The following is a 281,547-nucleotide window of genomic DNA, read 5'->3' on the forward strand; positions in this document are numbered from 1 at the left end:
ACGGAGAATCGTCCCCCGAGTTTTGTGACCTTGCCCTGAGTGACAGTGGTTCTGTAGGCCTAAACTGACACATCTGTGGTCGCTTAGATTGTCACTTCTTTGGGGGAGGGACTGTCTTATTGTTCTGTGTCTGTGTTGCACCTAGCACACTGGGGTTCTGGCCATGGGTGTTGTTCCCCAGCACTAATGCGGTACACATAATAAATAATCTGTGACCAATGGAACATGGATTTTTTTGGCCCAGATAAATTATACCGATTAATTGATTAGCATTCATCATTTAACCTTCATGCTCTGGTGAGATGTTATTGTTTCCATTTAACAAATGGGTAAAGTAAGGCACAGAGAGAGAAAGTGACTTGTCCACATTAGGGGCAGAATTGGTAAGAGAATCCAGGGATCCGTCACCCAGGCCCCCTTGCTCTCACCATTGGCCTTTTCCCCCCTTCCCCCCTGACAGTTGCAATGATTCATAGACAGTCTGGGCTCAGATAACTGGCCACCATGGTGTCTGTCTGAGTGCTTGTCTAAAATGCTCTTGGCTAGGTTTTTCCGTCTTCTGGGGCTACGGTGTTAGAGCAGATGCATAACTTGGACTGCTCCCGTCACTGCCAGGTTCCTTTGGGCAAAAAGCTTGTTCTCAAAGGCACAGAAGTGTCAGAAATACCTCTCAGGCACTGGAAGTCACCAAGTCATTCTTGTGCCAGCCAGCACACCCAGCTATGAGGGAGTCCACAGCTAGGGCCTGTCTGAGTAGGACATAGATCCCATTGTATTTTCCACACAGCGCTGGGTAGAGAGAGAAATTTAGGTAAAAATGAATAGAAACCTTGGGGTGGATTCTGTCCAGCTCCTTGGACTCTATGAGTTACAACTACAAGGTGTTTGCTGTGACCTTGGAGATGAAAAGTGGAGGTGTCCTGAACAGATTAGTTAGTTGTGACTGCCCAGGCCAGAGTGCAAGAACAGCTTTGCCTTCTGATCTGAGGAAGGACTTTGTACTGCAGCCTCGGTGCAGGTTACAAAGAAGGTGTTACTGAGTAATGAGCCTGAGACAGACAGAGAGGAGAGACAGCTGACCCAGGGAGGATGGCCTCTCTGGTGTCCACACGAGGGAGGGAGGAATCCAGAGGCACAGAGAGTTCAGCACACAAATGGGATTCATTTTAGGGTGGGCTGTTCTAAAAGCCCATAATTAAAGGGGGAGCATTTAGACAGATGGAAGAGAAGGGCTACAAGGCCAGATCTGGCCCATGCTATGGCCCCATTTTGCCACTCTGGAGAAATCCATAGCTGCCCAGCTAATGTGGGGACGGGGTAGTGAAGGGAGTAGCCAGAGCACTGCTGCTCTCTGGTGACCCTATGTGATCTAACAGCCCATTGGGGGCCATTACCAGTTGGCATAAGTTAGAGCTGCCCTGGGTCTGCTCTAACTTGTACTGGGGGTGAACTGGCTCCAGCATCAGAGAAAGGGTGTAAAGGTGACATACAGTCACTTTTTCGCTCTCATCCTGGCCAAGCACAGCTCAGCTGGACCTGAGGCTCAAGGGCACACACTCCCCACCCTCGACACTGGTTTAGCCTTCTATTATTGCATTAATCTGGAAAATTTAGAGGGGAAAAAAATCTGTTCCATTGCAGTAGGCTCCCTCTGTTAGGAGTCTCAGCAGTGAGGCCAGGGGCAGGGCTGAATAAGCCCTCACAGGATAAATACACCGATTGAATATGATTGGGCAGTGGGGGAGCCTGCATTATCTCTGAGTCTGCTCTACATGTTCTCCCGATAGAGGCCTGGGGCCAAATTTTTAAAGGTACCTAAGTGCCTGAAGATGCCCATAAGCAGCTACTGGGAATTTACAAAAGCATCTGAGCAGGGTGGGCAAACTAATGGGAGTTAGGCACCAAGGTGCATTTTAAAATCCCAACAGATGCCCACTTGCATCCAGAGCTGTCCAAACAGTATGAAATTCAGCTGCACATGCACAGAAAGATGTTAAAATTCTGCCCCACTGTTCCCATTCCTGTCACTGCCATTTTATTTTTGTCTCTTCGCTAGCAAAGCTTTACCTGACTTAAAGATGATCCTTACCAGTGGGAGGAAATAACAGGAGCATTCAAGCTTCTGCAAGAACCAGGCCTGTCTCTTATTTCTGACATAACATCTCAGATCAGCCAGGATGTCAGAGAGCAACGTTCTCTGTTTAAAAATTGACCATAAGGCTCAAAGTACAAGCCAAAAATGAAACCTCTTTGTGTCTGAGTGTTTGATGTAAATTCTGACTCAGCAAATATCTCCTCTCAATCTTAACCTCTGAGGCCATGAGATAAATGATTGGCAGGCAAGATCAGCATTCATTTGGGGGCACTGGCTCTATGATATGAAAGGAAATAGTGGTTGGGGGGATAGCCTAGGACTTGAGTCCCAGGTTCAGTATTTATTCTACCTTACTCTGTTTAACCTTGGGCAGGTCACTCAGTCTGTCTGTGCCTCGGTGCCTCATCTGTAAAATAGGGAAAATACTGTGTATGTTTTGTCAAGATAAATGCATTAAAGATTGTGAGGGTCTCAGACACTGTGGTAATGGGGTCCTAGTAGTACCTAAAATAGGTAATATAATGGGGGAAAGGAGAGTTATTGGCAAAGAGGGATCAAAACCCAGCAAAAAGCATCTGAACTCCATCTGTCTTATGGTTTTCTATTGCCCCCCAATCACTGTAGCTTCTTAAAAGCTGCAAGGGTCTATTGGATCTGCATTGCAAGGACTTTAGTAAACTTCAGAGGATTCTGCTCTTCACCTGTCCCAAGGTCAAAGATGCTTGGCTTAGTTATGTGTCTGGAGGTTTAACAGAAAACTTCCTGTTGTTGTGGGAAACCTCTGTCACAAAGGAGGATCGTGCAATGTATTTTGATGTCCTCTCATAGCTCAGGCCATGGTCGAGCCCCCAGGAACAAGAATGCTTTAGCTTTTTCCCCTCACACACCTTGTCCTGGGATTTGTCAGCTGCTTTGTCCTAGAGGAAGTACTTTGATCTTGGATGGAGATTTAGTCATTGATGTAGTTGGGTCCTGACCCACTGACAGGTTTGGAAATCAGACCCATAATCAACTAAAACGGATTGGGAGCCAGGAGGGGGATTGGTGCACAGGGGTGATGTGCTATCAGTGGCCGATCTCACTGAGGGTCAGGCTGCTGTATTCTGCACAAACTGGAGCCTCTGCATTGCTTCCACTTTCAGCCTCAGGTTACAGAAATCCAGTCTTGGGTAATTAATGGGGATCACTGGAGGACCAGATCTTCCTCTGAAAGGAAGGGCAAATGTCTCCTAGCAAGATGCTGCTGGAAGAAGGCATTCCTTAACATTGTCACTACTTGGTCAACCAGGGTTAGTGATGAGTCCACCAGGACTTCAAGACTTTGCACCACTGTAATAAATAGGCGGCAGATGCCTTTAGTGGAAGGGGAGGCCAGTGTCCAGGCTCTTGCCAGGAAACATTTTCCCCTCCCAACCAGCATCACTTTGGTCTTGCTTGGGTTGAGTTTGAGCCAGCTGCGTTTTATCCAGACACTGATCTCCGCTAGGCACTCCGACATCCTTGCGATGGTCTTGGCTGCATCTGCAGCAAATGAATTACACAGCTGGGTATCATGAGTGCATTGCTGGCAGTGGAACCCCCGGCATCACACCACCTCTCCAGCTGCCTCTTGTAAATACTGAAAATGACTAAGCAGAATAATCCTCATAGGACTCTGCAGGGAAGGGCTTTTGAGGAAGAGCTACAGTTGACCATAGGTATACAATAAGACTGATGTAAGGGCTGCACTTACTGCATGGACATTATGGTCACTCTCTAGAAATCATCAGAAAAAGGGTGTTTTCATCTCTCAAATTGCCTCTCGAGCACATCTAATGAAATAGATTTCCTTGCAGGCTAATTGTTATTCTCTTGTCTTTCTCTTCATAATTATTTGGACAACAGTGCAAAGATATTTTAAAACTGGTTTAGCTGCCATGTGAGGAAGGGAAAGATGTGAAAAATACAATCACTTTTTGGAAGGCTAACGCATCATTAGCAGTTAGAGCTGGCAGCAGAAAGTTTAAAAAAAAAAAAGAGAAAGAAAGAAAGAAAAAAGCTCTAATTGGGGATTAACTTTTCCCCTGCAAAGTTCAGTTATTTTTAAATTGATCACATGTACTTCTCATGACAAACAAGTTTATTCTACTTTTACACCCCAGATCTGTGCAAGGTGGGGCTTGTCCTTTGCGCACAGCAAAAACTTTGTGGGTACAGTCCCTCACAGCTGTATCTCAGCTGTGAATTTCACATGTAAAGATTGTTTCCTTTGGGGCTAGGGGCTTGTGGGAGGGGCCACGTTGGCCAACAAATCCATCATTGTGGAGCCATGGTGCAATTCTGTGGGTACAGTAATGGTTATGTCAAGATTGCCACTCATACCACAGTAGCTAAGGTGGAACAAGACAAATTATCCTGTTGCAGGGGTTAGTAACTAGGTCACAGATCTTTTGGTGTAAGGGGAGGGAAGATGACAGGGGCACCATTTTACCTAAGACCTTACTGAAGGGTGAAGGTAAAGACACCATAGCCCGTGGATAACATTAAAAATGCCATAGAATAGCAGGCAAGCCAAGGAATAGGCCAAAACTAGGAGCAATCATAAAATACAGTTTAAATACTTCAATCACAGTTTAGATCTAAGTAAAGGTGTGAAGAAGTTTAAGAGGAGAGACTGAAAGAAAGAAAAGAAAGAAAAAGAGAAAATTAAAGTTAAAGTTTGGGGATCCCGGCCTTGCTCTGGGGGGAATCCAGGATACATAGTATCCATGTTTCCAGTCTAGAAGCCTTTTCGTTTATTTGTTAAGCAGCAATAAGACACTCAGCTTTGTACAAGACACAAAATACACACAGTTCTTGCCCTAAGAACTGACCATGTGCATAAGGCAGACACAGTAAACAAACATGCACTGGGAAGCTCACAGGAGACAGGCTAGTTTCCAGAGGGTGAGGTTTAAAATTCTTCTAGCCATTTCTAGAAGTTGGCAAAAGCCATCAGTATTTAGGCAGACCATTGTGAGCCTCTAAGAAAGCAGCTCTGTAAAATGCAACCTATCAGGCAGCCTATACAGTTAGAAAATGTATCTGCATAATAATTTAAACATGGATAACTTGTTTGTCACATAGCATTGTAACACAGAAAATTAGTTTCTGCTTTCTTGCTAGGTTTGTAGCTTGCCTCTTTGTTTTAACACAATAATATTGCAAGTTGCTGGCGGGCAGGATGCATTGCCAGCCATTCCAATGTATCATGTCAAAGATCTGCCGACTAATAGCTCTGACAGAATGCATAACAGTTCCTTCAGAGGCTTTAGGATGCATCATTAGGAGATGAATGGAATCTTGAGAGCAGAGGATGATTCAAGCAATCTTCATGGCTCACATACACAACTGCAGCTATTTTGGCAGCCTGCTTTGACATTCTCCTTCCCCTAAATGCTTTGTGTCTGTCTGGGAGTGTTTGTCTATCGGTCAATAAGTGGATGCATAAGAGTTGTAAATTTGTCTGGGATTATACACTATTTCCAGTAGATATTTATAGTGCTCTCATCACCTCAGTATCTGACCACCAGCTTTGGGTCCAGCCAGTTATAATACTGAGAAAAATATACAATTTAAGTAAACTCGGCTTTGTACTGTCAGGTGTGGGGTTTTTGCACCTAAGAGGCAATACTTTTCTTCTCACAGTATCTTACATTACTTATTTTATAATTAGACTAATAAAACTGCATCAAACAGTTAAAAACCCAATATCTTTTTATTTTCCAATTGAGACTTATGAGCAACAACCAGTAGCTGGCCACAAGGCATTTCCTAGGAATGAATGACCAACAGAGGGTTAATGGCCCCGGTCACACTTAGGCCATCCCTTCCCCAGTAATGCTCAGGAAGTGTCATGAATGATGACAAAGCTAATAAGGGGAAACAATTAGACTCTGCTTTGCTTCCAGGATACATCAAGTTTCAGGACTTCAATGCAAAGCACCAGTGTGGTGCCAGGCTGCCTGCAATAAAAGGGGAAAGAACAGTCATGAGAACTGGAAGGAATCACTCCCTCCTAATTCCCTTGCACTGACTTTATGTTGTTATATATCATTTTAATCTCTTCTGAAGATCCCGTACACCCCTGTAAGGTGAGCTGTGAAGCTTTAAATCTTTTTACTTACCATTTTTCAGATAGTGAAACTGAGGTACAGACTTGCCCATGATCACACAAGAATTTAGGAGGTGCTCTGATATCCCCCTGAGTGGCAGCAGATTAGACAGATGGATGTCTTAAATCCCAGTGTCTTGCTTTAACCACTAGACTACACTCCTGTCCAAGACTTCCAAGTAGAACCCTAACTCCCAGTCCTCTAAATGTAAGCGTGTAGTCCCCAGCTCTAACCCATAGACTCCACGCTCACTTCCGTTTTAATGCTATAATTGCGGGTTTTAGAAATAAAAAACTAACCAAACCCACCAGGGCCAGAATGAGAGTTACAGGGGATGCTGGAAATGCCCCTAGAGTCCAGTGTGATGGGGCTCAGGATCAGGGGCCAATTTTAATGTAATGCAAAGGGGAAAGTTCCATTAAAACGAGTGATTATTTTGTTTAAAGACGACCCCTCATGAAAAGGAACCGTCTCAGACCATGCAGACATCCCCTTCCCCTCCGCCAAACACACGGCAGGGCAAGCAGCGGGGGAGGAGGCCGAGAGGGGAGAATTACATCCTACCCAGAGCGGGGCACGGCGTCTGCAGCCTGCTTGTGTCATGCTCGCCCCTCCGCTGCCCCCTCTCACCAGACTCAGCCACAACGGGGCCTTTCTCTCCCCCTCCTCGGAGCCTCCGCAGAGTTGGGGGGTGGCTGGGTCTGGAGCAGGGCGCCCCTCCCCAGCCAGCAGGAAGGGATTAACTCCTCCCCATCTTAAACTGCCCCCTACGTCCAGCCCTCCCCGGGGCCCGTGCACCCCCCGTTAGGTGCAGCTCAGCTCCCTGAGCCTCACCCCGCCCCCATCCTCCGGGTCAGCCCCTCTCCCTCCTCTAGGCAGCGCCCCAGCCCCACCTATTCGCCTCGGCCCAGGCCGCTGCCCCCGCCCGCCCGCGCCTACCTGCCGCGCCGCCGCCGCCGCCGCCCTCCCCTGGCAGCGGGCCGCGATGGGCCGCTCAGCCCGGGCCCGGCCCCGGCCCCGCTCAGGTGCGCGCTACGAGCCGGGAGCGCGGGGTGGGGAGCGAGCGAGCGAGCGTGCGTCCGCGGAGCCCCGGGCGGGGAGCAGCCGGGCGGGGAGGCGGAGTGAGGGGCCGGCGGGGGCAGAGCCTCTCCCCACACCCCCAGCGCGCTCGGCAGGCCCCGCCCGCCCCACACACGCCCGGCCCCGGCCCGCCGCCGCCGCCGCCTGTCCGGGAGAAACTTTCCCCGGCTGTTGCTTCCTCGGCGCTTTGTGCAGCCGGGCGCGGAGCGGGGGGTGGGGAGCCCTGGGCTGGGGCGCACGGGAAAGGGGGGGACGGAAGAATTTGGAGGCGCTAAGGCGCAGGGGGTCGCGGCGCAGGTGAGGGGGGGCCCCCTGGAGCCCTGGGCGAGGGGAGCCGGGCTGTCACCCACCCGGAGGCGGCGAGGGGAGCTGGGGCGCACGGCAGAGGGGGGTTCCCGCGTGGGGCGCAGGAGACGGGGCGAGGAGGCGCCTCACCCCAGCCCACCCCGGATGGGGCGCTCGGCGGCTCCCCCGGGCGGAGCGTAGCCCCGGCGAGCTCTCCCCGCAGCGAAGTGGGGCTTTCTCCGACCCGACCCGACCCACCCTTCCCCGGGCCGGGGGCCGTTCGCCGGGATGGCCGGGAGGCGCTCGCGGGCTGCACCTGCGGCGGCGGCTGAAGACACCTGGATCCCGGCCGCCGGGCAGGAGCAGGGGGACGCGCCGCCCGCCGAGGGCCCCAGCAGGAAGAAGAAGCCCAAGTCCGGCTCCTCCAGCCTGCGTCGGGCTTTCAGCTGGCTGCGGGGCAGGAGGAAGAAGAAGAAGGGCAGCGGCTCCGCCGGCCCCCATGGGGCGCCCCCCGCGGAGGGGGAGGCGCCCCCGAAGGGAAAGAAGCAAGACGAACGAAGCAAGAAGGGCAAAGGTAGGGCGGGGCTGCCCCCCGAGGCGGGGGCGGGGGGCTCTTTGCTGGCCGGATCTCTCCCTCTCCTTTCCTGCCCCTGACTTTTCCCTCTGCCTCCGGCGCTGCTGTGGGGCTAGCCAGCTTCACCCAGCCTTGCGGGGACTAGCTGCCCGTTGCCCCCTCGCTGTTGTTGTGGCTATTGCAGCAGGCCGGTTCCAGTTCCCTGTAATCGGGAATGCCAGGCGCCCCCTGTAATCTCATTCCTCGCCTAAGGGATGTTACCGGTTCACTGGGCATGTTCTCTCCCCGCTGACTCAGAAGGTCACAGAGACGGGGAGAAACCTGGAGCAACTCCAGATTCCTCCTCCTCTTCTTCCTCAGCAGGGTGTTGGCAGGAGCTGTGCAGCCCCTTGCTGGCAGCATACAGCCTACTGCCAACGCCTCCAGCCTGGCGCTGTGGTGGGGTTGAGCCACTGGAGGTGCTGGCCCTGGTTACCTGGATATAATTCCTCCCCGTGACTTCAGGGTGACGCTAGGGGCTGCTGGGGACAGGCCTTCAAAGCCTGGCTGTAAGATCCTAACCGGAAATGGCAGAGACCTGTTAGATCAACAATGCCATCCCTCTGCAGGGCAGGATACAATCCTGCTAACAAACCCATGCTATGCTCATTCCTGCCACTGCTCCTGTGTGGGCTGTTACGGGGAGCCATGCAAATAGGGACTCAGCCCTTCATCCCAGGGTTATTATATACCCTCTTCCAGCCTTCAGGGCTAGGTGATGCTGCGTTGCTGGAGGCGCTGTTCTGTTTAACATCGCCTTTCTTCATTTGCAAATGGCCCAGCATCCAAATAATAAGCACAGTGCTGCTGGAGGTGTTGTTCCTTATAACCTGGAGGTGTTCTGCCAGTGCTAGGATGTGGTGTCAGGGGCCCTGTGGACGCCAGTGTCTCTGCTCACCTGTTAGTTCATCAAAATGAAGTCTCTTCTGCCTGGCCCTTTGGAAAAGGGGATATAGGTTCTTGTGGTATCCATCCAGAGGAATGCCCCGCACCATGATGCGTTGTCCAGTGTTATCGTCCTTGCTCCCTCGCTGGGCGTTAATTAATTTAATTTACAGGTATCCGTAATGTGGGAAGTTGCTGTTTTTATCAACACTCAGTTGCTCTTTTATTGGTTGGTTATTTATTGCTCTCAAGTTGTGCTAGGAGGGGGAACAGTCATGGAAACGCAAGTTGCTCTCACAAAGAGATCTTTGAAAGATGGCTGAGTTTTCACCTAACAGTCTCATAAGCTGCTACCAGCACATCTTGTCAGACATGTCTGGCTGCAGCTTTCCCCTAGCGTCAGGTGCTCCGATACCACGGTGATGGGCAAAGCATAAGAACCTGAATAAAATAATCTGCTCAGTGTGATATGCCCCACTAATACTGGCATCAGTTCCATACCTAGTCCTCAGAACAGGGCCTGTACAACCAGTCATTGCCAGAGCTGGGATTAGAACATGCGGCATGCTGGCTCTCATTCTACTAGACGGGCACCTCTCTTATGGTAGCATCCTGCCAATTCTAGGACACTGGCAATGTGGTGTCAATGCCAGCTAGGATTCCAGCGTTATGCTTCTTTCCAGCATTGCTGGACAGCCCTTTGACAAGTGTAAATTGGATATCTGCTCCATGCCCACTCAAACTACTTTAAATGCCCCACTTCCCCAAAATTAAACTAGCTGCATGCCTTATGCTGCTCTGCTGTGAGTATGAAGCACCTCCCTCTTGTGTGGGAGGCTGCAGGCTGGGTATGCGTGCGCCATGGAGCATGTACAACCGTGCTTAGAGTTCCTTGCCTCTTTTCCATAGTGTAGCCATTTCTTAGTGTGATAGGGAGAGAGGTGTGGAGTGGTAGAAGCAACATGCATGTGAAATGATTGCAGTTTGCGTGCCTGATTAAATCACTCCGTCTGTTTCAATAACATGATCCCTTCCAAAATGCAGAACATGAAGGGACCACACCCTGTTTAACCCTTCCTATCCCACTTGCTTAGCCATTTGTGTTCTAAGGATGTGGCCATGAAGGCAGCATGGACCAAGGACTAAGCACGGGGCTGCAAGCTTGAAAGCCTGGCTTGGTTACTGACTTGTTATGTGACCTTGGGCAAGTCACGGTCTGTGTTTCAATGTCCTTGTCCTCCATAAAATGAGGGTGGAAACACTTCATTAGGTCACTTGGGCAGGGGCGGGGGCTGTGAGGATTCTTCAGTTAATGTTTGGGCAGCGCTTTGAAAATAGAAAGAGTGACAGCTATCGAAGTGCTCAGTTATTGATTAGTTTCTTATGTGCATTATGGGTGTAGTGCTGTGGACTGAAGTCGGGTAACGCTCAGCTGCCGCTGCCTGAAATACTGACCTGAATGGAGGCTAGGTCTGCCTTTTGCTGATGATGGGGACTGATCTGTCAGTAATATGTTTTGCCTGAGTCTGTGAATTTTCCAGTTATCAAGCAGGAGGCGATAGGCTGGTACTGGTGGAGGAACAGTCTGGAGTTTAGGCAGGTCTGGGTCAGCCCAGGGGGCTCTGATTGCCCAGGTTGCTGGAGGTGCCTGCTGATCTTTTTATACTTCTCTGGTTTCGGGAGGTGCTTCAGGCCCTTCCAAAGACCGGCCTGGAATCCTGTGAAGTACCATGTTCTTCAGCAGAGATGCAGCCAGCAGCGTGAATCTCGCACTTTCTTGCACATTATGAAGCCTTAGATTTGGTTATGGAAGGGATGGCTGGGATGCATCCAGAAACATTCCCTCTTGTGTCCATGCTGGGACAAGAGCCCTCTCCCCTGGGGAGGAGATGTAGACATATGCTAGAAAACTCCAGCCAGTAAGGCTGTGCAAGAGGAGTGAGCAATTCATTCCAGTGAAGTCAAGGGAGGCATGGATCGGGGCTGAGTCAGGATCCAATTCCCCTGAGCTTTGGCCTGCGTCTAGTCACAATTTGGGTGTAAACAAGGGCTGGGTTGCTGAGTCCTGAGATAACGGGAACATAAAAACGTAGGAATTCCCATACTGGAGAACTCAGTGGTCCATCTAGTCAAATATCCTGTCTCTGTCTGACCAGTACCAACTGAGCTGCATCAGAGAAAGGTGAAATTAACCCTGCAGTCGGCAGTTCTAGGGTCACCTATGCTCGGGGAAACTTTCTTCCCCCCTCCCTCCCCCCCCCAGTCAGAGGTAGCCTGCCAGGAGAATATTCGATCCCTTCCAAAAGTTTTAAAAACCCTCTCTTTTGTAACCCTGGTTGTTCTAATTATCCATAAATGTGTCCAAACTTCAAAAAAAGAAAAGAATCCTGCCAACTCTTGGCTGCAATGAGACCTCGTTGCAGGGCGTTCACAAGCTAACGGTGCATTGCATGAAGAGGTATTTTCTTCTGCGGGTTTGAAACTTGCAACTTTTCAGTTCCATTGAATATCCCTGTGCGTGCTTTGACTCCCTGGCTTTTGAGGTACCTTCTTCCTCTGTTCTCCTCTGACTGCTGCTGTTTTATTGCATTAGCAGCTGAGGCCTAGTGCTGTCAGAGCCCCTCCCTGTCTCTGCAAAGTACTGTTATCCCTACTGTTACTTTTAAATAGCAACATCTTCCGTCCAGCTGCTTGGCCAAGTTCCTCTCTCCTGTTTATTAAAAGAAATAAATCCTGTGGCTGTAATCTCTGTTGGCACCTGGAGTATGGAAGGGTACAGTGAGTCTAGTTAACCTGTTTGGGTTACCACAATATTAGAAGGAAACTGGATAGTTAGAGGGACTCTGTCACCATGCTTCGCTCTGAAAATAATTTACCTCCTGCTGTTCCCAATAACACCTTGGAACACTGGAAATGAGATGACTCAATGATGTTGCTCTTTTTACTCAATTTGTCAATCCTATCTAATCTATCTGCCTCAGTTACTTATAATGGCCCCTGTTACTGTGGTGTCTGAGCATTTCACAGTCTTCGATGTATTTATCCTCCCAACACCCCTGTGTGGTAGGGTGGTGCTGTTATCCCCAGTTCTGAGATGAGGTGCTGAAGCATGGAGAAATTAAGTGACCTGCCCAAGGTCATGCAAGATATCTGTGACAGAGCAAGGAATTGCTCCTGAGTGCCAGGCTAGTGTCCTAACCATTGAACCCTTGTGCATTTGTGTATAGTCAGATTCACCATTTCCTGTGGGTAGTCAGTTTCTCCAGGGGTTTGGTGGGGGGGGGGGGGTGTTTCACTTGGGGACAAGAAAGAAGAAAAGCATTAAAAAAAATTGTGATTGCAAATCCACCCCAATAGTTAAGTTGTCCCTTAGTACTGTTGTGAAAATGCATGTGCACCGGCACCACATTCCGGAAGGATGATTTGAATAGAATGTCATTGAGGAATGATGTCCTAGTGATTTTGGCCCATCTTTTGGGTTGTTGGTATAGGTTTCACAATATTATTTCTGAAGAGTTTTAAGAACACAGGAGTTGATGTTACAATAACTTTAAATTACTAATTTTTTGTACTAATTTGATCCAACAGACTCCTAAATTGTTGGGGTCACTGTTGTTAACAAATAAAATATTAAGTACCTTCAAGGAGAGAGAGCTTGTTGGAAATTACATACGATTTGATTATTGTTTGCCATGGTGAGCCAATGTAACCTAATTGTGTATCTGTATTGGAGGATCCCCGGAGCAAGGTTGTGATAGAGCAGAAGTGATGTTGTTATCTCTGTGCTGTAGATTTCCGGGTGCTAGACTACAGTATACCAGAGAAGATGTAGTTGTGGGTTAGTGCTGGAGATTCCTAGGAACTATGCTTTAACAGCACAATTACGAGTCAGGGCTAGAAGTCCCTGGATGCTACTGTGTGATAACAGCTGAGATAGCGAAGTTGTATCTGAGTGCTACAGGTTCCTAGAACCATTGCTATAATATAATAGAGCTACCCCAGTTCTCTGCAGAAACAGCTGTTGTATCCCAATGCTGGAGGTTGAGAGTTCTGCTGTAATATGCGAGGCCAAGTGGACATTCCTGAATCTCTCATCCAGGGAACTGTTTCTGTGTATTTGGTAATGAACTTGTTAATCAGCAGAAAGCCAAGAGTGACATCTCAGAAAATCTGAACAACAGGAATCTACTGGCTGGTCTGAGCTGGAAACTGTAAGCTTCTCTGCCAAACAAAGAGAGGTGTGTCTGCCAGCCACAGCCATTCCACCTGGAGACAACTGGATGCAAATAATGTTCCATAAGATCCGATAAAACTATTTTGCTGGAGTCAGATTTCTCTTCATAAGGAAGGTTTTATTTCATAAAACAATATGGTCATTGATTTGACTCCAGCACTGAAAGGAACAGAAACCTCTGAAAGGTGAAGAGCCGAGTAAAATGTCTACCTGCCAAACTGGAGTTCAGGCCCTTGTGCTTCTGCTGTGGCAGGCCATGAGCACTTGAACACCTCAGCCGGGACAGGGAGCCGAACTCCTTCCACTGCTGTGGAGGCTGGTGCTGCCATCAGCCGTAGCAAGAGACTCACACAAACTTAGGAGCCTGGACTCGGACTTTACAGAACATGCGTAGGAACCCTTCTGGTTATTTTTTTTCAGTTACGGGTTTGGGATCTTCAACCTTTTCTGTGTTACCTTTTTTCCTTCTGAATTCCATTGAATTGAATTCCTGTCTCATCCTAGTAGCCGAATCCTGCTCCGTGTCTGCTCATTGGAGTATCAGGGGTAGAAGATCCTAAGGCTGGCTTATCTGGGTCCCATCCCTGTAGGACTTTGGCTCATTGGTATAATGGGGCGAAAGCTAGGTGCCAGTGGCTGTGGAGATGATAGCCTTTCTCAGTCTAGCAAGGAGAAGAGCCCTATAGATCAGGGGGACCAGCACTAGAACCTCAAATTGTGTGCTTTGATGCACAGTTTTGAATCGGAAAGATGCCAGGTTGGCAGCTCTGGGAACTGAAGAGGTTTGTTTAGCCACAGAACGGGTCTGGCCTAGGCCTTGGCAGGCGAGCTTCCCCATTCATTGCCCAGTCACTGGGCTTCAGTTTTGACCAGAAGGAAACAGCTCCGGGGTCAAGAGGGCATCTCAATCTCCCATGGGCCATTCAGTCCTTGGGCCATCCCCCAGTGTGCCCAGTCGGTGTCAGGTCTGTGACGTGGGCGCTTGTAGGAACTGGACAGAGACCCTCCATTCATTTCATGTGGGCCACCGAACTGCCATCCACGGGGAGCGACTGGCTGCTCGGGACCCAAGCTGTGTTTGAAGTGATCACCGCCATCTGTCACCACCAACCCCCTGAGCTACCTGGCCCCCTTGATGAATAACTAGGGGATTTCTTCGACCGCACATGCTAGAGGCAGAAAGGCCCCTTGCACTGCACCCCCGTCCTCGCTGGCCTTGCTGCCACCTGGTTGTGTAGCAATGGGAGTGTGCCTTCTTGCTGGGAATGACGTGCTGGGAACATCTCCGGTGCTTGCAGGCTGCTGGCCTGTGTTCTGAGAAGACTCTTGAGTGCAGTGTGGTAAAATCTGAGTCCAGAAGGCAGAGACGTGTGTGGCCAGCTGCAGCTGTAGCAAGTGTGCAGACGTGACCGTGCTGGGGGCTTTGCGATGGAAGGATCCTGTGACAGGGTCTGTTCCAGTGCAAACAGCAAGCTGTTGGGTAATGAGCTGCTCTCATGGGATAGGTGGTGGGGCTCCTGGGTAATCTGTGTTGTAACTAGGAGTGACAGGCATGCCCTTGATGTAGAAGGGGCCATAGAGGCAGCAAGGTCTGAAACTAGTGATGTCAGCAGCACCCTGCGCTGAGCAGATTGTTTCTGTGTGGTATATAAACCTGGCCAGGCCACCGTCCTTCCTTAATCCCAGCAAACACGGACTCAGTCCAGCTCTGAGGCCTTTGCATCCCTGCAGCCCTTCTGTGCCTCAGAGCTTTATCCGAATGTCCTGGGCCTCATAGATGTGCCTATAGCCCAGATACTGTGATCAGAGGCAGTGAAGTCTGGATGCTGTGCAGAGTGGCTGAGTCGAGCGGTTAGGGTCACAGTGTTGCCAGCTCTCATGATTATGTCATGAGTCTTATGATAATTATTGTTTTCCTCAAAGCCCCAGCTCCTGGAGATGGGAGATGTGGGAGATGTGATGATTTCAGCCTTCATTCTTAAATAAAAAGTAAGTTTCTAGCCCTCGTGGCTGTGGAGAAAGCTTCAGAATGTGACCCCAGTACACCCCTAATGGCTCAAAAAGCAGAAGGCAAATAAAAAGAACACGAAATCTATTCTTTTTACTTAATCTCATGATGTTAAAGCCAGGCTCATGATTTTTGGTGAGCCTGACTCATGATTTTTGAACATTTGGGGTTGGCATTTCTGTCTTGGGGGCAGGGAGTGAAGGTTCAAGCTGTATCGAGACAGGCTGGTCCTTTTCGTGGCAGGAGAGGAGCAAATGCTTCATGTGGAAAATCTGTTGCATGCAACGTCCTTTTTGCACACTGCTGCCGAGTTCCCCGTTGTGTCATGCAGAGAGGAGGGGGGAGTCTGGAGTGGAGAGGTTCCTTCCTTTTGCCACAGTGAAGCCGCTGCGTTAGGACACCTCCTCTCCTGGGGGAGACCCTGCGAGGCTGCAGGGGAAAGGAACAGCCCTTTCCGTCCTTTCATTATGGAAACGCAGGAATGTGGGGCAGCCGGCATGTGATTCCCGCCAGAGACACCCCCCCCCCCAGCTGGTGTGATCTTGCAATTTGGATGAAAACACATCTCCAAGACACAAGGCAAAGACTCTCAGATTTGTCTCTCTTGGACTTGACCCCAGTCCTCAGGTGGTGGAAAGTCTGTGTCGTAAACTAGGGTGTATCGGGCAATGTGAAATAGGATCTCACAGGCTGAGCCGTTGCCCATCCATCCTCTCACACACCCAGCATTCGCCAAGGCAGAGCTGCCACCACACAGACTGACACATTGGGTACAGCTGCTGTTAGTTATTTGTATTACAGCAGCACCTAGAGGTCCCAGCTAAGGTCAGGGGCTAGGTGCTGTACATGGTAAAAGACAGTCCTTGCCCCACAGAACTTTCAGTCTCAATCAGCAAGACAGGCTGTGTGTAGAAGAAAGGAGGAGTAATTATCCCCATTGAACTGTGGGGAGCTGAGGCACAGAGAAGGTGACTTCCCCAGGGTTGCACAGAGAGCCTGTGGCAGAGTTGGGAATTGAACCTACAGCTCCTGATTCCCTGTTTTGCCCCTTAGCCACAAAACCATCCTTCCTCCTTAGCAGAGTGTCCGATGAATCACTTAAACATTGTCCTTTGGGAATGCGTCCCGTGACGCCCATGGCTCTGACCAGCTGAACCCTCCCTGCCCTCACATCATCTAATTTTCGAATTCAAAGAAGAGGAGAAAGCTTCAGTTCAGCCAGACCACCCATCTGACATGCTGCTTTTCTGGGTTAATGTCCTGTCTGTCTCAGGACTTCTCTGCACAGAAGTCGCACTGAGTTAACGTGAATCGGTCCTTTTAAATAGGGCAGCTTAGTGTGTGGACACACTTATATCACTGTCAGCCTGGTTCCTGTTGGTTTAATTTGCGCCAGTGGGTGAGTACGAGCCGGGCTGACAGCGATGTAAGTGTCCATGCACAAAGTTATGTCGGTTTAACTTAATCTGTGTCAAATCCGCTTCAAGTTGCATTGTTATAGCTTCGTGTGAAGAGCGGGCCGTGGAAGGTAAATGGCTGTACCTGTGCTCTCCTAGCTGGGAGTCTGTTTACAAGACTTGGTGTGCCTGTCTTGGGTCCGTATGTGGTCCCCATCACCATAGTTCAGGATACGATTTGGTGACTAGATTCCGTGACTTTAACAGATCTCGGTGCCTTTTTTAGCTTCAGCCCCTCCCATGACAGTGCTCTGATTCTGTACATTTTTATCCTGGCTGCTTTGTGAATTTTGCCTAATTTTACCGTGACAAAACCGTATCCATAACCCTAGAATCTGAGCGCCGCACAACCTTTAATGTATTTATCATCTCAACATCCCCCCCCTGCATGCCTATTGTACAGATGGGGAACTGAGGCGCAGAAAGATTACTTGCTTTTGAGGCTCTCTCTTCTGTCAGCCTCTCCTCGCTCTGCTGCTGCTTCTGCTATAGCAGTGAGGGTGGGCTGGACGGGCGTGTCATCGCTGGCGCTGGCTGGTGGGGGTGAGAGAAGTTCATGCGGAAAGGTCACAGATATTGTGTGAGCTTGGGGTGAGCAGGGGTAGGATAGGATCCCCAAGACCCACCACACTGCAGGCCCAAAGGATCCTAAAGCCAATCCTGGCCATCACCTACTTTGTATCCCACTTCCTGGCCGAGCCATGGACTCTATAGCCAACCTGATGGGGTGGCGGGCAGAGAGACAGAGAGGGAGGGTGAGATCTCAGCTATTCTGCTGGAGGCCCCTCCTCTGTGTCAGCTGTGATTGGCTCCGGGAGCTCAGTGAGAGCTCAGCCTGTGGAAAGCTGAGGGCTTGACCGTGGCTGGAGGGATGGGAACCGGAGCTGAGCGCCGTCGCTCTGGAGCTGGAAGCAGGCCAAGGTGAAGCCTGTTTGGTGCAGTCATGTAGCGCCCGCGCTTCCTCCACCCAGGAGAGGGGGAGGGAAGGTGCTGCCTAAACTCGCTGGCACCATGGGCAACATGCACCACAAGAACCCCCCGCACGCCAAGGCCAGGCCCTTCTGGCACTTTGGCCACACGGGGAAGCTGAAGAAAGGTAGGAGCCTGAGGCAGGAGCTCCGGCACCGGGCGGAGGGGAGCGGGCGGGACTCTGTGGATGGCAGTTCCAGCAGAGCCGGTATGGCTGGCACACAAGACTACAGTATTCTGCAGTCACGAGCCGCAGCCTGTTGCTAGCAGGATGGGAGTCCGAGCTCTGGGGCTGGCGTGTTAGCACATAGTAGGGGCAGTGCCCAGACAGCTTGTGCCCGTGCCCTTGTTCCCAAGGTTGGGCTGCTGTGGGTAAGGAGGTGGCGTCTGTATCGGTGCTGTGCGATGCGGGGGTTTCAGGCAGCTATCTAAGGACTTTTTTTCAGAGGCTGGAAGGAGTCTGGGGCGGGAGTCGGAGATTCCCGGAGTTTTGCAGTCTGCTGCAAGTGCACATTGCTGGCTCTGCCCCGGTTAGTTGGGGCTGGGACTCGGTGTGCGAGAGCTGAGAAGATCCTAATCTGCTTTGGGGCGGGTGAAATGCTCATTGTGCTCTCTGTCAGCGACCGCGGCTTTTCAGCATTGTCAGTGCCGTTAACATCCATCGAGTTCGTTACCGATTTGTTTTTCTCTTCTCAGCTAGTTGATGGCCCCCGTGGTTAGGGCAGGCGGCAGGGAGCCAAAACTCCTGGGTTGTAGTCCCACCTTTGCCACTACCTCGCTGAGTGGCCTTGAGCAAGTTGCTTTCCTCGCTCTGTGCCTCAGTTTCCCCTTCTTCTAAAACACTGCACCAGGTTTAATGACTGTCTGCAAAGTGTCTTGAGACCCTTGTATGAAAGTGACTTGCTGTTTACATGCACTGTATTCTTACATGGACCTTTCTTTCTCCCTGGTTAAGCACAATATTGACTCCCATTTTTGCTCTTCCGATATCTCTGTCCAACCCACACCATGAGGAGTGGGGAGGGTAAGGAGTGGATTTGCCTTTGACCCATGCTTTCCGCCTTGTTCCTTGCTGGGAAGACACCTCCACTGCAGGAGACCGCAATATAAAGGCAGAAAGTAAAACTCTGAACAATACCCTGTTCTTAGCTGGTTGCAGGGGGTACAAATTCCAGGCTTTCTCTGCTCCGGTTCCGTGGATTCAGAGTGTGAAAAGTTTAAGAACTCAGGAGAGCGAGAGCAGGGGTGAGGTGGTGAATGGGCCATCTCCCTTCTTGCTGGATTCGGGTATCAGGGGAGATATGAGGCTTGATTCCTTGCTAGCTGGATACACGTTTCCGAGATACTGGGCCTGCTGGGGTACCCCTCCCCCACCAAGATCCCCCATCAGTTCAACGGCTGAACTGGAGCAAGCTGGAAATCTATGAAATTCAAACAAGGAGAGTTCTGTGGCACTTTAAAGACTAACAAATTTAATATTTGTAGACATAAGCTTTCGAGAGATTTCAGCTCTCTGCATGTGAAGAAGAGAGCTGAAATCTCTCGAAAGCTTCTGTCTACAAATATTAAATTTGTTAGTCTTTAAAGTGCCACAGAACTCTCGTTGTTTTTGCTGTATACAGACTAACACAGCTACCCCTCTGGAACTATTCTATATGAAATTAAAGTTCTTGTAATGGTTTTGTCCTGGCTCAGACACTGAAATGGGCCTCATCCTTTAGCTTTTGCTGTATTTGCAATTGTTCCCTCAGCCCTGTGTGTGTGTGTGTGTGTGTGTGTGTGTGTGTGTGTGTGTGTGTGTGTGTAGGGGGGAGGTTGGAAGGGGTATCAGTCGGCGCTTGAATAGGGATCTAGGCTGAAAATGAGAAGAAGGTTTCTAACCATCAGAGAAGGGAGGTTCTGGAACAGCCTCCCAGTGGGAATAGTGGTGGGCCCTAGTTTTAAGGAGGAGCACGACAAGGTCATGAACGGGATGTTATGATAGTTACTTGAGGGGGCAGGCAGGGGACTAGATTTGATGGTGTGGGAGGTCCATGCTACTCCTATGTTCTTGGGCTTGGCAAAAGCTCCTGGAAGTGGGGCACTCTAGTCTAATGGATCAGAGGGGACTTAGTCAGGAAACCTGGCTTCTTGTGCTGCTTCTGACGCTGCCTCGCTGTAGGAGACCTCACTCCTCTTTGCGCTGGAGTTTCCCCCTCTTTGTACGGTGCTGTGAGATCTCTGCATAGAGAAGTGCCGCGCAAGTGCAAAGTCTGGGGGTTGGGCTTTATTTATCCCCCTTCCGGTGATCACCGAAACTGGAAGGATCCCCACTGGGGGGACCATCCGGCCCAAACAGACCTGTGTGTGGCGACTGACGAACCGAGCTGCCTCCCACTTGCTACTTTTTAAGTTTCATACCCAAATTTGATCGAAGCAAATGGGTAATAATCGAAATGCCTGTGATGTACCAGTGCAGCCTCCGCTTCCTGGAGGCCAGTGAGTGACACCTGGCTTGGAAGGGCTCTCTAGGAGCTGCCCCGAATCCCAAATTGTGTGCTTTGTGAGAGCAAAGCTCTCCCCCATTTCAGCGTGTGCACCTCGCTGCATGTTCCCTCGCCCTTGAGTATCAGGACATATTTCCTGGCAGGGAGCTCTAGGAGGCTGTGGGAACCCCACTTCTTCTAGTTTTAAACTAGACTTGTGAAAACATCAGAGCACTGACTCTTGGGACCAGACCTGTATTGGCTGAGCAGGGGGAAGGGAGCATAGATGGACTCTAATAGGTCTTTTCCAGCTGTCAGTTCTCTGCCTCTCTCAGCGGGCATCAGCTGCGCCCTCTCTTTTGCCAATATTTTTGTAGGGGGAGAGTTTGGACTCCCCCATGTAAATAAACACTCCCCAAGATGCCTCCAGAAGGGGAGTGTGTCTCCTATTGGTTCTGTGGGTGAATTTTTCAGCCAGTGCCTGGGTGTGTTACTGACACCCTGCTCACGCTGGAACACTTCGGGTTCAGACAGAGAGAGTTTGGAGGGGTGGGGGAAGTGCCCTTACTGGAGACGTGGGTCCTGCTGGAATCCCACTGTCTGACACCACTTGCTCCTTCTGCTTCATTCTGACTTTACTGTCAGCAGGTTACACAGGTGTGGCTGGAATGGGTGAGCCAGACTGTCCGCAAGGTAAACATGAACCCAGCCTGAGTTCAAAATCTTCTGCGCAGGCTTAGGGTGGGACAAAACTAAGCAAAACTACCCACCAGCCCTGGCTTAAAGGTGACCTGCAAAGGGTTAAAAAGGAATGGGTGCCCTTCCCGGCTGCTTTATGGGGGGGAAGGAAGACTTGTGGGGTGTTTGGCTTCTACCTTAGAAATATCAGCTTTAACTGAGGCACCTCTGGGAGATCTCAGGGTTGCTCTGGAGCCTTAACTCCTTAACTGAAGGGGGAGGGTGTTGAATCAGTAACAAAGGCTGCCTTTATCCAAAGGGTTAATTATTTGTTGAAGTTAAATGGGTATTAACCAAAGCAAACAACCCCTGAAGAGTCTGTTTGGAAATCCCTTCCCCCTCCACTGTCTCTGTCCTACAGAAAGAAGCAAAGAAAGGGCACAAGCCCCAACATTGTTTCCCCTTTGGAGCTCACCTGGAAGGAGAGCAGAGAGGGGCCAGGAGCCACTTGGGGGAACAAAAGCAGGTGGATGAGCGGACTCAGTAACCCTCACACTCACAGGGGAGGCAGGTTGGTGTCTTGCAGATGGGAAAACTGAGGCACAGAGCAGTCAGGTGAATGCCTTTTCCTCCAGACTGTGGGTTCTCAACTAGCCCCCCTTCCTTATGGCTGCTTGGGGCCCCCCAGAACTATTTCCAGGGTTACACTGTTGAAGAGGTTGAGCAGCTCTGCTCTAAACTACACTGACTAACAGAAGGGCACCGTGCTCTTCTACGTCAGCCTGTTTTCAGCCTGGTTGGGCTGTATTTCCATTGTACTGTATTTCTCTTCTGAGAGCCTGCAAGTCGAATCTGGCAGTAGCATAGGAAGTGGAGGATTACCCATTGGTAAGGGGACATATCTGGCAGAGTGATTTCTGTTCTGAGTGGCTAGAAGTAGGGGTAAAGTCATAGACTGTAAAACCAGAAGGGATCATTGTGATCATCTAATCTGACCTCCTATATAACACAGGCCATAGGACTTCCCTGAATTCATTCCTGTTGGAAATAGAGCATCTAGTCTTGATTTAAAAATTGCCAGTGATGGAGAATCCCCCGTGACCCCTGGGAAGTTGTTAATGGTTAATTACCCTAGCTGAGAAAAATTTTAATTTAACAATTGAAGTTCTGTCCTGTCTTTCTCCTGTGCTTTAGCAAAGCCCTCCCGTGAGTTGCTTTTCCTGCTTCACCTTCTCCTCTGGCCCTGCAAGGTGGAAGGGCTTGTTTACCTGAGCAGGTTTTTTTGATCTGTGCTTTCTGCTGTAACTTTACAGATGTAACTATCCCAAAAGAGGGGCACCCATACCACTCTGGTTATGCTGGCTTACGCGCCTTCCCCTGTGAATCGTTGCATCCACACAGCTCTGTGCTTTTTGGAAATAATCACACAGAGCCCATGGTGCATGCATGGCTCTATGCATTCTGGGGTTTTTTTCTCTCGCAGTGCATTGTGGGATATTGCCAGACCCCATCGGAATTCTGGGATTTGGGGTCAAGCTAACAAATTCCCAGCTCTAAGTCTGAGACCCATTCACCAATCAGTCACTTGCACCCCATCTGAATCTAGCCTGGATCTGCCATGTCTCAGTTTTCACATGCCCTTGTAACTCCTCAGTGCAGGTAGCAGGAGGGACGCTGGGAGGCTGGGACAGGCTGTGGGATAATCCCACAAAGTTTAGCAATGAGGAAGGATTGTGGCAAACTCTTTCTGTGCCAGGGCTGCCCTCCACTTCCTTGTAATGCTCCTTGGCTGGTGTTGGGAGTGAGGGTAAGGCCATGAGCAAGTCCCTGGGGGTGTCTGAGTTGGGGGGGGGCGGTGCCTGCGGTTTAGACAACAGCATGGAGGCGCCTGAGACTGTTGGCTGGGGCTCATTCAAAATGGTGCATGCAGAATGAAACTGAGTGGTCAGCTGGTGGGGAGGGGGTTATAGGTACCAGGAATGGGGGGTGGGTTCCAGGTTACACATTAGTATGGGAGGAACTGGAAAGCAAATCTGTGAGGACTAAAGCAGGTCCAAGTGAGTGGAGGCAAGAGCCCGGTCAGTCGGTGTGAGACTGGGGAAGGGCAGGGAGAGGGGAGATGACCTGGCAGGCTGGGGCCGGGCGTGGGGAAGGTGGTCAGGCTTTCCTGGGAGAGGATTTTTCTGTCCCTTTTGGCTCTCCCCTGCCTGGTTCAGGGCCTTCATTATTTCTTGGTGACTGCATGGGGCAGAGGGCCGTGATGTGCACCCGACGCCTCTCCATCTGAGCTGCAGTTGCTGGAGAGGCACTAGACAGGAAGAGTCTTGGGGGAGCAATGAGGAGGGAGCCCAACCCACATGGGAACATCCACCACCAACCTCTGCCCCCCATTCTCCTGGGATGTGAAGACTGACCAATTTCCAAGCAGATCCGTTCCCTGATCAGATTCAAGTTCTTCCTCGCTGGATCGCCAGCCCTGCAATGTGAGGCTGGTGAATGACATGTCACCTGCTACCTTCCTAGCTGAGAATATCAGACGTGCTCCCACTGGGGGCTCGATGTGATGCTTCTGGGGGAGCCAGCTCCCTTCCTGGTGCCTAGATGCTATGGTGATGAGCACACCATGAATGCCAGGGCTAGCTCCTGCTGAACTGGGGGGGACAGTGCACAGGAGCAGGCTTTCCCTGACCTAGTGCAGCAGGAACATGAGCCTTTCTGCTGGCATCCCCGTGGGTCACCCGAAAGGAAGACCTAGACGTTACAGTGATGGGGACATTACAAATGTTGGGGGGGGAGGGGAGGAAGGAGAGTGAATAGGGGTGGGGAGGGAGGGAGGAAGAAGAGGGGGAGGAAAGAGGGGGAAAGGGCATCGGGCAGGAGGTGCTGAGAAAACGTGGGACGAGTTCTGTTTGTTCTCTGCCCCAGCTCCATGGAGACAAACAGAGGCCGTGAAGCGAAAGCCTTTGCATTGTGTCGTTTCAGCACGTTGCAGTGTGAGGCTGGGATCAATAGGCTGGGGGCAGGGTGTGTTCGGGAGCGGCATGAGGAAGGCCCCGGGGCAGCAGGCCAGGCTGCTGAGGTACCCTCTCTCCTTCTGCAGAGTGTGGCCGGCCTCTGGGGCCAGGGATTCAGCCCTGTTGGGGTGGGGGCGGGGAACATGCCAGCGTGTGGGTTTACATGAATGTGGATTCCCCTCTCCCCAGGATAGGGGGTTAATCACATTCTCTATTTCAGGGAATACTCTCCACCCCCAACCCCCTCCTCATTCATGGTCTGTCAAGTGGGGTTGGGGGGATGGATCTGCGGCTGGCTAATTACCACTGATAATTGGACCAGTAGCCAAATAAGTTGGAGAGACTCTTCCCCTGCACATTAAACATCTCCATCCCGCCAACCCTGTGTCTCTGCCGTTCCCCCTGCCCTCCGCCCCGGGCGTCGCTCTCTGGCTCAGCCTTTTCGTCTTTCTTCGGGCAGGGAGGGTGTTTGGGGCTGGAGGTGAGGTTCCCATCTCCCCCATTCTCCTTCCGCGCACCATAGCTCCTGCTCTGCAGGAGGCCTGGAGGTGGCTCCCTCCCCTGTTAGTGCTGCAGATACTTCAGCTGGGCAGAAGGGGGTGCTGGCAAATGCGGTGTTCACTCCCCCATGCTCGCAGCCCCTGTGAGTCTGTGGACGGAGGGTCCAGTTCAGTCCCCAACATGTAGCTGCTGCGCCAACCGGCGCGGTGCCCACTCCCCGCTTGCACTTTGGGGACGTGTCTCCTCCTTTCCATGGGTTTTCTTCTGTCTTCACCTTTCCTCTCCTCCTGATTTCTCTCTCCTCCTTTCCCTGCCTCCCTTCTCTCCCCTGGATGGTTACCAGCGCTGCCTGCTCCTGGACACAGCACTTGTGGTGCAAGCCAGCGTGGGAAGGAAGCTGTTGGGAGAACCCGGTCAGTTTCACACTGCTGCGCCAAGGCTCGGTGCAGGGGCAGTTCAGGCCCAAGTGTGATCCTCTCTGCAGACCGGGGCAGAAGCGGCAGTGGCTGCTCAGACGTCTGCTGCTGCATTGAACGCTTCCCCGGCAGGGCGTCTGTTTCCTCTGATCCCCGCCAGGAGGGGCCACAGCAGGGGAATTCCTACAAGGCAGGGAAAGAGGGGGCAGAAGATGGGGTCACCCCAGGGTGAGGCTGAATCAGGAGTCCAGGGTTCTCCTTCTTCCTCCCAGGAACTGGGGGCAAGGCATCTTTTTGGGTTGATTCCTGGAGCTGTACCTGCCCTGCCGGTCACCTGTAACCTGATCCTTCTCTCCCCTGCCTAACACCATGTTTGTCGTTGGACACTTTGTTCTTATAACCCAGCCCCACCCTGGGCTGGCCTTAATACCCAAAAAATTACAAACCTTTACGTCTCCATGGAAACAACCCCCCTCCTTCCATACTGGATCAAACTCGGCCCACCCTGCACTGGGGTGAATCCCACTCCTTGCCCCACAAGGTTTGTGGCACCTTATCCCCCCCACTCCCTCTGTAAGGGCCTTCTCAGCCCTTGAACTCCATGGAGACCAGAGCTCTTTATCTCAGCCTTATCGGGACGGGCACGCCAGGCGCTCGCTGAGTCATGGCAGCGGAACGTGGCTCCTGGCCAAACTGCACCTAGTGGAAACAAGATGGCCAGCAGAGCCAGCCTGCAGTTGGGACACCGCTGGCACCGGCGCCGGGTTCCACGTTCACACTGCTTCCTTCTTGGTGTGGTCCACAGCTGAGCCTTCCCCAGCTGTGCAGCAGACACTGGAGGGAATAGCCCCATGCAAAGGTGACTGGTGGCTGCCCCGCAGCCTGGCCCGGTGTCTGTTGGGGTCTCCAGTTGTCTGAGAGAACTGGGTCTTCTACCATCATCGGGGAGTAGCAGCTGTGGCCAGGCAGTGCTGGGAGCGTGCCCCTCGGCGACCTGGCTCGATTGTTTCCCGGGTCTGTGACCCTTTGTGACCCTTCCCTCGCAATGTCCTGAACCCTGCAGGGTGGAGACAGCTGAGCATGTCAGACAGGTAGCTAGTAACTCTGATTTGTAAAGGCAAGTGAACAGACTGACCAGACCAGGGGAGAGGCCATCGGAAGCTACCATCATGTGGGGCTTTAACGGCCCCCTTGGTTGGCAGTCTGTGTAGAGAGCCCAGAGCTGGGTGGGCCACGGAGGCAGAACCGTCGCTCCCTCCTTCCTCTCCTGGGTAGGCAATGCGGCTGCATTCAGTCGGTGGGGCTGCCGGACCAAGCCCTCTCACCAGCACAGGAGTCATTTCCTTTGAAATGGCTCCGTTCAGTGGCCGGGCCCGTGTTCCCGGGGGCAACTCTGCTTTTGAAAATTCACCAGGCTGCCGGGTTTGGAGAAATGAGGTGGATTCCTGCCACCACCACCCCACTAGCCCGCGCCAGCAGCTTCTCCATGGTCTGTGGGGCAGAATCCTGGGACTCACTGCGGGGAGGCTGCCGGGGTTGCTGCGCTGGTTTGCCAGGACACCTGCTGACGCTGGCTAAAACCACTTCTCCTCCCCCAGGCTAACTCATGCTCCTGGGGTAGATCTGCAGAGGTGGCCAGGATGAATGGGCTCCTCTCACAGGAGAGCCACCTCCAGCGTTTAGCTCTGATAGGCTGGGTCCCCACCCAGGTGACATCTCCGCCTTCCCCGAGAGGAGGGGAAGGGGACTCTCCATTTAATAGTTTCACAAGGCTTCTCCCATGTCCTTGAGGTCACAGGTGGGCGAGGGAAGTCTGTGGTGGAAGCAGCCCGTCAGTGCTGTGCCTGGCAGCTCCCCGTTGCTAGCTCCCCTCGCTTCCACTGCCTGCTTTGCTCCCACTTCCTGTCCAACACCAGCTGGTTCCATAAGGAGAAATGGGTTGAGAGAGGCCTGTTCCCTGCTCTTAGGTCTTTGCACTTCTCTGTCCCACCTCCCTTTTGCACGCAAGGAAAGCAGCAAGCTGCTGTAATGGTGAAGGCTCTTGCTGTCCACTGGGAGAAGGATAGAGCCTGGGTGAAGCGTCACAGGAGGGCTGTAATGCTGGCATCATAGGTCTTGTTTCTCTTGGGTAAGAGAGAGCAGGAGTCAGCGCCCCAAATAATAACCCCCCACCCAAACTCTGAAATATCCAGCTCAGTGTGAGAACGTGTGGGATAGGGTTGATGTACCTATAGCAGGGCCTTTATGTGTGGCAGGACGTGTGGTGGGCAGCAGGATGTATGTGCAAGGATGTGAGTGGTAGAGCCTTGATTGCATGTTGGCTCAATGCACAGGGAGTACGTGTGGTTGCTGCTGACCACATGGTAAAGTATGTGCACATGGAAGGAGGTGTTACGTCATGGGCTCATGTCTGTAAGCTGCCTCCCTCCTCCCTGTGTGAACCAGGATTCGGGAATCAGATCGCTGAGCTGTCACATTAATAGCTGATATTTATAGAGCCGCGTTAATTCCTCCAGATGCAATGTGTGACTTGTTTCACCTGGGGCTGAAATGCAGCCAGCTGTGGGGTGGAGTACAGCAGTACTTTGACAGTGCTCTGCAACTCTTCAGAAGTTTAGGACAGGAAGTGAAGAAGAACAATGCATCCAACTGAAAACGAACCAGGGATGTAAATAGGCAGCAGGCGTTAGCCTGGGTGTGTTGGCCACATGCTCGTGCACCAGCACCTGCAGAAAAAAGGATTATCAAATCTCCAGTACCTCTAGGGGGTCAATGACCACGGCAGCGCCTCCAGCAACACAATGTCCGCTGGCACCTTGCTGGTGTCGTGGTTCAGTCCTCACTCAGCATGTTCAGTCACTAGCAGCACTTGGTGCAACGCTGGCTTTTCCTTGGTGGCCTCAGCCCCATCTGTGCTCTGACTTGAGCCGGCCTGGTACAGCTCTTGCCGAGATCACAGTCTGAAGTGGTCCGCTTGCTGCTTGCCACCACCTCCTTACTCTCCGTATTGTCTGCCCCGCTGTGCTCTCCAGGGTCTCCGGGCTCCTCCTCTGACTCCAGAGCAAATCTGTATTTATCTTAAAACCTGTTAGGTGGCTTTTCTCAGGAGGGCAGGCAGAGGCCCCGGGCAGAGGGGTGGGGACTGTTAGGAGGCTGAAGTTATTGACGGATTGGAACAGCCATATTAAGGGGAGCCGGGGCCAGTCAGGAGCAGAGATACAGATCAGCTGTTCTAAGCCCAGTGCTGGAGTGATGGGGAAGGTGTGCCCCTAAATCTGAAAGGCCGAGTTGTTGCGTTACTGTGGGTGCTCTATCCTCCCTCGGGGTCCTAATCCTGACTCCCACTGGAGCTTTGCCTCAGTACGGGCTGTTGGGTCAGGCCCTGGAGTTACACTGCTGCGCCTCAACCTTTCCTGCTTTTAACGTGCATTGATGCCAGGCCTTATGTGGAGACTATGGACTTGGTAGAGTCCACTGCTGCTTATTGCCACTGTGGTCATGGATTTGTTTTATTCAGCATGTAATTAACCTGTGGAATTTAGATGGGCAGTGTAGGAATACTCAGAGGGAGGACAGTGTTGACTAGTGGCCAGAGCATGCAACTGGGCTTCAGGAAACCTAGGTTCTGATGTTTGTGTGACCTTGAGCAAGTCACATGGAATCTCTGGGTCTCAAATTGTCTCCATCGGTGAATTGGGGATAATAATGTGACTACTTACTTCTCCGGTGTGTTGTGAGGATTTATCCTTAAATATTAGCAAAGTGCTTTTAGATCCTTATGTGGGGGTTGGTAGAGAATTGCTAAATATTGTGATAAGAATGACATCTGCAGTTAGAAAAGATGAAATTCCTCGTGGCCACCAATCCTCATGCTTCAAGGCACGCATTGATCACCAACTGGGGTCAGGAAGGAATTTTCTTTGATGAGCCAGTATTGTGCAAAAAGGTGTGTTCCCTTCTTTTAAAGTGGTTGGTACAAGCCACTGCTGAAGGGAGGTTGCTAGACTGGATGGACCATCAATCTTTTCCAATGTAGTAATTCCTATAGTGGACTGCATCAAGACTTATTCCTTTATGGATCTTTGCCTGGTTATAATCTACTGGGCCAAGGCTGTAGCTTTCCATGTGTGCAGGGGGAATTGGTTGGAGAAAACAAAATACCCAGGTTGTTTTTTCACTTTGGGTCTTATCAAGAGCTGGTGTATGTGTTGCAGTAGCTTTATATTTCCTGCTGCATGTGGAATCCTAACTGGAGTTAGAAATGGAAACATAGCTTATTTATTTATTGTCAGAAGAAAATTTCTTGGGCCGAGGTGTAGGCTCTGAACCTCTCAGCCTAGCGAGGTGTTTAAGACGGATTGCAACCTCTGGAAAATAATGGGTTTGGAAAGAGACTGCCAATAGTCTCTGTAACTGAAAGGGGTGTCACTGCCAATGCCATCAGAAATATTGTTGCACTTTTCCTCTGGCCTTGAAAGAGCACGTTGCTGCTGTGTTCCAGGAGGATGCACATCCGGATACAAAACTCACAGAACAACAAGGGCTTGGATTCCAGACAAGTTTCTTTAGCAAATAGAAGAGAATGTTTAAAAAGAGGGGAGAAATGTGGTTGTCATCCATCCCCTAAGTCCTGCTATTGGGCTATGCCTTGTGCTCCTAACCTAGGAACCCGGGCCCCCTTACTTGGGTTTACTCCTTTTGAAGCCTAAGTAGGAACTGAGTAAAAACTGGCTAAGCACATCAGGACTGGGCCACGGGTCATTGTAAAATAGCATCCTTCACTGCCCATAGCAGTCAATGGGATCTGAGATTGCTCTGCATATTGGGTCTGGGCGTCTCCGGTGGACACCCAAAACCAGCAGTTGCTTCTGAACATTTAGGCCTACGTGATTTATCACACAATGGTCAGCAGGAAATAGAACCCAGGAGTCCTGGCTCCCAGGCCTGTCCTGTGCTGCAGCCATTAGAAAGCACTGCCAGATAAGGAGACGAAGAGCTTTCCAAGTCAGTGATGTCCTTCCAAAAGTTGCCTTGGAGCGAGCGGTGTGTGCTGGGGAGATGGGAGGGTGTGTTTGGGTGTGGAGGTGAGCAGGGACAGGTAGAGAAGCGAAGGTGTGACGGGTGAGGAAGTGGAGGCACGCTAGGGGGCAGCTGGCCTGTGCTCGCCCCCAGTATGAATCGGGGGGTGAATGAGTCACCTCTCGAGGAGATGATGTGTCTAGGGGAGAGGCGAGCAGACGCGGGCTCAGAACGTGTGTTGCCTGAAAGAACCAGCGTCATTCCCAATGTAGAAGGAGCTTGTTAGGGCAGCTAACTCTGCCCAAGCCACCTGACTGGTTATTGAACTGGCTCTAAGGAGAGGCGCAAAGCTGGGATCTTAATCCTCGTGCAGCATGGGCCCTTCCTAGCCCATGCAAGAAGCCGAGTGAGGGCAATGCTCACAGAGCAAGCTCTCGTCAGTCTTCATGGAGGGAGAAGAGGAGTTCACAGACGATTGCTTCAGCTGCTTTGGACAAGGACAGACGCCCCAGTGGCACGGTTCCAAGTCCCAGCTGGGCTGTCTCCACCCTTCCCCTGGTAGAAATAGGTTGAGTCCCCAAACCATTTACTGTGAGCTGGGCTCTGAGACATTTAAAAATCCAGCTCAGATCAGAGGGGCTGGAACAGGTTTTATAGTGGCCGTGTTGAGAACCATTGAACCAAACTATAAGCCCTGGATATAATGGACACCACTTCAAGCCAAGGGGTGCGGCTGCACCCCCAGGACCCCTAGTTCCAGCACCGATGGCTCAGATCCCATGGTTTTTTCCAGAAACATTCATGGCCAAAACCGGTCCTCTCCACCACAGCTGTACAGCATGCTTTTCACTTGCCCTCCCCAGAAGTGGCTGCATTATGGTGTGCTATGTAGGCTGTAAAGGGCTTTGGGATCCTCATTGCAATGTAAAATACATGTCTATGGGGATGCACTTGCAAACCTTTGCTAATTAACCCTCCAGGGCTTGTGACCAGATGGTGATGGTCACCCCATTTTGAGAGAGAGAGAACGGGGTTGTGATGTGAGCACCAGGTTTGCCCTCTGCCAGGGAACGGGCACTGGAGCAGGTGGCACAGCACAAGTCCTAAACTGCCCTAAACAGGAGCAAGCTTGCCTTGACTCTCTTGTAACCTGTGAGAAATCCTTAAGAGGCTACAGTGAGCCTGGAGAGAGATGATGAGTGCAACCCTCTGAGCCGTGGGCAGCCCACCTGAAAATGCCACGGTCAGGGCAGGCTGCAGCAGGAGAGCAGAGTCTCCCAAACTGGCGGCTAACACTGCAGCTAGATTCACCAACCAGTCACAAACCGTGCTCCTGAATCCCCCCTCTCCCCCTCCCCACACAACACTGGTTATCAAAGAGTCACAAGAAGAAGCACACAGCCCCCTTTATTGCATTTCAGTCTCTGGCTCCCAACGAGCAACTAGGTCCAGTAAAGAGAGATGTTATTTAAAACTCTATTCCCTTCTCCAAAATGTTCTCCTGATTCCCAAAGGACCAGCCACATTACCAGATCAATGTTGGTTTAGATCTTACCCAAAATACCACGCTGCCAGCCAATCCTTTAGTAACTAAAACTAAAGGTTTATTATAAAAGGAAAGAAACAAACAAGACGAGATGTTAAATGATCAAAGCAATCAGATACATACAAATGACATGCATATAAAGTCCAAATATATCAGGTTCTTAGCCGTGTTGGTGTTTGCAGGCTTGTACAGTTGCTCTGGAGTACATCCGGTACCTGGATGGGTCTCAGTCCTTTGCTTCACAGCTTCAGATGTAGAAGAGTTGATCCAGAGGTAGGAAGCGGGAATGAAGACTAGATGGAGATGATGCAGCCGCCTTTTATACTTCCTGCCATGTGGCTTGTCTCCAACACAAATTCACAGCACATGTGCAGGGAAACGCACTTGCAATCCCCTTGACCACAGCCATGTTCCTACATGTCCTGATGACTTATGGTGTAGCCTCTGGGTTCTTTCCCTGGGCTTATTGTATAGTTGAGAGTCCTTGATTAGCCCTCAATCAGGCTGATCTGTTAGGGGTGTCGCCCAGTAGCGCAGCACAGGTTTTTGGATACAGATGTATCACACATATCCATAATTTACAATGCAAAGATGATACATAAACAACATTATCGTACTTAGCAAATTATAACCTTGCCAGTGGTAGGGGACATGGTGCATCTCGTACAAATTATTGCAATTTTGCAATGTTGATATCAATGATGTTATAAATGGTCACTCGTGTACCAGACAGCATCACAATAATTCCCCATTTTACAGAAGGGGAAACTGAGGCACAGAGGGTGACTTTTTCAAGACCACATGGTGAGTTGGTATGTGAGCTGGAAATAGATGAAATTGCACAGAGTGAAAAGCTGAAAGCCCTGCTCTAAGACACCCTTTATTGGAGCTCTCCTTTTCCACCTCCAGCATAGCCCCTAAGCCCGGGGACGCCAGTGAGACGGCACATTTCTCTTGGGGATTTCTATTTCTTTAGCTTTATTCAGATTTACAGCTGGGCTTTCTCCAGGATCCAAAGGGGATCATTCAGCTGCAGCAAGGAGGCTTCCAGAGGTAGACAGACACACACACCCACCCCCCGGCTGGTTGTACATGTGAACACATCTGCAAGCTGCTGGTCCGTCTCCTGATGAATGCTGCAGAAACAAGCCCATGAAGGATTGTGTGTGAGCAATGGCCCATCCGGATTCGTGGGGAGGCTCTGCCTGGCATGTTAGCTAACGCTGAAGGTTGCATGCAGCATCCTGTGCCCTGGTCTGGGGGTGATGGCGCCGAGATTGGAGGGAGAGACCTGGGCATGCGTGACAAGGCCCCAGGCTCCGAGGACTGAGCATTGCAGAGAAAGGCAAGCTGGCTTTTCCTCTCCTTTACTCTTTCTGATCCTTGCTGCTCCCCATCTGCCCCCCTTTGATTAGCCTCCCCCACAGCCCCTGCGTCTCATGTTTCTCCTGTGAGTCAGTGGTGGTGGAAGGGCGCCGACGGAGTTGGGTGTTTCCCTGCCTGCTGCGGCAGGGATCGTTTGCAGAGGGAGCAGGCAAGTTGGGGCATTGCTGTGGAGATGATTGAGATGGATGTTTGCAGGCTCCTCCAAAAGCTGAGTCCACTGAACGCTTCGGTGCTGGAGCACAGAGAGCCCTGGCATGAAACGCAGAGTGCGGGGCTCCTCCCTCTAGAGAAACGCCGAGGGAGCCCTTGTGTTTGGCTAGTCCTGAGCTACTAGCACTGTCCCAAGACGTGCAACCTTCAGGCAGGTGACTGCCACGCCCACCACAAAGCTGTGGGACTGGGTGGAGCCTCACCCCCCCAGTGCCTGCTCCCGCCTCGCAGTACCCTTTGCTCTTCCAGACCTGGCACCCCACAGCTCTGCAGAGGCGCCTCAATCCTAACCTGCACCTACTTCAGTCTTGGATCCCTCCTGCAACTGCAGCGCTGTAACGCTCCTCAGTTCTGATCTGCATCTTCTCCAGTTCCAGACCTGCTCCCCTCAATGCCCTACCAGGGCGCCTCAGGCCTGACCTGCAGCCCCTTTCTGGTCTGGCTCTGGGTCTCTAGAGCAGAGCCTACCAAGCCCCAACTTTCTCTCCCGAGCCCAGGCGCCTGGAATCGAAAGGCTGGGGCCATAACTCACTGATGCTCCATCCCTGGGGGTGAGCAGCGGAGAGGTCTCATGATCCCGCAGTCTGGGGTGCAATCCCCACACCCTGCCTCTGTTGGTCTGGAGCTGCAGTGGCACCCTTTTGCTTTGCTCCATGCCTGGTAGGTGGCTTCTCTGTACTGTGTGGTACAGGCATGTAGGGAGCTGGAATGGAGCAGGTTCTGCCCCAGGCTGAGGCTGAGGTCAGTGTGAGGCTGATGCTGGCAGCTCTCTGCTTTTGCAGGCTCTGTGTCCGCAGCAATGAATCCCCATTGATTTGCACTGAATAGCAGCTCGGTTGCAGATCCGGCTCCCTCTCATCGTGGCAACATGGCACTGACTGGTGTCAGGCCCTCCCGTCAGTGGGGCCAGCCGGACGCCTCTCAAACCAACCTGCATTCTCCGCTCTGCTCTGCATGTTCTTAGCCTTACATTGTAGCCTAGGCCTTTGCCTCCATCTGCTGAGCCTGGGCCACAAGAGAGTAATGGCTGAGAAAGTCTTATATGTTCTACAGGGAAATTCGTGTCCAGGGTTAGTCAGTGCAGGGCTCCTGCAAGGCATTTGGGTGCCTGTGAGTGGCACATGGTAGTGTCCTGCTGCTGTCGTTGTGGCAGTGCATTCTGTGTAGCTATGAAAATCACCCCCCCTTCCCCCCTGCCATTGCAACTTGACCCAGGATTCTTCTTTACTTCAGGCTCTAAACTGTATTGGTGTGTTACTGTAAGCTGTTAACTGACTGCCATGATCTACCCCAGAAGCAGCTGCATTTCAGTGGTGGGTAGAATTATTCCTGTTTGTGGTTTATAACCACCTTGGTATGGTCAGTAAAGCTCTTTCTGTCTGAGAAGAGCTAGAGGAATGGAAGACTGTTCTCCTTCTCCTGTCAGTGGTCCAAGCCGATCATTTCTGTGTGATTTTCTTCCCAGCTGTTGCGGGGATTTATGCAAAATTTTCCTCCTTTAATATTTTATTAAATAACCTCTTTTAAAAAGCAATACTTAAGATTTCCCCAGTTTTTCTGATTCCTGGGCAAAGCCTCAATTAACGCAGAGTTAGGGTTGAATATGTATTAACCTGAGTGTTACGTTTGCCAAACACAAAGAGCAACCACAGACTTTCAGCCTGAATATCTTGTATTTTAGATGAAGCTAAAATCACACACAAGAAAGAACAAAAGCAAAGCCTCCGGGATATAGAGTCCAATGTGTGTGTGCTCCTTTGTGACAGTCTGCACTGAAAAGAACAAAACCGCGGCCTGCCTCACTAAACAGTAGAGGTCTTAGAGATGTAAAGGTGCAGTGGACAGCCCTTTTGTGCAGCTGGGGAGGGTGGGCTCTGTGGCCTGCGGATGGGGGAATGGTGATGTTTGGGGCCTGTATGTGCATCTGAGATCCAGGATGTTGGAATCGCTTGAATTTTTAAGGTTGGGCCGGCACTTCCTTTGGTTCAGAAGTGAGACCCAAAGTCCCAGGCTAGGAGGGAATATTGGGGTTTGTGGCTGGATCTGTCAGAGTTGTTGCAAAGTTGCAAACTTATTGGTGCTCCCCTCACACCCTCCCCACAGTGGTTTTCCCCAGAGGAGTGTTTCTATCCCTTTCCTTTGGGGTGGGGCCAGATCCAAAAGTCCTTCTCAATCCAAGCTCTCACAGTTCCTAGATGTTTGCCTGAGTTAATGGCCCCTGGAGCCGCTCCACAGAGGCTGTTCCTGAGATCCCTTCCAGCATGGGGAGGCCAAGGTTTCCTCACTCAGAAGGATTTCTCTTTCTTCTCCTTCGCCGGCTCCAGTCTGGGAGCTCATGTGAACCAGACCCGTGGCTCTGAACTGGAGGTTACTTTGTCTGTCCAGCTGGTGTGTACTGGCTGGGATGAGCAGATCCAGGGCAGTTCACCAAGGACGTGGGGAGAGCGAGATGCCAGTTATATCTGGACATGTTGCTACCAGCACAGGCTGCAGCTGGATTAAATTCCTCAGTCATGAAAATCAGCAGCTTCCACTAAAGACTCAGACTTCTGTCTGTCTGTCTGTCTTACTCTTCAGCTGAGTTTCTTCTCCTTCTTCTTGCTGACCCATTTCCTAGGCGAGCTCGTGCGGGTATTTCTGAGTGAAGCTGGGATTCTGCCCTGTGTGTAAATACAGTGTGCTGGCAGGGCCACGCCTAGAGCCCTTATTTTCCTGGGACTGGAGTACTGGGTGTTGTAGAAAAAGCAGCCATGGCCATGTTAGACTCTAGCAGCCACACAGGGCACTGAGAGAGAACCAGAAACCCATGCTTTGAGCCTCTCTGTCTCGTCCAATAAGGATGTAAATCCAAGGTCCTGCCCGTTTGCAGTTATTAGCGATCCTATGGCTCTGCTTATGCGGGAAGGTGTGTCTGCTCCAGCGTCCTGGCTACGTTACAGTTTGGCTAATTATATCCTGCTTCTGCAATTTCAAGTGGACCCAGTGCACTCCGTCACTTCCTGTCCTAAGCTGCTGCTGTTCACTAGTGTTGCTGCACCTGCAGCTGCCATGCTCCACTCCAGAGCTGGCTGCATTCTGGGGATGGGGTTCCTACAATGTGGATCATCCCACCAGTCAGTGAGTAACGTTTGCAAAGCACTATGGATCCATGTGCATGAACGGGGCTGCCTAAGCGTAAGCTCAGTGTCCATGGTCTGTGTGTGTGCATAGAGGAGTATTCTTCTAGGAGCTACAGACCCGATTCAGCAAAGCACTTCCAGGCAGTCCTCTGAAGTGAGCGCTTGTGCTGAGCATGTGCTTGGACTGGGACCTATTTGGGAGAGCGAGAGACTATCCAATGGCTTTTGCTTTGAGGTGGTAAACACCAGGATAGGTTGGTGATTAACGTGGCTCCTTCCTCCTGTGGCAAGAGAGAATCGGTTGGACCCCAAAGTGGATTGCATTCTCTGTGCTGCTGATACAGACGGCCTCGCTGCTCAAAGCTCTTCCACTGCGTTGCCACCAGCTGATGAGCTTGGTTCTCCTGTTCAGTCGGTCCAGGGGGAGCTGAACCCTTCCCCGTGGCTCAATGGGACGGGAGGGCCTTTCTCAAGCAGGGATGCCCTTCTGCTTCCCTGCAGCGTGGGATGGTACCGGTGGGCAGCATCTCCTTTGGCAGCAGTGCCGCCGGCTGCTTGCCTGCGTCAGGGCTCATGATGTGCTGCGACAGCAGCATGAAGAGAGGAGCAGGCAGCTTTTAACACAGCACATGGCTCCTTGCTTTGTGCATTATCAGCCCTTTTAATTACAGTGCATTCTACTTGGACTGTGAAAACAGCCAGGCTTCATCGACCTGCAGCTAGCACTGCCCTTTTGTGCAAGTGTTTATTTAGCAGGGTCAGATCCCGCACGCACTGACGTTAGAGGGAGTTTGTAGTGGGGCTGGGGGCATGGCGAGCTTAGAGAGGAGGAAACGTCTTGGCGAGCGCAGTGCAATGACTGCCCCGGCCGTGCAATATGCCAGCACCAGCGTGGGTGCTGCTTAAAGGGAAGTTGTTCTGTGCAAGATGCCACTTGGCTATGGGTGACTCTGACTGTATGTTTGCTGGTGGCATGCACAATGTGCAAGGCGCTGTCCATATGTGAGGGAAGCACAGTCCCTGCCCCGCAGAGCTTCCAAGCTAAGGAAGAACTGCGGTGGGGGGGCTGCCTGTCCACACTGTCCATCTACACATAGATTCCGGTGTAACTCCATTCAGTCTGTAGCTGTGTCTCACCAGGGTAATTAAATGGCACAGGCCAGAAAGCATGTTTGGACTCAGAAACTGGTGGTGGGGGGGGGGAATTAAGTCCTTGTCAGGGGCTGGGGCGGAGGGGGACAGGGAGATGGGAGAGATTGGAGGGTCTTCTCCCTGGAGGGGGAAGCGAGGCAAGAGCTTGGAGAATCTCCTCCTGCAGAAAAAATATTTGGAAACTGTCTGGCATTTGGTGCAAAGCATCGTCATAAGCCAGAGATCAGAGACCTCCTCGCTGGGGTGGTTGAGGAAGATCCAAAGGGGCATAAGGGGAGCCCCAGAAATGGCAGGGAAATCTATCCCACCCCACTTCACACACTGCCAAGGAGGAGCCGAGCCCCCCAGTGCGGTGAGCTGAGGGCATCCTGCTGTTACGAAGTTCTGGAGGAGATGCCAATGTTCTCGTTGGCCGTCCACAATCACATTACAACTGGGGTGGAGATCAAAAGAATTCCTCATGCTTTCCAAGGGATTAGCACTTTCTTGAGCTCTGTAATCATCTTGCTCCCTTCCCCTGGCACAGTCTGCCTGTCACCTGCAGTGGGGAAAGGTCTCTGCAGCAGGAGGTGCTGTCCCCAGGAGAGAAAGGCATTTGTGCATGTTTGAAAATAACCGAGCTTTACTAGGTGCAGGAGTGGCGCCGGGTGGGGGCAGTGGGAGGGGAGGGCTGAGAAGGACTGGAATGTGTGTTGGCATGGACGTTTCGGTTAAAACTTCGACTCGCAGGGAGTTCCATTTGCTGGGGAAGCGCAGTTAATAACAGTAATATGCAGCTCTTGTAGCACTGTTCATCTGCGGATTGCGAAGCACTTCGCAAAGGAGGTCAGTGTCATTATCCCCACTTCACTGATGGAGAAACTGAGGGACAGAGAGGGGAAGTGACTTGCTCATGGTCACCCAGCAGGTCAGTGCCAGAGCCAGGAATAGAAGCCAGGTTTCTTGGTCCCAGCTCTATCCAATAGGGTATGTTGTCTGTCCCAGTAGGCCTCTGGGATGCCTTAGATTCAGATTCGCTTTGAAGGACAGGAGTGGAGTCTTTGAGTAATAGTAGTGTGATGCCCTGGCTTATTTGTGAATAGCAGTGTCTTCTACTGGATGTAATCAGAACTGCTCAACTGTGTATCATAGGCCCTATACTGCAAACAGTTGATGGAGATTCTTTAGTTCAGTGTAGGGGCCTGGTTTCCATTGGCATGAGTTCCAAGTGGCCATCGTGTGTAGCATATTGACAACAGGAAAGTTCCTAGGGGGCATGAATTTGCTGATACTTGGCACTAAGACAGAGCTTTACATTTTTAAAGGGCTATGGGAACATCAGTCAACCCCAGTGCCCCAGGAGCTCATTGATTATTGTCCATTTTGCACATGGGAAACCAAGGTTAAGTGACTTGCCTAAGGTCATGCTACAAGTCAGCAGCAGAGCCAGGTTTAGAACTCGGGTTTAGACCCTGATTCCCTGCCCCATTCTCAAGCCACTAGTTAACGCTGCCTCTCTCGGTACTCCTGCTATGTGGGCTAAACCCAAGGCAATGGGAATCCTCACCACTGGGTAACAGGCGTCTCTTCCTAGCTTGGCCCAGTGCCTTCTGGATGAAGTTTCAGCTCCGTCCCCTGCTCTTGACAGCTTTGGGGCACCTCCTTCGCTTCCTGCGGTGTGATTCCACTGGCGCATGAGCTGTACGTTGGACGTGTGGGCTTATCTCACAGTCTAGGCTCTGGCTGGAATACAGTGCTTGGTTGAGGCAGAGTGAAGCAGCCATGCTGTTAATGGAGCTGTCTCAAGGACACGTGTTACTGGCAGGGATCCAGCTTGTGTGATGCTGGCGACCTCTGTCCTTCCTCCGAACGCTGAACAGGGTGGAGCCGTTGGGGAAGCAGGCGTGATGCGTGGGCAAACAGCCCCGTATGCTCCCAGTCTGGGACGTGGGCCTGATCCATGTGGCAGGGCAGAGGAATCCCACGGGAGCATCTGTCCGTAATGTCTGCAGGGAAGGCCCTCTGAGCCCCACGTCTAAGGGCAGCGGGCAGGCCTCACCCTAGGGTGCAGACATCCTACGTACCAGGATTTACAAGACAAGCCTCAGAACTGGGGCTGAGGATGACTGACCAGTGGGATTGGAGCTGAAGCGTGTGCAGGATGGGGCTGTGGGGTACCCCAGGGGGAGAGAAGGGGCACAGAGAGCCCTCTGCTTCTTTCCTGTCCTGGGCTCCCCTCCAACTCCCTAATCCCCCATCCCTGGGGCTTGGGCACTAAGACAGCGCTCTCTGATCCCAGCTGCCTGGTGCCCTCCCCGCACCCCGCCAGGCATTGTGCAAGGCCCTGGATGAGGGACACTGCAAGGGAGAATTAGCAGACGCCCCTTCTGTCTCTCGGCGCTGCAGCTGCAGCCAGCCTCTTGCACTTTTCCTTGGGTGGTGCAACAGGCCAAGTCTTCCCCGCATGCCAGATGGTGCTGGCCGGCCCTGCCCGGGGATCCTCTCTCCAGAGCCCTGATGAATATTCAGCAGCGAGAGATAGAGGATCAGCTTCCCAGAGGAGCAGCAGGGGGGAGGGCTGTGCCAGCCAGCCATGAATGAACTCGGTTACACCCTTGAGGGGCGGGGTGGGGGAAAGAGCTGTCCTGGGAGGGTGGCTTTAGAGGAAGGGGACCCTAGTGCTGGTGAGGGGCAGAGATGAATGCTGGCAAGGGGGGGCATGAACCATCGTAGGGGACACGGGGGGGGGAGGTGTGTGGAGGAAAGGAGTGTGTTCTGGACTGGTTGCCAAGACTCCCTGGGTTCTGTTCTTGGCTTTGCCAGACTCTGTGTCATCCCCTGGGCAAGTCACAGCCCCTTGCCGTGCCTCAGTTTCCCCCTCTGAAAAAGGATAATCGTGATCTGCTTCGCAGGGGGCGAGGCTCAGGCCAGGTTGACACAGGAAACGTTTGCCGACGTAGCCGTGTCAGCTGGGTGGTGGCTGTTTTGTGTGTGGCTTTTCTAAACTGGCAAAGGCCCCAGTGTAGGCGCAGTCAGGCTGGCACAAAAGTGCCTTTGCGGATACAGATTCTGTTGCTCAGGGACCCAGTGTAAGCGACACCAGCAGAACCACTCTGTTGCCGGTATCAGCCATATCTTCTCGTGGAGGGTTCGCTGGTCTAGCATGTAACCATGCCAGCAAAGCTTCCTAGTGCAGTCCTGGCCTTAGCCAGTGTTCGTAGAGTGCTCCGAGGCCCTGGTGTGTGTGTGAGTGACCCTTAGTGCTCACCTGGCCCTTTGCAAGCCTTCATTAGTGCTGCAGGGAGACAGGTCAGCGTCCGTGTCCTCCTTGTACAGATGGGGAAACTGAGGCACAGAGTGGGGTTGTGATTTATCCAGGATCATAGGGAGTCAGTGGCAGAGCCAGGAAGAGCTCTCACTACACAGGCTCTGCCCATTTAGAGGGGTTTCTGTAGTACTCACAGGGTCTGTGACCCACAGGGCCTTGGCAGGGGGTGTTATCAGACCGTGGGGCTGCTAGCTGGTTAATCCCCAGCTCCCTCCCTCCCGAGAGCCTTCCAGACTCTCTCGCTCCCACGAGTGGCTGGGCAGGGATGGCTCCCAGGCCAGTGTGTTGCCAGGGCCGCTCCCTCCCTGGAGTGCTGCTGCTCACTCGGTGGCGGGGGGGGGGGCCGGGCCCCGGGCGAATGGCTCCATACGCAGGAGTGGGGGCGGAGGGGCATCCTGTGCTCCCCTCTCCCCAGGCAGAGAAGTCGGCCCAGGATCCGGAGGGAAGTGGCTCTGCTGGGGCGCACCTGCTGACTCAGCACAGGGAGAGGGAGCTGCCCGGGCCCCTAGGGCCACTCTCATCCCTCCTGAATTAGTCGGTTCGATCTGCTTTGGGGACGCTTTTCCATATCGGTCCCCTCTCCCAAAGGTATCCGAGAGCTGGGGGCACGAAACCGCCTCGTCCTCTGAACGACACTCCACCCCCCTGCCCGGCCCCTTGTGTGTGTGTGTCTGTCTCTGTCCATCCACGCTCAGCTGTCTGCCTCGTCCCGCTGGTCTGTCCCAAAGGCCGGCCCTTAGGCCAGGAAAGGCCCCTGATACACGAGATGCCAGAGAGGAAGTTCCAGCTACAAATCTGCCAGCTCTTGGCAGCTGGCAACTCGCGTTTGGAAGAGAGCAACAGGTCTGCTCCCTCCAGCACCCGGCCCAGTGCAAGGACTCGCTGGGATTTCCATGGGCACAGGCTGGCAGCTCCCCTGGGTTTCCCAGACCCCTCCAAGTGAGAGCTGGGGTCAAGCCCCATGGCCCCTCTTTGGCCTGGGGCTTGTGTAGGATTGTTCCTGCTGGGGTGTCTCGCTCCAGGCAGCTGATCCAGATTTAGTTTCCTGGAAACTGGGCGCCGGGTTTGAACTCTTCCCGCTCTGGATGCAGCATCTGTGCTCGGCTGGGGGACAGACACTGGGCTGGAGGGAAGGGCGCGGAGGGGTGGTGCAGGGGAGGGGCTGCTTTTCTTTTTCTGTGGATGAACAGTGCAGTCGGAACAGCTGGGGGCCGGTATTCATTCCCCTGCTGGCCTCCAAGTAGATGCAGAGACCCGAAGAGGAGAGATCCCTCCCCCACCTGTGCCCGGGCTCCCTTCTCTGTCCTTGAGTTCACACTTCCCCAGCCCTGCTCTCTCCGTATGGAGGCTGCTGCACCAGCAGCGTCTTTGTGCGGCTGGTTCCGTGCATCTTCCTGCCGGATCCCGAGGCGCGGATGAGTATGAAGGAGAGAGGGGACAGAAGGCGCCTGGGATGCTGAATGCTGGAGAGCAGCTGGATAAAGGCAACAGCCTCAGCTGGGACCCCTCGTGTGGAAGGAGTTTTTAGTTGCGTAGCCTGTCTCTGGAGAGTCCCTTGGGGCCAGAGCCCTCCGGCTACTGGGATGGTGGTTTTCCTCGGCAGAAACCTCCCTTCCCTGCTGGCTCTGTTTAAGAAGAAAGGTGAGTACAGCCTCGGCGGGATGAGCCCTTGTCCTTAAGCAAACCTGGCCACTGGAGATCTCCATGTCCTTAGCTGCCATGAAGCCTCCCGATTGCTTTGTGGGGCCGAGCTGGCTCCCCAGCATGGTGCGGGAAGGATTCCATTCTAGCTGGCTGCCTCTCTGGGTTGGGCAGGGAAAGGTCACCCCAGCAGCAGCTGCTCTTGTTAGGAAGTTAATAGATAAACCAGTGAACTGCTTCCTGCCTGAAGATGACTCTCAGAGTGTTCCCAGGCTGGGGGAGAGATTGTACTGAAATCACAGCAATAAAGGGCTTGGTTGGGGGGGTGCGCAGTCCCGTGGGGGTGGACTGGGGTCCTGGAAGAAGGCATTGGCCCTGGCTGTGTGTGTGTGTGAGAGCTGCTGGGTTCCATAAACTGGGTCGCGTGTGCTTTGTAGTCTCTGTCTCAACTTAGCCAGGATGCTTTGGCCCTGCTGTTTCTGCCCACGTCCAAGCCTGCGGCTGGCTGGCTGGCTGCAGCTGCTGCCTGGCTGGGAGAGAATCTCTTTTTCTGTGCGGCTTAGCGGGCTGGAATCCTTTCTATTGTCCTGTGCCCTTTCCCCATTGTGCAGAGCTGGAGCTGCTGCAGCAGCCAGTGTTTCATCTGCCTGCCTTTAATCGGAGTGCATACACTGGGGGTGTGCGGCAGTGGCAGAGAGGCTGTGGGCTGCTGAGGGGGGCGTTGTTCTCTAGCTATTTGGGTTAGCGAGGCTCTGTGTGTGTGGCCTGAAGACGGGAAGGCTGGCGAAGAAGACACTGAAGCGTGGGAAGGGCGGTGGTCAGCACCTCTGGCTGGTGATTTCACCACCTCTCTCAGCTACTCATTCTTCCCCTTCCTTTCTTCAGCGCAAAGTTGTTTTTCTCTCCGCTGCTGCAGGGCGGCTAGAATGAGAAGAGCCTCACTGGGCAGGAAACAGGCTGCAGGGGAAGAGCCCAGCGAGCTGACCCTGCACCCGCCCGTCTCCCAGGGCAGGCAGTGGGAAGTGTGACCCCCGCAGAACTCAGCCAGGGCAGGTTACTTAGATCCTGGAGCCCAGGGCAGCTAGAGAGAGCCAGTTGCTGACGCCCCAGTCCGCTGAGCAGCTGTGTGCGTGGAGACTGTTCTTTGATGGGAATCCAGAGGGCTCCCAAAGGGAAGAGGATGATTTCACTGGGCATGGGGTAGGAAGCGTGGTCTTATAGTTAAAGGAGGGGCTGGAAGTTAGGAAAGCTGGGTTCTATTCCCGGCTCTGCTGCTAACTGGCTAGGTGATCTTGCATCAGTCACATCCTCCCCCCGTGCCTCAGTTTCCCCGTTTAAAAACCTGGGTAAATACTTCTCTGCCTCACGGGGGAGTGTGGGGATCAATTAACTCCTGTGTGTGAGGGGCTTTGAGGTGCCCAGCTGGAGCTCTGTGAGGGGTGTAAATGCTCAGGTGGGAGGAGAATCTTCTGCTTTATTTACTTGTTTCACTTCACACTCCCACCCCCTCCCCTACCACTTACCTCCTTTGCTGGTCACAAACCTGCATCCAATGTACAAAGAAGCTGGTAGATGGTTGGGCTCGGGCTCTGCATCCCTTGGTTTGTCCTCCTCTGGCAAGCAGGGATGAAACCTCCACAGCGCAGGCAGCACTTGGAAAACCTGCCTCCACCAGATCGATTCATCACTAAGCTGAGAAAAAGCAAGCGGGGGGTGTTCAAGGGCAGCATCTAGAGAGCTTCGTGCAAGAGTTACTAGTGGGGTGAAGTCCGGAGACAGCCTGGGCCAGGAGACAGCCTGGATTCTGTTTCCAGCTCTGCCAGTGATGGGCTGTGACACCTCGTTCAGCGATTAATTGAGTTTATGGCCAGAAGGGACTGAGAGATCATGTAATCTGTCCTCCTGCGTGGCACGGGCCAAAAAACTCACCCCACCCCATTCCCCCGCATTAGGCCCTGTAACTTGTGTTTGTCTAGAGCATCTCTTCCAAAAATGGAGTGTTGATCTGATGACAATGTCTTGGGGCAGGTCCCGTCAAGTCTCTGCGTCTTGGGATAATAACCCTTTCCGCCCTCCAGCAGGGTCCGAGGGCGAATTGGGATTCAAAGGTATAAGTGCCACGGGCCTGGCGAGAACTCTGAGCTCGGGAGAGGTGCACAGCTGAGGGAAAGTGTGAGATTGTGGACAGGAATGGGAAGGTGGGAAGGAGAGATCCAGTTCTGAAGGCGCCTGGCTGGGGTGGGGTCTGATCGCCAAGCACAGGGCTTCGTAGGTCCCAGTCGTGGTCGCCCTCAATCCCTTTCCTCCTTCATCTCGGCTGGCTGTGAGAAGTCAGTGCTTCCTCCATCCAGCGGGTCTGTGGGTAGGAGAAATGAATGCAAATTTCTGGGGTGGGTAAATAAGGCCTTGTTGATGTACGCCAGTTGTACTGCCCTAGCCGTAGCGAGATAGTGACAGCAATTCCAGCCCTCTGGTGTGGGTTCTGCTGGTATAAAGGTGCTTTTACCAGGTGTAGCTCATTCCCCTGCCTGTACGGAAATAGCGATCCTGGTATATACACTTTTATACTGGTCAAACTGCCTGCACGTTAGGTGTGCACTGGTGTAACTACTGAGAGAAAATCACACCCCTGCCTGACAGTTAGACTGGTACAAAATCTGTGTAGACCAGGCAAAATGAGCAATGTCCAGGGACTGGAGCAGGGGGTTGGGACTCAGAGCCCCCTAGGCTCTTTTCCTAGCTCTTCCACTGACTTACTGTGTGATTCTGGGCAAGTGAGTTGTGACTCAGTTTCCCTATCTGTGTAATGGGGATAATTATTCGGGAATAAATCCCACCATAGCCACTTAGTGACAACTTTGAATCTTGTGCTAAACCCCACAGCTGCTCAGCACTTCCCAGAGGCTGTGGGGATAGAAAATAGGTCCTTCCGTGTCATTTCAAATCCACAGGCCTTTGCCACTTGAGTGTAAGGAGATTCTTCTTTAGTTATTATCCACACAGAGGCTATGACACACAGGTGCGCAATTCTGCAGTTCTCCACCCAGCAGCAGACAATGAGGCCCCCCAAACACTAGTTTATTACAATATAAAGCAACCATGGGGGGAGGAGAGGCAGTTGGGATGCTTAATTAGTGTCTGTAATGTGCTTTGATGGCCTCAGATGCAAGGGGCTGTATAATAAGGGCCACAGCGGGTTATTATTAGTCATTTATTAGGTGTCTCCAGCACCTTGGCTCCAAGTTCTGATATAAATAGCATGTAAATACTATTTTTAGGGATTTATTTAAGGGCCTGGCTGTTTCTCAAGATGTTCTGATCACCAGGCCAGCAGTAAATCAGCCAGCAATTACCCTCTGGTTCTGAGATTATGACAGACAGCCCCCTGGTCCCAGCCTGCAAGGCAGTGGTCACCTTCTGCTGGCATTGGCTCAGGATTGGCTGCAACCCGCCCAAGATGAAGTTGGAGGATTTGGGGCTCTGTGGATGGCTCACCCCTATGTTGGTGTAGCCTGTCCCTTTAAGTGCCCCGAGCTGCTGGCTCATTTGGTTTGTGTGCAAGGTGCACAGATATTTCTGGTATCAGTCATGTGATGCACCCTGGGGAGCTTTTGCTTATTCAGTGCATTCATTTTAAAGGCACAGGATCCACTTCCAGAAGAGCAGAGTCAGACCTGCAGCCTCCCACGGTCCAGGCTAGGGGCTGGTAGGGAAGGTATTAGATCACCTCTGCCAGCGCAGGGCGGTCAGAGGAGCTGGCTGGAGGGTTCTGCTGCAATGGATACAGGAAATGCAGAAGCCCTGCACATGCCCAGCTGGCTTGTTGATTCCTGCTAGCATCTCGTTGTAAGAAACGCCAGGCCACGGGGATACAGGCTCCAGCAGAGGAGGAGGGGGTCCGAGAGCAGAGACTGTGGTCAGGTCTACACGGGTATAACTACATCGCTGGGGCAGGGGTATGAAAAATTCACCCCCCTGGGCGATGCCGTTATACCAGCCTAACCCCCAGTGTAGACGGCCTGATGTCCAGTGGGCAAGGCACCGAGCAGGCACTTGAGAGACCTGGGGTCAGTTCTTGGCTGTGCGACACGCCACTGTGTCACGCACTGGATCCCCCTGGGCCTCAGATCCTGGCACCTTCCTGCCTACAGCAAGGCTGTGAGTGGCTAGAGAGGCACAGAGCAGAGCCCTGGACATGGAGCAGGTGTTGTTGGGATCCCACTGTCGTGGCCGGGTGGTACGCGTGAGCAGGACCAGGTGTGAGCGAGAGAGCCAAGGCCCCCAATGAGTCCAAGGGACTCTCACGCCTCCTCCCCCATTTGCACCCCTGCTTCTGTTCAGGCTTCCCCCCCTACTTTCTGTAATGCACTCCCCCATCCCTCCACAACACCTGCCATCTGTGCAAGCTGCTGAGGGAAGCCGCACAAGAAAGGGGAATTTCCCACGGCCTTTAGCGGGGCTGGGAGCCAGACACCCAGAGCGGCTCGTCACCGTTCCTGAGCCTCACGCAGCTCGAAGGATAACCTGTCAGTTCCCCTCCTTCCCCCAGCTGGGCCTGGTGGCCCCGCTCCCTGCATGGCACCAGGATTCCTGCAGGCCGGGCGGCTGCTTCGCTTCCACCTCGCTGACAGCGTCAGTCAACGGGGAGCGAGGCTAGGAACAAATATTGGTATGTTTGTCCCTCGATGAAGCCTGGTGGTGCTGGCCGGGACGCTGCGAGTGTGAGCGCTGCCCAGCACTGACGGGGAGCCTAGGTCTCGAGCAGCCTCTTGCTGTCTCCTTCCTGGCCCGCTGGAGGGTGCCGGAGCCCCCGCTGCAGGTGCCTGGATGGGTGCAGTGCCAGGCTGACTCTCTTTGCCTTCCCAGGCTCTGCCAAGGCTGAGAACAACAAGAGGCTGAGTGGCCAGTACAAGGTGGGGGAGGAGCGGCCGGACAATGTCTTCTGCCCCAGCAGCCGCCCGGCGCACCTGGAGGAGCTGCACAACCAGGCCCAGGCGGGGCTCAAATCTCTGCAGCACCAAGGTACGCGCAGCCCCATGGGGCTGCTTGTCCGCTCCGGGGACTCTGCACTGCTACTGCTTGCCCGGAGCAGGTGTCCGGGGGGAGAGGTGTGTGCTCCCCGGGGATATAAGCGGGGTACGGCACGCCTTGGTGCCAGGCAGGCGGCAGAGGAGGCAGCGCTGGTGCCGCGGACACACTGAGGGGGAGGAGACGCCAGGGCGGGCGGGTGACACACATCGGACACTCCCCCCGTCTCACTCTCACGCAGGCCCAGTGTGGAAGGTCCACGTAGGGACTCGTGACCCATGCTTCCGCCCACACCCCCTCTGCCCCTGGCCGGCAGGAGGGGAGGCACAAGCGCCTCTGGCAGGCAGGGGCCTGTGTCTGTGTCTGACCAGAGTCCAGTCACTGTGGGGTGGTTGCTGGGGGGGGGCGGGGAGGGGGTATTGATCTCCAGGACACACAGGGCCAGTGTCACCACGGGCTCAGAAATCACTTCACCAGAGGACACCTGCCAGCTGGTGGACGGACAGTGGCTGAAGCTCCCGCTGTCCCCCAGCCCTGCTCTGAGCTGCTCCGTTCCTGCGCCCCAGTGCCGTGGCCCCTGCCCCCAGCTGTTCCGCCAGCCCAGAGGTTGATAGGAATCCTCATCTCTTACGTCTTCCTTAGGGATTTTTTTTTCCATCTTCCCTCTTCCAGAAAAACAAAAACAGACCAGAAGTGGCTGGGACCACGGAGACAGCAACAGCATCCAGGTGGGTGACTCCTCTGCCGCCCCCCTGCAGCCCCTGCCCGTGGCTCTCTGGGCCCGGGTGCTGGTTGGTGTGCGGCGCGTTCTGCTGGCACACGTGGCAGTCATGCCCCTGCAGCGAGGAAGATACAGCGACTATTTCTGGATGCTCCCTTGGCCCCATCATGGTGAAGGCCTGGGCAACCCAGAGATGTTCTCCCTCGGGTGCCTTCCCACTTGTGCTGGATCTAAAAGAGCCGGGAAGTGGGGGAGAATCCTAGCAAGCAGCTTACTGGGGACGATAGCCTGGGAAGAGAAACCCTGGGACTCCAGGTGGGAGATGAGCTGAGAGATGCAATCACATGCTGTGAAAGGAAGCAGCAGCAGGACATGTGAGTTGAGTCAAGGCCATGTGTTTCTTAGGCCTGGAGATGGTTATGCAATTCAGTGATTGGCACATGATCTACTCGAACAGATTAGGGAGAACAGAGCCCTCACCGGGCCCCGGCGCTGCTGATCGTGCTGGGGAAAGGCAGGCCTGCAAACAAGCACCTCATGGAGCTAGCGTCCTGGCAGAAACATGCTGTTCTCTTCACTGCAGCTATTCCCTTGGGATTCTCTTGGCAGTAATGAGTGGGGGGGGGGAGGGCCTGCCCAGCTGTGTCCGCCAGCTGCACTCTGCCCTGCATCCACAGATCTTCCCCAGTCACTAACAGCAAAGAAATGCCCACCCCTTTGGCCAGAGCTTGGTTTTGGCCAGTCGTGGGGCCTCTGCCCCACTTCTCTGCCCATGCCCTTCTCTCCCCTGGAGCCTTGCTGAGTGTATTTGCTCAGACGGCTGGCTCTGTGTAGCCTTTGTTAGCCCAGAAAGCTGAGAAATGAGACTGTAACTTAGTAGGGCAGGCAGAGCCCCTGGAGAAGGCAAACCCAACCTGAGACGGGACCTCTGTCCTACGCAGTACCTCACGTGGAGCCCTGTGGGTAGGTTCTGAACTCCTCCGTAGCAAACGCTGGAGGGAATTTGGAGATGAGCAACCACCCCGATTCCTAGGCTGGAGCGGTTGATCGAAATCTGAGAGACTGAGTAGGGGATACGCAAAGGGTCTGTCTTCAACAGCGTCATGCTTCCTATGCCCTGTCATCTCCGCTTTGCAACATGGGGAAACTGAGGCACAGAGCAGCTAAGTGACTTTCCCAAGGTCCCCCAACAAGTCATTGGGATTGGAGCCCAGATCTCGGGACTCCCAGCCCAGTGCCTGAACCACACGACTGTTCATCTTCGCTGCAGACACCCCACCTGGAGGCCATTGATTTGGTTGGTGGCGTCGCAACGGCCATGCTATTAAGAAAGAAAAATGTAGGTTGGATGTCAGGATGGGTCCTGCGCCAGTCAGGTCTGATGGGCTGTGAAACGGTCTCCAAAGTGAAGTGGGGGGAGCCCTGGCTTGGACAAAACTCTAGTAAAGGAGCAGGGCAGCACTGGGCCGCGAGCCATGAACCAGCTAGCAGCCACTAGCCCGTAACGCCTGGGAGGGTGTAAGTGTGGGGGGGAGGATGGATGGATGGAGGGTGTGGTGGTTTTCAGAGAGCGGCCACAGAAATAAACTGCAGGCTGGTGCTGGCAAATGCAGCTGGGATTTGGTGCTGCTGTTTCACCTGGGAAGGGTGCTCTGGGGTCCCGGCTGCAGCAAATCCTGCCGTAGGTACCGTGTGCAACCCCACCAGCGTGGGACTATTTGCATCCCTCCCGTCTGCCCTTCTTAGTCATCTACCGGCCGCTCCCTCGTTCTCGGCGGTACTCCCCTCCCTCGGGGAGAAGGAGATGAAATCCTGGAAGCTCAGGGCCCGTGTACACCCATGCAGCCACGCCCAGGGCTGCGTGGCGCTCTGGTTCTGGTTCACACCAGGGTTACACCGGTTTGGCTGTGCTCGCTGGGGAGCCAGGGTAAACTAAACTGCAGCCAGTGCATCCCCAGTGAGAGGACGGCAGCTGGCCATGCTGCTAAGGGCAGGCGGCATAGGCAGCGCCATCTGGTGCCCAGTCAGGTCACTGCTGGGCATTCATTCCCTCTGGCTGGGGTCTCCTCTGCCAAGGGGACTCAGGGGCTGGCTGAACGCAGCCCGGGGCACTGGACTTTCCCACCCACCCTCTCGGGCCCCATTTCCTACTTGGGCGGGTGCTGCCCGGAAGCAGATGGGGTTGACTCATAACTCTTGGCCTCAGAGAAGTTTTTTTTTTTTTGTCTCCAAAGCGCTGAGCTGCTGCGTCGTTGTCTTGCTCAGGAGGGGGCCCGTGGGGGGGGATTCTGAAGCTGGGGAGCGGCTTGCAGAAGGAGGGAGGCGGCTGTTCCTATAAGGTTCATGACTTACTGGAGCCCATTCTCCTCCCCACACAGTCTTCCCACGCCTCCACGGAGGACGATGAGATCTCCTTCCGCAGCAGGAGCCAGTCGTGCACGACCGAGAACACCTCGGAGGACGCCCTCTCCATCCGCTCAGAGATGATCCAGAGGAAAGGTACGTGCGGGGAGTCTGGGGGAGGGTGAGCCGTCTCCACCGCATGCTCTGGCGGGAGCTGGGGTTGGGCTGGCCTGAGCACGGTTGTGCGATTCCAGGAGGGACATCAGGCCTGTCCCTTGGGCCAGAGGCTGCAGCTGGGACGTGGACTGTTCCAGTGGTAGGGCAGGACCGGTGGCAGGGACAGACAGCACGCGTCCAACCTGTGCCCTGGGGAGCTGCTACTCACACAGCTGTCAGAGCTCCCCTTGTCACCCTGAGCCTGGCTTCTCCTCACTGGGGCTGGATTGTGCTCTGGGGCAGGGGCTGGGAGACCTCCTGGGAGCGTGACGCTGAAAAGGCTTGGCAGGGTTTCCCCTGACTCGGTTTCCACGCAGACATTCCTTTACTTGCCCCAGTGGCCACTTAGGGTTGGTTATATCCAAACTATCAGTAAAAGCATATAGAGCCGGACATATATCCCCAGCTACAACACAGCTGTAAGCACTGGCCAACATACTTACAACCGGTTCAGCCCTGGGAGACGCCTTCCCATCACGGCGGGGCTCCGGTGGCTAAGGGAAGTGCTGACAAAACTCCGCTAGAAAACCTCGTGTTTTATACTGTCACAAACAAGTGATGTCGTGGCTGGTTATTGCTAAAGCAGCTGGAGCAGTGGAGAGCTGCACTTGGCTGGCTCCAAGGTTTTCTGCTTATCTCACCTTGCCCTGTTTTCCCTGGACTAAGCATTTCCAACCAATTATTCACTGCACCTGGTGCCCAATTACTCATGTTTTCTTTATTTCTGTTGCATAAAGGAGATAACTGGCATTTTCAGGGTCGCTACAAGTTTACCCCAAACAATCTCCCTTTCTCAGGGTCTGTCTCGTTGGCCCCAGGCCTGAGGCCTCTCACTCCTGGTAAAATCCAAACTCAATTTAAAACCATCATTTACTCAGGAACATAAGCCCACATCAGACCTATGGAGGCGCGTACCCTGGGCGGCTGGTCCCTGTTTGCCAGCCTGCGACTTCATCTCATCCTAGCTGCATTTCAGGTTCCACCTTCCGGCCTCACGACTCGTTCCCCAAGTCCTCGGAGAAGGCGGGGAAGAGGAGGAAGGAGCGGAGGACGACAGTGCTTGGCATCCCCCAGCACGTCCAGAAGGAACTGGGTAAGAGGGGGCTGGGCTGTGCTGGAGGGAGAGCTCGGGGCAGGTGGCCGCCCTGTGTGCATGAGTGAGCCGCAGTTCTCTCTGCTGAGACTTCGGCTCCAGCTCAGGCCAGGAGCTGGCTTTGCTCCTGGAGGTCCCAGTGCCACCCCCGTAGCAGTGAGTGTCCGAGGGGCAGCAGGGAGGGGTCAGGCTGTAAGGTAGAAGGGACCAGCTGTAGCCCAGGCCCTCACACCAGCTCATGCCCTGCCCCAGAGCCAGAACCAGACCACGGCATTGTCAGAACTCCTGGCTGTCACAGGCACAGAGGCCCCGGCCACGGCCAGGCGTTGATTACGCCCCAAGGAGAGGGGAGCCCTGCCAGCCCCGCTAACCCCTGCATGCAGACAGCGAGGGCGGCCCGCCTGCTGGGATCGGGTTATAATTGTATTGAGTTTTGCTCCCTACCCACCCTCAGGTCTGAGAAACGGACACGAGCTGAAGAGAGGTCCTGGCAGTGTCTCCACCAGAGACGGCCCCGGGCAGGGGGGGAGCCCCCCCAACAGGGCATCCCAGCCCTTGGTGAACGGCGGCGAAGCAGACAGCGGCATGATCTGTATCCCCACCATCAATGGAAACCTGCAGCCCCTGCCGGCCCCCGAGGGCGGCGCCCGCGTGTCTCTGCAGGTCCTGGAGGAGGCAGAGTCGGACGCAGCCATCCAGAGACACATTAACCGGGTTTACTACGATGACACTCTGCTGGGGAGAAGGACGGCAGCCAAGCTGTCTCCCTTGGTGAGGCCGAAGTCGCTGGCCGTGCCGGGCATGACCACCAACGCCAGCCCTCCCCCTGAGCTGCTGGGTCCCGTCATGTCCATCTCGCCGCAGGGCACCTACATGTCCAAGATCATTCCCAACGCCGTCCTGCCCCCGATGGTGGACGTCATCGCCTTGAGCAGGAGCAGCGTGCGGACGCTGAGCCGCTGCAGCCTGGTTTCCTCCAGTCCTGCCTCGGTCCGCTCGCTCGCCCGCTTCTCGGAGCCCAGCGCCCGCAGCCGGGACCTGTCCTCCTCCAGTGACAACTGGAGCCACTCCCAGTCCACAGAGACCATCGTCTCCAACAGCTCCACCATCTCCTCCCACGGCGGCTCCGACAGCAGGAAGGGGGAGGCCGGGCTGCGTAGCGAGGTGGATACGGCGGGCCGCTCCGACACGGATCAGCTCAGCGTCTACAGTGCCGTGAGCTGCACCAACTCCTGTTCCCAGGCCACGGCCAGGCCTGCCCAGAGATCCCCCGGCCTCCTGGCCGTGAGGCTGGGGGGCAGCAGCGGCAGGGCCTCACCCGCTTATAGCGCCGGCAGCGGGGCGGATGGCTCGGACACCGTGAGCCTGAGGAGCGACCGCTCTTCGACACGCAGCGTGTCCCTCAGGAAGATGAAGAAGCCGCCGGCGCCCCCCAGGAGGACCCACTCCCTGCACCGACGGGCCCAGCAGCAGCAGGTGGTGGCTGAGGGGGGGAAGAAAGTGCTGGGCCTGCCCCCCAAGCCGGATCCCAGACACCAGCGTGAGGGCAGCGAGCCGTGGACGCCGCGCCTGGAGAGCCGGAGCCCCCTGGGCGAGGACGAGGTCTTCTCGCCCTGCTCGCTGAGCGAGACCAGCAGCGTCCGCTCCGACAGCCTGGCCTACTCGGCCGACACCAGCTCCCCCGACGTGTCCCAGTGCAGCCCGGTGCCGGGGGAGAAGCTCCGCAGGGAGGCGGAGGGGGTGGCCGCCCTCCTCAGGGCGCAGCAGGCCACCCCCAAGCGGAGCTCCCCCGAGGGGTTCGACCGCACCATGTCGCCCTCCAGTGGCTACTCGAGTCAGAGTGGCACCCCCACCCTCCCCGCCAAAGGGCTCGGCCCTCACGCCTCGTCTCCCGGCAAGAGGCGGCCCCAGCCAAAGAAGCCGGAGAGGGTCTGCTCCCTGCAGTCTCCTGCGCTGTCCATCTCCTCCTCCCTGACATCCTTATCTTCCTCCACCTCGGACCCAGCCCCTGCAGAGACCGCGGCGCCCCCAGCTGGCCCTGCCCTTTCCTTGCAGAGTAGAATGGACAGGTTTATTATTCCTCCTCACCCCAAGGTGCCAGCCCCTATCTCCCCTCCGCCCACCAAACCCCGGCAGGCAACGCCCTCTGCCAGCCCCGTCGTTGCCTCCCCTACCCCCGCGGGGCCACCTGCCCCAAGCACAGCCAGCCAGGAGCCCGCGGCGCTTTCCAAGCCTGGCAGCAGGTCACCCCCTCCATCTCCTCCGCCTCCCTACCACCCTCCTCCACCACCCGTGAAGAAGGCTGAGACAAGCCCAGAGGCTCCCCCTTCAGAGACTGCCCGGAAGACGCCTCTGGACCCCTCCTGGCCCCCACCTCCTCCCCCAGCGCCGGACGAACAGGATCTGTCCATGGCGGACTTCCCTCCTCCCGATGAGGCCTGCTTCTCCGCCCTGCCTCTGCCGGAGCTGCAGCCCGTCACCGGCGCCGCCGCGTCTTCCTCTGCCGCAGCCCAGCCGGAGCCCACAGGCTCAGAGCAGCCGGCCAGCCCCAAAGCAGCGCCTAGGGGGGATGACCAAGGGGCAGCCTCGCTGTCCTCCTCCGCCAAGATCTCCTCAAGAATTCAGCCGCAACCAGGCCCGTTGGCTGGGTCAGCACTGCCGGCTCCTGCCGCGGAATCGCCTCTCACCCCAACGCCTACGCCCCCGTCAGCCAGGGCAGCACCCGGCTTGCAACCTAGCCAACCTGCGGCAGCTGCCCTGCCTCCCACACCCGTGGCCCCAGCTCCACCGCCGGCTCTCCTGCCTCAAGCAAGCCTTAAGAAGACAACGAACGGCCCCCGGCTGGATCCCAAGAAGGAGCCTGCCTCTCGCAGCAAGAGCAACCCCGTGCCAAAGGAGGACGCTAACCTCCCCATTGTCACTCCCTCCCTGCTGCAGATGGTGCGCCTGCGCTCGGTCAATGTTGATGTCCACACGCCAGCCGGCCCAGGCAAGCAGACGCCTGGCCAGAACGGGCAGGGCCCCGCTAGCGACGGGAAGCAGGCCCAGCCGGTCCCCCAGAAACCCATCCGCAAATCCCTGTCCCTGCGGCAGCACCCTTCTTCCAAAGACGCCGTGCCTTCGAACCAGTTGCAAAACGCTGTCCGGCTGAAGGCCTCCACCTTGTCTTCGAGGGACGCCCCACCCTCCCGGCTGGCGGATAGGACCAACGGCAGCAAGCTGATGCTCCCAGGCCATGGAGCTGCTGGCTCGGAGCTCACGGCGGGGGATGCCAAGGACGGCCAGGTCTCCCCCATCCACAAGTCACCTGCCTCCACCGCCAGCTTCATCTTCGCCAAGAGCTCGAAGAAGCTGGTCATAGACACACCCTCTTCCCCGGAGGCCCAGGCCAACCTGAAGAGGAACTTGGTGGCTGAGCTGATGAATTTCTCCGGGCAGCGCTCCACAGTCCCCACCATGCCCCAGCAGGGCCAGGCAGACGCTGGCAAGCTGCAAGCACAGAGGAAGTCCGGCAAGATCCCACCGCCCATAGCCAGGAAGCCTTCGCTCGGCGTGGGGCAGACTCAGTCGCCGGTGAGCCCGAAGCCGCAGGGGGCAGAAGTGCTGAACTGTTCCCTACCAGACAGTAAAGCGAAGGCTCCCTTGGCAGAAGAGAACAGGACTAAGAGCGAACTCTCTGTGAACGCGGCCCCCGCCCCCGAGAGCAGCGGAAGCGGGCACCTGGCAGGCCCAGCGACGCCGTTGCAGAATCCCCCTGCACAAGGTATGGAGGGTTTGTGGGGGTGTTACTGATACAAAATGCAGTGTCAGGTGCCAGGTGGTTTCTCAGCTCTGCCACGCACCCCAGTCCTGACCTGTAGCCCCCTCCCATTGCTCTGCCAGTGCACCCCGACCTGAACCCCCCCGCTGCCACGCACCCCAGTCCCGACCTGCATTTCCTACCCCCTACTGCAGCTCTGCCAATGGATCTCAACTTTGAGCTGCAGCCCCTCCTCCCCCCACAGCTGTGCCAATGCACCCCCAGCCGGCCCTGCAGCCCCCCCATGCGGCCCTGCAGGTCTCCATCACAACTCTTGGGCTGCCCCGCGCTCACCTGGTGTCTGCCCGTGGGAACAGGGCTAGGAAACAGACAGGAGGAGGAGATTGGAACCCTACAGAGAACAGCTCGGTGCTAGGCAGCGAGAACTGAGACTCCCTCTGCCCTGTCTCCTCCTGCCTGAGTCAAAGGGAGACAGGGAGCAGCCTGCGATAGCTGTTAGGCCGCTTGGCACTCTTGGATGTTCAGACAGAGGGTGGGGATCAGTCAGTCCAGCAACAGCCTGGCTCAAAGCTGCTCGGGCCCAGGCTGCTGTGCTGGGGGGCAGCGCCACCTCGGGGGGCATTTAACGGGCTGGGAGGTTTGCACAAGCCCGGCTGGAGCAGCTCCGGCTCTTCAGCTTCGGAAAGCAGCAGTGAGGGAGAGGGGGATGGCCACCCTCTGGGCTGACAACAGCATTGAACCAGAGAGAACAGCCCACGCTAAAGACCCCAGCCTCTCACGGGGCGCTGTAGCAGACACAGAGGGGAGGCTGTAATGCACCCTGACCTGTGGTTACCGCAGCAGCTGCCATTAGATCGAGGGGCTCAGTACAAGAATCTAGGGCCCAAGCAGCTCAGCCGAGAGGCTAGGGTGGTCATTAAAGCATCCGTCTCTGAGCACCGCCCGGCCCTCTAACGGGAATCGCTCTCCTTTGCCTGCAGACAAACGGGAAGAGACAGCCTGAAGGACGAAGCTGCTGTGCTTGTGCCCCGCCGTACAGGAACACAAATCTCTCTCAGGGACCCGAGCAGGTGAAAGGATGAGCATGGAACTGGCGCGCGCCCGACTTCACAAAAGGAAGCAAACTGCCTTAGCCTCTGCTGGCCTTGCTCTTTATGCAAAACCTGGTGTTGGTTTCACTCTCTTCAATAATGCAGCTTTATTTTGCTTTTTAAAAAAAACCTACATCCAGCCCCCGAGGCCGGCGCCTCGCCCCTCACCTCTTGGATTTGCTGGTTTGGTTTGTGCGTGAGGGAAGGCTGCAGAGAATCCGCCACAAGGAGCGCGTGGGGGTTATTTTTTATAAGATCATGCCACGCGGCCTGGAGCACAGCCTCCTGGCCAGGAGCGAGCCGTGTGGCCCAGGAGAAGACGGCCCGGCTGGGGGGGGTTGTTTTTCACCATTGCGGAGGATCAGCTTGGTTCTTGTGCACCTGAGATGGCACGAAATCAAAGCGCTTTTTAAATCGATGCTGAAGGTGTGTCCCGACTGCTCTGGACCCGCTGGCTGATGGTGGACGTGTGGCTGGCTCGCCGAGGAGCTCCTCTGCTGCGTTTGCTTCTCTCCTTGTGTTTCGGGACATGGACTCGGAGTAGTGCTAGGTACGCGCCCGACTGGAAAGGTACAGCACCCGCTCTGAGCGTGTGGAGGCTGGCAGCAGCTTGGCCTAGGTGCGGCAGGGGCCTCTGTCTTGCAGGGCAGCTTCCGTGAGAATGTGCAGGGCAGTCGCGTCTGTGCTGTACCAGCCCTGGGGCAAATGGGGCCCAGGCTGGCTAAAGCCCTCAGAGCTGCTCCAGCAGACAACCAAGGTAGCCGAGGCCCAGCTCCCTCCTGCAGCAGGTGGCTGCGGTCTCACAGTCCCATCTCTCTCCAGAGCTGTTACAGGCTAGGGCGTGGGGGCTCCCCACCCACTACTGCTCAGGCAGGGGAGACCTTATCCCCTGGGGCCAGTGGGGCATAAGTACCCAAGGAACTGCCCCCTGCCAGACGAGGGCCTGGCCCAGCAGAGCTGGGCAAGGAAGCTACAAAAGGCTGTGGTTGGAGATTGGGGTGTGCTGGAGTGACCCTGCCTGCCCTGCTGTGCAGCAAGGGCTCCTGGGGAACTTCTTTTCGGGGAGCAGGGCGGAGGAATCCTCTGCCACGCCTGAGGGCGCCAAGCAAACAAGGCTCCCCTGCTTCACGTCCCCTGTTGCTGAGGCCCACGGCTCCAGCTGTGCTGGCCTAGCAGCAACTGTAGATTTCTAGCCGCCAAGCAAGCGGTTCAGCCGGCAGGCAGCCTGCACTGCCCCAGCCCCTGGGCCCCGCGAAGCTGGGGTTAGCTGGTAGTGTCACCTCAGGTGAGCATTCAGCCTGTTTCTTTGGGCAATTTGAAAGCACAAGCCCCACGCCGCTGCCGTGTGTCTGGTGCACGAGGTGCGCAGTGCATGGGGGGAAGAAGCCGTCACTGCAGCATGCACTTACCTTGAGCTGCAGCCTGGCCCCTCTGGGACAGGAGCAAGGGCCTCCCTGATTGCCGGCTTGCTGCATCCAAGGGAGGAGAATCGGGACTCTGAGGCCAGGCATATCCTCCAGCCCGAGAGATTCCCCTCCCCAGCCTTCCCTGTCACTTCAGCGCTGTGCCCTCACCCAGCCAGGCCCTGAAAGTACAGCCAGCCAGCATGGGGGAGGGAGGAGAGAGCAGCTTCGCAGATCCCCGGTTGCAGGGAGTGACACTGGATGCAGCATTAAATGAGACCAAAAGCCTGAGTTCATTTCCTGTTGGCTGGAGCCAGGCACCTCGATTTGTTTTTCCACGTGGGGCCGTGCTTCCATTTCCTTGATTGTAAAAACCAGCTGCCTTGAGACGCTGCAGTGTAACCGGTACGAGCTCTGTATGTCTTTGGTTAAAGAGGATGATTGAAACGGGCTGTCTCCTTTGCTTCTTGGCTAACAGCTGGGGGTTTCCCTCCCCTGGGGGGGCTGGAGTGACAAGTGCGGCTCCCGTTTACACCAGCTGCTCCTCCACTAAACACCTGGCACAGACACATCACCCAGACACACACACACAAGCCGGTTAGTTTTCCACCCGAATGCGGGAGAAGTGCCAGAGCTTTGCTGCAGGCCGCTCCTGCTGTTACAGGGAAGGTCCCCACCACCGCCTGCATTTCCTCTCCCGCTCAAAGGGGTTAACCCCCTCGCCGCTGCCACCTGCTCACGTAGTGCCCATCCTGGAGCTGTCTCGGCCGTTCGCGTGGCTGCCCTCGCTGCCCTGGGCTGGACGAGGGACGGGACGAGCCCAGCATAGGCGTGCCCTTGCTCTCACTGTGCCGCTATCCCCACACGAAAGCAGCAGTAGCCTCTACTGCTGCCAACGGCTCTAGCTTCTCCCCAGGCAAACCCTGCCCCAGGCAGGGGCTTGGTAACAGGCTCTGGGGCAGAGCCTTCAACAGCCGGGCTAGGCCAGAGAGCTGGTTCCAGCTGAGGGGAGCCTGGGCAGCATCAGTCTAAGGCCGGAGGACAGGACTCCATTAAGATCCAGGGCTGCTGGTGGCTCCCGTAAACCAGCCCCCTCCCCTCAGCCTGACACTTGCAGGGGTTGTAACAATGACAGGCGATGTCAGATCCGGCAACATCTGCCTGTCAGTGCACTTGGCAGTGGGCTAGGCCTCAGCACAGGGAAAGAACGGGCTGGAACTCCCCTCCCACGCCCAGGGCAGGCCCCGGCCTAGGCTGCTCCTTTCGGGGGAGAGGACTCAGAGCTCCAGGGCTGGCAGGCAGAAGGGGGCACGCAGAGTAGCTAATCCTGCCCCCACTGTCTAAGCTCTGGCTGTGGCCCTGCTGCTGCGAGCCAGTCCCATCCCCCACTGCACACGCCTCAGTCAGTTTGACAGTTTATTAGGGTTCACAACAATGATGATTTCAGATCCCGCACCAAGGGGGAGTTCCCCCCCTGCCACGCCATGGGCTGAGCTCACCCGGCTCATCTGCAAGCCCAGCCAGGCTTGTTAGAGCAGCCGCAACTCTCTGGAGAGCCTGGCGTGCCCTCCGCAGGCCCATCCCCCAAGTCTTTGCTGTTTAAGCCACGCACGCAGCGTGTGGGTGGCCGAGGCAGAGGCAGGGGTATGGTCATGGTCACTGGACGGGATGCCCTGCAGTCACTCCTCCCGTTATGCACTTCAACAACAATTCTTCCCATGAAATATGTGCATTTAAAATGGCCAGAGCTTTCCCCCAGCAGCAGCTGCCAGTCAGGATTCGAGCCAGGTCCACTGCAGAGTTCAAAGCCACTGGGATCCTCCCCCAGAGAACCAGCGAAATCACCGGTACAGATGACAGCCTGTGCCTTTAAAACCACAGCATCGCCCCTGCTTCAGACACCTCAGGAGAGCTGCAGGGAGGAGAACTCGGGAAATCGACAACAGGTTCCAGCCCTAGCTGCTCTGGATGTGCAGGAGCTACCCGGCCCCCCTGTGCTTGGCCTTCTCCAGAGATCGGCTGGCTGGAACAGGCCCCTGGCAGCTCCAAGGGAGACAGGCTGCTTCTGGAGGCGGGTTCTCCACCAAGCCTACCCCCCCCTTCAGCTGCAAGATGTGTACCACCTACCCCTCCCTTCCCCCTGCAAACTCAGACTCAGAGCCCCACGTGCTTTGGGCTGAAGCTCTCCCACGAAAAGGCATGCTGCAGTGGGGAGCGCGCCCCCTGTGGCAATCGTGGTGGAGGTTGGGGGAAGAGAACCCAAAATGGAGCAGTGGATGACAGCAGGTGAGGAGAGGACACGGGGGACGGCCTGGCCCTGGTTAACTGATGTTCCCGCCCTTCAGTGTTTTACATGAGACATTCCCCAGCTTGGTCATGAAATTCTTCTGCTTCCACTGGGCGACACAGTCCTCAGAGATCCGGAAGTCAGCCTGGGGAGAGGCAGGTGGGGTGGTGTCAGATGGGCTAGCTAATGCCTGTTCTCCCGTTGCACCTGCAGCCCAGGGCGTTGAGGCCGGGAATCCTTGTTTGGGGCCCCCCACCCCTCAAATCCCTGGTGACAAGGAGGGAGCGCCAGCTAAAGGTCTAACAGGGTATGACGCCTTGTGACTCACATTAAGGGCAAAGGGACCCCTTAAACCTCACTATAGGTGCCACTGGTGACGCTGCCGGGGGAGGAAGGAGGGCCTGCAGATCCTGCTGTAACACGGTTCTGTCGGTTTTCACCAGATGCCTACATGCTTTCCAAGCAATGAGAGTAGCCCCCTAACCTCCCTACACGATACCCCACTCCATGTTTCATGGGGAAACCGAGACACACAGAAGGGACGTGATTTGCCCAAAACCATGCAGTAAGTGGCAGAGCAGAAAACAATTCGGGAGCTGTGTATCCTCTACCCCTTCTCTGACCACTAGACACTGCCCTTATGTCCCCTCTGTAGGCCCCCCACTGGGGACAGCCTGCCAGCTGCGAGGTAACAGGACCCACTGAGATGGGCTGGGTCTCAACAGGTCTACGCCAATAGCTGCCTTCTTGGTCTACCCCAGGAGTACAATCACCCCCGCCCCACTGCCAGTTAATTGACAGCTGAACCATGACTCCAGCTGGCAGTTGCCTGGCCAGCCAGGATTAGACAGGTTTGTGCCAGCTCTGTTCACCTGCTCCCCGGGCAGGGGCAGAGCACAGGACCAGGAGACTCCGGTTCTAGGCTCCGCTCTGCCCTAACTGTGTGTGACCTCACGTGAGTCACTTTCCTGCAGTCTCATTCTCCCCACCTGGCAAGAGGGGTGACATCCCCATCTCCCGTAGGGGCTGTAAAGCGCTTTGAGAGCCTCCCATGAAGCAGTGAAAGGGCTGGTGTAGGCTGCCCAGGAGATCAGAGGGCTCAGCTGTCAGAGCAGACCAGGCCTCTGACTGCAGAGACTGGGCCCCAGCCGCAGCCAGCACCGGGCACGGGGGACCGGACGCTTCCCCCTCTTACCTGCAACTTCTCAAAGACTCTCCTCTTGGGTTTGAGCTCGTCGTCAGGCTGCCCACTCTTGTACCCTTCCACGTAGACACGCTCCCCCGGGCAGGAGCCTGCTGGCGGGTCCAGGGGCTCCACCTGACGGGGCTCCCCCACGCTGCAGAGCAACACAGGAGGGGGGAGTGACCAGCTGGGACTTTGAAGAAGGAGCCTGGCCTAATCCTCCCCACCCAGGGAACAGGACAAAGAGCCAGGGGTCAACGGGAAGCCCGGATGTAGTGGGTGGTGATGGGGGAGGGAGGGGTCAACGGGGCAAAGCTGCCACACCCCACCCTACTTGGGCCTCTCTCCTCCTGCTCCATATGGAAAACAAGCCACAATGCAGCCTTATCAATCACCCCCGCTCTCCCCTCCCCCCGCACGCCCTCACCTGGAAGCACAGAGCAGCATGGCCTGGGACTCCACTCCCCGCATCTTCTGGGGCTTCAGGTTGCACAGCAGCACCACCAGCCTGTCCTGCAGCTGCTCCTTCGGCACAAACTGCACCAGGCCGCTGACCACCGTCCGTGGCTCAGGCTCGCCCACATCAATCTTCTCCAGGTACAGGCTGTCGGCGTCAGGGTGCTGCCAAAGCAAATGCCAGCGCAGTTACAGCAGAGAAGCAGGGGACGGGCACCCTGCGAGAAGCGGGGACTGAGCGCGCGCACAGGCAGGATGGTGCCTGCGTGGTTTGCGAATGCACTCCGGCTGAGCGTCATCAAATGAGATTACGAGGAGAATGTAATAACTGCCTGGCTCATCCAGTCCAGGATCCAACAGGACCGGTGCTAGCTGCTTAGGGGACAGGTCTCATCTCTACAACACTACCCCACTAATGAAGAGTTTTGGGGAGCCGGGAATTTCTCCCTGACCTCAGAAGATCACCTGAGGGGACTGAAGCCTCATGATCACCAGCCCTGGTAATTTGATTTGGTGAGTCCTGTGCCGCGTGACTGCAGCGAATGTCTTCATTTGTTAAAGCATCTGATCTTTTTGTTTAAACTAAGTTATTCACCTGAAAGGCTTGCAGAAGAGAGTCCCACAGGTTAGCCTCGCTGTGTTAATAGCGCAGAGCCGTGTACGGGAAAGCACACCTCCCACACCATCTCTGCTCCAACACTCATCCCATTCAGACACAGCAGGACAACATTTCTAGAGCCCCAGCCCCCCCTCACTCAGCCGAGTTTAACGGAAGGTAAGGCCCATTTGCCAACACCTGGTGAGCTCATTTAGCTTTGATAATTAAACAGCTCCATGGAGAAAAAACTGCCATCTAATGTGTTACCAAACCCCTGCCCCCAGATCAGTCACAGGAGGACCCTCTTCTGGTACCAGGCAGCCCAGAGACAGCATTTTGGGGCTCCTGGCGGATAGACCCAGTTACTGATATCATTGCTTCCCACACCCGGTCCTCCCGTATGGGGACTTTCCAGGCACAAGGCTCTCAGAAACCCACCGCGAGGTGCTGCTCCTGCAGAACCAACCTGTAGCTGAGAATGCAGAGAGACCAGCCTGGATGGATTTCTGCCAAGCCTGGACGGATTTACTTTCTGTGCAAAGCACTGTGTGCCCCTCCCTTTCTCTGCCACCTCGGCTCTCCCCGTCACAGGATCCTTTCTAAAGCATCGGTACCTTTTCTACGCTGATCACTTTGCCAACACGGATGTCCAGCTGGGACGGGACCACGTCCTCAGGGTTTGAATTCTTGGTGGAGTTTTTCACTGAAGCCTCTGCAGGTGCAAAAGACAGAGTGAAACCAGCCTGCTTGGAGAGGAGTCATGTGCCGAGCCATGAGTGAAGGTGCGTTTGCGGAAGGGGTGCAGGCACTGAGAACCTGAACTCTGGCCAGCCAAGGGTCACCGTCTCTGGTTTGCCAGGAGCACCCAATTCATATACAAATCAAGCAGGCTGCAGCCACCCTCATCTCTCACACAGCCTATGGGGACCACAGGTCCCAGCATGCAGTGCTCCAACTTGACTGCAGATTGGCCAGAGATGAAGCATTGCATGCTGGGAGCTGTAGTCTCTGGGGTAGGCCCATAGGCCATTCTTTCATCACCCCTCATTGCTGGAGGCAATCCAAGTCAGATGTGAGAGCCGCTGGCCAAGGAGAGGCAGGAAGAGGAGCTGCATTAGGCAGCTAGGCCGTGGCCAGTATCACCCAGACTCAGAGCTGCCCCTGGTCACTGCTGCCTTGCAATTCAAGTTCCAGAATTTCTTCCATTTGCTCTTGGCCCCACTTGAAGGACACCTCTCCCTGGGCCAGCCCTTCGTGACAAGGTCCCCCCACCCTTGGAAGCTCATGGCATGTGCTTACTGGCTTTGAATGGATCAGGATAGGCTGCACTGGTCAATTTCTTCAGTTCTGGGGTGTTGAACTTCTCTCTAATGGGGTCGAGCAGCTTGTTCAGGGCCACTTCCACAGAGTTCTTCAGGTCCCCCGGGTGCACGACCTGCCACATGAACAAAGAAAAGGAGGAGATTTTCTCTGGGGCATGGGGAGAAGTGGACTGGAAGGGAGGAGCAGTTTCCTGTGACTCTGCCCTGCCCATTTAGACAAACACGGAATTGAAAGCTATAAGGAGGGGCAGCCACAGTGGCTTACACTGCCAGAGTTAATGGGATCACATGCTAATCAGGGCAGGGCTGGGTCACTTGCTGGATGTGAGACCCGCCCCTCTAGGAATAGCTGCAGGCTGTGGGATGGGTGACTGCAATGTTCTCCTGTGAGTCAGTGCAATACCCAATACACCTTTGTGGTGCTATGGGACACTGTGCTACCAGAGATGTAAAACTGAAGTCCTGCCCATTTCGAGATCTCATGGTATTTTTCCCTCCCCGATAGCAAAGAGCTGGGACATTACCCCCCTCATTCTGGTCAGATTCCAGCTTTGGTAATGACGTTCTGTCTCCCTAAAACTTTTCCCCGAGTCTTAAACTGGAAACAATATTTTTCTCCACTTCTTATCCTACACTACTGGGCATTGTTGCTCTGCGCTGTTGAACAGCCAATGTTTTCCCACCCAGAGATGGTTGCATTTCCCTAGGAGTGGTTTGTATATTGCTAAATTTGTAGGATGATTAGAGATGAAAGGCACTGCCTAAGAAATAGAAGATTAACAGCTAACCAGAGGTCCCCAAACTGTGGGATGCGCCCCGCCCCATCGGGGGCACAGTGGGGCCTAAGCCAGCCCCCATAGGAGGTGGGAAGGCAGCGCTAGCCAGCCCCAGCTCCGCTCCCACCCCTGGCTCGGGGCCCAGTTCTGGCCCAGCCATGGCCCGCTCCTCGAGGGGTGGGGGGAACAGAGGTAAGTGGGGGGCGCAACGTAAAAAGTTTGGTGACCACTGAACTGGACCTACAGGCAGGCAGGCAACTCAGGCTACAGGGAAGTTACCCAAACTAGCAGGAATAATGTTTCCCAAGGGTACCGCACCAGCCACTGACCGTCTGGGTGCTGCTGGCCTCCCTGACTCGCACCATCACGGCACTCGCACTGCCACACTCACTGGGCTAAAAACTGCCCTTACTGATGCCCAGTGCAACCCGACAGACTTGCATGTGATGTAAGAGGTCAACATTTGCCCCACTACTCCAGGCCTGTGGCAGAGGAAACAGCACCCCTGCCCCCACGTTACCTCAGTGGCAAAGTCCTTTTCCAGCTCTTCGTAAGCCGTGTAGGTTTTGTTTCCCCCCATTTTGTGTCTCTCAATATCACAAACTCTGTGAGACAAAGAGGGTTTGGAAGGTCAGATTCACCCAGATGAAGGCAAACCCCCCCCCAGCACCTCCCCCACTCTAATAACCCCCACTCCCTCCCCGCCCCACCACCAATGAGGGGTATTGCAGCAGAGACCAGAAAAGCTCATGTCATTGCTATGAGCGGATGGTGTCTGCTTTCTGGCTCTGGGAGTGAGGAGGGCAGCACGCCAGGCTCTGGAGCACGTGGCGGGGTGTTGGCTTACGATGCAGAGCACAGGCAATTTACGCGATGACACGTGTCGGTGGGAAACGTCACGTCAGGCACAAACCAAGCGGGAGCACGGCTTGCTAGTTCGCGAGCGATGCAGTTACAAAGACAGCGATGCAGTTTGAGCCGGACTGACAATCGCGCATTTGTGGGTTATATAAACTAACGTGCTAAAAGTTGGTCGGGCCACGGTCCGGGTGGCCCACTCTGTTCCCCAGCCTACAACACAGAGAAACACGCTCACTTTCATGCCTCTTGCCTACATTTAAGCAACGTCGCCCAGCAAGGGCTGTTGATGAAAGAGAGCGCCCCCAACCTCTCCAGGGCAGAGACAGTCACCTGACTTGAGTGGGAAGAGGACGTGCTTGATGAAGGACAGAACTCCGTTGTTCTCCACGTTCCCCGGCTCACAAAAAGCCTTCTTCAGCTTCTTCTTCACATCCTCCTTCCGATCCAGCAGATCGATCTTTGATTCCTAGGGCGTGGGAGGAGATGAGGAGACCTGAGAGCTGAAACCGGAAGCACGCCGTGATCCTGCACTATTTTAGCACTACCATGGAAGTGGAGGAGTTTTACTTTAGCCCAGTTGTAGAGTTCAGCCCTCTGCAGCCGAGCTACCTGCATTGGCGCTCCAAGGGCAGCTCTCTCTGCTCTGGGGCACTCAACATCTTTCCCTACCTCCGCCCCAGGTGAGGTGAGGTGCCACCTCTCTCAAACCACCGCCAGGAGTAAGGAGAGAGGAGGGCACCTTTCTCAGGCGGTGGAGATCCAGGACTTAGCCTGTCACCCCTTGCAGGATTGCCGTGCAGACCGATGGCAAAGAGCGTCACAGTTCATGAACCAACCTCTTCTGAAGAGCTCATCTTGCTGCCTGTCAGCCCTGGCACCATTGGGTTCATCAAATGGAGGCGCTTGGCATAGCCTAAGGAGGGCAGGTACTAGGGAAGGAAAACAGGGTGTTAACAGTCTAAGCTTCCTCATCTGAAGAGCAGCGTTCCCCACTGGCCCCAGTGCATTCTCCCCCGCTAGTGTCTGGGCTCAAGACATCCTCCAATGCAGAAAGTCAGGCTCAAAAACACATTGCTGAATCCCAATCCTCTCTGCTTGGAGGAGGCACCATTCTCCAGTCAGACCAGCCCCTCTCCCAGCACACACCAGCTGGCGAACTGCAGGGGGGCAGCGAGTGACGGCTGCAGTCGGGTGCTCAGAGAGGAAGGAAAAGCAGTGTCACTGTAAGCCCCAGCAGCATGCACTGATCAAGCCTCCTGGCAGCAAAATCCCTGCCAACAGGGGTAGCAGATACTCTGGGTAGCAGCAGGAACCTGAAAAGAGGTGTGGGGGACCCCACAGATACTCTGCACAAGACAACACTGACCCTCCACCTGCAGGCAAAGTGCGAACAGAGACCTGGAACCAGCCGTCTGGGGGACCCTCTTGCATTTCTGGAAGTTCAAAACAGTCCCCAGTACTAACCTTTTCTGCAAAGGTGAAAATCTTCCTCTGATCCACTCCTCCAAACTGGGCATCAACCTTCAAGTACTCCTCATCCAGGGCCTGTGGGGAGAGCACACCTCTGAGCATGACGCTGCAGCACGAAGTCTCACTCACCCCAGCTGACATCAGACTTTTGGCATTCACACCCTATAGATCCACCCAGCTCTCTGGAGTGGGAATCCCTCCCACACCCTGGCTACGTAGAGATATTGTGAAACTGGTACAAACCACAGTTTAAAAAAAACAAAACCCAAACAACCCCAACACGCCGACCAATCAAACCTCCATCACATTGATGCACTGCACCAACACCAGGTGAAGTCCTGGAAATTTGGGTTGGGCATCAGATCCTCATGCTGATTAGTGTGAAAGTAAATTGGCCCTAATCAGCAGTAGGGGGAAGGGAGCTGTAATTAACCTGGCACATACATTACAGCCTTCCAGGGGAATGTCCCATCAGGTGGCTGCTATTCTCCCCTAGGTACCTGCAGTCCCGGGTAGAGCAGACCGCTCAGCAAAGGGTGCTCCACTTGCTTCACCACCTCTGCTCCAGCCTTCTTGGCATCGTGCTGGGTAACCAGAGAGGAGAGCCTGTAGACGTCCAGAGTGTATTCCCTGGGGGGAGAGAACAGGCCGATACTGCTGCTGGAGCCAGACCAATGGAAACTTCAAACCTTCCTCTTCCATAGCCACAGCACACAAAGGGAGGTGCTGGCTGCAGCTGAGAGATATCAGGTGTGTGGGCCTCCTTCCCCCTTGCTTTCATGAATGACTGTCTCCGGACAGACAGATCCCCCAGCTGGCTCAATAGCCCGCTTAAGAACAAAACATAAGAACAGCCATATAGGGTCAGACTAATGGTCCATCTAGCCCCGTATCCTGTCTTCCGACCGCAGCCAATGCCAGGTGCTTCAGAGGGAATGAACAGAACAGATCAAACCATCATCAAATAATCCATCCTGTCGGCCATTCCCAGCCTCTGGCAAACAGCAATCCCTGCCTATCCTGGCTACTAGCTATTGAGGGACCTATCCTCCAGGAACTTATCTAGTTCTTTTTTGTAGCCCCTTATAGTCTTGGCCTTCACAACATCCCCTGGCAAGGAGTTCCACAGATGGACTGTGTGAAGAAATACTTCCTTTTGTTCATTTTAAACCTGCTGCCTATTAATCTCATCTGGTGACCCCTAGTTTGTGTGTTATGAGAAGAGTAAACAACACCACTTCCTTATTTTATATGTCTAGTTGGGGCTTTGTTTTCCAATGCGCATTGCTTTGCATCTATCAATATTGAGTTTCACCTGCCATTTTGTTGCCCAGTCACCCAGTTGTGTGAGATCCCTTTGTAACTCTTCGCACTAGTCTCCCCCACCCCAGGATTTTGACAAAATTCCTTCGTGGAGCTTGTCAGCAACTGAGATAGTCAAGGGTCACTCCTTCCATGCCACTTGTCCCCTCTCCTCATAGTATCTGTGATATCCCACCCCCAGGCAATCCCTGAAATCCTTAATTTGTCTCAGATGTCAGGAAGACTCCCTGTGAGAGAAGCAGGCTCCCTCCCCCCAAGCTCACTTGCTGAGTTGGTAGTCGGTGCCCCGGATGAATTTTAGCTTGTCCAGAGGCACCCCGATGCTCTCCAGCATGGCCTTGATCACGTTTTCATAGTAGCGGGTGCGCAGCTCCAGCAGGTCCCATGGTGCCTTCATGTTGTCTAGATAGGCATGGAGGTCAGCGAACAATATTGTCACCTGGCACAGAAGGGGAGAGGGCGTTGGGCACATCACGCTGGCTGTCACACAGATAAGAGGCTTTACAGGTTTGTTTATGCCACCCAGCCAGGAGCTGAAGGCATCCTTTACCCTTGACCTCTTTGGGTCTGAAGCACCCCCTGCCTCCCAATGGCCTCCCCAAAGTCTGAACCTCTAGGCTAGAGCAGGTACCTCGCATCCAGCCTTCAGGAAGTCGGCAATCTTGGACATGGGTACAAAGTAGGCTACGTGAGGCTTGCCTGTTGTGGCTGTCCCCCAGTACACCTTCAGATCTCGCTCCTGCAGGATGGCCATCAGCTTATCCTCCCCGAGAACCTCCTGTGAGGAAACCAGAGACTGCATGTTACACAGCACAACAGACTCACTGTACCTGACCCAGCAGAAACCATGACAGCTACGTGAGGAGGAACGTGACACGCTGGGCTCATAGATCTCTAGGAGAGGAAGGACGGTCGTATGGTTAGAAGTCTGGATCATGGGGCTGGGTTTAATACCTGGCTCTCTTGGTCGTTGGGTGAGTTGCTTTGTCTCTCTGTGCCTCAATGTCCTATCTACAGAATAGGGATACTGATATTTATCTACCTGACTGAGATGCTGAGCTGATAAATCCATTCGTGATTGTGAGGCACTTGATGGGCATTATGGAAGAGCCAAGAGATAACAAATAAAAGCCTCTGTAAGCCAGCTCAGTATTCGCCCTATTCTGCAGCTGGGGAAATGGAGGCACAAAGAAGTTAAGGGGCTTCGCAGAGCCAGGAGCCAAGCCCAGAAGTGCAGTTACAACAGAGACCACACAATCGCCTAGGGAGAGGCGAGGGACGCACAATGGGCACCCCAATCCTCCGGTCAACTTATTGGGGCAGAGACTGGTTTTGTGTTCTGGGTCTGTACAGCCCCTGGTGCAGAGGGGTCCCAGGCTATGACGGGGGCTCCTGGGCGCTATACAATACAAATAATAATAATTAGCCTAGGAGAGTGAAGCACGTATCCTTTTGTATTCTCATCTCAGTGACTGCCCAAAGAAGGCCTCTACCCCAGAGGTACCTGCAGGTTCCGGGTGATCAGGTGGCTTTTCTCCTTCGGGGTCAGCTTGTCCTCCATTGTGTCAGTCTCTGATCAGGCAAGTTTTTACAAACTGTGATTAAAAAGAAGACAAGTTACAAGAGGAAAGAGGAGAAGGGAAATCCTCCTGATAACCATAGGGGGAGGACTCCTGGTGTGGTTTCCAGCACAGCCAGGGTAAAGACCCCACTGCCCCTGCACACTGGGAGTGGGCTGTATCAGGCTAAGAGGCCCACTCAGTCAGCGCACACACCCTGCTGGCCTTGTGTAGGGGGGAGGGAAGCGGAGTGGGGTTCACGCCCTTGCTGGTCTCTTGGCACAGCTCACTAGAGGGCACAGGCAAAGCACCTGCCCTGGAGCGGTTCGTACTTTCTGTGTTCATTAAATATCTAGAACCATCCTAGGATCCTGGAAGGGAGGCAGCTCTCCCCATTCGCCTCTCACAGACTGGGGGCAGGGATACTACTCGAGATTCCCCTCTTTATGCATCCCACGATTGTATTAGCTCTTTTGGCCACAGCTTCATACCGGGAGCTCGTGTTCAGCTGATTACCCACCATGACCCTCAAATCTCTCAGAGTCACTGCTTTCCAGGATAGAGTTTCCCATCCTCAAATGTAGCCTGCATTCTTTATTCCTAGATATATGCATTTACATGTGGCCCTATTAAAACACATGTCGTTTGCTTGTGCCCAGTTTACCAAGCAATCCAAATCGCTCTGAATCGGTTACCTGTCCTCTTCATTATTTACCACTCCCCCAATTTGTGTGTGTCGTCTGCAAACTTTATCAGGGATGATTTTATATTTTCTTCCAGGTCTCATTGATAAAATGTTGAATAGCATAGGGCCCAGAACCAATCCCTGAGTGATTCTACTGGAAACACACCCACTTGATGATGATTCCCTGTTTATAATTACATTTTGAAATCTATCAGCCAGTTTTTACTCCATTGAATGTGTGCCATACTAATTTTATATCCTTCTAGTTTTTTTAATTCAAAATATCATGGGATGCCAAGTCAAACACCTTACAGAAGTCTAACTATATTATGTCAGCCCTATTACCTTTATCAACCAAACCTGTAATCTCATTAAAAAAAGATAGCAAGTTACTTTGACAGGATCTATTTTCCATGAACACACGGTGATTTACATTAACTGCATTAACCTCCTTTAATTCTTTATTGAGTGAGTCCTGTGTCAGCCACTCCATTGCCTTGCCCAGGATCAAGGTCAGGCTGACAAGCCTATAATTACCCAGGTCACCCCATTTATCCTTTTTAAGAACTGGCACAACATTAGCTTTCTTCCAGTCTTCTGGAACTTCCACCATATGGTGGGACTATAATCATCTGTTTTTCCCTCTAATACAGAACAGGAATATTTATTGAACACTTTTGCTTTTTTTGCATTATACCTGATAATTTTATCATTTCCGTTGTCAGGATTCTTTTTTGTTCCCAATATATTTGAAAAACTCCATATTGCCCTTAACTCTGCTCGCCATAGATTTCTCTGTGTCCCTTTACTTCCCTAATCAATTTTGTACAATTCCTAACTTCTGATTTATATTCTTTACTATCAACTTCCTCCTCCTCTTTTGATTTTTTCCAGCTGCCTTTACTTCCCCTCTAAACCAGGGGTTTCTTTGTTTTTGTTTTTAACCACTATAGCCTTCTTAGATGGTAGCTTTCTGGATATCTAGGAAGGTGTTAAACGATTCCCAAAATCATCATTCACATTTTTCAGATAAAATTCTTCCTTACAATTGATTTGGCTCATAATTGTTTTCAGCTTTGTGATATTGGCCTTATTAAAGTATCAAGTCTATCTATTACTGGTCTGGACTTCATTCTACTTGCACATTATCAATGTCATCAAGTTGTGATCACTGGTCCCTAAGCTACCCTCGCTTTTTAGCTCCCTGACCAGAACTAAATCTGTTCAGAACTTGATCTGGCAAGGCAAGACCTGACACAGAATTCCTCTGTGCTGGCTGCCACACTTCTTTAATGATGCAATTGTCACATCGCATTTAGAAAACCCCAGGATGCTTTAATACTGGGCAGCATGAGACCTCCCCACATGTCACTCCCACACTGACATGATCGCACAGCTCCCCCTCCCAATCCACTCTAGATATGGACAGACGGACGCTGTCCTCCTGTCCCGGTGTGTGAGTCCCTGGTCTGCAGCAGACACCAGCGAACATCCCGGCTTGTGCTCGACCTGTTTAGACACGGATCCGTGCGCCTTCGAGATCACGGTCGGTGACCCAGAAACAGCAGCTGCCACTTTTTGACAGCGGGCCGCTCCCGGCCCATCCTTCCGAAACAGGACACGCCACATCCCCGCAGCCTGACTCGCCCCGCGGGGGTCAGTCCACGCTCGCACCGGAGTCACTCCCGCTCCCCCGGCTCCGGGCAGGGCAGGGGGGGGGGGTGTGCGGGAGACTCGAGAAATCCCTTCGGCTGCTAGGCGGATTTGTGCCCCCCCCGTCCATGGTACCCCCCCCGCGTCTGTTCGCAGCTCGCCGCCCCCGGACCGCTCCGGCCGGCCTCTGTCCAGGCAGGGGGGTTGGTGTCCCCCCCCCCCCGTCAGCTCAGGGGGAACCGCTCCAGGCTATGCAGCCCCCGCTCTCCCCACAGGCGGGGGCCCCACGCCTCGCACCCAGCCGGCGGGGCGGGACCGGGGACGGTAGCCGGTGCCTGGCAGTGGGGCCCGCCTGGGGCAGGCCGTGGGGGGAGGGGGAAGGGGGAGGGTGACGCGGATTCCCCCCCCCCCCCGCTCTTACCGTGCGGCCCGACCCGCTGCTCCCCGGCGAGGTGTCGCCGCCGCTGCCCTTCACGCCGCTGCCGCCGGCTCCGGGTTGCATCAGCCGCGCGCGACGCTGGTGTCACCGCGCCTCCCCCGGCCCGGCCCGACCACCGCCTCCTTCCGCTGCAAGGACAGGGCGGAGGAGCAGAGCGCAGAGCGCGTCGATGAGGGGCGGGGCCGGGCGCGAGGCTTCGGGAAAGGGAAGGAGGGGGCGTGTCCTCGCGGCGGCTGAGGGCGGGGCCCTGGAACTGGGCGGTGCGTCCCTCCAATGAGCGCGCGGCGGTCGCTCCTCCCATCGGTCTCTGGGGTCGGGGGTGAGATGGCGGCGGGTGAGTGAGTCTCCCCTGAGGGGATGGGGTGGGGGAGGGGAGGAGTCAGCGAACGAGCGATCGATCGATCTATCTCTGAGGGGGAGCCCCACCCCCAGTTGTCCCCCTGAGGTGGACTGTGGCCGGCAGTGGGGGGTCCTGACCCCGACCCCCCCATGTGGGCTGTGACCGGTGTGGGGGGCCCTGACCCCCAACCCCCCCCCCGGTGGGCCCTGACCCCCAACCGTCCCCCCCCCATGTGTGCTGTGACTCGGGGTGGGGGGCCCTGACCCCAACTCCCCCCAGGTGGGCCCTGACCCCCAACCATCTCCCCCTCCTGAGGTTGGCTGTGACCAGGGGGTGGGGCCTGACCCTAACTGGCCTCCCCCCCCGGGCTGTGACCTGAGGGAGCCTTACCTATGTCCCCCCCAGAGGTAAACTCTGACTGGGGGGGGGTGTAGCCAAGGATAATAGACGTCACCTCTAGATCTTAACTATATGTAAAATATGCAAATGAGTGTTGGGACCCCGGGTCTGCAGGTTGAGGCCTGTAAGATTTCAGCTTAGCCGCAGGCCGGAGGAGGGTTGGCAGAAGTAGGCGACCCGGGAATAACCCTGTGCCAGGGAAGGTACAAGATTGCTGTAAAGAATGTGCCAATGGGTGACGGTAGGGGAAATATGCTACCAGGTAGGTCCAGATCCGAAGACACCCAAGTGTAACTTCATGAGAAATTCGGCAGTAACTGCAGCTTACCAGGGAGACTTCTTTACAGAGGTGCATAATGAGACTAGGGGGAACTAAGGGATAGCCAGTGAGAAATGGGGCACCCCTAAATGAGTGGGGTGTGGAAGTATGCATGGGGGGAGGGAAGAGGTTGGGAGCCTTATGCATATGTCTAAGCCTTAGCGGGTGTAACTGTGACTCAGAACAAAAGGTGTTAGCCAGCCAGTTGGGTGTGTAGATATGGGGAGAGGCTAGGATGGTAACCACTGGTGGTGGTGGTGGTGATGAGGAAGATAATCACTGACTCTCCACAGCTAAACACTTCATTGACCATTGTGACCTAAGAGATTGGTTGGTTGATTAGCCACCAATCCATCAATAAGGCTACGAGGGACACTGCCCCCTGCCCACTCCTGAAGGGCTCTGACTCAGGGTGGCAATGCCCCCAACTTCCCCCATCTCCCAGAGGTGGACTCTGACGGGGGGAGGAGGGCACTGATCTTAACTGCCCCCTGCCAGGCACTGACCCTCCCTCCCCCTTCCCGATTGCCCCAAATAGAATGTCATCTATAGGCACTAAATGCCCACTATTTTAGAGATCTCTGCTCCCCAGGCAGGGTCTGATTTGAAGGAAGACTTCTTTCCTCCTACCTTGTAAGTGGGGAGTTGCTCTCCATGGCAGAGATTGCTTATGGGAGTGGGAAACACTGCCCACCTAAGTGGGTAAGTGATGGCTCCACTGATGCCCTCCTCCACTGGGGTGTTTTCCACCATGTGTGGTTTGGCCTCTGGCACTAACTGCCACCCACCCTGGGTGAAGGTGGGGAAACCAGTCCAGTCCAGTTCCTTCTCCTTAGTGAGGAAGGGGAGTAGAGAGGTGAACATTCTTCTGAATTCCCTGCTTAATGAGAGAGCCCCCAAAATGGAGTCGCAGAGGAATTTTCCCATTCCCTGATGTTCGTGTAGGAGACGCAAATTTCCCTTTAAAGGGAGGGAAGAGGGAGCTGGGGTCGGAGATGTACAAGCCAACAATTTCCGAGTTATCCCAACATTGGAAGTGAGTGGAAACTGTTTATATATTTTGTGTGTGTGAATTTCTGCGTAAGAAATGGCTTGGGTAATGTAAGACAGACGTGTTACCTTGAGTGGACTCTAAAAACAGAAAATAAACCTGGATGTCATATTTCAACCTTGAGGGTGCCTTTAGAAATGAGGGAAAAGCTGGTAGAAGGAGAGGTGGAAAATCAGGTATTTAATTGGAAGAAGGCAGAGGAGAGGCTCAAGGCAAATGAGTGATGATGATGTAGGGGCTATTCAGATGAAAGGAAAACTAAAGAGGGAGAAGGTGTAGTTTAGAAAATGTGTTAAATTAAAAAAATATGTAGAAATTAGGCTAAGTATGGCAGAGTACAGAAAATTGAGCTTGTTAGTGGGAGTAAAAGTTAGAGATAAGTTGGAGACAGAAAGATGGGAAAATGGATGGTAGCAAGGACACGACCCAGGGTTATGTTGCGGTTATAACTGGTTTTAGCAGAGTTTTAATGAGTGTTTTTGAGAATTTGGAATGTTTTATTAAAATGCTATCTATACTGATAGGATGGAAAGTAAATTGGTACAAATGTTAATTTATTGACCCTTTACATTACACATTATTTAAAGAGGTGGCAGAATGTGAATGCGGTAATAGGTTTAATGTTAATTGATATTTTAATGGGTAACCGAAGGAGTAGGCTTGCTAACTTGGGGAAGCTCTGATTAACACCAAAAGAGTACTGTTAGGTTACCTGATTATAAAGCTATGCTTCATTTTGTTGTCCGTGGACTCAATCGCCTCATACACCATTCTATCTTTGAATGTGAGTATAATTGTAGTACCCGTGTAAATGGTAATTGTATGACTGTTTGCTTAACTAATATTTTTTCTCTTAAATAAGTTCTGTTGTTCAAAGTGTCATCCAGGGTCCACCACTAAATTAAATTGTCTGTAAGTAACCTAGAGCCTTGAACCTGAAAACTGTTTGGTTTATTATATCCTTACCGTTAACAATTTAATATTAATTGGGAACATTTAAAAATCAAGGTTACAAAGGCTAATAGGTATTTAGAGAGGGAAATAAGCTAGTAAAAATGTATGACTAGAACTGAAGTCCAGGCAAGGGGTCTGAGGGCCATTGAGCTGCATGTAGCTTTGAAGTAAAGGAGTAGGATTTCACTTTATACAGCTACAGTATTACAATGAGATATCCCAGTCCACATCAGTATTTGATATTTTTACATCTCATCTTTGCTCTCCAAGTTTACCAGCAGCTAACATCCTGCAAATGTCTCTTCCAATCTGTTTCTTGCATTGCTAGGACCTAGAGAGATTGAGTCTTGAAACATTTTTTTTAAACTTTGTCCAATAGAAGGTGCCCCCTACAACTTAAAGCATGGTTCTATTCTGAAAATGGCCTCTTCTAACTCAGTAGACTCATGCCTTGTGGGTATTCAGTCAGGTCTTCTTTATTAACTAATAAGTTTATTATTTACTTCAGTTAGTCCTGCAGAGCCAATGCAGCTCGGGGACAAGGAGCTGGATTCTGCTCTGGTTCACGCATCAACAATAGCATTGTTACTTAAATTCTGATGATGTGCGAGTCAGAAAGCACAGTACCCAGGTTGGCTTTTGGTTGGAAAGGTGAGTCAGTAGGGATGGTAGTTCAAGAAATGATCTTTATCTTATAAACTGAGCATGTAAACTTGTTTGAACATGTTTTTTTTTAACACAGTTCTAGTAAAATCTTTGATAGCTTCTCTATGTTCTACTATTTCAAGGATTTATTGATGTAATTGAGTACCCCACCACAGAGCAATATTCTGCAGGGCCCAAACCAATTTTTAGCTTCCTTTTATTTGACTTGTTTCTTCTGTTAAAATATTTGTATCTGAATTGCAAAACTATGCAAGTACTGACTGGTGGGTACCTGCACCAGATCAGTCTTTTGCCTTTCCCTTTTTCCTCTGTATATGTGGCTGCTGCTTTCTTTCCTGCGTTTGGAATGTCATTCTGGAAAAGCCTCAGACTGCTATGTAACAGGAAGCATTCGAAGCAGCAGGGCTGCCTGATTTTCTCTTCTGTATAGGGTAGCTCCCTAACAAACCCCTTCTCATTAGACCCAGTAAGCAGGCAAACCAATAGAAAGTGGGACGAATATGGATAAAAGATGTTTCTTTAACCCAGTTGGTCAAAGGGGGCAGAAAGTACCTCCCTGAGACTCACTGATTGAAGAGAATCAGATAAATACTGGGTTCCCTGACTAAGATTTTCTTACAGAATAAGAGTTTAAGAAAATATGAAATCAGGAGATGCTTAGCAAAACTACTACAGGTTTCGTTTGTGGGGTGTTGGCTAATGAGGCCTATATGTAATGTGTTTCTATCGTCTCCTCTTTTATAATAAGTATATGTATTTGGTCTAGTAGATATCATATGGGGCTAGCCATCTGCATGGCAGACATAGGAAGATGGCGGAGTTTTTGGGGTTCTCAATCTATTTACCATTGTGGGACACATATGCACTCTCTGTGTTACATGAGCCACATCCACACAAGATCAAGATATATATATATATATATATAACCTGTATAGCCCTGAGGACGTCATGTGGGCTGCAGCTATGTGCCAATTGAGCCGCAAGCAGTCTGCGGGTTGAGAATCATTGAGTCACTTTGTTATTGTGTAGCCATAGACCTGGCTCATCTTTATTATATTCAGTTGTAATGCAAAGAACATTAGCTTAAACAAGTTAGCGTAAGTATGGTCAGGTATAGTAGGCCTGCAACACTTGGCATAGATAAATGACTTCATGGTTACCCTTAGATTTTGGGGAACTAGGAATAGCTTGTTCAATGGCAGGAGTTGAAACCTAATGAATGGCAAATGTCAACCACAGGAACATGGAAATGATAACCACCAACCTACTTGAGCAAAAAGTGACAGCTATGATAATGAGCTAAATGTCATTAATATGTATTAATATGCTAATTTATAGGATAGGTGCACCCCAATATTATGAGGGTAAGGAAGTTAGATTTGGGCATGGAAGGTTGAGTAGTAGTATGAATATTCCTGATAGTGTTCAGGCCCTATAATGGGGCAAGCGACCATGCAGTATTAGTGCACTTTTGCATCATTTGACCCCTCAGTGTTATTGTTCTGTACCATCAGTCTGGGCATTGAGGAATCTGGATCATTGGACTCATTGGCATGCCATAGACAGAGCTGGTTCTTTGTCTTTTACCAGGCCCTCAAGGAAGGGTGTAAGTATGCAAATCTAAGAGCATATACTAAGAATGACACCACAGATACTCCCAATACTGTATTATTCTGATCTGTTTATGTGGCTCGGCGCTTTCCTGGCTTCGTTACTGATCCCAGTAAAAATCTCTAAGGCTTTGCTTTGCCCTCAGCATAAGTGTCCTTGCCTTTCCCCTTGAGGTTCCCGACAAGACATTGAACTCAGTGGTTTTAGTTCTGGGTAGCCTGATTCTGGGACCAGAATCCTAGTACCTTCTGCTCAACTGGCAATCAATATATATATATTTATTACCTTCATTATTTAACCTTTTTGTGTGTCTGTTTTCTTATCTAAAAATGGCATATGGATATGTTATCTCACTGGAGAGGTAGGAAAGGTTTGTGTGGGGAAAAGCCTCTGACCCCAGAAGGCTTTGCCCCCGCTTAGCATAACGTTAGGGTGTTTAGGGGTTAATTAAAAGTTAAGTAGATGGGTCAGATAGGATGTGTTGTGGTCGAGTGTAACGGAAGCAGATGTCTGCAGCGGGCACCCTGCGGCACGCGAAAGGCTTTATGCAAGTAGGGAACTGCGAGTATTAAAAATGTGGAAACTGGAACGCGAATGTACCAATTCAGGATCCGGTAAAACTAATTCAGGATCCGGTAAAACTAATTCAGGATTCGGTAAAAACTAAATAAAAGCTAGAGTCTCAAACAACTCCGGCATCTCTGCGACCAGATGTGACCCAGAGCGGTACCTCTCTCGCAAGATCCCTGAGCCGATGATGACCCAGTCAATTCGCGACTGATGCTTTGCCGAGATCGATCTCAAATGCTGAGGAAGTGGTAGACCACCAAAGAGATAAAGGGTGAGTCCGAACAGGCCTTTACGACCCCCGGTAGGGTGGAGGTCAGCAGGAGGGACCCGCAGAAAGATAGACATAGGTCAGGTCGTTCATTGAGAAAAGCTTGCCTTACGATCGGGAAGGCCAAACCCTTGGCAACCGAAGCATAGGAAGCTGTTCAGGTATAGGTCAGAAATTAGACTCCAACCTATATATTGGAAATTTGGTTAAAACCAAAGTTACGGTCTAGGGAAGATAGTGCTTAATCTTAGCTTTTTGCTAGCATCTTATTTCTGTTGTTGTGTTCTTAATAAATAACAAATGATTTGGTTCACCATCGGTTTTGCCATCGGATTTATTGGGTTTTTTTAGGAGTAATTGAACTCCTTTATATTTGTTGTAAACCGAAAAAACAGGAAGAACAAGAGGTCTTGTTTAACAACTTTGGAGAACCATCGGGGGAGATTTAAGGGGAAAAGAATCTCTGGGAAACATTTCCTTAAAACAGGGAGACACTGGTATCAAATTGACTTTAGGGATGGACGATCCATAAGGGGAGTACGGGAGGGACTAACTGGATTCAGTAATTGGAAATACATTGACCTACCACTCTGGTTAGCACTACAATGAGGGGACGTTGAGTGGCGGGACCACTTCCCATCTTGGGTCCCTCAGCTCCTAGTTAGACACCTAATTGAAAAGCAACCGTTACCCCACCACTTCGTCCGAGACTTTAAAAACCGAACAAGACGGGCTGATATCCGGTGTGGTATCTCAGGACACCTATGCTGCCTGGCCTGTAGCTTAACATCAGCGGGTCTACAGGGTCGCTAACAAAAGGCCCCTCCCCAAACACCGGGGGAGCTGACAGGCAGTCAATTGTCGCGGTTTCGACCGCCCTAATTTGCACGACAGTTTGAGCCATCATTTAATACTCAAACTATTCTATGATCCTTGGATGAAAGGCGCTATGAAAACATACGTTTCTTTATACAGTCTTTTTTGGAGGGTAGGGAGTTATACTGATTCATGTCAACAGCTTCAAAGAAAACATCATGCAGTGGTCACTATTTTCATGATTTGGACTCTATTAGCATTGGCTAATAAAGCTGTTGAAGTTAGATCTCTGGCTTGTGAGCCCTCTCTTTGTGGGGGATTGGCCATTAGCATGTGTGGCTTACTGGCTGTAATTCTCTAACTGACGTGTGAATAGCTTGAGCAAACCCACTCTGTTCTAACCTTTAATAACATTTATTTAATTCATAGTAGTCCAGAATGAAGGCCATGGAGACCAGGTATCTTTAGACATTGGGCTACTTGTTTCAAGAGTGGATGCTGATAGGCTCTTCCCTTGCTGCTGCATCAGGAAGGACTAGATTTAAGAGAAAGAATAGAGGCACTTTTTTCCCCCTTAAGTGCATCAGTCACAGGATAAGTGTAGGATTTTCATTTGGCCCAGAACAGCTAACACTTACCTTGCCAGCCAGGAAAGGTGTACATCTCTTTTTCCACAGAGGGACCAAGGGGACTGGGAAGGAATTAAGATTAGCTGAGACAGGAACAGATGAGAGACATTCTAGTTCACTTATGTTGTTTTCTCTTTTCAGGCAAGTGGGATCCATCCTGTGACTTACTAACTTCCCAGAAGGGTGAAGCACATTCTAGGCTGATTGGAGGCTCAGTAAACACAGGTACCTGTTCTGCCACTTGCTTTTAGTGGCCAAGCAGAAGCAGTGCAGTCACTTAAATACAGAGACCAACGGCATCATGGAGGAAGTTGGTGTATTTCATAATCTTAAAGGGACTCTTGTTAGTGATACAATCCCCAGGGCTAAAAGGCCCTTAGACTTCCTAGAGGAGGGTCAGCCCCTGCAATCAGCTGCTAAGAAACTGTGCAACTTGAGTCATTATTGTAGCACTCCGTGTCCATCAAAGAAACTACCACTGTGCTCCCCAGATTCTGCCAGCTTCCTAGGATCCTCTGGCTGTCTGGATGAGACTGAGCTGAAGAACATTGTCATCGGAGAGAGTCTTCTAGAAGACAGTGTGGTAGCTCTTTCTGTGGATACAACCAGATGTTTTGATGATAGTGAGCTAGATGACTCTTTGCTGGAACCCTCAGATGATGAACAAGGGAACTCTCCCTTCAATTACACTGAGGAAGAGTGTAAGCAAATGTTAGCAGATGATTGCTTAGATGACCAGAACTCCACTGGAGAGAATGCTTTAGTGAATCAAGATGTAGGTGGGCAAAGTGAAAAGGAAGTGAGCAGCAACTGTACTTGGGTGTCAGTCACCCTTGAAGAAACACTGACATCATTCAGGACCATAGATGAGTTAGTAAGTAATGGGTCTCTAGCTCAGACGGACTCTTCAGTTAGTCCTGGATATTCTCGAATTCTTGAGACTGAAACAGCTAATTCTGAAGGTGAAGGATGCTTGAATGTGGACTGCTTGAAATCAAATCAAGTCATTGGCACACTGTTTGACTGTGATCTTCAGGAGCTTCTAAATCATTCCCCAGCTGATGCCGATTCAGTAGATCAGCCAAAAGGAGATCATGGCTTGGGGCAAACTGGAGAAAATACTTCACAAGTAATAAGAGATGACTATCTACACAATGCAAGCAAACTAAGTATGGGGTCTGATGAAATCAGATCAAATAGCTTGGTTGTTGAAGAGTTCCCTCAGTGCCTGGCTTCTAGAGAGCAGCACAGTGGGGGCGTGGACAGTGTGGAAAAGCTGCCACCAGAAATAAAAAAATCATCTCCTTTCGGTGATGCACACAGTAAAACTTCCACATACTCTCCTGGCCCTGCCTGTGGTAAAAGTAAGGATAAAGTGGAGGATCCAGCACATGGACTGCTACTGCATCCAAAATCTTCTAATGTGATCTTAAGTAAGGACCCTTCCAAAGCAACAGACAGTGGATTATCAGGGATCTTTGGCTCCCAAAGGGAAGAGTTGAGCCTGGAGTCCACATCTGTTGAAGAATCATCAGACAATCTTAAAGTAAACATACAATTCTGTGTCTCTTTACTCTTATAAAGCAGCCTTGCTTAAGTATTTTTAATGGAAAATGTTTTTTTAATTTAAAAAATGTTTAAAAGTGAAATGTTTTTGTCTTTAAGCAAAGCAATAAGCTTATGAAGCAGAACAAATGGGCAGTAGGTGGATGGGGCAGATGTTTTTTATTTAAACATTATAGTTCAGTGGTCAGTAGCAATATCAGGGTGCATACGTGGGTTTGCACAATGAGTAAAGCTTTTCTATGGGCAAATCATGCATCTTAATGGACACTGGAGTGTCTTTTGTCAGGGGCTAATCCCCTTTCTCCTCCTCTCTCCAGTTAAACTCTCTAGTCTTAGACCAGAACTGTGGAGAAGAGACTGCCTGTGGGAAGAAGCTAGGCAAAGTCATTCCTGTGCCACAGGTGGAAGAGAGGTAACATGTTATGCATACTTTAGATCAGCAGTGGAGAACTTGCTGGTGGTTTGGAGAACTGGTGGTCACATGGTGCTAAACCGCACTAAAAGATAGGGATTTATTTCATGTACTGTTAGGTCACATTTTTCATGTAAACAACCGTTGTAGTTGTCACAAGGGCTACTTGTGGATGGGAGGGAAGTGATCGAAGCTGACCTGAGTCTAAGGAGCAGTGTCTGAGACACTATTAGGATGTAGTCCATGTTATGAATGGTGTGAGAACTCCAGGTGTGGTCACTGTTCTGCTTTACCCCTTTGGTTTCCAGCAGATGGCAGCAACGATACAGCTGACCAAAGTTAGGGAAGAATGTTAATTGTCAAAGTAGGTAGTATGCAGTGCTAGTCTCAGGATATTAGAGAGACAAGGTGGGTGAGGTGATCTATTTCCTTACCCCCATGTCTCTTTAAAGCAGGCAGTGGCACTTTTCCTGAGAAATGGGGAAAGATGCTAATATGATCTTCTCTTACTTGTCAGTGCACTGTTGTGTCTGGAGCTCTAGATTTGCTGCTCCCGTCCCTCCACCTGCTTCAGCTCTGAATCTCATTCTAATCAGACTTTGTGCTGATTCCTGCCATTGCCACTCCTCAGCTTTCCTTGGGTCACTGTTAATGGGCACAAGCATTCCCTCCTCCCAGGAGTTGAGAGCAGACATGTCAGCTCTTCTAGTCCTAGGAGTGATGTGCCAGATCTCCTTCTTACAATATGCTGGGTCCAAAAGAATAGTGCTTTAAGGAACTTTTGGCTGTATTAGCCACACAGGGAATCATGGTGCTGTTTGTTATATGGACTTTCACCTGACAGGTACTTCAGAAAAATGAACTTTTTTTTTCTTTTCTTTTTTTAAGACCAAAACAAAGGATATGCATTTCCGAAGCAGAGCTTGAGCAAAAGAAGCATATTTATGTCCAATGTGTTCGTGCCCATGTAAAGAATTCCATGGATCCTACACCAGGTAACCTACAGTCAGAGATTGGGATGGGGTGTTGGGAAGAGGGGAGGGCACAGGCCAAAATAAGAGGCAAGTTTTGTTAGTTTGCATTCAGCAAAGTTGATTCAGATGTTCTTCTTTTTAGGCAGCAATAAGAATAATGTCTCCTGCTCCACTTATGGAGCCCATGGGTGCAATATGTAACCCCTCTGCTGTGGGACTAACCCAGAAGCAGTTTCTCTACCTGTAATAGCTAGATGGACAAGGAGTTTGATGCACATGCTCAAGTTGTGTGGTAAATGCAGGCACACTGTCAAATTTTGGCACTTATGGCTGTGAGGGCATAGCCCTTCTAAATTGGCCATAAAATGCAAAAGGGGAGAGGTAGACATGGGCTCTTGTATCTGTTGGTGCTTAGTGACGGGAGGCCATTCTTTCCAGCCTGCAGCATAGAACCTAAAATTGTGAAACCTTTAACTTAAGTGCCAAGTAGTAAGACTTGTAATTCCTGCTAATATCTTCCAGGCTTCTTGAACTGTGGCCCTTTCAGATCAGTGATACAAAAGCTATTGCTGATAGTGGTTAAAGAAAAATCTCTATGTAAAGAGCAAACATGAATATTAGATGAAGAGCTACACCCTGAAGGAATTGTGGGGAGGAACTGGGAGACTCCAATCATTAAAGATGGCCCTAGCGGCTTACAAAGATGGCCTCAAATTGTGTTCATTTGTGAGGCTTTTCATGGGTGTGGTAACTATCATTTCCTGAGAGTTTCAAGAAACTGACAGTTATGCCACTCCTCACATGGAGCCACCATTTCTCTGGACAGTGCAAACAGCTGCATAGCCACAGGGCTGCTTGCCGATGTATGAATATAGCATAAGTAATGCAGAGGTGACTATGTGGGGAAAGCTAATTATGACCCGTCTTCTCTTCCTTTCAAATTAAAAATGCAAGGCGTATGTTCTGAGTCATAACAAATTAAGCAGGAGCCCCTGATGAATGAGGCTGGTGGGTGAAATGGAAGATCCATTTCACTGAGCAAGAACGTTGTGTGTGATGCACATAATCTGTTTTCTTCTTAATGGATACATCTATGGTTCCAAATAGCTTTAGGCTTGGAATATTGCGTGACAGATAGGGTTTTTCCAGTTGAGTCACATAAGTATCTTCTCAGTAGGTTGGGTTTGATTCTGAATGTTGCCTTTCTCCATGGATTTATAAACCCAGTGCAAATCTGTGATCAAACCCTGTCAAGGAGCCACAGAACACTTCTTGTAGCTGTGAGTAATTCAGGAATCTAGGTCAGAAAGCCCACCATGTCTGTGCCCTTCCATTGCCTCTTGCTGGGAAGGGGTAACCAAGCAGGTGACTGAAAGTAATACCTTGTTACTGCCACAGCTTTGGTTAGGCTGTCTATCACTTGTACTTTGTGAACAATGAAATTAAACACTACCAATCTTCTGCATAATTTCCCCCACGTTTCTCTGTTCTAGCATATCTCTTGTCCCTCATTTGTATGTTGCCTGTTTCAATTGTAAGTTAGTTTGGGGCAGGGGACCTTGCCTTTTTACCTGTCTGTATAGCACCTAGCTCAGTATTCGACAAATACCAATTTTCTGTGCTCACGTTGGTAGCTTACAGGTAAACCACTTACAGGTAATAGCTGCACTAACTGCCAACCATTCAATCTCTATGTATGCCGGATAGTTTGGAAGGAGGCCATTTTCTGAGCTAACTTTTCCTGTCCATCAAAGTGAACTGACCTAGTGCGGAATAAACCTGGGGCTTCGGGTGTCTGCATATCCTCCAGGAAGTAGGAAAGAGAGTATTTCTGAAGAAATACATTTGTTTGCAGTTTTCCACATGAATCTAAATGCTGCAGAGCCTGTTCCCTAGTGGATGTAAAATTGTGATGTGATTTGAACATCTGTTTTCAAAGGACTGGCTGAAACTGTCCATAATTGACCACAAGAGAAATCTGCCAGCTGACCACTAGCTTAGTATTCAAACTTCATTATTGCCCTTCATTCAACCATAAATAGAATCAAATCCTCCTTGATGAGATCCTCATAGTGGATTCTGTTTGGTCCTGGAATTAATTGCCACTAGTGACAAAACTCCCTATTTTCATAAGCAGAATTGAATATTGTTATGACTCTTGGCACTGAATGTTCACCGAGTATTGTCGCTTCATCTTGTAGCCCATGGGGCTAGCTTGCCTTTACTATAGTTATTGCCTTCCCTTCATTATATTTAGCTGCTTTTATTATATTCAACAGTAATGCAAGGACCCTACAGGCCTATATCCTGTAAGACATTCGCTTCAGCAAGTTAGCATAAGGCTTGAGGCCTATGAAACTTTGAATGGATAAACTTTGAACAGATAAACATCCCAGTGGAAAACCCCAAGTATTGGGGAGCTGAAGTGTATATAGGAAATTTCTGAGCACAGAAACAACCAACCACAAGATTGTCCAAGAGTCCAACCATAAGAGTGTCATGGCAACAAATTGATGTACATAACAGGTACATGAGCTACATCCACAGATACCTAACCATAAGAGGGCTATGGTAACAAATTGATATATATGATGATAAGTTAAAATTAATATACTAATCTATAGATGAAGGACACGCCAACGTTAGTAAGATGAGAATATACGAATAAGGAAAAGGTAAAATACCCCTACTAAATATGCATCAAAAATAGTGGCGTCAGCCTATCATAAAAGTTGCATCCTGGCCTAGGGACGGTAGGAGAATGTAGTCCTTGGGAGGTGCCAGAATAATGGCCACTGTTAATGAGGGGGAAGATAACAGTAATAAGAAAAATAATGGCTAATGTTTCAGGTTGTCTGCAAGGAATGGTGTGAGTAAATGGATGTTCAGAGGTACGTTCTGCAGTCTCTCGATCTACCTGACTGAATTGGGGTGTTTGTAATTGTGCTAAATGTATTAATAAACTATTGGTAACCATACAAAAGTTCCTATAGTGTGTGTGTTGCAGCTGTGCACATCGGGGTTCCCAACTCTCTAATAATTTACATAATACTGGGCCTGCTCTTTATGCCCAAACGTCTGTAGTTCTGTAAATGTGCCTTCACAAGATATTAACACCATCATTGTGCATATCGAATAGTGCTTGCACCACTTGCTGCTCAGACAACTTTCATGGCATCACATGGACTGGGATCACTCTCTTCAAAGTTGTGAGCTGTTTGGTACCTGGAAAACAACACTAGCTCTTCCAATCTGGTACCTAAGAGCTTCTTTCCTTAACTGCTCCTCTCATAGCAGAACTGTACCAGGAGTTCTGTCCAAGAGCAGATTGTCAGAGCATGTCAGGTGTACAGGGGTCCCTCCACTGGGAGGTGACCTATTTTATCACGTCTCTGGAAATGTATAGTTTGCATAGTAATGCTTTCCAACTTGATTATGCCATTGGCAATTGGGCAAAGACCTGATGAAGCTGGATCCTCTGCTGACCTGCCTGGGGCAGAGAGAGATGAGGCATCTTGTGAAGTGAGAGAGGGATCTCTTAGGACCTGATTTTATTTAATTCCTTTAATTTATGAAGATTAACTTTTTATTAAATAACATGTTACACTCTTTTGGGAAATGTTGCAGGCAAGGCAGATTAAGTAATACAAGGGACCTAAGGGCAGAGGTTAAGCGGGTTCTGCTGATTTCACTGATGCTTTTGGATATAAAGTCATTTTCGAGGGAGAGGCTCTAAGGTGTGGGCTGAGCTTTCCTGAAGGAGGAATCCCAGTCACAACCAAGTCTGGGAAGAAGGCTTGAACTGGTTCTTTCAAACAAACAACAAAACTCCACCCAAACCCATAATAAATTCAAATCCTGGGAAGGGGATGAGTTTGGACTTCAGATTGTATGGACTCTGTTTGTCCAGCAGGTTGGGAAAGGTGCCTACTCACAATGAGATTTAGATTGTGTTTGGTGCAGGGGGAGGTTCTGGGAGTCAGTTGCTCCATGGTAACATCAACTTCCTTCCTGCTCCCCCCCCCCCAGCACCAAGGCTAGTATTTCTCTTGCGGGACGCCACGTGCAGCAGCTAAGGTGGATGGTTTTTGGGGTTTTGTTTTTGTTTTGTTTTTTAAAGAGAAGTTTAAGACTAGTGATCAGACTTTCAAAAGAGTTCACATCCAGAAGCTTCCATTGAGAACCATTGTGGATTCTTGGTGTCTAAATGAGAGCTCAGCTCTCATGAAAATCCGAATGTAAATGTATAGTTTCTTCCCCTTTTACTATTTTGGGAGGATGGGGACGGGAATATATGTATAGGGAAAGGAAAATAACTCTGTGGTTATGGAACAGATCTGGGAGTTTAAATCCAAGTTCTATTCTTGACTCTTATGCAGACTGACCAGATAAATCACTTCATCTCTGTGCCTCTCTCCCCCTTTCTCTGTCTGTAGAGAGTGATCTGATTCTTATTATTTTCTCTGGAGCACTTTGAGATCCTTGGATTAAATAGTGCTAGAAGTGCAAAGCATTATCCAACTGGCCAAATATTGGAAGGGTTAAAAAATTCCAAGGAGACCAGAGGCTGCTAAAGAGGTGCAAGGGATCATTTCTACTGTAGGCATTGGTTCACCACTATTGGTTCACCAAGAACCACTGATAGTCTGGAGAGTTGGCAAGTTACATGGTGTTGATTCTCCTTTTCAGCTGCTAAACGAAGCCACAAATCTTAAATGGTTGCTTAATGTTACTCTTCCAGAGAAAAAATTGCTATGATTGCCAGTGGAAAAGGAGCCGGTTATGTTTTTATGAATGGGTGGGAGAAATGTTCATAGGACCATCTTAAAATGTGGGTCACAGTATGACACTTTTGAGATGCTCTGCTGTAGGGAAAAACCCTGCACTGGCCCTGAGGGAGTGAGGGATGAACAGAAGAACCTCATGGAAAAGTTTGATCACCAATTTCTGTCTTATAAATAAAACTACGGTCCTGATTCTGACCTTCTGGCTTTACATCATGCTGGGGCAAAGCAGAAGGAAAGCCAACTGAACAGACTATTGCAGCAGCATTCCCTCAATCTGTGGCTGGTGTAGAGAAGATTTAACAGCTCAACACCAGTCTCACTGCCCCAACATACTAGAGCTTTCAGTGGGTAAGGAGATCTGGCCAGAGTGCCTCTGCGCTCTGTCCCCAGCAGCCATCCCAGCAGCTGAGAACAGCAATCAGATCTAAGTTACAGCATCCCCACTGGCACAAGGTTTGGGTGGGGGTGGTGACCCAAAGATGGCATACAGCCATCTTCTTTCCCTATCCTAGCTTGACTGAAACTCAGTCAGGGTGCCTGGTATAGAAAGACAAAGAACTTGTGGGAAGTTGCTTAAGATAGATAAATTGGAAGAAATCTCAAATCTTCCAGTGATTTCTAATCTAATCTAAATGGATTGAAATGGTGAGTTGCTCTCTGGACTGAATAGCTCTGAAACATGTGCATGGTGGGTACCTGCATTTTGTTAGCCCTCTTGGTGCTTTGTGCTTCTCCCTAAACAGTACAGGCTGAACACACACCATGGACTTTCAAAGAGTCATCTCTAGGAGTTGTGTTGTTGAAAATGTATGGCCTGATGTCAGATTCAGGATTGGTCACTTCAGACTGAAGCTGATGATCTAATGGGTGAAGGAGACGTGGGGCCAGTCTATACAGATGCACTCAGTGGGTTGTCACTTCCTGTGGAATGGCAAAGTGTCTTATGTAGAACCACTCCTAATGTTAGCCACATGACAACAGTAGCAAGATGGAAAAATACTTGCATTTATGTTGGTTTTCTGTTGGTAGCAACATCGTAACAATGGACTTCTGCTTTAATGAGCATCACAAGTAGCATGCGGTATGTAGTCTCAGCCTGCACTACCAGATACTGAAGCAAGGAGTGGGCAAGAATACAAACATTGCAGATATGGTCTGAGCTACTAACCGTTCCATATTTTGTGACCTGGACACACGCAGTTTTGTGTCTTGCCAAACCATCCATTGCATTCTCTTGCCATGGACTCATGATGTGAGGCCTTTGGAGAACTACTGTATTACTGAAAGGGCTTGTTCTGTCCAGTAGATAACACTGGCTATATGGTTGATTAATGTTACGTCCTTTTCAGATGTAAGTGATTGTGGACAAAGATGTCTCTTGCTATGCTCTGTTTATAGATATGTGCAAATGGATCCTTGCAATGGGCCATCGCTATAGTGAGGAGCTGAGTCGGCTACTTGGAAAGCATCATAGCAAGTAATATCCTACTTGTTAGTAGCAGGTGTCTTCTTCTTCTCTGCTTCCAGGGACATGTAAACGTGTCCCAAAAATGGACATATGTAGACCTCTGTGTCTCTGGCAAACTCTCTGTCCCATGGTATAAGATCTGTCTTGAGGACCGGGAACAACATTAGGAGCTGGGGCCAGAGTTCCCGTGCTACTGCTGTCTTTTATCCAGCCTCATGTAGCATGTTTGATCTCCCATTAACCACTCACTTTGCTGAATTGCAGATGCATTAAATGAGTTGTATGCTCTGATGAATAAAGTTGCCAGCAGAGAGTACAAAACCCAGGACCGCAGATGGCAGCATCCATCAGACCTTACAATGAGGTATGGTATCAAATGTTTGTAGGAAGGGGAGGGAGCAGAAGAAAGCCCTCTTGTAATGGGAAATGAAACAGGGAAATGAAATTTACAATGTAACTTGTTCAGGAGCTTTTATCCATTGGAGGTTTTTTGTTTTGTTTTTGTTTTAAATTCACTTTAAGAATATGAAGAGCTGAGGCCTGAACACTGACCTTGGTTTGAAATTGTTATAAATTGAGAAGGAAAGTCTCCTGGATTCTAAATATCTATTCATAAAAACAAAATGGTGCAATGCTCACCGAAGTACCTGACTGACACTGTTGGAAATAGAGCTTCAGGCCAAATCAAAGTGACAGCATAAGTGTCTGGTAACAATGTTTCTCTGTTATCTTGCCAGTGTAACCCTTATTTGAATTTTATTTCCCTCTCAATCTCCATGATCCATTTATGACTTACACTCATCAGAGAGGCTACCAATGCAGGAGTGAGTTGTGATGGTGACCTGTAATATGGACACCAGTCTTTCAGGATTGACACTGCCAGGTCACTTTGCTGTTTTAGGCCTGTTGGTCATAACTTGTGCTGAGCCACTGATGTAGAACTGAAAAGCTGTTGGTGTGAATTTCAAGAGCCAGCCAGATGCTCCTTCTCCTAAATAACTATATGGATAGTCAATTTTTGTGTAAGCATGACCCCATTTAATGTCTCATGCTCCCCCCGATGGTTCTGCAGTTAATAAATATTATTTCCTAGCCATGTTGATATATCTCTGCCTAAATCAAATGAAAATTCAGCATAGTTGGCTCCTCTTCAATGTGTAGAAGGGGGAAAGCAGCATCTGACAGCTAATAAGGAAAAGCTTTGTTTTCCAGGATGTTGCAAACAAGTTCACAAAAATGGAATTGGGTTATGGGATTTTGTTTTACTTTATCATTGTAGGAAGTATATTTGAGTGTTTTTGTTTGAGCAAAGCCAGCAGAGTTTTCAGAATGTACTGGATCCAGGAAATGGCAGTGTTTGCATGGCAACAGCTCCTTCTATGGGAATTTACTTCTCACTTAACTGTCATGCACTGAGCCTTTAGACTTCTCTGGCAAGCCATGGAGAAACAGATCTCTGCAAGGAGAGTAAGAGACAGCACTAGATAATGCTCTTAGAAGGATTGTTCTTGTACTCTAACACTGTTACTTGCCATGGTGGCGTGGCTAGGTAATTTTCTTTTTAAAATTCTAGCAATAGAAAAGTGTCATCTGACTACAAGTGCCATGGGACAAGTGAAGGCATTTGCAAATTAACCACTGTTCCTGCTGCTCTTGTATGCATGCTTGTACACATCATATTTGTCTTAATTATTCTGTTACCTTTATTCCCCTTCTGTTCTTGCAGAAAATACCCAAGGTTCACCAAGAAACCCACCCAAAAGTGCAGCCTTAAGCAGTGGGTGAGCAGGAACTTGGCCCACCACCGTCGCTTCCAGAACATTCCTGACCACTTCCAGCGTAGCTCTGGCACAGCACCCTCCAGTGTCTGAGCTACTTGCTACTGAGGGACTGTGTTCTGTTTTTTCTGCATGTAAAGTTAGTTTTGAATGATGCTGTCACTTTAGCTGTTTGTCTCTTGATTGTTTGTTTGATCTATGGATTGTTCTGTTTTTTAATAAGGCCAGTTTGAGGATTTGATGTGTTTTTGTTTTGGAGCCCTTCTGAACTTCCTTTAAATACAAGTTAAATATGTGATCTGTTCTGTACAGGTAACTCTTTGTAGCATTTCTTATCAATATTTTCCTTTGAAACAAAAGCCTCTTTCCAGAAAGCAGTTGACAAGCAAAGGTGTACTCACTCTTCACAAGGAAAATTTCTTGTTGGGCGTGACTAACCCTTCAGCTATGGGAATTGGGTAATGCAATTTAGAATGGAAATCTTTTCTTCAGAGCCAGGGTTCAGAACGAAGCTTTACATTTTTTTTTATAGCAGTTGCTAGGCTCCTTTTGGACACCACTAATGTTGGAATCACCTGTGTGGTCGATGTCCTTTTTATGAAGATTGACAAAGACCGTGTTCTGGGGTGACACATCAAGTTGGCATAAATTAAGAAGCAATTGGAGAACAGCCTGTTTTCCCCATTCCTCAAATTTACTTGCCTCCCTTGTTTTGTCATCTTCATTTGTAGCTTTTTTTGTAAAATGTTCCATGTAGATTTGCACTTTGTTGGTAGTGTTTATAAATATTTTGCACTTTCTAAATTGTCTTTTGTTTTTGATGTTACCCAGTATGCTGGGTGTGTGTGAGAGCAGACCATTTCCTGTCCTCTGCCCTTTCTTACAATCTAGTTTCCTCCCCATATTTTAGGAATAACAGCAACTGTAACTAAAGGAGGGAGTTTTCTCTGTCTGATGCTCTGAAATGAAGACAGTAGAGAGGGAATGAACAGCAAGGAGAGAACTTGTAGCTTCTTCCATCTGTTCGATAGCAGCCTTGATGCAAAGGTTTCCTTAGTCACTTACTTATTTTCTGGTGTGTTCATTTCCTTGTTGGTCTTGTATAGCTTAACATGTAAGAACCAGAGTACCTACAACCGAAAAACCTCCAGCAATCCCTGCACTGTCTGTCTATCCTTTTTTACATAGGCATAGTAGCTGCCCATTATGTTTTGGGAGGTTTGGAAAGGAGAAAAGCCAACTTGTCACTCTATTGGCTCTTCTGCTGCACAAGGCCTTTCTTGAACCCCAGTAACAGTTAAATGGATGTATTCTGGTCTCATGTCCTCTTACCATAAACAAATTCTTCATGGAGGCTTTTAAAAAAAAAAAAAAGTTAGCCTGAATCACTGCAATGAAGAATGCTGATACTTTCATGACCACCCTATCTAGCAAGGGCCCAGAACAAAGGGCCACTGAACTGATGTCTTCCTTCCTATAGGGTGAAGTGGAGTGAATGATTAACAGTCTCCTTTGTTACTTGGCATATCAGCTGTCTCAAAGTCGCAGCTGTCAGATCGATTTCTCTGGATCGACTGAGCGGTCAGTGAAGACCCACTCAGTCAATCCAGAAACCAACGTATTAAGACCACCTTCTCAAGTGGCATAGCGCTGCGTCGATGGGAACACAGTTCCCGTCGGCGCAGTGCAGTGAAGACGGCGCGCAGAAGAGAAGCAGAGAAGTTGATGGGAGTTATGCAAGTTTTTTGCATAGCTTGCATAACTCCAGACGACTGCCGCCGAATCTCGGAGGTAAGTGTAGACAAGCCCTCAGTGTAAATAGCAAATTTGCTTATTGCCTTGCATTGTGTAATGCTAATTTAGTCATAAGGCAGAATACCACATTGAAAAATCAACAAGTGAAAAATGAAGATCATTTATTGAACTGAATACATTTATTATTTCCATATAGTTATTTATAGAAATGTAAAGTGACACATCTCATACAAACTACTTCAGGGACTTTAAAAAACCTCACCAACAAATGTGGAGCAGCTGGCAGAGCATCTCTCTATGCCTCAGGAATAGGACTTCATATTGCCTTATTTGTTGTCTTAGTATGGTATGCTAGGTGAAAGGAGGGGCCCTTGCTTACCTCAGCATCACTTACCACCACCATTTCTCCACAAAAGATCTGTCCTGTAGTAGCTGTGGATTGAGTAATGGGACTTATTCCATAATTTGTCAGTTTGTGTGGCAGTAAGTACATCAGAGGAATCCCATTGTTACTAGTCACATCCCACATTTCCCGTTGGCAGTTAACTGAATCTCCTGCAGGAGGGGGAGGAAAGTAGTTCCCTTGCAGCTAAAATCAACTTCCCTGAGAAGGAGCAACCCAACTACTGCAATGTTTAGATTCTCTGTGGACTCCATAGCCTCAAACACACACTTGGGCTGCCTTTAAAACTCCACCTATGCTTGCTCTTCTTCTTACTTAACTCTATAAACAAAAACTCGACTGTTGTGTGGGTACGTGGGAGATCACCTTTTTATAAAAACGCCTAGTGGAAGAGACCACCTCCAATATACAAGAGTACACTTCTGTTCCACATCCCTTAACCAGGCCAGTTTTTGTCCAGTCATGAGTGTCTGCTTCAGACAGGTTTCCTTACTGTTAGTTACAGGGAAGATGCTGAATGAAAACTAGAATTATTGAATACTTTTTAAATGAGAACAGGTTCAGTCTAGTCTGATATCTTGTGTGTGTTACGGTAGTTCTTTTCTACTGCATTAAAGGACCATTAAGCATGTGCTATAGAACTGTTTCACTTAAATGCTCTCTGTAGAGCCTTGACAAAGTAGCCCATCAACAGTGGGTGACAAAATAGTTCTTGAGTACAATACATGAAATAATAGCAACAGGGAGTCAACTTCCTGATTTTCTCTGGCAGCTGACAGGAAAAAATGGCAAGAGTGAAGCATTGAACAAGTCAGAACCATTTGGCAAAACTCACAAGGTCTCTACTTTTATCAGATTTTCTCATGGCAGCTTTGGCTAAGGTAATTTAAAAAAAAAAAAAAAAGCAGCACCATGCCCAGGTTTTCTTTTTCAATGTGACTCTGGGTGTTCATGTACTAGATTTTGCCCTTCTGTAGCACCTTTCAAGTCTGGCTATCTCGGGGCTTAACAGTTTACTCACCTTAATAATCATCGTTTTAGAAGAGCGGTAACAACAGGCGCAGAGAGGTTCAGTAACTTGCTCAGTGTCATACAGTGAATCAGCAGTGGAGCTGAGATTGGAACCTAGGTTTGCCTGACTTCCAGCCCCCTGCTCTAACCTCTAGATATACTGCATTTATCAGTGAAAGAGAACGCTTCGCCTGCCACCCTGGAGTCCCAGGCAGGCTATTAAAAAGGTGTGTCAATTTGCCACTAGTCTGTAAATGCTGAGGTGGAAGTGTGCCCAATTTTTAAAGCCATGTCAACAGCTGAAGCATGCATCTTTTAGAACACCTCTCCAATTAGAAGTGTCCCAAAAACAATATAGCATCTCTTGTGATTTTTAACACTTTAGATCCTACTTGTTGAGAGCCTTGCATAGACTGGGAAAGTAATATCACTTGGCAGCTCTAATTGGACTGGCGAGAGTGTTAGCACCATTCTTATAGTGGCTATTGTCTTGTAAGCCAATGAGTCCCAAGTATTTACTTGGCTGTGCATCTTGAAAGGGAGTTATTTGAATGTGGTCCTAAAAGACCGATCCCTGTTCTGGGGAGTTTGTCTATAAAGCCTACCTGTTCATACTATTTGTATAATAAAGAAGAAGCAGGGGCTCTCTTGGGTTAATCTTTTAGGCTGTTTGGAAAGGAAAGCCAGAGGAAGTAGTATCCATAGTAGTATGAGTTAAATTGCAGAGCCCATTCACCTTGCAAAGGTACGAGAGCTGATAATACTTTTTCCAAAAGCCCGAGAAGTAGCTTTGGGTTGGTTGATGTTGGAGTTCAGGCTGAGACTGGCACAGCTGGGATGCTGCAGCCCTATCTCAACCAGGGATTGATGATCACTAACAATCAACTGTGGCACCTCAGAGCTGGGGCAGGGGGTGGGGGTGGGAAGGACCCAAGCAAGGAGTTCTGTTAGACAGTGGATGTTTAGATGCTGTAGTCTGTTATGCATTAACAAAAAATTCCATGCTAGCCCTCCTGGGTTTTATCTTTCTCTTATAAAGCAGCTATTAAACTATACACAGAAGTCCGGAGACTATTTATATTAGTCTCTTTTTAAAGCAGTCATTCTGTTACCAGTTAGCCATGCTGAAAAAATGAAATGGCTCTGAACAAGCAACACATTGTAAGATCTTTCACTTAAGAGTACGCTTGTGTCTGTACAATACGTACTGTGTCTAGGACTTGCTGGAAAGAGTAGGAGGAAGTGGGGACTTCCTTCTGAATCTGTACTTTGTGATCTTCACGTTTCTCCCAGACACACTGGAGCTGCCACAGGGCAACTTTGTAAAGACTCCAGGTTCACAGACAGCCTTATTGCTAAAGATTTCATTCTTCAACATAACTGTAGTTAATAAATGTTGTAGTGCAGAGGGGCTGCAAGGGCAGAGAGAAAGAGAGTGAGTGTATATTTAATGCTCATGGCAGGACAAATTATATGTTTATTTCAGGAATATAGGTAGGGGCCTTATTGTCTACTGTTTCCACTGTGTTAATGGCAGTAGCCTCAATGAGGATTGGAGTAGTCCATTTTGCTAGGCACTGCGCGCGCGCACACACATGCACAGGAAGATGTGAGTCCTGTGATGAAATATTTTATAACTTCAAATCTAGTAAAAGCATTCACAATTGTTGCATTCTAATAGCAACAGCAAGACAATAATGATCCCAAGAGCTAACTAATTACAGGTTCTAGCTGTTGCTACTATCCTCTCTCCCAGCAGTTGATCAGCTTTTCCCATCCTCATCTTTTTGCTGCAGTTTCATTTTAAAAAGACAGAGATAAAATATGTACCAAAACCGGATATAATACTGGAAGTTGATAAACTCCCTCCCTTAACTGCTCACTCCCCTATAGTTTAAAAGTCAAGGGAATCTGATCTGACTTAAGAGCATATACAGTGATGTCGGTTACACCACCTGAGGAAGGGATATAGTTGGTGTAAATACATTGTTTAGCTGGTTGCGGTAAATGAGTTTCTTCTCAGTTTAAAAAGACCAGTGATGCTGAAAAGTATAAAATGGCATCACGTGGTTCTGTTGTTATTGTGTGTCTCAGTGGCTCCACGTCAGATGCATTCAGCTTGTAAGGAAAAAGATGGCTGTTCTAGCTGCCAGCCCTGGTGACTCTATCTGGGATCTGAAATTCAAGCTGTGCCTTTCTTGGCTTTGTTACTAATTATAAAGGTTCTGCACTTGGAATTTAATTGAGGGTGATGCACGAGCTGGAATTGAATCCAGCTCGCTTTCTCATAGGTGTGTGGGCTAAGAGGACAAAAAAGTAGGAAAACACTTATTTTAGTCTGTATGGTCAGCTTATATGACTGAATTCACAGCAGAGGCAGATCCATGGAGAAAGTAGATAACTTTTTAACATAGTGATTTTGTCAATCAGAATGTTGCTTTAACAAATACTAAAAGATTCACCATATGTAGGTGTTTTGCCTGTCTTTTTAGTGGTCTCTATACAGGCAAATCAATAACAACTTCGGACATTGCGAAAGTAAACTTCACTGCAAATCTGGAGGAAATTACATTTGGCACAACATATGGCGTAAAACCCATTCCCTGTTTGCTAGCAACGGAAATCTGATGATGCATACGAGTGCCCACATTTTATCTCTGAAATGGGTGTGCTGCTGTGATGTACACTTTTGAATGATATGACCTTTAATATCTTGGGCAAATACTAGATTAACAATCTGTTTCTCTCCATTTACATCTCCTTCAGTAAGTCATTACCTGCTGAGATTATACGAACACCTTTATGGAGGTGTTTTTGTCCTCTAATGGCCATTGATCTGTCAATGGTTAAAATACATAAATGTTCTCATTTTTCTCAAAGGAATGAGGGAACAGAATTTGTGCTGTTACTTAGGATACATATGGAAGTGCCTGAGAAAGTGATGGCAGTTACGGTTGTGAATTGGAAGGACTCACTGACTTTGATTGTTTGCTCCATGGTGCCTGCTGTGCTACAGTTTCACTAAACCCTCATATGAGGGAGGAATATATTGACTCAATTGGTGCCTTATAAGCTCAGGATTATTGTGCTTTTAAGAAATAAAGGCAAGTGGTGCTTAACTTTAGACATGAACTGGCCTGGAGGTGGTTTTCTTTCTCTCTCATTCCTTTATTATGCACGTCGACTATGCTTAATTGGCTCCTGGAAATCAGTTGAATTAGTCTCCAGCGACTGCACACCATCAGCAGAGCCATTTGGATGTTTTCTTAGTTTTGTTTTTATGTTCAGTGGAAAATAATTTCTCGTGGGGCTCTTTGGAATCTCTTCACACTAGTGCACTCCCGCTTGCAGCTTTCACTGTATACATACTAAGGAGTGCTTTGCAAACCCCTACCTCACGCAGCCAACCAAAAAGCACTGGCCAAGCAAAATCACACTGGAAAATCTGGGCATCATTTAAAGTGATTGCAGATCATACCCTTTTTTTTTTTTTTTTTTAATGCTTTCTTAGTTTGTTTCTTAATGTAATGTATTTTCCTGATTAAGGGTAAAATTTTCAAAAGTGCCTATGTCCCATTTTCAAAAATGACAAATGCTTAGGAGCCTAAATTTCATTGACTGAGACTCAGGCTTCGACGTATCTAAGTTACTTTTGAAAATGGGACTTCTGTATTGGTCTCTCCCTCCCTTCCTTATGTCGCACCTCTTTAGACAAAGTGTATTCTTATTAAATCCCTTCAGTTTATAGTTCCTGAAAACATCTGAGGAGAATCAGCTGCATTTGATACTCATACCAGAGAGGAATTCCAAGCTATTTGCTTCCTAGCCTACGTTTGTTTTTCTCATTAATAGCATTACCACCTTACCTTTAAAGCCTGCAGTTACGGAGCATAATGATGCACCTCTTTTGCCACCTGCCACATCATGGCTTGAATACTTAGATGCTTGTTCACAGTTATGCCTCACATTTTAATTTCCCCATTTCTAACAAAAATGAGTGCATCGCTGTTGTAATAGAAATAGCTAAAAACCTGTCACTAGGGAACAACAATCACTGTCAAAAATGGGGGATGTTCTCTGCATTCCCAGAAATTTTTTTTGTATAAAAACACTGCCCTGACAAATTACCCAGGCTGAATTTCCTCAGCAGCAGCTCACTTAGAGTTTAAGGTCTACTCGTTTGCTTGTCTATACCAAGATTATGATAGAGCATCTCTTTTATCATTTTGCACATGCCATACCATCTGTTCTAAATCTTCCTTTAGAGGTAGGCTATGGATTCTGAATGACATTTTTCTCATAAAATGCTTCCTAAGCCTGAGACATTCCTGTAGAAAGCGACTGCCTAAGTGGCACTGTATCTATGCTTATGTTTTAGCTTCTTTCTCACCTTAGCTCACAGCCTAAGCAAAGTTAGCCCTTCTGAACCTTTACTGCAACCAAGGACAGGGAAAACACAGCCAAATCCATGATCCTCAGAAATCTAGGTAGAAGGGCTCCATCATCTTTTTCATACATTCTGCCTCAGTGTATAAAATTAAGAGGAAACAGGTATTCACTAAACTCAGGTATTCACAAGGAAAGAAAATGTGCCTTTAATCTTTTATTGTACATTAAAAAGGGATTATTGCTCCAACTGTATCAGAGGCACTGACCTCTCGCTCTTGGTGGTGAAGAGTATCGTTTGGCAAAGGAGCCAATTGAGAAAATGGTGTGGGGCTGGCTGACTGCCTGAAACTGGCACTGGGGAAGCCCTTGTTTATAAAATGTCTCTGCATGCAACCCTCCCACTGCCTTTCTCCTGGACTGACTGCTTGAGAAAGGCTAATGGATGTCAAAGGGGAAGATATCTGTACTCGGTGACTGCCAGCCTGTTTCCTTGCAGTGGCTTTTGAATCACTGCCTTGCCTGAATGCAGATTTGTTTGCAATGGGAAAATTTAAATCCTGCTTAGGCCAGCCCCTCATGGTATTTGATAGAATGATTAGGATCTGCCACCATGTTTGGAATGGCCTGGGTGCGTAATTAAATAAATACATGTAGAAGCCTAATGGGAAAGCGTGGATAGTAAATCTCTTCCATTTGACGACCTCCCACCTACCAGTCTCAAAACACCATCAGTCACAGCAAACTTGTCAACTTATAAACAGAAAGCAGTTATTAAATTAGAGGAGTGTCCTCCTTTCCATCCCCATATTTGTGGAGGAGTGAGGAGGGACTCTTCACTACTACCTGGCAATAGAGAGCCATGATGAATAATTGAGACAAGCAGTAGAAGGAGACCAAATCCACTCACTAGAACCCTGGTAAAAGGAGTAACTAGTTACAGAGTAGTGTCCTCAGCCATGAATTGGGCAGGGATCCCTTGGGAGTGAATGAGATAGCTGACAGCACTGGAAACCTTCCATCCTTGCATAGTAACCATTATAATTATGACTTCCCCCTCCTAACTCCCCCACTAACTGGCCACATTTTATATGGACCATTTGTTACACTATTGGTGGAATCACTTAAGCCCAGTCATAAATATCATGAAAAAAGTGTTCAAGTTCTCCTGGAATCAAAACAACGGTTGGCTTCTTGTCTGTCTTCATCTGTGCCCCGCAGTGTTTTGAATTCCACCCTGATTATCTAAGGTGAATTACAACATTGGAGAATAGGAGAGATGGCAAAAATAGAGACAAATGCAGATCCCAATTGGAGAGTTGCCAGCAAAGTTGTGACCATCCAGATGGAAACTGTAATGTGCCTTTGTTAAAAACAAACCTACAAAAAAACCCACCTGCAAAATGTATTACACAACAAACATGAGTGCTACGGAGTGAGAGAGTACATAGCAGCCAAAATCCTTGTTACTGCCACTGTCTAGGCTGAAGTTTCTTTCTTGTTTCTCTAAAAAGGAGACATGGCAAATGCAGTCTGCACCCATGTTGATGCTGTGAAGATGGGGTGACAATGAAGTGAAATAGGAATAGAAATACGCTGAAATTTTGTGCATCTCCACAGAGAGGAAAATTGCCCCAAGAGAGACTAGGGAGGGTGGAAGATGAGTCTGTTGGGATCTGTTACAGCCTGGGTGAGTTGTGAATCCAGTACAGAATCGCCTGAGGCATCAGTTTCACAGAAGCTTTTCCTTCTCAGACAGTGGTTATGTGGGCTTTTTGCAGGATTTTTTCTTTCACTCCAGATGTCTTTTGCAGAGAAAGGGCAAGGAGGTTTATGCCAGAAATTGACAACCCGCAGGTCTCTTTCCAAACCACTCCAACAATATTTCACTTCCCCGTCATCAGGGCTCAGAAGCAGAGAGGGAGAGCGAGAAATGGAGTCCATCTATCAGATGGCAGGCTGTCATGCTTCGATGATATTCACTGAGGGCTTGTTTTTTGGAAACTAGAAGAAAGGGAGAGGGGGAAAAGAGGGAGAAAGGTACAGGGATTGCTAGGGAAAAGCCATCAGAGATTTGTTCAGTACAGTGGTGAATTTATAAATGGTCCTGTCACCTGCAGCATAATGAAAATGGGTCAGTGGTGGGGCTGGTGTTAACACTGGCTACAATTCCTGGGCAAAGAAACTGATTACTTTACTCGGGACTTTAGAGGCCCATTTCATCATTAGCCTGCACCTTGTGCAACTGTTTATACCAGTGTAAAATGCCATCATTCTGCTTTATTAGCATTCCCCCCCCACTTTGCACAGACGTGAATGACTATGCAGGGGGAGTAGAACAATGACAAACTGGTCCCTTGTAGTCCAGGAGTATGTGAACGTGAGGGTGTGACTTAGTAACAAACACTGGGTCTGAAATACATAATCTGTATGGTACCTCAAATTCAGCTGCTGTCAATGGAGTTTACTGCAGTGTAATAGAGATCAGAATTTTATCCTATTTCTTTGGGCAGCCTGCTGCCCAGTTATAGTGCATAGGCCATCCAGTGAAGACAAAGGACTCTCAACTGCAAAATCCACACGGGATAGCTCAGTCTACTGCTTGTTCAATGTTGCTAGGGCAAATGTTTGATCCCAAGGGATTGCAGGCAAATACAGAAGGATCATGAAACACAGAACTAAGGTTGTCACTCTGTCCTAAATTTTCCCTGCATTGGACAGGGTGAAGGAACCATGACAGAAGTAATACTGACAACGGCAGAGTTAGCAAAATATTGAGCAGCTTTTCCTAAATCGTACCCGTTCATCACCCTCAAGGGCAGTCTGCCAGAGCTGGGCAATAAAGTGTCATCAAAATTCATAGAACCAAGGGAACAGAAAATGTTAGGCAGCTTGGTTGCATCCCTTGCCCTTTCCTTATCTCTCTGGTATCAAATGCAGAGCTGTTGCTCCCCTTCCAAACCATGGGTATCACCATCAATCATCCTGGACATCCAGGACTATAAATGTTAACATGGAGGGAAGTACTTGAATCTGGCATGGAAGTGGTATGTTTGAACGGGGTACTCCAGCACACCTAGGGATCCCTGCTGGTACTTTAAGCCCTGATCCAGCAAGTTACTGGGTGTGGAGGGATTCCTATGCCCATACAGAATCCCTGCTGTGCTAAAATTATCTTCAAATTCCAATTCTTGTTGGCTGTGTTCAAGCCACTTCTGAAATCCACTTTCTGATGACATCCTAGCAAGTGATTTTATTGCCAGAAATGTTCGTGGAAATGACGACTATGGTAGAATAGTTGTGGAGAGTTTTGAATTCTTAACTATCCATATTCATGCCTCACACCTGCTTCTAAAAAGTTACACCCATCCAGTCAGGGAACATTCCATGTGACTTGTGTCCAAGCAAAAGGAACCAACACAGCTCGAACTCCAAATGCTCGCAATGAACTGCTCACAAACGAGCTGCAGGTCAGGAATTAGTCAGTGAATAATTTCAAATAATAAATACAAGAAAGACAATTAGGATCTGCTCACATACAGCATGATCTTTTCATCCAAAGATCTCGAAGTGTTTTACAAATGTGGATTGATATTATCCTAATTTCACTGACGGGGAAACTGAGGCACAGAGGTTATATGATCTGGCCATGGCCACCTATGAATGCCAGAGTTGGGAATGGAACCCAGGAGTCCTGACTTGCAGTGGTGGGAGCCATGGGGCACTCACTTCTGTACATTGGCCCAGTAGAGAGAATATGTAGCTGGGATCCTTAACAGAAGATTGGTTTTCAGGTGAATTCAGCAGAAGCCCAGCTGGAAATCGCTTGGCTGCCTCATCCCCCTCTGTGTGCCGATAGCATCTTACCTTGCTGCGCAGGAGTCCTCCGCTCTGGTGCTCAGGAGTGCTGCTCTCAGATGCACTCTTGGCTTTCTCCTTATTGTTATTTGGTTCATTATCTTTGATGATGTCATACTGCCTGCAAAACAGGGCGATCACTCCTAGCAGGAAAAAGTGTCAGAGGTCACATGAATGAGCCAGGTCTTTGGATCAGAGCCATTTTCTAACACAACTAGTCAGGCTCTAGCTTCTTCCTTCATAGTGCCAAATTCCACTCTAAATCAGTCAGACAAGGTCAGGAGATTTCTTGTAGTCTCACTTCCCTCTCATTAAGCAGGGCAAGTTTTTAAACTTCCAATTTGGATAGCAGTTAACGGGGTCAGCCATGTGAGGAGGTTTAATGTGACCTTTGCTTTGCAAGCACAAGGGCCATCTGGGAATTCCCATTAGTTGGAAATGCACCCTGAAAGCTTGCTTTCTCTGAAGCATAGAAGGGTGCCGTTGAGCTGGAGGATGTAATGAAACACCGATGCCTACCTGCAGATGAAACAAACCAGGGTCTCCTATTCAGCAGGACAACATCTGCAAATGTCTGACAGCTACAGCAGAATGAGCTGCCAACAGAAATGTCCTCCCACACTTTAGGTGTATGGAGAACAAAGTGGGGGCAGCCAGGACAAATGAAGAGAGTGAAAATGTCTTTCCCAGCAGCTTTTGTGTTGTGTTCTGACTGAATAGCCACCTCTCTGCCTGCAGGTTTCAAACACAAAGTGAGAGGTGCTAGGAAGGGCAACCAACAAGCCCATTGCTTCTTACCTACTGGAAAAGGTTCCAACTCTCAGAACAGTAATACTCTGCATATATATAGAATCTATCCACAGTTGATCTCAAAGCACTTAACAGTGATCGGTGCTGTTATGACTGTTGTCACCAGGTAGTGCTGTTACACAGTCTCCCAAGTTCTTTCTTGCATGTGAGCAAATTGTCAGCCTTGGGAAGATATGCTGACAGTTGCCATAAAAGTATCATCATCCTCATTTTCAGATTGTGAAACTTAGGCAAAATGAGGCAAAGCCAGGACTAGAACCCAGGTGTTAATGTCAAGTCATGTGCCCTCTCCACTGGGCCATCAATGAAGCTTAGTGCATAAACTGGACACGTATGTATATTCAGACTAACTGTAGTTTCCATTCACCAATAACTCCACACTTGAGTCTCAGATGGGTCAGACACCGGGCTGGGAAAAGTCGCTATCAGAATGAAATTTTGTAAACAGCTCCTCAGCATCAATGAGATTTTCCTCACTGACCAGCGTTTGGTAAATGGCAGTCATTTTGTCTAGAAGGGGCATTTACAAGCCACTTTCATAGTGTTGGACAATTCGGTGCTCGCACTGTGAACTGAGTTTTGGAAGATGAAACAATCACTTGCCTGGATTAAACCTTTTAGCAATCTCATTTAATTATTTTACCCCCAAATGATTTTTACAGGCGAGAGATTTAGCTCTTAATGTGCAGAAACAATAACTTCTTTAACTATTTTAAAAGAGCAGGGGGAGATGTCGGATTTCCCATTGTGTTAATTCAGGTTCTGATTTGGTTGTTGTCAGCAGTGACTAGATCCCAATCTAATTCTGTGGAAAGCAGGTACCAATGCATGGTAAACTCAAGATTTTTCCAGTGGAAAAAATTACATTGTTGCTGCTAATCCCTTTGGATTCACTTATAGTTGGAAAGAATCCCAGGGGAGCAAGACAGGACACCATTAAACCTCCCCCACCTTAAATTATTAACTAAAATTTGTTGTCAGATCTCAGATTTGTGACCCAATTTCATCTCCACATATCTCTGGGGAGTATCCCATCTCATCTGAGTTTAGCATAAATGGGCCAAATCCTCTGCTGGTGTAAATTTGACAGCACTGCACTAAACTCAGCAATTTACACCAACAGAGATTTAAGCCCACTGTCTCTTGAGGACATGATTTAACTCCTCCCCCCCCCCCCCCAAAAAAAAAAAAAAAAAAAAAAAAAAAAAAAACAAAACCACTATTAATCTGCAGGGCTTTATTCATAAAGAAAATACGCCCACAGAAAATTATAAGAATGTAAGATTGTTAGTCTTACAAAAGCTAGGCAATGAGCCAGATCCTGCTCGAATAGTGCAAAGGGGTTGTAATGTCAGCTGAGGATTCCCCCAGCACGAGGAAATCCAAGGATGGCACAGAACTGACATAGCAGACTCTGTGCCACCCCCTTTTGCAGCTCCTGGCGTAGGGAGCACATTGATGGCATGGCTAGCGGGGAGGGGTTTCAGCTTTCACAATCCCTGACTGCATGGAGCTCAGGCACAGCTGAAGAATGAGCCCATGTCCAGAATCCATATTTCATAGGGAAAGTCGCCAGCTTCCTACAGTGAAGGGACAGAACTTTCCCACATTGCTCTAATATCCTAAGCAAAAGGGAGAGACATCTTACCATCTCCCGAGAGCTCCCCTGCATGTTCTTGCAAGACAGCTGGGGATTGTCCCCTCAACCACACAGCCCTAGCTTTGGTTGGTTTCTCCCCACTAGTAGCAGTTTTTCTGCACACACAGTATATGCAGAATGTTCCTATGATCAGGATAATGGAGTAAATATCAACTGGAAATACCAACTGTACATAATGGGTTATATAATCTACTGTACCGTTCCGTTCCTTGCATGCCAGTTCCCTTGTTTCACCTGATATATCGTCCCCCTGGCCAATGTGACTGTGTGGCTCACGAGTAAAACATCGTGCTGTTTCATGAATGTTTTATGTTGCAGCAGCAGCAGCAGCAGAGGCAGCTGCTGAACGGAGGCTGGGGGAATCTGGGGCTCTATACAGAAAACAAACAAGCACAAACTTTCTTTTCCATTAATTATGGCATGCTATTCTGAACCTGGGCAAGCCATAGAATGCTGAAAGCTCCAGGCTGATGAAGGGGGAAGGGCATATTCTCCTTACACATTTACTAGATTAAAACAGAGGGGTGAAGTCCTCCTCTGGTATAAACCGATGTAGCTCTGTTGAGATCAGAGGGGATATGCCAGTTTACACCAGCAGAAGATCTAATCTCAAACTCGTAATGCGGAATTTTTTGCTTTCCTGAGCCCCTCAGGTAGTTTGTTTGTTTATTTAAATTTTACATTATAAAAATTGTATGGGCAGATTTTCATGTCAAGGTGGTATATTTAATGACCCAGCTGTTTGTGGCCCCTTTCAACTCACTATTGGCTAAGGAAATCCTGTGTGCACTCTTCTTGGCCCAATCCCACTGCAAAATAGCTCCAGGATTGAAAAAGTGCAGAGATCTTTGTTCCATCCTGCCGCAGCACCAAGCGCTCCCCAGCCACAGATTTGGGTCTGACCCTATAGTATTTGCTTTTAAATCAGATGGGCCCCAATCCTGTAACTCTGATATAGCAAAGCTCCCATTAACTCAGTGGGATTTTTGGTTGCATGAGGTCTGCAAAATTAAGCCAAGTTTTTAAAAAATGGGCTTCAATTCCTAAATCCACATTTAAGATCAAAACACATGGCTGGACTTTCAAAAGTGCTGAGCACTCAGCAGCTACTTTTAGCTTGCTTGTCATTGCTACCAAATTTCCCCTTTTCCTTCCCTGTCCTTGACCCATCCAACCAACCGGTTCATAGATTTTAAGGCCAGAAGGGACCATTAAATCATCTAATTTAGGCTAATGTCACTGGAAGGCTGTAGTGGGGATCTCTCTCTCTCTTCAGACTGGGGTATTTCCTTGTACAGTTTCATTTTACACCATGCATAGACCTTTGCAAGTTGGTTGCTCACCGAGTCTTCATCCTTTCTATAGCTTCATTGATAATACTCAGTACTGAGTTGACCAGGTTTGCTCTTAGGTATGTGGGAAGTTTGCTCTTTAAACAATTCTTTGTATTCTTATACCAGATTTTAAGAGGATTCAGGTTTATTGCTATCTTGATGTTTTATGTTTTGATGATCCTGATCATTTATTCTTTTAACAGCTCTATCATTTTAATAGATTTCAAAGTGGGTTTTAGTAAATATAGAACGGTGTCACGCCTCTTCACAAGAATTACCAGCTTGCATGTGACTTGCAGGTGTGTAATGGGACAAATATAGTGACAATGGTATGTTTCACTTAGACTGCATCATGTTAATGGAACAGAAGGGGCTAAAGGGCTTGGATTCTGGTGTAAAGGTAAGGGGATTACCATCAATATTTTCTGGAAGGATTACGATATAAGATTTGCCACAGCAGATCGGACAACTGGTTTGTTAAATCCATGATCCTACTACTGATTCAGCTGACCCAATATCCTGCCTTTAGCAGTGGCCAATACCTGATGTTAAGAGAAAGGTGAAATGCACTTATACACCAATGTTCAATGCTGTATATGGAGGGCTGGGTAGGGCTTTCTCTGCATCTCTCTTCCTGGCCATCACATGTGTATATTCACACCCACACACAAAGTGAATGAGCTGACTCTGAGACATTACATGCATTCATCATAGGGACTGCTACCAACCTGCCCACATGAATAACACTACGACAATGATGAGAATTTCCCCAGCTCGCAGCTGCTGGTTCTTCTTCCCCATCTCCTTCATTGTCACCTCATCTGCACAGAGGAGAGAGAAAATGAGATCCATTCATGCAGTGAGTTCTGCCTCCTCCTTTCACACACTCCTTCAACCCCTTCCCTCCCAACTCACAGATATTTAGTGAGCAAAGCTGGGTGACTGCAGATCTGAAAACCCTTTGGAAGATCTGGAAATGTAAACCCCATCTGACCACATGAAAATCTCTCTGGACACCAGTTTAATTATGTGCTCTCACTGTCCACAGTGAGAGCACAAGATTCAAAAGTAGCATGAATTGTTCGGAGTCATCACGCCTCAGTCAGGTGTTAGCATTGCCATTCCTCTCTCCCTCTGCATTAGGGATTTCTGTAGCACCCATCACTGTAGTATCTAAGCACTCTGTACTCTAGCCATCGCATCACTATTCCATGCAGAATTCCTGCCAGCCCAGCTCAGGATTTATGCCCTGGCATAATCTTTTTCAGCAAAGCTGCAGGATGCGGGAATGAGTAATACCTCTTCACAGGCCATAATGTATAGCCCTGGCCTCAAATAACTAAGAAGATTGCAGTTCAGATCTCCTGGGAAGTAGACAGTGCTCTTCTCAGTGTTTTCAGATGAGCAACAATTCACTATTTACAGACTGCAAATCATTTCAGCAGAAAGAGTCAAGAACTCTCAGCATCCTAGGAACCATGGATGAAAACAGTGCACTACAATATGGCCTAAACTAATCATCTGGTAACCCTTTATAACCTGGACTCCTGATTCTCCCTGTCCCCTGTTCATTAGAGTGCTTTGCTGATGTAGAACATCTCTTTGACCTGCCTTGACACCATCTGATTTGGCTGGATGTTTGCTCAGAAGGGACAAATGATATATTCCCTGACTGGATGTAACTGATTTGGCAGAAACGTTTCAAATTTTAGAAAAGCAGGATGTCCACTGGTGTCTCTTCTCTGCTGTCTTAGAATCCAAGGACGGGGAGGTTTAGTGAGTCTCTCAGAACCTTGTCTTGATGCTGCTGTGGCATCCTTGGCCTGGATCCCCAGGGGTTCTATCCCTAGCTGTGTGCACAGCCTGCCCACGAATTTCCCCAGGCATTCTTCATTTGCTAGGCTGATTGGCATGCCCCCGCCAGCCACTAGTACTGAAAACGATCCTTATTCCCTCTGCCTCTCAACACCTCCTAGAGGAAAGAGAAGTGGAGATTCAGGTTCTGGCAGCACTAGTGGCTGGGATTCTAGGCATTCTTGTGCTGAAACAGGTCGGTCTTGCTGTGGTTAATGTGATAAACAAAGTCACGAGAGCAGCAAGCATTCTTGTGTTCTTACCATTAGGGAATGCCCAGATCTGGATACTAGTAAGATCTCAGACTAAGGGCTGCAATCAGAAGTGATGTGCAGCTGATATGAGTTAGGTTCCTGTACACTCATTCAAACTTCCTTAGTTCAGCTTATACCCGCTTACTGGTGTGAATTTAAGGTAATCTAAGCTGGTAGAACTTACTTGTCCAGCAGCTGGAAGACACGATAAGAAAGTAGTGATGGCTTCCTTTAATTTACACCTCCTTATTCCATCTTGTCAGTTGCTTTCCAGGCTGCATGCCTCACCTCTGGCTTCCTGTCACGACTTACATCAGCTTAGCCTCCCCTAGACTCATTCACACTCAGCTAGACCCAGTGCATTGATTCAGAGCTGATATAAAGGGGGCATAAATTGCACACCAGTGGGAGGTGCTGAGTCGAAAGGTCCATAAATTGGTGTAACGTACATGTAGGGAGCCATCTGAAGGTGTAACTAAGACATACCCTTAGATTCCCTGTAGGCTCAGGCTGACTTCAGAATTTGGCCTTATGGGTATAGGGGACTAATGGCCTGGGGCAGTGGGATGAAAGGAGAATTTTACTTCCACACCCCAGTTTCCAATCTGGCCCTTGTCAGTTTCCTCTACACCCGTCCCCCCTGTCTACACCCAGCCATGGAGAGAGAGTGAGGGAACAGCAGAAACTGCCAGTGACTTCAGGGGGCAGGTGGGGCCAGAAGCAGGCCCGTGTCTGACCCCATCATGTTATCTTCAAGCACTTTCACTAACACTGGCACCTGTGAGTTGTTTGGGTTTTTGTTTGGTTTTGTGCAGAGCCTGAACAAACAGTAAGGGCCAGGTCCCCAGCTGGTGAAAGTGGGCATAGCTCCAAGACTACAGAGCCACACAGACTTTCACTACCTGAGGAGTAGGCCCAGAGATCTCATCTCTGTCTTAGTGTTTTCCATTGACTTTCTATTTCTGCTTCTGGGAGCTGAACCTACCAGAGATCTGGTCTTGTCACAGTATTTCCACCATCCGAGAACTCCAACTCGTGAGCCTTAACTTTGGTCCCATAAATATTTCTATGGGCCAGTAACAAACACCCATGGAGAATGTAAACAGAAATCCTAGAACTCGTGTGTAACATGCAGGCTAGGAGTCCCAGGACACAACACGCTTCGCTGATGTGTTACATCTGCACATCCTGATGTCTAAGTTACATGGGGCTGATCCCACTGACTGCAAGGGGACTGCAAGAGGCTAATCTAGCCCTGCCTGCATTTAGCTTATCATAGAATCATAGAATATTAGAGTTGGAAGGGACCTCAGGAGGTATCTAGTCCAACCCCCTGCTCAAAGCAGGACTAACCTCAGCTATATCATCCCAGCCAGGGCTTTGTCAAGCCTCAGCTTAAAAACCTCTAAAGATGGAGATTCCACCACCTCCCTAGGTAACCCATTCCAGTGCTTCACCACCCTCCTAGTGAAAAACTTTTTCCTAATGTCCAACCTAGACCTCCCCAACTGCAACTTGAGACCGTTGCTCCTTGTTCTGTCATCTGCCACCACTGAGAACAGCCTAGCCCCATCCTCCCTGTAACCCCCTTTCAGGTAGTTAAAGGCTGCTATCAAATCCCCCCTCATTCTTCTCTTTTGCAGACTAAACAAGCCCATTTCCCCTAGCCTCTCCTCATAAGTCCTGTGCTCCAGCCCTCTAATCATTTTTGTCGCCCTCCGCTGTACTCTCTCCAACTTGTCTACATCCTTTTTGTAGTGGGGGGCCCAAAACTGGACACAATATTCTAAATGTGGCCTCACCAGTGCCGAATAGAGGGGAATAATCACTTCCTGGGACCTGCTGGCAATGCGCCTCCTAATGCAGCCCAATATGCTATTAGCCTTCTTGACAACCAGGGCACACTGCTGACTCATATCCAGCTTTTTATCCACTGTTACCCCCAGGTCCTTTTCTGCAGAATTGCTGCCTAGCTCATCGGTCCCCAGTCTATAGCTGTGCATGGGATTCTTCCTTCCTAAGTGGAGGACTCTGCACTTTTCTTTGTTGAACCTCATTAGATTTCTTTTGGCCCAATCCTCCAGTTTGTTTAGGTCCTTCTGTATCCTATCCCTACCTTCCAGGGTATCTACCACTCCCCCCAGCTTAGTGTCATCCGCAAATTTGCTGAGGGTGCAATCTACCCATCCTCCAGATCATTAATGAAGATGTTGAACAAAACTGGCCCCAGGACCGACCCCTGGGGAACTCCGCTTGTGACTGGTTGCCAGCAAGACATGGAGCTATTGATCACTACTCGTTGAGCCCTATGATCTAACCAGTTCTCTATCCATTTTATAGTCCATTCATCCAACCCATACTTCTTTAGCTTGGCCGTTCTTGTTTTCAAATGCACCAGGTACTGTTTCCCACTCCGCTGAGCAACACTGCCCTGCATCTGGGGCTACCCGTGGGACCATCTGAGAACTCGCCCACACTTGCCTTTGTTTTTTGAGGCCAGCTTCTCTGCTTCCCTGGGGGTCTTGAAGAGGACAGGTTCACTGGCCGGACTCTGGCCCTGGATGCTGATGGACTGGACATGCACAATGTACTCTGTGTCCTCCTCCAGGTCCCAGAGGGCGCACGAGCGGGTGGTGGTGTTCACCTCTTGGATGAAGCGCAACATCCGCACATCCTTCTTCTGCAAGCCCAAGGCAGGAAGGCACAGGAGTTCAGAGGGAGCATTCTGTCTCTGGGCAATGGATGCCTTGCTACACAGATGCTTTCCATTCCTCCCCAGGACCCCTGACAGCACCTTAGTGCTGCCTTTTAAAGGCCCTCTCGCCAGTGCTGAGGAGGAAAGCCACATGCTCTAGTCTGATCACAGGCACCTGGAGCAGTAAGAGCAGCTACAGCTGGGGCAGGTGACCGCCCCTCACTCACCCTCACTGACACCACTCTGACACAAGTGGAGACACCCCTGATTGACACTGGAGGGGAATCAGGCTCAGTATTTTTAGAGAAGGTGACTGGGGTCTGGTAAAGTCTTAGGGGAGAATTTGGTTTTGTTAAGGGACTGGTTCCATGTTATGCAATCCCTTAACCCTTGACCTCTCCAGTATTTATACGTACCTTATGGGCAAGGGCGTGCAATGCCCATACCACCTGGTAACACGCACCATCTCCCAAGAGCTCGGTCACTAGCTCCAGCTTGTATAATGTCACAACAGAACAGCAGCCAGAAATTCCACTCAAAGCATGAGTCGCTCAGGAGCTTCTGGGTGAAATGCACCCTGTGCAGAGCCCAGTACAAGGCCTCAGCCCCACGGATGTCCCCATTAAGTCCTCAGAGATGTATCTGGTGCCTACGCTTTGTGCTGGCCTCTAAATGGGTGAATCTCATGCTATGTGAATGAAATGGCAACCTCCCAGTGCTGGCTTTAAAGAGACATGATCTCATCTTCCCCACACAGTGGCGTCTCATTGTTTTATGCCTGTCTGCACTTACCCACTGGGCAGAGCTATTGCTGAGATTTGGGACTGACGCTAGCCCCGGCAGGTTATGTTTTTTGCCTAGTAAACATGATCCAGTCACCTTTGGGCCCTGGAAGCGTGAAGGCATTAAATGGTTATGGCCTGCTCCTGCGCTCAGTCAAGTCAGCAGCAGAACTCCCAGGGACATGACTGGGAGCAGTTTCTGGCCCTGAGCAGATTTGTCTGTTTTCATTTTGTGTGCGTAGCTATGGCCGAGGAAGCAGTTATGAGTGGCATTAAACTAAGAGCTGGGTGGGCCGTGGGGTCGAGATGGGTCTGAGAGTCCTAGGTGGGGCGTGGAATGGAGATGCGTAAGGAAGTCCTGGGTGGGGTTTGGGGCAGGATGAGTAGGAGTGTCCTGCTGTGCCTCAACGAAGGAGTGAGCTTCCTCCGTAGGGGAGATTTAGTTGTATTTTTAAGTGCATTTAGTGCTAGTGGAAAGTGCCAGCCCACCCTTGGAAACAGAAGTCTGGTGTTTATTAACATCCCCAGTGCAGAACAAGCACAGGCAGTGCTAGCTTCCCTCATGCCATCCTGCCAGTGTGCTGCAGCCCTAACCCAGAGGAACCACCTCCAGGGGAAAGAGGGGGAGTCCTACTCCCAGGCCTTGCCCACTGAGACTGCCAATAGGATGGTGGTTTTCAGGGTATAGAAGTCTCCCTGTTCGGATAAGACCCACCAGTTCATCTCACGTAGGCATCTGGTAGTAATTGGGTCACTGCCCCACCAACCTATCCCTTCCCCAGTCTCCTGAACCACCGAGTTCCTTAGGGGCATTTCAGTGATGGATCGATTCCCCCACTCAGCGCCTGGGCTATGAGTTGCTTTGCAGGTGCAGCACGGTGACCTCTATGCCTGAGTATAATCATCCTGGTTGATGCTAACTTGTCTACTCCCCTCTCAGTGCGCGGTTCTTCTCTGTCCCCAGGATTATACATTTCTAAATCCAAACCCATGGAAATGGGTTAAGACGAAGAAAGAGGCTGATTCTGTGTCAGAACTCTGCAGGAGCCTTGTGAGAGCTGCAGGCAGGGCAGGCTGCACCATGATAAATCCACAGTTTGCCCTTTCTTCCTTGCTCCTAAGGCCCAAAGCAGGTGGGGTAGAGATGAGGGGGACCCAGCGCATGTGGAGAAGGGGGTCAAAGGATGAGGGTACCTGCTGGGAGATTGCAAATCCAATAACGACTTCATCCTCCAGAACATCCCAGGTCACAACAGCCGAGTTGGCCTTCAGATGTCTGACTGTGACATTGACTGGAGCGGATGGGCTGTCTGCAAGGAGACAAAACAGAAGCTTTATCATAGCAAATAGCAAACGATGCAGGCAGGAGACAAGGAAGGGGCTAGAGGGGAAGCAGTCGATTCCTGTAGGGGACCAGACATGGTCTCCTGCAATAAGAGTAAACACAGGATTTAACTCAGGTCAGCCATTGCCCATTAGCTAGGGGAGTTTTGGGGCTGCAGATGCCATTCACCTGTGTGCTGACTCCAGGAGTGTGGAATTTAGAGAGAGGCACACCATGCTTTTGGTGGCCATTAAGTTCTCCAGCTTCTCAGCCCCCCTGGGATGATTTAGAGTGACATTAAACCTGCCTGTGATTGAAATATTTAACCCTTTAGACACTGCATCCCAAACTCATGCTAACAAAACTTTTATGCCCCAGAACGCCATCACATCTATCTAGTTTGTCCCACACCTCCTGCTTTCTCCTTTAGAGCCGGGCCCTGACTGCAGTGAGAATTGAAGGTAAACAGCACCCTACCTGGGGCACTCAGCAGGTCACAGAGGGCGGCCTGTACTTGGAAGGATGGAAATGCTGGTGCCCTAATAAATGCTCTTGGGAATCTGAAACCCACATGCAGTAAACAGGGGCATGTTTATTTTATTTTTATTTCCTTGATGCTTGGAAATGCTGATGCTTTACAAGCTCACTGGCCATGCTCTGAGGTCAAGCAGGGCAGAAGTTAGGTCTCCCTTTGCTCGACTGACTTTAAATGCACACATTTGTGAGGATGATGAGCTGGCTGCTGACAGGCCAGCTGATCAGAGCTCTTCAAAGCGAGAGGCTTCCTGAACTTACAACCAACCCTGCCGTCTTAGAACTAACAGGAAAGAATGTGCTTAGCAGGGAACCTGTGCCCCCTTCCAAACAACACTCTCTGTATCAAGACCTTGGAGCTTCCATTGCCAGCCGAGGTGAACCATGCTTCAAAAGCAGCAGGAATCAGTAAGGAGGCCATTAGGAATACAAGGGCTAGACAAGGGTTCCAGCCCCCAGTCCTTCAGGAAGCAAAAAGGGCAATAAGAAAGTCCCTGGCCCAGCTTGCTGGACTCTCACAAAGGGCTGGGCAGTGGCTTGGAATGGAGCAGTAACTAATGATCGGTGGCTCAAAGAGTTTGCAGAGGGAAGATCCTTTGGCCACAAGCTCATTTGATCAGATCAGGTCAGCATCCATCAGAAATCATTACCATCCGCTCAGTGGCCTACGTGAAACGAGTTTGTGATCTCAGTCCAGTTTCCAGTGGCCAAAAAAGAATCCCCCTCATCACTGTCAGTAAATGAGCCCCTGGCTGGTAGCCTCAGCAGAGAGGCCAAGGACAGACTGGGCCATGGGGACAGCGCTCCCTTCTCACCCCTAGCACAGTCTCTTCTAGACTCAACTGGGGCAGCACCAGTGCTATACCTGCTAGGGTCGCCAGGGTTGTCAGTCCAGCACCTTCCAACCATTCCTTAAACCCCCTTTAAAAACCTAAAGGCAGATCACAGTAGGGGCTTATTTTAGTAAGGGGCAGTTTGCAGAGATTCAGACAGGGACCGTCCGTGAGTCATGCCTGCTGAATTTGCTAGAATGTATTGAGGATGTGACTGTGCTGAGAGGTGGGGTGGGGAAGCAGCAGACAAAAGAGGCTCTGGCTGCAGCATAGTAATAGCACATTGAACCAGGTGCCTAGCTCATTCTAGAGTACAGCCATGCAGTTAAATCCCTGCATGTTGTGCTTTCCTGGATGGTGTGGGGTGATTTATACAGCCAGGGATTGGGGAGGCTATTGAAACAATTGAATTATTGTCTTAGTAACGGGAAACATGGTGTATGGGTAAAAGAGCATTCAGGATGGGGAGAGGGAATGTGGGGGTGGCACCAAGACTGGCATCTGAATCCCTTTTGTTTAGCAGGGATATTAATGACCTTGAGGAAAGGATAATATCAAAATTGCTTAAATTTTCTGATGACATAAAATGTGGGGGAGGTGGGAAGAGACAGCAGATACAGAGAAGCAGAGTAGGTTAGATAAGACGGCAAGGCTGAGATGTGATAGTGAAGTGCACTGCTAGGCTGCAGCCCAAACGTTTCCACAGAGATGGGAACCTATAGAGCTAGAGTCACAATACAGACCAGAAGAGACAGAGATGGGAAAGGGATCAAGGACACTTCACTAAACCCATCTGCACAACAGGGACTCCAAGAGACTGACTGACAGTAAAGGGATGATGCACTAACATCAAACGCAGTGGGCCCAAATCTGCTGTCCCTTTACTCCAGTATAAATCAGGAAGCACTCCATTGAAATCAATGGAGTTAAACCAATATAAAAGTAATGTGAGAAGAGAATTAAGCCCAGCAATGGCAGAAATGTGAAGCAAGGCAAATAAGTTCTCCACGGACAGAGCTGAGTGAACAATTTGCAACAAAGATCCTGGAAGATCCAGGATCAGATTGTGAGTTCCTCAAATCTATTTGCTGTTTGGATTTATTCCATGAGCTTTATTACCCTCTGGGTCGATCACGCTTTATCTGGAATTCCAGTTGTGTTGTGATTAGATAGATAAGATCCAGTTTCTGTTCTCCAACTGGCTGTGTGAGCATTTCTGGTGCAAACGCTTCCATGGACAAATCTAAATATTGGATTCCCTGAGACTTGTGTGTGCAGCTCTGAATTTTGCTTTCTGCAAACTCAAACCATTCCCAGAAAGTGGCCCCAGAGGGGGTAGTATTCATCTGAACTCATTTCAGCATGCAGGCAGGATATCTGGGGAGCATTCTATGCAGCAGTCACCCAGCCCTCCCCGGCACATTCATTCCTGATGCACTAGGGATGGCTGCATCAGTCTTTTAGTCAATAATAGACCATATGTTCCAGGGTTTGTGATTTAGCTGTTTAACTTCATTCCAACTCATAGGCCGTAACCCTGCCTGAGCAAATTCCTCTCTCAAACTGGAAGAGCATCTGTGTGGCGGAGTCTGAGTTAGCTACATGCACACACAGGAAAAGATGTTCTCCGTTTTGTGCCAATGGAACTCATGGCCCCATTTGTTTGGTTAAAATGAAATCCTACCGGTTTCTAATGGGGAATGGCTGCTGTGAATGATCACTCTTCTGTTTCCTTCCAGCAGGGAGATTTCCCAAGGTGGACCCCAGGCGCTGTGTGTCACAGCCATGCCTCACAGCTGCATACTCTGGGCCCGTTTGGGAAGAGCAGGCCATAGCTTTCTCCATGCAGCAAGGAGGCACAAGCAGTGAATATTACCATTGATCCGCTCTTAACGCTGAGAACTCCGTCTTGCCTCTCATTAAATGCTCTGCTGATTGTTAATGAGCTTTTTGTCTTTAAAGAGGGAGAAAACACTTTATGGCTTTGGCCTGATTTATCGCTGGCATCTCATCTTACAACCAGCAGCTCCTGGTGTCAGGAGCAGGAGGGCTGTCGGGTGGGAGCTACTCACCGGTCTGTTAGGTTGCTCTTGCACAGGAACATATCACAGCCCTTGCTGGTGTCAGCCAATAATCACCCAGCACATCTATTATTTGGAGAGATTGACTAAAAACAACACCACGAATCGTATGTAGAGTACCCTGCCAGAGTGGTACCCAAACTATGCCTACTAGCTGAGTCTATCGATGGATCTGTACCTACCGGTACTCCCTATGCCTAACCAATACCTGATCCATACCTAATAACCTATGTATCCTCACTATCAAATCTATATTCAATACCCTATATACAGTATATCTAATATAGTACCTGACTTGTACCTGATAGACTGTGTCTGCCTAATACCGCCTATCTAGCATAACTGATCTATATTTAATGTCCTCTCTATATATTATACAATGTGTATATTTGATGCTATGTCCAGTATACAGTATATAATCTGTACTTAATAGCTTATGGATCTCTAATACTTTAATTGTCGCTAATGCCATATTTATAAGTGATACAGTGAAGCCAATACAAGAGACCATCCTTGTTAGCTAGCACCTTGCCTTAAGAGCCTGTCCTAAAGTATCCTTGGATACAGTGAGTGTAGTTCTGCTCCATCAAACTGATTTTTCTTGGTCCCCTGGGTAGTTGCTTAAGAAGGGCACCTGAGCCATCCAAATCTCTGTGCCTGATGTCCCACCAGGTAAGCTGAGAGCTCAATCAGGTATCTACCCCTGGCCTGGCCACAGCTGCAGGTCTCCCAGACACTCTTTGTCTTCTCTCTGCTCCTAAGTTCCTGAAGGATTTCCCCCTCAGAGTCCAAGCCCTTTATCCCCAGCTTTGATCAGTTTCCATTCCATCTTACCCCATGCACTGAGATGCATCAGCAGCTTTTTGCAGTGTCACCCCTTCTTAATGCCAGCTAATTTTCCTTGAGCTGCTAAAATCTGAGGGTGGGGTTTCCAACAGCTCCCAAGTGACTGAGAAGCACAAGTCTCACTGAAAGTCAATGGAACATGCTCTCCTTAGCCGCTTTTGAAAATCCAACCCTACATCTCCCTCCACAAGTCACTTGCTTCCTTGCAGGGAGACACAAGGCACTTTTTGGTCTCAAACCAAAGATCAGATGTGGTATGTTGGACTCTTTAAATACTGGTTGAGAAATGTACAAAATGAGAATCACTGTCTAGCCAGAAGACACAGGGGTTCATTTCTTAAACTCAAGTTTGCTTTCTGTAGTGGGATCTTTTGGAATCGGGCCATCTGCTCTTAGAAACTCAGAGCCTTCCTACAGTGTGTGCATATGTGAATAGAAAAGTTCACACGCACTGTGCAGTACTAGCCTCTCTAAGGGAAGGCAGGCTCAGGCTGTTTACAAGCTCCTACGAGATCCACCTAGAGAAGGAAATAGGTCCCAACAGAGTTAAACAGAAATAACCTAATCAGTCCCTTATTGTCCCTTGGATAGTATGTAGGTCTTTGTATTCTTGTTGCACTGATAGCGAAACTGAGGCAGAAACATTAAATGAGGTGCCCATGGTCACAAAAAGTGTCGGTGTTAGGGGCTCACTGAGCTTAGGAATTCCTGGCTCCTCTGCTCAAACCACACCCCTCACTGTTGCAGATCTTTCTTTGGAAGCCATGCTCAATTAGCAATGCCCCCTGTTTAGCAGTGAACCTTTACTGTACAGTTGAGAGTACAAGCCAATCTTGTGTCCCCCTTGCCATGCAAGCTGCAGGAGGAAGTAATTAAAAATGGAAGTGAGGATCTTTGGTACTATCACATCCTTTGAGGTCACTTCCACTGGCTGATCATCTGTTCAGAAGGTGGGTATGGTATTGGAGCTCATTTCTAAATTTAGTCTCCCCCTGTTTGGGGTGCAAAAGTGAGAAACCTCCCAAGCAATCTGTTTGCTTTGAGCTCAACTCCTTCAGAAGCTGCAAGTAGGTCTGTGACTGTACTTGAAAGCAGATGGAGTACAGTGAACTCACTTCTTACTCTAACATCGCTTGCACTGGGACCATGGGTAATTTCTGAATTGCTTAGTTCCTATTCTGCAGGCAGCTCCTTTACTGCTGTGAAAGGTTTGAGTTTTTCAGAACCTCCAGCAAGAGGGCCAGGAACCTTAAGCCACAGCCAGGGCTCTGAAGTGGATCAGTTTTTCCCATCATTACCTGGTCCCTGCATTGGATCCTGGAGCCCAAGCAGTCCCTACCAGCTGTATATCCTTTCCTAGGGGAAGCAGTAAATGTCAGGATTAAATCATTGTGGCTTTTTGTTCCCTTTGCCATGACCTTTACAGCAGAAGCAAGTGGCATAAGAACATGGCCTGCAGAGGAAGGAGCTGCTGTTAAATTTTCTGAACAATGTTCTCTCCAAAGCACTGAAGCACACCCCCTTCTAGGGCTGTGGGGGTCCTTTCTCTCCAAAGCAGAGAGATGTTTGTGAAAGGAATTGCTTTAGTTCCATCTCAAAGCCCTTTGCTCTCACAGTGGGATTTTCTTCAGCAGGTATAATTGCTTGTCAGCTTTATGGGGTATTTAGCCCTCTGAGTGTTTTAATAACTGAAGTCTGCAGGGGAGGGGGAAGGAGCATGGACCCATCCACCACTGCCATTCAGGCTCTGAGTCACATGGGAGAAATGAAATCTGACAATTTCAAAGAACAAAAAGCCCAACTGGTGATTCTTTAGTGCAAGAAAGGAGTCAATTATTTCCTGCAAACCACCCATCCCCTTACAAAAATGCTCCAGTAATAGGCTAAACATCACAGCCCCCACTCACCAACTTCATCGGGAGCTCTGAGTGCATACGTGAAGGCAGAGGGCCAGATTCTCAGCTAGGATTAGGCCCTTTTGCGTCATTCAGGCAGCACAAAGGAGCTGGATTTTGGCCATAACTGGTCAGCTGAGAATTGCGCTGGTGTGAGGAGCTGGCGGAGCTGATTCTCAACTGGTGTATAAATTAGACTAGATCCTAGGCTGTGTTAACTCGCAGTAGGGCTGGCATACAGCACAACCAGTCCCTGATATCCCCCAATCTCCTGAACTGAGTGGCTTTCAGTCGCAGGAGACACTCTGCCCCAGAATCTGGCTCACAGACTATTCAAGCAGATCCTTCTTTGAAGTGAGTGTTGATAATGACTGAAGGATTGTGCCCTAGCCTAGTGTTTCAGATCATTATGCTCCAGTATTTGTTTATAAGCCCCCAACCTGATTAAATCCTAGAGATGGGAAGAAACGGGATGGTCTGGATTTTAGTTTTGCAAACCTAGGGCCAGATCATTCCCAGGACCCATTTAATCCACAGCCCACATACTCAGCATGTTTCAAGTAAAAGGTTTCGGTTTATGGCCCCTCTCTGTCTGCAGCTATGTAACATGAGAGAAATGTGCTTAGTGAGCTGGAGAGTGTAAACTATCTGCTCTTTTACCTTTAGAGACCAGGGGACAATTAGTTAATCACAGGAGAGCAAAGACACTGATACAGAACAAGCTGATAGTGGTACAATTACCAGCCCTTACTGATACACAAGGGACTCCACTGTCCTTTAATATTTACATGGTTGGAAAAGAGCAGCATGTCTCTAATTAGCTCCACATCTCACTTTTGTAATAACATGCACAGGGTCAATTTTCCCCACGTTTTAGCAATTGGATGCCAGCCCCGGACTTACTAGACTCCAACCTGCAGCAACTCCTCTTTGATTTTCTTGTTTGGTGTGGATGAAGATTATTGGCTCTGAAGATCTGTACCAGCCACATTAAACATTTTCAAATCAAATTGGGTGTTTTCTTCCAATTAGCTGATTCAAACCTTCAGGTCCAGGAGGACAATGCTAATGAACTATTTGGCAAAAGAGGTTAATTTGTACACAGTCTGCATCTGTGCTCATCCACAACACACACATTGGTTTATGGAACCAGAATTGTCTCCTCTTTAACCCAGGAAAAAAAACATCCATCCATTCTTATTTCCCACCCAGAGAAACCATTGTCCTTCCTATGTAACCAACTGACCAACTGCCACTGCAGAGGAAACTCAGCATCCAGGGGATTTGTCAGCTGAAAATAAGAGCATTTGATAGGCAGGTAGGGTTGCTTAAGACAGTACCAGTCTGTGAGGAAAAGGATCTGGGTTCTGTTCTAGCTCTGACACTGAAGTGTGGTGTTCTTGCGCAAGCCACGTGGGGCCAGAGTTTCACATCCTCAACACCCACGTTTGTATCCAGATTTTCAAAAGAGCTTTGCTCCTCTCTAAACACCTGAATAAAGACCAGATTTTTAGATATGCAGAGCTCCCAGCAGTCCACATTGTGACATTTATGGCCAGGTTTTTCCAAAGAGATCAGCTCCCAATGTGCTGAGCTCTTCTGAAAATCCATCCCCAGCTATGAGTGCTGAGCCCTTTGGAACATTCTGACCATAAACTTCTCTGTGCTTCAGTTTCCCCATCTGTAAAATGGGGATAATACATCTGCCTCCCAAGAGGTTTTGCCAAATGATTATGGTTCTAAAATGCTTTGAAATCCACTATAGAAGGGCAAAAACTTACATGACAAACATGAAAGCTTGTGCTCTAATGTAGTGTTTGGATATTGTAACTAACTATTGCTCCTTTCACATACTTTTCCCCCCAGAAGAGCTAGTTAGAGGGTTTTTTAAATGTACATGTGATCGAAGAACACAATTCTTAGCACTTATGATACAAATCATATGGCAAACTTAGCAAATGCTCTGTGGTGCTACTGCACAACAAAGAATGGAAGTGCATGGAGACACTGTACTGCAAGGCTAAGATGTTCAAAGATACCTAGGGGATTTGGATACTCAGTCCCATTCAGCTGAAATGGAAATAAACATCCTGATTCCTTTGGCGGCTTTGAAAATCTTAACTTCAGGGTTTGAGTTGTCGGTTTGTGGTATATTCTGTCAAAGCACCTGAGTAATTCCCAATAAAGAACACATCCTGCATTCCTTGCACACTTAACTTGACTTTGGTGGTAGTTCCAAGTGAGCAAGTAATGCAGAATTGCCCTAAATGCAGCACTTCTACAGCTGTGTTTGTTCAGCAGCTAGCACAGTGGGGCCATGGCCCATATCTGGGGCTCCTACGTGCTACTGGAATACAAATAAATAACAAACAAGCAACTAAATAAGTAATAGTAATTCCCAGATTACTGTAAGTGACCTCATCTAATCAATTACAATTTCAAACTAAATTGGACAAGACATTAAAAGATGCACTTTAGGGAACATTCCTGCCCTGATCCTGGAAGGTCTGAACTAGAGGGGGTGGGATGGGGGAGACTCATAGGATTTCTCTGCTTCTGGGCTTCTACACAATAATAGAACTGGAGCTTGTATTCTTTCAGCTTTGATTTGCTAAGAAGTAATCAATTAGCATTTTTCAGCATATTTTCCTGACGTCACAATTCAGTGTTCCATCACAACAACACTGAGCACTTATGCAAACAGCACAGTCTGCTTTCCAAACACAATACGAACATTAACCACTGACCTCCACAACATCCCTGGGAAGGAGGTAAGATTTACGATTGTGGTTTGACAGATGGAGAAATTAAGACACAGTCACATTAAACGACTAGCCCAAGTCCACACCAGGTATGTCTGCATTACAATTAAACACCAACAGCTGATCCATGTCAGCTGATTTGGGCTGCAGGGTTGTAAAATTGTGGTGTAGACGTTTGGGCTCAAGTTGGGGGACCCTCCCTGCTCTGGAGCCCTCCCCCATCATACCTATACAGAGTAATGAATGGTTATTCTGCAGCCACATGATGTCAGTATCTGATGCACTCTAGAGATCTTTTCGGCATAGATCTGAAACAGGTTTGTTCCTCTATCAGACACTCAGTGTTTCACTCAGCATATAAGATTTGCATGCTTTGGTTCTCAGTCAATTTATTCTTTTAACTGAATTATTCTTGTGTCAAGCATTTAATTTGGCTTCTGGGTACTTCATAAAATAGGAGAGGTTTACTTAATAACCAGTTGTAATAGTATTGGGTCAAATTCAGCACTAGTCAAAATGGGTGCAACTCCATTGAAGGCTGCTTATGCAAGCAGAGATTTTTTTTGTGAGTGTGTGTGAGTGAGGGAGAGGGGTGAACTGAGCCTGTCCTTCTGTGCAATGAATCCCCATTTGTCATGTGTGCTCTCAGAGAGAGGTGGTGTTTGGAACATGACAACCTTGGCTGCTTTGGATAATATGTTCCCTGCTTAGAGCCTGTCATGGTGGTTAGAAACCTCTGCACTTCAATTAAATCTTATTCATGCCAAATGTTGAAATCAATTAAGGGCTTATGGAATCCATCAATTGGCCAGGAAGCTCCAAGGTGGTAGTGAGAAGGGGGCAGGCTCAGGTGGGTTGTTTGGCCATCTGTAATCTGACATGTCAGACTGCTTACTGCTTTCTAGTGCATTGCTCCTTTCCCTGCTCACTTCAAGTTCTGATAATGGGCTTGGCCCTGCAAGGTGCTGAGTGTCCTTGCTTCCCTTTGGCTTCAGTAGGAGTTCAGAGTGCTCAGCACCTCACAGGATCGGGACTAGTAACCAAGATCCCACTTTGCCGTCTGTTGCATCTCTTCTGCCCCTTTGTAGTCAGTGGGGCTGCATGGGAGTAGCTGAGGGCAGATTAAGAAAAGCTTTAAGAAATAGCTAAAGGGCACTATAGGGGACTGGAGATTCTGAGAGCACTGAGCTCCCTTGAAGCAGGAACAGTACTCAGAATCCAGCCAGATGTTCTTTGACAGAAGAAGTGGATGGCATTTAGGGCAATGAAAGTTTTGCTATTGACTTCAGTAGGAGCAGGAGCAGGCTCTAAGTTACACTGCAGGCTGTCTCTGTGTAACCCCCCATGGAAAGGTTATATCTTTCCCCTCTGCGTCCTAGGGATAAACTGGACTTGAAATGCACTGCATATAGGAGATGGCAGGAGCGCTGTTTGCACTGGGAAGTTGCAATGGCCTTGTCCTATTTTGAGGTCTTTTATCATCTTTGCATAGCATCCCTCTGCTGCTCTGGCAGCCCGTAATGGCAGCCCTGTGACTCCATGTTCTGCACAGCTCACGGCCCTCTTTCATTACCTCTGAGGAATGAGAAATGGGCCGATGGCAGCTCGGGGACTAACTGTCCAGGCAGAGCAGGCCATTCAGGCTCCAAGCTGAGTGCTATTATAAAGCTAAATCATATTTCAGACCCACTAAATGACTTAAATATTTTCTCAGTGTTCCCCCTGAGCAGACAGCTATAAAAATTAGTTGGAGGGCTTTGCTATGCAATTGCTGCTCTGAACCCAACAGCTGTCCAACAGCATTACAATGTAGAGGTTATTTTACACATTTCCCTTTCCCTTTCAGAACTGTCCCTCTTTTCTAATCATCCCTGCATTTCTCCTCTCGCTGTGGCTTTCTGATCAAGCAACAAAATAGTCCTGATCTGCAGAATTCCACCTGCAAAGAGTCTCCTACAAGACACACTTATGTGTGAATTACAGGGCCCCTGCTCCAGACTCTGGCTCACCAGCCATTATTGCTGAATTAGCAGGGGATGTTTGCAATATTGTTCTCCAATCCCTCGCCAAGAAAGAATGTTTTTAAAGTCTCTGCATGAACCTGGGTCCTAAGGCCAGATTTTTTTTGTGTCTACATTCATTGGCAGAGCCTGGCATTGATATTGGCATTGCCACAAAGCCACTCCCAAAGGATCGTACCAACCAGGTCCTGCCCATGTGAGCGAGGGACTGAGATTTTTATACTAATTCTGGCCAAAAAAAAGTCCTTGTAATTTAATAAAAAACTCTTCTTTTTCACACTCAAGCATGTACACCCACACCCAATTCTTTCTCTTTGCTGAAGAACACATAGGATTTCACGGGAGATGTATTTTCTGAGGAGTGTCAGAATTCATAGGCTCACTTGACTGAGTAAACTCCTAACCCATTCATAAATAAATTAACACTCTACTTTTCTCTTTCATCCGAAGATCTCAAAACACTTTGCAGACACTAATGGTTTATCCTTAAAACTCTCCTGTGAGGCAGGGAAATATTGTCATCCCCATTTTACAGATGGAGAAACCAAGGCAAGAGAGAAAGAATGGTCATGTGGTTATGCCTCGGGACACCGAAGTTCAATTCTGAGCTGTCACAAACTCTCTGTGTGACCTTGGATAAATCTCTTAATCTCTTTGTGGCCTCCGCTCCCTTTCCTTAAAATGAGGATGTTGTGAGAACAAATCCATTAACGTCTGTGAAGGGTTCAGATACTGTGAGGACAGGGGCCATATCAATAGATGGCACAGAAGTGAAGTGACTTGCTCAAGGTCACAAAGCTGGAAATAGAATCCAGATCTCCTGCCTCCCAGGTCTGTGCTTTCACCATTAGACCGTGCTGCTATCTTTATACACCTACCCCCTCTGCCAAAGACTCCAAGGCACTGTGCAATACACAAAACAATGATGAAAAACAGACAGTTAAAACAAACAAGCAAAAAAAAATTGCGCCAGGACAAAACCCCTTATGTACTCCCAGTTGTCTGACTCTGAGGTGACTCAAGGATAAGTAAAGGGAGAGGAGATTGTCCTAGTTTCCAAGAGACTAGGAAGGATATTGGAATTGCAAATGCCTTCACTGCGCTGTGTGTATTTTCCCCATCGTTTCATTCTTTTAGGAATATTTTAATTAATCCCATCATGTCTCCGAGCCTCTAATTTGCAAAGTGGTAACTTCAGGATTTCACTGTCTTTTGGCAACATGAAGAATGGCCAAGGACAATTGTATCAAAACCAAAGGCACATTTTTGGGGTCACTTCTGTCCCAGCACAAATAGGACAAGAACTATCGGAACTACAGCAACTAACCAGTCTGGATCAAGAATGTTCACTTCCTGGAACTGGGCATCACCGATAAATGTGGACAGAATATTGGAGTGCAAGGTAGTCTTGCAATCAGCATTTTGCAAATCAAGGCAGGTGTTTCAACGTCTTAAAGCCATATTACCTGCACTGTAATGAGTGAAACAGTCTTTTGTATGAGTGAATGGAGTCCTTTGATTGTGTCTGGATTTGTAATGAATCTTTTAAAATGTAACTATGTGGTGTGTGGGTAGCACACATCAGGGTCCAGAGCAAAGTTATACTTTTAGGCCCGTATGTGGGGTGAAAACACAGTGGAAGCTCTGCAGAGAGAGGGCGTATATCTGAAGACAAATCAGCCACTTTAAAATTAGAATTAATTATGTGGTGACCTCTTCCTTTCAGAAAGCTTCTTCCTCAGTGTCCCAAAGGAACCAGCCATAAAAGCACCTCAGATAAAAGGGGCCTGGTTATTATGTGGCCAAATGCACAAGTACCCCCAGCAAGTAAGCAACGTGCTCTTCTAAAACAGCTATTCTCATTCTCTTAAGCCCATATGGCCTCCAGCTGCCAAGGTATCTTCATGGCTCCTTGAACAGGCTGGTGGCTGTAGAGGGACAGTGGAAGGGGAAAGTGCTACAGTTAACATAGCATGACATGAACAAGATGGACCTGGTTTTACCTTTGCTGTTGTTGTTTAGGCTGTTAATTTGGGGGAGATAACACTCTCTGCCTTTTCAGTGTCCTCACCAGTGAGTGTCCAAAGAATGGGTCATACTTTACACACTTGTCTCATGACTGCTACGGTCACACCAGCTGATTATTACTCTGACCTACATTTTCAAGAGACTAGTGACTTTGGGTGACCAACCTGAGAAACCTTACAGGGGCTTGATTTTCAGAAGGAAGGTGTTCAGCACGTTCTAAAAATCAGGCTCCTTTACAGAGTCATGAGTTGGTCTTCCAAAATCACTAGCCAGTTATGCACATTTAGGCCCCCAGCCCTTACTTGGACGGGTGGGGGACGAGTCACAGTCTGTGATAAATGAAAACTATTTCCCATTGAAACAGATTTAGTCCTTGACCTGTAGTGTTCAGAGTAGATTACACAGTGTCCGGCCTACCTATGCACACCACACTGCAGACTCTGGACACTGCTTAATTTTCTCTTACTGAGCCATCTTTTCAGTGAGTCTACCCTCCCCTGTACCCCGCGCCCCCCAAAACCCTCTTCCCTCCACCCACTCCCCCAGGACCCTCTTTCTCTGGCCTGGTTCCCAGGAGAAGGCCAGGGTGTGCTAGGTTGACCGAGCTGGGTGTGCAAAGCAATGAAGTTACACTTCAGTGACCTGGACCTCTCCCTGCCCCGGGGCCCCAACTCGCACTACAGGCCACTGAGTCACTGCCCAAGAACAGCGCCTCCGAGTCTGTCAATGCTCCGCGGGGGACCCTTGAGAATTCTGCACCAGCGGGAAGTTTATGAGCATTCCTCCGCCAGGAAACCAGCCCGGCCTCGGGAGAAGCGCGGTGCGGAGGGCAGGGGGACGAGCCGTGCGACGTCCAGCCGGCACAGAGGGAAGCCGACGAGCCCCGCGACAGACAAGGCTCCCCGCCAGGTACTGTCTGCTCCTTACCTGCCTCCACTAGGAACAAGCTGGCATAGCTAAAATAAAAGAGCAGGGCTGCGTTGATGTAGATGAGGAAGTGATCCATCCAGAGCGGGTGCATCCTGCATCCCTGGGGCGACGGCTCCGGCACGGGGAAAGGACCCTGCCGCGACAGTTCAAGCCAGGCCGAGGGAGCCCGGCGCCTCTTCCCGCAGGCACGGACCCGGCGCGGGCATCTCAGGACCGCGGACAGTTCCCGACCGCGGCGGCTCCGCGATCCATGGCTCCGCCTGGGCGGGAGGGGGCCGGCGCGGGCTGCCTGGTGTCTCCGCCGCTCTCAGGGCTGGCTCGACCCCACCGGCTGCCGGGGAAAGTTGACGGGGCGGCGGCCGGGCTGCGGGGAGGGAAGAGCGCAGGGGCTGAGCTCCGCGGGGCTGCGCGCCCGGCCGGCTGCTGCAGCGGGGGAACGTGCCCCGCCGCCAGCTCCATTCATGGAAAGAGCCTCCCCCCCCCCCCCCCGATCCCAGCCCCTCGGCGCGTCATCAGCCACCGGCCCCGCCCGGCCCGGCCCCCTCGCTCGCAGCCCCCCGCCAGCCAGCCTGCGGCTCCCGGCCGGGCCAGCCCCGGCCCCCCACCCCCGCTCCGATCGCAGACCGCGGCCCTGCCTCCTGCCCGTCGTCTCTCGAGAGGCAAGGCGGAGGCAGGAAGCAGAACCAGCCGGGGTGAAAGATGAGCCGCCCCTCTCGGCCCCCAGCCGCCCCCGCCCCAAGGGGGATGGGAACCCCAGAGGGGGCTGCACAATCTGGGTCCTCCCCGCTCTTGCCCAGGCTACACACCGATCCTGGGGCCGGGCCGGGGGTTGCTCCAGTCAAGAAAGGCCAGTGAGCCTCCCCCGTCCATTGACCGTCTCCCTGTGTCACAGCCAGGGCCCAGCCTTGATCAATGAAACCCTGCCAGGGCCCCAGAACCCAGGGGATTGGCCCCCTGGCGCTGAAGGAATCCGCTATGACATTGCAGAACTACTAACTGGGGGGTGGAACCTAAATCAGCCCTTGCACCAGGTGACCTGGAGGGTAGCTAATGTAACCCCAATTTTAAAAAAAAGTCTCCAGAGGATTCTGGCAATTACAGGGGCCAATTGGTTGAAAGTGTAGTAAAGAACAGAATGACCAGACAGGTAAATAAACAGGATATGTTGGGGGAGGAGTCCGCATGGCTTGTGTAAAGGGAAATCATGCCTCATCAATCTATTAGCATCTTTGAAGGTGTCAGCAAGGGTGGACAAGGAAGAACCAGTGGATATAGTGTACTTGGATTTTCAGAAAGCCTTTGACAAGGTCCCTCATCTAAGGCTCTATGCGAACTAAGCAGTCCTGGAATAAAAGGGAAGGGCCTCTCATGGATCAGTAACTGATTAAATGATAGGAAACAAAGGGTAGGAATAAATGGTCAGTTATCACAATGGAAAGGGGGTGAGTAGGGGGATCCTGCAAGCACTTATACTGAAACTTGTGCCGTTCAACGTATTCATAAATGATCTGGAAAAGGGAGTGAGCAGTGAGGTGGCAAAATCTGCAGATGATACAAAATTTCTCAAAATAGTTAAATCCAAAGCTGACTGTGAAGAGTTACAAAAGGAACTTGCTAAACTGGGTGACTACTAGGCAATAAAAAGGCAGATGAAATTCAATGTTGATAAGTGCAAAGTAATGGACATTGGGGAAAAAATAATTCCAACTGTACATACAAATGATGTGTTCTAAATTAGCTACCACTCCAGCAAGATATCTGGGAGTCATTGTGGATAGTTCTCTGAAAACATCTGCTCAATGTGCAGTGGCAATCAATAAAGCGAACAGAATGTTGGGATCCACTGGGAAAGGGATAGATAATAAAACAGAAAATATCATAATGCCACTATATAAATCCCATGGTACACCTACACCTTGAATGCTGCATGCAGTTCTGGTTGCCCCATCTCAAAAAAGATATTAGAATTGGAAAAAGTACAGATTAGGGCAATAAAAATGATTAGGGGTATGGAACAGCTTCCATACAAAGGAGATTAAAGAAACTGGGACTGTTCATTTTAGAAAAGAGGTGACTCAGCGGGGATATAGTAGAGGTCTAAAAATCATGAATAATATAGAGAAAGTGAGTAGGGAAGGATTTTTATCCCTTGACATAATTCAAGAACTAGGGATTAATCGCCTGATTAAATTAGTAGGCAGCCATTTTACAACAACAAAAATAAATACTTCTTCGCACAAAGCACAGTCAACCTGTGGAACTCATTGCCAGGGGATGCTGTGAAGGCCGAAAGTTTAACTGAGTTCAAAAAAAGAATTAGGTACATTCCTGGAGGATAGGTCCATCAATGGCTATTAGCCAAAATGGTCAGGGACGCAACCCCATGCTCCAACTGCCAGAAGCTGGGATTGGATGACAGGGGATGGCTCACTCCAAATTGCCCTGTTCTGTTCATTCCCTCTGAAGCATCTGGCACTTGTCAGTCTCAGAAGACAGGATACTGGGCTAAATGGACCATTGTCTGACTCAATATGGGCATTCTTATGTTCTTATATAAGCCCCCTTTGGAGATTGGACGTGATGTGATGTGGAATTAAATCACCTCCTGAACTAATCAAGGTCATCCTGACTCATTACTGGGATAGGAGACTCCAAGGAACACATGGGTGTTCTTCACTCTGGGTCAGTACTGATCTAATCCCCCAGTGTGGTGCTCAGGGGCATTGTGGAGGTGCCATCTTTTGAGTGAGATGTAAAACTAGGATCCTAACCAAGAAGAGGGGTCTTAATCCTGGTGTCCTAGCCAAATTCTGTTTTAGGTCACTACCTTCTTTCTCCTTACATTTTCACCTGTAGTTTCAATCAGGTGGGATATTCTTCACTTTCTGTCTTAAACTTATGTGTTTCATAATGCTGTTTCACCCCAGATGCTGTGTTTCACCCCAGCGGTAGATGCATTTCAGTGGTGGGTAAGGTGACACCCCCTATGGTTTAGGATGCAAAATGCTGTATAAAGGAAAGGGATTATTATAGACTTACCTCTGCCATTGCCTGGTCTTTTCCCCTTTTCTCAGGACAGTTGATGCAATCTGAATTTGAAATGAGGGAAAAAATCAATTACTGAGTCCCCTCCCCCTGAGCTTAGCTCAGAAAACTGTTTAAGACTACCAGAAATGTTTGGGTTTATGAAAACTTTATGATGACTGTTTTCTCCATGCTAGCAGCAAAATCCCCCAGCACAATCAAGAATAAGCTCCAGCAAACCCTCTGTAAAGTAATCATACATTTCCCGCAGCAGATGCCGAAAGTCACAGTTCAGAGCAGGGGAGTGGCACAGCTACCTGAGAACTGCAAGTGAAGATGGACCAGCTGGTCTTTCTTGCCCTCCCCTCTTGGCCAAAAGAAGAGCAATTGTTTAGCCAGATCCCCGCTGGAGTGTAAGCTCGATGCGCTCTTTTCCTTTGTGCTCCTGGTGGTTAGATACAAGATGCCCTAGTGACTATTGGTGCTTGGCACCAGTGACACTTCTTAGCCAATATAAGTAGCTGGGCTCTACAGTCAGAGCTTATGAGTATTAGACGAGACACTGGAATTAGATGTGCATTTAGGTTAATTAAGCTGGCAGTGTTCTGATTTATGGTAACTAGTTGAAGGGAACAGAGGCAGTTTTCCAAACTGTCAGCAATATGTCACTGAACAGGAAGACTCAGCTCTTGGCAGTTATTGCAGGTATTGTAGCAACCTCAGGAGGTTGACAAAAATGAATCCTTCAGACTCTGTTAACCTCATACGCTGAGCCCAACTAATGAAAAGATTTAGAGCCAATAGCAGAGGCATCCTAGAAAGAGGAACAGACATTCTGTTCATATTCATATGTACCTGCAGGCTTCAGGCCATCACAGCATAATGGTGTCATGCTTGTGTGGGCAAGCAAGTCGTTATAAGGGGGGTGACCAACGCGTGGTTTCATGCTACCCCTGGTGTTACCTGAAGTAGCCCCCCGCCAGCCTAATTTTTAATGCAGAGTTGCAGCTTGCAGAGACTACAGGTCCCACCATGCAATGTTCCATCTTGAGGGGAGCAGCCAGACTGCACTGCATGCTGGGACTTGTTCTGTGGGCCACTCCTCAGGACAGCTGCAGTCAGCTGCTTTGTATCTGTCTGTCCAAGGTATTTATATAGCAACAGTCACTACAATATCTTGACGCCCTTGCAAGTTAAATGTGTCTCTGAGGCCCTTCGCAAGCTGTCAGTCTAGCCTTCTCTGTTAGATAAAGTTCACTCTATGGGCCAGTAGCTTTTTCTCACTTACACCGATGCCATGACTTCACCAGTGACTTCAGTGACTGGCAGGCAAACTGGGCCCAAAGAAAGTGAATTTGCTCTCTCTCTGTTTTCAGTGCTTTCAATGTCTCTGCTGCTTTCCTCCTTCTGCATCCTTTAAGAATGGAGGTGAGAATTGTGCTGGGAACTACATGTCTGTGAAAGATGCTACAGCACAGAGCACTGTATTGCAATTACAATATTGGATTAGCATTTATTATTTGTAATGCAATAGCATCTATTCTGGCCACATTGTGCTCAACACTGCACCTACACTTAGTAAGTGACACGCCCTGCTTCAAAGAGCATACACTCTACAGAGAGAAAAGGAAAGGTTATCCTCTTTCTACAGATGGGAAACTGAGGCACAAAGCCAAGTGATTTGCACAAAATCTCTGACAGAGCCAGGGAACAAACCCAGATCTCTTGTCTCTTGTCTAAATGATTATTTCCAATGCCTATTCCAGGCTTTGAGTCTGCATTCGTTCACTAGCACTATACCCTGACAATCAGCAACACTCACACCCCTCCTCCTTTGGGATCTGTGTTCTGCATGGACAGAATCTCTCTCCACGTGGAACCTTTGCCAACGAGCATATCCAGAAGAGCCTTTAATCTTTGCAAGAAATTGTATCTCTCTCCACACATTCCTGTCTGAGTCACAGCTGTGCAGAGGGGCTCTGCTCCTTACAGAGCTCTGCAGCTGATTGCTTTGCAATTAAATGGCTCACGGGTAATGCCTTTCATCTCCTGGCTGGTAACAGATTAAACTTTCAGCACTCCAGACAAGGAGAAGGTGGGAAGGAAAGCCAGGGAGGGATGGAGGAAGAGAGTGAATGAAGGTAAAAGATGCCCAGGTTTCAATTCCTGACTGGGTGCTACCCTCAGTCTGCATGTGCTAAATGGCTGTTTTTACTCTTTAAGGACCTCTGAGGGCTTCAACCCCTATTGACTTCGGTAGGGGTTGAGGACACGTAGCCCCTTGCAGGATCTGTCTCAGAGATGGATTTCTGATTACAAAGCTGCTCCCAAAGGTTACCTGCTCTTTGTACATAAATTACAGTGTGACCTGATAGGCCCTCTGTCCTCTGAATTCCACCTGCACCAGCCCTAGCCTCTGCTAGAGATAAGGCACCAGACTTGATCATTGATCGGGCATCAAACATAGGTCCCAACAAATCCTTGGGAATGTCAGAACTGTCATTATGCTGTGCACCATGACTGCTGGGAACTTGCTGGTGACTGCTAGGAATAGTACTCAATGCCTCCACCCTGTGCTGAAAGGACAGGCACCTGCCAAATGAGCTAAAGGAGCATTTCCACTCTCTGTTAGCAGTGCAGAGCCTATGACATACAGCTGCGTAGCTTGGATTCTATCCAGTAGTGACTAGTGGTGCATATGCACACACACAATCATTACAGTACACATTTATTTAAATATAACGCTACAGAGACCTTTGTAAGCCTTGTAACCTTCCACCTCCCCAGACCCCGCTCATCTCATAGCCTGACTAGAGAAAACGTGCCTAGGCCAGTTATGCTACTTGTGGATACCCCTTTCTGCTCCCATCCCCTTTATCCATCCCAGTAGTAACCAGAAGCCGAGCCACTTACTACCTCGCATGTCAATGTGTCATAGGAAAGACTGAAAGCATAATTAAAACCACCCCCAATTAGCGCTGACAATTGAAACTTAAAACCAATTTCTGTCACCCAGCACAACGTACTTCCAATGTTTCCGACAGAAGCACTTCAGTGGCCCACCCACCGTCTTTCTTTAGGTGGAATTATAAATCCAATATTAATTGCAAGATGTATCTTTTGGGTCCCTGTGATTGTCAGACAAAGCTTTTCTATGACAGCTGACCTGAATGGAAGCTTATAACTGTTGTTTATCTAGTGCCAAGTAAGCAGGGCTCAGTCTGGCATGCCAAGGCATGGAAGATTCAGCGTAGGAGCAGCAAGGCCTGGTGACTTACTCCAATAGGAGTGCTCATGAGAATTCCAGCCAGGTTAGGATCGGGATTGTGGCTACTTATTGCTACAGCTTAGGAGGAGAAAAATAACAACTGTAACTTGCATCCTCAAAAGAAGGGCTTTAACTTGTAAATTTCGGTGGCTCCTCCCTTCTGCCTTGTGATCCAGACTGTAGGGATGGATGCTAGAATAAAGCCACAAGGTCAGAAACAGCGCTGCAAGCTCAGTGAGATTGTAGGGATGTGAGCTGGGGAAGGGACGCTCCCTTAGGCCCCAGTTCAGGAAGGTGTTTAAGCATGTGCTTAACTTTACTTGCCTAGGTAATCCCATTGAAGGCAATGAGACTGCTTAGGCATTTAGAGTTAGCCACAAGCTTAAATGCCTTCCTGAATCTGGGCCTTAAGCATCAGTCAGTGAGAGTGAGGCTTGGGGAATCTGGCCAGCAGTGACTTTGTGCAGCATTTACTAGATTCCCCAGTGGAGAGTGTACATCGGGGCCTCAGAGGCCAGTTCTGAATGAGACTCACGAGTTGGCAGACAGGATTAAAGCTGCGCGACCCAGAAGAGTAGGTGTTTGGGGGCCTCCGGCTAAGATGTGTTGACTGAGAGCTAGTGACGAATGCACATGGGAGCAGCCCAGATCTGCCCCCTTAGGCGGATGGAAGGATCTAGCCCTGCCCTTCCTGGCCACGTTAGCAGAGCTGCAGAGAGGCTGAGCTGTGGAGCTGGCAGAGCAGCTGATGGGTAGATCTAGCAACAATGACACCAGATGGCAGGTGCTAGGGCTTCTGGTCAGGACCAGCCATTTGGCACTCGGCTGTCGCATGGTTAAAAACGACTCAGTTGCAGCATTGATCCTTCCCTGAATTCTTGCTCTCCCCACTGCCTGACCACCAGAGCGGAGGCCTCATCGAGAGTCCCCCTCTGTCTGGCAGACATCTTCCCAATAAACTGCTCCCTGGCTGCTCCAAGGCTCCCTGCTGGTCCCCAGCTGGAGTCTGGAGCCTCTGATCCATGGAGCAGAACACCCTTTCCCCCAGTGACCCAGAAACAGAGAGGCTCAATGGGTCAAACTCATCCCTGGTGTAACCCCACTGAAAGCCTGTGGGGCGTAAGTCAGGGCAGAAGGTGATTAATTGAAGCAAGGGAGATCCACTCAGTCTCCAGGGCTTTCTCCACCCCTTCCCCAGCCCCACCAAATTATTGAATCACTTACAGCTGGGCAGGGGCTAATTTCTTAGCAACTGGTGAGGGGATCACAAGGAATGAGTGGTGGACTCTATGCTTCTTCTGTGGCTCCTTTTTGTATGGGTGTGGGAAGCTCTTTGTGGAAACCTTCAGAACCTTTTCCCTGTTTGACTGACTCTGTAATTGATCTCAGTGGGTTTCTCCAGAGGAGACAAGCAGATCTGCTGGTCCTCAGCTCTGTTGTTGCATAGATAGCTCTGGGGCTGTGTTATTAGGAATCATGTGAGTGTGTATGAGACAGGGCAGGAGGCCAAGAATAATACTTGGTTCTGCTACCTCAGCCTCCATCCAAAAGACTCAACTTGCTTTGCAGGCACCAAGAATCAGGCCTAACAATACCTCAGAAGGTGTGTTAGATTGTTCCCCTTTTACAGATGGGGAAACTGAGGACTAGAAAGGCACAATGGCTTTCCTGAAGGCATGCCCTGAGTCAGCCAGGCAGAGTTAGGGCCTCATTCCAGATCTTCTGATTCCCAGTCTCATTCTTGGGGCACTAGACCACATCTCCTCTGCCCACAGGGCGGTGTAAGGTATTGGAGACCTAACCCCGTGGAATTTGTCATTGGACCCAATGCACAGAGGTCCAACGCACTCACCATTCCAGCAGGGAGTGGTAAGAACTTAGCACCTCCGTAAAGCAAGCTCACCCCAGATCTGCCCCTAGAGCATGGCTCCATCTGGTCCTAGGGCAGCAGGTGAACCTGAGCCTAGATCTGTTCCCTCCAGCTCCTGTTAGGGGGCTGGGCTGCACTGAATCTGCTGGGAGCAACACAGGCCGCAATCGAGTGCCAAGACCACATCATTATGACATTAGAAAGTGAGAGTAAATCATTTTGATGGTTTCAGATGATTAGGATCCTGCCCATTTTGGCGCAGGCTGCCTCACATGCAGAACATCAAAGACATGGATGAAGTGCATGTAGATGGCACAGTTACTGTTCTCTCTGCTCATCTCGAGGGACCTACATTCAAATCCTGATTAGCCCAAAGGGTGTGATGGCCTCATCCTAAACCCTCCTGGGTATTTATCCACATCACAAAACAAAGTGACAGGCACAGCAGAGGGTGCTGCGAGTTGGGGGCACGGTCAGAGTTGTGTGTGTGCGCCCGGGGCTGGAGTAGCAGAGGGAGCTGTGGGCTGGGACACAGAGGCATTGGCCAAACCATGTGCAGGAGGTTGGAGATTAGAAGAGCAGGAGGCAGTGCAGGTCAGGGTTGAGGTGTGTTAGCTGAGCACGTGGAGGACTCTTGCACAAGAGCTGCCCATAGCTGTGCTGTCCCTGGCTACAACCGGTGCAGGTAGCACTTTTGTGAGCACTAAATCCAGCTCCAGAAACCAAAAGAGAAAAATCCCAAAGCCGGAGGGATGCTGGCGAAGGGAAAGTGGATTTAACTTCATTTCTTACCATGACATTGGCTGGCACAGGCACAGGGGGGACACTGACACAAACACGACTTCCTAGGGCAGCTCCAGAGATGAGACATACGCTCACTCCCTGTCTGAGCGAAGGCTGCATTCAGCCTGAAGGGGCTTATGAGAATCCAGGACTGATTGTTCTTGGGAGATGGCAAAGAAAGGAGATGCTCGGAATGCACAGAAAGCAGGCCCAGCCACCCCCGCCTCCTCCTGTCTCCCGTCCCTAGCCACCGAGGAAGGAGCCTGCAGCTCCAAGACTGATGGTTCCGTCTCACAATGCAACGAGGCACAATTAATCGAGTCTTGAAGGCTGCCTCTTCCATGGAAGGGAGCAAACAGGCCTGATCCACGCAACTGGCAGCTCCCACTCTCCTCCTGGCAGTTTTATGATAATTGGAAGGAGAAACAGAAGTAATTAACAGGCGCCTGACACGGAGAAAATTAAGTACTTAGGCCTTTTCCCCTTCAGTCATACTTAATCCTAACGACTCAGTAGAAACGTCCAAGTCAAACGACTCAGAGACAGGAAGGACCCCTCCGCAGCCATCCTCCCCACTGCAGGCGCACACACATGCCGTGCACGCCTTGCACACACACACACACACACAACCTGAACACCACACCTCCAACACACACACGGCTGCACTCCACGCCCACCCTTTCCGTACACACAGGTAATACACAGCACACTCTGCCCTTACACACCACATGCCATGCACACCCTGCCACTCCACACCCCACCACGCTCTTCTATTCTGCACACACTCCCACCAAGCCCGCCCTGTCCCTACCCCACTACACACTAAATACACATGTACCCTGTACACATACCCCCCGAGCCTACATTTGCACATCCTGCAAACACACCCTGTATAAACACCCTGCCTGGCACATCCAGTGTATCCATATACACTTCCTACATGCACATCCCATGTGCAAAACACACTCACCCTACATGTGCATCCTGTACACCCACATGCACATGGCTTTTGAGCAACACTTACCAGGATCTAGCTCCAGCGTGGCTCTGGAAGACAATGAGCTTTCACAGAGCCCTGACAAGCAGACGAGAGAGCTGTTCCCATTCATTCATTCCAGCAACAGGATTCGGAGAGCCTAGGCTGTCTGGCCAGGAGTCCCTGTGACAGGTGGCATGGCTCTGCATGACAGCTGCTCCCTGATCTACCAGCTGCTGGAGCCATCTCTGCCCTTCCAAAGCCCTTGGAGAAGAACTGGCCTCAGAGACCTACATGGGGGAATTTGGCCTGGCGCTGGAATGCCGGGGAGGAGGTGGACAATGGGCTGACTTTATTCCCCTGGTAGTTCAGCTGGAGGGGGATTTCCCTTCATGTTTGTGGCACCAACTTTGGGGGATGGGGATTGGGCAAACGTAGACGGAGTTCCTCGGGCAGAGGGGCTGGGGCAGTTCCTGCTCTGACCTGGTAGTCTCTAAAGACTTCAGTAGAGTCACTCCAGATTTACCCCAGCCCTGAACATGGCCCACCCAGTGTTTTCTGCTTTAGCCCCATGTGCCTCATCTGCACTAGAGGAACGGAGATGGGACACTACAGGGAGAGGTCCCCCCGGCTCCCGGGGCTCCTCCATTCATCTCCTCCCCTCGATTGTGGGAAGTGTAGGCAGGCAAAGGGCAGTGAGAAAGGAGGCTGCAGAGCTCCCGGCCCAGACTCACCTCCCTGCCTCTTCACACACCTACTTTCGGCCCTGCTGAGCCTACATTGCACTGACGCTTTGCACTCTACATGGACTCTTCTGCCTTCTAGGTGGAGAAGGGAAGCGAGGCAGCCTCTCCCACCCTCTCTCCCCAGCAGGGTCCCCTGGTCGCACCAAAGGCAGCTGGTCTCTATCCTGAGCAGCATTTCCTCTCATCCAGGGCAGGGCTGGACCCCCTCTGCGGCAACTCCACCCTTGCTGACATTCCTCCCCACCCCTGCAAAGCCCAGCTGCCACAGCCGAGAAGGGAAAGTGACACCATACACTGCCGCTGCCCCTTCCCTTGGAATGCCGTGGGGCCTCCTGGATGAGATAAGCCCTTGCAGGCTGCTCCGCTGTCCTTTCCTTCACCCGCCTCTGAGCTCCCTCCAGCCCACACTGTCTCTGCAGGATCAGGTGGGGATCAGCTTCCCCAGGCATGCGCGAGGAGGAGCGTTGGGTTAACAACGGAGCTCTAAACAAGAGAATTTGAGACTTCTAGGATAGACAGATCAGGAGGGCTGGACAGCACGTCTCCAATCAGCCCTACAGGGGGTTAGCAAGCGAGCTACCGAGCGCATGGCAAAACTCCAGGCAAGTTCAGGCCTATCTGGGGAGCCCAGCAGCAAAGACATCCAACAGGGCCCCCCCTGACTGCAGTGTGAGACTAACTCCTGCGCCAGGCCTCTGGGCATGTTCAGTCCTACAGGGACATGGGGTGGAGAGACAGGCAGAGCTGCCCCTTGGGTATGGCAAATTGGGGCGCCCGCCCCAAGCCCTGCACTTTGCGGGGCCCCATGCTTCATGCCACGACTGGCCAGGAGGCAGGAGGCTGCAGGCTGGCTGCACAGATCAGGATCAGGCTAGAGGCAGGTGGCCAAGGTCCCGGCTTTGTGGTGGGACCAGCCAGGAGGCGGGCAGCTGCAAGGATAGGGCCCCATTCTCCTGGCACTGGACAAACCCAGCTTGGACAAAGCAAACCCCAACTCTGGAGAGCACCACAGTGACTCCTGCTGGGAGAGGCGGGGACTGCACCTAGCCATGCATCCAGCTGAAGGAATGGTGCCCAGGGACACATGATTTTTCCCTCCTCTGGTCTTCTCTTGGAGTGGAGGTTCGTTCCTTCTCACCGCAGAAGCACAGCCCAGCCGGTGAGGTTTGCCAACCCGCATCCCCCGTCAATTGTGGCTGCTTTTTGTCAAAAACGCTGATGAGCAACTGCACTGTCCCTCCCATTTCTGTGCTAGTCAGTGGGGTGGGCTCCTCAGAACATTACATTCAGTGCATTCCCTCCAGCCAGCTGGTCATTTGGAAGCAGACCTGAGCAGCTGGTTCTCGTTGGGGCCTTGCTATCAATAGCTGCCTACAGCTGCCACGCTCACCCTGCTCCCTTTGAAAGTGGTGGCATAACAGTGCTTGTTATGGAACTGGAGTTCTGTATGGAAACCGTGCTGGTCCCCCGACTTCCCCAGGGGTGCTGCTTCTGGGGCTGCATTGCAGCAGTGCGACTTAGTGGCCAGTGCAAAGGACTGTGAATCGGGAGATCTGGGTCCGCTTCCTGACTGCTGCCGCCTGGCCGAGCGACCTTGGGTAAGTCAGTTCTCCCCTCCTCTGTGAAATGGGGAGAAATTATCGTGACTTTTGTAAAGTGCTTTGAGAATTTCAGCGCTATGTGAGTGCGAAGCATGCCCATGCGGCTCGTGGTGAAGGCAGCATGAGCCTGAGCGCTGGCGAGGGCCTAGCGCCGATCTCTAGACCAGTGGTTCCCAACCTGTGGCCTGTGGGGGCTTTCAAAGTGGCCTGGCTGCAGAAGGGAGCCGCTGCTTAAGGACCCAAGTGGAGCCCGTTTCTGTGGGGCTAAAAGACAGGTGCAGGCTCCTTGCTGTAGCCAAGGGGATGGGAGATCAGCGCTGCCATCCTCCTGGCTGTAGCAGGGAGCCTGGCAAAATCTCTGCCTGGATCCCTAGGCGCTGTGGGTCCCTGCTGGAGCCAGAGGGAGACGAGGTGTGATCTTCTGTCCCCCTGGTTGCAGAAGGGAGCCACTGCCTAGGGACCCAGGTGGAGCGCACGGAGCTACAGGACCCAGGCAGTTTCCTTGCTGCAGCCATGAGGAGGGGAGATCAGTGGGGTGGCAGCCTCCTCGCTGAACTCCTTCCGTCTGGCTGCAGGGAGGTGGTGGCTGCCGGCAGAGGCTGGTGGCCCTTCAGGGTTGTAAAAATGATCTTTGTGGCCCTTGAGCCAAAAAGGCTGGCAACCATCGCGCTAGACTGGGGAGTAGCTCTGGGGTACAGCCACACCATTTCTGTACTCTGTGTTTGGTAACATTCCTGGTTCTGGAGAATGGCTTATGGGACTGGCCAAGTGTTGCACCTGTTAGATACCTGTGGCTCTTTGTCCCCATCTAGTGGATGCTTATTAGACTTCTGGACAGGGATCAGGCCCATATCCTCAAAGGTATTTAGGTGCCTTACTTCCATGTCTGTGAATGGGCATTAGGCACCTAAACGCCTCTCAGGCTCTGAGCCTCAGCCTTTTCGTGCAGAAGGTCTCCGGTTCAAACCCTGCCCTGGGCCAGTCACAAGCTCCAGTAAATGGTCCTGGTTTCAGAACATCCCAGGCCACGACTTGGTGTCAGTGCTACAGGTTCCAGCAGGTGGAAAGTAGGGCAGGCGCTGAAGCAGCTCAAGGGAAGCAGGCAGGCCCGGCAGCAGAGAACATCAGCAAAGTGGAGGGTGCACCCACAGGATGGGAGAGCTCTGGGTCTCGGCTGTAGTGCCAGGCTGCGTCTGAGTGCTGGGACCAGAGATGGCTGTGACAGGAAGTGGGTAGAACGAGGCCAGCTGCAGAGGGAGCCGGGCTCTGGCCTTGGTTCTAGCCAGGAAGGGAATTTTCATGTTGCCGTGCGCCCCCCAAGGGGCAACAGTGTTGGGGCCTTTCGGGTGTGACGTGCTGATGCAGACACACACCCACCCACAGAGCCAGATTCTTGCCATCTGGGGAGAGCTGGACTTCACTCCAGGACTTTAAAATCCTTGGCTGTTGTTGTTTTAACAATTATAAAAGTCAGCCACTCGTGCATTGATTGCATCATTTGCCAGAGAATCAGGCTCCAAGAGGCCTTTAAATGCTTTGGTCCTCGCAGCTGCTGTTAATTACTCTTCAGAGTGGGAATGTTGGTATCTTTGAGAGGTGGGGAGCACCAGGGGTGCAGCAGCTGGGTGAGATTCGGAGAGGACGTAAAGTTCATTGACCTAAGCAAGGCATCAGAGAAATGTGGTAACAGGATGGTCAGTGCTGCAGCCTCTGGCGCCTACGTCAGCCATGGGCTGGGTGCCTTGAGCTGGTGAACTGCAGCGTGGATAGATGGATAGGCGCACTCCTGAACTAGTCAGCACACCGTGACCCAGCACCGAAAAGAGTGACAGCATCTGCCCCAGCCAGAGGGAGACAGGGTCAGGGGGCAGATGTCCAAGGAGACCCAGGCAGTCCAAGAGCGGCTGCTTCGCTCACAGAGATCTGACACTGAGTGGGAGGAGCGAAAAGCTTTTCCCCGTCTGCACGGCTTGTTCTTGGATGTGGCCGCAGCGGGGCAGAAGCCTGTGGTGTTTGCTAGCTGGGGGACCATGCGGCCACATTTCAGATGGATAAAGAATAGTCAGGTGGCCAATCTGTTCTCCCCACCAAACCCCACAGCCTTCCCTGGCTCAGGGGCCCCCAGGCCCCACAATGAGCTGAGCCCCACTAGCATGTGTGGAAGGGTTGGCAGCCAGCAAATGCCTGATCCTCTCCCCAGCTGCCAAAACCTTCCAAGGTTCATTCTCTTCCCCCCGCCCCCGCTCCACAAGGTTCCTGGGCTGCCTCCCGGCCTGCTGCTCCATTCAGCATGTGCGTTTGCAGCCTGGCGATGGTGACTGGAATGCCGATGGGGGAGCTGCCCTGCGTCAGAGCATGCCATGCTGGTCACTTCCCCTGGCTGTGCGCACATGTGCAGCCGAGTGATGCAGCAGGGCAGAGAGAGGCTCTGTGCAGGCTGCAGGAGACACTGGCCAGTAAAAGATGCTGCCCAAAGCAATACCAATACCTGGCTCTTGCACAGCGCCTCCTGGGGGTGGATCTCACCCCCCTCCATAGACATGGCTGAACCCAGCCTCATCAGGCAGCTCAGGATAATTATCCCCATTTTACAGAGTGGGAAGCTGACATGCAGGGAGGGGAAGTGGCTGGGGGAAGGTCACTCAGTGAAGCGGCCTGGGGCTAGAACCCAGGAGCTCCCAGTCTTAGAGCCGCCTGTGAACACATTCCCTTCCCTGCAATGACCCCCTCACAGCGTAATGGTTGCTGATGCGAGGCCTTCCCCTCCCCCAGAAAGCGTTCCTCATGGGAGGGCTAGGCGTGCTTTGTCCTGGCTGGTGCCTGCCTCTCCTACCTGGCGCATGGGTCTCTGCCTGGCACCTGGCATAATCCAGGTGGGGCACCCACTCCCCCCATCAGCCTGGGGAGTGAGCAGCGGGCACTGGGTGATGAAAACATCTGTGGGTGCATCACCTGCCTTTGTTTCAGAGCCCTGCCTATGGGGAAGGAGTGGTAGGAATTTGCTGTCATCTGCCGGCACTACCGTGTAACTGCAGCCCCATGCCAAGTTTGCTGGAGATGATTTTCTCTCACTTGGGGTAGGGAGCCCAGCAGACCCAGTCTGCGCTCGCCGTGTCCTTGCATGCTGCACAGAGACTGAGCAAACATAAAATGTGGCACATCCCTCCAATCCCAGCTATGCCCGGCAGTGGACTCAGCAATGCTAACCCCTCTCCCAAGGGCGAGACGCGGAGAGCCCAACAGGCAGGGGCGTGAGGCAGCTCTTCACTTTTGGGGCAGGCAAAGTGATATGGTGGCCAGGCCTGAGGGCACAGCTAAGGCAGTCCCCTGAAAGCCCGGCCCATCTTGAGACTGAGGTTCCTCCTTATGCCCCACAGGCTGCCTTGTCAAGGAGGGTCTGTCATCACTGTAGCCACTGAGCGCCCTGTTTCCTCCCCCGTCCCGCTCCAGCACCCACTGCTTTCTCTCGCCCTGATCTTTGCCAGGGTGGCAGAAGAGTCTCTGGGGAGCTAGGTGCTTCCTGAGCAGCAGCTGATCCGCAATCAGTTCAGCAGGGAGAGCAGTTCTTCAGGGGACCCACATGTGGATATGTGGACAGCCCTGGCCGCACCCCTTGCTTTTGGGGCTGGGCTGGATATCTGCAGACCCTTCAGCAGAGAAGTTGCCGCTGCTTCTTTCTGCCATGGCTTCCCTGCAGTGGGCGTTCTGCTGCCAGGGCCCCTGGGGCCTGGAGGGATAAATCTGACTTACAGGTCAAAACACCCTAGAGCTGACACCATGGACCTGTCTCCCGCAACCCTTTCACCCTGCTAGCTTGGCTCACTGCAGAGAGGAGACTCCTGATTTACATCAGCCTGAGCGAGATCAGGGTCAGGCCCCAGCTCTCTTCTGGGAGAGCAAGAGGGGGCTGGGGAAGGTTTGCTCTGCAGGCCCTGTCAGCCCTTACGCAGGGGAGGGGAAGGAATGATCATGTCTTCAGTCCATATAAGCAAGGCAAGGATAAAGGGGGAAGGGCTTTCTGGGGGCCTGTCCATGCACTTTAGAGCAAGAGCACAGCCCACAGTGCCCCCCCAAGCAGGACCCTTCCTACATAAAGTTCTTGAGCAGTGGGTTTATTTGCAGAGGGACCAGATGCTTCCAAATCCCAGTGAAGCAACTGGGAGCTGCAGGGGCCCAGCTCTTTGGAAATCAGGACACAAGGAGTCTGAGCGACTCTGGAGGGCAGCCCAGCTTGACAGCTACCACAGCACACGCCTGCTGCAACACACAGCAGAGCCAGGGCTAGAATCCAGGAGCCTTGACTCTTAGCACTCTTGGCAAGTTTTGGGGCCTCAGCCCCAGCCCTGCTGGGAGGATGGACGGGAGCGGAGAGGAGACAAGCTGGGGCTCCTCCACCTTTTTGCAAACACAAAGCCCCAAACCCTTGAAGTTCCCTGAGCTGCCAGAAGGAGGAGCCCTAAGCTCACAGCTGCTGAGGGAGTGGCTGCATTTAACCCTCTCTGCTCTCTGCTGAATCTAGGGGGCAGGGGGCCTGGGGTGCAGGTTACTTCTCTTCAGTGCAGGCTCCTGGGAACAGGCCGCTGCTCCCGGGAGAGGAGACGGGCAGCTGAGAGCCATCTTGCTTTGAGCCAATAGCAGATGCTGCAGGCACAGTTCACTGAACTCACACAGAATCCATTCCCTGGGGGCTGGGGAACAGGAGAGGGTGAATATTGGAGCCCCACGGCAGGAGAGGACAGGGTCTCTCCAGCAAGAGGCCTGGGGTAAGCAGGATTCACTAAACTACCATTCCAAGGTGTTTTGAAAGCACCTGTCCCCCCCCGTGTGAGCACTGTGTGACCTGGGTCTCCTCCTGGGGGAGCCATGTGCACCAGTGCAAAGCAGCGGCCTCAGCCGTGTAAATGGGGAGTCACTCCTCTGAAGTTACACTGCTCTAATCAGGAGCGAGGGTCTGGGAGTCCATGGAGCTCACAGCCGCTCTCGGGTCCTGGGTGCACATTTTCTTCTGCTTTTATTTATTATGTTCTTACTTCCAAAAAATAAGTAAAAAAAATTACACAAAGGAGGAAAGAAGTGCAAGCGCAGTGGGGCTAGCCCCACGCTGGCGGTGCACTCCCAGTGCCTGGCGTAGGGCTTACGGCTCAGCCTGGACCCTGCAGGACTGCCTGTGCCTGTGTCTCTCTGCAGAGCTTTGTCATGCAGAATCTGCCATTCACTCCTCCTGCTGTAATGCGTCGTGGGCTCACTCCCACCCCATCTTGCCCTGGCTGTTCGTTAAAGGGGACGGATGGTATTAACATTTGGGGCAGGAACTGCCTTGTCCTCGCCCTCTTTGGGAGATGAGCCCAAACCCTGAGATCTCCTAGGCCCACTGCTTGCCCTGAGGTTTCTCAGTGTTTGCACTATAGCCATAAGCCGGATCGATCGGGGAGAGGTATTGAGTATCTCTGCTTTAGAAGATCAGCCCCTAATTTCCATCACCAAATCGACCTTTTCCCACTCTGTCTCTCTCCCAGTCCCATGTGTTCCAGTGGAGCATGTTCCCTATTTTCGCCCCATAGCCCTGTTTCCAGCATTAACAGGCTCATGAGAGGGGAACAGAGGCAGCTGCTATGAAAATACCGACAAGGGGCTCCTTCGATCCAGACAGGGCCAGCGTCTAGGCTGTGTCTCTGCAGCTCAGAACAGCCTCCAGCCTTCCTCCTCCTGCTCTCAGCACACACCCTCCTGCCCCCACCAGGCTTCACACCAGCAGCTGCACAGGCTGGTGGCATCTGGCTGCCAACATTGTCACTACACCACCCTGTCTTTGGGAGAATTCCTCAGAGGGCGCCTTTGACTCCTTTACACTCCCAAAGCAACTAAAGAGGCCACAGTGGGGCTCAGCCCGGGGCCCAGAGTCTAGCTAGTGTGCGCCATACCTGAGCTTTATTGCTCAGACCTTCAATGCACCCACACAGCACCCTAGACTCCAGAGACTCGACTCAGCGTAAGGTCTGGGATGGGGCCTCTGGGGGTGACCTGGTCTCCCCGTCACTTGTTCCAAATCCCCGCTGAGGGGACATGACAGTGACCCAGGACAATCATGGTATTATCTGCCACCAGGCCCTAGGCCACCCAGTTCTGGGGCAGGCCTGATTCAAGGGGCTATCGCAGCAGGCAGCACGAAAGGATCATGGCCCATCCTCCCTCCCCAGGTGTGGAAACAATGTTTGCGAGGCGGGCTGCACCCCCAATCACTGTGTGTGAACGACAGGGCTTCGGAATCTGTAGTGCTCGGGGCAACGTGCAACAGCCTCCCTATGTCTACACAACAGATGCAGGCGAGGAGAGCTTCCAAGCCAGCACCCACGTCTTCCTTCCTCCGAGCCCACATGCCTTGTGTTGTTATCTCCCTGTGTTTTTCTTTTGCTGGAGACCTTATCCAGGGCTATGCCCATATTACAGTTGTATGGGGGGAAGGGGAGAGACCCTAACCCCCTTTGTCAGGGGCTCGGGGCAATGCCTTTCCAGGGCTGGACAGAGCAGCACCAGGCCCTGTGAAGTGGAGCAGCTCATGTCTGCCCAGCAGAAGGCAGATCCAAGCAGCACCGTTGGCTGGTGCATTGCAGAGCCCAGACTGCATTGTGGCACGAAGCTGCTTTAGGAAACAGTTTGGGCTGCCAGGCACAAACACCCAGCTCTTGAACGGCAGCTCGGCGCCTAACTCCCCACGGCTCTGGGCCAAAATTCCCTGCCCTCAGTCAGAATTTACTCTTTGGTGTCCAGCTTCTTTCAGCAGCTACATCCCTTCAGCTGCAATTCATTTCAAAGGGCCTTCCTGGAGTTCTGTCTGGACCTTGGTACCATGCATGGGAAATATACAGGCTTATGCAGCGTAATGCACCTTGACAGACAGACACACACATGCTTCTCTTGCACACCTGAACATGCACACTCACGCTTGCCCATATGCCCACATACACAGCTTGGGCTTCCTGTCCCTGAGAGGGCTTTGTGGCAGTTTCTAGTGCTTGGATTTATCATGGGTGAAATCCTGGTCCCATTACCATGGACTTCAGTGAGACCAGGATTTCACCCCGGGAGTTTTAGGCATTTGCGAAAATCAAAGTAAATGCAAAGTTCCTTCAAATACTGAAGGCAAGGTGTGTGTGTATGTGGTGTGTGCTGTTCTGTGCATGAACGCACACACACACACATACATGTAGACATGCACACAGGTGCCCGTGTACACACAGATCTCTTGCACCCTCTTAAAAATGGGCTCACTGATTTCCTTCCTAGATGCATTAACTGATCACTCCTCCCTTTTCATTTTGTCTTTCCAACCTAGGGACAAGGGGGTTTCCCTGCGGCAGCTGGAAGGATCCCCATCTCCATGCACAGCATCCCTTCTCTGGCTGACCTCGGCCTTCCCAGCAAGGTGAATTTTAAGCACTGTTAATGCTCCAAAGTGTGTCGGGGTGGGGAGGAGGGGGAGTAGTGGAATTGTTCATTATTAAATGGCCCTCCCTTCCCTGCAGTGCTAAGGGTAGATTTGGTGAGAGCACAGCTTCCATTACTGATGAGAACATGGACATCACAAAGAGATTTGTATTCCAGGAAGACTCATTAGAGATTTAAATTATACAAATGGGCTTTTGCCCAGAGATCCTCATTATCTGGGCATTTGCATTTAATCCCTCGCTTTTCCACTAGCCCCTCTCCCTGCCGTCCCCCGTCTCCCCCCAGCACTCACTGCATCTTTCACTACATGGCACTGGAGTCCTGTTTACCTTTGACAAAGTCCCTGGGCTTAGTGGGGCCGTGTGCAGTGGAGCAAAAGCACATGAAGAAAAAATGGGGGATTTGGGAGAGGGGCTGTGTGGTGGAGAGGCTCTGGGGTGGGAGAATGTGGGTCTCCCTCTCGGGCCTTGACTGGTGAGATTGCCCACGGGAATTCTGTACAGTTTTCCTATCTTCTATTTAAAAGACAAAAGGCTAGCCTGAGTTTCCTCTGGGGAACAGCCAGAGAGTCACAGGGGACGGGCCGATTCTCTTACTAAGATTGTTTCTTGCAGGGTTTTTCAAGCCTCATAGTATGAAATAGAAGCACAGGCTTAGTCACTAGCACCTGCCACACACCTATTCACTAGTATCTGCTGGACACACCTAGTAACCACTGCACACACCCTTGATTGTTATACTCACAGAGACGCCCTCCTATAAAACTGATCCTGTTAAGAACACGTGCCAGCAGACATGACCTACTCCGAGCTCTGCTCACCAACACATGCAGGACATTGCAGGCACATGCAGGCCTATCCTGCTGTTCCCATTATCTTCACTGGGAGCCAGGGGCAACACCTCTGAAGCCCAAGCCCTACATATGGAAGGGGCTGTCTGCACTACAAGCACAGTGTTGCGGGGACCACGTACCACAGGGCTGTCTCCCAGCACGGGCAGGCTTGTACTGTGGTCAGGACCTGGCCACGTGTCAATGACATTCTTGAGCCAGGATACGGTGACGGACAGCCTGATGCTGTGCACACAACGGGCTCTGAATGAATAGTCCTAACACGTCCCCACAAGCTCACATGAGGATGGGGAGACTCATTATCCCCATGCAACAGATGGGGAAACTGAGGTAAACGAGTAGCCCAAAGCCACATGAGGAGTTGGTGTCTCGTAGCTGGGAAGCCTGGAGCTCAGGTTCAAGTCAGGCTCCCATTCCTGGCTCCCCGGCTCCATGCTCAATTCTCTAGGCCACGCATGCACACAGTGCACGGGCGCATGCTCACCCTGCAGGCGGAGCCATGCACACGCATATGCACACCCACACCTGGACTTGCGTACAGACACAACTATACACGGAGAGCTATGAAAGGTCTGATCTTGTGCTGGTGATTTCCAGCAGGCTGACGGTGCCCCTGGAAAACGTGTGTGTGTGTCAGTGTGTGTGTACACACAATTCTGCTATCCGTGTTCGGCCCTCAGCGTCCCTGCCCCCCAGGTTCGCGTTGAGCCGCACTGTGCAGCCCAGAGCTGCCTTTGCCTTGACAGAAGATACCTGAGACCTGCCCCTTCAGAAATTCTCCCCTGCCCCATGCCTCAAGTGCTTCATTGCTGCCATGGTAACTGAGGAAATACCAGCAGATTTCCCTGGTGAGGGGGAGAGGGAGAAGCCCCAAGGCCTGCCAGGTGCCTGGCCTCCCTCCTGCGGTCACCAGGGCAAAACAAGGCAGAAGGAGAGATTCCCCCCAGGACAGCAAGAGGCGGGAAAAGGCAGAACTGACAGGATCAGGCGTCTGCACTGGGCTGAGCAGAACAGAACATGGAGGCTGCAGCCACACCTGGGCCTTCTTTGTGGTCTCTGCTGACCTCCCCTCTGCACAGAAATGCCCCAAGCCGGGGCTCCCTGCCTGACATTGGCTTGGGTCACAATTGGACAGAACCTGCTGAACACGGAAAGACCCTGAGTCTGGGCTTCGCTGGGCTCCCTCGCGGCCTGCCAGGGTCAGCAGCGTCAGCGGCTCGTGGAGCAAGTGACGCATCTTGAACTAGAGCCTTGACGGGGCACTGCTGGGAGGAAGCTCACATCGATGGGGCCCAGTCGGCAATGATGGAATTGTACTTTGAGGAAACTGAGAGCAATGCAGAGGCCTGATTTTTTTCCCCAGAGCGCCTTGTGGTAAAGTGAGGGAGAGCTGGAGCGGGGAGGGGATTCTGTTTCCGAGCATCTCGGCCTCAGTGCCCAGGGGGCTGTGTAAATCACTTAGCGTTTTATGGAACAATAAAGTCCTGCGTAGCTGAGTCTTTGTGTCCCGCATTCCGTATTATCCTCCTGGCAGAAATCTCCATCTCCCTCCTGAAATCCATTCCAGTGCAGGGGATTAGCATGGTTTTAGGAAGGGTTTTGAATCGGAAATGGGTTGCTTTCAAATCATTCTGCGTCAGCTGGGTCTCTGTCACTCATGCAGCCCGTGGATTAAAACAGATATGAAGATTATTATTGGGGGGAGGGGAATCACATTCTCGGGGAGCCGCACGCTCAGTCCATGCAGATCTTATCCCTCACCTCTGGCTGTGCGGCAGAGGCTCCTTCCAGAGGGCTAGCAGATTCTTAGACTAATTTACAAGTGCAAACCTAATCCACATGGCATGAGAGTACCCAGCACTGTCATTACCAGCTCCAGCCCTTCAGGTTGCTTTGAATCACAGAAGAGACACTATTAATCTCTCCCCATCTTTTTTGAAATCCTCTACAGTCCTTGTCCTTCTTACCCACTTCAAGTGCACCCCAGCCTCCATCTAGGTTGAGTTTTAACCCCTCATAAACTTATTCTCATTTTTAAAGGTGGCTTGTGAAGGGGAAGAAAGGGGCGCTTGGTCTCTCTCAGCTGCTTTATGGTCTCATAAAAAGGCCTGTCAGATTTTTGCTTGCTCTTTATGTTAGCAGTCCCAGGTCCACATTGCTCCTTGGAGAACTAGTGAGATTCTGACAGCTGGAGAGACTGGCTCCTGCAACAAACAAGTTAAAGCTCTGAGGCTGATATTTCCAAACCTGCCTTTTGAATTTGGATGCCTGATTCCCATGAGAATGAGGTGCCTAAATCCCATAGGTGTTTTGATTTCTTTTTCTGACTTGCTTTTATTAAGCATCTATTATTATACATAGACTGTAAGCTCTTCAGGGCAGAGGCCATCTCTTTGTTCTGTGTCTGAATAGTTCCTGGCACAAAGGGACCCTGCTCCATGACTGGGGCTCTTAGGTGCTACCTCAGTATAGATGATAATATTTAAGTCAAACACCTGACAAACACTTGGGAGAAAAGTTCACTAAGTGAAAGATTCAAACTTTTCAACTGAGGGTCAAGAAAGCTACCACGCCAGTTTTCTGGACATCCAAGGAGTTCTCCAGTGAAAAACAAGGCGTACAAGACTTGATGTTCTCATAGCTGGGGGATATAAAACAATCAGGAGAAAAAAAAACACTTAATAAATCCCAACCTTAGGACTTGTCTATGCAGAAAAATTGACCGGCACAGCTGTAGCAGAATAGTAATTAAGTATAATATTAAGTATTCTGCTATAGCTGTGCTGGTCAATGTCCCCATGTAGACAAGCCTTTAGAGGCTTTCTCTGTATGTTACAGTTAAAGATGGGCACAAAGCCATTTGTTCTCTTTGCAGGGCACCTATAAGGCTTTTTCTTTGTTACATGCCCCACCTTTGTACCATCCCCTGATTAAATTATCCTCTGTTGAGCAGAGACTCTTCAGTTCAAAGTAGTCGCTGGCTCTGTTCGTGCCAGTGGGGAAAAAGAGTGAGACATTTTGTTTGCATTCGTCATGGCCGTTGCTCTTCATATTGGTCATGTCACTTCACTTTTCTACAGAACCGCTCTTGCCTCCTTTAACTACGTCACTGTTCAATATAAAACAAAACCTAAGAGATGCTAGAAGGATGGGTGTCGTCGGCTCACTAGAAAGGCCTGGTGGCCTGTCATCGGTGTGCTGGTCAGTGCAGGGGACTGGGAGCCAGGACTCCTGGGTTCTAGCTTTCACTCTGGCCCTGATGCAGTGTGTCCCCTTGGGTAAGGCACTGAGGTCAATATTTTCAAACATGTCCATTGATTTGGGGAGTCAGCTTTTGGGTGCTGAGCTTGGGTGCTCAATGGGAGTCAGGCTCCTAAAGACCATTGAGGATCTGGGCCCTAGGAACTGGCTTTCACAGATGCTGAGCATTTGCGGCTCCCACTTGTTCCATGAGAGTTGAGGGCACTCAGCACCTGCCAGATTCCAATGGTGAATTAGTGTTTCCTGGGCGTGCCAATTCTGCATTTATTCACCCCCTGCCCCTTCATTGTTTTACCAAGAATTAAAAATGGGGCTGTGATTTTAATCACTTTATAAATGTTTGTTTGTGTAATTTAGAGCAAGAATGTCTCTTCCTCCCATCTGTCTGGGCCATCTGCTCCCTTCATTATTTCTAAGCAATCCTGGACTTTGTAAAGTGATTGAGTTGGTGCAGAAATGTAGGGAAACCTGCGGTGGATATCACCTTGTTATAAGAAGCATCTGTCTGTACAGGCGCCTTTTCCTGGTCTCTGATATATAGCGGATGGTGAAAGCTGCCTTATAATGATCAATGACTATATGAAGCATTGACTTCTGAACTGCTAGCTGTCCAAAGTGCTGACCATCTGGTGAGCTTGATTGTTCTGGCCACTCACCATCCGCACAGCTGAGAGGACACCGGATTTAAAAATGTCCCTCCCTAAGTCGCAAATAGAGAGCTTGGCAAAACTTTTCAACCACAACGTTTTGGTGAAAAATGCAGATTCAGTGACTCTGAAATATTTCGAAAATTCAAGTCAATTTAGCAGAATTGGTTCAGATGGGAGAAAAAGTTATTGACAAAATTGAAACATTTGGTTTTGAGGGGTTTTAATGGAAATATTTTGATTTTTTTCATTTGAAATGACTTTGTTTAAATTTTTCCTTTAAATTTATTTCTTTTAAAATCAAAATGTTTTAAAAATGGTTGGAATCAAAACAAAATGTTTTAATTTTTGTCAAAATGAAACATTTCATTGAACCCGAATTGAATTTTTTTTCAACTTGATTCATTGAAAATTTTTTAAAAATTTGGTTCAAACCAAAATAATTCTATTTCTGAATTTTCAGAATTGCCAATGAACCAAAAAAAAAGCCATTATTTGCCCAGCTCTAATGACAAATAACACCCTTGTTGAGACTGTTGCAATAGGAAGTATTTCCATGTGCTCATTTTTTTTTCATTCTTGATGCTTGCTGCTTATTTGCTTTTTATTTTGCATTTCTCTCAGCTTGGACAATAGAAATGGATTAATCCATTAGTCGGTTTCAGGGTCTTGGGCAACAGAGCAAGGCTCCAATGTTTGGGCCCCAAACACAGCAGGGCATTGTTATCTGTCTCAAACCTAGAACATTGCCAGTTCCAAACATTCAAAAATCACAAGTCCAGCCACCCAGAAATCATGAGTGGCTTAAAAATCACAACGAGGGTTTTTTAAATAATATGTTTTAGGTTCTTTGACATCTTTTTTTTTTTTTTTTGGTCACATTTTCAAGTATTTCTCTGCAACCATGGGGGCTAGAGACTTTCCTTTTGTTTAATGAAAGCTGAGCTTCTCACATAATCACAGGACTCCAGCAGCTAGGGCCTTAAGTACAACACTGCGTATCAGGAGATAAAATCACAAGAGTAGGGCAGGACTCAAGTAGTTATCACTGAAATTAAATAATTATCAGTCTGGAGACATTTCTGTTTGGTTTAGGTTTTCTAAAAGCTTCTTTTGAAAACAAAACCAAACCAAAAAAACCCCAAACCCTAACTCTGGTCCTGTAATCAGATCTGCATGGGCAGAGTCAGTGACTATTTGTCTTAGGTACTTAGATGGCCTCCTACTATCTGAGGGACTCATAATCTTCATTTTATTTATCCTCCCGCCATCCCTTGCAGGGGGAAGGGGGCAGTGCTATTACCCCCATTGTACAGATGGGGAACTGAGGCACACAGAAACTAAGGGTATATCTACACTACGCACACATGCACATACACACGAAAGGCCTTCTGAACTCAGGTTAGCTAACCCAGATTAATTCAGAAGTGAAAACACAGCGACTCAGCTTAGCAGCTCAATGTCAGCCTCGGACTGCCCTTTAGGTTATCATCTGAGCTGCTAACCTGACTCTTCACTGCTGTTTTAACCAGCGTTCAGCACACACCTGCTTGACTTGCCCAAGGCCACACAGAAAGCTGGTGGTGGAGAAGAGAGTTGAATCCCAGTAGCCTAGGCTGCTGCCGTCCTTCCTCTCTCAGTGAGACTCTGCGCAGGTCTATTGGTCTGCTTGTGTGGACCTGACTGCAAGCGTGAGGGCTTTGAGTACCAAACTGGCCCAACAGGTTCCCATTCGCTTGCTAGGTATCGTCGCCGTAATTCCTTGCGATTGACAAAGTTGTTTTGTAAAGTGCACAGGGAATCTCACGTGGACAGTGATTTAAATGCAAATGATATTCTTGATTAAGTATTGCAGTTATTTCCTATTAAGCACCCAGAGCTTTCCCAAGTACATAGTGGGACCCAATTGCTGACACAAAGAGCTTCCTGTCTAGTTCAGACAACTAGCAAGGCCAGCAATGTAGGTGGAGGAAAACGTGGTGGCGGGAAGAAACGTGTATCTGCAGAGGAAGCCTTCTCCGAAGAAGTGAGTTTTCTGGAGGGACTGATTATTACCACTGCCCTGACTTTCAGAAATGCCAGGCCCTTGCAAGCCCCACTGCCACCCATAGAAATGGCAGGTGCTCAGGGCTCCTGAAATCAGACTAGATTCATACAATGCCAGGAAGGAGATAGGAAGTGGGCGGCCTAAGAGGCAACATGGAAGAGGAGGGGGAGGGAAGGGAGCGTTCAGAGGAGAGGATAAAGAGGCGTAATGAGCCAGAAGGAGGCGAGGTGAGCCGAGAGATGATGTAGGGAAAGCGGGGTTGTGAAGAGCCTTGAGGCTGAGAGCAGGGCATTGGGCCTAGATCCTCAGAGGTATTTCGGCTCCTAAATCCTATTGTTTTCAGTGGGAGTTAGGCACCTAAATACCTTTGAGGCTCTGGGCCTAGATGTCCATCCAAAGTGCTGATGCTGGGGATTGTGACCCAGGGGGAGAGCCTGTCCATCCATCCCCAGTGCAGAATCCCCGGCTGCCCATTTGCCTTGTCTGACTTTCCTGACTGCTACTGAATCTGACGGTACGCCTACACAGAACGGACCTGATGGCTGCACAGCAAACAGTGGGGGGGAGCACGGATAGAGAACCAGCAGCAACAGAGGTAGGGGGAGGGGACGCTTGATAACTAGTGACATAATTTGAGTGCTGGTCGGAGAAAGGGCAGGAATCTCTCATACACGCACCTGCTCATCTCCTCCCAGAGTTTATACACACTAGCAATGCTGTGCAGTGCGACAGCACCTTTCACCTGAACGTCTCACAGGGGCCAGTAAAGGCAGCGCGGCGTCACGCTCCCCACGTGACAGGTCAGGAAACTGAGGCCCAGGGCGGTGAAGTGGTCATGCAGGGGGTCAGGGTGGAAATGGGAATAGAATTCAGGTTTCCTGACACCTGGTTCCCTACTGGAACCATCAGAGCATGCTGTCTCAGGCTGTCTCCTTTCAGGTCCAGCAGCTTCTGGCCCCCCCCACCTGTTGAAAGTCCTTTGTTCCTTTGGTGCGTCTGGAGTTGGCCCTTTGTCTTGGCGAGCGACAGGTGTGTTGCAGGGGTTTGATGAAGTGGAGGCTTGTTAGCAGAGCCCAAGGAGGCCGGGGAGGCTGGAAGAGCTGTGGGTTGCTTTCAGATGTAATAGGGCCAGCCTGGAAGCACCTTGGCCCAGATCCAAAAAGGTGTTTAGGCTCCTAACGGCCATTGAAATCCTTTGAGGATCTGGGCCTTTCTCATTGGCCAACTGACATCCTGGCCCACGCCCACGCCAGTGCAGCTCTCTTGCCTTCACTGGAGTTACACCGGGGTGGATCTGACCCCTCGTTGCAACAGCAGCATGTCACCTCTATGCCCTAGAGATGTGTCCCAGTGCACAGGCTCTGACAGTGAAAACGGTGCTGCTTAAAGGTACCAGCTGGCCAGCCCCCAAGATAGCACTTTGCTATGGGAGCAGCACAGGATGGGGCCAGCACAGGCACGGAAAGCTCCAACTCCCTCCCAGCCCCCTAACTCCATGGCTGCGTGAGCGAGCCTGGGAGCTGGTGGGTGAGTAACAGTGGGCCTAAGAAGGGGTGGGCCCTGGGTCTGGGAGGAGAGAGACACTGGGACAGACAACAGAGGGTGGGGGCTGCTGGCTGGCGGCAGCAAGGTGGCGTTTTGTGTGTCACAGCCCCTTGTGCGCTGGCATTTGGCTGCCTTGTGGTTGGATTGGTTTGGGCCCTGTAAGCTCAGATGTCCAGGTGGGGGCCCCTGTCAACCACACGTTCATCATTCAACCTTGGGAAAGGAGGAGCAGGGAGAAGAGAGCTGCCAGGAGGCGATATGAAAGGAAAGAGCAAGGGTGGCTTTTGCCTCCATTGCCAAGCATTAAACAAACACTTTCCAAGCCCCTTTCTGCAGGTCTTGGACGGTGCCCGGGAGCGCCTGCCCTCGTACCTGCTGCCCGGGACTGATGTGGGACTGAGAACCCCCGCGCTGGCTCCCGACAGCAGCTACAAACTGAACCCCCGGCGTGCCCGGGCTGCAGAGTGCAGCCCGGGAAGCAGGGGGCAGAGAAATCCACTTGACTGACACAGTTGGATCCATCTCGGTTCTGCCACCATTTTGCTCCCTTTGAGCCCCAGCAGCTGCTGGCAGCTGGGTGTGCTGGATTCAAGGGCGTGTGTGTGTGTGAGAGACATGCCTGTACAGGGACAGTTGAGTGAGTGCATATGCCATGGCTAAAGTAGATTGAAAGAGAAGGGGCAGCACTAGTCCCTGCACCAGCCGAGAGGGCAGGGGAGCTGTCGGGGAGCAAACTGGGTTCAGAGCTCCCCTGTTTTAGCAGGGTGGGGGGTGGAGACAGAGCTGCACCATCCTTTTGCTCCTTCTTACTTTAACCCCAGCATGTGCACGCACAGCTAAACACGTGAACCCACACATGACTGCACTCTCATGGACCTAAACATACACACACTAATGCAGCCACACAAGCTCTGACACATGTTCATAAGAATTCCCAGTGGCACATGCACAAACCGAAACACATTATTATTAGGAGTATGGATTATGTGGGTTGTGGTAGCACCTAAGAGTCGCAGTCATGGCCCCAGCTCCCATTGTGCTAGGTGCTGTACAAACACAGAACAAAAAGACTGGCTCTGCCCCAAAGAGCTTGCAATCTTAGTAAACACGTCTGTCCATATACACGTAGGCCCTCGCACATGTCCACACACACATGCATGTATCTAAGCAAATACAGACACACACACGTGTGCAAACATCTCCCCTCCCTGTGACATGAACCCATGCATCCACTGAGACATGCCCTCATACTGTTCTTATGCCAATGCTCAGCATCCTTAAAGGAGCTGTTGGCCTTCTGTGTTTCTTATGCTAAGGTGCCATTCAGCTCCTGGGGCACTGTGAAGTAGGGGAGAGGGAGAGGTAGGGGGAACCCAGTGAAGCTGACCCGTTTCATAAAGGGAAGGACCTGCTCCCATCTCTGAACCTGGCTCGCATTTCACTGGGCTGTTCTCCATTTTCCAGAGTGTGAAGACATTCCACTGGCTGCAAGCATTGATTAAAATGATCCTCTGTCTCGCCCCCTTAGTAATTGCTCTTTCTGAAAGGACATGACAGCAAAAAGGAAAAGCTGCCTGCTCTAGGAAAAGGAGCCCGCAGGGCTGAAGAGATTTCATATCAATAGAAACACACCTGATTGTGAGATAAAAGCCAAATCCCCTGGGGGATAATCTGGAATTAGCTGCAAAACCGAGAAGTCTCAATTTGAGGCTTTGGGGGTCAAGTCCCCAGACAGCGTCGGCCCTAGTGGAGTCCAGATCGCAGCAATTTGTGACTTATTGGCCATAAAAGAGACAAATTAAATTAGCTCCAGGGTAGTTGGGGCTGTGTTCGTTCCCTTTCACAGCTAGCCAATGGCTCATTACCTAAGACTGTGGTTTCCCCCCTTTTTTCATTTGTGGACCCTTAAAAAATGTCAAAGGGAGATGCGGATCCCTTTGGAAATCTTAACCGTAATCTGCGGGCCCCCCAGGGGTCTGAAGACCATAGGTTGAAACCACTGGCCTGAGGGGCAGAGTCGAGTGTCCTGTGATGTGCGTAACTCTCAGCCCCAACCCCCTCCACCCCCATTGAATCTCTGACTGTGTGTTTCTGTTTGCCTCTGTCTTTCTTTATGCTGATCAAAAGCTGGAGAAGGTGCCAATTTGCCCTGGTTCCACCTTTCCCAATGCCACTCCTCTGTGTTTCCAAGCCAGGGGTTACTCACGTGAGGGTCCAGTGTAATCTCTGGGGAGGGGGGACCATTGGCACATGAGAAGAGAGGTGGCCCAGACAATGGGCAGGAAGGTGTCCACAAGAACAGCTCTGTGTTAAGAGACGGTCCACACTAGGGAAATGTTTGAGAATTTCTGACAAACACACACACTGTAACAATTCCATAGCTGCTTAGGGACTTACCTGGCTGTCAATACGCTGTGCATCACAGGCGCTTATGCTCACAGCCAGGACAGAACTCCCAACTCCTGGTGCACAGGCATAGCCCTGGCCACTTGAGCTGATGGAGAATCTCTGTTAGCTTTATAGGGACTATGACATGGAGGGGAGCAGTTCTGGTTCCATCCAACAGAGTGCAAGGGCATGTGTGCACACACTGAGATCATTGCACAGTTATGCCCACACGGTAGGCCCTCTGCATGCTCACACATGCTGTAACATACATAATGTAGGCACACCTTACCTATGGAGCATTCTCACCCAGAGACAACATAGCAGGGGCCCTTGTACTCAGCAATCCCACAGCTGCAGAATCCTCCGCTTACTGCAAGGTTCTGCACCATCACCTCAGCTTTCACCTTTTTTAAAAATTAGGCTCCGTCCTGATCCTCATGCTCGCAAAGAAAAAAACTTGAAACCAGGCCCCGACTGGCTCAAATGCAGGGATGTCTGGCTGAGTCTGCAGACAGCCTGAGACTAGAGCTCTGAGATGTGACCTGCACACTAAAGGGTTACGTGGGACTCTCAGCCATAACTGTTTCAATGGCACCATTACTAACGATTTCACTGCGGACCATTGCAGCAGACACAGCCGCTAGGGAGCTGACCCCCACTACCAAGGTGCTATTCGCTCCCCCTCCAAGTGCCTCAACCCCCCCCCACTCCCCCCAAGGGACTTCTAGCGTGCAAACAGGCCTTGTTAGCATGGTGTGAATTGGAGGGGCAGGGGCCGCAAAGGGACTCACATCACGGGGGGCTGCTGGCCTGGTTGGACTGATCTTTTCCCTATTGAGGTGACTAAAACACTGAGAAATTAGATGCCAATTAAGCTGCCCCACAGTTTCCAGTCTGCCCCACCACCCACTCCAGGAGGGGGGGGTTTGGCGGCAAGATGTAGGTGCCGTTGGCCGGATCTCCTGCAGCACCTCGAGGTGCTGGCACACCACTTCCTCCCCTGCAGCCTCATCGGTGGCCTTTGAACATCTGGCCACAGCTCCTGGGCTGGGCTGCAGCTTTGCACGCAGACAAGCTGCCTCCCCTCTCAACGGGGGGAGCCCGCGGCGGGGGGGGGCTGTTTTGAAGGCACATTCCAGGCTTCTCCCTGGTTTTAAAGCAAACTTTTCATCCACCCGCCGGTTCGAGTCCCAGAATATCTCCTCCCCCATCCCCCCCTGGCCCCCGCATCCGGCGCCCTGCGGGAGGCGGCTGTCAATCATCGCGCCAAATCCCATTCAGTCATTGACGGCGCTGGGCTAGAGGGCTGGGAGCCGGACTGCACCAACCTGACCCAGGGAAAGGGGGGTGCGAGGGGGGGGCAGCCGGCCGCGGCCGCCGGCGGCGCAATCCAAGAGGCTGGGCCAGAGGGACGCCGGCTGGGCGGGCAGAGCCCCTCCGCTCCGCAGCCAGGGCCGCCGCCCCGGGGCTTGGCTCCAGGTGGGACATTCCAACCAGCCCCTCGCGCCGCATCCTCCTCCCCGGCCCAGGTTTGCAGGAGCCCCCGCTCCGGCACCGGCCAGCCTCCCCGCCCCGAAGTCGCTGCAGCTGCTGCGCTCGTGCACTGGAGCCCTGCATGGAGCCGGAGTAGCATCAGCTGGGATGCAGCTCTCGGGCGGGCACTAGGCTACAGCGGGAGGAGGGGGAAAGAAGCAGCAGCTGCTGCAGCCAGCGCGGCCGCTCCTCCGTCTCGCCGGGCAGGTAGGAAGCAGCCTGAGCCGGCTTTGCCCTGGTGGTCGTTGCAGCGGAGGGGGGGGGAAAGTTGTTGCTTGCAGCCGGGCGGAGGGGCAGGTCGCGGGCGGAGGGGCAGGTGCCCTGGTTTGTCTCTCCCTCGGTCACCCCTTGTCCGGGGGGCGGTGGGGGTCGCAGGCTGCTGGGGGGCTGGAGGCAGGACGGGGGGCGGCACGATTGTGCTTTAAAAGAAACCAAACCCTCTGGCCGCAGCTGCCCAGGGCTCTGCAGAGCGCGCCCCCCCCCCCCCGCTCGTCCCTGTCGCAGGAGGGTGGATTTCCCCCGCCCCCCTCCCTGACCCGCGCCCCCTGCGCCCTCCCTCCAGACCCGTCCTGCCTGCCCTCTCCCCTCGCTGCGGAGCCGGGAAGCGCACGGCGCGGGGGGGTGCGCTGGGGGTCCGGGCTGGGGGTGAGCCGCCTGCATTGCTGCAGTGGGGCTCGGCTGTTCCCAGGGGCCACCCACCCCCTGCCCTCGCTCCGTCTCCCCTCCGGATCGAACGGCTTCTGTGCCCCCCCCCCCCCAGCCCAGCTACACTGACCCCCCCGCTCCGTGCTGCAGCAATGCCCGGGGCGGGGACAGGATCTCCGGCACCGAGGCGCGTCCTGCCCGCCTGCTGGCGGAGGGCTTCCCCGTGTCTCCTCCGGGAGCTCGCCGAGCTCAGGCCCGCCTCCCCTGGCGGCTGGGCGCTCTGCTCCCGGGAGCCCGGTGGGAGCGGCGGGGAACCCGGGGGCTCCCGCAGCCCTGGGGCAGCGTGCGGCGCTCTCGGGCGGGGCAGGGGGTCTGTAGCCGCGCTGCCCCCCACGGGACGCTGTCGCAGGCTCCCTGGACGCTCTGCCTAGCCCGCGGGGCAGCTGTGAGCGAGGGGGAAGCTGCTGGCCTGTGCCTGGGGCTGGGTCCTTCCTGCCATGCCCCCCTTGAATGCTGGGGTAGTGCCCAGGCGCCCTGGTTGCTGTGACCTCCAGCCCCCCTTTCTGTGGGGTCGGGGCAGGGGACCACGCCCGGCAGTGTCCTGCTAGGACACCCTGCCCACGCCGGGCCCTGCGCCTTGAAGCTGGCGGGGCGGCCGGGACCTGGTGGTGTGTGCTCCAGACACCGCTGTCCACTGTGTGGTGTGACCCACACTTTCATCGCTTAATGAGGGAGGGAGTTGCCAGCATGTGCAAATCCTCGTGGGGAGGAGAATGAAGCAGAGTGTTTTTGGGGGGGGTTGGATAAAAAATCTTGGAGAGCAGCCCAGCCCTCCTCTGCAGCACGGCTTCCTGGGTGCCAGCATCCATCTGGCCTGCTCGCTTCATCCCCCTTCGTTGAAGAGAATTACACTGAGGTTATTCAATCTCTGGTAGCCCCTTGTCTAAGCCTCAACACGGCTTCCGCTTCCACTGCCCCGCTGGAAGCGTGTGTTTGGAGCAGCCGGCTGGGCCCCGTGTCAGCCTCTGGCCCGCGAAGCTCGCAGCGGGGAGACGCGGTGCAGGGGGCAAGAGTGGGAGAGGGGAGGAACTCTTGGAAGATGAGTCTCCCGTGTCGCGGAAAGAGGGGCTGGTGCCCGGCCCCTGAGGATCTGGAGTCCCAGCTACTGCAGAACCAGCAGGGTTGGGGAAACCCCTGAAGGCAAAAATAATGGCTGAATTAAAACCCGTCTAAGGGCTCTATAGATGGAGACCCTCCCTCAGGAGCTCTGGAATCTGCTCCTTGGACAAGTGATACTGAGTAAAGCGGTCTCCTCTGCTCAGAAACGGGACTGAATTAGTAACTCGGGGGGGTTTCGCGGATTAATCCTCACTTCATGCTCCCCTCCCGTGGGAGACAGACGCACTCTTGTGCTGAGACCTGACCTGCATGTAGGTTGAGTTATTGTAACATGGGCTGCCCTGGAAGAGCACCGGGTGTGCACAGCCACTGCACACCTGGCTGAAGGTGGTGGCCAGAGGGGGCATGTCACACTGGGGCTGTCCCTGCTTTGCAAATCGGGGTGCTGCTCTTGCTCTGGGAGGCCTGGCACAGCTTGGATGATGGTCCCCTTTTCCTGGGTGCCATTGCAATGGCTGAGACGTGCTCTCCTCACAGTCCCTGGGCTGGTGAATTTGGGGCGGGGAGCTCTCAGGGACGGTCCTTCGCTCTAGAATCTGACACCCTGTTGGATGCTGGCGCTGTCACACCAACCTTGGGGTGCAGGTGTACAAAGCACTATGCCTGAGGGAGTGACGCATGCCGTCAGTGTGTAACTCCAGGACCCACGTCCATCACATCCAGGCCGCCATGGGGCTGGCTAGCTTCGATTCAGGAATCTGCTGTCTGGGTGGCCGATGGATTGCTGACTGTCCCTTTACATTCTTATTTCCAGCGCCTGGATCTCCTGTCCCATCTTCGCTCTTCGGTGGGTGAGTAGAGGATTGAATCCAAGCATTTTATGTCTCGTCTGTGGTGGGGGTAGGTGGCTCAGGGAGGGGGTGTCTGTGCGGGGGGGTGGAGGTGTGTGTGTGCACAGGGGAGATAGGGGGTGTGTTAAAGATGTTTAAGCGGGGGTGGTGGTGTTCAAGAAAACTGCTTCTAGCAGAGTCTGTTATCCTCACAGTGCTGATCTCTGCAAGCCCTGGGCGTCTCCCAGGGCGCTGCGCATTCTGGTGCTAGATCACTGCTTCCCGCTGTTGTGCAGTGGGCAGACTTCTTATACCAAACCAGGAGGTGCAGGGAAATATCTGATTAACTGACTTTGCTTTGAAGGTTTCTTTTGCTGGTGGGCTCTGCCTTGGGCTGGCTCAGGAGCCTTGGCCGTGCAGCATGACTTGATAGGTGCGTGTTCTGGATGTGAGTTTGTTCTTGCTTGGAGGCAACGGGGCTGGGTGTTTGTCTGCTGAGCAGCGACTGTGGCATCTAATGTAAAGAGCGTGAGCTGATCCCTGCTCAGAGCAGGACTGGGGGACTGGGCAGGAGGGATTGTGGCGGAGAGGTGGAAGCACAACTGAGCCATGGGGAGGATGCGGTTGGTTGGAGGGAGTATAAACGGGCTGGGATTTGGTAAGGAGTCTCAGGGAATTCGGCACCCCGGCTGCCTTTGCTGTTCAATGGAAGTCTGACACCCAGGTGTCTTGGAGAATTCCAGATGGAGCGGGCTGCGTTGTCTGCCCGGTAGGTTGTACTGTTGAGCCGCACTGGGTGCAGGTGCAAAAAGCGCCCAGGTGGAGGAAGGGAGGAGTCCAGGAAGGTGCTGAGTTCCCAAGCAAAGCACGAGAACCAGAAAAGGTCGTGTGGAAATCTACCAACCCGGCTTTTCTCTCTCCCTCCAAAGAGAAGCTGGGAATAGGGCTGCCTCGTGCCGGGGCATGGAAAGGCTGAGCCGCTGGTCTGGAGGCAATGGAGGCTGCTGAGCATCGGAGTTCTTTGCTCAGCCCCCTGCAGCTGTGGGAGGTTTGTGGTGCAGGTGGAAAATCCTGACCTTAGGTGTCTGTGCAGTTCGTCAGCTCTGCTCTTTGACGTTTGCTTTGCACAGGGCAGGAAGTGGGGTGTCTTGTGTGGGGAACCTGCTGGGATCACCGGGAGGCTAGGTGCTCTCGCAGTCTGTGCCTGGAGCAGCGAGAACTAGGTTCTATTCCCAGCTCTGCTACTCAACCGAGCCAGTCAGCCTCTCTGGGTGTGTCTCTTGCATGCGCTATAAAACGGGGCAGGTAACGCTGCCTTGTCTCCTAGGAGGGGACAGAGACTGGCCACAGCGGGTGGGGCACTCTGAAATCTGGGGTGGGTCCTTATCCTGCCCCTCTCAGGAGCTGTTAGCAGAGGCCTGCAGCCCGTCTCCTCCACCCCTCCTAGTATAAGCGTTTTGCTCCCTACAACTGTCTGTGCCTGGCATTTGCCTCTGCTGTGGGATGTGCACTACCACGAGAGGCATTGAGGCTGCGGGGCGTTGCGGTGGAGGTTGAGGAGGGGCTGGGGGAGAGCGTGGAGCATAAAACTGACACTGGGAGAGGCTCCGGGACGGCCCAGCAGGATCTGCAAGAACAGGCCTGTGAGCCGCTTTCTCTAACCCTCGCCAGAGCTTGCTTTGCTAGGATACAAACCTGCATGCCTTGGAACTGCTTCCCCTTTGTCCTCCATGGATAGCGAAGCACTTGGCTTCTGTCATCTTGCTCTTCCTCTTCCTACTGCTACAACACACCTACTGCTTGTGCGTCCCCTCCCCTCCCCGGATAGGAACCAGTCCCCTCCCCTTTGAATCCTCAGGGCAGAGAGTTGGCATCTGCTAGCCTGACCTCCCTTGGGTGGCTGGGGAAAGGTTGCTGACCTAGTCTGCAGAACCTGAAGCAGCAATCTCCTTCCTCCGTCTAACGCCTGCCTGCCTCTCTCCATCCATGGGCTTAGATTACTGGGACTCCAGCGCCAGGCAGACACTGCAAAGAATGGTTTAAATATTAATAAGAAGGCAGGCAAAGCTGCTCTTCCTGCATCTCTGCCAGGTTCTGTGTTCCTGGCCTTCGCTTTGTCAGTGCGCAGAGCTGAAAATAAACATTCTCTCAAAAGGGAGCTGACCCACTTCTGGTAAAGCTTCAGATCGGAGAACTCCCATCCCAAGCAGAGCTCGGTTCATGCGGGCCAGGTCTCCATAGGCCAATGGGGTATTTAACATCTGTTCTTACTGTGGCAGGCTGAGTTTTCACCCAGCGGTTCCCTAGCCTCGTAGGTCGGGACTTCAGTGTTGGGAGAGTTCTCCAGTAGTGCCGGCGAGGAGTGTGAATGGGACCGAGGGCAGCAGTGTTCCTAACCTTGCTGGGATTCTCCACCTTGTCTTTCTAATCTACAAGGCACAGTATTTCCATTGGGTAGGTTCTGGCGGGGGCGTGTTTCATGTTTGCAAAAAAGCCAGATGCCGGCAACATCTGTACAAGGTACAGGCTGAGTGAACGTTAAAGAAAACTGTTCAGCTGATCCTATAAACAAGGAAAGAAAAAGGCCCAAGTGCACCATGCTGCTACAATTGATGGGCAAGTCGCTTCGTTAGCAGTGGGGGGTGGAGAGGAAACAGCGACATGTGGCAAACCGGGAGGCATGTTTGCAGATGCCAGTTATTTAGGGTAGTCGAGCCCAGAGAAGATGGCAGAGAACTCCAGAGGGACCGAACTGAGCTAGGGGAATGGACGCCCCATGGAAAATCAAATTCCCCGTTGGCAAATGCAGCCACGCATATTGGAAAGAATAGTATGAGTTCATAGTACACGGTGCTGTGTTCTAAATGAACTGACACAGACCCTGCGCATCAGGGTGGGTGGCATAATGAGAACCTCCGCGCTCTGTTGTGCAGTGCCAATGAAAAAGGCAAACAATGTTTGGCTGTACAGGCAATAGGATAGAAAAGAACACGGGATAATGAGAGAATCAGTTACTTTAAATGGGCCATAAATCCTCATTCTTCTTGGCACAATCCAACCCCTAACTGACATCTGGTTATGAACAGCCAGGCCATCAGCTACTCACGTGCATCCAGCACGGGAATCTGAATGATGGGTCTTTGGCACAGAAATAGTCAGCAGGAGATCAGGGAGAGAGTATTAGCTGAGAGGCCTGAGCGCAGAGCCGGGAACCAGGAGCTCTGGAGTTTTTCCTGCCTCTGATATTGACTCTTGGAGCCCTGGGTTGTGTCTCTGGCAAAAGAGAAGATCCTGTGGCTAAGATGCTGGACTGGGAGTCAGAGGCCTAGGTGCTATTCCTAGCTGTGCCACAGGTTTGCGTTCCAGCCTTGGGGAAGTCCATGAAGCTCTCGGTTCATCAGTTTCCTATCTATAAAATGGGGGCAGTCCCGCCCCACCACAAGGTTGCCTGGGGGTTAGAAGCTGACTCTTTAGTGCGCTCTGGAGAGGAAGTGCGTGGGCAAGCAAGTCTGAGCTATGCTGACGATGAAACAAGTGGTGGGTGTGGATCATGGTCACACACAGAGGCCGATACACTGAAGGCAAGATCTAGTTCTCACTTGTCCTTCAGGAACTGGAAGGGTGATGCTGGACCGGCTTTTCAGAGAGAACGTCCCTTTCCGCACGCAGAGCCGGAGTTCTTCGTTCAGTACAAACTGGGGACCTCCCAAGGGCTGGGGTCTCCGTCTTTGTCCTGCAGTAGTTCCTTGCTTCAGTCACCCCACTTAAGGGGCTCTGAGATCGTCAAGGTTAGGTCAACTCCTGTCCTTGAGGCTGCTTACTCATAGGCCGCTAGATTATTGGTCTCTCTTTAGCCATAAATGACACCTGACTGCGGGAAACTGCACTGTCAAAGAGCTGTTTAAAAATAAATGAACAGAAAGCATCAGAACTATAGTAAACATGGTTTTAACTGTTGGGAAGCTGCCACCTGGACAGTCAATGTGGGTCAAGGCATAAATCTTATCTCCCTGCTGAGATGAACGGGGGAAAACGGAGAATTGGAAGGTGGTTGTGAATTTAAAAATAAATAAGACATCGTCTCTTAACAACTTGGCAGGTCTCTGAATTTCCCCCCTCCCCCAACTCATTCCCATGGCAGCTGCATTACCTAGGTATGTGTAGTCCTGCCTCAGTGTGGGGGAGATGGACTAGATTGTCCCTTCCAGCACTACATGTCTGATCTATTTCTGGTAAATGATCCAAGCTGAAATTTGAGTAAAATGGCAAGCTCCTCTGGAGACCCCAACTCTTGTCATGGGACGAGGACACTGAACCAGTGATGGGTGTGTCTGGAAACTGTCTCCCTGCATGTTCTTGGCTAAAGATCTACCAAATATTCAATGAGTCGTAGGCGTGTCCCTCAAGTTCAGCAAAGCGTATCGCACAAGTGGATTCCTGCAGCGTGAGGACTGGTCTGTACCCTACCCCCTCTAAACGACAGCTCACTGGATCACCTGACAGCAATCCCTGCCCTCAGTTGGCTTGCAGAAACCCAAAGATGATCCCACACTGAGGCATGGGGGGGCGGTGCAAGAAGGGAAGGGTGGAAGTGTGCTGAGTGTCTCTAAATGGTCATAATGAAGTGGGCAAAGGAGAGTCGTGGTGCTGGGTTCTCAGTGGAGGAAACTCCAGTGACAGGAGGTTCCTGCATGGACTTGGAATGAGATGCACCCATGCTCCTGGCCCCCATTCATGCTGCAAGGAGCATCCGCTGATCTGGGTCCATAAAGATTCTCTCTCCTGGAGTTTCTTATCTTGGGGGCCATCCTGGGTTATTTTTGCTTTGCAAGAACCCACACCGCGCAGATGAATCTCTGGGGCTTTTCCAGTCCACTGAGCACAGGAAGCTTCGTGTCTCCTGCTCGCCGTGTGTATCTGGCCAACAGCTCCAGCCTCCTCCTTCATTACCCTCTAATTGAACAAGTGGCTAATTGAGCCGGACGTGCATGGCGCCGGGGGGGGCGGGAGACATGGGCACTGTGGGTGGTGGGAGCTGGGCTAGAGAAGCCAAGCAGGCCTGAGCTGGTGTGGCTGGCTGGCACGCTGGCTCCCAGACTGTGGCAGTTTGTAGAACACCCCCAGACGCGCTGCCCCAAGGGTCACGTTAAATGGAATTTACAGAAAACTAACTAGGAAAAGTGACTCTTTTTCTCTGACCCGCTAATGGGCCCCAGTCTGCCCACTCCACTGCCTCCTTCTCATCCACCACTGGAGTCACTGGGGCTTCTATGGGGAGGCAGAGGCCTGCCTGCATGGGGCTCCTTGTAGGATACCCCCACTCCCTTAAGCCCTGATCTTGCCAACACTTTTGGCAGATTTTTCCAGAGCTCAGCTCCCATGGTTCTCAGCGGGCTGGAACATCGAGCCACTAAATCGGGCGAGCAGCTCCACTCCTGCAAGTAGTCCTGAAGTTCAGTGGGATTATGTCTGTGAACAAAACTACGCGCCGGCTAGAAGGGGCTGCAGCGTTCAGCCCAGCTCAGCGCCTGCTTCCATTACAGCCTGTGTATCCAGCACAGCCCTGCGGATCCCAGCCCGAGTGATGCTTTATCTTGCCTGGGGCTGCTGTTTTTGAAAAGAAAACAAATCAAAAACCGTTTCAGTGACGGCAAAAAGCATGTTCAAAAAATCCTTTGCATTGTGCTGGGCAAAGCCCTTAGTGCGGGCATGCAGCTTAGCCCTCCACAGCTGAGAGCTGCAGGACAGAGCCAGCGTAACTGCAGCCTTGATCTCATTTTCCTTGTGCAGCTGTGCTTGAATGGAAGATTGTGCAGCCATCGCTGCTAAAAGCAGGCTGAGGGGGAAATGAATCTGCTCAGGAAAGCTTTCTCCCTCCCTCCCCCGCCCCAAAGGAAAGGACAGGTTCCCCCCCCCCCCAACAGATTCTAGTTTTAAAGCCTTGAATCCAGCTAGGCAGGGAGGAATGCTGCACCTGTATTCTATGGTCTTTTCACTTACAGTTTTTCAGACTGACACCCACCAGTATCAATCTCAAAGTGGCAGTAACACCTGGAAACCCCGGCTGAAATCAGGGCCCTATGGCACCAGGTGCTGTACCAACACCTAGCGAGACCATCCCTGCTTTGAAGAGCTTATAATGTAACTAGAGCAGGGTGGGACAGGAAACTGGCGCAGTGATTAACCCAGGTCACGCAGCAGAGCCAGGGACAGAACCGAGGTATCCTGATGGCCACTCCAGCACCGGATCTCTTAGGCCATGTGGGCTCCCTGGGGAGAACATCGACATTGGCAGCTTCGGCAGAAAGGTTTAGACTGAACACAGAGCTGCTGCTGGACTCCGATTGTATTTGGCAAGTGTTCTTTGTGGGGGGATGGGGGGAGACCGCACAGTGTGACCAGATTGGCAGAATTTGACTCTAAACATCAATATTTGACTGAGCAGTTGCAATAATCTGAAACTGGGAAGGAAAAAATCATCCATGTTGGGCTAATGTTAAAGACTCTTAACTAAGTCACTGACTTTTTAAATAAAGCTCTTCTAAGGCCGCGTGTTGCTTGCCTTCCCCGAGCGAGTGGCTCCCACATTCTTCGTTGTGCTGAGACCCTGAGCTGGGCTCACCCAAAGAGTGGGACAGGTTTGGCTCCTGAGTGGGTTTGATTTCATGTTCCTTGCCCACCTGGATCCCCTGGGAGTCGTGGGCACCCAGGGAATGCAGAAACAGGCTTGTGGCACTAGGCTCCCTTCACAGGTTTCCTTGGCACCTGTCAGTTGCAGGGTGGAGAGACAGTAAATGGGATCAACATCCTCCTTTTAACAACTTTACAATCCCTGATCCTTGAATGACGCCAGTTGGTTGTGCTACTAGGCAAATAAAAACACTGACTCATCCATTTGCTTTTCTTCCAGGCTAATGGTTTTGTTGCATTTTTTTATTTTTTTTTTTTTTAACTCTGGGCCCGTTTTCCTCCAATCTAACCTTCCACCTAATTAGTGTTTCTTAGAAATCTGTCTTCTCAGTGCCTGGCTCTCCTCTAGAGAGTCTGATTTTAATAAGACACGCCAGGGTGTCTCATAGGGCCTAGCAATGCTGTCTTGACAGCGAGTAGCACTTAGCCTCTGGTTTTGTGTCTAACAGCCACCAAAGCTCACTGTCGGACTATAATCCGCACCCTGTTGGCTCATTGCTTTCTTTAAGGCTCCCCCATGGAGAGGACTCATGGCTGTTTCCTCTCCAGAGGATGCTCTCTGCTCCTCGGTCCCTCTCCATCTCCCGTTTGCCATGTAGCTACCTCGCTCCTCCCATTAGTTCTGGGATTCCTGCAACGTTAACCGGGACGAGCTGCTCCCTAGCTCTGCTATTTGCTCCTGTGATCAGTTGCTCCTCTGGAAAGTGTGCTTTGCTTGCCAGGTGTGGCTGCCTGGCGTGGTGTCTTGGATCACATAATTACCTCTCTCTCTCTCTACCTCCAAGGGACATAAATGCTCCACCCTGCAGTAACTCTCCCTCTCGCTCCAAACCATCTATCAGGATCCTCCGAGCTATTCAGGCTCCAGCAGCATGTGCTTCCCTACGCCCCTGTCAGCACACAGCTTCCGCATGACTAAACGAGCGAGAGACGTAAAGGGAAACAAGGAAACATTCTACAAATACATTAGAAGCGAGGTGAAGACCAAGGACAGGATAGGCCCGTTACTCAGTGTGGGGGGGGGAAAAACAATAACAGAAAACGTGGAAAAGGCGGAAGTGCTAAATGACTTTTTTGGTTTCAGTTTTCACCAGAAACTTCAGTAGCGACTGGACATCTAACTTAACGAATGCCAGTGAAAATGAGCTGGGATCAGAGGCTAAAAAAAGGGAACAAACAAGTTAAAAATTACTCACCAGGGCCTTATGAAATACATCCTAGAATACTCAAGGAGCTGACTGAGGAGTTATCTGAGCCGTTAGCGATTATCTTCAAGGTCATGGAAGGCGGGAGAGATTCCAGAGGACAGGAAAAGAGCAAACATAGTACCAGTCTATAAACAGGGGAATCAGACCAACCCAGGGAATTCCGGACCAGTCAGCTTAACTTCAGTACCGGGAAAGATAAGGGAGCCAATAAGCAATCAATTTGCAAACACCTAGAAGATAATAAGGTGATAATTAACAATCAGCATGGATTTGTCAAGAACAAATGTCAAATCCACCTAATCGCTTTCTTTGACAGGGTAACAAGCCTTGTGGATAGAGGGGAAGTGGTAGATGTGGTGTATGTTGACTTTAGTAAAGCTTCTGATACTGTCTCACATGACCTTCTCATAAATAAACTAAGGAAATACAACCTAGATGGCGTTACTATAAGGTGGGTGCCTAACTGGTTGGAAAACTGTTCCCAGAGAGTAATCATCAGTGGTTCACAGTCAAACTGGAAGGACATATCGAGTGGGGTTCCACAGGGATCAGTTTTGGGTCTGGTTCTGTTCAATATCTTCCTCAGCGATTTACATAATGGCATAGAGAGCACACTTACAAAGTTTGCGGACAGTACCAAGCTGGGAGGGGTTGCATGTGCTTTGGAGGACAGGATTAAAATTCAAAATGATTTGGACCAGCTGGCGGAATGGTCTGAAGTAAATACGATGAAATTCAATAAGGACAAATGCAAAGTGCTCCACGTAGGGACGAACAATCAGCTGAACACGTACAAATGGGAAATGGCTGTCTAGGAAGGAGTGCTGCAGAAGGGGATCTGGGGATCATAGGGGATCACAAGCTAAATATGAGTCAACAGTGCAACACTGTTACAAAAAAAGCAATCATCATTCTGGGATGTATTAGCAGGAGTGTTGTAAGCAAGACACGAGAAGTGATTCTTCTGCTCTACTCTGTGCTGATTAGGCCTCAACTGGATTGTTTCAGGAAAGATGTGGACAAACTGGAGAAAGTCCAGAGAATGAGTAAAGGTCTAGAAAACCTGATCTACGCAGGAAGGTTGAAAAAACTGGGTTTGTTTGGTTTAGTGTGGTGAAGAGAAGACTGAGGGGAGGTCATAAGTTTTCAAGTACATAAAGGTTTGTTACAAGGAGGAGGGAGAAAAATGGTTCTCTTTAACCTCTGAGGATAGGACAAGAGGCAATGGGCATAAATTGCAGCAAGGGTGGTTTAGGCTGGACATTAGGAAAAGCTTCTTAACTGTCAGAGTAGTTCAGCACTGGAATAAATTACCTAAGGAGGTTGCGGAATCGCCATCATTGGATGTTTCTAAGAAAAGGTTAGACAAACCCCTGTCAGGAGTGGTCTAGATAATACTGAGCCCTGCCTTGAGTGCTAGGGACTGGACTAGATGACCTCACGAGATCCCTTCCAGTCCTACGACCCTACAAATCTACGAGGCAGATGACCCCAGTGGCTCTCATTGAGGGGGAGCTCCTCCCTGCCAGCACCTGCTCAGTGCAGAGGGAACCGTGAGAGCTGGTGGAACCAAAATTCCTTGTGGGAAACGGGGGGGTTGGGCTCTGTTTTCTTGGGTTGTTTCTGTGGCACCCGAGTTAGGTGTTGCTTGTCAGGAGTTCCCTAGAGAGCGGCTAGGGGAGCCCAGCCTAATGGAGATCCCTGAGCAGGGGGCAGAGAGATGCAGGCAGAGGGGAATGCACCGACCTGATCTGCCCTTTCACTTCCAGTCTGTGTAATAATACAGACACTCTGCGTTTCTCCAGGGCCTTCCACAGGGCAATCTCAACACACTGCACAGCCAGTGGGTCGAGCCTCCCAGTAGGTAGGTCATTATCACCCTCATTTTGCAGATGGGGGACAGAGGCATTGAATAAATGACTTGCCCAACCACTCACGGTAAGTTGGCGGCAGACGTGGGAAGAGACCCGTGTCCCTGAGCGTCAGCTACGTGCCCATCCTTCTAGCTTCAGATACTCTGCACCTGAGCGCTGGGGACCGGGGCTGCTGATTGTGCCAAGCTGTCGGGGGCTTGGGATGGCCGATGACACCCACAGCACCGGGAGGGGAAAGGACTGAATTGAAGGGTAGCAACGAGAGGCTGCCTGACTTTCCAGCGATGAAAACAAAGGGCGCTGGCTGCAACGAATGGACAGAAAAGGTGCAGTGGGACGTAACGCGTCCAAGTGTTTCTGTCGCACTCACCGAGGAATCACTCACCGTACAGCAAATGGCACCTGCTTCCTTTGCTCCCCAGCCTGTTACCGGCTAGGCCAGGCACTGCTGTAATCCCACCTGCCTCGCGCCAGCTCCACACGACTTTTAATCCCTGCTCCAAGAAGCACTGGGCTGTTCTCGGCTGGCAGTCACCGGCTGCTGTGCTCTGTTCTTCGAAGCTCTTAGTCAAGCTGAAAGGAGGCGGGGGAGGATTTGGAGTAGAGCAAAAAAATCCCAAACAATCGAAGGGCCGGGTAATGAGGACAGGGCTGAAGGAGCCACGAGGGCTAGCAGGACCAGATGATGGCGGGGCAGGGGAGGGAATCATTTTGGCTGCTCCAGGCTGTAATAGATAAGGATGAAAACGTTTAGGCTGAAGGCCAAGGAGGTGGTGGGGGGAGGGGAGTGCCCCGAGCCTCTTTAGTTATGGGAATTTCCCCTTGTCCATAGTCCCTGCCCTCCAGCAGCCCTCAGCGGTGGGGTACGAACTCCCCCGCTCTGGGGGTGGCAGCCTTCGAGCGGAGCTTCTGTCTCCTAAGCAGAGTTGATCTGTTTACGGGGCTTTGGAGAGTTACAATGAATGACTTGGAAATCCCTGAAAACGTGCGTGGGGCACTGCCCGGCCCCCTCCCCTCCCTTTTGCCCGGCGTGCAGGGGAATGGCAGCTGGCACGTGAGCATCCCTGGCGGCTCTCCGGACACAGGCCTAAAGGCAAGCGTTTAACGGGGGAGGGGGCAGGTGAATCAATTCAGCGGCCTTGGTTAAACCATCTCCTGCCCTGCGATCTTGTGTCTCTTCTGCCTGCTTCTCGGGCTTGGTTGTACAGATTTGATTGTTAATGAGCTGCCAATTAATATGCAAATGAGGGGGTAGAATCATCCAGCGGTTGCTGCAGCCAGTTTGCCGTGGAGCTAATTATGCCAGGGCTTGGCCTCTGGCGACCGTCCTGACCCAGAGCTTCTCCTCCTGGCACCCCCCGAACTGGGCTTATTCGTATCATCCTATAGCACCCAGAGCATGGAGGGGCAGGCATGGAATCGCTAAGGGGTGTGAATTCCCGGTGGGGGGCATGGAGCAAGGGGCTAATACCACTGCAGGGACGTGCAGTAGCAGGCTGCCTGGTCCTAGGGATGATGGCTAAAGGCTTGTCTTCACGGCAGGGTTAGTTCAAGGCATAACTCAAGTGCTGACCCCCATCCACACATGGAAATCTCTAGCACCAGGTAAGTGGTGCTTTAAACTTGAGCAAGCCAGCCTACGGGGGGTGAGCTAGGCCGGGTAAACACCAGCCCCGTGCGTCTGCCCAGCCGCGCTCTCTGTGGTCGGACTGCGTTGGTGCAGCCTCACACGCCTGGGGCGGCCCAGTGCAGCCTGGGACTCTGAAGCATCTAATCCAGAGGGCCCAGGCAAGTTAAGGGAAGCCGACACGCGCCAGGCAGGGAACTGGGGGAAGGAGTGAGAGCGGCTGGCTGAGCTGGGGCGGCTGCAGAGCAGGGGGCCTGTCCACACAGGGAACAGCTTTTATTTCCAGTGCTCGTGTCTGCAGCTCCACCGGAGAGAGCAGGACACGTTGAGCTCCAGCCGAGTCTGTCGCCCGGCTAGTGCCCTTGCTGAAAGCGGCCTTGGCCCGTCTGCATTTGCATTGAACCAGTGGGGCCGGGGTGCTGAGGGCTGGAGAGGGAGACGGGGCCGAGGCAGGTCCCGCTGCTGCAGCTCTGTGCATGGCGAGCAGTGGCTAATATTCGCATGGTCTCTGCCTTGGTGTAGATGGGACCTGAGACCTACAGCTTCGTGCCACCCTGAGCTGGGGTTTAGGGGATGGCACGGGCCCCACCAGGTTATTCAGCGCTCCAGTAACATCACCCCTCCAGCCGGAGCCAGGAGCCGGGCCCGAGAGCGTTGCTTTGACATTAGGCACCGACAGCTGCTCCTCTCCCTTGGCGGCTGCATGGCTCACCAGCTCTAACATCTGGGTGCACTCTAAGGGCAGCCCTGTGGAGGGTGGGTGGCAGTGGAGGGGCAGCTAGAGAGTGTGGGGGGCCGATGGTGAGGGCTGAACTGAAGAGGAGTAATTTCAGCCACAGTGAGGTGCCAGGGGCCATCTCCAAGCAGCGATGGCACCAGCAGGGCCCAGAGGCTGCCAGGCGTTCGGGTTGTAGCCTGATTTTCAGTGCATTAGTTATTTAATAGGGTTATAGGCCAATTGCTTGGATTAGAAGGTTCTTGTCCCTGAATTAGGCTCCAGAGGAGTTTTACAGGGACCCCTGGGGTGCACAACAGGAAGTTTCTTAGTGGTAACCAAATTTGTTCATTTTCTCTATATCAGTTATTTGTCTATCATTTTATCTTAATAAAACATGTAAAATGATACAATCAGACGGATAATGGATAATACAATTTTAATTTTAGAGACTCATATGGTATATATATTTCTATGATATAATTTGGATTAATATACTCACACCCTTCCCTGATGATTTGGTTGAGAGAGATGTCTGGTTCCTTAACTCTTGAATAGAGGGGTGAAGTAAGCACTGCTAGAGAGCTAAGAGCTATAAACTAAGGCTACCAATAAGACTATAAAATGAAGAAGGAAAATCTCAACACAAACTAAAAGAAACTTCAAGCAAGAGTAGATGACGATCGCACCAAATACTACGATCTGCCCCTTCTTATACCCCGAGAATATGGGTCGTCCTCCTAAGTCCATACTTGGATTTTCCCCCTCCAAACTATTGGGGTACACATATTCTATAGCCTGGCAGGTTCGTGCGTATTATTGACGTATCCACATCCTTTCCAGGTGGTCATTTTATCTCACCTTTATTATTTCTGGCCCTTTGTGGGTTCTGTGGTGGACTTGTAAAGTTTCTTGGGGCGTAACCTGTGGCAGCCTCCTCCCCTGTTTAATGTCTCCTGACTTAGCTAGGGTAAAGATTCTAAATATATGTGTGCTAGCTGTGTTTCATACAGGATGTGACCTGTAAGATGTCTTGCATTACAGCAAAATATATACATTTATAACTTTATTAATTAAACACTCATACTTCAATCTGTAAGAAAAGATAGATATCTATGATACAAGCAAGCAGGCTAGCCCTATGGGCTACAGGGTGAAGGGCAGGAGATGCCCTCAGTGGTCTGGGCTGAGAGGTTTGGAAAGGCTAATTCCCCCTCTCCCTTCCCTGCCCTTCAAGGCCTCTCCAGTCTTCCTTTGCCAGCCTTGTAAACAGTCCCAGCAAAATCTGTGCAATAGCTACTGTGCGAGTTGCTCGTCCCCCTGCTCCCCCCCCCCGCCAGGCTCGTGGCCCAGACCCAGGGGCTCCTGGTGTGAAAGGCAGCCGCTGAGATGCTTCACCTTCTTCCTCAAATGCTTGGAGGAGCCTAGTAATAAATCAAGGGTGAGTCCTGGCTCCTCCCTTCTCCATGCAGAAACCTCCCCCAGCAGCAGCTGCAGAAAGCTGAGCACAGTAAACCCGGTCTCTCTCCTGCAATGGAGAGGATGAGGGAACCTGGCAGAACCACTCGGGCCTGTGGCAGGTCATTGCGGGACGGCTGGTCAGTGCCCGGGCTTGGCGGTGCAGCTTTCACGCAAGGGACGGAGCCGGCCGGCGTCTCTGGGGCTGGGATCCTTCTGACACCCGTGGGGAGTGAATTCTAAATGGACTCAGCCGGGTCCATGGCTGTGTTTGCGGGGCTGGTTCAGACTCAGGCACCCAATATTCCTGGGGATGTCCTAACCCGTGAGTGAATCCTGAGTTGCTCTTTAAATCCTCACAACATCTTAGAGCCCCACTCTGCTCAGTGCTGCACAAACCCAGAACGCTGCCCGGGATGCTAAACAGCTCTGGTGTGGGGTGGTATCTGAGTGGCCTGTCTAACGCCTAGTTCTGTGCACCACTGGTCTGGAGGGGTGATTTGCAGAGTTTGAGGCCAGACGAGACCAGGCTATCATCTAGACCGACCTCCTGTATAACAGGCCAGAGAATTTCACCCCATTAGCCCAGTATTGGGTAACCGAGGAAGGAGCTGGGGTACCCACCCTTGAGGGGTGCTTGTAGCTGGAGAGGGACTGACCACAGCTGCCTTTCGTCTCTTTGGCCCCCGGGGCCCAGATTAAGGCTGTGGCGTGACCATGGGGAAGCAGAACAGCAAGCTGCGTCCAGAGATGCTCCAAGACCTGCGGGAGAACACCGAGTTCTCGGATCTGGAGCTGCAGGAGTGGTACAAGGGCTTCCTCAAGGACTGTCCCACCGGCATCCTCAACGTGGAGGAGTTCAAGAAGATCTATGCCAACTTCTTCCCCTACGGCGACGCCTCCAAGTTTGCCGAGCATGTCTTCCGCACCTTCGACACCAACGGAGACGGGACCATCGACTTCCGAGAGTTCATCATCGCCCTGAGCGTCACCTCCCGGGGCAAACTGGAGCAGAAGCTCATGTGGGCCTTCAGCATGTACGACCTGGACGGTAACGGCTACATCAGCCGGGAGGAGATGCTGGAGATCGTGCAGGTAACACGGCTCTCTTCCCCGGTTCCCCATCCCCTGCGCCACGTGGCTTCCTGGCCCCTGAGCATCTGCTGCCCGGGTCTCTGGTGGGAGAGCGTGCAGTATTGTCCTGCCTCTGGGCCCAAGCCAAAGTCCACTGAAGTCGATGGAAAGACGCCCCTTGATTGCAATGGGCTTTGGATCACCAGCACAGGCCTCCATTGGGACCCCCTTCCACTAGGAAATGGCCCATGGAGAATAATCCTGCAGCCTGCCCGGGGAGATGGGACTAGCCTGAATGGGCCTGATTCTCCAGTGCCCTGCAACCTGACTAGTCACTCGCCCCAGTGCAAAGCGAGTGAAATGCCCCCAAGGGCCAGCGTGTTTCCTCCACCCTGCCCAGATGTCAGGGCAACAGGTGATCGGCCGGGCTAGGTTTGTTCCGCTTGCCCCCGGAGGCTGAGGCAGGGCAGGCTGCATGTGTCTGTCAGCCTGGGGGATGCAGAGACCGGGTCGGACTCAGTGGCTGGAGGATGGTTACGTTTGCGAGCTGGAATTTATAAGTGGGAGCAGATTCCCTTCGCAGGCTTGTCTTCCCCAGAAATGGTGCTGGAGGGGGGCGTGCATACGTGCTTTAACAAAGCCAGGGCTGTGCTCCAGAAGGCAGAGCACAGAAAAGCTTGTGTCTCCTGGCCTCCTTCAGATGGCCTGTCCGTCTCCTCCTCAGCGTGGGTCCCATCCTTCCTCTGGCTCTCTGCTGAGCAGTGATGCTGAGCGGGGCAGGAGCAGGTTGACGAGTTGAATGTAAGGGGGGTTAGAGGGTGGGATGGTGAGCTGGCTGCATTAGCAGAGGGCAGAGTGTGAGGGGACTGTCCTTCACGGGTCTCTTACCTGGCTTTGAGGGGCAGCCTTCTGGTGGGGGTAAGAGGGGAAGTGTAGAGGCCCCCAACTCTCTGTGTCAGGCCATCCACACCTCCAACCCATTGCCCTCTGCAGTAGGAAGCTGCTCAAACGCTCCCTTCTCTGATAAAGGGCCAGGAAGCTGCTGGAAGCAAGAGACCAGCCTCTGATCCAAACTGTTCTCTGCTGCTTTATCTACCAGGAGAAGGGGGGGATTTAAAATCTGCCCCAGCATCCCAGGAGTGGTTACGTTCCACCGTGAAAGCTGCCATGCCTGGGGGGGAACCACAGCTTTGATCCAAAGTCCAACTCCTTTGAAGCTAATGGCTGACTCTGTTTTCCCACTGAGCTGCCTGAAGGTTCAATCTGGTCCTGGCAGGGCTAATGCATTCGCTGCCCTAAGCCAGGTGGGAGCACAGCGGGAGCCCAGGATGCGCAGTGCTTGGGGGGGCGTGAAACATCTGAAAGGCAGAGCCCATTACACGGAGTGTCTCCTCTGCAAATCAAATCCCTGCAGGGCCCAAGCCGAGGAGTGGGCGGGGGAAGGGAGTGGGCTTCTTGGCTAAGGGAGTTGGGTTCAGGGGGCCCCAGTGCCTGCGTCTCTAGGTGGAGAGAGGCGACCCCGCTGGGCTCTGCTGTCTGAGCGTGGGGTGCAGGAACCACTGCAGGGAGAGGAGTGCAGGGCAGAGTTGTCGGTCGTGTCCCAGGCACAGATGGGCACCGAGCGCTGTTCAGAGCGGCGCTGTCTGCTTCCCTTCCTCCTAGCACCAGCTCCAGCAGGCTCTGCCCTTGCCAAGGCTGTGAGCTTGCCTGGGCTGGGCACCCCCGCCTGGCAGAGGAGCCAGGCTCTCTAAGGGGAAGGAGCCGGAGTCCTACCTAGCTCCTCTCTGCCCTCTGCCGGTGCTAGGCTCCTATTGCATGGCATTGTCATGTAAACCGGGGCCCCGCCGTTCTTCACAAGTGCAGCCAGGTGCGCAGGTAGCGGCTGGGAGGCTAGGCACTGCCCCGCACTATCACTGCGCAGGGCCCCCTTCAGCAGATCCTCCCAGCGTCCACCTGCCATGGACGTGTAGGAAGGGTTGCTCCTCACGTGGCTGACCAGCTTGGCTGGGGGACAAGGGACCCACCCTATCGTAACAGCCGAACGGAGCGACTCCCGGAACGGCCACGCCAGGGCTGTGACACATGCCCTCTGCAGACGCACCCCAGGCCTTAGCAGGTGTCCAAAGGGTAGCAAGGCGGGGAAGAGAAGGCTGGGGTTCGTCTAGGCTGCGTGGCAGGGAAGGATGCACTGGCAGCACATCTCCCATGGCCCTGGGGCCGGGTCTAGATTTGGAATGAAAAACACAGCCCGGCGGTCTGGATCTTAGTTACAGATGCTTCCCTGCAGCGGCAGCGCCCCTCGTGAGGCAATGGCCCAGTAGCTATTACACTGAGCTCGTTTAATCAATCTGTTCCATTGCAGTTCCCGGCTGATGTGCCTGGCGTTCATTCCGCTAACAGGCTTATTCCACTGGGAGGTTTAAATGATGATCGGTCTCCAGTGTAAACCCAAACCCTGTTCTCAAGGGCAGGCGAGCCCTATCTGCCCTCGCGCTGTGTTTTTCTAAGTGGCTTCTGCAGCTATTCAAACTGGGACCCTCCCATCCCCCAGGAATAGCACTTGCAGGTTTGGCTCGTCGGAGGTCAAGACTCATCCGTCCTGTTCTCCCTGCCCTAGGCCATCTACAAAATGGTTTCCTCTGTGATGAAGATGCCTGAGGATGAATCTACTCCGGAGAAGAGAACGGAGAAAATCTTCCGCCAGATGGATACTAATAACGACGGTAAATGAGAGGAGACGGAGGGAGATTAAGAGAAGGGCTCATGGCTAAAGCCGGGGGTTTGAGGATGAGACACATGCAAACTGATTAAATGCAGCGCTTACGTGTGGCGTGGGGGGAGGGGGGATCACAGTGAGCCGGGATGGGGGGGAGGGGAGACCAACGGAGTCGCTCTCGTGTGGCCGTGCCGTGGTCTGGACATGACATCTCCGGGCCTAGTGCCCCTGGCTCCTCTGCAGGGCAAAGCCCGAGGCCGGCGGGCTCACTTTGTTTAAAGCAAAATCTAAAGCGGCATAAGAAATTGCCCCATCCCCCCACCACCCGTTTCCTGGGCCCTGGAGTTAAGGGTGGAGGCTATGGGGAAAAGTGGCCCCGCGGTTAGCGCACAAGCCTGGGGCTTGGGAGATGTGGGTGAAGTGCCCTGCTCTGCATCACCCAGGGAAAGCGCCTGAGTGTTGCTATGCCGCAGTAGCCCAATGGGGCTAGTAGCACAGCCCCGCCTCGCAGGGGGGCTGAGAGGACAAATACCACAAGGAGGAATTCAGCAGCCCCACTCCTGGCCCCAGGGCTCAGACTTCCAGTGTTCCCCTACCAAGCCGGCCCGGGGCAGGCGGGAGAGAACCGGGGCCAGGCCGATGGCTGGTTTTCACGCTCTGGGGCTCTTGCCCCCTTAATCACTGTCAGGCCAGTAAACTCTGTCCCAGCAAGCGTAGGCCCAGCAGCTCCACACGCGCCAGCCACGAGGCCCTTTCCCGGCCCGTCTCCCCTCCCCCAGCGCGTGGTGGCGCCGAGGAGCCAGCGAGCTGCAGCAGACAGAGGGCGAGGGCGCTGGCCCCTGCATTCTTGCCCCCACCCCTCACTTGCTAGGTGCTGGAAAGGGTCGAGCCGCTGCTCTGCTCTCCGAAGCTGGGTTTCAGATGCAGGCAGCATCTAGCTGAACTTCTTTTGCCACCAGGCCCTTTCTTCTCTCTCCTTTCCCCAGGCAAACTGTCTCTGGAAGAGTTCATCAAAGGGGCCAAGAGCGACCCCTCCATCGTGCGGTTGCTGCAGTGCGACCCCAGCAGCGCCTCGCAGTTCTGAGCTCCCCCCCCACCTCGGGGGGCAGGGGATGGGACCCGTCCCCTCCAGAGAGCACTGCCAAGACACCGGACCTCACAAAAATCACCGGCTCCGTCATGGAGGCCAGCTTCCCATAGTCCTCGGGGTGAAGGGGCCTGCTCCCATGAAACGCCAGCACCACCGCCGGGTCCTCGACTCATCCACTCTGTGTTCCTCATGCTAAGTCTGTAGCCACAGCCATGAGCACGGGCAGGCAGGGGTGGGAGGCAGAGACCAGGAGCCAGCTGGCAGGAGCACAGGGCCCTGTTCTGGGGCCTGGGGTCCCTGGGAGGTGGGGCAGGACCTGGGTCTGTTGCCATGCTCAGGGTCTCTGCCTTGTAAGGTCACAGTGCAGCCACAGCTGGGGCCTGGCCGGGTTGCTGGGCTCTGTATGGGCAGGGGCAGCAGGGGGGAGAGAAAGAGCTGCCCCTCCTTCCCGGCCCTGAGCTTCCACCCAGGGGGAAGGAGCAGCTGCTAATCTCAGCCCACAACCTCCCCCGCCAGCTCTAAACTCAGTCGGCCCATCCCCACCCGGCTGCCCAGGAACACCAGCCGATGCTCTTACCCCGTCACTGCCCCAGCCCTGCATAGAAGGGATGCAGTGGCTGCAGGGCCCCTGCAACCCCGCTCATATCTGGCTGTGCCCCAGGCTGCTATTCGTGCTTCCCTTGCAGGCTGATTGCTGGCTGGGCCCCTGCGCTCTCCAGAAGGTTGCTATACGTGAAGTTAGAGGGATTAAGCTGCTGTCTCTGCAGTTACTGGAGCAGTGGATGGTGGTTGGGGGGGGGGTACTTGGGCTAGCTCTGTAGTGGGCTCTAGGAGGCTCCTGGCAGGAGGAGTAGAACTGGCTGTGTTTCCCCTGGAGCCCGGGAGAGGCCAACAAGGCCGAATGTGGCCCCTGTAGCAGCGTCTGCTGGGATTTTCCATCGTCAGCCTCGAACACCAGAGCAAGCCAGGCCCCGGCTTCCGGCAGCCCAGGGTGCACAGCAAGGGCCAGAGGCCAGAGCCAGGTTGATGAGGGCCCAGGCCAGCTGAGCGAGGGCCCAGGCTGGTTAGCAGGAGTGGGACAGGTCATTCAGCCAGCGGCCGGGCAGGCTCCCTCCACCCCCCAGCGCAGCTGGTTCCACCCTGCAGGGCTCAGGGGAGTAAGAAGCCAGGGCCCAAGTCAGCCGGGGGAGCGGGCTGGCCCTCCCCGGGGGGGGAGTTAAGCAGAATGAATTCCCAACACGCCCAGGGACAGGGCAGAGCCTCTCCCACCCGCCCCAGCTGTCAGAGCCGAGGAGGAAGCCACCCGTGACAGTGTGCGGGGGGGAAGGGGCTGCTCCCCTCTCAAGAGCCTGCCCCAGTGGAGGGCAGGACCTGCGTAGAGCCCCTTGAATGAGGCACGGCAGCTCCAGCCCTTGCTCTGCCCCCACCTCCCCGCTGATTCTAGCCCCCCTGCTTAGCCCAGGACGCCGGCGCACACATTAAAGGCCACAGCTGGCTGTCACCTGATTTTGTTCATTGGTGTTTTGTTCTAGCTGCACACACACCCCTTGGCAAGGGGAGGGGGGGCACAGCAAGGCCCCCCCCATTCCACACAGAGGCAGAAGCCCCATGCCCGAGTCAAGGGCGGGGCTCTGTCAGCACAGGCACACAACATCCCTTCCCTCCTCCCCCTTTAAATCTCTGAGCCCAGGTTGTGGAGATCAATGTGTCCCGGGGAGCTCCCACCCCGTTCAAAGCAGACGCTCGTCCCGCTCAGTAACGACGGAGGTGCATGGGGCGGGGGGGGTTGCTTTTGTTCTTTTAATATCTTCAGAATAAAGTTTTGTCTCCGTGCAGCTGCTTGTGGGATGATTTCAGAGCTGGGAATGCTGCGAGCGATATTTCCTCTCCCCCAGGCTGTGAGAGGCCAGCTTGCCTCCAGCACCTGCCAGCACCCGCTTCTCTCACCGCAGCCGGCCAGGCGCACCGCAGCCTTGTGACCAGGAGAGAGCCAGGAGTTAAGGCGGAAGGTCAGACAGGTGTAAAGCAGGGTGGAAGATTCCCCTCCCCTCATTACAGCAACGGCGCCGCCTCGGGGAGGGTGCTGGATGGCAGAGCACAGCCAGGGGAGCAGCCGGCAAAGCAAGGACGACATCTCACTGGTTGCAGACACGGCCGGGAGGTTGGCGTACCAGTGCAGGCTTGCAGCGGCGGTGCTGGGGAAGCCGTTCAGAGCCAGACCGTCTCCACCCTGCCCTGCGTCAGTAGGACACGGCCCTCCCTGGCTTCTCGACTCTTGGCTGGGTCAAACTGCAATGAGACCTTGAAACAACAAGGGAAGTTAGTGTGAACCCCTTAAAGCCAGTGCTGGGCCTCAGTGCTAAGACACAGGGCCTATATCACACACCACTGAGTGCGTATCCACCCTGAGACCCAGTCCTTGGCTTCTGCGCAGGGGCGTCGCTGATTACACACCTCAGACAGAAACAGGCGCTAGCCTTGGCCTTTTGATCCTGGTTTCTAAGGGATGTGGGATCCCGAGTTTCCATTCGGGGCCAGCTCTGGGGGCAAGCCAGGCTCCGGCACCCAGGCACAGCCGCTCAAACACAGCAGCGGTGATCGAGGAGACCCTTTGTATCAACGCAGCATCTCTCAAGTAAACAGTGGCTGAAAGCCCTGGGAAGAGGCTCCCCGGAACGCTCTCCTCTGATGGCCAAATCTGGCGAGGAGGGGCTCTGGGATCTATGAACTACACGGGCATCGGCTCCGACCAGGAGCAAGCCGGGCCCGAATCAACAGCCAACAGGCCCCCACCAGCATGGAGAGCTGCAGGATGGGGTAACTGGCATCACAAAGCTATGCCGGCACAGCCGTGCTGCCTGCCACACTGGCCCACGGCTGGGACTGGAGCCAGCCACTTGGTGCCAGATCCCGCGCTCTCACAGCTGGCCCTAGGGGCAGCACCGCGTGAGCTGAGAACCTGCCACCTTCATGTCCTCTGCAAATCCCACCGAGCAGAACCAAAACCAGGGATTCAGAGAAAGGGAGCAGCCACAAAGAACAATGTGAATCCTGTTCCAAAGCCCTTAGCGTGGGGAATACCCAGGGCTTCAGAGCTGGGGTGGGGAAACCAGCCATGCCGGGGGTCACCTTTTTCTTGCGGATCCTCCGATACAGTCTCAGGTTGAGGAGGGCGAGGGTGAGCAGGAAGCACCTGATGCTGAAGATTATCTCTACCGTGTCGAGAACCAGGGACATGGTCCAGAGGGACAGCGTGGAGCTCTGCAGAGAGGAGCGGGTCAGGAGATCTCTTGGGGCCTGAGCCAGACACACCAAAGCCAAGGGGAGCTGTTCTACTGACCTCTGTGGGGCCACACCTTCCCAAAGGCCTGATCCAAAAACAACTGGGGCCAACTCCCAGCCCTGCCACTGACACACCGTGCAACCTCAAGCAGGGTCATTTCTCCATCTCTAAAGCAAGGATGATACTTCCTATATCCCAGGCCTGCTGGGGTGTTTAACACACGAGTGTCTAAAGCCTTGAGCCCCCCAATGGCAGGTGCTAGGAGAAGGACGAAGTGGTGCTGGTACGTGCGGCAGGAGGGTCACAGAGTTAAGGCCAGAAGGGATCAGATCACCTCGTCTGACCTGTGCAGCACAGGCCGGTCATGTCACCCACAGCCCCCTATATTAAGCCCAGAGACTTTAACATTTCAGTCCTCAGGAGACAGACCTGCATGCTGCAGGGAGGGACTGAGAGAGGCCACAGCGCGCCCTATGCTCCAGGCCCCTGCTATGGGAGGGAAAGGATTAGGTAAGACACCCAGTAAGTGAACCAGGCTCCACGCCGCAGAGGAAGGCAAAAAATCCCTGAAGCCCCGCCTGCCGGCTCCCCAAGGCTCCAGCTCAGCAGGGTCTTACAGCAGCAGCTTCCACCCTTGCTGAGTGGGAGCCAGGGACATTACTAGACACGGTTACGCTGGCGCGGGAGCTCCCGGAGCGCTTCCCTCTCTCCCGGGCCTCTCAGCCACTCCCGGGCACTTACATAGACGCGGGTGGGGTCGAAGGGGCACTCATGGGAGATCTGGATCAGCTCCACATTGGCGAAGGTGCATGGGGCCAGCAGGGCATGCCCTTTGTTGGCGAAGGTGAGGATAATGGAGACCGCCAGCCCCACGGAGCAGAAGAGCGAGAGCAGGGTGCTGCTTATGCTGAGGGAGAAGACGACCCACTTCTGCGACGAGTCAGAGAGAGAGCGAGCTGGTTACAGCCGGGGGTAGGGGACGCAGGCCCACGATGTGTGCATACATGGTGTAGCCACCCCTGCAGGCTGTCTGCATCACCTCCCCCTGCTGGTCCTTCACGCAGCCTCCAGGGCCCCCCAAGGGAATTCAGTCACCAGGGGAGCATGTGGTCTGAGCACGGGCCTAGGAGCACCCTGCCACTGACTCTCGGTGGGGTACGGACCAAGACATCCCGTATTCACTGCCTGGTGTCCCACTACAGCCCTCCCCCTCAGAGCTAGAGAGCGCTGTCCCCGGTAGATTTCATGCAGCTGCCCTTAATTTCCTTGAAGGGTGGGTGAGTCCCCTTGGAGACAGACTCAGCCCCTGCCTCAGTTTCCCCAAAAGGAGAATCATGAGATTAAGCTAAAAGTTTGCTACTAATTCGGCTTCCTCCCCCCCTCAGCCCATTCTTGGGGTAGGCAAGGAGCTCCCCCTCCCTTCTCCACCACCCCTCGACATAGGTGCTACTTTCCCCTGAAGTTTCCTGGGCTTTGAGACTCACGTGGAGACATTCAGCTTTGTGTGCGTCACCTGAGACTAACTGGGGCCGCACGGTGCAGCGGGCCCTGGCTGGGTGCAGCGAGGAGCTCCTCAGAGCTGCAGCCTAAACGGGCAAGTTTCCAGAACGCATTTCCAGGCTCAGAAGCCGTTCCCTCTAACGTGCCAGAGGGGACCCTTGCAAGCAGCTGAGAGTATCAGAGAACCGGGCGGCGCTCTGCCCCAGACAGACCCTGCCAGAATGAAATACGAGAGACGGGCCCGTTCCCTGCCCGAGCACTGAATCTGATGGGGGCCTGCTCCTGAAGGATGCCAGGACTTTGGGTGGGGCCCTAGGGGGAGTTAGGGAATCGTCCTTACCAGGGCCTTTTGGGCAAGGTACCTGGACAGCACAATCGCAGCTATGCCACAGGAGATGGTCTGCAAAGAAAGCACAGGCAGCAATGGGAGGAGATGCCCTGCCGAGCCGCTCCGGTTAGAAATAATTGGTACTGAAAACCCTAGCGCCTGGGGGCTGCCCTCTCCTATAGCTGCACCCTTATAGCCTCCCCTATAGAACTCCACGGACAGCCATTCACTCCAACACGGTGCCAACTTCCAGGGCCAGTCGGGACCATTTAAATGCTGGTGTTATTCAAACCAAACGAGCCATTGTTTAATCCCTGCATTACCACCAGCAGCGTCAGTGGAGCTGCTCCAGGGATGAGTTTGAGCCCGTAGGAAGCAGAGAGCTCGACAGGCACCAGTAACGTCTTCAGGAGGGAGGGCTCAGACACAGGCTGCGGTGAGCCAGGCCCAGCTGAAGGGGGAAATTGCAGCAGCCTAGCCTCAGGGAGCTACGCCCCCTCCCTCCTTGCGGAGTAAGGCACAGCATTGACTGCTCTGCAAGCGTCTGACGGGTTAACAATGAACCTGACTGGTGCCGGTTTGACAGCTTAGGAGAGAACATTCCCGTTGCACTAGACACCTGGGAAATCCGTGTTTTGACGGGTATGTTGTTTTCTAGGCCTGGTTTGTAGTTTGGCCACGTGCTTGATGTTTGCCAGCGTTTGAAACGTCCGGGGCCCTGCCAGTCCTCACTACTGGGGCAAGCAACAGGAGCTTTCCCGACGGTTACTGGACCGGCGCTCCCGGGTTCTATGGAGCTTTGCTTCACCCAGTTCCTAACAGCAGCTGGATGGTCTCTGGCCCAGGCCGCTGCCTGACGGGGAGCCTCGGGCAGAGACGTATCAAGCTGTATCATTCACATGAGAACCTGCGCAGCAGACCCTCCGTTCCTCGCTGCCACTAAAGTACGTATCTGGCCCCCATTACTGCAGTATCGGAGCACCTCATAATCCTCCGTGTCATTCTCCTCCCAGCCCCCCAGCTCCCCCCACCGGTGAGGGGGGGGGCAGTGCTATTATCTTCATGGGACAGAGGGGAAACCGAGGCACAGGGTGACTAATTGACTAGCTCGTGTCTGCGGCCAAGCCAGGAACTGAACCTGGGTCTCCCAAATCCCCTGCCCCCTGGGGGAGCCTCTCCTTTGCCCTCGGCTGCAGAGACAAACAGCAACAGCGCCACACACCGCGCTGTATTATGGTCCCCAGCTAGATCTGGGGCCCATCGTACCAGGCGCTGCACAGACAGTCCCTGCCCCAAAGAACTGCCATGTAGCCTAGCACCTGCCTAGTATCAGGCTTTGGGGGTCAGCCTGGGGACCAGACTGCTCTTGCTCGCATCAGGGCTGAATCTGGCCATCAAGTGTTGGGGGAGTTCTGTCCCAGCTCCAGCATCCACAGGAGGCATAAGAGTGAGGAGATACAGAGGGGCCCATGGGGGCTGCAGAGAGGGAAGAGATGGCAGCTCTCAGGCCTGGACTCAGGAGGAGGAGGGATTGTTTCCCTGCTTAAAGAAATTTTGATGCCAGGTTTTGTTTTCTTAAGCGACAGCAAGAAATGGCAGGTGAGGGGCTGGGGATCTCCAGCCATGCAGCTCCCAGGCACAGCTGTGCCAAGCATTTCACGCAAACTGCTTTCCCCGGCCAGCCCGAGTAAGTAACTCATTTAGCTCTGCTGCCGCTTTCCTTCAGGGGGCCGCGTTCCCCTCACAGAGCAGCTTCAATGTTAAGGGGGGCCCTGTCTTCGCAAGCACACTCCACCCATCCCCAGCGGGCCAGCACGTCAGCCTGCCTTTACTGCAGCACACGCCTGCAGACTGGAAAGAGCCTGGCATTTCCCTCCAGCTTTTATCTAACACGGCCCCTCCCAGACCCTAAATCAATCCCCTCCCTTCTCACGAGCCTCCTCTACCCCCATTGTCTGCACACACGCATCCCCCACCCCAGCCCCGCACAGCCAGGGGAGCCGCACCAGGATCGCAGACGTCACCGAGATGATGTTGGAGATGGCGTACTGCAGGGAGATGGCGTCCTGCGGGTTCGCCACATAGCGCAGCACGGTCCCCTGGACAAGGGCTCCGGAGATGAAGCTGAGGTGACCGATCACAATCAGGATGAGCCCCGTCTTCATCAGCAGCTTCTGGTAGCAGCTGGGATCGAGGGAGTCTGAGCAGGAGAGAAGGGAGGGGCTCAGGCCGCTGCATCTCTAGTTCTGGTCCATGCATCACCAAGGTGGTTACGGGGCAGCGCAGAACAAACACAGCCATGCAGATCCCTGCCCCAAGGAGCTTCCAGCCCCGCTGACTGTGCTGTGCGGGGCGGAGATGGGGGGGGGGGTGGAGGAAGGCAAAGGCACTGAGCAGCACTGACGCTGCTGTAACGCCCTCTAGAAACCACCTCCGGCCTCCTGACCAGGACTCTGGGGCAGCCAAAGAAGAGATTGTCCCAGGGAATTGGCCCAGTGGGTAGCTGGGCAGCAGGAACAGGATCCGCCCCAGTGCCACACCCGCTGGGCGAGTCTCAGGGCTGGGATGTGAGCACACAACAGCTACACGCGCCTGGGTGAGCGGTGCAGTGTTCTCATACAAGGGAATGGTTCAGACAGGGCACGGGAACAGAAGAGCAGAGGGACGGGGCGGGCAGCGGGGAGCAGCACCGTGGGGTGGCGGCTGGCACTGACTGAAGAGAGGAAGGCTGGGAAGGGAAGAGAGCAGGGTGTGTGGGGCTCAGGGCATTCCAGTCCCAGAGCACAGAGCGGCTGCGCTATCTCGAGAGGCTTCTAGGAGGGCAGAGAAGCAATGAGGCAGTGGACAGGGTGGGAGCTGGGGAGACACGTGGAGCTGTACTTGGGCTAAACCTCACGCCACCTCTGGGTTCCTTAGCTAGGAGGGCGTGGGAGCCCTGGCTGTGCGGCCTCTTCCAGGCTCCTTTCCCAGCAGGGCGTGCTGCCGCAGCACTGGCTATTGCAGACTCATAGTCCAGTCCCAGCCGCAGGAAGCCTGGCTGTCGGGGGAGTTCGGTTACTCCTGCTCCACTCGGGGAGGAATGGAATGAATAGCAGGGAGCAGCGCTGGCCAGATCAGGCCCTCCCCTAGGCCAGGACCAGAGATCAACAGCTTCTGACAGGTGGGTGTAGGGCCGTGGAGCACAGATACCAGGGAAGTGACAAGGAAGTTCTGTAATCAGAAGCTTCCCAGAAAACAAACAGATTTCTTTAAAGATTAATCACATGTTAAACATCAAGTACCAGGAGATCGTCTCTGCCCCACCCACCGAAGGAGGGTGTGTGTGGGCTTCCAGGCCCTCTGCACACGGATTTATAGCTCTTTGAAACAAACAGATTTATCATGTGATTGTAGCAACTCGCCATGATCACAGGAACTAGTCCTAGGGGCAGGGTTTTCTTACTTCTATTCCATGCCTGCCCCTGTTCCAGACACGGGCTAGCACCCAAAGCCTTTTCAGATAGCACAGCCTGCTGCTCCAGTGCGGACAGGAGCTCTGCTTTCTGGAGGTGATGTTATCTAGCTTCTCTACTCCCACCATGGAGAATTTGGGTGACTGTTTCTATTCCCAGCTGTGTCGGGCACTGGATGACCTTGGGCAAGTCACTTTGCCCATTCCGTGCCTCAGTTTCCCCTTTGGTCGACTGAGAAGGATGCTGCCCAAGCTCACGCTTGCCGGAGAAGCAAGAAGTGCTACATTATGGCCTCTCATGACCAGCTCCCAGGAATGCCGCCACTCCACCAGAGTACTGCAGACACACAGGTAACACCCTGTTTCACCACCTCTGGGATCAGGATAAGATCTGGGCTTTGTCTCAGGCTAGAACGTCCCACGGCCTCATCTCTCCAGTCACCTCTGCAACCCCACAGATCATTTCCCGCCCTCCAGCTTTATCTGGGGCTCCTCATTTCCAAGCTCCTCTTTGTTTAGCTCTTACAGGAAGGCCTTTGAGAAAGGAAAAAAAAAATCACCCCCGTCTCCAATGCACCACCGCCCTTCAGTCTGACCCCGGAGCTCATCCATCCCTACCTCCCTCTTTCACTTTGGGGGAGCGAAAGTGGAAGCAACTCACCCAGTCGACACATCTTGGCAGCTCTCAGATCAGGCCATTGCTGCTTCAAAGAGGGCCCATGTTAAGGAGTCTCTGCTTTCATCCCCAGGGAGCAGGCACAGGCAGGCAGAGTTCCTGGCACTCCCAGTCCCTGCCCCTACCTGCGCGCTCTTCCATGCACCGAGTCCCTGAAGCAGCTGCACTTACCCTCCTAGCTCCTACCACCCCTTCTCCCACAAGTCTGCTGCGACTATTTTAAAATCTGCTCTTCCTGTTTGACTAGCTCCCTGGATCGCAGAGAACAAAGGGCTAAACTCCACCTTCCCCAGCAAAGGTGATTCATGGCTCAAACCCCACCCACCACGTCCACAACTCCCATCTGCAGGCTGCGGTGATCTAGGTACCTAGGCCTCTCCCATGCAGACGGGAGCTCACTCACTCAAACCTGGCAGGTCCCCCCATGCTTCCCTTGGGCTCCTGTGTGCCACGTTCCTTGGCGCCCCGCCTGAAGGGGCAGTGTACAGTGCAACTGAGCTGCCCCCCAGCATGGAGAGTTTTAACAGAAACCCCAACAGGGTGGGGTTTTATACCCCACACGCTCCAAACCCTATCCCAGGGGTGGTGATTCTATCCACGTGTCTATAGCCCCATGGCATCCGAGGGCCTGTCACAGCAACCCTGCCCCCTACCCCTCCGCTGACTTGCGCCCAGGCTTCTCCCCAAAGAGCGGCTTCGCTGAGGATCCAATCACTAATTCTGCAGGGAGTGCTGGCTCTGAGGCTGCCCCCTCCGTGTTACAGCTCGAATCATGCTAGCAACTGCCACGTTTGAAGACAACCATTGCTAGGAGGGCTCTACCCTAGTTTCCCTGACTTTTATGAGCAAAGCTGGGTCTCACTCCTCCCCGGGGACCCATAACTGTGCTCTCAAGACATCCTTCTGGGTCCCGATCACAGAAAACCTGCCAGAGCTGAACGAGCACTAACCACACCCGGTCCCACCGTAAATTGCACCAGGAGCGCACTTCCCCGTCACACAGGGCTGCTGCTTGGAGTCAGGGCTAGGTACTATTAGCACGTCTCAAACCACGATGCAGACGTAGCCTTTCGTGGAGGAAAGCTGGGAGTTCCTTTCTCAGCTGGGTGAGAAGCCTGGCTGACTGCACGGTACATGGTCACAGCCCCACACTGCGAGGCAGGCAGGCTCCTGTGATGTGTCCAGACATTTTAAATCACTCGCTCGCTCAAGTAGTTTTGCTGTTAACATGTCTGGGGCTCTCTTCCTCCCTCCACCCCTGCAGGTGATTAGAACAGCACCCAACAATTTCAGCTCTCTGGAAAGCTTGCACACACAATGCACAGCAGAAGCTTCCTACTCCAAAGGTTTACAGTTTCCGCAGTCTCTCGGTACTCAGAGGTTACAGTGGTGGGTGCGTCAGAGAGATCCAGCACTGGAGCTCACTGGAGCTCACAGGGAGAAGAAATCAGACATCAAGTCTCCAAATGTAGACTATGCATGAAATCTTAGCCCTGTTTAAATCAACGACAAAACTCTCGTTGGCTTAATGGGACCAGGATTTTATCCTGGGCATCTCCAGACCTTCGAAACCCAGCCAGGCTGCGAACGAAAGAACTCAGGAGGCAGCCGACTCCTTACTGAAGTGGCATACCCTATTTAAGGACGTATTTCGGCACAAGGCAGGTGCCACCATGGAGCCAGACAGACGGCGTCAATAATTCACCTATCCACTCGGAGCTCTGTGCCCACCTCTTGTCCCACTCAATCATTAGACATCGCCCCATCATTGCGTTACGACAGCCTCCCTGCCACTCCAGTGCAGCTGACGCTCAGTGCCTGCCATGCGCTCTTTCCTCCATCTGGGAGGTCTGGTGACTACTTACCTTGCATTGTGTCCTGTACACTGCTCTGTTCAGTTTCTCCTTACCAGGGGCACTTGAGTTGCCCAACAAAGACCTCCCTGCTAGGCAACGGCTCTGCACTGTAAAGGTGACAGAATTGGATACAGTGAAGGAGATGTGCATTGAGCTGAAGGACAGCAGAGTCCTACAGTGACAGGAGCAGAACCCTTTCCAACAGCCATCGCTTCTGTGCGGAAGATGTCCAAGCTGCACCCAGTCCTGCTGTCAGCTGGAAGCGGCTGGGTACACCTTGCTTCCAGGAATGAAAGACTCCTGATTGAAGTGGTCCTCTCCCACGGCTTTTCTTCACTAGCAATTGGCAAAGTCCCGCAAACGAGGCCACACCTCCTAGTGCAATCCGTGCCCCCAAACATTTCCCACCATGTGCAGTCTCAATTCTGTGCTGTTGTTGTGCAGTTGTATTCCTCTTGACGTTCTTGCTGCTGCCTTACTCAGTTCCTAGCTCTGTGACTGCAGGTTTCACATGGCTTCCCCCGAGCCCAGGTATCTACTTCCATGGAGTGAGAAATGTTGCAGTCGCAGCCTGGGAAGCAAGGCTATATCACCCCATGCAGCCTTAATTCGATTCAAGATCTGCCCACTACTTGATAATCCAGGGACTCCCCACCCAGCTTCTAAGCATCGGCCCCTCTAACGCTGCTATCTGCTCTTACTCACGGTGGTTGCCACCACCTCTGTATCTCTCCAGTCGTGGCCGCCACGCCACATTCAACAATCCTCCTAACTAGGAGCGACGCTCTCAACGAAGATGACGAAAACAAGCTGCTTAGAACATCAGCGACAACGACGAACAGCTGACTGAGTTGCGGCTAAATGAGGATATGAAAAAGTTTCTTCAGCTGAGCAGAGCATCTGCACATCCCATCATGTTTTCTACATTGCTTGCATAAGGTTTTATAATCCTCACTCCATCTTAAAGGTGTGGGCTGGGCTAGTATTCCCTTTCAGCTATTGCTGTTGGCAGTCACTACTGCAATTGCCAGCACTCCCTGGCTGGGGGCGCTGGAGTATTATATATTTGCTTCACCCCACCCCTTTTCTCCTCCAACTCAGCTGTCACCGGGCACACTGATAACATGAGTCAAACCCAGAGCTGCAATTTCATTCCTCAGGAAAATCCTGGTCTCTGGGTCCAGCCCTGTTTCTTGATCGGGCAGCTGCTCAACCTGGGGGCAGGGGAAAAAAAAAATCAGGAAATATTCCTGTTAAATTGTATCACATTGATTGACTAATAGGCCCCATGAGCACCAGCTGGATTTTAGAGCACAGACAGTGAAGTGCTGGGTGGATGCTGCAGTCTCCATGTTGTCCCATCCAAAGTAACACCACAGAAACTTTACGTTACCCTTCCAGAAGTCCACATCCATCAGTCCTTGCTCTCCACTCACTGGGAGGGGAAAGCAGGTCCATTCTCCGTGTCAGTAGCAAAGCATCTTTGCTCACAGCAAAGCTCAGCCAAGAGAGCATTCGGCTAGTCCCACTCCAGCCTCCTTTCCCTAAATGACCACTTGGATTTACAAAATGCAGTGAACAGTGGCTGCCCGGCTGGATGAGGAAGGGAATTGAGGAGATGGTAGTTTAGAGGGGCCGTAAGCGCAAAGCTGTGCTAGAACGCTGCACCAATAGCAGGCAAGCTCCTCAAAGCAGGACAGGAAGTTGCAGGGATCATCACTGCTTTGTCACTATACACCACGTAATTGTTCTGCGTCTCATTTCGATTCCTCCGCAGCATACGAGAGACGCTCACCTTCAAATGGCTCCTTCTGTCCAGTGCAGCCCTATTTGCCACTCCAGAAAGCGTAGGTCGGGAGTAACCTCCATGGACACAGTAGTTCATTAGGATACGGTGAAGAGCGCGCTGGCTCAGAAGTCTCATCTAGAATTAGGCCAAAGTAGCAATTCCAGAAGTCCGACTGTGACCTCTAGAGGGCAGATAATACACACCAACCTTCCCCCCACACGGCACCCTAGCTAGATTCCCCAATGACATTAGTTGAAGTGACACATGGGACGGAGAACAGGCCTCCCCCTGCCACAACCCAGGAACATTTGTAACCATCGTCACACCTCTTTGTTTGTACAGAAGCCTGCAGCTACTGTGGCAATTCCACCAGCAGCCCCAACAGTGGAGCAGAGAAACAGGTGCAGAGTCACTGAGCACAGGGATTTCACCTCTTTAGATCTCTGACCAGGAAGAACTGGATGCGAGTCGAATTACAACAGAAATCTTTATTAAAACACAGTCCTTTAGTAGGATGTTTGCAGACAGAGTATACGCACACACATACATATGTACACTCAGCCACCTCTCAGCGCGCTTGAACCAATAAATTAAAAACAAGAGGGCTGGGAATTTTTTTTTTTTTTTTATCTTGTAAGAAATGGCATCCAGGGTCAGACCAGGGAAGTTGGCCAGAGAATCAGAACAGAAGCCAACAAAGGACACAACCCCCCAAAAGATGCAGTGACAGTAAGCGTACTTCTCAGGAGGAGGCAACTTTATACTCTGCCTTCAATGCACTCCAGTTTAGAGGTTATTTCCTCTGGCCTGTGCCCTTCTTCTCGGGCACACTGGCTCAGATGGGCACTTGGGCTCTCAGCACCTCTGGCTTTTGGGGTCTGTGGGCAGGCTACAGTCTGAGGGTGGGGGGAATCACATTCATCCGAGGTAATATCCGGCACGTCATCTGACTGGCTATCAGAGCTCTCCAGGTCGCTCCGTATGCTCTCAGGCTGCGCCAGGGTGATGTCCCAGGTTTTGCTGGCAATGCAGTCCTTCTGCTCACAGCTTTGGTGTTTGCATGTCTGCTCCTGCTCCTCCTCCTCGTTTTCTACCATCTGGGTGTGGACGTGGAGAGAGTCCTCCGTGCTACTGCCACTAACTAGTTGGTAGTGACTAGGTTTGGCCTCTATATCGACTTGGATCTCCATGTTATTGCACTCTCTGCAGAAAAAAAACACCACTTTGGTCAGTTAGTTACCAGCTACAGCAGTCATCTCGGTTATTAATTAGCACATTACCTTGAGTGCTTTTTCAACAGAAAATTTCACTACTGAGGCAAGTTACAGGGGTGCCATTTACCACAGCACGCTATCTGACAGAACAGGAAATGCCTCAATAATTTACACCCATAAGTTGATCCCCCATTTTGTAATTAGGGAAACTGAGGCAGTCTGATTTTGTGGCACGGCCAAGAATAGCCCAAGAACCGAGGGAACATAGTTTGCTTCCAACAGTCCCAAGCCTTCATTCTGTGCAAGACTAAACCAAGGAAATGTTCCCTAGAGTTATCGTTTAGCTAGTGAGACCTTGCTAGAAGAAATATGTTGTAACTTCAGTAAAGATGTGATACACCAACAACTCCAGACAGGAGAGGATTGCTTAGCAAGGAAGGAACGTGACCAACTGGTTTGATAAGTTACTGTACAATGACACATAATCCTAAAAGTACTCAGCCAGTCTCTGGAATCCACGCATGTTTAATGAGTTTCCACATGTACGTGTCCCATTGTTTCCAATTACCAACCCTTAATCATGCCCTATAGCGGAAGGAACTACTGAAGCTACCCGGAGAGGCGGTGCAGTTATGAACACTATGCACAGCACAATCATTCCCTTCACAGAGCTCCAACAGAGACAGGTATGGACAACCACAGGTGCTGCGTTGCTAGAAAAAAGGAATCTCTGCTGAGTTTGTAGGATAGAAGAACTGAAATGAGTGAGCTGTCCCAAGGAGCTCAACACAGGTTTTGCTAGTGGTGGTGAATGATACGGAACTACAAATATAGTTGGAAAGGAAGGTGGAGAGAGAATGCTTCTCTAGCTAAATAAGGCTTGTGAGAGTCCGCATACACTTTCCACCATTAAGATCAAAGCTCCAGCATGCACACACTCCATAGCCCTCAAACCCCACCACCATCACACCCCATCTTACCCACACTCCTGTGCATTGGCAGTGTACATACCTGTCCTGGGGGTTGTATGAACTGATGATAGAACCAGCCATAGCCCGAGTGCTGGCGTTGTCACTAATTGCTCCGAGACTGACAGAGTCCTTGGGAAAAATCTCCTTCTGTACATCGGCTTGCACTTCCAGCCTGGTAAGAGAAACATTCAGAGTCATCAACACAGCCAGGGACCACAGAAAGCCTAGCTCATTTCTTAAAACTACAGGAACAATAATCATTTAGCAAATGGGAGCTGGGGGGACAGGCTGCCTTCTATGCTAACCCAGGTCTGCACCAAGACGTTTAAACCAGATGAATATTTAAAGTTAGCTTCATTTGTGGCTCCATTTGGCTGAGTCCTTTCCTCAGTCTGTTTTCCATATCAGGTTTAGGTCGTGTTCGTGCCCATGACTCATGCAGTTCCTGTGCAAGGCATGTTTCCAGATCCAACACACAGCTATGATTATGTTCTAGGCTATAATTTCGATGCATGACTCCACTTACATAGCCAGAATGATTCAGAGGCAGGTTCAGAGGAAAACTGCGGTGTAACCTTGTAACTAGAGACAGGACCTCCCATTCACTAGGTGCTATTAGGGAATAACAGATGTTTGAAGCGCTAGGCTAGGTTAGCAAGATGATTCCAAGAGCCTTATATGGCAAACTAGCATACCTCTGATGCACTTCCATCTCTGCTCCTCCTCAAATAAACCCCAAACCCTATCTCCTGCCATCAAGGAGCTAGAGAGGCTGAGGGGAAAGCTAACCAAACCAAACCAGATTGTGCTGTGGCTGCTATTTACTTGGTGATCTTGCAATGGGAACGGCTGGGGCACAGCTGTATGTAGTTCATTGGGATTGATTCTACCATAGGTCAAGAGGTTTAAAAAGTGATACCAAGATTAGATCCCAAGTATCAGTGGTGCCACTCACTACCCAAAACAGATCCCTGGTGAGTTAACAAACCTCACCATTTCTCATTACAGAGCAGGCTTTGTGACCCTTCAGCCCCTTTGCTGCCATGACCTGAGTCAGTTCAGTTACCTGCTGTACTTTCCCTTTCTACCCGAGAGGACTCCACCGCTCAGGGTACCACCGGAAAGGGCAGCAAAGCTGGCTGTCTCACTGTAGTTGCCCTGCATGACACTGAGCCCATCGGTGGGGCTTCCACTGGTGCTCAGCACACTGGTTAGTCCCTCGATGCTGCTCTCACCAATACTAGGGTTCTTCAGGGCTCGCCAAGCATCTGCCACTGAGATAGAGAAAAGCCATAGATTGAACATGTAAAGAAACTGACAGTGGCATCCTGTTAGGGGCCAAGGTTACACGTTAGACAGCAACACTTTCAATACTGATTTCAGAGGGCTGGGGATCTCCCAGGGAAAGGCACTATGGTACTTCCCATCCAAGGTTTGCGTTAGAGTGCAGGATGGACTCCAAAAGGTTAGCTTTGAAACAGTGGCACAGAAGTGAATGCTAAAAATCTTGACATATGGCAAAGGGCTCATTATGCATCCCAATCAACCCAAAGGGACAGTTCCACAGTGAGGCCGTGCTTGTTTCCTCCCAACCCTTCAGACTACACAACAGACAGTAAATGGTACTTTGTTACCTGTAATGGGTCCATCATCTTCGTCAAATTCTATTTTCACTCCCTTCCCATTGGCTGTACTGACTCCACAGCCACCTCCTCGGCACAGAGAAATTGGCACAACACCATAGACATAGGCCAGCATGATGGGGACTCCAATACCTGGAACAGAGAACACAGGGGTCAAGAGGAGTATCAGATGACAGTGAAACTGAGGCATGCTGGATAGGCAGCATGAACTCTCTGGGGGCAGGGACCACCTGTTTGTGGTGGTCACACACACAGCCTAGCGCAATGGGGTCATGGTCCACGACGGGGTTCCTAAGTGTTACCGTAATGCAAACCACAGCTGTGACCATCATACTATAACACAAGGGAACCCACCTCTAGCACAGAGTTACATTATAACACCTAGAAAACCAGCAGTGGAACCACCCGTCTTGGGTTGGGGCTAAAGAACAAGTTGACTCCATGAGGGTTGCAGTGGCAGCTTGCCTGCATGTCAGCCTTGCACCAAAAACAGCTTCGACAGAATTGTGGGTACTAACACTACAGGGAGCATGGTACACAGTGCTCAGTCTTGATCCACAGACACCAGGACCTGCAGCCTCTGCAGGCAGTATGTTAGATGAGTGGGGAAGCACCCAAGAGGGATATTATAAGGAGATTGTGGGGCTGCCCTTTGGCCACTCCTGCCCAATATGTATCTGACACTGGCCTAGTAGAGAACTGCCAAATGAGGAGCTGAGCTATGAATACTGACCGACCACAAGGACAATGGGCCTTGTTTACTTACCAACACTGACAGCAGCAATGACTGGGGATGCAATGACAGACAAGGTAACCCCACCGGTGATGGCCAAGTTCCTCTTATGCTTAGAGGTCTTCTTTCCCTCATAACGGCTGTGGATCTGAAGGGAGCAGAACCACCATGTGAGGAAACAGACAGCCTGGACAATGAACATCCACTAGCATGAGAAACTAATATGCTCATGACCTTACATACCAGTCACACAACCCTTAAAATTACTCATAATAGCCACTGATGGAGGATAGGTCCATCAATGGCTATTAGTCAAGATGGCCAGTCATGCAATCCCATGCTCTGGGTTTCCCTAAGCCTCTGACTGCCAGATGCTGGGACTGAAAAACAGGGGACAGATCACTTGAAAATTGCCGTTCTGTTCATTCCTTTTGAAGCATTTGGCACGGGCCACTGATGGAAGACTGGATACTGGGCTAGATGGACCATTGGTCTGACCCACTATGGCCATTCTTATGTACCTCCCTCCCACCCACAGACCTCCTCAATCTGATCTGGCTGGTGAGTCTGTTCAGGGGTAAGGACAAGCTGGAGAGACAAGGCTACACATGGAACTTTCTCCCTCTTCACCTAATGCCTGTCCATCAATAGTCAGAGGCATGCAAAGGGACTGGATGACTCAGGAACATGGAGCCTCTCACTTCTAGTCACTTGTACAAATCCAGGACAGACTGGTAGACAGTCATTACCATCAGAACTGGTCAACGACTTGTGTGAAGTGAGGCAAGGGCTCAGGGTTCAGCTACTACTGGACAAGCCCATGCCAAAAGAACCATCATAAAGGCCAAGAATTAGACAAACCATTTCCCTCTCTACAGGGATGCACTCGGTTCAAGGTGGAGGCATGCTAGCAGAGCAGTGGGAACCTTGCATTGTCAGTGCCCTGAGGCACCTGCTCTTGTGACTGAGAGCTTCAATTTCCAGGGCTGTCAAGCCGTCACACTTTTCACACTCACTAGGTATAAAATCCAAGAAATAGTGATCTTCAGCTGGCCTAACAGCCAACTGAATTTCAGGCAGCTATATGGGAAAGCCCCCCCTCTTATCATTAGGCCTAAAGTCCTTGGCAAACACCTAGGATTCCCAACAGAGAAATTTGTCAGTCTGCTCACTCCACTAGATCTGATCTCCAGCTCACCATGCTTACCTTTCTCCCAACGTACACTGGGATGCCAATGACCATGGCAGGAATGGCAATGCCAGCAATCAGGGAAATGCCTACAGGGGCACCAATCAACGTGCCAAGCTGCCAAAGAATTTTCTTCTTGCGACTCCACGGCTTCTTGCCCCAGAACGTGCAGCCAGAGGGACTGTAGGGGAAGGAAGTTGTCTTTTCAAAAATCCCATAAATAAAAATAATGTCTCGTGGGAATTGAGTGGATACTCTGCAAGAAAGGCTCCTTCTCCCCAGATCCAGTTGACCCTCAGGAATGGATGCCCCCACAATGTGAAGGGGACTATACCTAATATTTATCCCATTTAAAAGCTTCCTCACACTGTCCCATCAGCGGAGGCCAACCATAGTCAGGAGGGACCACTGTGCACTGCTGTTGTGAGGAAACTCTCAGTTTCAACAGAGACCCACTCTCACCTATTCCTGGTGATCAGGAGTGCATGTGGGGAGGGGAGGAAGGGGATTTGTGAGGTGCAGAAATTAAAATACATTAAACACAAAAATATACACACACATCATACTCTCGCAACAGGAGGCCCAGAGGATTCTGCTCCCTATCTCACCTGAGGTAATGCAGATCTGAGATCTCCTTCATACACAGCCAGCAGAACTCACAACCACACACTGCACAAGTCATGTGATTACAACTCCCATCATTCATCTTGATGATGTAAGCACTGCAACGTGGGCACGGCTTGATGTCATCAGCTGTTGGGAGGAAGGAAGGAATCAAGTCAGATTCTGCACACCTTAGCCAGCTTTGGGAATTTACTGGGGTTCTTTTGTGTGGGGATGGCAGGCTCAAGAAGACAATCCATGTCAAATTCTGTCCATCTAGGCCGAGTATTATTATTCTCGTAAATCAAAAAGGTAAAAGCGAAGGCGGTTACCTGGCTGGTTCTGACCACATCCTTCAGTGCTACAGGGTAGCGGTGGGGCCCCACCGCTACACGAGCTCTTAATTCCACTAAAGACAAGTCAACATTGTTTGTCTGGCCAGGATACACCAGAAAGAACAGCATTTCAAAGAGTGTTTTCTACCTCATGAAAGGGATCTGTTATGAAAGAGTTGTGTCTGCCCTATTATAGCCAGCCAAGAGCATCAACCATTTTTAAACTGCACCACTAACACGACTTAAGAGCGAAGAAATGTTCTCTATTCTTCTACCTAGAAGACAAGACAGGAGAAAAAATGACCCACATTTTTAAAAGCATCCTCCTCTTTGTAGGTATAAGTTGTGTCTCTGATTGCAGATAAAGTCTTAATATATTGGTGACTAAGTAACTAATCTGTACGCAGCTGGGTACTCAATCATGAAAGGTATTAGCATCCACCAGTTATTGCACAAGGAGACAGGACAGAGGCAGCTTTATACCCATTTTAAAAAATAAGTCATTCTAAAGTGTAATTTGTGATCAAAGTTATGCAATGGATCCCTGTACAATTCAGTGTGTTGGTGGCAATCTTTAAAGACCCGAACAGTACGGGATTCAGATGTTCTGAGACCAACTTATAATAGACAGAGGTAACGTCTCTCTTTGGAGTTGATCTCCCAGGGCTGACAGCTAAGTTCTGTAAAGGGCCTCATTTCTATGAATCCCCTTTGGCAGCAAGTAGTGCCCAGAGGTTGATTTTTGCTTGTTGGTCTGTGTTGGGAATTTTGTCCTGCAGTTGTTGATTGCCCATTATCACGGCCCTGTAGATTTCAGGCATGTTTTAGCCTGAAGTAACAGCTGAGCCACCTTTAAAACATTTGCTCCTTACACAGAAACCAGCTATTGTGCAAATGGAACAATGTGTTTATAATTAGTAGCATGCTAGGAGAAGATACGCATTTTGTTTGGGGGAGAAGGAATCTGTTAACCCATATTATGGTTCACTTTCTGAATCACTGATACTTTTTAAAAAGCACTATAGGTCAGCAGATATTCTGATTAAAGAGTGCAGCTCTTTACCTGCCAACATTAGAGTTTGTGGTTTGGCATCTCTCTCCTATAAATAATGGTATTACTAATACTTATCAGAGCAGGGAGCTAAATTCTCCATTCTAGGATAAGTATTAGTGCTGCTATCGCTCACAGCAGCAGACAAAACGAAGCTCACATTTGAGAGAGTAAAATTTCCTTTTTGAGATTGAGATCAGCAAGAGCTTTGAGAGCATCTATAAGATCAAAGTACTCCAAAGGTAGCTGCTTATCTTGTATAACAGCGAGAGTCCTGTGGCACCTTAAAAAGACTAACAAATTTATTTGGGCATAAGCTTTCATGGGCAGAAACCCACTTCGTCGGATGCTTATTTTGTGTGATCTGTCAGAAGGTACTACATACAGAATAAGGCGACCATATGCAACTGGGTCCTGCAATTATGGAACCTCAATTTTTAATTCCATTGGTAGTTTGTGTAACTAGTTTGTCAGGCCAGATATTTTTATTCCATTACTGGCTAGGGAGGGAAGCTGTGTTGAGCATCAGAGTAGACCAGATCCAATGTTGTCGGTGTCCAACATCTGTGCCAAGTGGATGTGCTCCCTGCCAGGTGTTAATACCCCACTTTGATTCCAGGAAGTGCCGCAAAACAGATGAATCTCTTTCCTGGCTTCACAGATGTAATTAATACTGGTTAATGAGAAGCTTGTTAATTCATACCCGGTCCAGATTCCTGTCCATAACTGAGGCCTGAGGCATGCTTCGTTCGTACTCGCAGCGTCTGAGCCCTTTGCTGACGGGCCATATCGCAGGTTTGGTTTGGATGCCATATCTGTTTGCAGTGATAGCAGAACTCAGTCTGGCAGCCTTCCCTCTCACAGGTCAGCTTGGGGCAACTGGCACAGCCGTAGGCAATAACAGCGTAACTGAGGAAGACACAGATACCAGGAGAATTAGTAAAGCCAGAAAGTTATTTTAGAAACACAGGAATCAATATACCAGAACACTTCAGTGGCCCATCTGTTGGGTAGCACTGAGATTTGCTCTTGACTAGTCATAGCCACCCAACTTCAGAGGCAGTTGAACTATAGTAGTGGATAATGGATCCCTAGCTAGTTTCCTTCTGTGTATTCAGAATACAGCCTTTTCAGGACAAAGGCATGTTATTTGTTTGGCACAACACACATTTACAGCCTACATACACCTACTTTAACAACAAATCCTTGACCAACCTGATGAGGGCACTGCAGACTGGTTTGTAAAGCACTCAATCATTCACTTTGGCTATTACATATCATTATTTAATCAGGTAGATAATGATACCTTCCTTGGACACAACCATATCCAACTGACCAGTTGAGCAATCCTACCATAGGTGCGCATAGGGATGGAGATATGCAAAAGAAAGAATTAGTTCTCCTTGACCTCAGCTGATGCAGCTTTACATCCTGACGCTTAAGATCAGTTATCCTTGTCATTTTTAACCTAGCTAGGATCAATTAGAAATGCTATTCTTTCATAGCTGTTTTTTTACTTTAATATTTAAAACAGATGTTTCAGTTGCCTGCAGCAGTGAGTTTCACAGGTTACTCTGAAAGATGGTTTCTTTCATACTGTAGAGATTAACGCAATTTTGTAGTATTGGACAGATAAAGCAGAATGCTTGACTGGGATTCACTATCAACTCCTCTTGTTTGTCTCCTTTCCAAATTAAGCTTTACTATTTCTAATTGATCCCGATATGGAAGCTTGCTCTTCCTGAACAAGCCCTCTTTGAATTCTTGGTTTCTCCAATTCAGAGGATCTTTTCTATTTTGGGTTTTGACATTAGGTGACCAACATTAAGTTACATGAGGCAAGGATACCATTTATACAATCTTATATCTAATGTTCCTCTCTGTACCTATTGGCAGCCTTGTCTTGACCACCAATGCATACTGAACAGATTCTTTCTTCATAGATTCCAAGGCTAGCAGAGACCACTGTGATCTTCTAATCTGACCTATTCAGGCCATACAACTTCCCTGAAAAAATTCCTAAAGCGTAATTTTTAGAAAGACATCCAGTCTTTATTTAAAAATTGCCTGTGACGGATAATCCACCATGACCTTTGGTAAATTTTCTAATGGTTTACCCTCACTGTTAAAAATTTACTCATTTCTAGTCTAAATTTGTCTAGCTTCAACTTCTTCACCTGTCCTCCAAGTCAACAAGTTCTGTTGCTTCAGTGGATACAGCCAATTTAGACCCTACGATCTATGACCTACTCAGCTTGCTCCTTCCAATACACACTACCTTCTATTTATCTATACTGACATTCATCTGTTAGTTATACTAATTGCTTCAGTTAATCAGTACAGAGATTGGCACTTTAACAAAAAAGGTACAAAAGGAGTTTTTAGAGATATAGCTACTTCAGGAAAGGAGCTCTGGCTGATCTCTAATGCAGAAGTCCCCAAACTATGGGGTGCAGTGGGTCTGGGCCAGCCTCTATAAGGGCAAAGAGGAAGCTTCACCCAGCCATCCTCTGCCCCTCCCTCTGCTCCAGTCCCAGCCCCCCAGCTGCAGCCCCAGCCTAGGCTCTCAGCTGTGTCCCCAGGCCCCACTCCTGGCAGCAACCTGTGCCCCCAGGCCCTGCCCCCCGCTTTGCAGCTGCAGCTCCAGCCCCCAGCCCAGGCCATGGCTCCCAACTGTGGCTCCTGGGGAGGGGGCATGGACCAGGTAAGGGGGGCATGACCCCAAAAGTTTGGGGACCAGTGCTCTAGAGGAAGGCGTATTTATGCAGAACAGTCCTCCACTTCTACCCTTACACTTTGGCAGGAACTACAACTGAAGGGATGTCTGGGTTTTCTGCAGCTTTTCTCATAGGTCAGTCTTAAATGGACCAATTACAGGACAAACTAGAAGACTGAGAAGAAGGAAGCATGGGGAAGCATATGTTTGAGCTGGTAATGTGGAGATTTAGCTAGCACTTCTACAAGGAAATCTACCATGGTTGAGCTCCAAATGGCACCACAGAGCACTGTTCTAGAGAAGCTCATCTGCAACGTTGACAGAAGTCAGGATGAGTTATTCTGTTGATTTTCTGCAGCATTTCTGTTAATGTTTACAGAGAGAATACCCCCACTTATGGTTTATTTTTAGGGCCTGTGGAATTCAAGTTGTATTGCAGCTTCTGAGGCAGCAGCATGAGAACTGCTGAATGTGTCATACCACAATGATTCATATCCCGTGGGAGTTTGAGCAACTTGATCCTGCCTGGGTGCAGCATAATTGTTAAAGACAAACAATGCCACTCTGCTGACAAGCAGGGACTGAAAAACACAACTGTAGGGCCTCCAGGTGCATCAACAGGCATGTGTTTCTGGCATTCAGACAATGCTAAAGAGACGAGACAGGATTCAGGCAATCTCAGAAAGGTATTAACTCAAGCCACATTTGATTACTGAACATTTTGTCAGAAGGCTCTTTCTCACACATCCTCACCTCCTGCCAGTAGGCTGCAGCCAACTCCTTAGCAGGGAGACATATTCAAGGGTAGGACATTGACAGCTTCTGAAGAAAACATTATCATACCAGCTGTTGTAGGAGATGTTGCCATTTTGGGGCCTGACAACCAAACTACCAGGAGGGCCAGGAGAGCTCAGCATGCTACAATAAGGTGATTTGTCATGTACGGAACTGTCCCCTGCATTAGAGAATTCTGAGGCTTTTCTGGCCATCTCAGACGGTACGGTTTTCTTTTAAAAAAAACACCAAAAAACCCAGAACAGTTACTAAGCACTGAATCTTAGCCCCAGACATAAAATGGCAAACTAACAGCAACAAGCTCACTTGTGTGGAGTCAACTACATGCTTACTTAGCCTCTTAAAAAAAATCAGGCTCTGAATTCTCAAGTCCAGCTAAAGAGACTGCTCAAATACTCTACCCAGAACACGGACAGCATCCGGCTAGACCCAGCATTGCAGAGTCTGAATGGTTAACGTTTGCATCCCTCTTCACCTGGTCTTTGACACATCCCTGCAGTTTAATAATTAGTCACTTCCTGGTATAGCCCCAGCTGTTGGAGTGACAAGGAGTATCCTGACCTTTCCACATCCCAGGTGTGGCTGCAATTAAACCCCAATATTACTACAGAATCTGGAAGTGCTGCTTTTAGCCTACTCTCACACAGCCACCGAGATGCCTGTCTGCTTTCTCCATTTGTTCTGAGGAAGTCAGAGCTGGGCTTGCCTCACCACAATCACGTTCCACCTCCTTCACGTAGGCGATGTCTACAGTACAGACCTTACAGCACAGTTGTGCTGCTGCTGCGCCACTATAAGGTCTCCCGTGTAGCTGCTCTATGCTGACAGGACAGAGCTCTCCTGCTGGCATAATCAAACCACCCCCAAAGAGCGGCGGTAGCATATCGCCAGCCAACGAAGCACTGTCCACATCGGCTCTTTTATGGGTGAAACTTATGTCTATCAGAGGTGTGTTTTTTCACACCCTTGACTGACAAAAGTTTTGCCAACAAAAGTGCTAGTGTAGATGAAGTTTTACTTCAGCCTACACAATTCAGTTGTTTTAGCGCTCTGTTATTTCCCTAAACCTTGGGGAGGGACATAGTGAGACAAATGCCAGACAGCAGCATCAGCTTATTGCAATGGGGTGACAAAAATCTGTATTTGTATGAAGAGCTGATGGTACACCAACAGACCAGCATTGCCATGGAAACATATTTCAATGTTATGTGTGTATTTTACCTCCCTAGGCAGCATAGCTAAGCTTGCTCTTTTATGAAGTTGTTTGGAGCATGTGTGGGATGCAAAGGCATGCCAGACAGGACGCTGCATGCCACATGGCTTGTGTTTTGAAACATATCTGTCCAGGAGACTCTTGACGCAACTACTGGCCAAACTGCATGGCTGGAGAGGCACAAGATTCAAAGCTCCACAGTCTTGAGTGGAGTGTGATGTGGTTAGAAGAGGGGGTAATTGTTCAACAGAACATCTGAAAACAAGTTTGCTCATCAGTCCTTCATACTAGTCATTCAAGCTCAGCCACCAATAAATCTCACTGGAAAGTGCACTGTCTACCCAGGCACTGGTGTTCCTGGCTTTACACAAGGACAACTAGACAAGTTTTCCAGGAAGAATGAATTTAGGGTGAATAACCTCTCTTCCCATCTCAACTGGTTCTGACAGCCTTTGTCAAAGTGCCACTAACAAGGAAGACAGCAGGGATGTCCTGTCTACCAGCAGTTTCACAAAGTCACCTATCCCAGCTTGCTGATTTCTAAGGGGCAGGGGAGGGGATATCAACTCTACAGTTTCTTTTGAAACCTTTTATAAGCTGCCTATGTATAAACTGTTGGCTCACTGGGCTAGCAGAACAGCCAGATGGCATCAACTGTTTGTGCAACAAAAATGAATGTTACACTAGCCTTCATAAGCCTGCCACAGCTGCAACTTTATCAAGTATATACTAGACTAATAGTGAAAAAGTAATGTCTTCAGAAGGGGATGTCTTCACAAGGCCAGACAGTCTCAATTGGCTCTGGTGTGTTTACATTTTAAACCAAATACTCTAATAAACATCAGTAAAACAGGAAACTCAGTAAATGGTAACTACATTCTCTCTAGCTGATTACCAATGCAGACTCCAAGGACATTACTATGTCCAGCAGTATGATCTGATCTGCTCCCAATGCCTAGGAACCACCCTAAACAGCAAGATCAAAAACCTTGATCGTTTTAAGCTAACTTAACCTTAAGCCTCCAAAGAACAAGCTTTAATAGTAAGTAAATACTATGCAGCAACCATGTATAAGCATCCCGTCACACAGTAACCTGAGACACAGAGGTTAAGTGGAACTTGCCCACAGTCAAAGTTTGTTACAAAGCTATGATTAGATCTTAGGAATCCTGCCGCCAAACCTTTGCTCTGAACATTAGGACAGAATTTCCCGTAATATCCCCACTAGCTGGGATTGTATTTTAAGCCTCCTGTTTGTTTCTGCAGCATTATTGGATAGATAACCTACAGAATCCCCTCCACCAACTAGCCTGTGCTTATGCTACATCAAAAACCTTAAGGGGCCTCATTTAAAGGAAAAGAGAAGAGAAAATGAAAGCAACATCTGATAACCTAGACATTTTTGGATGGACTGAGTTTTGGCCAGAGTTAGACAGTTCCTCACTTAAGCAACTAATGAATGAGTCAACATGATTCAACATTTTTCCTCTACCATTGTGTTTCAACATCCTGGTGCCAGCTTGGTAAAGATTTCCCTCACTGAGGAAAATCAATATCTACAGTTCCTCCTTCAGGTGTGGAAATAACGTCTAAAGCTCACCAACTCTACTTAGGCTCTCAGCAGCACAACATGGTAGGGGAAATCCCAAACTTCCCATTATTTCAGAAAAAGCTTGCTTCTAAATTAGAGAAACAAGGATGTGATCACAACTGAAAACCCCTAAGAATTCATTCTGAAACATTCTCTGGAAAGGTGGCACTTCATATCTAACTTTTCCATGCTCCCACAACCCATAGTCTTAAATCCCTTGGTTTGTAACATCAGCTTTGTAATGAGAGCCACTGTCTGATAACTAATTCCATCTAGAAAAACAGCCTGCTGGTTGACAGGACTTCCCCCACTCCCAAATTACATTTTGTCAACAAACCCCCTACACAAACTAAAAGCATATCCACTCTGGTTCAATAAGAAAAGTATCTAGGTACCTCAAAACAAGGAGAAGAATGGGCAGGAAGATGATTGTGGCCTGATGGAGAGACTGATTTAACTTAATACTTAGTGAATAATCTTTTTGAACATTTATTTATTAATACTCAAATCCCCTCCCCACCAGGTCAAGTATACATAGGTCTAGTTTACAGCTGGCTACACAGAGGTTACGTGACTTGCCCTAGGACACATTGGCAGTGTCAGAAAAATTAATTTAGGCCACTAGACCATGCTCCCCCCCCCTTTACGAAATTGTGCTTCTACGGGATATAAGAGAAGAAACAGTCCTGTGTGCCACTGTAATACTAAGTATTAAAACATTTATATAGTGCTCTTCATCTTGGGATTTTCCATGGGTGGGGTACACAGTACTACCCTTATTTTAAAGGCAGAAACTGAGGCAAAGAAAGGGGAAGTGACTCACCCCAGTTCAAAAGTTATAACAAGACAATTTTAGTCTGACTCCCAAATATTTACAAAGAGAGCTCAGGTGGGCTCCTTCATTTTGCAATGGCTGGCACATCTGTGCTGTGGACTTACGAGTTGGCTGTTCCTTACGGTGTCCAATAAAGAAACAAACCTGCACATAAGAAAAGCTGCATGCGCCTTCCTTCCCACGCAGGAGGCTCAAGATTAAATAAGTTAGCATTATTAGAAAGGGGGAAAAAAAGGTATTTTTCGGGACCAGCTCCGCAAATTCCCCTGCACCGGTCCCAGTTAAAAGCCCAGGGTCCCTTCCCAAGACACAGCCTAGCAGAACCACAGTGCCCCGGGCTCTCCCAGGCCAGACGCCCGCCAAAGGTGGGGCCAGACACTGTCCCCCCCCCGCACCCCGGGCTCTTCCAGGCCAGACCCCTCCCCCCGCGCCGGGACCCGCTCGGGACTCACTCACCCGCAGTCCGGGGCCGGGCACCAGCGGCAGTCGGGGTCGGCGGCCAGGCAGCGGCGCAGCATGAACTCCTCGTACTTGGCGACCAGGTGGGGCGAGTCGCGCAGCAGCAGGCGGATGTCGGCCGGGTTGAGGCGCTCGCTGCACTCGGGGCAGCAGATGTTGACGCGGGACTCGGTGATCTCGATGCGCAGGTACTGGCGGAGGCAGGCGCGGCACGAGCGGTGCGGGCAGGAGAGCAGGCGGGGGGCGTTCTCGGCCGGCTGCCGCACCAGGCACAGCGGGCACTCCAGCTCCTCCGCGCCGCCCTCCGCCGCCTCGGCCGCCGCTGCCTCCTCCGCTGGCGGGGCCTCCTCAGCCGGCGGGGCGGCGGGGGGAGCCGGGGCGGGAGGCGGCGGCGGCGGCTGTTGCTGCGGCGGCGGCTCGGCCTTGGCCCGGCGGCGGCCCCTCACCCCGCCGGAGGCTGAGGCGGCGGCGGCCGAGAAGACGCTCTGGAAGGAGAGGCGACGGCGGCGGCCGGGCTTGGGGCACTTGGGGGCGGCCGCGTGGATGGAGGAAGAGCGGGGGGACTCGGAGTCCTTCTCGGAGCCCATGGCGGGCCGCGGCCGGGGCGCTCCCTGCGGCTCGCGGCGCCCTGCGGAGACAAACGGTTCCCCTCAGAGGTGAGCCAGGCGCTCCGCCGCTCGCTAGTAGTCAGTCAGCGCGCACGACAGCCCGCGCCCCCTGCGCAGGCGCAAGGGGCGGACCGCAGACCCCGCCCCCCTCCAGCGCCCAGGGTCGTCACGTGACGGCGCTCGCCCGCCGCCAAGGCGGCCATTTTGGATGTGGGCACATGTCCAATGAAGTGGGCAGGGCTGAAGGGGGGGGAGGGTACAAGTGTACCGGGCCCTCCTAGACGTCTGTAATTGGGGTGAAAGGGGAGAGGGTGGGCCTGACATTTCAATGGAGGAGCCTGGAAGTGGGGGGCGCAGTCCCAAGGCGTGTCCCCTTCCTTTGCTGACAGATTCAGCCACCCCAGCTTGGGTACAGCTAGGACGTCACAGCACCATGACGTGTCAACACGTCACTGACACACCCTGGCCCATGACACCTCAGTGCCATGCGATGACAACATACCAGCGGCACACACTCCCCCTTCACGTTGTGGTTCCATGTCATGCCAGCACGCGTCACCGCAGAGCGCCAGAATATGCCATCGCGCCATCAACACATAATGGTGCCCGATGTCAGTATGACACAATGTGCAATAAAACCTCAGCACCACACCATATCTGTGTATCGGTGCCACACAACGCCTGATGATGTCTCTGCACCACATTGGATCATCTTAATTCTTGACATCTTGGTACCACATGTCAAAACAATAACAGCCAATATACTCTGTTGCCACCACATATCAGAAAATTGCAGATCAACTCTCCAGGCTGTTTAGGCATCTTGAAGGCTCTTGAAAACCTTTAGGGCTCTTGAAAATGATGACAGGACCAGCACATAATCTGACAAAATGCCATTTACAAGCAGGATGATCCTCAAAATGACAAAGACCTCCCTAGCAGGAACTTAAGGGCCACACCAAGTGTGCATAAAATTAAGTACATCGCAGTCATCCTTGTTTTTAACACTTGCTGGGATCAAGGTGAGATATCGTACGCTGACCCCTGCAGTTCTGAAGGATGTCGCTCTTTATTAGAGATAAAGTGACAGTGTGAGATGCACTGGAAAGCTTCTTGGATCACTGTTTGGCTACCTCTTTTCTACATACTGTAGTTCTTAGGAAGAATAATGAAGGGCTTTATTCACCCAATAACTTTTCTCTGAGGCAAAAGGTAGCCTGTAATCTCTTTCACTCAAGTACAAAATCAGCTGATAGCTCAAAGAGGAGCTAGCATTGCAACCCATATTCTTACCACATTAATGTAGAAGGTGCAGCGCTAACATTTACTTTTGAGTATAGAGGTGTGTTTCATACTCCTGGAGCTCTGCCAACTTTGTCTTCTGTTAAAAGGCAGGTGGACCAGCAGGAAAGACATTGCCCCTTGTTATACTGAGGAACTAGAGCAGAAAAATCTGACACGTCTATGAAGTGCGTGTTAAAGCAGCATAAAAAGGTTTGTGTTCCCAGTTTCTTTTCAAATTGTAACTGGACAGACCATAATTATCCATTTGTGGGGAAGAGCTGAGCTTCTAGCCACAATCACACTGTAAGATAACGTCTAATAGCAAAGCAAATTTGCATATTTAGACATTTCTTTCTCCCCCACTGCATAAGCCTCATTCACTCACCCCTGGACAAGCAGCAGGGCTTTGTAAGCTAAACCTAAGGCTGGAAGCCATGAGCACCTGAATTCAAATCCTGGCTTTGTCTTGAATACCTCCCTCTGCACTTCTTTTCCTTAATAGCTTGATATCCTGCTTGGAGGACCTTAGTCATCTGTCGTCCCTCTTGCCTGCTGCACACAGATGACATTGCTCTGCAGTCACCTGGCCAAGACTTCTTAGAATTAGCTTCACTCTGGCATCTCTGCCCTACTGACCATCAATCCATCCACATGATTTTGACCAATTCACACCGTTTGTATTAAACTTAGAAGTGGCCTCAGAGTGTTAAATTACTTTCTGGGAACAAAAAGCCCTTTTATTAAAATGGAAATCTAGCATTAAAGTCAAACACATCTCTTCTACAAGAGGGAAGCTGGGGGTGAAGGGTACCTGGTAAAATAACTAAGAAAAGGTGAGAGTCATGCATGCTGCTCATTAAAAGGCTTCTGCACAATAACAACAATAATAACATTTAATATTGAATAAAACAGCATTTCCATAGCACCTTTAATCTGAGGATGTCAAAGCACCTGACATCCTTACATCCCTATGAGAGTTAGAGAATATTACCCCCATTTTATAGATGTGGGGATTGAGGTACAGAGAAAGGAAGTTACTTGCCCAACGTCACTTAGTGAGTCAGTAGCAGAATGTGAAAAATAATGGTGGGAGGGAATCCATACAAACAAAAGGGATAGAAATCTTCTCACTTTGGGCATAAACCAAACTGTGGCTGGAAGAGGCCAGGAAGAAACTTCCCTTAAGTGTAGGTCATTGTAAAATTGCTCCTTTCAAGTTTTCGTGCACCTTCCTCTGCAGCACTTGATACAACTGCTGTATAATAGTTAAAGCAGTACAGCCCCTAGTGTAGATGCAATTATATAAGATTCAATATTATAAGATGCCTTATACCAGGATAGCTATTCCCATTTGGGAAGGAGGATAAGTTATACTGGTATAAGGCACTTTTAAGATAGTACAACTGTGTCCACATTAAATGTTTTACCGATTTAAACCATTTCAGTGGGGAAAAAAATCACACACCAAACTGAAATAGTTAAATCAGTACAAGAATTGTTGTAGACCTGGTTCCTGATAGGATATAGAGCTCCCACTTTCTGCTACAACTCAGCCATGCTCCCTTCTTCAGTACGAGCTATATACTATATCTCGAACATAGACAAGTTTCATTCCTGTTACTGAAAACTAATATGAGACAGGCCTAATATCCCTGCTAATACAGGCACAAATGGAGAAACAGAAAGTAAAACCATTTGGAGTCTCCGTTGCCACCCACTGAGTTGGCAGAAATGGCTCTTTATCCCCCTATTCCAAGAATCATGGCACAAACAGGGAGGGGAGAGGCCATGGTGGATTTGAGCAGATTCTCAAGGGAATTCTTTCATGTATCATTTAGTTGGATGGCCATCTTCCTTTCCCCCTCCATTTCTAAAATCCCTCAGAACTTGCCTACTTTACAGTCTTGAAGTAATTTAGCTATTTCCCAATTCTGACCAATACTAGTGGCTTCTGATACCTCTGAAACTGCCATGGTCCAGACATTCCATCTATTTGAAAACAGAGTCCAATCAGCAGAGGTGTTTCTTTGTGGAGCGATTCCTCAGCCTTTGCCAGGAGTTCGCAGGCTCCCACTTGGCATGTTCCTAGGCTAAGGAGCAGTTCAGACCTAACGGTTTGTTTTTATTCAAACTGAAGAAAGCCCTTGTTGTGAAGAAGAGTAAACAAGGAAGTCTGCTATTAAGTGAGGGAGGAGAGCCAATGGGAAATTCTCCCGGAACTGCAGATCAGCTTATCTAGAACTAGGAATTACAAAGAAATCTCATGGCTTTGGGGTGGTCTCCTGTCGTGACTGTTTGGCTTAGAGAGATATGAAAAAAAATTAGGGCGATTTTAAAAGCCTCATTGAAACACACTAAACCCCGCATGAGAAGGTCAAATTCTGCTCTCACTTACACTGGCATTAATCTGGAGTGACTACTGACTTCAGATCTTCCAGCTCTTTTCTGTTTAAATGAAAGCAGGATTTGACAGTTACTTTTAAAGCTGCCTTAAAATGAGACATCTCCTATGAAGGCTTTCAGCAACAAACCAACAACGCCCTGCTCTGCTGTGGTATTGAACCCTTTGCCAAGGTATCATCCTCAATTGATTTGCACTGCTTGTGTGTCTTTCTCTTTGTACAGCACCAAGCACAATTCATGAGCATTCAGTGAGACAAGTGGGATTGGATAGGACATGATAGGACTGACGCTTCCCTTCTTCCACCCACAGTGTTGCTTTCCTGAGTTATGATGAACACCCACACACAAAATAGAGTGATCTATCAGAGTCACAGGGAGGAAAGGCCTCTGGCTATGTACTGAAAAAACCCCTTTGTCAGATGGAGAGTAAAAGGAGAGCCAGCCTACCAGGAAATGTGCGGCTTGCCTGGTTAGTCTGCACTGGAGGTTGCAAAACTCCCCGCTCATGGTGGGACTGTTCGTGCTGAGGGAACAGGGACTGTCAAGGGCAAATTCACACCAGCCCGGAATATTCTGCGACGGGGCCACCACAAACAGCCCAGCCAGTCAAAACTGTGTTTGTGTCATTTAAAATAGAAACTCCAGCGTCTGCCACATACCCTGTCCCCCGCCCTTCCTGATTACCCAGATATCAGAGTTGTGGTAAGCAACTTCTTGCTCCTCTCCCTCTCTGGCCTGTATGAGTCTTTTTGAATAAAAAGAGCTACAGGATGGACAAAGAATCATTACAGCTGAAACCTACAGTTCATTTCAACGTTGAAGCCTAAACCCTCTCCCATGAGCAGCATTTTTTTGATTTAGGATAGTGTGTGTCTTTCCCACACACACAGGGCTGGGACAATTACCAACAGGTCACAGCCTATGTCCCAGGGTGGAAGAAGTTTAGGGAATAATACTTGCTTATTCATGAAGGGACCACAGAGAAAGTTAAAGCAGGGGGAAGGGACTGGGTGAGGTGAGGAAAAATCTAATGGGTGGGAGGAAGTGTGATGAGAACAGGGTCCTGGTGGACAGGAGTTAAGACTCTTACTTATTCTTTGTATAGCCCCAACAGTGTGCCAGGCTGTCTAAATTATGCTAAGAGCTGCTCCAGCCCACACAGTAGCCCAGCATCAGGTGGGACCAAAGGTGGCTTAAAACCTCTTAGGAGCATAGCACAGAATCTCACCCAAGGTCCCTGCCCTTAAGAATTTACAGTCTAGCTAAGAACACATCCTGGCTCTGCTACTTTGAACAAGTCATTTCCCCTCTCTGTAAAACAGGAATGATAATACAGTCCTACCCATAGGTATTTGAGGAAATTTCATTGTTTGTGAAGGGCTTGGAGATCCTTGGATGAAAGGTGCTCTGTAGGTACAAAGTACCAGTAGTATTTATAAGTCTTGACGCATGATGGGGTCACCACCCTGTAAGGCCCCGGGGAAGAAACACCGCTTTTTAATGACAAGCATATTGATCATTTCACAGAGCAGGTTGTCCTCATGAGGCCATTTTCTTTTCCTGGACAAGGATGGGGAGAGATCTCGATGCACCATTTTTATATAAACATTCTGGTCTAATCTAGTTGTTTCATGTTCCATTTTCCTTCCCTGGTCCAATGAGATATTTCCATGTAAGCAGATGAATCTGCTTTATTCTCCTTCTATCTGTTGAATTTCACCAAGATTTACGTTCTTTTAACTGAGGAACAAAAGGCAGGATATGGGAGCCCTGGGATCAGCAATTCAAGGCTCCTCAAAATAGCATTACTTTGCCTTACCTTGCAATTACACACCCTCTCCTATATAACATGCACAAACGGCACAGCGATCTCTTCACTCCCCACAATGACTTTCTAAAGTGGATGCTGTCATGTAATCTCCTGGGAGACAGACACGCCACATGGAGCATTGCGAAAGCACTGTGCAGCATTTACAGATCAGGCCTGCAGACAGAACACCAAACGTTCTCCACTTTTTTGCTGATCCCAGAATTAGTGGGCCTGTCAAGGGACCTGCAGTGGGCCCTCTCAGCCTACCTGGAATGAACAGATCTTTCCTCAGGGTTAGATGGATGAGAGAAGAGTGGGACCTGGTCTCCCCCGAAGTACTGCAAGGTGTTTGGAGCAAAGGAGAATCAGCTCCAGAGCCACCTCTGCAGAATGAGAGTGCATTGTGAGTGCTGTCAGAAGCTGATCCAAGAAGTGGGAGGTAGAAGGATTCTGAGTGGGAAGAATGTGAATAAGAGGCAGGAGTCTTAATATACACATTTCCTCCTGAGATACCACCCCGAGGTTTGAGCTAGCCAGGCAAGCCTGTCTGGATTGTTATAATTGGGGTGTCCAGATGATCAGTGTAGACACCCTGAAAGGGGTACTGGAATGTAGATTCAGAGACAGTGATAGTCTATTCCTTCTAGCGTGTACAGATAAGGAGCAATAAGTGGCTGTTTGTAATAGATATTTGATATTTTTTTCTTGTCTATAAAAAGTGTTTCCTTCTGTAATAAAAGTCCTGGCTGGTCTGTTTCCTGGGTGTATACCTGACGTAATGTATACTTAGCCCACAACTATGAGGGTTAAAATAGTAATAGCCCTCTCTCTTGATTCTCCATTACCTTGTGAGTGATCATTCCCAGTTATAAGGGATTATATCCAGAATGGTTTAACCCAATAGCAATCTACCTCTGGAAACATGCTAGTCCAATACGTATAATACAAAACAAAAGGACAAGCAAGACAGCTCTCTGACCTGAATCATTAAACAGACAAAGTTATGGATTTGGTGGTAGCATAAACACATGCAAATTACTTAGTTGAGAAAACCCCAAATGCTTGTTGCAGCTGGTTTGGGCTAGAAGTAGGTGGTGATGATAAACATCTTAGCCCTTCACTTCAAGGTGAAAGGCCAAGTCACAGAGGAGTAAGCAATTACAGCTTGGCTCGGAGGAGGGAGGAAGGAGCTGGGACATTTTTCAGGTGTTGTAGTGCGTGCACCAAACCTGACATCAGAAGTGCTGCAGGGCAAATTGTCTGGAGCCAATGCCTGAAAATACCAGGACCTGATTAAGGAAGCAAGTGGCCTCCTAGCTGATTAATGCTGAGCTTCACAATGTGCTGAAATGCAATAGTGGAATGAAAGGGGTAAAAGCATGTAACCGGCAATCAAAAATGAGACCCAGAGACAGAACAACAGGGCGTGAACTGAGCACGGGGAACCCTCAGCTCTCACTGATATCGCCAGGAGTTGAGAGCCCTCAGCACCTCGCAAGATCAGGCTCCACACAACTAGGGGAGACCAACACAGAATCAATAGACCTATAATTTTCAAGGGCATCCCGTTTAACTGAGTGGCAGGAGAGCAAGCTTGCTATGCCCACAATGAGCAGGTGGTGACAGGCTCCAGCACAAACACAAGGATTGCCTTCCCCGATGAGAACACACTAAGGCAATGGCCTGATTTCCAGGAAAGGAGATCAGTGTGTCAGAGAGAATAAGTTAAAAAGACCCGAAGGCTTCTGCCTCAGCTTTCTGTCTCGCTCACAGAGACATGTGGTGCTTGAGAGTTCAAAAGGCTAAATGAAAGGCCATCACAGAAACAAGTGCCAGGCAGGAAGCTGTGGGTTCTGCAGGCAGCTTATAAGTATGCATGGAGCAGAGCACCCTGGGCTTCTTTTGGGGGTGCAGGAACAGCTGAATGGCTCTCTAACCGACTGGGGATAGGTTAGCTCCAACCAAGACCCAAAGAGAGTCCTGGTCAGCCCCTCACTTCTCCAAGTTTAGTGTTCAGAGCTCCCTGACTACAGATCAGGGCATCTTTTACAGCCTTTCAGATTAATTAATGCTACAAAACAGTGGCAGCACCAGGAGTAGCCATACACATCTGCCCTAATCCAACACCTTCCTTTCCATTCACTCTTTTCTGGAGAAGTGGTAGTAAGAGGGTTAATCCTGCAGGCCTCTACACTAAGATGTATTAGCAGGCACCATCTGTCCTTTTTCATTTGCTGATGCACGACCTATTTTGTTGTTTAGTGGAGCAGGCGCTGCAGCTCTGGGTCTCTGTGTTGCAGCACTGTGGCTGGTTCTGCACAATCCATCCCCTTGCAGTGACCTGTCAAAGATCCAGCAGAACAGGGCAGGCTGATGGAAGGAGGCCTCGTGGGGCTAACTAACAGGAACCCAGCCTGGCCCCTTCTCTAGAGCCACCTGGCTGCAGAAAGAGCTTTGAATCTCCTGTGCATCAAACTCATCTCCCCAAAGCAACAGTTAACATCTGGGAAGAGAGGGCATTATAAATAGAGGGTTGCAAGAAACAGGAACGGGGGAGGAAAGAACAAGACACCCAACCCAAAGTGCCTCTCCCCACACACATCCTTATTACAAACAGCCATAGGAAAGTGTCTTCGAGGGTCTGCCTGAAGGTGATACTTTCCCACGGTGGAAACGATAAAGACACATCCTCTGCTGTCTGCAGTTTGCACACAAACATCACTGCCTTACGCTACAGAAAGCAAAAGCGAAGCTGACTAGAAACAAAAGCAAAAAAGGCTAATCTGTTTTCATCCTCCCAAACTGAGTGTAATGCAAAAGGAGACAGACGTTTTTAATGGAGAAGAGTCATTCTCTCTTGATCACCTGCAGTGAAGCAGAGTTGTTACATAGACCAGGGATTTGAACCTGACAGTGTCTCTTCAAAGCCATCTGAGGTGAGGAAATCAGAGTTAAGGCTAAAACCCCATCACAGCCCTCTGACTGGCTTCCCAGGAATAGCAGCCCTGAGAAACACAGCCCTGCAATGTTTCCTATGGTCTCGAGGGAGAGGGGAAGACGGGTTTCTCTTTCTCCCTAGTTCACACACCTGTTCTGCTCTGTCTTGGAGACAAATGGTTTTCAAAATTCAGCAACACCCTGAAGAAATAGAGCATTCCCAGGAGTTTCATAACAAACAGAGCATTCTTGTATCTATTGGGACGGAGTAAGCTGGGAAGCACTGATACAATTGATCAATAAGAGAACATTTGCCATACTGATCAATTTCATCCTCTATTTTGTCTCAGACAATAATCTATACCCGATGATTCAAAGAAAACTGATCTCCCCACGCTTCAGAATAAACCCAGATCATGTGCAATGCTATCCATGGTGGGAGGATGGGTGAAAGGCATTGGAGAATTCCTTCCTGAGATCTAAGGGATCAGCTCATGTCTTGAAGCATGAAATTAAATTACCCTTACTTTCGCATATAACTAAAAATATTATTAAAGGTCATAAAACCATCAGGACCTTTCTCAAATCCACCCATAGTATCTGATTCAGTAAGTTGCTGAAGCAGATTCCAAAGGTTACTGCCTCCCTATGTGAAATAGCACTTCCTCCTGAATTTACCCACTAATCATTTAATTAAACTATGCTGGCTGAAATTTTCCCTGTGATCTGACACAAAGGGTGGGGAAAGATTTTTTTTCCCCAAGTGTGGTTACGGTCAGAAAAGGACTATGGTACAAATGATGTACTGGCACTTCAGTACCCCGCTGCGTATCTAGAATACTCCAGCAACAGGTCAAAACAAGAGTTACTGCTGAAACGTCAGCCTGGTATCTAAAAATCGAGCTGGGATTTTTCAGCTTCCTGCATTACTAACATCATAACTATTCTCATCCCAAAAGTAGAATAGAGAGTGGACAGGGGGTATCCAGAATTACATTTGGATTAACACTTTTTTACTGGGCAGGAAAATCTCTCTTAATTGGTTCATCCCCCACCAAAATCCCTCCCTGCCACCACCAAAGCCATCAGCAAACCAGCAAAAATACCACCACCAGATGGGATTTATCTTTACTTTTCTTACACCCAACACTGGATTTCAAGGGCCACCTCCCCTAACACTAACTTTTCCAGCTGTTTTGGGGATAGGGAGTTGTTTATTTTGGCTCAAGTTGTCATTAAACTGGATTTCTCAGTCAAGAAAACCACAAAAATATAACAACTCCACCGTTTGGTCTTTCCATAGGAATATGATTTTGATCCAGTCTGGCAAGTCCTAAAGTCCAATTAGTCCAGTATCCCATCTCTGACAGTGGCCAGCACCAGATGCCTCAGAAGAAGGTGTAAGAACTCCCCAGCAGCAGATGTGGATAATCTCTCCCCACATTAGGTCTCAAGGGGATCTCTAACTATTAGAGATTGCCTTGAAGCACGAGGTTTAATATCCCTTGTGAAATTGTTATAATAATTATGATAACTCTGGATAGTCTTTATCTATATAAATGTCCAATCCTTTTTTGAATCAGGCTAAATTATTGGCTTCAATGACTTCCTGTGGCAATGAGTTCCACAGTGTAATTACCCTTCTCCCTCCTGCCTTCTTCCCTACGCTCCCCCTAATGTTTCATGATGTGTAGTGCATGTACTTACTCCTCTGTCCAGCTGGCATTAGCTACAAGTAATATAGCTTCAAGTAATGAGCTCCCAACATACAGTACAATGATGGTGCCCACAGCAACTCCTATTAGGGTGGATGTGTCCTCACATACTTTGGGAAGACAGGGCTGTACCTGACAGCAAAGACCCTCAATATGGACAGAAGCAGGGTCTGATGACAGCTCCCTGGCTTGGGGCACAAACTGCTGCAGGGCTGGCCAGCAGAGTCACTTCCAATATTTATAAGTTTATTTCTCTTTGCTTTGGGAAGCAAGTCGGCTCAAGAATGTTACTGATCCAGAGCCAAGGAATAAACATCCTCCTTGCAAACCAGATCCGCAGGCCTCTCTCATTAGCCATGTGACTAACGAAAGAAAGAAATGAAACTCAGCAAGGGTAGGAAATGTCCCTGAAGACAGGGACAGTGCTTGGAGCTACGACAGCAAGGAGAGAGGAAGGAGAGGCTGACGTGGCCAGTTCTGGTAATGAAAGGGCAGCTTTTGCTGAGAATCTGCTGGGAGAATGTTCCGATTTTCTTAACCAGCAACATCTGTGACAAGGGGAAAGAACAGTTCCTGGAACTGAAGAGCAACACCTCAAATCCGACAGGCAGAGGGATTAGGAGGGCGGGACAGGGTTTCCACCACATAGTTCTTGGACCCTAAGTAAGGAAAATATATTTAATTTTCCAGAGGTATGAGCCAGTGTGAGCCAGGTGGAAAATGCATGGAGCTTTTCCCTTTGAAACTCATTTTGATCAGGGTCCTCCTGTTTAACATGTACACCCCACCCCACCATCATGAAGCAACCAACTCCCCACTACATGGAGTTCATTAGAAACCTGTGTTAACTGTCCCTACGGGCAGCCCTATCCTATACTGGGAGAGACAAGGTGGGTGAGGTAATATCTTCTGTCGGTGAAAGAGACAGGCTTTCAAGCTGCACAGAGCTCTTCTTCAGACCTCACCCGTCTTCTCTCTTATCTTGGGACCAAGACAACTGCAACAACATGGCAAACTATCCTCTATTGTCAGCCCGCAGAGTATTTAGCACCAGCCTTAGCTCCTTGGCTGGCATGGAAAGATGAATAGGGGGAGTTCTGCTGCACCAGCAGCCGTGGTTGTTTGCCTCAGAGAACAGAGACTGGATTTCAAAGGAAGCACAGCTTCCATTCTCAGCCCAGTGGGAACTGTGAGAGATCAGATGCAGCAGTGAAAAAGGGTCTGAGCCTTGAGCGTGGAGCATACTTCTTGGTTGAGGGAACATTCGAGGGGGGAAATGGGAAGCTCTTCCTGAAGGTGCCATGACCCTGCATATCTCCTTTGTCTCGGGATATTCAGGGAGGGGCCCAAATCCATCTGACGGCTGAAAGCCCCCACATAAGCTGATGTAGGGAAAGTCACTCCCATCATCTTGCAGCATCTGCCACTCCCACACATGGCTATTTTACAAGTGGGGAATTGAGGCACAGAGAGATTCAGTGACTTGGCCAAGATCACACAGGGTGTCAGTGGCAGAGCCAGGAACTGACAGATCCCACATGAGCATGTTAGCCACAAGACCTAACTTCCCTTAAGAGACCATGGTACAGCCTCAGAGATCCTTTCGGCACCCAGATAGACATCCAGCCTCTTCCCTTTACTTTCATGCCAAGGCTCCTGGCTATACCAGTGTGTGGCACTCTAAAGACTTGTCTACACGTAAAACGGTACAGTCGCTTCAGTGTAGACACTACCTACACTGATAGGAGGGGCCTCCCGTTGGCACAGTTAATCCACCTACCCCAGAGGTGGTAGCTAGATCAACAGAAGAATTCTTCCGGCGACCTAGTTACTGGGAGTTAGGTCAGCTTAACTACATTACTCAGGGCCATAGATTTTTCACACCTCTCTCCGAGTTAAACTGACCTAATTTTCTAGTGTAGACCAAGCCTAAATAACCTCTTTCCTGCCTTGCTGTTTACTTCACACACGTCATATATGCATTCCCCATAGACGCTGCTTAATCCAAGTAGGCAAATTTAGCTCTGATTGGACTGAATTGCCTGCCTCCACGGAAGTCAATGGGAGATTTACCATTGCATTCAGTGGGAGCAGACCATGAATCTTCCCACATAAATTAGTCCCTCCCACCCACTCATCATTTTTGTTGCTGCTCTCTGAACTTGTGGCTGTTTGGTAGAATCTTTCTGGCAATCACATGCCCAGAGCTGAATGGAACCGGCAGGTGTGGTTAGATCAGCTCAGTTGAGATGTGGTTGCTCTCTCTGTTCCGTGTGCAGAGCACTACACTGGGCGCCTTTAAAGCAGCAAGAGTTGCTTGGTGCCATGCAGTGGTCTCCGAGATAGGGCAGTTATCTCCTGTTGTAAGGACTGTGGCAGCATCTCGGGTGATGCTCAGGGGTAACTGCTAGCAGATGAGAGAGTTCTGTGGCACCTTAAAGACTGACCAATTTATTTCAGCATAAGCTTTCGCGGGCAGAAACCCACTTTGTCGGCTGCACCAGCATCAGCCAGGAAGTGCTGACTTTTTAAAAAAGTGACACTGAACTTTAAATGGCCTCTGTCACCCATGGAGCTTCCCTACGTGCTAGGCTCCAGTCATACACTTTAGGAAAGAAATCTAATAGCATCCCCTGGGACTGTTGCAATGGGTGGCTCCGGGTTGACTCAAGAGTTACACTAGGATTTACAGAGTCCTGACTCCTGCTCCAATGCTTCCAGCAGCCTTCACCCCCTCTGGACCAGCTCCCGAGTTGCCCTGGGATTTACATAACTCTGATTCCTGAGGAAACAGTGGTGCCTCCACATCCATCTAGGAAGGGGACTCTTCACACGTGATTGTAACCAGAAACAGGACATGGCAGCAGCTGGGAACCCTGGACACAGAACAGAATCCTCTCCCTCAGCCAAGAACAGAGAGTGCGTCTCTAACATCTAACAGGACAAAATTCTTAAGTGCTGCCAAACCTCACTGTTTGTTCCTACATCTGGTGTGCAAGGGGCAGTCAGGAGAGCCTGTCTGAAGGAGAGAGGAGCTTTGGGAGGGGAAGTGGGTTTACCATGGTCCTCTGTAACCCTCTCTGTTGCAGAGCTGAGCAAGACACCAAAGTGCCTAGAAATAGTAACGCTGCAAAGAAAAGATTTTTAATTTCAGTCGCCCGTCAAAAAGAACAGTCCCACTGGCCTCCTGCCACCAAAGCTTTGCACACCAGTGCCAAGGCTCGGGCTTAAGATGTTTAGTGCTTGGAGCTAGCAGAAGGTTTGTGCCGTGGAGTTATTGCCATTTATTGCTCAGAATGAAAGTTTTTGTAACCAGGGAATGCTTCTGCTGGCCTCTTGTCTTCCAGCCTCGACCTCTGCTGTAGACTTGGAGAAAAGGCCCTACTCTTGAAGGGAGTGTTTGCTGCTGGCATGAGCTGACTCAAACTCCAGTGCAGTCAATGGATTTGGACCCACTCATTCTCACAGTGAATTTGGCCCTATGAATCAATGCAAACCTCATGCATGCCTCCGCTTTCCTCATTATACTTCTTAGTGCAGGAAGTGAAATGGAACAAGGTGCAAAGTAAAGGCATAGGCTTAATGAGCTCAGGAGTCAGCAAATCGTTTCTGAAGAGTCCAGGGATATGGCTGCACAGCCAGGAGGAAGGGAGCTAGGATAAAAGGGTTGGGCAAAGTGGCATTTGCTGTCCTTTTACAACCTTCTAGCCCCTCTTAGCCCCAGATGAAATAAGTCGACAGTAGAAGAAGGAAAGAAAGGGAACAGGGCTTTCTATAGTGAGACCAAGAGTGTCCAGGGCTCCATGTGAGGCTGAGAGGGGATGGAGCCAAATTTACAACAAAAACTGTGGAAGATTTTTTTAACCAGCTTTCTTGTTACAATACAGAGAGCCAATAGCTGACTGCTCACAAGCCCACTGGCATCTGGAGGCATAGCTCTCTCTCGCTCTCAGCAAAGAAGGAATTCCAGGTTCTGTCTTGTAAGGGCGTCTCTGCTGATTCCAGCAGCATCGCCTCCCTCTTTGCCAGCTTTCCTTTCATACGCCTCCCTCTGGCAGAGCTCTTACCTGACCTTAGTTGCTAGGTAAAGAGGGAAAACAAATAAGCGTGACACACGGGCCTCCGATAGCGCCTGCTTGTGTCACTGTCAAGTGAACTGACAAAGGAACAGGAAGAAATTAATGAATAAAGAATCACGGCGATCATGACATGTCAGAGCCTGCAGCATGGCCTGCAGTGTAAGAGAGCCTGATGAAACCTCTCTGGGAACAAAGAGCCAAGCTAGATGCAGTAGGCAGCTGCCTCTCTGAATGATAACGTAAGACATCTTCTCTGTTAAAAGGGGGATCCCCTTTGCTCATGCTTATCCCAGGGGCCGGCGGGTTTGCAGCTGGCTGCTTTCCAGAAAGGGCTCTGGAACAGGGTGTAGAAGGGTGGCTCTGTGCATGACCACACCCTTTGATAAATGTGTTACTCTGCCAAAGCATCTGTTCTCTATGTCTCAGGCAGCCAGGGCTTCTTGCTTCCCCCAAGGCAAAGATCCACCACAAATCCTGGGCCTAACTTTTCATGCCACAGCAGACAGTTTGGGGTCACCCGCATTAGGGTGCATCTAGGCTAGGAAATGTAATATGGCTGACAAACATGCGACCACATGCCAGTGCCCCAACTGTGTTAGAACATGGCTCGGTCTTGTCTGCGTGCAAAGAGTCAGAAATAAGGGCGTGTTAGCCTCCTTTCTGCTTGTTTAAGGCTTCATCTTCACTGGCTTTTCAAACTGTGTTTGGAAATCAAGTTGACGCGTGACTCAAATCTAGTTCTAGCCAAATGTGTCTGTAATTACCGTCTGGCCAGCTAGCACACAGGGGGCCCAAGCCGCAGGAGAACAGGATTCAACCACCATGTGAGAGGCTAGGTTTCTACTTAGACGAGCATGGTATTTCTGGCATTCCTTGGGCCTGTCTGCATCAGACAGCCCGGCAATAGCAGATCCCCGTTTGGCTACCTATCACCACATCTCACCCATACTTAAGCACAGTTTCAAAAGCCAGCACAGACAGAATGCCTTCCTCCCTCATCAGAAAAACGAAACCCAGCTGATGATCCAAGCCACCTGGGTGATAGCAACCCTCCCACAATAAGCCTGCTCCTAAAAACCCAGAAAGGCCTCTAAAGCTGGGGGCTTGGACCCAACCCTCTCAGATGAAGTCATAGGCAGCAATGTTAGCTGTTTATGTAGTTACCACAAAATAATCTGCAGAGTAGCTAGCCCTGAGCCGTCCCCTGATAGCTCTGTATAAAACCAGCGTCCCTTGTGGAAATGGTTTAAGTGAGGGATAACATTACCGCCTAGCAAAAAGCTTAGTTACCCTCCTCGTTAAGAACCTATCCACTCTCTCTCTTAGGTGTTTCTAAGATTGGTCTCTCCACGGTACTTGTTATACAACAGCTTCGGGAACCTTTGTCGCTTTCACTCCTGCAGCCTTTCAATGGAATATTGTGCTCCCACATACATGGGAAAGATTTTTAAACAATTTTAATGAGACAAGCATAAGCCCTTGCCCATCATTTTACTGGCATGCCTCCCTTCCTGTGTTTTAATGGCGTATCTGCTTTCCCACTGAGGTTTATGTTTTCCTGCATTTCCAGTCTCTACTTTTTATTTTCTAAGTTACGGGGCAGATTTTAGTCACTATTCACACTTGGCTGACAGCCTGCTTCAGTCACTGTTCCCACCCCGGCTACTTGTGTCCCAATCTCATACAGGCTGTAGGTGTCAATGTAGTGAAGATCTAGGAGAACCAGCCAGCGCTAGCTCCATTTTATCATAACTAACTTGTTTCCTCTGCTGCTGACACTCCCCTGGCTTCTATGTCTAGCCTACTGGAAGGCACAAGAACAACACTGTCCTGTCCCATGGAAATGTAACTGTCAAACCAAGAGTTTTTTTTCCCCAAGAGTTAGTGTGAAAAGGTAAACCTAGCCTGTACGTTATAAACAGATGTAATTCACCCCTGTACAGGAGCCAGCATTAGGCCTTAGTACTACTTAAATCAAATGGGACTTGGGGGTGAATTTCACCCTTAATTTTTTCTACCAGTTGAACAGATCTAATTATGCATCTGTTCTGCAGCAAAGCAACGGGACGTCAAATATTATTTTGAAACCGGTCACTATCCTGCCTTCCAGGCCTGCAGGATTAGCATCCGGACAAAACACGAAAACGCCCAGTAACAGCAGGATGACAGGCCACCGTCTCTAGAGCAGTGGTTCCCCACCACTGCCTCCAGGCCTCAGCCATAATAGCACCGTAGACCTTTGGTGACCAATAATCTAGGATCTCTGATATGAATTTTTGGACTGGGCCGGTGGGCCCCGTTGCACCAGCCTTGTTCACCACCTCTTATTTAACTGGGTGTGTGTCATGGAGATCGGGTCATTTCAAATCTCAGATTCACATGTTCAACCGTGCAAGTTGTAAACTCACAAGAGCGCTCAGCTTCCCACCTCCAGGTACATCAGCAATGCTCAACAACTCCTGTTCTATGGCCCGTTTCACCCCATCATGAAGCTCAGGGTGCCCTATGCCCCTCCTAGTCTACCCCTTCCCTCTGCTTTCCTTTCAGTGGCATGCACTCTCACAACCTACTGGTGTTCGGATACCCACTGCCCCCACCCCACCAGACTGGTGCTATCACACCCATCCCCCTCGCACCCCCCCATCCTCCCAGCAGTTCAGGCTCTGACCTAGCACAGAGCTCAGGTCTGCTCCCAATAACAGCAATGTCAAGCTTCAGCATAGTCCCCAAACCCCAGCAGGTACCAGAGCACACGCACCATAGCTTACAGCATCAGGTACGATGGCTGGCAGCCCCCGAGCCAGCTGAAATCAGCACAGGGGCCCAGAATGGGTGGGGACCCCCAGGCAGGGGGATGGAGAGAGGACTCGGTCCACTCGGATACCATGGCGATGAGCCAACTTATAAAAACCTGGATAGGGAGAGGGACTGAACCCTCTGTATTTACGCATTGGGATAACCCTCCCTGAACCCTTAAAGGGGGGTGGGGAATCCCCATGAGCTTTGGGGTGGGGGTCTCTTTCTTACCTACTATGGATTTCCCCTCTTGTTCTCGGCTCCGCTTCACTCCGCAGCTGCAGCAGCCTCCCTTGTTCTGTCCCCACTTTCCATGATGTCACCCAGCAGCCCTGCCCCGCCAGCCAATGGCAGCCTCCCCATCACGGGGCTGTTCCGGGTTTGCAGTGGTTGCTGTGTCACTTGGAAACAGTTGCCATAGCAACAGAAGGGGAACTCCATCCCTTGGACCTCTCGCCGCCTCCTCCCCCTCCCCCCACACCAACTCACTTGGTATTGCCCACTGCAGCTCTTATTAAGCAAGGAAGAGGGGAAGGGCTGGGGTGAGCAGGGCAGAAAGGCGGGGGTGTTAATGCTGCTACTGGAGTCGTGAGGAGAAAAATAAGGGGATGGCTTTAAATTCTACTGCAGTACAAGGAGCAGGGTGGGATCTGTAGGGACTCTGCTCTCCCTCAATAGGCACAGTATGGGTCCCCCACCCTGATGCTCTACAAGGTGCAGAAAGGGCAGGTGGTTTCTATACATATCCAGCCCCACACCATGCAATGGTACCTAGATGCTTTGTTCCTCATTCCCTGTGCTCAGTGCAGGGCAAGAATTATTTCTGCATTCCCAAGCCAGGTGCCCTTTGCAAAGAATACAGGGGATACAAGAGGACTCAGTTCCCCCCGTTCCCACCTGGATGCTACAGGCCAGACAACACTGCGTTATCACACTGGAAATACAATGCAGGGCAAGAGGTGTGCTGCATTCTCTTTCACAGATGCTTTAAGGCAAGAGGGGAGGAGGACATGAGCTCCAGTGCCACCAGTTTAGGCCCACAGCACACTTCGGAAGGAAAGGCAGTTTGATGCTTCGTGCACCTCAAGCCATAGTGCTGCTCCTTCTTAGCAGGAGAGAGACTGCTGCATTGGCGGGGGAAAAAAATAAATAAATCACACACATTTAATAGAAAGGAGGGATACCATGTCCTACAGCATGCTGATCCTGGTGCTATACAGAAGGCATATTCTCTTCCACTGCTGCTGAATAAATTAACTGTGTGAAATATGAACACATCTTTAAAAAGAGAACAGGATAAACAGCTTGCAGGGGTGAAGTCATTTAACAGGAACAATTTACTACACCTGCAAAGCATCTCCTGCCTAGAGAGCACTCAAGGTGGATGGGGTGGGGAGAGGGGGGATTACAGAATGGATCTATTTGTACCAAATGGAGGTTCTGCTCAGATCAACTCCTTCTACTCCCCAGAGTCTGCATCCCGAGACAGCTCTTCTCAAAGGAAACCTAGCCAGCTATTTAGAGGCACAACAGGGCTCTATATTCTGCTTGCTTTGTGTTTTCAAAGAGTTCCAGCACTGGGTTGCAAATGATTTTGGTTACTAAACTCTAGAAACCTTGTCGAAGCAAACCGGGCAGCTTTAGCAAAGGTAGGTAAAGGGTAAGAAAAGAGGTAATCAGTAAGGACTAGAAAGAACCTAATCTAGCAAAGGGAATACAAAAATGCTGCCACAAAACCCAGACTTGTGAGGTTGCCTTCAAAAAAATGAAGGAAACACCCAAAGCCCTAAGAGAAACACTAGAGTTGCACAAGGTGAGGGTGGAGAGAGATACTGATAGGTTTAGTGAGCAGAATCTATTGTTTCCAAAAGTAATAGACTGGGTGTACACAGTCTCTTGAATTTGTCTGTACAATACCTAACAGCAGAGAACCCCAAGTTTGGATTGGGGTGCTAGGGTACTACATATAGCAACAAGGGGAGGCCACACAGACAGTTTACCTGCACATCAAGATAAGTGTTCTTTCAGGAATCACATCAGAGGATAATCCACAAGGTCTGTGCCCTGAACAGGCAGGGATAAAAAGAGATGATAAATGTAATACATCAAAATCTGCCTGAGGGCAGATTTTGTTCTGTGCTGCAGAAGATGCACATTGCTGGAAGGGGAGGGTTCAGGGTAGTGAGCATGAAGGTGACGGTCACAGGCTACGGCACAGAAGAAACAGCTACATTCAAAAGTAATAAAATTAGACTTCCAGTCTCAGTGGGGGGAGGGGAAAGAATAGAGAACCACATTAAAGGCACATAACACTGATGGAAATAGATGAACTCCAGCCAAGACAGGGGCAAAGCTCAAAGGAATTTACCTGTGGTTTCTTCATACACACACTGGAGAGAGAGAGAACACAGAGACAGCACTTGGAATGATCGCTTCCGTAATAAGGAGTTTGAAATGTATTTAGGTAAGAGAAAACACGGTATGTTTGTTAACTGCACAGAGTGGAGTTCTCCAGCTGGCTTCCGCTCATCCTCTACCCCGCTCAATTATTGGTCGAACAGCCTACAGCATGCATCACCGTCCCCAGCCCATGTCATGTGCAGGCCACAGAGAGAAGAATGCAGCTACAGGTACAAAATTTAACGTATGTTTTATTGGTTCAGAGACCCTTCAAGGCAGCATTTGGTTTGTAAAAAGAGGCAAAAATAAAAAAAATCTAATTCACTGTCGCTTCCAGAGTCAAGTGGGAGGGGGAAAAACATGCTTCGGACTTCTTCAGCATTTTCGGAAGTCCCGCTTTATCAAGATCAGAAAGACAGAAGGCTTTTTAGTCAGCTATTTTCTCCATTACAGAACTAAGGAGTCATTCGTATATTCATTTTGGTCCCACAGTGGGGAAATTAAGTTTAGGAAGCAGAAAAACAAATTCTGCAACATCCTTAGGGTAAAATGAAACCACACAGAGCTACCAAACAGAATCAGTACTGGGTGTCCCATTTGGAAGTTTGAAATTGCATCAAGTCCAACGCTTATAGCAGAGCAAAGGCTCAGCGGTCTGATCTTTGGCACAGAAATCCATTTTCACATGGTACAGTATGTTCTTCCTCCCCAAATACTTGTCCCTCTCTTATTTTTATTAAGGAAAAAGATAGATCTCCTCTTGAACATGATTCTGACAAGAAACAAACCACTCTGCCTTCTGCGTCTTCCCCACCCTTCCTCTGATCAGCCACGACCCCTTCTCTCCCCACCCTCCCTCTCTCCCAAGGGGAAGGGATGGAATGAGGTGATGGACCATGCAGCCTTTTGGTGGTGTCTCATCTGGCTTATGGAGTCATTGAGCTGGAATAAATGGGAAACAAAAAGAAAAAAAAACAAACACATTTAAGGAATAAAAACCAAACTGAAGGATTGCGAACAGCAGAATGAGGCTGACATGTCTAACGGATGCAGATCAAACATGGGACTGGGATGCCCTGTTCCTCAAATCCAGGAGATTTACCGGGAATCTTCTACTGAATTATTGCTACATGGGGCTCCCCTTCTCTGCATCTCAGGAGATTCAAGCAGGAGCTGAGATAAAAGCTGCTTACACTCAAGGGATAGTTTCTCTCTCATCTTAGGCAAACAATTACATAGTCGTGGCTTCAATGTACACTCATTTCCATTGCTGTCTATACCCAGTCTGCTTACATTCCTGAACTAAACTGACTGCTTCTTTCACCAGAGCAGCTGTACCCAAAACCCCACTAGCCATGCAACCACAGAGTGTCTGTTGTGGTGAAGCAAGAGGAAATACCACTGCAAGACAGTGGAAGTTGGGGAAGACCCAAATAGAGCAACAGATTCTAAACTTGTCTTTTCCTCCAAGTCCCTTTCTGCAAAGTCACATGCTTTCAGAGAGCGGCAGTGAGAACATCGCTTTCCGTTTCTGGGGCTATTTATGGATTTTTGAAGAGGGGAGGGGACAGCTGCACTTCACAGAAAGGGATGCACAGGAGCAGACAGTGATGTTCAGATTAACATTAAATCATGAACAAAAGGACAGAAGAATGCCCCCTGGTGGAAGCCCCACTGAATGGGGCAGTCCCACAGGCAGCTCAGCACACAGATGCCACATCCCCTGTATAAGAGGAGGACACACTATAAGATCACACGGCCTATTACACCAAGTCAGCAAGTCACTGAAGGATAAAGGACACTCAGCTGCATCTGGGCCAATAAACATTTGCACCAGAAACCTCCACATTCTGTTGCAATTTCCACACAGGACAGAGTTCATTCCTTCCATACCAGCCTCTCTTTTCCTGTGGCGTCACAAGACGGCAGCATGACCTCTGTCACGTTAAAATCAACATCCAGCAACACAAGTTTGAGCATGAGCTTGCTTGAGAAACTCCAATGCATTTCCACGCTACCGTAAGGCAGGTCAGAAGGGCTCAAGGACACTCGAAGCGTTGGTTACAGCTTTATCACACAGTCCTTGAAGAATGACTCGTTTGGAAACAACGCTCTGTTCAGACCTCGAGAAAAACTACACGTCGCCCTTGACCAGGCGATGAGGAGACAGCGGAATCCATGGAATTTACTTCCCATCCCGCCTCTTTCTATAGGGGAACCTCCTATGGCCTACATGCACCTTCCCCCTTTAGAGTCAAACCCACTGGATCCAGATTCATCTCTGAGAAAACTCTGCTAGTTACAGTATTGCTCACATAGCGTGAACTAAATAGGACATATATCACAGGGCTTCTTTTCTCAAATGGTACTAAGCAGCAGGTTCTCCACTCACATATCTTGCATTCATTCCTCCTCCCACACGGACGACACGCACACTTCCTGCAAGCAGACACAGCCTTTTATTTTCTGCAGCCACCCGGAGAGGCATGGGAGACGCCACCAGCCTGCTGTATTGCAATCTCCCCCCTCCCCGTCCATAGATCAGCCATGACCTTCAGCACTCCTGTTACTGCCGTGCTGGGCCCCTGCCGAGCAGATTGAACAGTGGAAAGCGTGGCTGTTTTCCAGTTAACTGGGGCTTTGAGGAGAAACCAAAACTTTCACTTTTGACCTGACTGGGATGTGAACACGTCACTAACAGCAAACGGCTGGTGCATTAGCTCACTGCGCCCCCTACTGGCTATAGTCTCTCCCTCACTCATACAGAGACATCCCAACACACTCACATATGCCAAAAAATAGACCAGCAAGTGCTTGTTTAATGGACCCTTTGCTCAGCCCTCTCGGCCCCTCCTCCCGCTCTCTGACTGGCTGTTCACCCTCCCTGGCCACAGAGGAGAAGGGGGTGCTCTGCTCTAGCAGAGTCCTAAACAAACATAACCAGGTCTTTACATGTTGCTCTGGAGAAGGCTGCCAAGATGCTGGCAAACACCACATCAGGGGCCTGGGAGGCATCCACGGCCACATGGACCCCTCGTCTGGTGTAGTAGTCTACCAGCGGGATGGTCTGGGTGTGGTAGGACTGCAGACGAGTTTTCAAAGCCACTTCGTTATCGTCAGAGCGGCGGATCAAGGGCTCCCCGGTGACCTGCGAAAGGAAGACGACCGTGAACAGGCTGAATTCTCCAGCTTGTTACGGCCCAGCAGAGCCCTCTCCTCCACCAGCACAGCTGCGTTAAACTCCTCTAGTCAGAGAGAGGCAATGCTACGTGAAGATGGGGCAGTAAAAGCTTGGTTTCTGGTCTGACCTTGGAGAAAGGAACAAGCAGTAGGAATCTGAAAAGGGGCCTCGAGGCTGTTCACTAAAGAGAAGTTGGGCACCTCTGAAGAAGGCAGCAGAAGCTGCCTGGCAGCCTCTGGGCCCCAATCCAGATTACCTGCTGGAGGAAGGCAGGGCGAGCCTTCAGCACGAACTCCAGGAGACCAGGTACCAGCATTCCCCAAGAATGAAATTAAACACAAACTCCCCTGCAATGCCAAGTGCAGACGGAGTGCAGCGAGTTCCAAGGCCGGCATCTGCAGCCGACTCCGGGTCTGTTCTGCAGAGCACTTACGCCAGTCACCCCCCCTTTCCAAAGGCCTCTGCTCCAAGCAGCATACCCCCTTTAATGCAATCAGCTCAGCCCTGTGGCGTCAGTAAGGCAGCTCCGTCCTCTCACAACTGCTCACGTCTCCTAAGAAAGGAAGTACGCGTGCGTATGACAAAGAACCACAGTTCCCCAGGGATGCTACAGAGCATTAGCTGAATTGAAGGTAATTTAAATAAGATCTCAGGGGAAATGTATCAGTAGCTCACATACATCGTCCTTCATGTGCTCTTTAGGGGGGTTGAACTCCTCATGGTAAGAGCGGCCACTAGCTGGGTGGATCAGCCTAAAATCAAAAACAAGGGTCAGCAAAGTACTTCAGCGCTCATGACAGGAGGACACCCGCACACTAGTCAGCCTGAGAAACAGCCACAGCAGTGAAGAGGTTTTTCACTCTATCAAAAAATTTGCTCCAGCTAATTCAATCAAGCCGCTCTTCAGGGAGCTGAAGAAAAGGAGCCGTGCTGGGGGAGTGAAGAATGAGCATTTTGTATAGGAGTCTTCTGGAAACTCAGATTTTAGAGGCTAGGTGGCGTAATGGAGAGCTTCTGCTGGACCTACATGGTCGTGTCTGATCCAGGATAAGGATGTTTGGGGGCACTTCATCTTCCAGGATAAAACTACGAAGCAGTGATAACACCAGAGAAGATAAAGCATAAAGCATTAGCCATTAGGGTTCAAAAGTTGTCCCTGAGGCTTAGTCACACCAACCACTATTTGTGACACAGACAGACAGACTCTGCTGGTCAAGAAAGGCCCTGGACAGAAATAGCAGGGCGTGCTACAGGTCAGCACTGAGGCGTGGCAGCAGAACTCGTGTGTGTGTGTGTGTGTGTGTGTGTGTGTGTGTGAGAGTGTGGAGAGTGTGGTGGTGGCAAAGACTGAAATAGCCAAGGCTGAAGCAGGCCAGGATTGAGGTGCTTTGTCACAGCTGGATCCAGCCAGTGCTAAAACTATCACAGGATTCATTACATTCTCCCAAAGCATTAGGAAAACTATAAGAAAAATGAACGTGGCTTATTTGTGGAGGAAGGAGAATGGTTACCGTCCAGTGATCCTCCGGATGAGTAAGGAGTCAGCAATGCTGAATTCAACCACAGAATCTAGCTTCTCGCTTCTCTTCTCCATGAGTTCATCCAGCTGTAACAGAAAACATTCCCTGAAGTACACAGATACACTGTAACAGAGAGAGTTCAGACATAATCAAGTCTTCTCTAGAGACTTGGCTGGGAGTGGGACTGGAGCTGTAACCAGAGCTACTGAGCTAGAGGATCTGAAGACACATACCATCTCTGCCTGCTTCACCGTGCGAGGGAAGCCATCCAGTAGGAAGCCATTTTTGCAGGGAGGTGTCTCCAAGTTTCTCTCAATCAGCTCCACCACCATTTCATCATTCACCTTAGAAGAACAATACAGACAGCTCATTAAATGCAGTAAATAGACCAGCACTGTCCTATCTTAAGCATGATGGACCATAAGGTGTCCTCATTTACACCCCTGCAACTCAACTGAATTCACCAAATATTGTATTCACACTTGCTAGTAGCCACTGAATATACACACTGGGAGCTCAGGGACCAGAGCACCTCGTGTGCACCTGCTCCTATGTGCAACAAAACCAACACAAAATAGCAATGTGAACCTTGGGTATGTGTAATATAACTGAATGCAAAGTATCCTTAATACAATGCAAAAGCTACAGGTTCAAACACACCCTCGTCAGGAAGCAAAAGTTCTCTTTTGCCACGTGTGAATATTAACATGTAGCTAGCAAGACACACGTTTAACAGGCTCAATGAGCACAAATACTACATGCTGCAATGTTCTTAACTTGTGCATTCGCTGACCTTGGGGCAGATTCACAGACCCTACAGACAGGAGTCAACCACTAACAAAAATTAAGGATTATGTTGTTTACTCTGATTATTAAAAAGGTGCTGGGCAATGCACAATTTCATTGTTTCCCCTGCAGAGACAGACAGGCCCCATTCCTGAAAAGTTACAGGCAAGTTTAACTTTAGGCACATGGATAACCTCGCTGACTAACTCATATGCTTGAAGTTAAGCACATGTATAGATGTTTGCAGCATCTGGGCCTTGCTTATCTTCCCCATACTACAATCTGAACATAAAACCGAGATGATGTTGACTTTGGAAGACACCAGTATAGACTAGCGCCCAAATGTAACTGGTTTAAATCCAAAGTAACTCCACTGTCTTCAGTAAAGTTCATCCTGATTTCTGCTAATGTAGCCTAGCAGAATCTGGTCCTAGGATTTTGGGTAGGTTAGGGTGCGTCTCCACAGCAACTAGACACCCATGGCTGGCCTGTGCCAGCCAACTTGGGTTTGCAGCACTTGATCTGCAGAGCGGTTTCATTGCCATAGAGCCTTCTGGCCTTGGGTTCTAGGACCCCGGGAGGTGAGAGAACTCGAGCTGCAGCGAACCAGGAAGTCTACACAGCAAGGAAACAGCTCCGCAGCCCAAGCCACAGGTTTTAATTTGCTGTGTAGACAGACCATTAGAGGCAAGAGCCCTGAGATGGATGATTCAGTAGAGAATAGATGGTTTGGTTGAAATTTAAGGTTATTTCCATGATTCTGTGGCTGATGAAACCCCCCTCATTCAGGGGAAAACCACATTTACTTTTTAAAAAGTAAATACACATTCCAATGATGGGCTTTGGGAATTGCTGTACTTCCACCACACTAAGTTCTCTGAAAGGCAGAATGTGCTAATACAATGTACTGCCAACGTGGTTTAGCGTTCTCAGTAACACCCACATTACAGATAACTGCCAGGCTTTCTAGACAGTGCGCCTATCTTTCCTAACCAGTTGCGATATTGCACGCTCAGTGATGCAAGGCACGCTCCACGAGAAGGCTGAAGATAAACTGTCTCACTGTTCTACCGCAAAGCCTTTTGGAGGAGCTTCCTTGAGAGTACTAAAGCCCGCTATTGGCAAATGTGTCATTCAGTTAACACGCAGGAAAAGAGGAGGAAAGAAAGGGGAGAGACTTGAGGCCTGAACCTGGGTATACAGTTGCACATAAATGGAGGCAAAATGGTGCAGTGGAGACAGCCTAGGAGTAAGTAGACCTCTGATCCAACTGTGTTATTCTAAGCAAGTTACTTCACTTTCTGCCTCAGTTTCCCCATTAAGAGATTTACCCACCTCAACAAAATGCTTTGAAGTCTATGGATGAAATATGCTACAGATACTAAGTATAGCCATCATTTGGGACCCCAAACCAAAACATTTTCACAAGGAGTTGTTTAATGCCCTCTGTAACCGCTGAGGGTAATTGGTCTTAAGCCCTCACTTTCACCTTACAAATTGCAGGTGAACGGCAGTTATCTGAAGGACTCAGGAGACATACAAAACCTTTGGATAACTGGAATCTTCACTCTGCGGGGCTGAGGAGCACCATGTGAGCAGGAAGCCTGCAAGCCCCATTGCGATAACACCTGTTCTTGCAACCCCAGAGACATAACCACCCTTTGGGGTAACTGGGAGTTTTCATTAGCCAGAAGTTGATTAATCAGGATTTACTCTGTGTTCTGTGGAACTAGATAAACCAAAAGGAAAGACTAGAAGCTAAGAAAATGGGAATTTTAAGGAGGAAAACTCCGATCTATGCAGGAAGGAGAGAAGCATCTTTACAAGACTCTTTCCTGTGGCATTAGGGGAAGGGAAAAGTCTCACATTTTCCCTGGAACTTGTTCTTCACTTCCTGGCCTGGGATTGTCATTGGTTCCAGAATTTCTAAAGGAAGGACGGCTTTTTGATCCCTGCAGGCTTGTATTTTTTTTAAATGCTTTTTTCAGTCCTCTCAACATACGCAGGCTATCGGTACTTTCATTACCAATGTCCATCTCACTATACCCACCAGCTTCCCAGCATCCATGGTCTCCTTCAACCTTTTACCCAGCTCCGACCCTGAAGCCACCATGGCCCTCAGCATATCGCCCGTTGCAAGGTGGCAAACACAGTAGGTTTCAGCAAGTTTAGGCGCCTATGATGAGAGAAAACAGAATAAGAAGTGGACTTGGTGCAACTTCCATGAACAGATCTCATCGATTCTCCACAGGTGGAAGTTTTTCTCATGGGAATTAATTTCACCCCATGGTGACAGAGGCGATGTTAGAATGTTAAGGGTTAAAATCCAAACAGGATTTGGTTAGACAGAGATGGTTGGTAGAAAAGAGCTGGTTTTGCAATGAGAACCTGACAAATTATTTTAACCTGGTCTGGGATCACGCCCCAGGAAGGGCAAGGGATTTGCAGTAGCCAAGGGCCAGATTAACTAGAGATCAGTTGACGCAAGGAGGCAGGGAAATCCTGGTCATTCACATGGACAAAATAATTCTTCAGACAACAAAAGAGCTCGGGAGAGTTCTGAGGTTTCTTAGAACAACATGCTGCTTGTTTGGAATAAGCAGTTGCCACATCGCTGGTTGAGACACATCTTCCCTCTGTGCAGGAAGCAGGCAGTGTGGTGAGAAAACACAGCAGGTCAGCTCAACAAGACGACAATTGCTTGGTCCTTTTTCCTGTTAATTTTGCCCCCTCCAACAGCCACACTTGGCCCCTCCACAGCCAGACTACAAGCCACGCGGAGCTTTTAATACTCCACATCAGACAGAACCTGCACCGTCCTCAAGCAGCCGATCTGGGGTCTCCCTGCCTGAAGCCAGTTGGGACGATCCAGAGAGGCGCCCTCTGCAGAGGGAAACAGATGGGGAAGGGGAGTCTTTTGGAAGAGGCCAGGGGAGAAAGAAAATGGAGGAGGGGGTACCAGAAAGGAGCCAGGAGAAGTGGAGATGGCTGGCCACGTGGGAGAGAGCGGAGCCGTCACGTCAGGGGGCTGAGAGTGGTGAGGGAGCGCCTTTAGAGAGTCGGGTTTTGGAGCCAAGGACTCCCGGGTTCTATTTCCAGCCCTGTCCACAAGGTCCCACTCCCTGCACCCGCCTCCTCCGGCACCAGCTGCCGAGGACTCGCCTTCCTTGGGAGGGAGGCTGGGCTCATCCGCGTTTGTAAGGCAGGCTGCAGACAAAGGGGGGCCGGCTGCACGTTACTGCAGCCCGCTGACCTGCTAGGATACAGCAGTGACGAGAACCGGGGAGTAACACGTGGGGAGTGGGCGCTCTGGGGAGAGCAGGGGCCGGGGGCCCAGGACGCCTGGGTTCTATTCCTCCCCCTGGGAGAGGAGCAGGGGCCGGGGGCCCAGGACGCCTGGGTTCTATCCTCCCCCCGCGAGAGGGGCCGGGGCCGGGGGCCCGGACGCCTGGGTTCTCTACCGGATTCTACGTCTGACCTTGGCCGCTCGCTGAGCAGGGCCCTGCGGGGATCCCGGGCCACGCGCCCCGCCCTGCAGCCCCCAGGGCCCCGCCCGGCCGCTCACCTGCGTGCCCTTGCCCGCCCCGGGCGGCCCCAGCAGCACGGCCCGGAGGCCCCTGCGGAAGTCCCGGCCTGGGGCTTCCCCGGCCTGCGTGTTCGGCGCCATCGCTGCGCCCCCGACGCGTCCTGTCGCCTGCCGGGCCGGGCCCACTCCCCCCTGACCTCCGCCAGCCCGCCCACCCGGCATTCCCATTGGGCCGCTACGGATTCGCCACGCCCCCCCCAGCGTCAGACTGACACACGGGACAGCCAATCGCCGCTGCCCAAGGGACAGGGTGAAGGGGGATTGCGGGAATTGGCACGGGGGCGGGGCTTATCAGCCACAAAGGGCTGCAGGGGGGAGGTTGTGTGGGGCTTCAACCGGCCCTGGAGGGGTGGGGCCCAGTGTCTGGTTATGGGGCACCCTGCCCTGGGGGGCCCAGTTTCTGGTTATGGGGGGCCCAGCCTGGTTACATTGCATCCCATTGTGCTCTGCTTACTCCCAGCCTCTCTCTGCAGTAGCCACGTCCCCGGAATCATTCACCCTGGAAGGATCTTGTCACCCCAGGGAGGGTACACATTTAAAGACCCGTGGCAGCTGACGACTGGGTGGTTGTCACTGCGGTACCTGGCACACCGTGTTCACTCAGTGCTTCCTGGTGCCAGCAGGGGAATAACTCCCAGTGACCTGTGGCAGAAGCACAGGTGCCAGTCACTTCTGCCTCCTCTCGCTGTTCACAGTATAGGGTGTATAGCACGCAGTTGGGCGGTTCCAGTTTCACCCACCAGGGGGCTGTGCTCACTCTCGATCTCTCTCACACGCTCACAAGCACACTCGTGTATGGCACGATACCGTGTCTGAAAAAGACATAGTAACTGGGCCTGTGTCAGGGATGCTGATATGTGGTTGAGGAAATACAGGGTAGGGGGACAAACAATTCAGTGTGCGGAGGGACAGCAAGAAGCCTGTTGGATAGTGTCAACGTGACCCAGTAGGTGGGTCCCCCCTCCTTATCTTTCTGTCTGGAGGGCTGCATTAGCCATATAAACTGCACTGGATGGAACTGGAACTCCTTTCCCATCCTTTTCAGAGAGTGTGTGCCAAGGGGAATTCCCCAGGAAATACACACAGTGAGCTGCTCCCATCCAGAGGACAGGAATTAGCCTTACAGCAAAGCAGATGCAGAAAAGCACATTGGTGTCGGTGTGGAGCCTCATTCAGCAGCCCATCTCCAGGACAGAATGAGGTCAGATCTGTTTCCAAAGCCCTGCTGGACTCTCCCACTCGCTCTGAGATTCCACTGCTTGCGGCTGCTCCTGTACTAACGGGCTGGGATAGATCTCTCTTGTGTGAAACAAGAAGCCACTTTTTTAGGCGCATCACATAGGCCTCAAGCCTGTATGGGCAGATCTCTCTGCCTACACGAAACCTCACTGAAATCAGTGGGGCTCTGCACAACCCCCCGGTGTGTACGTTGAGCTTGCGGGATCAGGGCCCTTGGGGATAAATTATTGAGAGCAAGGACCATGCTCTCTATGTAATGGGACAGCCACACCTGTGGCATTATAAATACTGTGTTTGCATAACATTTTTCACTCAGATTTCAAAGGTGGGGAAACCAAGGCACAAGAACTTGCCTAAATCAGCAACAGAGCTGAGAATAGAACCCACGAGTCCTGAGTCTTAGTCTTCTGCCTGGTCTACTGGATCATAATGTTTCCATCACCTGTATTTTTTCCCAGGAGATTTCACTGCCTGGTTTTCTTCCTCTGCCCTTTTCTCTGCTTTCACTTTATCCCTGAATCTGGTGGTTTCTTCATTTCATCCCTCTCTTTTACCTTCTAGAATAATAACCCCAGAAAACCACTTGCTTCCAACATTCCTTCCCATCTCCTGCTAGGGACCTGTGCCAAAGCCCTGTGCTTGAGGGTGACTAGCAGTTGGAAGGCTGGCACGCCATGTGTTCCCTGCTATATTACACAGCCTTTGGGTGACCGTCTGTGACAAAGTGGAGATATTCTTGGGGGTTTTCTCTGACTGCTGGGCCTGTGCCTCAGTTTCCCACACATGTTACTCATTTATTTTGGTGATGGGACCCAGGTGTGTGATCATTGCACCAGATGGGCCTTTCCCAGCCACATGAATGCAGACCAGACCCCTTTGCCCGCCTGGGTCAGGCAGAGAGCAGGAAGAGTGGCCACTTTGTCTGGGAAGGAGACAAAGGACTGGGGTGGAGCAAGGGGACAGGTCTGGGGGTGGCTGGCTGGAAGAGGCCAGTCTCCCATGAGGGGGCTCAGGAGCAGGGCCTGAGAATGGGCTATGAGGCTCCTTAGTTGGTTGCTGCTGTAACTTCTCATTAATCTGCTAACAAAGTCTTTCTACACTATGATTTTGAGAACTAATAAACCCTTCTGATTTCCACGCTGGCTGTGAATCGCTTCTGACTGCGAGGCGGGGTGCATGGCCCCCTGGAGGGGGTGTAGGAGCACCCCAGAGTCCTGTCCAGGGGACTCACAAGGGGAGCTCAGGCGAAGCAGGGGTGCTGAACGCTGCAAGGCTAGATTCAGGAGGGGGCTGCACTGGAGTGTAGAGACCCGGGGGGGCGGGGGGCAGACTCCAAAGCAGCAGAGTCCTGGCTGGCTTCACCCGGGTGGTTCCAGAGCACTGTTCCTGAGGGACCCCATCACATGTGGTAGCAGAGGATGGCTGGATGCGCCCCGCGGATGAGAGCGTCCGGCAGTAAGTGATGTGGGAGCGGTGGGACAAAGGGACATGATGAGGGAGCAGCGGAAGATGGAGTACCACCATCTCCTTGAGAAGGACATTGTAGAGCTGAGCAGAGAGAGGTTTGCGCATTGGAAGGCTCGCCAGGGCGCAGCTGATTGCCCAGCGGTTCCAGAGCCCCGTTCCTGAGGGACTCCGTCACACCATCTGCCAGCCCTATCTGGCTCTCCTCACCATAAGTAGAGTATAATATTCATCCAAATCTTTAGCATCCTTTGGGGAAACCATAGGCTTAATTGGATCTGAGTGCAGAAGTTGTGACAAAGTTCTGCCACCTTGCAACCTGCTGATTCAATACCTGTGTTTTGTTTCCCATTTACTGGCCTGGGAATGGGAATGGCTGATTATTAAGCATGACTCTTAACTGCCTAAGCTGCTGTCTTGCTCAAGGACTGGAGGCAAAGTCCAGGGCTTGGAAGCGGGAGGGCTAACACACTGTGTCTGAGTCGCCAGTGCAAACCACAGCTGCCTGGCCTCGTTGCATGGATTTGCAGTGTGACAGAGCTCAGCCAGCTGTGTGGAATTAGTGTATGCAACTTCCCCAGCACCTGGCTCTTGTTCCCACTGGACTCCACAGAAGTTTTGCTCCCATCTCCAACGGGAGCAGGATGGGGCCCTGTGAGAGGAATGTGCTCTGGCTGGGGCTTGGATGCAGGCCCAGCTCAGGAAAGGGAAGTGAGACCCTCTTTGGTGGACTCATACCTTGACTGTGCAAAGTCACCCTTAATCGACAGAAATCATTTACAGAGCAGACTAACCCAGGGCCGTTTTAAGACCTTCATAGGCCCTAGGCACACTTGCCTTCGTAGGCCCCCGGACCGAAATAACTAATTTGATTTTAAGCTATTAATAAATAGTTTTGAAAATAAAAATAAAAAAGTATATATAAAATCTTTTTCCGTAGGCCCTGAAAGTTTCGTAGGCCCTAGGCACTGTGTCTATTGTGCCTAATGGATAATACGGCCCTGGACTAACCAGAGCATGACTAGAAACGTCAGTTCAAAGCACTGTGTGTAGGAGGATTTGGTTTGCTGGCTTCTTTTGACTGCCCTCAGAATTACCTGACTGAAGACTTCAAGCTGCTGAGGGATTGGGCCCATCCCTGACTGCACCTCACATGACCTGCCACTGTGGAGTCAGCACTAGCCCGGGAACCAGCAGAGGGGTGTAAGGACTGGTCACTACCAACTGGAGCTGGGTTTTGTAGTCTGCAAAGGAATCCTCCCTCCTCCCACTGGCAGGATGGAAGTGGTTGCATTTGAATCCAGATTTGGCTACAACCAGAGAGGGTTTTTTTTGTAGCCAGTGTGAATCTTTGGTTCAGCAGGGAAGGATAAGATTTTGTCACGGAGGTTCTGGGTTCTGTGATTTTCAGAGACATCAATGAAATTATCCCCTTCAGCTTCAGCCCTATGCCTTGGGGTGGTGGGGCCAAAGTTGTCAGCTGCCAAGGGCTGTGGGGACCCCAGAACTCTCAGCCACCATGGGCAGCGAGGGCATCGCAGCCCCTCCCCTCCAGGCTCTAACGGAGTTTGCACCCCTGAATCATGAAGACGCTTACAGCTTATGAAGAGCTCACAATTCGTGTTCATCAAGTCACGAATGACACGGGTGATCTTGCGTTGTGGGTAGAGAGCGACTCTGAATCTTGCCAACACCCAACAGTCCAGCAAAAAGCGCACTCTTGGAAAGCTCCAAAAAAAAAAAAAAAAAAAGTGGACACTGACTCAACCACCCACTTTCTGCTGCTGCTTTCTTCAATGCATGCTGAAGAGCCAAATCAGGCAAAACACCCTGACATTTGTGAGACTGCGGTATTTGAAAATAGGCCATTGTTTGAAGACCACATTCCAGCACAGAGAGAATAGCCGGCTTACCGTGGGGCAGGTCAAGAATTGAGGAACGAGGACGTTTTCCAGTTCTGGAGAAGCCTGATGGCCAGATTCCCAGCTCCGTCAGTCGTTGCTCTGCGATGCTTAGCAGTACCAATCAGCAGCGTGGATGCCGAGCACCCCTTCTCATTTTATAAAAATGTGCTTGGGGACAATAGATTCTGCATAAAAAATAGCCATCTGTCCATGTATAACTTGTTATACCAAAATTGCAAAGTTTGCAAAGGGGACTTTCCTAAAAAGAATCAGTTATTTTTGTTTTTCATTATTTTTGTTTGAAAAATGATTGCACAATATGCATATATTAATTTCAAAACAGTTGACTTGGTTAAGTGAAAACTATTGCATTAACTTTGTTTCATGTACACGTTACGCTGTAATACTTCACTGTTAGATTATTACACATTTTTATTGCCGTGACCATACCATGATTTTGTTCATTTTTACCACAACTATTCTGTGAATTTTGCCTAATTTTACCATGACAAAATCTTATCCATAAGCGTGAGCTGTCAGGAGGATAGGATGCCTGCAGAGGCAGCAGTGAGCCCCGGAGGAGAGGGAAAGCCATTAGGAAATGCAGGCCTGGGAACACAGAGCCCGGTGTTTCCCGGAAAGGCCCTGTTCTCCCTAGGATCGTTGCTGATAGCCCAATCTTTGCAGGATATTAAGATCTCTCTGCTTTCCTCCTAGCACCTGGCATCTGAGGACAAAATGCTTTACAAATCATAGTAATCGCCCCACCTGCCAGGGTGAGGTAGGTAACTATAATTAGCCTCATTTTCGCTGTCTGTCTTTCTGACTCCACCTGTTGTGTCTTGTATAATGCTTTGATGAGGGGAGCTGGAACAATTTATATACTGGGAGTGGTGAGAGCCATTGAACCAAACCATAAACGCTGGATATGATGGAAACCACCTTATGCCAGGAGGTGCAGTAGCACCCTTAGTTCCAGTACCTATGGCTTTGACTGTAAGCTCTTTAAGGCAGGAACTGTCTGTTTCTGTGTTTGTAGAGTGCCTTTTACAATGGGGTCCTGGTCCATGAGCGGGGTTCGTAGGGGCTGGCGCAATACAGACGGGGATCCTGAGGCACAGGGAGGGGAATTTTCCTATCTAACGTCACGTGAGGAGTCAGTGGCAGAGCCCTGGCTCCCAGCCTTGTGCCTCAAACATGGAATCAACCTTCCTCTCTGGGTATTGCCATCAGTTGAATTCCGAAGAGGCTGGCTTGTAGATGCCTGTTCATCGCAGGGACTAGGCATCCCCTGATCAGCAGGCAGATCCGAGCATGATCCAGGGAGCCTTTCTGAGGGAGGAGCGAATCCCCATCCGTCCTGAAGTCAAGAGCTACTCTTCAGTCATTGGAGGTCATGGCTTTCTGTGACACTCCGGGCTGGAAAGCACCTGGCAGAGAAGAGAGCAGTCAAGGAAATGAACAATGACCAGCTGTCTCAGCAGAAAACAGCTCAGAAGGTGGGGGGCAGGGAAGGAAAGAAAGCGCTCACACCTTTGCTCCTATGGGCTGTGGCCCATGACAAGAGAGCTATGGAGCAATCCTGCCTAGAATACAGCTCTCCATCATCTTCTGTGCTATCTGGATTGTCTCGGTCAGGAACTGAGTAACCTGGCGTGCGTGGGTGTGACGATGCCTCTTTCTAAGCATTTTTCTTTTAACTGGGGCCTGAGCCTTTTCCATGGTCCAGCAGGCCAAGTTTCTGACTCTGATGAGAGTAACATCTGGCCCTGTCTGGGCTTGAAGGTGCTGTTGTCAAGTGTCAGTGCTTTACAGCAGGCGCCTCCTCTTATCCAGAGCAAACCAGCATGTGATGGGGCAGACGGCTGCTGACTAGTTCCCCACATAAACAGGGCTCATTCAATTAGCTTTCATCTGAAATGTACTCATGAACTAGGCTGCAAGGAGGGTACCTCCAGAACTAGAAATAAAGATATTCAGGCGCTTGTGTTTCTCTCTCCAGCTGCATTTCAAGGTCACGAGGCAGCAGAGAGGAGGGCAGACTCACTGGGAAACAAACGGCTTGCTGGACCTGCTCTTGTTTTCATCCCCACCCCCATCAGGTGCAGATTCTCCTAGTATCAGGAACGGTTTGAATTTGAATGATGTGCAGGTTTGGGTTTCCTGTTAGTCATAACAAATGGCCCCTCCCAAGGTAGGTCAGGGTGCATTTAAAACTAGAGGAGGGGAAAATAACTTCAACGGGATAACAGTATCTGGATGTCTGACTGTGCGTTTGAACACCATTTAGTCCTTCACAAACAGAAACGAGCCTGTCACCGTTAAGAGAAACTGCACCTGAATTCCCCATTCAGAGGACGAAGACAAGCTCATTCACGGTGTCTCCAGGGATTTCTGAGAAACCACTCCAGAGAGGAGAGGCTCCTCAGGCAGGAAGCACCATGGGCCCATATTCTCCCCCTGGCGCCAAGCCCCGGCAATCAGCGGCGTTACAGCAAAGGTGCAGGCAGCCCCTGGAGTCTCCCCCGCCTGGGATGATTCAAGGCATCACGTGGTTATTCAAAGAAATAACCGTCTTGGCGACTGCCCCGGGTTTAAGCTGCATGAGGCCTTTGGCCTGCCCCCATCTCCAAAGCCCTCTTTGGCCCTATTCCTCTCCCCCATCGGGACTTTCCATCACCACAGCTCATGTGATTTCTGCACTGCGGCCCCGGTGAGCGAGTGGCTCCTGCCAGGGCTGTGCTGCATGCCTGCTCGAACGGCTCAGCTCCAGCAGCCGGGGAGATGAGCTGCCTGCCTGTCAGCGAATGGAGAGCTGGGTGCAGAGCCATCAGAGCAAGCAAGGCCCTGTCCTCAGGCCCCACAGCCCGAGCAGCCTGCACACTGGCCCCCAGCAGACTAGGGCCTGCTTTGCCCTGGGGAGTGGCAGAGAGAGTACTTTGTGTCTGGCTCAGCCAATCGGATTGCTGTATTTGGTTGCCAAGGCCACTCTTGTGAGTCAGAGGTGGGCGGAGGAGCTGTGTATATAAGGGGTGGCCGAGCAGGGAGAAGAGGGCAGGTTTCCTCGGTGCTGCTGGCACGGTGCGGGCTTGGGAGAGGCAGAAGAACCATCGCTGAAGTCAATTCATTCTCTTGGGAGACCCATGGGCAGAATCCGTTTAAATGCTTTTTAAGGTAACGGAGGAAGGGCAGGTGCCCAGCACGAGGAGAGCAATCGGGCGGGGGGAGCTTTTCTGGAGCAGCTGGACTGGCTGTGGGGAGGTGAGGAGGGTGGTGCTGGGCGCCTTTCCGTGGGGAGTGGGTGAGGAGGATGGCCTGAGTTCTGGGTGCCAGGCGGGAGCCGAGGAAACTGAACAGTAGCAACAGTTAGGGAGGGGACTGCGTGGCTGTGTGTGCCCCCGGTCCCTCTTGATAACCAGCTGGAACTTGCGCTGTCTCCCCTGCAGAGATCTCGGATCCCCAGCAACAACTGTGCCTCGGGGTGTTGCAAAAGCTCAGAGTTCACCGGAGAGCCCCCCTGGCATTATACCTAGACAGCCAGGAAGGAGGCTTTGGAACTTGGTAAGGAAAAAGCATCTGGGGAGGGAGACACCATTCTGCATGTTCTCTTGTATCCATTGCAGGCTGGGTGATACGGGGTCTGGTCCTACCTTTATATCTTGTCAGTCCTGTGCCCATGCAGCTCAAGATGATGGGTGGGATGAAGGTCGGTGATCTGTTTGGGTGGGGAGAAGCCAGAGGAATTCTTGTCCCCTCTAAAATCTCCCTCCCTTGCTGCAAAGTTTCAGTAACTTCCCGGCCATGTGCATTTTCTCCATTCTCCCTATATGGCTTTCTTTGGCTTGCATTGCTGTTTGCTCAATACGTTACAAGATAGTGCATCATGGGCCTGCCGTTCTGAGGCCGGCGTGCGGTTTGCCCCTCCACCCTGCAAGAGGAATTTCACAAGTAAATCTCTGCAGAGGAGGAGAGAGGCTGTGCAATTCTCAGAAGCAGAGTTCGGGATTTTTTTTCTCACTTTAGATAAGGGTGAAGGTGTTAAGACAAAGGACTGAAAAGTGACACCCCCTCCACCCCCCCAGACCAGAAAATACTTCCTGCAAGCCTGTGTGGTGTCTTAACATCCTTAGGGTACTGGATGATGATCATAGAAGAGCTCATTAAAGCTGCAGAGATCAGGATTCAGATCAGAAAGTATCAGTGTGCGGACTTAACTCTGCCCCCGTGTATGTGTGCTCTGTGCCACCGCTAGCTCTCCCGTTGGTGTGTAACTCCACTGAAGTCCAAGGTGCTGTACTGATTAGTACCAGATAAGGGTCTGGCCCGTCATGTTTAATTCCATGATCTGGGAGCAAAGTGTGCAATCTTATACGAATGTTTTCTAAAGATCCATCTGCTGCTGCTGTGCTATCTGAGTAGCATGCACTGGCCTGTGTGTGCTAGAGAGACGAAGCCCGTGAAACTCATCTACCTGGCAGCTATGCAAGGAATCCTTTTTGCATAACACACAGCAGATCAAGCTCTATATAGCAGAGCATGAGGGAATGTGCTGTGGCATATAGAGGCCATTTAGGCGAACAGCTGTGTTAGCTTTGTTGTTAACAGCACCCTTGCCTGAACATCACCTGAAGAAGGCTGGGCTGCTGGCTGCGAAGACTTGTAGAGTCATGGCTGCTGCTGAAACTATTAAAATACGCCCCTTTATAGAAGTGAATGTAACCTCTAAGGTCTGTCACTTAAGAGCTACTGGCCCATTGCCACACATGCTCACTGTACAAGAGTGAAACAGAAATGCAAAGCTGCATGTGTGTATCTAAGTCTGGGATATTGAATCGTCTCTAAGAAGCCCCGCAATATGTGGTCTTATCATTAAAGATGGTGTCATAAATCTGTATGCAAAAGAAGGCAATATTAGGGCTGTGTGCACATTGGCACCTCTGTGCCACCAGAATGTTTTCTGAAGGTAGCTTTTTTTATGGGGAACTTCCTAGTTTTTTATAGGAAAAAAATAGATTCCATAACTTGGATGTTTGTCCAGACATCCAACATATGTGATCTCACACCTCTTAACCAGCTGGTGATAGGAGCCCCCTCTTCTGTGACCCTGGAGATCTGTGCAGATTTTAGCCTACAAGATGCACAGTGAAGGCAGCAAAGGCTCATGTGGAATGCTGCCTCATTCACTGTACACATCCACTCCATTTTTCACTGTGGATCGAAGTTAGCCACAGCTTGGCCTTCCTTAGCTGAGCATACACTACATTTTACAATGTTCGAAACACAGAGTGACATTAGACTGCAATCAATCCTGACCCAGTCACTCACGGCACATCTCCTCAGTGTGGATTATTTCCCTGCAGATTTACACTTGTATAGCACTAGCACCTAGGCACTCCAGTCATGGACCAGGATCTCATTGTGCTAGGCTCTGTATAAGCACAACGTCATTCTGGCACCAGAGCTGTCTTTTAAAAGCAAATCTCCCACCTTTTTTTTAATTTAGTAGGGAAAAGGGGGTGAGTTCACAGTGGCAGTAATGGGGGTGTCAGATTCCAAATAGCTTAACTACTTTTACTCAAACTAACACCCTCCTTCCCCCCCTTTCCCCTAAAAAAGTCATTTCTCAGCAGAGGCCAAATTGTAAATTTCAGCCTGAAATGTGAAAATTTATAAGAAACTGAGAACACATGGACAACCTTAACTATCTTGATCACTGCTATGATAAATAGGTCATTGAAAAGTCTGAGCTGTGAGATAAAGCTATGTTTGAACAAGCTCCTAGAACTTAAATTTAACTTAAATCAGTTTCATTCAACTAAATGCAGCTGGTTTTATCAGTTTAGCTCACACATGTAATGTTACTGGCACAAGCTAAACTGATATAAACCAGATTTAATGACATATACGAGTCGAGCTAGGTGAAATTTTTTGCACAAAATATTTTTTTTTAATGAAAAATACTGGTTTGGCAACACCAAAATATTTGTCAATTTCAGCAAATTGTTTCAGTTTAAAAAAACCCAACACATTCCAAAAAAATCAGAATATTTACAATTGTTTGGTATGAAATGACTTTTTGTTTCAAAATTTCATCTAACTTAAAATCAGATGAACATTTCATTTGGATTTTGACCATTTTCAAATGTTTTTTACCCAAAATGATTCTTCAACTTTTTAAAATTGCCAGTGACCTTAAAAACAAAACAGAACAAAACAAAAAACCCTATTACTTGCCCAGCTTTGTATGAGTGTCCACATACAAAATTGCAGTGGTTTGACTAAATCAGTATAAAATCACACCTTTAGTTACAACAGTACAAGTGTGTGTGTAGACCACGCCTTCGAGACTGAGAAAGAAAGTACAGGATGGGATGGTCTCTGTAGATGGACTCAGAAGAAGCCCACCTCTAACACTTTCCACTTTCCTTCACAGTGTGTTGCATACTTAGAAACTACTTCCTACTGAAGGAGGCTTTAGACCTAGAAATTCTCCTTAAATCTGGACGATGAGTGGGTATTTGGCCGAATCAGACTTCATGATGGTGGAGGAGGGCTTCACCACCAGAGACCTCCTTAAGAACCTCCTCATGGAAGCCTCCCAGACAGTAAGTGGCATTTAGCTTTCATGGGCCCTTCTGTCCCATTTGCTGGCCCTGGCATCCCGAAGCATCTAACTTGATCATTGGACTTTTATGGCCCGATTCTCCCCTTTCTTACACAGATGTAAATCAGGAGTATCTCCACTGGCATCCCTTTGGTGTGAGTGGAGAATCAGGCTCTTAGTTTTGAATTTGGTGCCTTCGCTGCTCCCTTAAGATTCTCCGCCAGTGCTCTTTCCTTGGGGGAGGGAGGGGTGCTGAACCTCTGTTGCTGACTCCAGTCTCTCTTCCGTTCAGAGCAACAAAGGGCCCTTGTTTGTGGCGGACCTGGGGGATGTAGCGAAGAAACACCTGCGCTTCCTGAAGGCCTTGCCCCACGTCAGACCTTTCTACGCTGTGAAGTGCAACAGCAGCAAAGGAGTGGTGCGGACGCTGGCTGAGTTGGGGGCAGGATTTGACTGTGCTAGCAAGGTAGGGACAAGGGGAGAGAAGAACTCTGGGACCCAGCCTCTTTGAGGTGCTCTGGCTAGGTGTGTAGGTTGGAAGGTGGTGAAGGAATCCGCCAAGGCATGGTCATGGTATTACAGCACAAATAAACAAGCTGAATGCAGATTGCAGTTTCCTCCAGTCTGGGAATTCCCATGCTGTGTTTAAGTTGGAGGGAGTCTCCCCCTTCTGGCAAAACACTAGTAGTGCATCATGGAAAATCTGCTTCCCACAGTCCTGTGTTCCAAAATCGACTCAGGCAATCATCCCCTTCCACTTACATGTCCTTGTTTGACGTCTCCTGGACAGCAGAGTCCGTCTGCAACATGGCATGTCCTGAGTGCATTGGTTTTTCTGCTACGTGCTGCCATCGTCAACTCTTTAGTGGATTCAGAGCTGAGTCAGAAGCTCCTTCTGTGTCCTTTAACCATAGCCTGATTTCTTTCAGGGTGGATCAGAGCAAGGTTATTTCCCTGTGATTGAATGGGACAGGTTGTCAAGGTGACATGGATTTCTATGTGCCAAGAACAAAGCCTAAGGGAAACCACAAAACCAGAGAGGCCATAACTCCATTCACTGTCTGACCCAATCTGAGCACGCGTTAAACAGATAGCCAGGGAGAGCTGCTTGTGGCTCTCTCCTTACACCATAGGGAGCAGTTTGGCCTAGTGGAATAGGGCTAGGTGGAGGTATTTTTATTACATATCTTGTGGTAACCTGGTCCCTCCAGCTTACCTCCTGCCTTTACAGACCTTCCTTCTTGGTCTTGTGTTTCCAGTGATGTGTTACTGCTGTCTCCTGCTCCAGACACACAGTCCACCATGACCCCTGTGGGCAAACCCACCTTTCTTCATCTGTGTCTGGTTCCCAGCAGAATCCCCAGGCCTGAATCCTGGTGAGTTACCCTTGGTGAACCCACAAGCTGCTTTAGAATGTCCCAGGCCTGGTGCTTTATTCCATAACGACTTGTGTCCCACAACAGTGAGTTCCCCAGGAGCTGATCCATACACCTCTCGAATGCTCTTTCTATCTTGCTGCAGGCAGAGATTGCGTTAGTTCAGAGCATCGGGGTCCCGCCTGACAAGATTATCTACACCAACCCCTGCAAACAGATCTCGCAGATCAAATATGCAGCCAGCCACGGGGTGCAGCTGATGGCCTTTGACAATGAAGTGGAGCTTGGTAAAGTGGCAAGGAGCCATCCCCATGCCAGGTGTGTGTGTGTGTATATATATATATAAACTCTGGGTATGGAAGAGGGAGGCTAGTGAGGCTGGAAATCTTATCTAGAGGGTGACCATGGTATCAGTTATGGGTAAGGCCTTTATGCATCTTCATAGCATGTTCCATGTACTAGGGCTGGCTTCAGCAGAGAGCTGGAGAAGTTGTGTACCTTGGCCTGCATGGTAACTGGGGCGTGGGAGATGAAGAGTTGAGACACCGACCTGGTGTAACTTCATTCCACAGGATGGTCCTGTGCATTGCTGCTGACCACTCTGGATCCTCTGCCTGTCTGAGCGTGAAGTTTGGTGCCACCCTTAAGTCCTGCAGACACCTACTAGAAACTGCAAAGGAGATGAATGTGGAGATCGTTGGCATCAGGTACAGGGTGGCATCCTCCTACCATGAAGCCTGACACTCCCTAAACTGCCATCACATGCACTGACCCTGGTCCCTAACTTTACTTGAACTGAACTTCTTGGAGCTGGGAGGGGGCCTGTCTGATCACTGAACCTGGGCAAATCAATCGTACTGAATTCACTGGGGGGATTTCTCCGCTATTGCTCGTCACAAATAGGCCATAAACAGACAGCAAAATTCGACATTAATTATGACACTTATCCCAAATTTCTTCAGCCAAGGATTCCTGCTTACAGATAGTTTGCAAATTTAAGTGTTGGAAATTCACACTATTGATTCGTTCCCCAAGTCAGGTGGTATTGTGTCTGCTCCTCGATTGGGTGACTTGGGGAACTAACCAATAACCAAACAAATTTTGCATTGTGTATTTGGGTGTAAAATGAATAATTTGCACTCGAGGTCTTGGTTTCACAACTAAAAATATTTCAAGCTAAATTATGACCATTAAATACAAGAAGGTCATGGGTGTGGTCAAAATTAGTTACATTTATCACAAGAGTGAACCTATGTAATATATGCCTTTTTCTATCTATTGCACCTTTAAGGCCAACATTTTTCAAAGGAGCCGAAGGGAATTAGAGGATCAGCTCCTATTGAAAGTCATTGATAATAGAGACCTAATGCCTTTGAAATGTCCAGCCTTGATATCTAAGGGCCTTGCTGGAGTCACTTTGTGTGCAACTCACTGCAGACAGTTTAGGAGAAGTCCCACACATTGCACTCTCCACTGGAGGCTTTATTTTTGTTAGTCTGAAAGGTTATTCTGACTGCAAGTATCTCTCTCCCCTCTTGGTGTATAGGAAGAGCATAGCTCTCTTATAGAAGGATTATTTGTGAATCACTTTTTGCACAGTTTTCCTAACTCTGCTTTCAATGCTCTAGGATTAGAGGATGCTGGGAGATGGGGCTCAGCCCAAACTAAATTAAGGATTCTTCCTCCTTAGTTTTCATGTTGGCAGTGGCTGCACCGACCCTCAGACCTTCACTCGGTCCATAGCAGATGCTCGGCTGGTGTTTGAAATGGGTGCAGAGCTGGGCTACAGGATGTACTTATTAGACATTGGAGGTGGATTCCCTGGCACTGACAATTCTAAAGTCCGATTTGAAGAGGTATAAAGATTTCAGTTTGTATCTTCTTAAGGCAGAGAAGGCAGCTGGGAGGGGGTCCTAGCTAGTACCTCACTGGGGTTCAATCTCTGCCCTTCATTTTGAAAGGGTGGTTAGCTAATAAACGTTGGAATAAGTGTTTGTTTGGCTTCTTCTCCCCACCCCCTTCTACCAATCAGATTGCAGCCGTGATAAACTCTGCCTTGGACTTGTATTTCCCAGAAGGCTGTGGGGTGGAGATCATCGCCGAACCAGGACGATACTATGTCGCTTCTGCCTTTACCTTGGCTGTCAATGTTATTGACAAGCAGGAGGTTCCCTTCGATCAGCCTGGCTCAGATGGTAGGTTTAGCAGCTGGAATGATGCCTCTCCCTGTGTTACTAAGCCCCAGTGGAGGCGACAGGTTGCTGTGATGGGTAACTAAACGGCTGGCCAGAAGCCTTTCGTTAGCTGAGGGCCGTGGGAAGAGTTGAGAGCAGACCAGCATACAATGGCTCGGTAGTTCAGATCCTATTAGTCCAAAATGGCCATGTTTTGATACTAGTCTGCTGTAGTGGCGGCAGGAAAAATGAGTGGGAGTTGATTCAGGCCTCTGTTCTCATTGTCTGTGCCCCTCATCAGTGTCCGGCTGCCCCTCGAAAGCCATGTGATGCTGACGAAGCCCCCTCAAACGGGGCATCCTGCCCAGTCCCAGCAGCCCCCAGTATTAAGCTTGACACATGAATTGACCCTTCCCTGAATCTGCCTTCCCTGCTCTCTTCCCATCTCCCAGATGAAGAGTCCAACCGCAAGAAAAGCATCCGGTATTACCTTAACGATGGCATCTATGGATCCTTCAGCTGCATGTTCTTTGATAACACCTGCCCCACCCCTATCCTGCACAAGGTAGGGAAAACTGTGCTGGGGCAGCTCTCCGATACAACCCGAGAGGGAGCCGAAGTCACAGCGTCCCTTCCCGTGTGTCCCTTCTGTCTTGGGTACGGGGAAAACAATAGACCAGAAATAACTTGGCACTCAGTGGAGGGCCTGATCCACCTCTGGGATCTCCCCACCTGCACTGTGCCTTTCATCTGGTACGCTCTGTTCCTGGGCTGCAGCATAAATGGCTTGGAGGAAGATCTCTGGGGTTTCTTTCCCCCGCCCTGAGTATCAGAGCTCTTTGGTGAGAGTGCTGGCTGCCGCTCCCTGCAGTGCCTCCCTAGCAGTCTGTCCCCCCCAGAGAGCAACTGAGGCACTGTCAGGGTGATGCTCCCTGTCTGCCCAGGTACCCGGCATGGCCCTCGCCTGCCACTCTCCCACATCCACCCCGCTCCGCACCTGAGCCCGGCCTGTTTGTGATAGAGGATGGTGTAGGCAAGGCAGAATGCGTTCCACTCATCCCTGGGGTGACACCACAGAAATCAGTGCTGGTTTCACCCCTGGGGACGTTGGGCGAACATTTCTAATTCCAGTTTCATCACCAATGAAACCTTCAAAGGCTTTCGTCAGACTCCCTCCTCGGAGCGATTGGACACCAGAGATCAGACCATCGATAGCCTGGCATTGGTTGCCGCAGTGCAACAGACAACTGGGGTAGATCTATAATTCTTGTAACTGCCAGTACCTCGTTGGGGCTTTTGTTTTGTTTCATTTTAAATACACAGCGGAATCCTTGATGCCTATTCTGAAGCATTAACAAGTTTCCAGGCTGGCCTCAAATGCCAGGGAATGCTTTCTCTGGTCAAGCCAGCCTCTTAGAGCAAAAACTGAGTTTTTAAAGCTTCAAAATCGGTTGCGGGGATTTCAGAATGGCAGCTGGGCTGTAGCAAGACTAGATTCTGCCCCATTGGTCAACCGTGTGCTGACTAGCAGCACCCTGCGTAGCCATGCAGACGGTGGGCCTGTCTACACTGCAATTAACGGTGTGACTCCCGGAGCTAGCTCCAATAACAACAGCAGTGAAACCACAGCAGCGTGGGCTTGCCACCTGAAGAAGTACCCACGGTCCCAGAGGGGCTAGTACAGCTAGCTGGATGAATGTTAGAAGGCTGCAGTCCTACCTCTGACTGCTGTGTAGGCATGCCCAGTGCTTGTATGCTTGCGAGGAGCATTCAGGAAAGGATTAAAGGGACAGACACAGGTGACAAATACAGCTTTAGAAGCTGTGACTAACAATTAGATGATTAAACAGGAATACCATTAAAACGAACCTGTTGCCATTGACAACATTAATTCCCTTCTTGCCTTTAGCTCGCTTAAGACAATCCAGACAGACGGAGTTCCTTTTCTGTTCCTTACCTCCCATCAACTCTCTGCTTCTCATGCACCAGTGCTGCAAAGTCTGGGTTGATTTAAATCCAACACTGTCCTCTTTCTCCTCTTACTCCTTTCTTAAGGTTGTTAAAATATTAACATGTTTCTACTAATATATTTTCCATAAAACTCACTTTTTGCAGCCTACATTTTGGGCCTGGACTAGTCAATAGCTAGTCTGGTCAATTTGGATTAGTTTTCCATGGAGTTACTCTAGTTTTAGGTACAGATCCTCAGCTGGTGTAAATCCACGTAGCTCCATTGTAAATCAGCGTAGCTGCACTGCTGTTAGTGGAGCACTGTTGATTTATACCGTCTGAGGATCTGATTTTAATCTGATTATTTAATTTACTTGCTTGGTCTCCTGGGATGTCCATTTCCTTTAACTCCCATTACAGAAACCCTGCCCAGATCACCCCTTGTTTAGCAGCAGCCTCTGGGGTCCCTCTTGTGATGGGCAGGACCACATTGCTGATGGCTTGGAGCTACCAGAACTGCAGGTTGGCGACTGGCTGACATTTGAGAACATGGGTGCCTACACCATAGCAGCATCGTCCACATTTAATGGATACCAGCAGCCACAGATCAACTACGCCATGTCCCGGGTGGCCTGGTAAGAGAGCTTCCTGTAACTCATCCAGGGAAAAGAGGGGTGAGAACCAGAGCTTGTGACTGACTGTGGGGCTGGTATGGGCCCTGAAGGAAGAGGGCCACCTCTAGATGCTGATGATTCCAGAAGTTGAGGATTAAATCCTGGACCAATGGCAAAATTTAACAGCTTCCAGATAGCTAGGATTTCACTGTGTCCAAATACTGTCCGCTTTTCTTGGGAGATCCCAGCCTGAGGTGGGCTGGCAATAGGCCATAAAGAGGTCACTGTGGTGTAACCAGGGAGATGGGTGAATGAGAACAGAACTCCCTGTGCACTGGGGATGGGTGTAAAGCAGGGGCCAGAGCAAGGCTTGTTTTTTGTTTTGTTTTTCTTACTTATAGGGAAGCTGTCCAGTTGCTTCAGGGGAAGCTGCCGCAACCAGAAGAGGATAGAGAGAGCATGTGTACTCCTCTCTCCTGTGGCTGGAAGATCACAGATACCTTGTGCGTTACCCCTGTCTTCGCTCCAGCTAGCATCACCTGAGCAGCACCAGTAACGACAGGGGCAGATCCTTAACCAAGGGGACTCTTGCATCCACTGCTTGCGGCGGCCTGCCTGCCTCCCCAGATCTCTGCCCTGAAGTAGGACCTGTTTTACATTCACGGTGGTTTTTTAAGTATGCAACATAAATCCTGTTCCTCCTGCCTGTGTGGTGTTGCCTGCTGTGTGCCATAGTGAAGGGCCGAGCCTTCGGCTTGTGGATGTTTGTATGCTGAGTGGGTTTACGTTTTTTTGTAAGTTATCCTAATCAATTGGTTTTATAAATCACCATGTGGCTTTTCCTCCCCTTCCTGCCAAGGGGAGATTTGCAGAGCACAGCTGGTCTCTAAACTAGAGCATGTCATCAAGACATGTACACGCTCGAGTGAGCAAATGGTACTGCTGTTCATCCAATCCAGGTTCCCAGGGAGACATGCAGGCATTTCAAACTGCTCTGGCACCATCTATGAGTAGTTCAGATGCCAGCTTGAACACATGCCCAATATATTATGGTTAACAGTCAGAGCCTATACCCACTTCTGGTTTTAAACCTTTAATGATGAAATGTTTAAAAAAACCCTGCCCAAAGCACTGAGTCAGCTTTGTTTGAGCCAGGCAGGGTGGGCTATCAAATGTAGCACTGAGAGCAAGCTTTTCTTTAGGGAAAGCTACGGGAGGGGATGGTAACATGGAGTGATTAAAATTAACAGATCCTGGTCCACCCACTGTCTGTGTCTCTTAAAAGCAGATTTTTCAAAAGAGCTCAGCTCCTATTTAGGTCCCCAACTGAACAAGGGGAGCAGCTGGGTGCTGTACTGGTCTGAAAATGTGGACCTTAGAGATCATGTCCAACCACGGCCTGGTTGGGACCTACACTTGGTTTTTGATTGTTATAAGCAGGACAGGAACTACCAGTCCCAGGAAACTGGCAGCAGTGATGCCTTTCTAAGTCCCTGTTCCACAACGCATTTAAGTACATGAGTAGTCCTGCTGAAGACAAGAATAAGAGGAGTCTATTCGCTGTCTGATATTTATATATATTTTATACATAATATAACCGTATAACAAAACAATGCACTGTCCAAGGTTTGATTTTTGTGACAAATATGTGGCAAAATCCTAACTGTCCCAAAACCACCTGTCATGTCTACTGACAACTTCTGTAGTCAGGAGGCGATGAAATCAAATCCCCCTATTCCAACAGCACAAATGCCTACCACTTGAGCTAAGGGACTGTCAGTCAGCTGCTAGCAGTGCTGGACATATGACAGAGAGTTGGGCAGTTCAGAATCCCACCAGCAGTGGGCACTGGTGACACATACACACAAATCCAGTCATTACACTGCTATTATCTTGCTCACTGCAGGATCAGGTCCCTACAACAGTGGAGACCCGGCCATTGACCAGCTCTTTTGATTAAAGAAATGATATCTCTGAGCCGTATATTCAGCATTTCCAGCCATTACAAACTGAGACTGTGGGTGGGGAGCGGAGCCTTGTAACTGACTTGCACCCTAGGTCTCTTGGATCAACAACAGTAACAAGTCAGTTTTTAAGGGGCCAGCTGGCAGGTAGAATCCTACCACCTGGAACCCCCCATAGTTGCAGGGAAACTGACTTCTGCATTAAAACAAGGTTTAGTATTAATTATTGTTATTTTGATGATGACATTGCCTAAGGGCCTATGGAAAGCAGGGTCAGGTGCTGGACAAATAGAGTCTCTGCTCTGCAATGCTGACAAGAGAAGCAAAGTTGGGAAAAGGGGCTGTAACACACTGGCAGAATGAGAGGTGGCAAACAGGTTGAGAGGGGGGTTAGCTAACCAGAGACAAAGGGGAAATAGCACAGAGGAGGAAAGATGGACAGGAATATGCAGGCCAAGTGGAGTGAGGCTGAACTGAGGGACTGAATGAGGGAGAGGAGCGGAGCAAACAGCCAAAGAGAACATGGGAGAGAACACTGAGGCTGCTTCTGTGTCCAGTCTGGCTAATTTGAGAGTTGCTGTGGGCCCTGGAGTTGGCTTGTTCTGGAATCTTTCTTCCCTTGTGTCTTGAGGGACAGGGGAGCCCCATTTGAGTCTCAAAGCAGGAAATGCCTCCATAGTTGAATCTGGAGATCAATGCTTATGCCTTGCTCAACAGCGACTACAACATTCCACTGGCTGCTTTTATGTTGAAGTAATAATGATCGATCAAGGTGCAGGATCTTTCGTGGGGATTAATTACTGCTCTCAGAAGCGGATCCAGGAGTATCAAACAGAAATGAGATCAACCTTACACGGAACATTACCAGGGCTCTGAACATTGTTAAGAACTATTATGTTCAACAAAACTAACACAGACTGACAGTGCCGTACTGTGTGCCCAGAAGTCTGGAATAAAACCGTTGGGGATACAGAGGTTGGAAACAGAAAGCAGCAAGCTGGGAGCTAGATATTTTCCAGATCCACTGATATTATCTAAGGCCTAAGGAATCATTACATCATCCCATCTCTGACATTCCATGGAGTGATAGGTGTTGTTTCTTCAACCGCTAACACGGTGTCTACTGGCACCTGGGAAATCCTAACAGGAGAAAAGCCAATCCCCCAGACTATCCCCTCAACACACACATGGATGTAAGAACATGTAATACTGCTCTGTCTCCTTCCAGCTGAGCATCATAAAGCACTTCTCCAACCCTAATTAACCTTCTCAACATGCCTGTGAAGAAGGAAAATGATCTCCATTTTACTGATGAGAAACAGAGATTAGTGGGACTCCTCCAAGGTCACAGAGCAAGTGAGCAGTAGAACCAGAACCCAGCAGTTCATACACTGCCACCCGCCCCCCATTACATCCTCCGGGAACCAGACGTAGAACCCAGGAGTTCTGATTCTCAGTCCCTGCTGCTCTGATTGCTGGATACCACTCCCCTTCCGGTACATGGAACCGAATCCAAGAGACCACCTCCTGCTCTGTCCCCTAGAGCACTTAGCTCATGTTTTTTAAAAGCAGAGAGCCAGAAGCGGTTCAAGCCCATTTGGCCCTGGGCCCGGGTCTGACTCTGAATCACAAATGAGATATGATTGGTTATGAGTCTCCCAGTCCACAGGGAGGTGGCCCTGTAACATGGTATTGACCAGTGGGAGACCAGTGTGTGTGTGGTGGGGACAAAATCTGACACCCCTCAAAGACACAGAGGGCTGGGGGGTATGGATCATTCATTACCCCTCCAGCGGCAGGGGCACTGGGGAACTGTCAGCTCTCCAGCCTACAATGGGGATCCTGGGGATGTCACCCCTTCAGTCTGCATTGGGGGACGCTGGAGATTTCACCTCTCCAGCTGCAGGGGCACTGGGGAACTGCCAAGGGCAGTGGGGATCCTGGGGATGTCACCCCTTCAGTCTGCATTGGGGACCCTGGAGATTTCACCCCTCCAGCCTGCAGATGGCGCTGGGGGGAAAGAATGGAGATGTTCCCTTCCAGCTCCCCAGGGACGCTCTCTCCTTCCTTTCTCTATGATTCCTCCTCCATGATGTGACCCCTCCCCCCTAAGCCGTAAAGTACAGCGCGGGTGTCGTGCGAAGGGAGCGGTTGACTGAATTGACGGCAGCGAGTGTCGTAAAAGGCCCCCGGGGAGGCTGGACGGAAGGACGAAGGCGGAAGGCGGGTGGCAGATCGTAGCAGGTGAGGGTCCTGGTGTCGGTGGTGTGTCGGGCTCGGGGCGGCGGCGGCCCTGCCCCTCCCCCCGGGGTGGGGGGCGCGGAGCTGCGCAGTCAGGCAGCGCTCCTCGCTCCAGCCTGCCGCCCCCGTGTGCCGGCGGGGCTGCCCCGCGCTCCCGTCTAGGGGCTGGGGGCGCCAGGCGGTCGCCTCAGGGCTTGCCCCACCCCCCGTCTCCCCGCCCTCGTGGAGGGGGCTGCCCCGGACAGGTGTCTGCGTCCCCGCCCCTCCCCCACAGGCTGGTTCTTGGGGGGCCGCGAACCCGCGGCGCTCGCGGTGGCTGCAGCGTTTCGGTGGTGGTCACCGTTACTACGGGTGAGCAGGACTGGCCTGCGATTGCCAGGCGTGTTTCTTCCTCCTGCTTTTCGCAGCGCTGAGCAACCCCCGAGCCCGCTGTTCAGAGAGGAAGCAATGTCTGCAGGGCAGCGGGGAGTTTCTGCACCTTTGGAGTTGGCGTCTGATTCAATCTGGGTTGCCTCTGTTGTTGTTTGTCAAACCATTTAAGAAGGAGAATGGCCTACAAGGGCATTGTTCCTGGTACACGAAGACGCACTTGATAACAAGTTTTCCAGGTTTTGTTTCCACTCTTCTGAAACATCCTGTCCACTTTTTGCTGACAGATTTGGAAATGTAACATCCTGATGTTTCAATCCCATCTCCGCTTGTGCAGAACTCATAGCTGGTCCGCATTTATGATTTCCTTCAGTTTGAGTGCTTCCATTGCGTTGGTGAGGTCTGAGAAAGTAAGCGTCTCCTAGAGGTCAATGGGTTTCAGCTTTATCATTACATTGTTCAAAAAGAAATCAAACCAGTTATCAATATACAAAAATATAGGGTAATAAAACTTACTGAAGTCCTGCTTTTATGTTCACTTTTTGTTCTGGTTGTGTTTTTCCATCAGTTTGGCATGTAATCTAAAAAAAAAAATTTCGGTTTAGCATCTTCATCTTAAAATGGTACACGTCAGTAACGCGTTGCTTTGATTCCTCTAGCTTCCTCACAAGTTTGTCAAAGACACAACCAATGCTGTTGGGGGAGGGAGGAGCCACCTGTAAACTTCCTCAGTGCAAGTATATGCACCATCTTCAGTACCTTTAGAGAAAATCTTCACTGGGGAAGAATCCCCTGCTGCCTTGAAGCAGGGTGTAATTGCTGGCTGTTTCTCAAAAGGTGGTCAACTGCTGGGTTAAGGGATAGTCATCTTCTACTCACGTCTCAAGTACTTCTTTCCATTCAATTTAAATAAACTCAGAAAAAAACCTTTTAAGTTCTCTTCTGCACTTTGCAGGCACAAAAAATGGTTGTAAATTTTCAACACAATTGTTTCTACGTCAACTGACAGCTGATTGCTAGCATTTTTAGAGGTATCATGGCTTATGTGGGCAAGGAGTTTGCCTTCAGAAGGCAGTCATTTTCAGCACATACCTAATACACCAAGTTGTATTTGCCATAGTTCAAACGTGCGTTATCAACGAAGTATGCAGTAATACAGTTAACATTAAGCTGGTGTTTCTCTAGGCAGTTCTTTATAGCACAGTGAATGCCATTTGTAGATTCATCACTGTCTTCATAAATATCAAGCAAGTTGCAGTGAACACCATTTGATGTGATAAAATACCATATGCATGTTGAAAACATCTTTCTGTTCCCTCTATTTGAGGCATCAGCTTTACGGAGAAATACAAGGGCTGTTGTGTTGGCGATGACGATCAATCCTGTAAACAATTCCTCAAAGACTTTGGGCCAAAACATTGGTCACCTATAGCTCTGCCCTGATTCTTACACGAGACAGTTTAACAATATTTGAATCATGAAACATTTCACTAGCAAGCTTATTGCTACAGTTCATGCTGTTGTAACTAAGGCTGTGTTTAACTACATGGTTGCAATTTCTTACACTGAAGGTGACAGAACTGCAGCATAAGAGACAAAGAATTTGCTAATATTTGTCATATATTTGGCCGGTGTGCTTTTTTTATGTCTGTTGTTAATCATATGTGGTCTTTGTTCAGTTTTGCCTCCATGCTTGATAATGAATTCACACCAACAAAAAGGACAAGCCATTTTACCTGAAATGTCACTGACAGGTTTTACCCAGTTATTTTTCTTGCCCTTGTCACTTGCATCTCTACAGTCTACTTCGCCCCCCCCCCCCCCCCTTTAGGCCCAGGATTCTCTGAAGTTCTCACTGTTTCACTCTGACATTTACTTGATGTGTAAATGGTGCTGCATGATGGAGAGGTGTGGCATAATTTGAGTGACATTGCCACCCCATGCAGCAGGTCAAGTTGCCAGCCAAGCAGCAGCATTTTGCAGAGTGCTGCTCCAGTCTGGTTTAAATATAGGATAAAAGGTGCCCTGTACTGATTTTTGTATGGGGCAAGCAATTTTTTATTTAAATAGGAAACACCCCTTATAATACAACCTTGGGAGTAAGTCTTGGTCACCCAAGGGTTGCCTTAGCCCCTCCCTGTGCTCCCTGCCTCCAGGGGTTGGGGAGAGCTGGGGTGTTCCCATTGTTCTCCCAAGCCCTCATTCAGGACTGTGGTGAGGAGGGAAGGGAGAGTAGAGGCTGAGCTCTACCTGTCTGAAACCTCTGACTACCCTTATGCCTCCAAAGCGAGGGCAAATACCATTAGTTTGGAGCCCACAATGTGTGCACAGTGGATCAGCTGTTTGTGAAAAATGGAGAGACCCTTATCATTTCAGTTCCTTTTCCTGATGTATTTAAAGGGGCTTTTGCCAAGGTAAAGATTCCCTATTAAAATAATCCCTTTCTTTAAATAACATTTTATTGCAGGTCATTAAAACTAAAACATCTTCAAATCTATCTTTTTATTGCTAATGCTGTTTGGGGGTTTTGGGTTTTTGTTTTAAACTTAATTTGTTCTCAGTTTGGACAGTGAAAGGACAGGTCAATTTCAGTTTCGTTTCTAATCCATTTTATTTTCTGTCTGTCAATTATTACCCTAGTGATATAGTACTGGACTGTAAACACTGCAGGATGGTGTTTAAATCCAAAACTAATAAAGGAAAATCCTAAACTGTCAATGCACCTTTGGAATCGTGAGTGCATCCTGTCTGCTTTGTGCTTATCTTTTAGGCCTCAAATTGTGCAAACACTTAAGCATGTGTGTAACTTTACTCATGTGTAAGTAATCCTCTAGAAGTCCAGTGAATGTTAGTAGGATTAGGGTTTTAGGCCTTGCCTAGACTAGAAAGGGTTTGCTGATATAGCTGTATTGACAAACACTCCTAATGTAAATCTCAAGGCACTTTACAAAGGAGTAAGTATAATTATCCCTAATTTACAGATACTGAGGGAAACTAAGGCATGGAAGTGACTTGCCCAAGGTCACCCAGAAGGCCAATGTTAAAGGAGTGAATAGAACCTGGGTCTTCTGAGTCTCAGTTCAGTGTGCTACCGACTACACCGCATAAGCTATACAAACAAAAGCACTTTTGTACCAACATAACTGTCTACACTGGGGCTTTTGTCAGTATACAAATGTTGTAAAAGGATTCACACCTCTAGCAATTTTCTATACTGGCAAAAGTTTCTAGCATAGATTGGGCCTTGGACCGTAAGCTTTCCATGGCAGGGATTATCTTTATTTTTTATGTATCATGCTGCACCACCATATTGTTGAGTGTTTAAATTTAAATTAAAACATTAATACATTTTCTTATCGTGTTTTATTTTTATTCTCTCTCCCATAATCACAATGGTCGTTGGGGCACCTACATTTGGGAAATAAAGTAGATGAAAATATCATATTAATTATACAACATTTAAAAACAAATTATTTACTGCTTTGTTGGTGAAAATACAAACTAAAAATTCCATATTTGATACTTAGCATTATTGTCTCAGTCTAGTTCCTTATCCCTATTGTAAGAAGTAAAGCATTTCAAACCTTGGGTGTGTTCTCTGTAACTGTTATTGACAGTGTATTATAAAACCAAGAATTTATTAGAAGTATGCAGTACAATCTCTTCCTTGAATAGCCTACAGTCTAAATAAACATAGAATATACACTTGGGGCCACATACAGTACTTGTTATTGGATAAAATTCCTGGTGACTTCAGTGCTGAGACTTCAGTGGAAGCTTAGTCTGAGTGGAAAAACTGAGTAAGAATGTAAGGCTTGTCTTACAGACCTGAGCCACACTGTGTGGTATCACAATTGTTAAAGCTCATGCAAACCTGAGAAATGCAAACAGAAGAAGGTACCAACATCCTACAAGTCACTTTTTTTTTTTAAGTGTTGGAAATTCATGGAGCTTATGTTTATCAAAAGCCAATTTATTGCAAAAATGCAATCATAACTCACATCCAACTCTTGAGTACAACTGCCCTTTGACCTGCCTATGCTGTGGTTGGGAGATCAGAGACAAAGAGAATGAAGAGATTTACAAGGACCTGTGAATAATAACCTCCAAGATTATACAAACAAAAGGCTTGTGTATATATATATTTTTTTTAAATCTATGGAGGAGTACATGTGTATGTCTGCAAGCAGGTCAATGTTACCTGAGTCTGGTGTGAAATGCTATTTTATCAGTGCATTTTATTATGAATGAATCTTGTGTACAATAGGAGCCATCCATAGAAATGCCATTAAGAATGGATATTTTTCTTTCGTTTTAAAAAAATTATTCCAGCACATTTTCTCTCTGTTCAAATGCCAAAGAAGTTAGCTTGTATTCTCTCTAACTGCTGTCCAGCAAAAAATAGACTGCTTTACACTGCACAAACTCTTAATATATGTTGGATGAGTGTCTAACTCTTGCTTCTGCTCTTGTGAAAATAAAATTTAATGAATCACTTTGGGGGGGAAGTATTAAATCATGCACTAGAAAGCTTTTTTAAATATAACTGCTTTCATATGCTTCTGTTTTACTGAGCTAAGTCTTTAGACTAGTCCTATAACAACCCTCCTTTATCTCCTTCCTCACTTGCTGCTCAGCCATGCCATTCTGGGATCTCCAGGGCAAGCTGGGAATCGATGCGGACAAATGGATGCTGCATCAAAGCTCAGAGCAGCCCTACAAACAACCAGCTGTGTGCCATGCCTTTGAGAAGGAATGGATTGAGTGTGCCAGTGGCATTGGGCAGATTCGTGCATTCAAGGAATGCAAGCCGGAAGCAGACGACTTACATGAGTGTATTAATAGGCACAAAACGGTAAGACAATGTGAGCGAGATGTGTGGCGGGGAGAGGAGTGGGGTAGAGGGAATGTGCATTACACAGTGTGAACACTGGGATAAATCATAAGGGCTATGCCAAATTTTCAATCCAGTACAAAGAGCAATAACCATACACCAGTCACTAATCCCTAGGGCCCAAATTCTACCTCCAGATTCATGTCTGCGATTCCTAATGACTTCAGTGGGAGCCTGAGAGCAGAATTTATCCATAGAAAGGCATGGTTTAGCCTGCGATGAGAAACTTAGTATTGTGTGGAGACAGCAAGACTGAATATCCTCAGTGGATTACTGGAAGATCATGTAATCCTATGTCTGACTCTCAAAACATTTTTTTCCCCCTTGGAGATTTTGTTCCAAGTCAGTTACCGGTTATTGCTGGGATGAGTACTTTGTAGAATCTGAGCAAATAACCTTGCAGTGAAATGCAGACACGGCACTCTTCAAGCATTGACAGTGTTTGTGTTCATTTGTAAACAAGACTGACTTCTAAAAAAAAGTTCGCTCCAATTCTTTTTCACTGAGTCAACCGATGTGTTTCCTACTGAGCTGACCAAGTATGGCAGGAGACATTCCTGTATTGGCAAACTGAGCTACAGAGCTTGTGGAACATTGCAGCGTGCTGTCTGCTTTCCAAGAACTTCAGCTGTGATGCACCCAACTTCCCGCTTCCCAATGCAAATCATTCATGATTCAATTAGGAAAACATGGATTTGCAATCTTTGATGGATCAACCTCTCTTCTTAAAAGGGATGCCGAGGGCTATGTTAACAAAGGGCATCAGATATGTGAACTGGGAAATCTAAATCAGAATGGCTCTACTGTTTACCTGTTTCCTGACTGCAAGGTCCCTAGTCCTACTGTAGTATAGTAGTCATGATATGCTTGTACTGTGGAGTTGTTATAAACAAAAATGTTGCCCATTAAGCTGATCCACAACAAATCATGTATTAACAGGTAATTGAAGATCCGTTATAAAAAATAGTTTCCCTAGGATGATATTTAGTGGTTATGTAGCACTGTACGTTTTCAAAATGGTTTACAAACATGAGCCCTTTACAACATTGCAGCCAAAGCTGTTTATAAGTTTACAAGATAAGCTTATACATAATGGGGCCATCACTGACCATTATTGGGGACACATGGCAGAAAGGGACTTCAGGAGAAGTAGTAAGATGGAGTCTTACAAGGTAGTTTAGTGTCAGAGCATTGTGAGAAAATAACCAAAGAGGTTAAATGCTGTGGGGTGAACTCTCAACTCTGAATTTTCCTTGTGGCTTCTATGAAAGTTGTATCTTGACTCAAACCAGCTGATGACTAGTAGTAAATGTTTATCATATGATAGCTGAAAGACCCCACTTAAGACTGGAGTCCCAATGTGCTAGGTGCAGTACAAACAGAAAAGAGACAATTGTCCTGAAGGGTTACAGTATAAAGGCAAGACTTTCTCTAGTGGTGGCAAGCTTGTGCGTGGTGCTTTGTACTTAAGCACATTGATGATTCCCTTCACGGAGAAGTCTGTTTTAGGATGCAATTTTCATTGCAACACAAAATATGCTGGGTTACTTAGCTGTCACCCAAACTGTGACGCACTTTACTTTCTTCTTGTTTGCAATGCCAGTGTAATTCTGTGTTTGTGTTTTTTCTTTTTTAAAACAAAACAAAACTCAGTGCTTCTAAAATGCCTTTTGCAGCCCTTCATCCATAACAACAAACGTATATGTGTGGCTGATTTTCACAGGGAGAAATAACATTGATAAGGAAACAAGTTTTAGTTTGGGAGTGGTTACAAATGACTGGGAAGATTTTTAAAATTCTGATAATGTCTATTAAATAGACACGTTATATTTTACTCTCTGTAACCCATGAAATACTCATGCATGTATGTGGTATTACAGCCCCTTGGGCTGCAGCTGCTGTTGGAACACATGACCACATAGACTTGTGCAAGTTTTCCATTCCATCCAATGGAGCGGTGCACACACTGTTATATAGATTCTCATCACAGTTCTACTCTGTGGGGGAGGAGGTGTGGTGATAGTTTGTACCTGGCGACTAAACTGTCCTTGTGCATTTGTGCCAGGGTCCTGACCTGCAAGGCTTTGAAGGGAGCCTCACAATTCCCACTGCTTCTCTAGTGGCCTCATTTCCTGCTACACGATCTTTATTCATTAACTCATTTGGGGTCTTTGACAGATAAAGCGTATGATGGCGGTTTTGAACCAGAGGAAGCAGCTGATGAAGGAAGGGAAATACACCCCACCTGAGCACCACACTGGTAAAAATGAGACCAAGCCTTGATCTGCGGCTGGTGACGCGGAGTCCGTCTGGCAGCGGAGCTAACCATGCGTGTGCATGTTGTGGGAATGAAACTCTTCTGTAAAATTTAGCCCAGTTATGCCCTGTGTAGAGTTGTTCTGTTGCTGGTGTTTCTCCTGCAGGCCAGCCATGCAGAGTACATGTGTTCGGAATAAAGACCCTGTCACCTTTTGGATTAAATGACACCAGTGTCTGTAACTGATCGGTTCAGAAATTAAATATCTCCTTTGGAACCTTCCTCTTGGCTCTGTCTTGTTTTTCCTGAGGAGTGGCATATGGCTTAATGCTCTCAGTTTGAGGGGGATTCTGGCACAAGGGCAGCTCACAAATGCATTGGGGCCTGGTCTGTAAAGACACTGGGTGCCCACAACTCTAGTTGAAGTCAGTCGGAGCCGTAGCCGCTCAGCACCTCAGAAAATCAGGCTGTAGCTAGCTGTTTCCCTTTGTTACTTCTGTGTCTTTTAAAAGCCCCGCCACATATCTTAGTACAGCATAAACTAGGCTGTCTGTTCTGTCTGTATGGCCAATGTGCAGATTCCCTTATCCATGATCCAGCGGATCATTACCCACCACCAACATTCTTCCCTTAGGAAATATCTTTACATCTCTATCCAATATTCATAGTTCCACAATAAAGCATCAGTGCCCAAATCATAAACTCAGTTAAAGAAGTCAAATTTGGATCTTCCTTAAAGTTCAGCAGTTTAGATTCTGGGGCAGGCTTGTAACTCTGCTTTCTCTCCATGTGCTGTTAATTGGGCCCAGCAGGATAAGCACCTGTAGAAATGTGGAGTCAGAAGGAATCAGAGTGACTGGCTCATCATCTTGTTCCTTGTCTTATGTCCTCAGCAGCTGGCACTCAGAACCACATACTGTATTTAGAACAGCTTCCATAAGTAAAGACCTGTCTTTTAGGACAGGTGTGCATCTAGTGCAATTCAGCATGTCCAAAATATACAACAGCAGGGACACTCCACTTACAGCCTGCTTTGTTGCTCATGTGCTGTGGTATCAGTATATACGATGAACAGATGAGGGATCTGGAACATTTAAGCATTTAATTTAAATAATTAAGCAGACCTTCATAATAAAATGCAATATTTGCATTAAGATGCAGAAAGTGTTTAGTCAGTGTAGAGAAATAAGAGGGGTGAGAATATCTTTTATCAGTATAGATTTTCTTTGGCTTACCAGCCTGCAACGATCTGATTTCTGCTCAGTAGTGATAAACCTTGCTTTTAAACCCTGCGTGTCAGTCTGGTAAACCTGAAGAAGAGGTTGAAAGCTTGTCTCTTTCACCAACGGAAGTTGGTCCAATAAAAGATATGACCTCACCCACCTTGTGTCTCATATCCTGAGACCAATATGGCTACAATACTGCCAGTCCAATCAAAACTGTGAGAGTTCCCCTTACTTTTTTTGGTGAACTCCTCATGGATGACTGGCAACAGTCCGGGCTGGCTGTGTGTATCTGTGGCAATTTCATTTTGTACGGTTCTATGCACTGTGACAGCTGTGCTTCAGCACTTAGGAACTGAGGCATGGAACTCTGGCTTTTTATCTCTTCCTTCTAAATGTGAAAATGTTATTTTTGTTCTTCATTTTCCTGAGCACCAGCCTGGTTTTGGAAAATGGTTGAAGCAAACGTGTACCTAGAAGCATAGACTGGAAATGTCTGCTTTAATCTGGGGCCTTTAATACCCAGCGATTGGGATTTTAATATTTAATCTTTGATCTATGGAGTCTATGAATTTCTTGATCCTCTCACAAGCCTACAATTAAGTTGATACATGATGATATGAACTCACTATAAATTACTGCAGACAGACCAAATGTGCATGGATGCAATCACAAACATTTTTAGGAGATAATTAAAGCTTCTCATTTTTGACTGAGGATTTATTGTTCTTTAATTCTCTTATTGCTGATTCCTGTATTTGTCCATTGTTCAGCAGGGTCTTTAGCATTCTACATTTCCATTGAGATAAGAACAGGCTCCTTGATCTCAAAGAAGCTGATGAAAGATGGGGGAGACAAAAGAGACTGACAAATCCATTGTTTGCAGAAATATCTTAAATAATCATTTAAGGGGGAAAGAACTTCAAGTTCACAGAGTAAATTGATTTATGCTCAAATGGTATTTTCTTAAGTTTGCTGGACCATGAACGTTCTTCTAAACTTCAGGTCTTGTTAAAAGAGCTGCCATTAAATCCTTGGGAGGAGACCGATCAAAAGAGCTAGAAGATAAAGATAGCAGGAAACATCTACTAAGCCAGATGTGTGGTCTGTAAACAGCTCTGTTGCAGAGCCTCAGTCCTGCTCTTTCTCCAATATGAAATTGAACAATTAATAAAGCTTCCTACTGCACACTGCAAAGTCAGCAAGAAAATGTAACTTGCCTGGCTGTGTAAATCTCCCCCTGCCTGCAGAGAAAAGCAAACTACTAATTATCACTGGCTTCAAACACCTGCACCTTGCCTGGGGCAGGGTGGGTAGTGTTACTGGAGCAACAGTTCCTGGGTGAAGTCAGCGTTCTCTCTTAATTGGAGCAGGATGGATGGGTGAATTAGTCCTGGGATACAGAGCCTTTCCTCTTGGGGTCCTGGTTCACATGGCTGGTGGTAGAAAGTTGTTGCCCTGAAGTCTGTTGGGTGGTTGGAGTGTAAAGAGTTGGGATCTGAGACCAGGTCCTAGTGGACGAATGCTGTCATCTGAGCAGAGAGGCCAAGGGGTGATTGGGCTAGGGAGACTGAGCTTAACTTCTAGAGGTGACACACAGGGCCAAAGTGAACCCTGGCCTAGGCAGATGCAACTGAGTCGACATGTTCTTGGGGCCCTGTGCATCCCAGATTCATGGACCATGTAGTGAGGAAAGATGAGGCCCTTTCTATAAAGGCCTCCCTGTTCTGGGGTTGCCCAGAGGTGGTGCAGATAGTTACTCCATCTATAAAAACTGAGACAGAACAATGTTAAGTTACTTGCGTGTGGTCAAACAGAGCTGGGAAGAGACCCCAGCAGTCCTAGTCCCTCTACCCTTAGGACTAGACCACACTGTTTTTCTTATCAGGTCCAGCTTTGGGCTGGGTCTAATAAATCAGTGAGGAGGGATTTTTCTTCCCAAATCTTGACATAAGCAATATTCTCCATTTGTGAACCTTGATTAAAAACTGGCTTGTCAGGGTCAAAATGTAACAGGTGTCAACCCCGCAGCATGTGACTTTCAGGTTAGTAACCAGGAGCCCAGAGGGAGCAAGGATCTTATTGGTTTCCTGATAGCAATTCTTCTCCTGCCTCCAAAACACATCTTTCCATTTAATTTCCTCCTGGAGGAATTTGTGGATTTTCCTTCCTCCGTACAGGCCTCAGATTATTTGGTTACTATAACCCAGCTGGATTTCTGCAGTTTAACTGTTCAATCTGATTTGTTTCTGCCATAATCCATATGGTGTGGGATGAAGATATGCTTTTCCCCTGGCAGTTTGTGAGGCGAATGGAGTGGAAACATTAGGAGGATGGAATGGAAACAGAGAGACCCAAATCCACAACATTTGGATCGTGAGCTGGATCCAGATTTCAAACAGCTCAAAACTCAGGAATGGCTGCATCTGGAATTTGGGGTCAGACCCCCAAGACATCGAAGAGCTTGAAGCATCTATTTTTGCTCAGTACCCCGTTCCTTAAGGTCACATGATGGCAATTGTGCCTCCCTCTACTGTGGATTGTGTCTGAAAATAACGTTTTGAATGAAATCTGGCGTTTCTCAACCTTTTGTTGTCCGCGACCAGCTTGCTGGAAAGAATGATGTAATGTTGATCCTGTCCTGACCAGATTCTGATATGATTTACACTAGCATAAATCAGGAGTAAATCCACCAAACTCAGTGGAGTTGTACTGGTGTGAGATCCAACTCAGGCTCTGAGTATGGAAGCCCAGTGTAAGAGGTAGGAAAGCTTTACCCAGCCAGGTTACGTTATAATCTGATAATCCAGAGAGGAACTTTCCTGTGTGATGTTTTCAAATATGAAACGTTTTATGTAAAGGGGTAAAACTTGCATAATAGTGTTGACTGTCAAGTGGATTGCTATGCTTCACATACAGAGGCAGGAGAGGGGAAATATTCCATATGGAAATCAAGGAAAGCAGATCAAGCAAACAGACATCAAAAGAGCTATGAGACGAAATGACAAGAAATGCTTTAAAATAGAACCTTCCTCTGCGTCTTGCAGTGTGTTTTTGTGGTGTTTGTAAGCTCCATGGGCAGAGACTCTCTCTCGTGTGGTGCTGACCATACTGTGTTCATTTAACAAAGAAGAATTATAATACTAAAGCACAGTGCTGAAAACCCAACAGCAACCCCCAGCTGGTGTAATATTTGCATTGGACAGGGTAGTTACAATGGCCTGGAGGTCTGCTGCTGATGCATCATGAGTGGAGTTGCATGTCACACATTCAGGGTGTTCAGTATGGGTCACGGCACATCAGCTGCTGAATATTTAGCAGCACTGAGAAGCTATAAATAAGGGTATTTTGAGAGAGAAATAGGGGCCTGTATTGGAACTCCATTGAAATGCATCGGAGTGGAAAAGCTTTCTGGAGAACTAGAGAGGGGAAGTGATAGCTATTTTGCTATGAACAGCTCCTCTCCCTCCAAACTGGCCTATTGTTGCGTCTATTATGGCAATGTCTAGGAACCCCAGTCAAGGAGCAGGGGGCTCCATTGTGCTAGGGGCTGTACAAACAAGTTAGAGAGTCCCTGTGCTTACCACCTCAACCTGTGCCACATATCTGGAATGTAGCATGCAAGATAGAGAAATTCCATAGCGTGGAGAAATCCTCCAGGACTCGTCTGAGAGATATTACATGGGAATGATTTGTCTGACAAACTGGCACCAAAAAGAAAGAGCGGGCAGGGGGCAGAGTTCCAGCCAATAGCTTTGTAGTAAACCACTGGACATTAACCACTGGTGTTCCATCTAGTCATGCTCCAAAGACAGGGGGGGGAGAAGCTATCTGGCAGTTCCTGGAAAAGTAGCCCTTTTGTGTCTCATTTTGGAACAATCACATTCTCCTCATTTGTGATGATTTATTAGGTAGCGAGCCCTGCTCCATACATCTGAGCAGTGCTTTGCAAAATACAAAGACAAGGTCCTTGCCCAGAGGTGCTTTGTTTGACATAGACAGAGACACAATATAGGACAATAACTTCAACACCAGGAGATACAGAGAAATGGTTGGTGAGGAGGCCAGTGTAGGAGGGTTCTTGAAAGAAGTGGGTTTTAAGCAGGGGTTTGAGGAAAGCACTTGACCCATCCGATGACTGTTCTGATGGCAGCTTCATCATGGCACTAATTAAATCAGATGCATTGCAAGTCCCTAGAAAACAGGGCTTACAATGGCAACTGCAACTGACTCATAACTAGAGTGGGCTCCTGGAACACGCTGGTGCCACTGTGATAATTGCTAGTTTGCTAAATAAACAAACTCTGAAAGAGAAAAGATGTGTTTAAAAGGAGAAAAAACGACACAGAAAAAAGCATAAGGATTTTGCTAGTGTCAGAAGTGAATCATCCAGTCAAGGCTAGTCCAGATGTCGAAGGAAATATTTAAATATATCTAAATACTCCTGTCTCCCAAGTGGCTCTTTAGATCAATCCAAAATCTAATTGCTCTGTCAACAGTGGTTAATGCAGCAGAGACCTAGTGGTAGTGAGAGCAAGAACCAAGAAGGGCTGGAACCATTCGTGTTGGTTACAGCTGTATTTGGAATTTCAGTTCATGAGCAAAATAAATGAAAATTAGTGAAAAAATCCAGCTCAGAGAAAGATAAAAATACACCTTCAAAACCCAGGCAATTACTGGAAAGATGGAGAAAGTACCTTTCGCTCCTGCTGTGTGAGGTGCAGCTTTGTGGAAGTTTGTTTTGAAACACGAATACTAGGAGTAAAGATCAGCCATAATTCAAGTATATGACCTTGAATTACAGAAAAATTTGGCCCTGAAACTCCCTGGCTGAACTCCAACAGGCAAACGGGATCTTCAGAGTTCCCCAATTTCTTGTGCAAGTCACAAAAAAAATCCTAAAAGGGGGGTCTTTTCAGTGTATATTTTATACAAATTTATTCTCCAGTTTTTGCTTCTTTGGGATTTTATTGGCTTGAACCTAAAGTCTGAAACCTTGGACATAATCTAGAGAGATCCAGAAGGAAACAGAGAGCTGGGACAGCCCAAAGACCTCTGCTCAGAGGTCCATCAGAAATCCTTGGAGATTTTTCTTTTATAGCTATTAATGTGGATACCAGCTACCCGCAGTGAGGATCTTCTGAGGATAAGGGACATAACATATTCAGAATTTTATGGACCAGTTTTTCCAAGTCCTTAGCCACATGGAATCAGTTTATGTGGAGCTAGAAAACCTTGGAAATGATTTACCTTGTTCTAGGCCTTGTCTCTGCTAGAAAGGGTTTGCTGGTATAGCTACAGCAGTCTGTCTGTCTATCTTACCCGCAAACCCTCTTAGAGGAGAGACAGTTTATACCAGCAGAAGAGTTCTTTTGCCAGTATAGTTTTCCCATCAAGATAAGCCCTTTTTTTTCTCATTTGCCACGTCCCTCTTTGGGGTCAGTGATTTTTATAGCCTCCATCCAAAACATGACTGAATACTTGGCTTTCATGTAAATTGACCTCTCTAATATCCTTTGATATCCAGTCCAAGTACTGAGTCTTTGACCTCCCCCTGGGTCATCTTCCGTCCACAATCATTGTAAGAGCCATCCTACCAATATAACTCTAGGTCTCCACTGGACGCGTCCATACAGGCATAACTTAGCCCCCCTCAACTTCTCTTCAGTTGGGGCTGTATTAGACCCCTCACAGCCTCATTTGGTTTCATATTACAGAGTGTCCAACCATTTGACCATCTCAACTTCTTCATTTCCAGAGTGGAAAGCATACCAATTTTCTTTCCTTGTGGCTGGACTAGTGTCTGTTCTGTACATTAGGATGGGTCGAATTACAGTTTTATATACTTTACTTTTAATTTTATTGATTTCTTTTTATCATGGACAACTGGAATCAGTTCCTGCCATTTGACTAAGCAACTTTGGTATGACAAACAATGCTATTGCGGGACAAGGAGCTTTCTTTGCTGGTATAATTCCATCTATACTAGGGTTTTTGCTGGTATAGCTGGGTTGGTTAGGGGCTTGACGTTTTCACTATCCTAACTGGCAGAGCTATGCCAGCAAAAATTGAAAGTGTTTGACCCACTCACACCATTTTTCTCTAATCCCAAACCATCCAGAAATGGATCCCCATGTCACACGATTACTAGGTTGATCTTTACAAAAGCTGAGAAAGCCTGGATCTAGTTTAGGTATTTCTATCAACGTGGTATTTAAGCATCGTACCACCTGCAATGGACTTTCTGTGATGTGTAGCGACAGGCAAAAAAGCTAATAGAATGTTAGCAACCTTTAGAAAAGGGTAAAATATCATAATGCCACTATATTAATCCATGGTACACCCATGTCTGGAAAGCTGTGTGCAGTTCTGGTTCCCTCTCTCAAAAAAGATACTTTAGAATTGGAAAAGGTGCAGAGAAAGGCAACAAAAAAGATTAGGAGGATGGAACAGTTCCACATTAGGAGAGATTCAAAAGACTGGGACTGTTCAGCTTTAAGGGGGTTGAGAAAATGAATAGGGAAGTGTCATTTATTCCTTCACATAACACAAGAACCAGGGATCACCCACTGAAATTAATAAGCAGCAGATTTAAAACTACCATAAGGAAGTAGTTTCTCCCACAATGTACACACAACCTGTGGAACTCGTTGCCAGGGGATGTTGTGAAGGACAAAAGTATAACTTGCTTCAAAAAAGAATTAGATATGTTTGTGAAAGATAGGTCCATCAATGGTTATTAGCCATGATGGTCAGGGATACAACCCCATGCTCTGAGGTCCTTAAACCTCTGACTGCCAGAAGCTGGGACTGGATGACGGGATGGATCAGTTCTGTTCTTTCCCTCTGAAGCACCTAGCATCGGCCACTGTTGGAAAACAGGATACTGGGCTGAATGGACCATTGATCTGACCTGGTACGGCCATTCTTATGTTCTTAGGAAATAACCAGAAGAGGCTCTCCATGACTCAGTACCGTCTGGAACAGATTTGCTATGAAATGGAACAACTCAGGACAGGTTTTTTGCGGCTTGACACCATGTAGAGTGGGTTTTACATTACCAGGAGTCACCCAGAACTGACTTTCTGTGACCTGGAACCAGTAGAATACACTTTCTTCATCTCACGACTTGAGATGGACTGAACTAGTTCAGTGAACTGCAGGTACATTTGGATCTCGGGCTCCTAGGACCCTGGGGCATTGTATTTTGGCCAGCTGTGCAACCACTTGTGTCTCCTGCTTTTGACAAATAAGGTGTATTCTGACTTGGCCGTGCAGGATTGACTCCATGAGGGAGCCATTCTGGCTTAATACATACCTTCCTCTTGCTTCAGAAGCTGCTGCCCTGGTGCTCTTACATGTGTTTGTGGCATCCCAGCAGCCACTTCAAATTGCATCTGCCTCTGAGACAGAAAATACACAACTCACACCATGTGAATAATTTATAAAAAGTCAAAGGGGAAAAAAAGAGGCAGGTTTGCTTTGTGGAGTACAATGAAGTGATTGAGAACAGGTGGTGTCAATTGGCATAGTTCTATCGAACTCCACACAGCGAGGCTGGTTTGCGTCAGCTGAGGATATGGCCTCTGGAGTTCTGCACAGAGACACTGAATTTCTCATTTCCTAACTACGTCTCTTTCAGTTTGCTACAGTATTACTTAGTAATGATCTGCCAGCCGAGGGTCTCAAAGGGCTCTGCAGACATTTGTGAATTAAGTCGGACAAGCCCCCTGTGATAGAGGTAAGAATTCTATTCACTTTCTCCACACCATTCATGATTTTGTAGACTTCTATCATATCCTCTCTTAGTCGTCTCTTTTCCAAGCTGAACAGTCCCCGTTTTTTTAAATCTCGCTTAATGTGGAAGCTGTTCCTTCCCTCTAATCATTTTTGCTGCCCTTCTCTGTACTTTTTCCAAGGTGCCAGCTCATGCCAAGGCCCTGAGGCCTCAACTTAACACTGAGAAATGCAAATGTACTTTTTCCAATTCCAATATATTTTTTTGAGATGGGATGACCAGAGTTGCACAGAGTATTCAAGGTGTGGGCATCCATGAATTTATATAGCGGCATTACTATATTTACTGTCTTATTATCTATCCCTTTCCTAATGATTCTTGACCGTCTGTTAGCTTTTTTGACTGCCGCTGCACATCAAATGGACGTTTTAGGGAACTTACACCAAAGACAACACTTGTAGCCAATCCTATAATAAATTAGCTAAAGATTTATTAACTAGGAAAAGAAAATAAGAGGTATTTATAAGGTTAAAGCAGGTAAACATACACACACAAATGAGTTATAGTCTTAGGTTCCAAAAGGTGGTAGAAACTTCTATAATAAACAAGCTCTATATGTCCTTTAGGACTAACCCAGGCCAAGCACTGGGGATCTTCTGTTTATACTTAGAAATCTTGCCCTCCAAAGTCCATGCAGCATAAAGACCCAGTTTCTACCTGTCAGGGATTTTTATTCCCTTCCTCCAGAATTCAGGCTGATGAGACAAGTCTACATGCATGTCTCCTCTTCATGGGTGCAGGGGGAGTAATCAACAAAGTCTTTTGTCTTCTGAGGTTCTACAATGACGTGTCTGGTGTGTATGGTCCTTCTTTGGTTGAGCAGGAGATAACACGTGCTGTGGCAAACTAGTATTTCATACTTGGTAATGCTTCTCTCCTGGCTGGGTGAGGTTACAGTTTCAGAGCAAAAACTTTTACAATTACAGAGCAAACTCTTAAATATTGCCTTATAATATGGGATACAGGTATCATAGGTGAAATTAATGCAGGTAGCAACTTACAAGCATTTCATAAAGGCTAAATACATTCTTATAAATCTAACACCTACTTTACCAGTATTAACACAGGTGAACCAGACTGGTTTCCAGCTATGCATTTGTCAGTGTTCAGTTGAGGCCTTGGGATGCCTGGTCTGCCAGCATCACATTGCACAACATTGGGGTCCCTGTCAGATCCTTGGGGGACCTTGCTATTTACCTCTCTCCATTGTGAAAACTAACCATTTATTCCTACTCTGTGTTTCCTGTCTTTCAGCCAGTGACTGATCCATGAGAGAAACTTCCCCTTATCCCTTAACTCCTTATTTTGCTTAAAAGCCTTTGGTGAGGGACCTTATCTAAGGCTCTCTGAAAGTCCAAGTACACTGTCCCCACTGGATCATCCTTGTCCATGTTTGTTGACCCATCTCAGAGAATTCTACTAGATTGGTGAGGTGTAATTTTCCTTTACAAAAGCTGTTCTGACACTTCCCCACAAATTGTGTTCATTTATGTGTCTGATAATTCTGTTCTTTACTGTAGTTTCAGCCAATTTGCCTGGTACTGCAGTTAAGCTTATCAGCCTGAGATTGCCAGTCACCTTTTTAAAAAATCAGAATTACATTAGCTATCCTCCAGGCTTCTGGTACCGGGGCTGATTTAAGTGATAGGTTAGTTCTGCAGTTTCATATCTGATTTCCTTCAGAATTCTTGAGTGAATACCATCTGGTCCTGGTGACGTATTACTGTTTAATGTGACAATTTGCTCCAAAGCGTCCTCTATTGACACATCAATCTCGGACAGTTACTCAATTTGTCACCTAAAAAGAATGGCTCAGGTGTGGGAAGTCTCCGTCACATCTTCCTCTGTGAAGACCAATGCAAAGAATTCATTTAGCTTGCCCTCAATGGCCTTGTCTTCTTTGAGTGCTCCTTTTCCTCTTGATTGTCTAGGGGTCCCATTGATAGTTTGGCAGGCTTCATATGTATTTAAACTTTTTTGTGTCTTGTGCTTTTCAAATTCTTTTTTGGCCTGGCTAATTATACTTTTACACTTAACAGAGTTTATATTCCTCAGTGGCAGGCCGGAACAGAACCCAGCTCTCCTGAGTTCCAGTCCAGTGGTTTATGGACTAGGCCAAACTGCTCTGAAGAGAAACCAGGCTATCTAGCTATCTTATTATTGTTACTATTATTTGTATTACAGTCATATTCAGGAACCTGCCCCAGACAGCCTGCAGTCTAAGTGTGAGACTGGATGAGACAAGCAGACAACAGACGGATGGGGCGAGGTAATAAAAGGAATAGAGCTTAGCAGAAAAATAAATATAAAAAAACCTGTCTTACACCAGCACCCATCCCTGCGATGTCTGAGCACCTCCCAAGGAATAAAGCACAAATAAAATCGCTCCAAAGACTTGGAGCCAGAGTCACAAAGGCACCTTGTGGGTTTTACAAAAGTGTGCAGTGAGTTAGGTGCCTGTTGTGCTTTTGTAAATCCTAACACCTGTCAGCATCTTTGAAATACCTTTGAAAATCTGGCTCTTGGGAAGTCTAGGTTTCTTTAGTAAGGTGGCTAAGACAGGAGAGAATCACCTGCTGTACTATGACCCAGCCCCCCCACCCCCACCTTCTCTATTTATAGGGGATGCTGGGTGCCGATGTAGCACATTCATCATCCCGCTCTGTAAGCCGTAGCACATGACCTCCCCAGAGCCTTTTTATAACATCCCCGCATTCGTTAGAGTTCTGTAATGTGCTTGATTGCCCATCTCAGGGCACAGGCAGATTTTTAACAGATGCTGTTTGCAGAAGAAACAAAGGAAAAAGACATTCCTCACATAAGAGCAGCCACCCTGCCCCCAAGCCAATGTCTGGGAAAAGGGTGAGGTCGTGTGCCATACCCTGGAGCAGTGATAGGCAACCGAGGCTAGTGAGGGGGCCGCATGAGTGGTCCTCCTTTATTTCAGTAGGCCACAAGATTGAATTCGGGCATGTGCACTAACCATGAACCCACGAGTGAGCTTAAATACATTTAATACAGGCCGAATATTTCATAACATGTTATAGAAAATGACTTAATATTACAGTAATAGAACATAAAAATTACCAAAAATATGCAATAATTGCCAGAAATGCGACAAATGGTCAAATCGGCGCGCTTCTTGTCTGATTCTTCCTTGCGCGTGAGCAACTTTTAACAAAATGTCTCGGGGGCCACACTCAGAAGCCTGATGGGCCACAGGTTGCCCTCCACTGCCCTAGAGGTTAACAAACTTGAGCCCCCTAGCCCGGATCCCAAATGAATCCCAGAGTCAAGGGCCAACTCCTGAGAACACCCTTTTTATTATTATTATTCATTTGTATTACTGTAGTGCACAAAGGCTGCAACAGGACCAGGGCTCCATTGTGCTAGGTGCTGTCCAAACACTGCCTTCGACTCCCTGGCATTCCATATTGAACCCAAGGACAGTTAAGGTGAGCACCTACCTGATTTCAACTGCCACTGTGGCTCAGGGAGAAAGGCAGTTTCTCAGATATTGGAAGGTAAGTTCTAAGCCATGTAATGCTGCATGTGCAGCCTCAGCAGTCCTGTGCAGGGGGCTAATATAATTTCCTCTGGCTTCATATATCTTCAGTAGCTATATTAGTGTCTGATGATTTTGATTCCTCTCCTCTGTGCTGACTGCTCCCTCCCCCTTCCCATCAGCCTCCAGTTCAATATCTGCAAGAAAATGTGTCACTTTTATGGCATGTTCCTTTCCCCAGCTTGTCCATACTCATACAACCTCACTTTAGTTTGTATGGCATTTTTCACTCTATTTCCCCAGAGACAGGAGGAGAAAAGGGCCATTTTCAGATGAGGTTTGAAAATAGATGAGGCAGGAGAATAACAAGGAGGCTATTCCAGAGGATGGGAACTGCTGAGGAAAAGGCTTAAATGCCAGTGGTGGTGAGAGTGTGTGATGAGACAGAGACAGCTGGAAAGGCAGGGGAGGGAGGAGTTGGATGAATGGGGTGGGGGCTGGAGTGGATGAATGGGTGGAGGGATGGCGGGTGGAAGTGGGAATGGGGGTGAGGGATGGAATGGATGAATGAGTGGAGGGATGGTGGGAGGAGGTGGATGAGACAGGGCGGGTGGGACAGGCCGGACCACGTGCAGGGAGACTTTAAATGACAAGGAGGGTTGTTTGGAATGATGAACGTGGATACATAAAACAAACCTCAGCCCTCTTGTTGTCTAAAAATAGGAGGCGGGGGGGCAATAATACTACTCCCTCCATGCATGGAGGGGACCCTCTTCACACAGCTCCCCCCTCAGTTGTGTCTTCCCCTAGTCTGCCCAAAAACCTCTTAGCTTGGCCAGGGATCTGCACAGGTGGAAAAGGCAGGTAATGGACAGGCTGGGGAAGGGACAGACAGGCCAGTGCAGGCGGGGATGGGGGATGGGTGGATGGGACAGATGACACACATTGTCCCCAGATGAGCTTACCCATAGGAGGCAATGCAGCCTGTGCGTCTATTACCTTTCCCACTCCAGAGCAGGAATCCTCCTTTAAAGCAGGTCCTTCCAGCACAGCTTCATCTGAGCTCCACTGCCAGGCACCAGGGCCGGAGCAGACAGGGCTGCAGCAGAGGCCTGGGGCCAGCATGGCGATGATGCTGGCCTCTTACTGATCCCCAGGGGTCTACCTGGGTCCTGGGAGATCTCTGGGGCTTGGGGTCCAGTGGCTTATTCCACCCCAACTCTGACAGAACAAAGGAAGGAAGGAATCCTCATGGAATATTTCTCCAGCTGACCCCCTTCCACTGGTTTGCACGCACACACCTAGGTGTGTATATGTGTGCTCCAGCCCAAGGTTAATTCATGACAATGTTAGGATAAATCATTATTTCCCAGGTGAGGCCCTGGGCAGTATGGATGAAGGAATGGATGAATGGAGTGGGGGGATGGCGGGAGGAGGTGGATGAATGGCGTGGGGGGAAGGAATGGATGAATGGGATGGGGTTGCTGGTACATGTCGGCAGGAGGTGGACGAGGGACGGAGCAGGAGGGAGCAGTCCCTGAGGGAGCACCGGCTCCTGCCGGGAAGTCCGGCTGGTGACTCTCCCTGGGGGGCGGGCGGAGGCTGCTGTTCGGCCTCCCGCGAGGCCCCATGCGCTGTCCCCTGCCCGCGGTGGGTTCGAACCCCGCTTACCCCACGGACACTGGGCGCGGCGGATCCCGCCCGGCTCCCTCGGGCTGACCCTGCCGGGGACCCGCCCCGCGAAGACCCGCAGCAGAGGTGACGCCCCCGCCCCATCCCGGGCTGCGAGGAGCCCCCACTCCAGGGCACTGGCTCCGCGGGGGCCCAGGAAGACAAGGCGGAGCGCACGAGGGGCAGCCCCGGGCTGTTGCAGGGCGCCCCCTGCCGTGCCCCGGCGGGGGTGTGGGGAGCCCCCGCGCCCCGCATTGGCTCCCGGCGGGGCGGGGCGGGGCGGGCGGAGCAGGGGGCGGTGGCTGCGCGGCGAGCGCGGAGCGGCGATGGGCTGCACCCGCTCGGCTGCTCCTATTCTTCGCGGGGATTGATTTGCTCCATCCTGCCTTGGCCGAGCCCCGGAGCCAGCCGTTGCCGGGTGAAAGCCCCGCTGCCCCGGGCCTGGAGCGGGCCGCGGACCCGGGGAGCGGCCGCCTGGCGCGGGCGGGCGAGGGTAAGTCCTGCGAGCGGGGGATGCGGGCTGGCTCCTGCCTCCGGCTGGGTTCGCGGCAGATGCTCGGCGTCGAGGGGCACCGCTGGCCGCCCCTCCCCGTGCTCGCTCCTTCGCCGCTGGGGACCCGGGGATCCATTGCTGCGCCGTCGGGAATGTGCAGCCGGGGGCTGGGCTGGGGCCGGGGCTTTCTGCAGAAGCAGCAGCGTGTGCCCCGGCCCGATCTTCTCGTGCTATTCATGCACCGAAGCCATCGCAGCCCCTGCACGTTTCTCCCCCTCCTCGCACCTGCTGGATCG

The 281,547-nt window shown here is 50.1% G+C and overlaps 9 protein-coding genes and 4 long non-coding RNA genes across 22 annotated transcripts; 7 read left to right on the forward strand and 6 right to left on the reverse strand.

Moving 5' to 3' along the window:
* Window positions 1–5,812: 5,812 nt before the first annotated feature.
* On the reverse strand, window positions 5,813–6,999 carry LOC137143836 (uncharacterized). Its single transcript, XR_010917274.1, has 2 exons — window positions 6,793–6,999; window positions 5,813–6,078 (listed from the first exon to the last, which is right to left on the reverse strand). It is a non-coding gene; the product is annotated as an uncharacterized lncRNA (long non-coding RNA).
* Window positions 7,000–7,677: 678 nt separating this feature from the next.
* On the forward strand, window positions 7,678–58,422 carry NHSL3 (NHS like 3). Of its 4 annotated transcripts, none has more exons than XM_067533843.1 (7): window positions 7,678–8,167; window positions 47,080–47,235; window positions 47,914–47,969; window positions 50,341–50,461; window positions 51,498–51,614; window positions 52,069–55,377; window positions 56,355–58,422. In XM_067533843.1, exons 1-7 carry the CDS (start codon window positions 7,882–7,884, stop codon window positions 56,375–56,377), a joined length of 4,068 nt encoding a protein of 1,355 aa, XP_067389944.1. In that variant the 5' UTR covers window positions 7,678–7,881; the 3' UTR covers window positions 56,378–58,422. The 4 variants fall into 4 exon arrangements, with proteins under 4 accessions (XP_067389944.1, XP_067389945.1, XP_067389946.1 ...); XM_067533844.1 differs by lacking the exon at window positions 7,678–8,167 and adding an exon at window positions 17,781–17,886; XM_067533845.1 differs by lacking the exon at window positions 7,678–8,167 and adding an exon at window positions 42,156–42,213.
* A 345-nt stretch (window positions 58,423–58,767) lies between these two features.
* YARS1 (tyrosyl-tRNA synthetase 1) lies at window positions 58,768–72,612 on the reverse strand. Its single transcript, XM_067533848.1, is given in 15 exon segments — window positions 58,768–60,300; window positions 61,351–61,492; window positions 61,766–61,959; window positions 63,007–63,104; window positions 63,692–63,827; window positions 65,011–65,066; window positions 65,069–65,095; window positions 65,682–65,817; window positions 66,188–66,280; window positions 66,816–66,896; window positions 67,322–67,451; window positions 68,408–68,583; window positions 68,776–68,922; window positions 69,649–69,739; window positions 72,463–72,612. Coding segments are annotated over 14 exon segments (1,584 nt in total). The 5' UTR covers window positions 69,706–69,739; window positions 72,463–72,612; the 3' UTR covers window positions 58,768–60,189.
* A 7,732-nt stretch (window positions 72,613–80,344) lies between these two features.
* Window positions 80,345–91,892, forward strand: S100PBP (S100P binding protein). The gene is made up of 5 exons (XM_067533847.1): window positions 80,345–81,649; window positions 81,987–82,081; window positions 82,970–83,076; window positions 89,575–89,674; window positions 91,037–91,892. Exons 1-5 carry the CDS (start codon window positions 80,405–80,407, stop codon window positions 91,179–91,181), a joined length of 1,692 nt encoding a protein of 563 aa, XP_067389948.1. The 5' UTR covers window positions 80,345–80,404; the 3' UTR covers window positions 91,182–91,892.
* A 6,428-nt stretch (window positions 91,893–98,320) lies between these two features.
* Window positions 98,321–127,225, reverse strand: FNDC5 (fibronectin type III domain containing 5). The gene is made up of 6 exons (XM_067533849.1): window positions 127,142–127,225; window positions 113,085–113,200; window positions 110,895–111,093; window positions 107,034–107,126; window positions 102,511–102,644; window positions 98,321–100,647 (listed from the first exon to the last, which is right to left on the reverse strand). Exons 1-6 carry the CDS (start codon window positions 127,218–127,220, stop codon window positions 100,606–100,608), a joined length of 663 nt encoding a protein of 220 aa, XP_067389950.1. The 5' UTR covers window positions 127,221–127,225; the 3' UTR covers window positions 98,321–100,605.
* A 157-nt stretch (window positions 127,226–127,382) lies between these two features.
* On the reverse strand, window positions 127,383–138,994 carry LOC137143837 (uncharacterized). Its single transcript, XR_010917275.1, has 3 exons — window positions 138,855–138,994; window positions 130,184–130,233; window positions 127,383–127,508 (listed from the first exon to the last, which is right to left on the reverse strand). It is a non-coding gene; the product is annotated as an uncharacterized lncRNA (long non-coding RNA).
* Window positions 138,995–139,221: 227 nt separating this feature from the next.
* LOC137143892 (uncharacterized) lies at window positions 139,222–147,069 on the forward strand. Its single transcript, XR_010917295.1, has 3 exons — window positions 139,222–139,409; window positions 146,746–146,835; window positions 146,936–147,069. It is a non-coding gene; the product is annotated as an uncharacterized lncRNA (long non-coding RNA).
* A 7,575-nt stretch (window positions 147,070–154,644) lies between these two features.
* Window positions 154,645–155,723, forward strand: LOC137143893 (uncharacterized). The gene is made up of 2 exons (XR_010917296.1): window positions 154,645–154,692; window positions 155,545–155,723. It is a non-coding gene; the product is annotated as an uncharacterized lncRNA (long non-coding RNA).
* Window positions 155,724–158,953: 3,230 nt separating this feature from the next.
* Window positions 158,954–180,955, forward strand: HPCA (hippocalcin). Of its 3 annotated transcripts, none has more exons than XM_067533672.1 (5): window positions 158,954–159,075; window positions 161,708–161,744; window positions 175,993–176,390; window positions 178,987–179,092; window positions 180,072–180,955. In XM_067533672.1, exons 3-5 carry the CDS (start codon window positions 176,013–176,015, stop codon window positions 180,167–180,169), a joined length of 582 nt encoding a protein of 193 aa, XP_067389773.1. In that variant the 5' UTR covers window positions 158,954–159,075; window positions 161,708–161,744; window positions 175,993–176,012; the 3' UTR covers window positions 180,170–180,955. The 3 variants fall into 3 exon arrangements, with proteins under 3 accessions (XP_067389773.1, XP_067389772.1, XP_067389775.1); XM_067533671.1 differs by lacking the exon at window positions 158,954–159,075 and adding an exon at window positions 159,088–159,336; XM_067533674.1 differs by lacking the exon at window positions 158,954–159,075 and adding an exon at window positions 159,088–159,336 and having other exon boundaries at window positions 161,708–161,740.
* A 1,181-nt stretch (window positions 180,956–182,136) lies between these two features.
* Window positions 182,137–189,637, reverse strand: TMEM54 (transmembrane protein 54). Its single transcript, XM_067533675.1, has 6 exons — window positions 189,399–189,637; window positions 187,293–187,486; window positions 185,299–185,358; window positions 184,200–184,388; window positions 183,305–183,436; window positions 182,137–182,476 (listed from the first exon to the last, which is right to left on the reverse strand). Exons 1-6 carry the CDS (start codon window positions 189,409–189,411, stop codon window positions 182,384–182,386), a joined length of 681 nt encoding a protein of 226 aa, XP_067389776.1. The 5' UTR covers window positions 189,412–189,637; the 3' UTR covers window positions 182,137–182,383.
* Window positions 189,638–193,531: 3,894 nt separating this feature from the next.
* Window positions 193,532–237,647, reverse strand: LOC137143894 (adenylate kinase 2, mitochondrial-like). 3 transcript variants are annotated; one of them, XM_067533931.1, is made up of 15 exons: window positions 237,491–237,647; window positions 235,976–236,101; window positions 233,373–233,483; window positions 233,131–233,225; window positions 232,299–232,371; window positions 231,391–231,586; window positions 208,404–209,034; window positions 201,501–201,706; window positions 199,417–199,561; window positions 198,827–198,989; window positions 197,653–197,767; window positions 196,878–197,018; window positions 196,310–196,517; window positions 195,284–195,415; window positions 193,532–194,261 (listed from the first exon to the last, which is right to left on the reverse strand). In XM_067533931.1, the coding sequence occupies exons 1-15, from the start codon at window positions 237,590–237,592 to the stop codon at window positions 193,817–193,819; spliced, it is 2,889 nt and encodes a 962-aa protein (XP_067390032.1). In that variant the 5' UTR covers window positions 237,593–237,647; the 3' UTR covers window positions 193,532–193,816. The 3 variants fall into 3 exon arrangements, with proteins under 3 accessions (XP_067390032.1, XP_067390033.1, XP_067390034.1); XM_067533932.1 differs by lacking the exons at window positions 193,532–194,261; window positions 195,284–195,415; window positions 196,310–196,517; ... (4 more) ...; window positions 201,501–201,706; window positions 208,404–209,034 and adding an exon at window positions 228,672–228,834; XM_067533933.1 differs by lacking the exons at window positions 193,532–194,261; window positions 195,284–195,415; window positions 196,310–196,517; ... (4 more) ...; window positions 201,501–201,706; window positions 208,404–209,034 and adding an exon at window positions 228,672–229,380.
* Window positions 237,648–245,183: 7,536 nt separating this feature from the next.
* Window positions 245,184–257,194, forward strand: AZIN2 (antizyme inhibitor 2). 3 transcript variants are annotated; one of them, XM_067533780.1, is made up of 11 exons: window positions 245,184–245,292; window positions 245,565–245,679; window positions 248,552–248,723; window positions 249,015–249,188; window positions 250,244–250,416; window positions 250,671–250,805; window positions 251,789–251,954; window positions 252,131–252,293; window positions 252,725–252,837; window positions 254,643–254,857; window positions 255,238–257,194. In XM_067533780.1, the coding sequence occupies exons 3-11, from the start codon at window positions 248,625–248,627 to the stop codon at window positions 255,377–255,379; spliced, it is 1,380 nt and encodes a 459-aa protein (XP_067389881.1). In that variant the 5' UTR covers window positions 245,184–245,292; window positions 245,565–245,679; window positions 248,552–248,624; the 3' UTR covers window positions 255,380–257,194. The 3 variants fall into 3 exon arrangements, with proteins under 3 accessions (XP_067389881.1, XP_067389882.1, XP_067389883.1); XM_067533781.1 differs by lacking the exon at window positions 255,238–257,194 and having other exon boundaries at window positions 254,643–254,861; XM_067533782.1 differs by lacking the exons at window positions 245,184–245,292; window positions 245,565–245,679; window positions 248,552–248,723; window positions 249,015–249,188 and adding an exon at window positions 249,980–250,098.
* A 6,831-nt stretch (window positions 257,195–264,025) lies between these two features.
* On the forward strand, window positions 264,026–266,842 carry NDUFS5 (NADH:ubiquinone oxidoreductase subunit S5). The gene is made up of 2 exons (XM_067533886.1): window positions 264,026–264,265; window positions 266,483–266,842. Exons 1-2 carry the CDS (start codon window positions 264,050–264,052, stop codon window positions 266,585–266,587), a joined length of 321 nt encoding a protein of 106 aa, XP_067389987.1. The 5' UTR covers window positions 264,026–264,049; the 3' UTR covers window positions 266,588–266,842.
* The last annotated feature ends 14,705 nt before the right edge of the window (window positions 266,843–281,547 follow it).

This window comes from Emydura macquarii, unplaced genomic scaffold (genome assembly GCF_026122565.2).
Source record: "Emydura macquarii macquarii isolate MOO-44397 ecotype Brisbane River unplaced genomic scaffold, CSIRO-AGI_Emac_v2 contig_3348, whole genome shotgun sequence".
Lineage (NCBI taxonomy): Eukaryota > Metazoa > Chordata > Testudines > Chelidae > Emydura > Emydura macquarii.

Bases quoted from the DNA above. Each gene is read 5' to 3' on its own strand.
- FNDC5 (XM_067533849.1), bottom strand. From the start codon at position 127,220: ATGGATCACTTCCTCATCTACATCAACGCAGCCCTGCTCTTTTATTTT. The intron at 113,201-127,141 runs GTAAGGAGCAGA...GTCTCCTTGCAG, and splicing joins CTTGTTCCTAGTGGAGGCAG to ACAGCCCATCCGCTCCAGTC. The intron at 111,094-113,084 runs GTACCCTCATCC...TTGGGCTTGCAG, and splicing joins GATTTGCAATCTCCCAGCAG to AAGAAGGATGTGCGGATGTT.
- S100PBP (XM_067533847.1), top strand. From the start codon at position 80,405: ATGGAGGAAGTTGGTGTATTTCATAATCTTAAAGGGACTCTTGTTAGT. The intron at 82,082-82,969 runs GTAACATGTTAT...TCTTTTTTTAAG, and splicing joins GTGCCACAGGTGGAAGAGAG to ACCAAAACAAAGGATATGCA. The intron at 89,675-91,036 runs GTATGGTATCAA...CTGTTCTTGCAG, and splicing joins CCATCAGACCTTACAATGAG to AAAATACCCAAGGTTCACCA.
- NHSL3 (XM_067533843.1), top strand. From the start codon at position 7,882: ATGGCCGGGAGGCGCTCGCGGGCTGCACCTGCGGCGGCGGCTGAAGAC. The intron at 50,462-51,497 runs GTACGTGCGGGG...GCTGCATTTCAG, and splicing joins AGAGATGATCCAGAGGAAAG to GTTCCACCTTCCGGCCTCAC. The intron at 51,615-52,068 runs GTAAGAGGGGGC...ACCCACCCTCAG, and splicing joins GCACGTCCAGAAGGAACTGG to GTCTGAGAAACGGACACGAG.
- TMEM54 (XM_067533675.1), bottom strand. The intron at 183,437-184,199 runs GTAAGTGCCCGG...TCCTCTCTGCAG, and splicing joins TCGACCCCACCCGCGTCTAT to AGCTCCACGCTGTCCCTCTG. The intron at 182,477-183,304 runs GTGACCCCCGGC...TGTTGTTTCAAG, and splicing joins GGAGGATCCGCAAGAAAAAG to GTCTCATTGCAGTTTGACCC.
- HPCA (XM_067533672.1), top strand. From the start codon at position 176,013: ATGGGGAAGCAGAACAGCAAGCTGCGTCCAGAGATGCTCCAAGACCTG. The intron at 176,391-178,986 runs GTAACACGGCTC...TCCCTGCCCTAG, and splicing joins AGATGCTGGAGATCGTGCAG to GCCATCTACAAAATGGTTTC. The intron at 179,093-180,071 runs GTAAATGAGAGG...TCCTTTCCCCAG, and splicing joins GATGGATACTAATAACGACG to GCAAACTGTCTCTGGAAGAG.
- NDUFS5 (XM_067533886.1), top strand. From the start codon at position 264,050: ATGCCATTCTGGGATCTCCAGGGCAAGCTGGGAATCGATGCGGACAAA. The intron at 264,266-266,482 runs GTAAGACAATGT...GGTCTTTGACAG, and splicing joins GTATTAATAGGCACAAAACG to ATAAAGCGTATGATGGCGGT.
- AZIN2 (XM_067533780.1), top strand. From the start codon at position 248,625: ATGAGTGGGTATTTGGCCGAATCAGACTTCATGATGGTGGAGGAGGGC. The intron at 251,955-252,130 runs GTATAAAGATTT...TCTACCAATCAG, and splicing joins CTAAAGTCCGATTTGAAGAG to ATTGCAGCCGTGATAAACTC. The intron at 252,838-254,642 runs GTAGGGAAAACT...CTCCCATTACAG, and splicing joins CCACCCCTATCCTGCACAAG to AAACCCTGCCCAGATCACCC.
- LOC137143894 (XM_067533931.1), bottom strand. From the start codon at position 237,592: ATGGCGCCGAACACGCAGGCCGGGGAAGCCCCAGGCCGGGACTTCCGC. The intron at 233,484-235,975 runs GTGGGTATAGTG...TGTTCTTCTAAG, and splicing joins CCATGGATGCTGGGAAGCTG to GTGAATGATGAAATGGTGGT. The intron at 233,226-233,372 runs GTATGTGTCTTC...TTTCTGTTACAG, and splicing joins CGGTGAAGCAGGCAGAGATG to CTGGATGAACTCATGGAGAA.